The sequence below is a fragment of the Coregonus lavaretus genome (assembly GCF_964263955.1).
Source record: "Coregonus lavaretus genome assembly, chromosome: 8".
Taxonomy (NCBI): domain Eukaryota; kingdom Metazoa; phylum Chordata; class Actinopteri; order Salmoniformes; family Salmonidae; genus Coregonus; species Coregonus lavaretus.
In genome coordinates this window covers 13,624,203-13,843,232 of record NC_139995.1, presented here as the reverse complement: position 1 = coordinate 13,843,232, position 219,030 = coordinate 13,624,203, and the positions used below count along the sequence as shown (strand labels likewise).

General features: G+C 42.7%; 7 protein-coding genes across 10 annotated transcripts; all 7 read left to right on the top strand.

The window, feature by feature from the left end:
- Nucleotides 1-5,328: 5,328 nt before the first annotated feature.
- miip (migration and invasion inhibitory protein) lies at nucleotides 5,329-9,347 on the top strand. The gene is made up of 9 exons (XM_084166866.1): nucleotides 5,329-5,917; nucleotides 6,045-6,265; nucleotides 6,924-7,026; nucleotides 7,140-7,251; nucleotides 7,411-7,490; nucleotides 7,611-7,737; nucleotides 7,878-7,974; nucleotides 8,187-8,324; nucleotides 8,460-9,347. Exons 1-9 carry the CDS (start codon nucleotides 5,599-5,601, stop codon nucleotides 8,592-8,594), a joined length of 1,332 nt encoding a protein of 443 aa, XP_084022992.1. The 5' UTR covers nucleotides 5,329-5,598; the 3' UTR covers nucleotides 8,595-9,347.
- Nucleotides 9,348-10,408: 1,061 nt separating this feature from the next.
- Nucleotides 10,409-24,249, top strand: LOC311133363 (uncharacterized protein). 3 transcript variants are annotated; one of them, XM_084166863.1, is made up of 10 exons: nucleotides 10,409-10,667; nucleotides 14,345-14,390; nucleotides 16,217-16,321; nucleotides 16,543-16,723; nucleotides 16,913-17,172; nucleotides 17,335-17,577; nucleotides 17,796-17,933; nucleotides 18,132-18,151; nucleotides 18,283-18,544; nucleotides 22,904-24,249. In XM_084166863.1, exons 1-10 carry the CDS (start codon nucleotides 10,608-10,610, stop codon nucleotides 23,131-23,133), a joined length of 1,545 nt encoding a protein of 514 aa, XP_084022989.1. In that variant the 5' UTR covers nucleotides 10,409-10,607; the 3' UTR covers nucleotides 23,134-24,249. The 3 variants fall into 3 exon arrangements, with proteins under 3 accessions (XP_084022989.1, XP_084022991.1, XP_084022990.1); XM_084166865.1 differs by having other exon boundaries at nucleotides 10,411-10,667; nucleotides 17,066-17,172; XM_084166864.1 differs by having other exon boundaries at nucleotides 10,411-10,667; nucleotides 16,952-17,172.
- A 795-nt stretch (nucleotides 24,250-25,044) lies between these two features.
- tnfrsf1b (tumor necrosis factor receptor superfamily, member 1B) lies at nucleotides 25,045-36,101 on the top strand. The gene is made up of 8 exons (XM_084166867.1): nucleotides 25,045-25,246; nucleotides 31,877-31,982; nucleotides 32,156-32,281; nucleotides 32,485-32,640; nucleotides 32,794-32,887; nucleotides 34,639-34,928; nucleotides 35,052-35,117; nucleotides 35,204-36,101. Exons 1-8 carry the CDS (start codon nucleotides 25,169-25,171, stop codon nucleotides 35,902-35,904), a joined length of 1,617 nt encoding a protein of 538 aa, XP_084022993.1. The 5' UTR covers nucleotides 25,045-25,168; the 3' UTR covers nucleotides 35,905-36,101.
- Nucleotides 36,102-51,944: 15,843 nt separating this feature from the next.
- On the top strand, nucleotides 51,945-107,873 carry trim62.1 (tripartite motif containing 62, tandem duplicate 1). 2 transcript variants are annotated; one of them, XM_084167333.1, is made up of 6 exons: nucleotides 51,945-52,122; nucleotides 52,888-53,451; nucleotides 92,732-92,827; nucleotides 98,101-98,357; nucleotides 99,321-99,436; nucleotides 101,520-107,873. In XM_084167333.1, exons 2-6 carry the CDS (start codon nucleotides 53,044-53,046, stop codon nucleotides 102,071-102,073), a joined length of 1,431 nt encoding a protein of 476 aa, XP_084023459.1. In that variant the 5' UTR covers nucleotides 51,945-52,122; nucleotides 52,888-53,043; the 3' UTR covers nucleotides 102,074-107,873. The 2 variants fall into 2 exon arrangements, with proteins under 2 accessions (XP_084023459.1, XP_084023458.1); XM_084167332.1 differs by having other exon boundaries at nucleotides 51,962-52,122; nucleotides 98,101-98,426.
- A 19,912-nt stretch (nucleotides 107,874-127,785) lies between these two features.
- znf362a (zinc finger protein 362a) lies at nucleotides 127,786-147,343 on the top strand. Its single transcript, XM_084166840.1, has 9 exons — nucleotides 127,786-127,886; nucleotides 132,941-133,004; nucleotides 135,139-135,391; nucleotides 135,776-135,901; nucleotides 137,314-137,650; nucleotides 137,765-137,989; nucleotides 138,877-138,955; nucleotides 142,468-142,626; nucleotides 145,351-147,343. Exons 2-9 carry the CDS (start codon nucleotides 132,942-132,944, stop codon nucleotides 145,465-145,467), a joined length of 1,359 nt encoding a protein of 452 aa, XP_084022966.1. The 5' UTR covers nucleotides 127,786-127,886; nucleotide 132,941; the 3' UTR covers nucleotides 145,468-147,343.
- Nucleotides 147,344-148,619: 1,276 nt separating this feature from the next.
- On the top strand, nucleotides 148,620-158,740 carry LOC311133438 (alpha-1,3-galactosyltransferase 2-like; the record flags this gene model as incomplete). The annotated part of the gene is made up of 5 exons (XM_084166928.1): nucleotides 148,620-148,624; nucleotides 149,082-149,171; nucleotides 149,457-149,552; nucleotides 157,787-157,924; nucleotides 158,053-158,740. The coding sequence occupies 5 exons, from the start codon at nucleotides 148,620-148,622 to the stop codon at nucleotides 158,738-158,740; spliced, it is 1,017 nt and encodes a 338-aa protein (XP_084023054.1).
- A 33,788-nt stretch (nucleotides 158,741-192,528) lies between these two features.
- LOC311133109 (epithelial membrane protein 3-like) lies at nucleotides 192,529-207,026 on the top strand (the record flags this gene model as incomplete). The annotated part of the gene is made up of 5 exons (XM_084166545.1): nucleotides 192,529-192,600; nucleotides 202,423-202,545; nucleotides 206,174-206,276; nucleotides 206,508-206,648; nucleotides 206,851-207,026. The coding sequence occupies exons 2-5, from the start codon at nucleotides 202,468-202,470 to the stop codon at nucleotides 207,024-207,026; spliced, it is 498 nt and encodes a 165-aa protein (XP_084022671.1). The 5' UTR covers nucleotides 192,529-192,600; nucleotides 202,423-202,467.
- Between the last annotated feature and the right edge of the window lie 12,004 nt (nucleotides 207,027-219,030).

Below are 219,030 nucleotides of genomic sequence, written 5' to 3'. Positions count from 1 at the left end.
GTGGAGAGTTTGGAATCTGATTGATTGATTGCTTCTGTGGACAGGTGTCTTTTATACAGGTAACAAACTGAGATTAGGAGCAATCCCTTTAAGAGTGTGCTCCTAATCTCAGCTCATTACCTGTATAAAAGACACCTGGGAGCCAGAAATCTTTCTGATTGAGAGGGGGTCAAATACTTATTTCCCTCATTAAAATGCAAATCAATGTATAACATTTTTGACATGTGTTTTTCTGGATTTTTTTGTTGTTATTCTGTCTCTCACTGTTCAAATAAACCTAACATTAAAACTATAGACTGATCATTTCTTTGTCAGTGGGCAAACGTACAAAATCAGCAGGGGATCAAATACTTTTTTCCCTCACTGTATGTCACAACAGGTCTAAATGTATGTGTCCTAACAGTGTTATGTTATGACAATGGGTGAACGTGTCATAAATGGGTGACCGTGTTATGACATGGTTATGACCGTGTCATAACGTGTTATGACAATGGGTGTCAAGTAAAGTGTCTCGCATCTCGCTTTATAACAGGTGCACAACATAAAAGATACACAAAATCAGCAGGGTGAAATCTCAGAGGTAAACGCTGTGCTGGAAGGATCCACAATGCAATTAGCTAAAGAGTGCTTGCAGATCCTTGTTAATCCAGAAAAGGAAAGGTGATAGCATGGAAAGGTGATAACATCTCCCTAGATGCTATCACCTTTCCTTTCTGAGATACCAAGGATCTAGAATGAATGTACACAGATAAGCACTCCATTCCTGGAAGACTTTTGGTAGCGCCAGCACACCTAAATACTAGCTAAAGAGTGCTACCTTGCCATGGTTCTGTTTTTCTCATTGTGTTCTTACCATTCTCTGAAACTCAGGGCTCTATCGGATGATGGATCAAAGCCAGTACCTGAATGTTTATGTAGGAAGGCAAAACAATATTCCCCCCATCCTGGAAAGGCTGCACATTTATAGTAGATCCCCTCAGTCGATTAGAAGCATTTTTATTGTGTGATGGAAATGGGATCTCAAAGAACACGTGTTCCTGCAACCTAGGAAGGATGCTGTTTTGCCTTATACTGTATATCCTGACACTGTAAAGGCATACAGCCTTTAGACATACAGCCTTTAGTTTCTTTGAGTGTTTAATGCATCTGTGTGTGTGTGCATCCTGTCTGCAAACCTCTCTTGGACCCTGTGTCTCTGCATACCTTCTCTTGGACCCTGTGTCTCTGCATACCTTCTCTTGGACCCTGTGTCTCTGCATACCTTCTCCTGGACCCTGTCTCTTGGACCCTGTATCTCCAGTGTGATCTCTCCTCCTGTCCTGTCCATCAGAGCGTGGCAGCCAGGACAACCCTCTCCCTGTGCTAGGCCTAATCCTCCTTATCTTAATGGAATCCCCCTGCTATCAGCAGCGTGGAGGGAACAATCGACCCTCTGTGTTTCTTTATCAGCACGGCCACCCCCCCCCTTCAATACCTCAATGTCACCTGCTGTGACAGGTATCCCCTCTCAGCCTGATCCTATCAGCCACCCTGACCCTTCACTGTCCATCACTATCTCCTGTTGGGACTATGTTGTTCTGTGTGCTTACTGTTTATCAAACATTATTTCAAATGAGGAATATAAGAGATGTCACTGTCAGCCAGTAGAGATAGCCCCTAGACAAATGTTTAGAATAGACCCATCCAGACACATTATGTGACTTACTTGATGTACACTGAGTGTACAAAACATTAAGAACACCTGCTCCTTCCATGATATAGACTGGCCAGGGGAATCCAGGTGAAAGCTATGATTGCTTATTTATGTCACTTGTTAAATCCACTTCAATCAGTGTAGATGAAGGGGAGGAGACTTTAAGGACTTTTAAGCCTTGAGACAATTGAGACATGGATTGTGTATGTGTGCCAATCAGAGGGTGAATGGGCAAGACAAATGATTTAAGTGCTTTTGAATGGGGTATTGTAGTAGGTGCCAGGCGCACCGGTTTGAGTGTGTCAAGAACTGCAACACTGCTGGGCTTTTCATGCTCCACAGTTTCCTGTGTGTATCAGGAATGGTCCACTAACCAAAGACATCCAGCCAATTTGACACAACTGTGGGAAGCATTAGAGTCAACATGTGGAACGCTTTCGACACCTTGTAGAGTCCATGCCCCGACCAATTGAGGCTGTTCTGATGGCAGTGCAACTCAATATTAGGAAGGTGTTCTTAATGTTTTGTATACTCAGTGTATATTTATTTTTCTTTGCATGTACTCTACTTCAATTGGTCTCCGTAGTCCCACTTTGATGCCTGCAGCTCTGCAGCAGGGGAGCCCACAGATAATTTCAGTTCAGAGGAAATCTTTAAAAACGATATCATGTGGAAAACCCAAGGTTCGCATCTGGCATAGAAGGACCCACAGTATTTCTACACCATGTAAAACGATGAGATCAATACATTCAGTGACTCTAGGTAGGATTTTAATGTAGTTGTAACATGGTTGGAGCACTTAGCTCAGCCTCGGCATAAACACAGTGTCCTGTTTTTGTTTTTGCTAGAACACTTCTTGTGAAAGATATGTCCATTTGTTATTGACTTTTACAGTTCCTTCTTATCTAAAATCTTTATTTAAAGTCACATATCGCCCTCTACAGGGTATGAAATTGATAATATTCCAGATGTGAAAGTGATATTCTCTGTTTCACCTTTTACCCTTTTAGTTCCCAAAAAAGCTCCCAGAGCGCTGGTCCCATTGAGTATTGTCAAATTAACCAGGGCTTTTACAGTAATGAAGGTTCCCATTTATTCTCAATTCTAATAATGATATGTTTGTAAATCTTGTGTAATTCCCTCTTTTGTTGTTGTTGTTGTTGTGATGTCCGTTATCAGTGGTTAATGGACGATGAGGCGTTCCGGCAGCAGGCAGTAATTGCCTGGAGCACAACAGTGGGAGAGTAATTACAGGGACACAGAGTAGTATATGACTTCATAACTGGCACCATTTAATGATAATGGGGTGCAACTCACAGTACTGTGGTCAGCTAATCACACTGGACTGGCTGGGACACATCTCAATGCAAACGAGCCGTGACTGGAATATAGAGTAGCAGCTCGCCCACACAGCTCAGCACCGTTCAAAACGGGAGCATGCATATCATTATGACTGTGACCCTCTGCCACCGGCAGTGCCATGATTAGTGTGACCACGGATGGACAGGTTTAATTGTAGATAAACTAATCTCTTCCTGTCAGTAAGCAGTGGATGAATACTCACACATTTCTCTGCTTTTACAAGCACAGATTGTCCTTTTAGGATGGCACAATGAAAACATTACAATGACCTTGTCTAAAGTATTCAGAAACTATGAAGTAATATGTTCATTATATTAAACAGTCATTGTACATTGAAGTGATAATGCCCGAGAAGCCGGTGTTTGGAGGATATATTGGCATGGGTGTTGTTAGGCAAACCGTGCCAATATATCCTCCAAACACCGGCTTCAAAGGCATTATCACTTTTATACAACGGGTTACCAACATATTCAAACAATGATTGACATATTTTCATTATAAACGTTATTTGGATGAATTTATTCATACTATTTCATCCTTCCACAAGATATAGTCCCGACACAAATCTAGGGTTGCTACCCAAGCCGGCTGGTCGTTCGTTCTACCGGTTCGGTTGCCACAGACGCGACCCAGTCGTTCAGTCTTTTTGTTCTGTATCTATGGACGCGACCCAGTCGTTCGTTCTAAATGTTCCATTGCCATACTGGCTGGCAACGTTCTTATCCCTTGCTTGCCAGCTAGCCAAGTACGGCTAACTTACAGTCACGTCAAACAGTGCAGCCAGAAAAACAACAGTAGCTGCATTTGCATTTGTTTAAGCTGTTTTCTAGTGACATTTATTTGGACACATCCATAACAATTAGCTAATGAGGTGTCGGTTTGCCTGGCATAGAAAATGTGCTCTCTCGCCACAGGACACTGTTGTTCAGAGGAGCTATCCAACACCACAGCTAACACAATCACTTCAAACTGAAGCTGGAAATACTGCAAACTAGCCACACTTCGTTTCGTTTTATCTTTTTTCAATTGACATTTATTTTTATATATCCATAAAAATGATGCCAGCTGGAGATCGAATTTGAATATTGAAACAATGTTGCAAATGTCGGAGAGACAGACAGCAAGGTTTATACAAATCTCTGCTGTTGAAAACTAAATGTTAGCTTAAAAGAAATGTGAGATAATGTGTAGATGCTTTTTATAGTGGAGAGCACGTTTATAAATTGCCTGGCTGGGCTGATGAGACAGTGGATTGTGCAGTCAGGTGGAACAGAGTAAATAGGAATTTTAGCGTCATAGATTTTGCTGGTGGTAACTTGTGGAATAGACACTGGCTGGAATGCGGTTTTAACCAATCAGCATTCAGGATTAGAACCACCCGTTGTATACGTGTTACAGACAATCTGTAGGAGGATAATATAATTGGCTGGGGTTTATGTGTTATGTCACTCCTTTTCATTTGAATTACAAATTGAATCCTAACTTCCTGACAAATCACAGTTTTAAACCTAAATGTGTATTCTATTCTTTGATTAAATTCTCAGACCTAATGCTGCGTTTATTATCAAGTGGGAAGGTGGAAATTACCAGTTGTGAAGTCTTAAATACCATCTGGATATATTCATGGGCTTTGAACTTATTGAGAAACACTGATTGGCTAATGGTCAACAAGCTGCATCAACCATAAACTAAGTAACTATTACAGCTATCCCGCTTGTAAACAAATTATTGTGTTCAAAAACTATATTAATAGATAGCTTTTTTATAAATAATGTTTTGTTGTTGCATAACTGTCGAAAAGGCTGTTATCGAGGTCATTTCCTTAGTAGGTGATGTCAGAGATCAGCATGTTGGAGAAGTCGGAGCTCAGGGATGATAGTCAAGTTTCCCACATGTTACCAGTTGGAGGGGCGTTCCCAGTCGTATGTGGTTAATACAACCTTCCCACTTGGTTATGAATCCAGAATTAGACCTCATCTCCAAACTACAGAACCATGCATCCCAATAACATCTCATTTCTTCTGAAGTGTACACTTGTTCACTACTTCCCACAAGTAGCATGGAGGGAGTTTCCACCATATTTCTTGTACCAGTCATTTCCTTTCGAATCATTGAAGGGAAGTGTACAAGTGCACACTTTGGGAGGAAAAATAGATAATTGGGACGTAAACAGTTTTTTTTCTTCAGTAATGTGTGTTTATTTCTTTAAAATGGTTGCGTGGTGCATTATGGGTAACTAACATCACATTAGCCAATCAAATGCTTTGTATGCTGATGCGTTGTTATGGAGGTAAAGTCAAGCTGAAAACATAGGAGACTGATCAAACTTGGATTATACATATATTTGAAACTTGTATGAACTAGCCAGCGAATTTTCTAAGTATTTCGAAAGCTTCTTTTTTTTGTCTTCAGAATTGCCAATACTGGCTCTTTGCTCTTAACTTTACGTTACTTTTGGTCTAGCTAGCAAGCTAACGTTAGCTAGCTGGCTAAATTAGCTTAGTAGTTAGATATCTAACAGCCAGCCCTCTGTTCAGTAGATAATGGCCTCGACCGAACGGTTGAGTGCCTTGCGAGAGCGCAACAAAGACTTGTTGATGCAATTGAGGCACCAAACCGAAAGACTATTGACTATCACCGGCACCAAAGGCAGCTCGGAGAATGATTCAAACCGGACAGCACAAAACAACACAACAAAAAACCCAGGTCAGAATAAAGAAAAAAGCCCCTCTGCAGAGAACATGGTGACCCTGGTAGATGGTGACTTATGTACTGCCAGGTCTGTTCTCAGTAAACCTACTGTACAGTTCAAGGAGAGAGACAACACTGAAACACAGACAACAGCCCCACTGAGAACTGAAGGTAGGTAACGTTAACAAGCTAGATATACCAATTGAATGCAAAGGAACTGCTGACATTGACTAATATTGGCATATCAGTCACATCATAAGATTTCCATAGAAATAATGCTGAATCCATTTTTCCTCAGGTGAGGCAGTGGAATCTGTGAATGTCACCCTCTGTCAAACCTCTACACCATACCTTATCACGGGAACCAAGCTTAAACCAGGCCAAGCTGCAGAGCACACTACTGTTCACACAGGATTGATTCAAGACCGAGGCAACGGCAGTCCAGCAAGTCTTGTCAGATCACTGGATATTAGGAGGCCCTATACCAGGCCTATTCGCTATAATCAGGAGAGTGACCGGGTGAGCAAAGTAAAAAGGGAGAAGGGAAATGTTGTTATTATACAAGTGGTGTAAGGACAGTTCTGTTCAACAAAGTTGTTACTGTAGTAATTACCCTATTACTACCATAGATAATATAAAAAGAAAGGTTACTACAAACAGGTATATCATCTCCCACTAAATGGCACTGTATTATCAAAGTGGGGCAGTACACCCACAGATAGAACAATGAGGCAGATGTTTACCAGATTTATAAAGCTGAAGCATCCGGTTGGCGTTTCCACTCACAACCAAATATGGTGATGAGAGGAAGCCCAGTGGCCGGCTGTGGGAGAAGATGGAGTGAGGTGGCATTTTGCCAACAAAATTAAAATATGTTACAAACAGAGTGGACTAAGTTTAGTAGACTTTACCTTTTGCCAAAGTTTCTAAATTGCTTTGTTTAGAAGGAATGCAAGGGCGAATTAAGTTATTGCACATTTCACAGAGTAGGCGTTCCCTAACAGAAATATGCAAATGCATGCTAGAACGTGCCAATAGGATCTCGGTAGCTCGTGCTTGGTACAATTGATTGTTGGTACAATTGATTGATCTACCATTTCCCTCACTTCTGTATTTTTATTGAGCAACACATTTCACCTGTAAAATAAAATGTTTTGCCCTCTGCTTGTGTCCATAGAGGGAGGTGGGTAAAGTCACATTCCAATCCCCTGGACTGGAGCAGACATCAGCCTCAGACAGACAGCGTCTGCAGCCTTTACTGGGCTATGACTGGATAGCAGGTATGCCAAGAAATGAGTTCTATACATAAATAAAGCTAACCCAACCAGTTTAGTTGGGTAGCAGCTAAAATGTTACTCTGTTTGAAATTGATACTGTTCTCCTCCTCCCTTAGGGATTGTGGATGCAGAAAGCTCCTTGACAGAGCGCTCTGAGCAGTTCTTCAGTGATCTGCGCACTTTCCGACAGGTCAACAGAGATGAGTGTGTCCACAGCCAACAAGCAGGGTAAGTGCATTCACTTAATGTAATATATTTTTCTTGAGCTGTGAACTTGATTTGGGTTTCAAGTATTTTTAACCAGAAGTTCAGACTATAAGAGGACTATGACTGAAATAGATAATAATTATTATTTAATGAATAACTGTTGATTTACCCTCCTCACAGATTATCTGAAGAGGACCTCTCACCCCCACCACTGTCAATAGAGAAGGAAGACCAACAGCACACCATGGATACTCACCAGTGTATGAGAAACCATAGCAAGCTTTTGGATTAGACCTACATAATGTCACTATTGCTTACTGAAGAAGAGACCCTGAATACTGTAACTGTACTGTCTGACTCTGTTTCTCCTTGTTGTTTAGGTACGTTCTGTTACAGGATCAACAGCCGACTGTTCCCAACCCCGTTGGATTCTCAGGAGTCATGCCCTGTGTGTAAGAAGCCCAAATCCCAAATCCCCCACACTGTGGCTGAGCCAGCCTTTATCAGGTGAGACCACTCATTCGTTTGGTGACACTTTTCAAATTCTACTAAAGTGAAGTCCATTACAAACCAGGATGGTGTTTTAATACCATCCCGTTATAACACTTGTCCTCGTCATAAAGAATATGCTTTTGTTTCTGTCCCAGGGTCAGCATCCCTCGCTCCACGCTGTTGCCAGCATACCAGTACAAAGCCCATCGGAGGTGTAGCTTTGACCCCTCCGACACCCTGGGTCTACCATCGGTGAGTGTGGCCTGTGTGTTAATAAGAGAAGACTTACTACATCTATAATGTAGACATTGAAACACGCTCCTCAATCATCTGAATTCTACTGTTCTGTTATTTGTCATCTTGCTCATTCTCATTGCTTATCCGGCCCATAGTTCTCCCCAAACACTGTAATAAGGTTTTAGTTCTAGTTGTATCACAAGCCTTTGATTTGATGTTCCTTACAGCACTGTCTGTCAGGCTGGTCTAACACAGTCCCCAGCACTGGGCCCCAGCTCAGCAGCCTGGATCTGAGGAGCTCTGTGGACATGAAGACAGCATTCTGTGGAGTCCCCTCTGCACAGCCACAGTCTAAGGAGAAACTGGTGAGCCATTGCAAGATGAAAGAACACATATCACAGGTCTTGGTGGCCGCGGCAAAGATTTCTGTATCTTAGCATGTTTGTTTGGCATACTGGTATGTCTGTGTCTGGTTGATTTGGTTTTCTATTTTTTCTCAGGATCTTTCAGTGTCCAGAGTGTCTGGCAGTCAGCGCTCTGACCAGCTGCTCGACGTGTCTCGTTTGGCCGGCTACCGTTTCCAGCGCCTGCCTCCCAACAACAAACCACACAGCCCGTCCTACCCTGTGTTCTGACAACCTAACAGCACTATAAAACCTGTGTAGTATGATCATTTCATATTTTTACATGGCTGAAATATTTAATAATGATGCCGAATTAACCCTCAGCAGTTTTAACGTAGGATTCTGAATGACATTGTGCCTATTGAATCATTCATTTATCTTAATTTTCTACGATATACTTATATAATGTGTTAAGTGCTTGATTTTCGTGTTGATGACCTACAGATATGATTTAAGGTGCAATATGCAGAAATTGCTCTGCCATTTCCTGGTTGCTAAAATTCTAATAGTTTATGTGATAAAACAAGAAATGTATAATGTAGATAATCATTGTACCATCTAAACCGCTGTGAAATATATTTTAAATAACCAAAAATATTATATTTTTAACTGTTTGAAGCGGGTATACAAAACCAAAAGATGCAAAAATGAAACATAAGAACTGGAAGCATAGAAATAGTGCACATATAACATATTGCAACTTTAAGATTGGTACCAAGATAATACGATGTAATTTGCTTAAATAGTATTACCATCAATTGACTTAATTTCCATTGTTAGGGTCGACAAATTAAATTAGATTTCACCTTGTTATTTTTTATGAATGCATGTTGATGTCTTTAGGGGTTTGTGGTGATGATTTCTGGGGCTTCAGAGGGACAAATAGTGGACATTAGTGTAAGTGTTTTGCATACCTTAGAGACAATTTGACTTGACTCATTATAAAATGAATAAATTAACAGAAGGGAAGACCTTGTTTGAAAACTCTTAAAAAGAATGCGCCTTTCCTTGATCTGACATAATTGGATATGTCGAAGCTATAGAGGTAGGCAAGGGAAAAATGTGCCCTTTATCACAAAATTGGATATGGACTTATGTTTTAAAATCAACATTCAGGTATTTTTTTTGGTAACATTCAAGTCTATATCAGAAAGGTGTTTTTGGTGATGCAGCCAGCCTCTAGTGCTGTTAATTCGTCACCACCTACAGGCAACTGCCAATATAAAGGAAACACCAACATAGTGTCTTAGATTAAGATCCCTTTATTGGTCAAGTGAATGTGGGCAATGGTTGCACACAAGGTTCAACCGAAATTTGACTTCTGTTTTCAAACCAACCCCTCCGAAAGACACACATACACGTTTTTTTGGAGGTGCAGGGGGCTGCCACACTGGGCCCCGTTGTTGTGGGGGGTTAAGTGCCTTGCTCAAGGGCATAATGGTAGGCAATAGCATCTAGGATTTGATACCAGCAACCCTCCGGTTCACAGCTCACTTCCCGCCAGATTTTTCCAGTCGGACCCGGGATTCGAACTTGCAACCCTCCGGCTGCTGGATCGCCTATAACCGCTAGGATACCTGCGGCTCTTAATAGGCCGTTGGGCCGCCAGAACAGCTTCAATGCGTCTTGGTATAGATTCTACAAGTGTCTTTATTATTTTAACTATTGGAGGGATGTGACACTATTCTGACACAATACATTCTATCATTTGTTTTTTTTGTTGATGGTAAACGCTGTCTCAGGCGCCGCTCCAGAATCTCCCATAATTGTTCGATTGGGTTAAGATCTGGTGACTGAGACTTTTGAACAATTTCTCCATTACCAGGGTTTTGTCTAGAAGGTATACAGCATTTGTCCGAAATGTACTTTTCATACCAGGTTTAGGAGACTTTACGCAGCAGGTTAGGAGAATTGGGTTAGCGAAAATGCGCAAAAATTTTTTTTTGACAACAACTGTATCCCATCTAGACATGACCCATTACCATCTGCCCACGAGAGATGACCACAGGTGGAAAACAGATTAACACAAGTGGAAGTGTCCAACAAGCGCGCTATATTTATCTGCTTCTTTATTGGACAACCCACTGACTACGTAACCCCGCTAAACTCGAACATTAACAAAACCTTCGCTGCATCTATTTTAGCACCTTGACCAGAGATTCAACCAGGCATGGTAATTTAACTATTTTCTGCTTGTTTCTTTTGAAAGACTACATTTAACAGCTGGCTTCTCTATAGTGTGAAATGGATTATCAACGCCATATTACCTCATGTCCTTTGAGAATATTTTGCCTTTTTAATCTGGTAAGTAGGCCTACTGTATGTTTTATAGATGCGATTGGGTTTAGTTTAGGTACTGTAATTTTTGTTTTGTTTTTTGATGATGATGAGAGACTTAGATAATTAACATTATTATGATTACCTGTTTATGATTATTGTGGAGATGATGATGGTGGTTGATTATGATATTATGCTAATGATAGTATGATCGTTATTGCTGTTATTATTCGTGTTAATGATACATCTTTTATAATTGTAATTACAGTAGTCTATCATATATGATGTTATAAATTGCAGTATCAAACATTTTATAAATGTAAACCCTTCTCTCTCAGTTGATAGGTGTAGCCTACTTTTCAGATATGAAAGTCAACAAGCAACATAAAACAATTAGTAGTTAGGGTACTGCTCTTACAGAAACTGAAACCTTAAAAAAAAAAATCATAACCCTAGTGAGCCTGGCGGCAATTGGTCCTACACTGCCAGTAAATGTAGTAATTCTAGGATTGTGAAACGTTTTATAGAGCAGTTAATTCACTGAAATCAAGAATGCTCTCATAAATTTTTTTCTATCATCAGGGAGTTAGTTTATCGACTGTTAATTATTAGTTCATAGATTTAGATAGCTTGTGAATCTATAATTAACAGTTATTATAACAGCTGAAATTGTGATTGTTATTTTGGTGCTTACCAAATAGTGAACTAGAAAAGCTTTGTGACTGAACCATTATTGATTTGGCCTATTGCTCTTTTTATTGCCAGTACAGCCAAAATAAACTCAGTTTTTGTGTCAACATGAACATGAGTGTGTAAAGCTGAACTGTTAACCTAGTTTATACTCGTTTTTGTTTGTGTGGGTGTTTTACCAGATATTTCTTGGTACATTCTGTGACAGTCACTCATTTCTGAACTGGATATTGTTTGGTCTGTGGGTTTTGCCTCCAGGAAGCATAGCCGCGGGAAGTAGGGGTGCTGCAGCACCCTCTGAAAAATCTGAATTTAACAAAAAATATTAACCCAAAAATATATAATACATTATTTCATTTTTTTTATCCACAAAAGTAGTGCACTGGGACTTTACTAGTTCTGTATTAGCAGACTGATATAGCCGTCTGTAGCTATGCCAGGAAGTGTAGGTGTAGTGTAGATAACCGACTCTGTAGGTGCAAGATAGCCTTGGCATTTCCATGTTGCAAGGTTCATCATCTGTTTACTGGCAGAGTAATCTCGGTTTATCTAGAGCATAGTTTGGTCAGATGCTCATAGTCTGTCCATGAGAGATTACTGCCAGAGGGCTGGGGGAAAGTAACTCTTATACATCATGGCTGGCCTTCACTCTAAGAACTGGAATATTCTGTTGTTGTAAAATAAAATAATGATTCCTCTAATGATAATGGTTCTCTCTCAATTCAATTTCAATTTCAATTTAAGGGCTTTATTGACATGGGAAATGTATTTTAACATTGCCAAAGCAAGTGAAGTAGGAAGTAAACAAAAGTTAAATAAACAATACAAATTAACAGTAAACATTACACTCCAAAGTTCCAAAAGAATAAAGACATTTCAAATGTCATATTATGTATATATACAGTGAGGGGAAAAAAGTAGTTGATCCCCTGCTGATTTTGTACGTTTGCCCACTGACAAAGAAATTATCAGTCTATAATTTTAATGGTAGGTTTATTTGAACAGTGAGAGACAGAATAACAACAACAAAAAATCCAGAAAAACGCATGTCAAAAATGTTATAAATTGATTTGCATTTTAATGAGGGAAATAAGTATTTGACCCCCTCTCAATCAGAAAGATTTCTGACTCCCAGGTGTCTTTTATACAGGTAACGAGCTGAGATTAGGAGCACACTCTTAAAGGGAGTGCTCCTAATCTCAGTTTGTTACCTGTATAAAAGACACCTGTGCACAGAAGCAATCAATCAATCAGATTCCAAACTCTCCACCATGGCCAAGACCAAAGAGCTCTCCAAGGATGTCAGGGACAATATTGTAGACCTACACAAGGCTGGAATGGGCTACAAGACCATCGCCAAGCAGCTTGGTGAGAAGGTGACAACAGTTGGTGCGATTATTCGCAAATGGAAGAAACACAAAATAACTGTCAATCTCCCTCGGCCTGGGGCTCCATTCAAGATCTCACCTCGTGGAGTTGCAATGATCAAGAGAACGGTGAGGAATCAGCCCAGAACTACACAGGAGGATCTTGTCAATGATCTCAAGGCAGCTGGGACCATAGTCACCAAGAAAACAATTGGTAACACACTACGCCGTGAAGGACTGAAATCCTGCAGCGCCCGCAAGGTCCCCCTGCTCAAGAAAGCACATATACAGGGCCGTCTGAAGTTTGCCAATGAACATCTGAATGATTCAGAGGAGAACTGGGTGAAAGTGTTGTGGTCAGATGAGACCAAAATCGAGCTCTTTGGCATCAACTCAACTCGCCGTGTTTGGAGGAGGAGGAATGCTGCCTATGACCCCAAGAACACCATCCCCACCGTCAAACATGGAGGTGGAAACATTATGCTTTGGGGATGTTTTTCTGCTAAGGGGACAGGACAACTTCACCGCATCAAAGGGATGATGGACGGGGCCATCCACGTCCCAAATCTTGGGTGAGAACCTCCTTCCCTCAGCCAGGGCATTGAAAATGGGTCGTGGATGGGTATTCCAGCATGACAATGACCCAAAACACACGGCCAAGGCAACAAAGGAGTGGCTCAAGAAGAAGCACATTAAGGTCCTGGAGTCTCCAGACCTTAATCCCATAGAAAATCTGTGGAGGGAGCTGAAGGTTTGAGTTGCCAAATGTCAGCCTCGAAACCTTAATGACTTGGAGAAGATCTGCAAAGAGGAGTGGAACAAAATCCCTCCTGAGATGTGTGCAAACCTGATGGCCAACTACAAGAAACTTCTGACCTCTGTGATTGCCAACAAGGGTTTTGCCACCAAGTACTAAGTCATGTTTTACAGAGGGGTCAAATACTTATTTCCCTCATTAAAATGCAAATCAATTCATAACATTTTTGACATGCGTTTTTCTGGATTTTGTTGTTGTTATTCTGTCTCTCACTGTTCAAATAAACCTACCATTAAAATTATAGACTGATCATGTCTTTGTCAGTGGGAAAACGTACAAAATCAGCAGGGGATCAAATACTTTTTTCCCTCACTGTACAGTGTTGTAACAATGAGCAAATAGTTCAAGTACAAATGGGAAAACAAATAAACATAAAGATGGGTTGTATTTACAATGGTGTTTCTTCACAAAATTGGGTTTGTTTTCAAATTCTTGGTGGACCTGTGTAATCTGAGGGAAATATGTGTCTCTAATATGGTCATACATTTGGCAGGAGGTTAGTAAGTGCAGCTCAGTTTCCACCTCATTTTGAAGGCAGTGTGCACATATCCTGTCTTCTCTTGAGAGCCAGGTCTGCCTACGGCAGCCTTTCTCAATAGCAAGTATATTCTCACTGAGTCTGTACATAGTCAAAGCTTTCCTTAAGTTTGGGTCAGTCACAGTGGTCAGGTATTCTGCCACTGTGTACTCTCTGTTTAGGGCCAAATAGCATTTTAGTTTGCTCTGTTTGTTAATTCTTTCCAATGTGTCAAGTAATTCAATTTTTGTTTTCTCATGATTCGGTTGGGTCTAATTGTGTTGTCCTCTCTCTCTCTGTCTCTCTCTCCCAGGTATGCTCTGTATTGTTGTCCAGCTGTCCTCATATCTGTGACCCAGGTAAAGTCATCAGCTTATCCCCCTAAACTAGATTGTAAAAGTGGGATGAAAGATTATACTTGTCTCACAGTGTTACAAGGTGAATTTACTTCATGCTTTCATCCAGCAAAATGACTTTCAACCATCTAGTGCAGGGATGGGCAACTTCGATTGGGGTGGGGGCCACAAAGAAACTCATCATGAGGTGCCACAGTTGTTTGTGGGTCTGCATACCCACATCCATACTCATTTTGCCATTGGGCGGAGAGAAAAAGTAGCAGTTTTACAGCTAATTCCCTGCAATTCTACACATTTTGCCATAGGGTGGATGCAGTTTTTAATATGATAACTGATAATCAATGGGCCCCACCCCGGTCGGTAATTCGACCATGCTTACTACAAGTTTAGATAGCTGGCCACTAGACTAACTTTTTTTTTTCAGACATGGGCTAATTGAGTGACTGCTGATGCACAACCAAATGTCGAAATTGTACCTTGTGTATTCTATTACTGAGTTCTCCCCACCCATCCCTGATCAGCCAGTTGCCCATCCCTGATCTAGTGATTGCTAATTAATTATACACTGTCAGAGACTGGCACTCTGGAGCCTGTGATGAAATGTCATGGCACAGGAAGTAGCTGAGCACATGCAGTATATCGTTTTCTGTGGAATGTGATATTGGTAGATAAGGATGCAGTCGATGACCTTTGTGATGACTAAACAGGCTTTCTGTCACATCGTTGGGAATAGATTTGGGGAGATGGCCTTTATTTGCCAGCCACAAATGTTGCTAGTTCCTGTTCTGACCGACTGACATGCAAATAAATGACCTTTAGAGATGACAGACACAGTCAGCTCTCTGTGTCCATGTGAAGGAGATCCTGCTGTCACACAAACAACATTTCCATCCACAGTTGTATGCAGCTAAAGTCATACATTATTTTAAAAAAGATTGATTGCTGTGATGGAAACAGGAAGTTTGGGTACATTTTTTAAAATGCTGACAGAAAATGTGTTCATCCGATATGGTCGGATCTTTTTGTGTCAATAAAAAATTATTATGTGAGAAATGTCGGTGGAAACGCCTTTATGCGCAAATATTGAAATAATACCCATCATATCGAAGTAAACTTGGATTCATGCGATGATATGGTGTGTGGTCCTCCCACTACGACTCTGGAAACCATGCAGTTTATTAGGCTACAGATGAAATAAATTATGATGAACTTTACAAGGTGGTGAAAGTGCACGGTGATCTTGATGCTCCTTTCCAATAAATATTGAGGGTCTTATTCTGGTGACATGATGATCGATGCTTGACTGCCGTTTGACAAATAAAAATCTTCTTGCTCTTAACCATAATAATCTCATCATGTAGACTAGCCTACAGTATCTGCGAGCTGTTGGCTAGAGTGCACGTGGAAAAACCAGATTAGGCACATTTGCTATTTAACGCAACAGTTTTTGTGACAAAACTATCGCTAGAGTTGAAAATGCGATGGAAACACATTGAACTTTAGATTTTAGTTCGGTACATGAAAACTTAACGAAGCGAAAAGGTACATTTTGTGTGCACTACGTCATCACGCACTGATTTTTATCCGCAACAAGTCCGTTTGATGGAAACACACCACTGGTGGAAAAATTGGCATATTTTCTCCACATTCAGAACAGTCTTTGAGGACTAATTTCTCTTCCATTCCTGACTCCTAACTTCTGTGAACCCATGGGACGTACTAAAGTGACTGTAAATGCACTGAAAGAGAAAAATAAGTCAGAGAGGGAACAAGTGTGTAATCAGGATGTTGAGACCTATGTGAAAACCTCCTGTCATGTATCTTTGCAGGCTTCTTCATTAACAAGTGTAAGTGTGTCTCTTGTCCCGATGGCAAGTACTTGTACATGCAGAACGGCCTTCCGAAGTGTGACCAGTGCACCGAAGCCTGCTCAGGTAACTTTTACAGTTAGGCATTATATTGTGTTCTTTCATTCCTCAACACTAAACGTCATACCCATAATTTATTATTTACCTCAAGGAAATCCAGTAGGTATATTGGTAACAATAGTTTAATATAAAATGCCATCATTATTTTACATTAGTTGAATAAAGGACAAACATATTGAGAGCAAATATCTCATAGATAGTTTGTGTGTCTTTGTTTGTGGGCAAAGTTGATCAGCACTTGACACAGGTGAAGGAATGCGGCCGGGACTCAAACCGTGAGTGCCACTGTGACAGTGGCTTTTTCTGTGCCAACACTGCCCAGTATACCTGCAGGAAGTGTAAGCCGTGCCCAGCCGGCACTTTCTCCATCAAACCAAACCTAACCATGTCCTGCAAACCCCACACAGAGTAAGTCCACAGCTATACAGCACTGGTGCTGAGCACTGTACTGATTCAGACATTGTCTGCCTGCCATAAAGACTTTACCTATGACGCTGTAGCTCCCTCTACTGGATGTATGTACACAAGGCCTACTTTTACAGTAAATTAAGTTATTATTATTACTACTAGGATCCAACACTGTACTTTCTCATTTAGATTAACCACCTCACAAGTTCTCTCCTGGCTTCTCTCCAGTTGTGACCATAAGGGAATGACCATGGAGACAGAGGGCACTGCCTCTCAGGATCGTGTGTGTAAACAGACCTCCCCTAACTCTCCTACAACCACTGCACTTCCAACTGTCCACAGCTCAAAGATAGGCTTTCATTCTTCTACCTCCAGTGGAGTCGGCACCACCCGAAGACCCCTCATCATAGCATTCCCATTTAGACTGGTGGGGTCTACATCTCCTGATGGTATGGCTCTTATGAGAGCTTTCTCTCACTTGAGTGAATCAAAGCATTTCCTGCTCTGTCCACTGGAGCACTTTAACATGCTTCACCAGTCCAGCACTAGAGGTTGCATTGTCCTGTGATGTTATCTTGCCATTTAATCACACTCATTCTCTGTTTTTCCAGCCTTTCCCTTAGCCACAATTGACACATCTGCAGACCCTTCACCAGCCTTACTCACCAGGTCTTCTCTGTCCCAAGCCCAGAGTGAGCCCTCTACCTCCCCCCCAACTGGGAAACAGGTCACTGAACACAGCTCCTCTGACCTCAACACAAAGCTCACCACCAGGAGAAACCCCAGCAAGGTGGACAGTAACACCTCACCTGCAGAGTCTGCCTCTGCACCTCCTCTTACCACAGAAGACAATGGTATGGTTCTCAGAAGACTAGAGTATCCCATCTCTCCATTTATACTAGATTATTCATTATTTCAGAAATACATTTGTAGTTAGTGTAGGCCCTAAAGCATCTGTAATATTCAGTAAAAGTAACATAACACTGACAGGTTCAGCTTCCTGCTCCTGACTCTCTACCTCTCCATAACACTGATACAGTAGTATTTTTTCTCTGCTCACCCCATCTCCCAGCCACAGATACTGGACCGAGCTCTCCCAATCTACCTTGGCAGCTGCTGATAGGTGGGCTACTAGGGGTTGTCCTGCTGCTGGTTGGTTACTTTGTGCATTGTAGGGGGAGGTCACTGGAGTCCATGCACAAGTGGAAAGGTGAGTGAGTAAAGTGGTTAGATAACACAAACACATTATGCAGTGATGCATCAGATTATATGCCACATTTCCCTTTCTATATAAGACACAGTAAATAAATACACTCACAATAATTACGAGGAGACAGTGAAACATTGTGTGTATACATGCATATAAAATATGCATTTTGATTTCTTGATTTATTTTATATTCCTTTAGATCCAATATTTCGTAAAAATGTGAGTACAGTACTAATTCTCTATTTGCATAAAGTATGTATCGAACTTCTGTCCATTGTTGCTAGAAGTATAAACGTTGACTTCTAGAAAGTCAAATGGGTCACTGTGTGAGAATGTGTCCATACCTTTAGGATGAGCAGATTTGCAAGGAACGTCTAAGAGGGAGCTATAATGCGTGGGAGAGCCATCCTTGTCCTGCTACCCTACAGACGGCTTCCTATGTACAGGCCCAGCCACCACAGGAGAGAAGCCCACACCTGGAGGCCCAGCATCTTCTGGGGAGGGAGACTGGGGGAAATCCTAGACAGGATGGTGCAGGGTTGCTACCTCCAGGGGGCATGCAGCAGGTCACAGTGGAACACTCTGGAGGAGAGAATATTAGCAACACAGTGGGTAGGTGTGGTGCATCGCTCTGCACTGGTACTGAAATTATTAAATTGCATGGATGTCATATTATTACACTGTATCTTATGTTTGCATGCTGTGCAGCCACATTTGGACAGACATACATTGGCTTGCGAAAGTATTCACCCCCCATGGCATTTTTCCTATTTTGTTGCCTTACAACTTTGAATTAAAATGGATTTTTTTGGGGGATTTATATCAGTTGATTTACACAACATGCCTACCACTTTGAAGATGCAAATTTTTTGGGGGTGAAACAAACAAGAAATAAGAAAAAATAACAGAAAACTGGAGCGTGCATAACTATTCACTCCCCCAAAGTCAATACTTTTTAGAACCACCTTTGCAGCAATTACAGCTGCAAGTCTCTTGGGGTATGTCTCTATAAGCTTGGCACATCTAGCCACTGGGATTTTTGCCCATTCTTCAAGGCAAATCTGCTCCAGCTCCTTCAAGTTGGATGGGTTCCGCTGGTGTACAGCAATCTTTAAGTCTTACCACAGATTCTCAATTGGATTGAGATCTGGGCTTTGACTAGGCCATTCCAAGACATGTAAATGTTTCCCCTTAAACCACTCAAGTGTTGCTTTAGCAGTATGCTTAGGTTCATTGTCCTGCTGGAAGGTGAACCTCCTTCCCAGTCTCAAATCTCTGGAAGACTGAAACAGGTTGCTCTGAAGAATTTCCCTGTATTTAGCGCCATCCATCATTCCTTCAATTCTGACAAGTTTCCCAGTCCCTGCCGATGGAAAAACATCCCCACAGCATGATGCTGCCACCACCATGCTTCACTGTGGGGATGGTGTTCTCGGGGTGATGAGAGGTGTTGGGTTTGCGCCAGACATAGCATTTTCCTTGATCGCCAAAAAGCTCAATTTTAGTCTCATATGACCAGAGTACCTTCTTCCATATGTTTGGGGAGTCTCCCACGCCTCCTGTTTGGGGAGGTGAACACCAAACGTGTTTGCTTATCTCTTTCTTTAAGCAATGTATTTTTTCTGGCCACTCTTCCATAAAGCCCAGCTCTGTGGAGTGTACGGCTTAAAGTGGTCCTATGGACAGATACTCCAATCTCCGCTGTGGAGCTTTGCAGCTCCTTCAGGGTTATCTTTGGTCTCTTTGTTGCCTCTCTGATTAATGCCCATCTTGCCTGGTCCGTGAGTTTTGGTGGGCGACCCTCTCTTGGCAGGTTTGTAGTGGTGCAATATTCTTTCAATTTTTTTATAATGGATTTAATGGTGCTCCGTGGGATGTTCAAAGTTTCTGATATGTTTTTATAACCCAACCCTGATCTGTACTTCTCCACAACTTTGTCCCTGACCTGTTTGGAGAGCTCCTTGGTCTTCATGGTGCCGCTTGCTTGGTGGTGTTGCAGACTCTGGGGCCTTTCAGAACAGGTGTATATATACTGAGATCATGTGACACTTAGATTGCACACAGGTGGACTTTATTTAACTAATTATGTGACTTCTGAAGGTAATTGGTTGCACCAGATCTTATTTAGGGGCTTCATAGCAAAGGGGGTGAATACACATGCACAAACCACTTTTCCGTTGTTGTTTTTTTAAACAAGTAATTTTTTTCATTTCTCTTCACCAATTTTGACTATTTTTGTATGTCCATTACATGAAATCCAAATAAAAAATCAATTTAAATGACAGGTTGTAATGCAACAAAATAGGAAAAACGCCAAGGGGGATGAATCGTTTTGCAAGTACCAGTTAAATGTTTGGACACACCTACTCATTCCAGGGTTTTTCTTTATTTTTTAAAACTATTTTCTACATTGTAGAATATTGGGAAGACATCAAAACTATGAAATAACACATATGGAATCATGTAGTAACCAAAAAAGTCTTAAACAAACTAAAATATATTTTATATTTTAGATACTTCAAAGCAGCCACTCTTTGCCTTGATGACAGCTTTGCATACTCTTGGCATTCTCTCAACCAGCTTCATGAGGTAGTCACCTGGAATGCATTTCAATTAACAGGTGTGCCTTGTTCAAAGTTAATTTGTGAAATGTCTTTCCTTCTTAATGCGTTTGAGTCAATCAGTGTTGTGACAAGGTAGGGGTGGTATACAGAAGATAGCCCTGTTTGGTAAAAGACCAAGTTCATATTATGGCAAGAACAGCTCAAATAAGCAAAGAGAAACAACAGTCCATCATTACCTTAAGACATGAAGGTTAGTCAATGCCGAAAATGTCATGAACTTTTAAAGTTTCTTCAAGTGCAGTCGCAAAAACCATCACATCAAGCGCTATGATGAAACTGGCTCTGATGAGGACCGCCACAGGAAAGGAAGACCCAGAGTTACCTCTGCTGCAGAGGATAAGTTCATTAGAGTTACCAGCCCCAGAAATTGCAGCCCAAATAAATGCTTCACAGAGTTCAAGTAAAAGACACATCTCAACATTAACTGTTCAGACGATACTGTGTGAATCAGGCCTTCATGGTCGAATTGCTGCAAAGAAACCACTACTAAAGGACAGCAATAAGAAGAAGAGACTTGCTTGGGCCAAGAAACACGAGCAATGGACATTAGACTGGTGGAAATATGTCCTTTGGTCTGATGAGTCCAAATTTGAGATTTTTGGTTCCAACCGCTGTGTCTTTGTGAGACGCAGAGTAGGTGAACGGATGATGTCCGCATGTGTGGTTCCCATCGTGAAGCATGGAGGAGGAGGTGTGGGGTTGCTTTTCTGGTGACACTGTCTGTGATTTATTTAGAATTCAAGGCACACTTAACCAGCATGGCTACCACAGCATTCTGCAGCGATATGCCATTGCATTTGGTTTGCGCTTAGTGGGACTATCATTTGTTTTTCAACAGGACAATGACCCAAAACACACCTCCAGGCAGTGTAAGGGCTATTTGACCAAGGAGAGTGATGGAGTGCTGCATCAGATGACCTGGCCTCCACAATTACCCGACCTCAACCCAATTAAGATGGTTTGGGATGAGTCGTTCCGCAGAGTGAAGGAAAAGCAGCCAACAAGTGCTCAGCATATGTGGGAACTCCTTCAAGACTGTTGGAAAAGCATTCCTCATGAAGCTGTTTGAGAGAATGCCAAGAGTGTGCAAAGCTGTGATCAAGGCAAAGGGTGGCTACTTTGAAGAATCTCAAATATAAAATATATTTAGATTTGTTTAACACTTTTTTGGTTACTAAATGATTCCATATGTGTTATTTCATAGTTTTGATGTCTTCACTATTATTCTACAATGTAGAAAATGGTAAAAATAAAGAAAAACCCTGGAATGAGTAGGTGTGTCCAAACTTTTGACTGTTACTGTATTTCTGCTACCGTGTCCGAGAACTAGGGGCATAGAGGTCCGGAAAAACTCAGGTCTGGAAAAATGTTTGTGACTCAATGTTCTTCGCAAGGAAGTTTGTTTAATCTCACTTGCGTCCGAGTTCAAATTTCCCTTTCCAGTTGTTTTGTTTGGCTGCGAGTTGAGACACACTTCTAGTTTTAACTTCCTGTTAAAGTATACCTGCCAAGACACAGTAGCACCACTGCAGTGCTGCAGTGTATAAAACAGGGTCAGTGGTTAATTTAGTGAGGATACACAGGAAACCACAACCAACACACAGAAATACAATCATGTATAGACCCTTTTCCAGTACAAGAAACACTGACGTCACATACAGATGCGCGCGACTCTTGGCGGCAGTAAGAAAGCCATCACCATCTGCGCCCATTCAACATAGCCTACATTTACATTTGTGTTACTTCAAACAAAATAACTTTTTTGGGGTTCTCATACCCTTCAAATTATGTTTGGATTCTTGCATGAACAGTCGCTAAGATTATATTTGGTTGTGATCTTTGCAATATAACTATTTTGGATGCAGCAGTTTTTAGCTAGAATGCTAACGCTCATTGATATAGGCTGTAGCAAAAGCTAGCCAAAGAGCCATTTTAGTGGTTGAAGTTAAGTATAATGCAGTTGATTTGCGATGATGACACAACATTATATTAAGCAGGATATTCATAAGAGCCTTAAAATCCAATTATAATCCAAAAGTAGTGTGAATTGCACTAATAAACAATATGTACATGAAGCCTTTTTTTTGCTGGCATTCTATAACTCCCCCTTGTTCTGCCACCAACCTGCGCGCATTGCTCTCGTGCAGCAATGTTTGTAAACACAGAAATGGGTCTATATGCTGCTGAGTAAGGCCAGCTTTTCACTTCCTCTCTGTACATTTATTACATTACTAATTCCACCAGGTTTTATATCAGTATTTACTGTGCATAATAGATAGGAATTTGTGTGTCACCTGTTTCAATAGTTTAATCTAATAATGTTTGTGCTTGTTGGTGTTTGATTCAGGGTCCATATACATCTACTCTCCGGGGACGGTTGTCCTGGGATACAACAAGTCAGAGAGGAAGGTGGATCAAGTGGAGAGTGGAGTAAAGGGCTGTCCCCTCACCAGCACACCCCAGCAGGAGTCCTCCTGCCCCCTCCCTGGAGGCCACGCTCTGGGGCCAGAGAGAATGAATATACAGGAGGAGACTTGCAAAGAGCTGAGCTACCCCATCCCAGCCACCAGCAATTGAGAACTAGAGAAAATAGGAAATTGAGGATTAACTATGGAAAAAGCCTGAGGAGGAGCAAGTTAATTAAATATCAAATACCATCTCTAGGGGAAGAGTACAGATAGATTATTATTTGCTATTGTAAAGACTGTTAGATTGGATGGCTTCCTTCTGTACAAGGATAGCCAAAGCCACTGGGGTCCTTCATGGGTCTTCTATTATGAAAGAGTGACAGCTTTGTTCCAACTGTATGTAATAGTCTTAGCACGGTTTCAAATTCACTGTAAGTCACTGTTGTGACAGCAGTGCTGGGACAGTCTGTGAGAGCAATGCATGGTCTGTCTGATATAGGATGTCGACACTTTGAGTCGGAGTTTCCCATGATTGGGTGCATGTACACAATAGCGGCAGATAGTGTGAGAGCCGCCCTCAGCTTTCTGCTCAAATTATACTACGTGTATCAACCACACAAAAACAGCAAAGACAAGCAATTCATATGACTTCACACCACAGAAACAGCAAAGACAGGCAATTAATATGAGGTGTGAAGTAACGTATATAACCATGATACAAGTAGGGGTTGGGGTGTGAAGAGCTTTGTAAAGTAATACAGGGACTGTCTGGGCAATTTAAACTCAAACATAACCTTTGTTCTGTGAATTTGTGATCAAGACATTGCTATGTACAGTAGCCTACAGTACATGTACGATCTACAGAATGAAGACAGAAGAACGATGATTTGATAAGACAATAGCAATCTGTTCCAGTCTATTCCTTGATAGAAATGTACAGAAATGAACCAACTATTTCAAGTCATCTCTTTATGGTGAAACCACTTATGTAGATGACTATGACTATGTGCAGCCAATCACTGTCTGGTAATCATGCAGACTGTAATGAACAAATGTCATATTTTGTGTGTTTGACAAAATAATGTGCTGTAGGCTATGCCATAGCATGAGCTGTTTTATTAACCCTAAAAGCACCAACAGGGGTAAAAAACGGCCTAATTTCGAAATGTTTATTTTTAATCCTTATGAATCTTTTTTACTTTGTCAAGCAACTATTTACCGACAAAACGCACCATTTACGATGATTTCTGTGTAAGTATGGAGGAATAAAAAATTGTATTTTGTATTGTAGTGGTGCTGAAAATGTTGGCTCAACATTTTGTGATAAACACACCAAATTTGACACAGAGGTAGATGTATGTACCCTGAAAATATATAGATATGGAGCCCCACAGATTTGGCCCCTGGGGGGCGTGGCAGCCACTATAACTTATACATAACTAAAATGTTTAGATTTAGATTTAGATTACAGTCAATGGCTCTATACCAAGTTGAGAGTCTCATCTTTCAGGCGCAATTGGAACTGAGTTTATACACTCCTAGAAAAAATGGTTCCAAAAGGGTTTTTCAGCTGTTCCCATAGGAGAACCCTTTTTGGTTCCATGTCGAACCCTTTCTAGAAAGGCATTTTACCTGGATCCAAAAACGGTTCTTCAAAGGGTTCTCATATGGGGACAGCCAAATAACTTTTTTAGGTTCTAGATAGCACCTTTTTTTCTAACAGTGTAGCCCATCGCATTCCAAAGTTAAAGCTAAAAGTCTGATGGCTCCAGTGCCAATATCGCCAATTTCTCAGCCTCTGAGTATCACAGAAACACAACACTTTGAATGAACAGAAAAATGTTAATGACAAGTTGCTATGGATGAAATTGATCAAAACATGGAAAAACATATATTTTAAAACATAACATTTGACTATAAATGTGTACAGTTTTTAAATATATGTTTATTGTGTTACAAAAGGTTAATGAAAGAAAAAGTGTAACTGCTTGACATTTGGGTACATTGATGATTTGAGGAAATTGTATTCAAAGGTTGCTGCAGTACAAAGACGCCCTCAGTTTTTCTCACCCAGTCAGCATTTCAAGGAAACGTGCACTTTTCTTCCGGGCTGTAATTCGAGCTTTCTTCTGTAGGCTACCTATACGGTTTCAGTATGGACTTTTTCTGATGATCTTAAAGGGTCAATAATAGTTCAATCAATCATGATACTAAGGACTGTACGTGGCATTCTTACAGTAAGGATTCTTCTAGCGATCATGGTGAAGCCTGTTGAGAACACGGTAATTGTCCTGCGGATTTGAATATTGAGTGGCGCGACCATGACAACGAGAAATGGGTGCAGCCTGACTAATGTTTAGCTAAATGGGATACTCTTTGCAGTGTTGTATGATCATCAGTCTAATCATTAATTGTTAACTTTTATCTAGGTCAAGGAATTGTGTGTGTGCGAGAGAATGTTGTGTTGTCTTGGATTTTTCAACTTAATTTGTCAAGGTATTGTGACGTAGAATCTAGGTCTAAAATACATAGGATTTGAAAAAAAGTCATCAACAAAAACTTGTTTTGACGGTGAAGTTTCAACTACAGGATTATGTAATAATTGTAACCAATTTTCAACATAGACAAACCTTGTATAAAATATGTTGAATTTGTACATTTGAAACAACGTCACTGACTACTACCAATGTCCTATCATGAGAATAATTATTGAGAGATCTCTTAATAACTAAATATATTCACTGTTGCTATCGAAGTCATTCCAACGGGTTGGTTTAACAGAACAAATGAAATGTAACCACACTTTATGTCATATCATTAATGATACTATTTAGGCCTATATAGCATTTGCAAAGTCATAAACATTGTTCTTGTCTATTAATGTTCTGTATTATGTCATGTTTCGTGTTTTGTGTGGACACCAGGAAGAGTAGCTGCTGCTTTCGCAACTGCTAATGGGGTTCCTAATAAAATACAAAACAAACAAAAAACCCAGGGTTAAACTAAAAATAGACACTACATGTAGGCCTAGGGTTTCAAGCTTTGGTTGATTTCAAATGTAATCTTCAAGTTTATCATTAATTTGTTGAATTCACATCTCCCTCTCAACCAAAAATCCAAGTTAAAGAATAGGACTAAATCAAACTTTATTTAAAGTGCATTTAAAGTTTGATTTAGGTTAGATTTAGTCCTATTCTTTAACTTTAGATTTTTGGTTGAGATGGAGATCCAACATATAAATTATTAATTTGTAGACAAATTAGATATTGAATTGTGTTTGATTGTCAACACAACCAGATGTACAGTGGGGAAAAAAAGTATTTAGTCAGCCACCAATTGTGCAAGTTCTCCCACTTAAAAATATGAGAGAGGCCTGTAATTTTCATCATAGGTACACGTCAACTATGACAGACAAATTGAGGAAAAAAAATCCAGAAAATCACATCGTAGGATTTTTAATGAATTTATTTGCAAATTATGGTGGAAAATAAGTATTTGGTCACCTACAAACAAGTAAGATTTCTGGCTCTCACAGACCTGTCACTTCTTCTTTAAGAGGCTCCTCTGTCCTCCACTCGTTACCTGTATTAATGGCACCTGTTTGAACTTGTTATCAGTATAAAAGACACCTGTCCACAACCTCAAACAGTCACACTCCAAACTCCACTATGGCCAAGACCAAAGAGCTGTCAAAGGACACCAGAAACAAAATTGTAGACCTGCACCAGGCTGGGAAGACTGAATCTGCAATAGGTAAGCAGCTTGGTTTGAAGAAATCAACTGTGGGAGCAATTATTAGGAAATGGAAGACATACAAGACCACTGATAATCTCCCTCGATCTGGGGCTCCACGCAAGATCTCACCCCGTGGGGTCAAAATGATCACAAGAATCCCAGAACCACACGGGGGGACCTAGTGAATGACCTGCAGAGAGCTGGGACCAAAGTAACAAAGCCTACCATCAGTAACACACTACGCCGCCAGGGACTCAAATCCTGCAGTGCCAGACGTGTCCCCCTGCTTAAGCCAGTACATGTCCAGGCCCGTCTGAAGTTTGCTAGAGTGCATTTGGATGATCCAGAAGAGGATTGGGAGAATGTCATATGGTCAGATGAAACCAAAATATAACTTTTTGGTAAAAACTGAACGTGTCGTGTTTGGAGGACAAAGAATGCTGAGTTGCATCCAAAGAACACCATACCTACTGTGAAGCATGGGGGTGGAAACATCATGCTTTGGGGCTGTTTTTCTGCAAAGGGACCAGGACGACTGATCCGTGTAAAGGAAAGAATGAATGGGGCCATGTATCGTGAGATTTTGAGTGAAAACCTCCTTCCATCAGCAAGGGCATTGAAGATGAAACGTGGCTGGGTCTTTCAGCATGACAATGATCCCAAACACACCGCCCGGGCAACGAAGGAGTGGCTTCGTAAGAAGCATTTCAAGGTCCTGGAGTGGCCTAGCCAGTCTCCAGATCTCAACCCCATAGAAAATCTTTGGAGGGAGTTGAAAGTCCGTGTTGCCCAGCGACTTACAGAAAACGTTTGACCTGTGTCATTGCCATCAAAGGGTATATAACAAAGTATTGAGAAACTTTTGTTATTGACCAAATACTTATTTTCCACCATAATTTGCAAATAAATTCATAAAAAATCCTAAAATGTGATTTTCTGGATTTTTTTCTTCTCATTTTGTCTGTCATAGTTGACGTGTACCTATGATGAAAATTACAGGCCTCTCTCATCTTTTGAAGTGGGAGAACTTGCACAATTGGTGGCTGACTAAATACTTTTTTCCCCACTGTATCTTCTGCTTGGATAGTTCAATCTGTGCCACTGACTTAATCTGGCTTTAATTACAGTTTGTCTACAAAGTGAGAGGCCTTGTCCCGTGCAGCTCAGTTTGTAGAGCATGGCGTTTGCAACGCCAGGGTTGTGGGTTCGATTCCAACGGGGGGCCAGTATGAAAATAAAATAAAATGTATGCACTCACTAACTGTAAGTCGCTCTGGATAAGAGCGTCTGCTAAATGACAAAAAAATAAAAAATGTTTAAAAAAATTATTTTTATTTTATTTCACCTTTATTTAACCAGGTAAACCAGTTGAGAACAAGTTCTCATTTACAACTGCGACCTGGCCAAGATAAAGCAAAGCAGTGCGATTAAAAACAACAACACAGAGTTACATATGGGGTAAAACAAACAAAGTCAAAAATACAACAGAAATGCATATAATATACAGTGTGCAAATTTAGCAAGTTATGGAGGTAAGGCAATAAAATAGGCTATAGTGCAAAATAATTACAATTTAGTATTAACACTGGAATGATGTGCAAGAGATGATGTGCAAATAGAGATACTGGGGTACAAATGAGCAAAATAAATAACAATATAGGGATGAGGTAGTTGGGCGGGCTAATTTCAGATGGGCTGTGTACAGGTGCAGTGATCGGTAAGGTGCTCTGACAACTGATGCTTAAAGTTAGTGAGGGAGATAAGTGTCTCCAGCTTCAGAGATTTTTGCAATTTGTTCCAGTCATTGGCAGCAGAGAACTGGAAGGAATTGCGGCCAAAGGAGGTGTTGGCTTTGGGGATGACCAGTGAGATATACCCGCTGGAGCGCAGACTACGGGTGGGTGTTGCTATGGTGACCAATGAGCTAAGATAAGGCGGGGATTTGCCTAGCAGTGATTTATAGATGGCCTGGAGCCAGTGGGTTTGGCGACGAATATGTAGTGAGGACCAGCCAACAAGAGCGTACAGGTCACAGTGGTGGGTATTATATGGGGCTTTGGAGACAAAACGGATGGCACTGTGATAGACAACATCCAATTTGCTGAGTAGAGTGTTGGAGGCTATTTTGTAAATGACATCGCCGAAGTCAAGGATCGGTAGGATAGTCAGTTTTACGAGGGCATGTTTGGCAGCATGAGTGAAGGAGGCTTTGTTGCGAAATAGGAAACCGATTCTAGATTTAACTTTGGATTGGAGATTTTTAATGTGAGTCTGGAAGGAGAGTTTACAGTCTAACCAGACACCTAGATATTTGTAGTTGTCCACATACTCTAGGTCAGACCCGTCTAGAGTAGTGATTCTAGTCGGGTGGGCGGGTGCAAGCAGCGTTCGGTTGAAGAGCATGCATTTAGTTTTACTAGTGTTTAAGAGCAGTTGGAGGCTACTGAAGGAGTGTTGTATGGAATTGAAGCTCGTTTGGAGGTTTGTTAACACAGTGTCCAATGAAGGGCCAGATGTATACAAAATGGTGTCGTCTGCGTAGAGGTGGATCTGAGAGTCACCAGCAGCAAGAGCGACGTCATTGATATACACAGAGAAAAGAGTTGGCCCAAGAATTGAACCCTGTGGCACCCCAATAGAGACTGCCATAGGTCCAGACAACAGGCCCTCCGATTTGACACATTGAACTCTATCTGAGAAGTAGTTGGTGAACCAGGCGAGGCAGTCATTTGAGAAACCAAGGCTATTTAGTCTGCCAATAAGAATGCGGTGGTTGACAGAGTCGAAAGCCTTGGCCAGGTCAATGAAAACGGCTGCACAGTACTGTCTATTATCGATCGCGGTTATAATATCGTTTAGGACCTTGAGCGTGGCTGAAGTGCACCCATGACCAGCTCGGAAACCGGATTGCATAGCGGAGAAGGTACGGTGGGATTCGAAATGGTCGGTGATCTGTTTGTTGACTTGGCTTTCAAAAACTTTTGAAAGGCAGGGCAGGATGGATATGGGTCTGTAACAGTTTGGATCTAGAGTGTCACCCCCTTTGAAGAGGGGGATGACCGCAGCAGCTTTCCAATCTCTGGGGATCTCAGACGTTACGAAAGAGAGGTTGAACAGGCTAGTAATAGGGGTTGCGACAATTTCGGCGGCTAGTTTTAGAAAGAAAGGGTCCAGATTGTCTAGCCCAGATGATTTGTAGGGGTCCAGATTTTGCAGCTCTTTTAGAACATCAGCTGTCTGGATTTGTGTGAAGGAGAAGCGGGGCGGGCATGGGCAAGTTGCAGCGGAGGGTGCAGAGCTGGTGGCCAGGGTAGTGGTAGCCAGGTGGAAAGCATTGCCAGCCGTAGCAAAATGCTTGTTGAAATTCTCGATTATTGTAGATTTATCGGTGGTGATAGTGTTTCCTAGCCTCAGTGCAGTGGACAGCTGGGAGGAAGTGCTCTTATTTTCCATGGACTTTACAGTGTCCCAAAACTTTTTGGAGTTAGTGCTACAGGATGCAAATTTCTGTTTGAAAAAGTTAGCCTTTGCTTTAATAACTGCTTGTGTATATTGGTTCCTAACTTCCCTGAAAAGTTGCATATCGCGGGGGCTATTTGATGCTAATGCAGTACGCCACAGGATGTTTTTGTGCTGGTCAAGGGCAGTCAAGTCTGAGGAGAACCAGGGGCTATATCTGTTCTTAGTTCTGTATTTTTTGAATGGGGCATGTCTATTTAAGATTGAGAGGAAATTAGGTTGTGCTATTAGAGGAAGCACAGTGATAACACATTTAGATGACAACTAAACCACAAATCGGACATTGTTTTTCCATTGGAATTTGGTTGTGCTTTTAGATGTTTGAAAGCATAGTGATAACACATTGGGAATTCAACAAACTTTTGCCTGTCTTTTTGAGTGGGTGAATAAAGGTTGAAATCTCATTGATCAACGTCTCAACCCAATATTACCCAAATGTCCAAGGTTGAAATGACGTGGTGTGCCCAGTGGGTCGTTTCTTATTAGTGGGGCACCAGGACAGGGGGTTGAATAAAATATGTCAACCTGTCACAAGAAGAATCAAGATACTTCTGAAAGCATACATAAGACAATGGCATGCTATATAAAGCATGGTAAAGGGGCTAAGCACCAAATCTGGCATAGCACCAGATGTAATGATCTTGGTTTCGGGATGACATGATCTCAAATTGGATAACCTATGGTCTGTATAGTATGCTTGCAGCTTTGATATTTAGTTTTTTCAGTAATGGATTATTTGTTTGTTTGGAAAAAATCTATTGCACCGAGCACCTAGGTGCAAAAGCATTTAATTAATTACTAATTTCACCATCAAAAGAAACACTGATGTTTTTGTAAAGCTCAATATTTCATTTTCAGTCTTAATTCGAGTGTTCCACAAAACCAAACTCTTGATTCAGTTTTCTGATTTGATATGTGTTTGTTTTGGATGGCTGCCATAAATGAAAAGGAAATGCCTGTTAGGGTCATTCTGTCCATTGTACAAAAGACTGCAAGAGAGGATGATAGTGAGAGGCTTTGGCAGCGGTGTATCTTTGTCATTCAGACCACATACCCAGTCCTTGGCAACTTATTGGAAATCTCTCCGATCTCGTCAACCACTTCCTGTCAAACACGAGACACTGGAGATAGACAGATTGAGGATTTTAAATTTGTTTTACTGTCTGTACATTGTGTCTTGTGTATGAAAAAAAATGTATGCACTCACTAACTGTAAGTTGCTCTGGATAAGAGCGTCTGCTAAATGACAAAAATGTAAATGTACTGGCAATCAATGACTATACCACAGAGGTGTCAGTGTATATTCCTCAGTTCCCAACAGTCTTCTTTTTTGCTGACACAATACCCAACCCTCAGGTTGTACACTCTTAGAAAAAAAGGTGCTATCTAGAACCTAAAACAGTTCTTCGGCTGCCCCCATAGAAGAACCCTTCTTGGTTTCAGGTAGAACCCTTTTGGGTTCCATGTAAAAACCTTTCCACAGAGGGTTCTACATGGAACCAAAAAGGGTTTTCCTATGGGGACAGCCAAAGAACCCTTTTGGAACCCTTTTTTCTAAGAGTGTACTAGAAGTTTAAATAGAAGGCTCTTGTTGGGCCATGTTACTCATCACTCCTCCTCCTGATCAGGTGCACTTCATGGTCTCCTTGTCCCTACAGTTGTACACTCAGCCATACACACCAGACTCTGACGGAACCTGCCGCAACAAAACAGCTGAATACTATAACACAGATGTAAACCTGTGCTGCAGCAAGTGTACTTCTGGTAAGGTGTAATCCTAAACACGAATGGAACGGAGAGGAGAGGACATCCTTAGAATCTTAGCACTAAATATGACCGCCTCAAACATTACAATACTTTTACAGCACTCTGTAGGTTCTGGAAAATGGACATGTACTGAGATGATTACTGTAAATTATACATTTATGCCATTACAGGGACACGGCGGAAAGTTGAATGCAGCTCTACCTCAGACACGGCGTGTGAACCATGTCCTAGTGGCCAGTACAGCGGGACCTTTAATTACTTCCCAAAATGCTTCAGATGCCCCAAGTGTTTAGCAGGTGGGTGGGTTATATTATTTTACTTTTTTTTTGTTGTTGTCATTTTAGCAGACGCTCTCATCCAGAGCGACTTACAGTTAGTGAGTGCATACATTTTCATACATTATTGCAGTAGATGCTTGGTCATGTTATTATTACAGTAACGCAGCTACGTTGATACATGTGTAGTCTTTAATGAGCATTTTATTTCTTTATGTGTGAAGACAAAGGCCTGCAGTATGTCCAGAAGTGCTCCAGAACCACCAAGACCCAGTGTGCGTGCAAGACTGGGATGTACTGCGTACTGGACCAACACCCGGAATGTCAGGAGTGTGCCAGTTATACACGCTGCAAGCCTGGCCACGGGGTCTCTGTAGAAGGTACTACAGCTGGACAGGAAGCCAGTAGGACACTATTTCTAACAAATTCAACATGTTTCTGTCCTCATCAAATATTATATTGAAAGTTTGAATGTAACTGTTCACTGTAAGAGTATGAGTAAATATGTTTGTGGGTTGTGGTGTATGTTTCAGGGACAGCAGAGTCAGATGTGCAATGTGCACCATGCCCCAATGGAACCTTCTCTGACCAGCACTCCTACACCCAGATCTGCCAGCACCACACAGAGTGAGTGACTCACACATTCATGCATGCACAAACGCATGCAAGCACGCACACACACACACAGACACGCACGCACACACACACAGCAATTACAGTGAGGGAAAAAAGTATTTGATCCCCTGCTGATTTTGTATGTTTGCCCACTGACAAAGACATGATCAGTCTATAATTTTAATGGTAGGTTTATTTGAACAGTGAGAGACAGAATAACAACAAAAAAATCCAGAAAAACGCATGTCAAAAATGTTATAAATTGATTTGCATTTTAATGAGGGAAATAAGTATTTGACCCCTCTGCAAAACATGACTTAGTACTTGGTGGTAAAACCCTTGTTGGCAATCACAGAGGTCAGACGTTTCTTGTAGATGGCCACCAGGTTTGCACACATCTCAGGAGGGATTTTGTCCCACTCCTCTTTGCAGATCTTCTCCAAGTCATTAAGGTTTCGAGGTTGACGTTTGGCAACTCGAACCTTCAGCTCCCTCCACAGATTTTCTATGGGATTAAGGTCTGGAGACTGGCTAGGCCACTCCAGAACCTTAATGTGCTTCTTCTTGAGCCACTCCTTTGTTGCCTTGGCCGTGTGTTTTGGGTCATTGTCATGCTGGAATACCCATCCACGACCTATTGTCAATGCCCTGGCTGAGGGAAGGAGGTTCTCACCCAAGATTTGACGGTACATGGCCCCGTCCATCGTCCCTTTGATGCGGTGAAGTTGTCCTGTTTTCTTAGCAGAAAAACACCCCCAAAGCATAATGTTTCCACCTCCATGTTTGACGGTGGGGATGGTGTTCTTGAGGTCATAGGCAGCATTCCTCCTCCTCCAAACACGGCGAGTTGAGATGATGCCAAAGAGCTTGATTTTGGTCTCATCTGACCACAACACTTTCACACAGTTCTCCTCTGAATCATTCAGATGTTCATTGGCAAACTTCAGACGGGCCTGTATATGTGCTTTCTTGAGCAGGGGGACCTTGTGGGCGCTGCAGGATTTCAGTCCTTCACGGCGTAGTGTGTTACCAATTGTTTTCTTGGTGACTATGGTCCCAGCTGCCTTGAGATCATTGACAATATCCTCCTGTGTAGTTCTGGGCTGATTCCTCAACGTTATCATGATCATTGCAACTCCACGAGGTCAGATCTTGCATGGAGCCCCAGGCCGAGGGAGATTGACAGTTATTTTGTGTTTCTTCCATTTGCGAATAATCGCACCAACTGTTGTCACCTTCTCACCAAGCTGCTTGGCGATGGTCTTGTAGCCCATTCCAGCCTTGTGTAGGTCTACAATCTTGTCCCTGACATCCTTGGAGAGCTCTTTGGTCTTGGCCATGGTGGAGTGTTTTGGAATCTGATTGATTGATTGCTTCTGTGGACAGGTGTCTTTTATACAGGTAACAAGCTGAGATTAGGAGCACTCCCTTTAAGAGTGTGCTCCTAATCTCAGCTCGTTACCTGTATAAAAGACACCTGGGAGCCAGAAATCTTTCTGATTGAGAGGGGGTCAAATATTTATTTCCCTCATTAAAATGCAAATCAATTTATAACATTTTTGACATGTGTTTTTCTGGATTTCTTTGTTGTTATTCTGTCTCTCACTGTTCAAATAAACCTACCATTAAAATTATAGACTGATCATTTCTTTGTCAGTGGGCAAACGTACAAAATCAGCAGGGGATCAAATACTTTTTTCCCTCACTGTATTTGGACTGTCTGTATTGGTGTTAACAATGGGACTGTGACACTGTCTCCTCAGTTGTGTGTGTCAGGGGAGGGACGTACTGACTTACGGTAACGCCACCTCAGATGCGGTGTGTGGACCGAAGGTAAGTGGACCACTGGTCTGCATCTTCCAAACCACCACACCTCCCAGCCCACCGACCACAATGCCACCCTCTGGTACAGGGCATACCACACCAAGTCTACAGAGCATGCATATGTCTACACTACCAACCAACCTAGGCTCAAAGCTGACATCTAGTCCCTCTGAGCCACTGGCCATCGCTCCAACAGATGAAAAACCACCAGGCTTTGACCTTGGGATAGGTAAATACAGGCAGCTATATAGTCCATGTGTCAGAGACCACTCTCATGATTTTAACATTTGTCCCCCGCCATCGCTCTTATACTGACACCGCTTTGTTGTACTCCCGCTCCTGTATCTATCAGTTGCAGGTGCTATCGGAGGTGTTATGTTCCTGCTGCTGATCATAGGCACTATCATTTGCAAGAAAGGTAAAGCTTTAGAGTTAAACACTTGATTGTAATTGATTGCAAACATGACTATGAATATGACAAAATTTTACTATGTTCTCTTACAGCCTTCACTAAGTCCATACGTGTATCTTCTACAGAAGATATAAATGGAAATTCTGAGAAGGAGGCCATTAAAGTGAGTTTTTTTTGCCATTTAACCTTAAAGTATGTTGGAGGCAAGAACATTTCAACAGCTTCAACTCAAATATATTACATCTGTCTGTCTGTCTGTCTGTCTGTCTGTATGCCTGTCTGTCTGTCTGTCTGTCTAATCTATTTCTCTCAGTTTGATTGTGACAGACCAATGGTTCTTCAGAACAGATCATTCAACACCACATATCAGGAACAGCGGTGTCTGCTGGGAAAAGGAGACTGCAGTAATGTCAGTCAGGCAGAGACCCAGCAGGAAGCTAGTAGGACCTGCTCAGGGTCAGGGTGCTTCAACAGCTTGGAGGGCCTGCCAATAGGCCCAGCCCAGTCCACCCTTCCACAGCCCAGCATCCAGGCCAGCACCCCCCAGCCCAGCCCCCAATCCACCAGCTCTCTGGCATCTATCCCCCTAGTTAATGTCAACATCACTGTTACCTACCCTGTGAACATAGGAAATGGGTTATGCTCCACACCTACCAGCACCCACATAGACTTACCACAAGCTGACCCCGTGGCCCATTTATCAAGGGAGGAGGAGGTGTATGTGAACATGCCACAGCAAGAGGGCAGCAAAGAGGCACGTACAGCAGTACAGGAGATTGGAAATGATGTATGAGGACTGGAGGCATATATGGGAGTATAAGATAATATATTGTGTTTTAGTGATGTTTTTTTCACTGTGACTGTTGTCTCTGTTGTTATATGATTGCTACAAGAAGTACTGGTGCTGACTTTGTGTTGGTGGAGAGAGACAGAATGACTCAGGCAGGATTTCCCAAACTCGGTCCTGGGACCTCCCCTGGGTGCACGTTTAGTTTTTTGCCCTAGCACTACACAGCTGACTCAAATAACCAACTCATCATCAAACTTTGATTATTTGAATCAGCTGTGTAGTGCTAGGGTAAAAAACAAAACGTGCACCCAGGGAGGGGCCCGGGACCGAGTTTGGGAAACCCTGATATAATGTACTGTCTGTGCTGGAAAGTCTTGAGCAGCTGATTTAGATTGTCAACGACTGTTTGAATAATTATTGATAAGTGAATGATGTACAGTTGAAGTCGGAAGTTTACATACACCTTAGCCAAATACATTTAAACTCAGTTTTTCCACAATTCCTGACATTTAATCTTAGTAAAACTTCCCTGTCTTAGGTCAGTTAGGATCACCACTTTATTTTAAGAATGTGAAATATCAGAATAATAGTAGAGAGAATTATTTATTTCAGCTTTTATTTCTTTCATCACATTCCCAGTGGGTCAGAAGTTTACATACACTAAATTAGTATTTGGTAGCATTGCCTTTAAATTGTTTAACTTGGGTCAAACATTTCGGGTAGCCTTCCACAAGCTTCCCACAATAAGTTGGGTGAATTTTGGCCCATTCCTCCTGACAGAGCTGGTGTAACTGAGTCAGGTTTGTAGGCTCCTTACTCGCACACGCTTTTTCAGTTCTGCCCGCACATTTTCTATAGGATTGAGGTCAGGGCTTTGTGATGACCACTCTAATACCTTGACCTTGTACCAATACCTTGTTGTCCTTAGCCATTTTGCCACAACTTTGGAAGTATGCAACGGTCTAAGGCACTACATCTCAGTGCTTGAGGCATCACTACAGACCCCCTGGTTCGATTCCAGGCTGTATCACAACCGGCCGTGATTGGGAGTCCAGTAGGGCGGCGCACAATTGGCCCAGCGTCGTCCGGGTTTGGCCGGTGTAGGCCGTCATTGTAAATAAGAATTTGTTCTTAACTGACTTGCCTAGTTAAATAAAGGTAAAATAAATAAACTAAATAAAAATTGTCCATTTGGAAGACCCATTTGTGACCAAGCTTTAACTTCCTGACTGATGTCTTGAGATGTTGCTTCAATATATCCATATAAGTTTCCTTCCACATGATGCCATCTATTTTGTGAAGTGCACCAGTCCCTCCTGCAGCAAAGCACCCCCATAGCTTGATGCTGCCACCCCCGTTCTTCACGGTTGGGATGGTGTTCTTCGGCTTGCAAGCCTTCCATTTTTCCTCCAAACATAACGATGGTCATTATGTCCAAACAGTTCTATTTTTGTTTCATCAGGACATTTCTCCAAAAAGTACGATCTTTGTCCCCATGTGCAGTTGCAAACCGTAGTCTGGCTTTTGTATGGTGGTTTTGGAGCAGTGGCTTCTTCCTTGCTGAGTGGCCTTTCAGGTTATGTCGATATAGGACTCGTTTTACTGTGGATATAGATACTTTTGTACCGGTTTCCTCCAGCATCTTCACAAGGTCCTTTAATGTTGTTCTGGGATTGATTTGCACATTTCGCACCAAAGTACGTTCATCTTTAGGAGACGGAACTCCTTCCTGAGCGGTATGACGGCTGCGTGGTCCCATGGTGTTTATACTTGCATATTATTGTTTGTACAGATGAACGTGGGACCTTCAGGCGTTTGGAAATTGCTCCCAAGGATGAACCAGACTTGTGGAGGTCTACAATTTTTTTTCTGAGGTCTTGGCTGATTTCTTTTGATTTTCCCATGATGTCAAGCAAAGAGGCACTGAGTTTGAAGGTAGGCCTTGAAATACATCCTTAGGTCCACCTCCAATTGTGTCATGCACAATGTAGATGTCTGCGCCACTGGGTCTCCCGAGTGGCGCAGTGGTCCAAGGCACTGCATCGCAGTGCTAGCTGTGCCACTAGAGATCCTGGTTCGAATCCAGGCTATATCGTAGCCGGCCGTGACCGGGAGACCCATGGGGCGGCGCACAATTGGCCCAGCGTCGTCCAGGGTAGGGGAGGGAATGGCCGGCAGGGATGTAGCTCAGTTGGTAGAGCGTGGTGTTTACAACACCAGGGTTGTGGGTTTGATTCCCACGGGGGGCCAGTATGTAAAAATAATGTATGCACTCACAAACTGTAAGTCGCTCTGGATAAGAGCGTCTGCTAAATGACGTAAATGTAAATGTCCTAACCGATTGCCAAAACTATAGTTTGTTAACATGAAATGTGTGGAGTGGTTGAAAAACGAGTTTTAATGACTCCAACCTAAGTGTATGTAAACTTCCGATTTCAACTGTATGTAATTACTGTGAATGTTGTTGTAAGTATACTGTAAATGTTACATGGCTCAAAGTATCCCAAAATCTTCCATCATAAGTAGGCAATAACCTTTCCTATACATACATTTTTAGAATGTATTATTACCTGTGTCGTATGAGAATATTTAATTTGTATTCTTATAAAATAACATGCCTATACTTTCCAGTGTATGGGTTCTTTGTCTCTACTTTGAGAAACTGAAATGGTAGACTAAATGAAACGGCTTTGTTTATTGCTTTTTTCCTATACACCTATTGAAACGGGTGGATTCTCTCTAAATAAGCAGCAACTGACTGGTAACAGATACTGAGTAATACATTCAAAACAAAAGCTCAACTAGAATTCATGAATGATGGATGGGACATTTTTGTATAAAGAGTTTTGTATTTATATAATACTATCACCACCTGCTGGTTGAACTAAGATTTTTTTGTACCGTTTATTTATGCGCATAATATGATGTTGTATTATCCTTTCTCATCACCAGTAACTATATTTGGATTAACATAATTATTAGAGTGGCCTTCAGTAAAAAATTTAATAAAGGTTGAAAACGTTGATTGATGCTCCAATAGGTCCACAAGGCAAAGTTATATTTTCAACTAAATTCACGGAAGGAGGGACGAGCAGGGTACGGAAGCAATCTTGCCCCATTGAAAGCAGTGCAGCCAAGCCTGATTTCAAGCAATAACGACACACATAGTTCATTTTTGGGGGGGAATTATAACTGGCATTATAGCTCCTGTCCAAATGTTGTGAATGATATATACTGTACATGTCATAGTCACCAGTCAACTCAATTACACTCAAAAGTTACTTCAACCAGTGAATGCTAGCGATGGTTAGCTATGCTAGCTATTCTACCTGTCTGTCTTAATGAGTGTTAGCACACTAATAGCACACCATGCACACTAACATTTTTATTTTTAAGGGGTATGCAGTAGGTTGATAACAATATCACCAAAGTATGTTGTATCATCAGACATGTCAAATAACATTCCCAGCTAATAAGAAAACAGTCCGAGTATTTCATTTAAGAGAATGAACAAGATTTAACAAGGCAACCTTGAATGGGCGACAACGGCAGATTTTGATGGATTTTTACATCCGTACCTCAGTACGACCCACGTGACCGTAGTAAACATCACTTCGTGAGGGATTTTTTAAATCCCGTTCCCCCATTCATGTTCTAGCAGCAGTATCAACTTTGATCGTTTCGCGTTAGAAATAGTCAAAAAAGTCAAGTACTGTATTGAAATAAGATCACACATCTTTTATTGCAATCATATAGCGAGCAAGATAACCCTCACAAGAAACATTTTAAACAGTTGTGTGGCATATCAATCTCATATACAGGTAACTGCCAAAATAAAGGAAACACTCGAGTAAATGAGGGATACAAAGTATATTGAAAGCAGGTGCTTCCAAACAGGTTTAGCTCCTGACTTAATTAAGCAATTAAAACATCCCGTCATGTTTAAAAATTCCCAGTTGCCCATTATTTTGGATAACATGGCTAGAAGTAGAGATCTCAGTGACTTTGAAAGAGGGGTCTCAAAGGAGCATAGGGGGTTTAAAGGCTGTGTGTGTGTGTGTGTGTGTGTCTCAGTCACCAGATCTCAACCTAATTGAACACTTATGGGAGATTCTGGAGTGGCGCCTGAGACAGTGTTTTCCACCACCATCAACAAAACACCAAATTACAGAATTTCTCGTTCACAGATGGTGTCGCATCCATCCAACAAAGTTCCAGACACTTGTAGAATCTATACCAAGGCGCATTGAAGCTGTTCTGGCGGCTCGTGGTAGCCCAACGCCCTATTAAGACACTTTATGTTGGTGTTTTCTTATTTTGGCAGTACTTGTATGTTGCAGGTTCCAGGATTCCCTAGGGGTTCCAGGTTCCAGGATTATTTCCAGCAACATTGCAAACTGTTTTAGAGACTGATGGTCTGTTAGTGCTCCAGTCCTCCCTGTCATAATTAGCAACAGAGGACATGGAAAGCATGTTATGTCCCGTAGAAGTGCGGCCAATGTAAGTTCCATTTATGTTCCTCTAACTCCCCTCAATACCTCTGTCAATCTGTCAATACCTCTGTCAATCCGGCAGCTAGTGCTTAACAGAACAGGATTTAAACATGTTTTGAAGAGAAAATGTTCACATTGGCCCCATCCAGGGGTAACTTTGAACGGTGGCCATAGTGTCCCCAACACCCTCTGTCTCAGTCCCCAGTATCTATGCTGCAATAGTACAATAACCAAATAGTCTTTATTGATAATGTTCATTTTCGTCAGCAGTGACAGTAGATTTCTGCTAGAAAAAGTATTATGCGGTAAATCTCTAGGGTATTACAATGGATCTTATTAGTAGAGGGTCACAGGATTCTGAAATATCTCTCTTTTATACTGACAACTTCTATAGTTTAAATGGGAAATTAGATGTGGAGCGCTATAATGAAAAAACTATTTTGAGGGTGCAACAGTTCAACACCTCAGGAGACTTGAGCAAATTTCAAGTCTGCTGAGCGCAAACTTCAACATTGTGAAAATTCTGTGCAACTATTTGATCATAATGTAGGCCTACCAGAGTGGCCTACCATCAAAAACAATAGGGAAAATGCATCCAATAACATTTAAACATGGAAATAGCTGTTCTATCATTCAGCCTTAAGTAGCAGCCAATGTCTGGTGTTTAATGTAGGCCTACATTCCATGAGACTTTTGAAAAAAACATGCAGGGCTTGACAAAGGAGATGATTGTGGACTACAGGGGAAAAAAAGAGGACTGAGCACGCCCCCATTCTCATCGACGGGGCTGTAGTGGAACAGGTTGAGAGCTTCAAGTTCCTTGGTGTCTACATCACCAACGAACTATCATGGTCCAAACACACCAAGAGAGTCATGAAGAGGGCACGACAAAGCCTATTCCCCCTCAGGAGACTGAAAAGATTTGGCATGGGTCGTCAGATCCTCAAAAAGTTATACAGCTGCACATTCGAGAGCATCCTGACTGGTTGCATCACCGCCTGGTATGGCAACTGCTCGGCCTCCGACCGCAAGGCACTACAGAGGATAGTGTGTACGGCCCAGTACATCACTGGGGCCAAGCTTCCTGCCATCCAGGACCTCTATACCAGGCGGTGTCATAGGAAGGCCCTCAAACTTGTCAAAGACTACAGCCACCCTAGTCATAGACTGTTCTCTCTGCTACAGCACGGCAAGCGGTACCGGAGCACCAAGTCTAGGTCCAAAAGGCTTCTCAACAGTTTCTACCCCCAAGCCATAAGACTCCTTAACAGCTAATCATTGCTACCCTGACTATTTGCACTGCCCCCCCCCCCCACCCCCACCCCCCTCTTGTACACTGCTGCTACTCTGTCTATTATTTATGCATAGTCACTTTAACTCTACCCACATGTACATATTACCTCAATTACCTAGACTAGCCGGTGCCCCCGCACATTGACTCTGCACCGGTACCCCCCCTGTATATAGCCTCCCTACTGTTATTTTATTTTACTGCTGCTCTTTAGTTATTTGCTTTTTTTTTTTACTTAACACTTTAAAAAAAAATGCATTGTTGGTTAAGCGCTTGTAAGTAAGCATTTCACTGTAATGTCTACACCTGTTGTATTCGGCGCATGTGGCAAATACATTTTGATTTGATTTGATTAACCTATTTATCCACTTGTCCTTCAGACAAGGAGGTGACTGAAAATGTTGTGTTGTTTGATGCAAAAAAACACTTTACAAAATAAAATGCATTATTATTCCCATACCATTATTACAGAGAATCAGACAAATTATGCTACCCTCTGCCTATTGGCAACTTAGCTTTTTCAAGCCTGTCTCAAAATACAACACTGCCCCTTTAAGACAAAAAAAAAACTCTTTACTTGACTTGCTTTTCAAAGATGTCTAGAAATGTACAGCTTTTGTGCTCTTGTAGGAAGCAATCACTCACCTATTTCTGACTACAAATTATCTATAACTGGGCTAATAACTCACTAACTAGCAAAGGATATTTACATTTTACATTTTAGTCATTTAGCAGACTAACTAACTAGCAAAGGATATGAACAAAATGTGCACACGTGGCTACATGCAGCTCTTGCTTTGATCTCAAAACAAGTGCATCTATTCAGGACCACAGCTGTAAACACAGGCCAAGTTCAAAGTAAATGGCATAGGTCCATATATGGCAATGGTCTTTTTGCATATAGACCTACTGATTGGCTATGCAGCACCTGTCTATGTAGAGTAGGGGCTGAGTGAGTCTTGCACAATAGAATCGAACTCCGGTGCGTTCTGCCTACAACAAAATATCTTGCATAGTTCGTTTTGTTTCGCTATGTTGCATTGAAAGTGGCTAATATTGCATCGATTCGATCACAATTGCCACAGTAAAGGGAAATGTTGATAGTGTTAACTAACAGGGAAAACTCTAGAAAGTTGAGTGAAGTTAAATGTCATGCTTCCAGTGGCGACCTGTCATTCAGGTCAGGTGGGGCAGAACCCCACCTGTTTAGCTCAACAAAGAAAATACAAAATTAATTGTTTTGTTTTTGTTGCCTGTTTTGCATGTTATTTTGGCAGTAATACGTGTCATATATCAGTTTGCAAACAATGAAAAAAAAGTAAGACAGCTCCAAAATGCAGGTGTTTCAGCCTAGCTCAGTGCTTACTGTGGTGGTGGTGGTGGTGGTGGTGGGGCAGCCAGCGGAAAATACGGAGCGTAGGGGTTGGTAATGTCCTCTAGTTGCGCTGTGATTGGCTCAGTGTTCTGTCACTCATGGGGACACTACGTCACCGCAAAATCTAAGGGGAGAGCTCGAAAATTCAAGCCCCTTGGGTGCTGCCATAGAGTTACATTAGAAGTGCCCATCCAAGAAGGCTCAAGATCATTGGTCACAGATAAAATGATGTCAAATCACGTTATATCTACCGTAGCTTTGATTGGACTGAGCATGCCAACATCATACTTTCAAAGTCTTAGCTATCAAGCTAGACAAGCAGTCATCATCATGAATCACGTCGACAATCTACTGACAAATCCTTTTCAATCCAAATTTTAGATAAAACGTATTGGTGTTCATCGGCCATTGGACATAAACATTACACAAAAAGTTGGAAATCGCAAATTCAACAATGAGTGGTTTGGAAGGAATCAGTGGCTAACTGCAAGTGTTGCAAAGCAATCACTAGCCTGCTATTCAGTAGATTGGGTGTGTGGTCCAAGTCTGGGTTTAAGGGTCTATTTTCAAAGCTTAAAAGGATAAACATTCAACACCATTGGCCAGAAAAGTTTGAATACATGTGGCCATGCTGTCAATCCAGCATGACTTCTGCCGCGTTCAAAACAACTGGAAACTTGGAACTGGGAAATCTCAGACTTCAGTGAGTTCAAGACAACTGGGAACTCAGAAAAAAACGAGCTCAGACTGGGAAAATACGGTTTGAACGGTCATCCAACTCTGAATTCCAAGTCGGGAACTCGGGCCTCTTTCTAGAGCTCCAACCTGAAGATCACTGACATCATGATTCAACCTTTTTTCCGAGTTCCCAGTTGTCTTGAAAGCACCATAAATCCAGAGAATGCTAGACTTTGATGACAAAGTTTGATGACAAAATTTGCCCGCAAGAAGGATCGCCGCGCCACCTTCCTATTCAAGTGAGCATAGCACAACAAGGTGAGTCCAAAAATGTATTGTATGCTGCTGCATAAATGATGTAATATGCCAGGGAGATACGTATACTGTAGCTGAGAAAGTAATACTAAGTGTATGTTGTGTAGTAAGCTGTTAGTAGCCCATGTGCCTCACCTTAATAATTTGGTCCCTTTCCCACTCATAACTTAGCCTACTGTTCTGACTTGGTGGTGCACTTGGTGTTTTCGAGAAATGTAATCATTGAATATAAGAGCTTTCATTGTCTGCTTATATGCCCCCTTTATTTATCCTACGGTTCTGACTTGGTGTACAGGGAGAATACTGTAAGAACGGCCCATGTTCTGAATTCTGTCGCTGTACATTTCAAAAGTGCTGAACAAATAGTTATATTGACTATGTCCGTCCTAGCTCGCTCATTAATGTCTTAATCGAAATTACGGATTGCCTCTTATCCGCTCATCGTTCCCTTATGCCATAGTTTGTACATCTCAATTGTCAGTAGAAACCACATTTGTTTAAGAAAGTCAGCCATATCAGCAATGTTTTTTTAAAGGCAGTAAATGAGGCTGAATGAACTGTTTAGCTGCCAGACAAGGCTCTGCTGATAGCCAGGTGTAGCAGTGGTAAGGATTCACTCCATGGTGATGAAAAGAAAGCTCTGCTGTTGGGACAGCTTTATGTAGGCCCTAACAGTTTGTGGGCACCGTTTGTCACCGTTATAGTGCAATTAATGTATTGTTTAGTGTTGTGTTGTGTAGTGGCTTTGCTGGCATGCATCTAAAACATTTTTTTTTTTTTTCCCCCACTAAGATTTACATGCTAAAATCGCAACTGCATGCTTCTCTCCTTGGGCTGATAGTTCTTCTGTGCTCTGTGCGGCAGTCCCGGGGAGCTGAGCAGCAGGGCTACTGCACGCCAGTGCACACACACAGCTTAGAGGGAACATTGCTCTGGAGTCAATGTCAGTTGGCTTGTCATAGCCATGCATTCAGAGGTCGAAACAGCAGGTCTGGGGGAGCGAGAGAGACTCCAAACAATGCATGCAGAGCAGAATTAGGACTATACCCACTAGTTATCAAAATCCAGAAAAGAGCTGTTAAATTCTACAACCACCTAGGAAGCGATGCCCACACATTCCACCACAAAGCCCTCACCTACAGAGTGATGGACCTAGAGAAGAGTCCCCTCAGACAGCTGGTTCTGGGTCTCTGTTCACAAACACAAACAGAGCCCATAGAGCCCCAGGACAGAAACACATTTAGACCCAGCCAAATTATGAGAAAGCAAAATGAGAAAGCAAAACTATTTGACACACTGGAAAGAATCAACCAAAAAACTGCAAATTGGAATGATATCTGGCCCTAAACAGAGAGTACACAGTGGCAGAATACCTGACCACTGTGACTGACCCCAAATTAAGAAAATATTTGACTATGTACTAAGTCAGTGAGCATAGCCTTGCTTTTGAGAGAGGCCACCATAGACTGAAGTATGAAAGGGAAAATAAATAAACAGATAAATATAGGTTGTATTTACAATGTTGTTTGTGCTCCACTGGTTGCCCTTTTCTCATGGCAATGTGCCACAAATCTCGCTGCTGTGATTGCACACTGCGATATTTCGCCTAACAGATATGGGAGTTTATTAATGTTTCATTTGTTTTCAAATTCTTTGTGGGTCTGTATGATCTGTGGGAAATATGGGTCTCTAATGTGGTCATATATTTGGCAGGAGGTTATGAGGATGCTGGTGGGAGGAGCTATAGGAGAACGGGCTCATTGTAATTGCTGGAATGGAATCAATGGAACGGTATCAAACACATCAAACATATGTTTGGCTCCGTTATATTAATTCCATTCCAGGCATTACAACGAGCCCGTCCTCCAATAGCTCCTCCCTCCAGCCGCCTCTGACATATTTATATTCCAGACTCTAACAATGCTCGTAGTGATATTTGTTAATTTGTTCCTTTTTACTTTTTGGATTATGTGTGTATTGTTTTGTATTGCTAGGTATTACTGGACTGTTGGAGCTAGAAACACAAGCATTTCGCTGCACCTGCGTTAACATCTGCAAATCTGTGCACACTATGTACTTGTATGTACATAATCACTTACGCTTTCTAAACACACATTTAACAAAAATGTATAACGTGTATGTGAATAGGCAACCACAGATTGAACAAAGACTTTTGATGTGGCAGTGTGACACTCATAGTTCGCACAGGTGGAGGAGTTGGTTTGTTTTTCTGGACAGGGGAACCCAAAGAGGGTTGGCTTGTCAAATTAATGTTGAAGTGAACCTAGTGAGAAGCTGGAGTTTTGCAGCAACCATATGGCTCTGAAGAGGAATCATGGAACAAGAACAGGAATATTGGGACAGGGACACAGAAACATGGATTCCTGAGGAGGAACGGAGGCGGAACAAGAGGAAGAGGAGGTTGGATTTGAATCTGAGGAAGATGGTGATAGAAATGGAGATGTGGTGTCGAAGAAGATTGGTGTCAAGTGCAAACAGAGTGAGCTGTGTGTCAGACCGAGTTCTGGAGGAAAAATTGAAGATAAAGGGGACAAATGAAATGAGGTGGAAGGTGTGGTGAAGAGCTTGGCATCGTTGGACATGATAAAAAATGGAGAAAGTGGACCCTTGCCTTTTGGCGGATCCATTTGTGCTTTCAGAGTGGGTGGAAAAGGAGTTGAGTGCTGTTGAATCAGTGAAGGTAATCTGTAGTGGACTTGTGATTTTTGTTTGAGTTTCTTCTGACCAGAGGGAGTAGGCGCGCCGTGTCACGCAAATGGGGTCAAGATCTGTTTCTTGCTTTGCTCTTAGGAACAGGGCACCATTGAAAGGAGTGATTTCTGGGGTAGCGTTAAGTGTGGAGGTGAGGCAATTGAAGTTGTAGATTCCTGGTGTTTGTGACGCCCGCCGTTTGGTGCTGTCACTGTCAGTCCTTTTGAGTTTTAAGTCAGAGTCTCTACCAGACAAAGTCATGTTAGGATACTGTATATATTTTATCCAGTTAGAGTTTTTGTGCCAAATCCATTGCGCTGTTTCAGGTGCAACGTTTATGGTCATGTCGCAGCAGTGTGTAGGAAGGAGATTCCAAGATGTGGGAAGTGTGCAGGAGGGCATGGGACAGAGGATTGTATCTTTTCGGTGGATAAAGTTGTGTGTGTCAACTGTAGGGGTGCCCATGTTGCTGGGAATCAGTAGTGTCTGGTGCAAGAGAGGCAGGTTGAAGTGACCAGAGTCAGAGTAGTGCAGAAGGTGTCGTATGCTGAGGCAGTGAAGAAAGTAGAGGAGGATTGGTCAAGCGTGAGGAATCCTGAGAGGATCCCAGTGAGTAGTTGATTTGTGTCATCACAGAGGGATAGGAGTGTTTTGAATTTCAGTAAGGTTGGCTTCTTAGCGTTCATAGCAATATCAACTGTATCGCAGAAATGGAACATAAATCACAAAAAATAGATGCTGTGGTGGCAGCTGCAGAGAAGTATTTGGGTATACGAGATTTGACTAAAGAAGAGTTACAGGGTGTGTCGAGTGGGGGTGTCCTGTCCTCTCAGGCCGTTGGCATGGTGAAGGAGCAAATAGGGTCAAAGTAGTTTGAGTGTTTATTTTATTTATTTTTATTTCACCTTTATTTAACCAGGTAAGCCAGTTGAGAACAAGTTCTCCTTTACAACTGCGACCTGGCCAAGATAAAGCAAAACAGTGCGATAAAAACAACAACACAGAGTTACATATGGGGTAAAAAAACATAAAGTAAAAAATACAACAGAAAATATATATACAGTGTGTGCAAATGTAGCAAGTTATGGAGGTAAGGCAATAAATAGGCTATAGTGCAAAATAATTACAATTAGTATTAACACTGGAATGCTAGATGTGCAAGAGATTATGTGGAAATAGAGATACTGGGGTGCAAAAGAGCAAAATAAATAACAATATAGGGATGAGGTAGTTGGGTGGGCTAATTTCAGATGGGCTGTGTACAGGTGCAGTGATCGGTAAGGTGCTCTGACAACTGATGCTTAAAGTTAGTGAGGGAGATAAGAGTCTCCAGCTTCAGAGATTTTTGCAATTCGTTCCAGTCATTGGCAGCAGATAACTGGAAGGAATGGCGGCCAAAGGAGGTGTTGGCTTTGGGGATGACCAGTGAGATATACCTGCTGGAGCGCAGACTACGGGTGGGTGCTGCTATGGTGACCAATGAGCTAAGATAAGGCGGGGATTTGCCTAGCAGTGATTTATAGATGGCCTGGAGCCAGTGGGTTTGACAACGAACATGTAGTGAGGACCAGCCAACAAGAGCGTACAGGTCACAGTGGTGGGTAGTGTATGGGGCTTTGGAGACAAAACGGATGGCACTGTGATAGACTACATCCAATTTGCTGAGTAGAGTGTTGGAGGCTATTTTATAAATGACATCGCTGAAGTCAAGGATCGGTAGGATAGTCAGTTTTACGAGGGCATGTTTGGCAGCATGAGTGAAGGAGGCTTTGTTGCGAAATAGGAAGCCGATTCTATATTTAACTTTGGATTGGAGATTCTTAATGTGAGTCTGGAAGGAGAGTTTACAGTCTAACCAGACACCTAGGTATTTGTAGTTGTCCACATACTCTAGGTCAGACCCGTCGAGAGTAGTGATTCTAGTCGGGTGGGCGGGTGCCAGCAGCGTTCGATTGAAGAGCATGCATTTAGTTTTACTAGTGTTTAAGAGCAGTTGGAGGCTACTGAAGGAGTGTTGTATGGCATTGAAGCTCGTTTGGAGGTTTGTTAACACAGTGTCCAATGAAGGGCCAGATGTATACAAAATGGTGTCGTCTGCGTAGAGGTGGATCTGAGAGTCACCAGCAGCAAGAGCGACATCATTGATATACACTGAGAAAAGAGTTAGCCCAAGAATTGAACCCTGTGGCACCCCCATAGAGACTGCCATAGGTCCAGACAACAGGCCCTCCGATTTGACACATTGAACTCTATCTGAGAAGTAGTTGGTGAACCAGGCGAGGCAGTCATTTGAGAAACCAAGGCTATTTAGTCTGCCAATAAGAATGTGGTGGTTGACAGAGTCGAAAGCCTTGGCCAGGTCGATGAAGACGGCTGCACAGTACTGTCTATTATCGATCGCGGTTATAATATCGTTTAGGACCTTGAGCGTGGCTGAAGTGCACCCATGACCAGCTCGGAAACCGGATTGCATAGCGGAGAAGGTACGGTGGGATTCGAAATGGTCGGTGATCTGTTTGTTAACTTGGCTTTCAAATACTTTCGAAAGGCAGGGCAGGATGGATATAGGTCTGTAACAGTTTGGATCTAGAGTGTCACCCCCTTTGAAGAGGGGGATGACCGCGGCAGCTTTCCAATCTCTGGGGATCTCAGACGTTACGAAAGAGAGGTTGAACAGGCTAGTAATAGGGGTTGCGACAATTTCGGCGGCTAGTTTTAGAAACAAAGGGTCCAGATTGTCTAGCCCAGCTGATTTGTAGGGGTCCAGATTTTGCAGCTCTTTCAGAACACCAGCTGTCTGAATTTGTGTGAAGGAGAAGCGGGTGGGGGGCATGGGCAAGTTGCAGCGGAGGGTGCAGAGTTGGTGGCCGGGGTAGTGGTAGCCAGGTGGAAAGCATGGCCAGCCGTAGCAAAATGCTTGTTGAAATTCTCGATTATTGTAGATTTATCGGTGGTGATAAGTGTTTCCTAGCCTCAGTGCAGTGGGCAGCTGGGAGGAAGTGCTCTTATTCTCCATGGACTTTACAGTGTCCCAAAACTTTTTGGAGTTAGTGCTACAGGATGCAAATTTCTGTTTGAAAAAGTTAGCCTTTGCTTTCCTGACTGCTTGTGTATATTGGTTCCTAACTTCCCTGAAAAGTTGCATATCGCGGGGGCTATTTGATGCTAATGCAGTACTTCACAGGATGTTTTTGTGCTGGTCAAGGGCATTCAAGTCTGAGGAGAACCAGGGGCTATATCTGTTCTTAGTTCTGTATTTTTTGAATGGGGCATGTTTATTTAAGATTGAGAGGAAATTACTTTTAAAGAACAACCAGGCATCCTCTACTGACGGAATGAGATCTATATCCATCCAGGATACCTGGGCCAGGTCAATTAGGAAGGCCTGCTCGCTAAAGTGTTTTAGGGAGAGTTTGACAGTGATGAGGGGTGGTCGTTTGACCGCGGGCCCGTTACGGACGCAGGCAATAAGGCAGTGATCGCTGAGATCCTGGTTGAAGACAGCGGAGGTGTATTTAGAGGGTAAATTTGTCAGGATGATGTCTATGAGGGTACCCATGTTTACGGATATAGGGTTGTACCTGGTAGGTTCGTTGATAATTTGTGTGAGATTGAGGGCATCTAGTTTGGATTGTAGGATGGCCGGGATGTTGAGCATATCCCAATTTAGGTCACCAAGCAGTACGAACTCTGAGGATAAATGGGGGGAAATCAATTCACATATGGTGTCCAGGGCACAGCTGGGGGCTGAGGGGGGTCTGTAGCAAGCTGCAACAGTGAGAGACTTATTTCTGGAAAGGTGGATTTTTAGAAGTAGAAGCTCAAACTGTTTGGGCACAGACCTGGATAGTATGATAGAGCTCTGCAGGCTATCTCTACAGTAGATTGCAACTCCACCCCCTTTGGTAGTTCTATCTAGACGGAAAATGTTATAGTTGGGGATGGAAATTTCAGAATTTTTGGTGGCCTTCCTAAGCCAGGATTCAGACACTGCTAGAACATCAGGGTTGGCGGAGTGTGCTAACGCAGTGAATAACTCAAACTTAGGAAGTAGACTTCGGATATTAACATGCAAGAAACCAAGGCTTTTGCGATTACAGAAGTCAACAAATGATAGTGCCTGGGGAGTAGGAGTGATACTGAGGGCTGCAGGGCCTGGGTTAGCCTCTACATCACCAGAGGAACAGAGGACGACTAGAATAAGGATACGGCTAAAGGCTTTAAGAACTGGTCTTCTAGTGCGTTGGGTACATAGAATAAAGGGGGCAGATTTCCGGATGTTGTAGAAAAGATTCAGGGCATTATGTACAGACAAGGATATGGAAGGATATGAGTAAAGTGGAGGTAAACCTAAGCGTTGGGTAACAATGAAAGAGATAGCATCACTGGAGGCAGTGTAGGTGGCAGCTGCAGAGAAGTAACTGTGTATGAGATTCGACTGCAGAAGAGTTATAAGATGTTTTGAGATGTTTTATGAAATAGTGTTATATAGGTTTAGGGTTGGTTGGTGTTGCAAATATCATTTATTTATTTAAAAGAAAAACACACAAATGTAACGTGGTTGAACATACACTATCGCACAGTAGGTGGCGGCATGCCATGATACCAAAGAAGAAGAAGAAGAGTTGGTTTGCGCTATTGCTGTCAAATATTTGTTTATAATTCACACAAGATAGACCGTATACTGTCATTTCCAATGGGAGCAAATGAATCATAGTGGGCAGAACAAGCAAGAAGTTGGGCAGAGCTAATCACGAGCTAGTGAGATACTATTGGCGCGTTCTAGCATTTATTTTCATATTTCCGTTAGGGAACGCCTACTCTGTGAAGTGCACAACTGCAATAACTAAATTCGCCCTTGCACCCCTTCTAAACAACCCCATTTTTTAGAAACTTAGGCAAAAGGTCTACAAAACGCAGTCCACTCTGTTTGTTATAGAGTCTAAGTTTGGAAACAATAAACTGTATGGAGATCAAATGTTTCATCGATGAGAAATTTAGCAGAATGTCAGACAAAATCCATCTCGCTTGATATTCTCCCACTGCTGGCCACTGGGCTTCCTCTCATCACCATATTTGGTAGTGAGTGGAAACGCCAACCGGATGCTTCACATTTATACATCCGGTGAATTATCTGGCTCATTGTTCTATCTGTGTTCCTTTCCTTCCTGAAAGGGACCTGAGCAGAAAGTCAGAAGTTGTGCATGTCAGTGTGACAGCCGTGCCGTGAGTGAGGTTGTCTGAAATGATTTATATGATGTGGAGCTGTCTTCTTTGATTGTTTTGGGAAAGATCAGACAGGGTCGCGTTTAAAGCACACTGATTTGAAGTAACGTTACAGAAGGAGACTTGCTAAGGTAAGTTTAGCACATTATCTTCCCTATGGAGGAAGCAGATGATAGCTATGTTTACAAATCCAGCTGGCCAGCAAGGCAACTAACGTTAGCTATAACTAGCTCGCTAGCTAGCCAATTAACGTTAGATAGCAAACGCTAGCAAGCTAACGTTAGTTTGTCAGTTTGACAACTGAAAATGTTAATGATGAGCTAACTGACAAGCGAAGTAAAGTACAGAAATATACAGGTAACAAACGTTAACGTTAGTTAAATACGTTTGTTTGGCAACTGAAGGGAGCCTGCTGTCTCACGTTTTATAAACATGTCGATTCGTTAGCCGTAGCTGGCTAGCTTCAAAACATAGCTAGCTTGCTAGCTGATATGACCAGTGTCGAAGGGAGGACAGGTCAAAATCAATGGTAAAAATACTGCAGTTACTGTGAGCGACACTCAATCTTCGTAGCTAGAAGACAAGGAGAATGCAATTAAAAAAGCTATATCCTTTTGATAAGGCAAAGTATTGACAGTGGTTCACATTTCCTAACAAGTTGTAAAATCATAGCTAACTTCCAGCAACCAGTCTGTCGTTGCTGGCTATTGTTTACCAATAGATGAAGGCAAAGATAGTTGGTTTACTGCACTTAGCGCTAGTCAGCAATGCCAGTATCCTTGATCCCTTTATCAGATGTAGTTTTATGTATACACATTTTTAATACCCGTATATGTGAATTGCTGCTTGTTGGATAGTGCTCTCAGATGGATATGGCTGTTTTTTTCCCTCTACAGGAAAATCATAGAAGAGTGGCCAAGATTCTGAAGTGGATGTCAATGAACTGCCAGTCAAGAAAAAAACCCTGAGTTGATCTCTCACAGGCCAGAGCATTGTATTAAAAAAGTATAGCCAGTGTGCAGTTAGATGCAGCTCAACCTCTGTGTTTGCAAATGGCTTGCTGTCTGAAGGATGAGCTCCTGTGTTCCATCTGTCTGAGTATCTACCAGGACCCTGTCAGTTTCGGCTGTGAGCACTATTTCTGTCGAAAGTGCATCACTGAGCACTGGAGCAGACAGGAGCCCCATGGTGTACGAGACTGTCCTGAGTGCAGGAGGACCTTCGCAGACCCTCTTCTCTCCCCAAGCCTCAAGCTGTCCAACATCGTGGAACGCTACTCAGCCTTCCCGCTGGATGCAATCCTCAACGCGCAGAGGAGTTCCTATCCCTGCAAGGACCACGAGAAGGTCAAGCTTTTCTGCCTTAGCGACAAGAGCCTGGTGTGCTTCTTCTGTGACGAGCCAGCCTTACACGAGCAGCACCAGGTCACCACTATTGACGAGGCCTACGAGGAGATACAGGTCAGTTTGACTGGTCATCCTTTCTCCTCCAGTACAGACCCTGAGGTGTCCAGAATTATAAGTGGTAACAGTGTTGGTCATAGTCAGGGCCCAGAGGTTAAATTAGGGGGGAATGGAGTGTAAATAATTTGTTGATATACAAACGTTTTCTGCCAAAGGATGGCGGACCAACCATTGATTCACAAAATAACACAGTCTTTGCCCTCAGGCAGAGTAAACAAAGAAAGGTAGAATAAGGCCGTATGAGATTTTCATTACAAATGTAGTCTGAAATTCTGAATAGCATCTCTGTATAGACTAATGCTAGAGTATAGAGCAACAATTCAATATATTTTCCTTTGATGTTGCAGATATTACGACAAACTAGGTTTAAATTAATATCGTTAGCCTTTTCTTCCACACATGGATTAGTCCCACAGAGACCCAATCCCATAACTCTGGCATAGCAGTCAGCCTAATCCTGTTCTCTTCTTTCTTTGCACTCCATTGGAGTACAGTATGCATAACAGTACAAGTCCAATCACATATGTTTTGTGTATTAAACTCTTAAATCCGTCAACACTCAAGGCGGCTACAGAGACCCACTCTTTGTCCCGAGCCACTGTCTGACTAGAGCAGAGTTGTGATACTGCTGAAACGGAACGTAAACACTTGATTCACACTGTGGTTGGTCAACACCACTCTGATAAGGACCAGACCTGAGTGCTTATGCTTAACAACGCTTGGGCACTCGTCTGAAGGGGTTACACAATCTCCTGACTGCAGTAATTCACACTGACAAATGAAGTCTTTAGGGATTGAATGTGGTAGTACAGTATCTTCTTACTGATAAGATCTACAGTATCACGGTCTTGCAAAGCCACACCAATTATGCTGCTCAGTGTACTGGGTATTTTAGGAAGGGGTACTATATAATTGCATACACTTTTATGGTTTTGGGTGTGATGTGAACGTCAGTTAGTCTAGTAGCTAACAGACCTGGGTTTTAATACTATTTAGGGTACTTTCATTACTTTCAAAGGCATTTGGAAGTAAGTATTTAGCTATTTTTTTGAAATGACGTGTAGTTTAATATTGGAATGTATTTGGAAATATACTTGGAAAGTATTTGAAAATACTCAAATACACTGACTCAAACTCACTCCCATGCATTTAACCCAGGTATTTGAAAATAGTGTTTAAAAATACTTTCAAATAGCAGGCTATTTATAGGAAATTATTTGAAAAATACTTTCAAATACTTCGAATGGAAGTAACTGATTCAGGCCACATTATTTGAAAATACGCAAATACACAGAAAATAGGTTTTTAAATGACAAATACTCAAGTACATATGTAGCTAACTGGCAAATTGGCTAAATTGTGCTCTGGTAAGAAATATGAAGGACATTTGTAATATAGCCTAATCTTTGTATCAATTGTGAGCCTGGAAGGGGAAGTGGGAGCGGAATGTGCTCCATTCATGTAGATGTACAATGCATGACCAGAACTGGGTTCTTATGTCTTTGTGCCCTTTGAAATAATTTCCTCAATCCCGCTTCTACCCTATAGGCATTAGGCCTATCTGTGAGATAGCTGCAGGCACTGAATGTTCTTTATGTTATCCCCTTGTTGCTTACTGAATGTACAGTGCGTTCGGAAAGTAATCAGATGGCTTATTCATCACAAAACCATTTGATGTTGCCAATTATTTTAATGATTACTTCATTGGCAAAGTGGGCAAACTTAGGCAGGAAATGCCAACAATGAACAGTGAGCCATCGTATTCATGCATAAAAAAAATTATGAAAGAAAAGCATTGCAAGTTTTGAATTTTGTAAAGTTAGTGTGGGAGAGGTGGAAAAATTATTGTTATCGATCAATAATGACAAACCTCCTGGCATTGACAATTTAGATGGAAAGATACTGAGGATGGTAGCTGACTCTATAGCCACTCCTACAGTTGAAGTCGGAAGTTTACATACACTTCGGTTGGAGTCATTTAAAACTCGTTTTTCAACCACTCCACAAATTTCTTGTTAACAAACTATAGTTTTGGCAAGTCGGTTAGTCTACTTTGTGCATGACACAAGTAATTTTTCCAACAATTGTTTACAGACAGATTATTTCACTTATAATTCACTGTATCACAATTCCAGTGGGTCAGAAGTTTACATACACTAAGTTGACAGTGCCTTAAAACAGCTTGGAAAATTCCAGAAAATGATGTCATGGCTTTAGAAGCTTCTGATAGGCTAATTGACATCATTTGAGTCAATTGGAGATGTCTCCAAGAGATTAACATACTTTGGTGCAAAAAGTGCAAATCAATCCCAGAACAACAGCAAAGGACATTGTGAAGATGCTGGAGGAAACGGGTACAAAAGTATCTATATCCACAGTAAAAACGAGTCCTATATCGACAACCTGAAAGGCCGCTCAGCAAGGAAGAAGCCACTGCTCCAAAACCGCCATAAAAAAGCCAGACTACGGTTTGCAACTGCACATGGGGACAAAAATCGTACTTTTTGGAGAAATGTCCTCTGGTCTGATTAAACAAAAATAGAACTGTTTGGCCATAATAACCATCGTTATGTTTGGAGGAAAAAAGGGGATGCTTGCAAGCCGAAGACCACCATCCCAACCGTGAAGCACGGGGGTGGCAGCATCATGCTGTGGGGGTGCTTTGCTGCAGGAGGGACTGGTGCACTTCACAAAATAGATGGCATCATGAGGAAGGAACATCTCAAGACATCAGTCAGGAAGTTAAAGCTTGGTCGCAAATGGGTCTTCCAAATGGACAATGACCCCAAGCATACTTCCATAGTTGTGGCAAAATGGCTTAAGGACAACAAAGTCAAGGGATTGGAGAAGCCATCACAAAGCCCTGACCTCAATCCTATAGAACATTTGTGGGCAGAACTGAAAAAGCGTGTGCGAGCAAGGAGGCCTACAAACCTGACTCAGTTACACCAGCTCTGTCTGGAAGAATGGGCCAAAATTCACCCAACTTATTGTGGGAAGCTTGTGGAAGGCTACCCAAAATGTTTGACCCAAGTTAAACAATTTAAAGGCAATGCTACCAAATACTAATTGAGTGTATGTAAACTTCTGACCCACTGGGAATGTGATGAAAGAAATAAAAGCTGAAATAAATCATTCTCTCTACTATTATTCTGACATTTCACATACTTAAAATAAAGTGGTGATCATAACTGACCTAAGACAGGGAATTCTTACTAGGATTAAATGTCAGGAATTGTGAAAAACTGAGTTTAAATGTATTTGGCTAAGGTGTATGTAAACTTCCGACTTCAACTGTATCTGTCATATCTTTAATCTGAGCCTAGAGGAAAGTCTTTGTCTTCAGGCCTGGAGTGAAGCCAAAGTAATTCCGCTACCCAAGAATGGTAAAGCGGCCTTTACTGGTTCGAACAGAAGACCTATAAGCTTGCTGCCAGCTCTTAGCAAAAAATTGTGTTTGACCAAATACAATGCTATATCTCTGTAAACAAATTGACAACAGACTTTCAACATGCTTATAGGGAAGGGCGCTCAACATGTACTGCACTGACACAAATTACTGATGATTGGTTGAAAGAAATTGATAATAATAAGATTGTGGGAGCTGTACTGTTAAATTACAGTGCAGCCTTTGATATTATTGACCATAACCTGTTGTTGAAAAAACATACAGTGGGGAAAAAATGTATTTAGTCAGCCACCAATTGTGCAAGTTCTCCCACTTAAAAAGATGAGAGAGGCCTGTAATTTTCATCATAGGTATACGTCAACTATGACCGACAAATTGAGATTTTTTTTCTCCTGAAAATCACATTGTAGGATTTTTAATGAATTTATTTGCAAATTATGGTGGAAAATAAGTATTTGGTCACCTACAAACAAGCAAGATTTCTGGCTCTCACAGACCTGTAACTTCTTCTTTAAGAGGCTCCTCTGTCCTCCACTCGTTACCTGTATTAATGGCACCTGTTTGAACTTGTTATCAGTATAAAAGACACCTGTCCACAACCTCAAACAGTCACACTCCAAACTCCACTATGGCCAAGACCAAAGAGCTGTCAAAGGACACCAGAAACAAAATTGTAGACCTGCACCAGGCTGGGAAGACTGAATCTGCAATAGGTAAGCAGCTTGGTTTGAAGAAATCAACTGTGGGAGCAATTATTAGGAAATGGAAGACATACAAGACCACTGATAATCTCCCTCGATCTGGGGCTCTACGCAAGATCTCACCCCGTGGGGTCAAAATGATCACAAGAACGGTGAGCAAAAATCCAAGAACCACACGGAGGGACCTAGTGAATGACCTGCAGAGAGCTGGGACCAAAGTAACAAAGCCTACCATCAGTAACACACTACGCCGCCAGGGACTCAAATCCTGCAGTGCCAGACGTGTCCCCCTGCTTAAGCCAGTACATGTCCAGGCCCGTCTGAAGTTTGCTAGAGTGCATTTGGATGATCCATAAGAGGATTGGGAGAATGTCATATGGTCAGATGAAACCAAAATATAACTTTTTGGTAAAAACTCAACTCGTCGTGTTTGGAGGACAAAGAATGCTGAGTTCCATTCAAAGAACACCATACCTACTGTGAAGCATGGGGGTGGAAACATCATGCTTTGGGGCTGTTTTTCTGCAAAGGGACCAGGACGACTGATCCGTGAAAAGGAAAGAATGAATGGGGCCATGTATCATGAGATTTTGAGTGAAAACCTCCTTCCATCAGCAAGGGCATTGAAGATGAAACGTGGCTGCGTCTTTCAGCATGACAATGATCCCAAACACACCGCCCGGGCAACGAAGGAGTGGCTTCGTAAGAAGCATTTCAAGGTCCTGGAGTGGCCTAGCCAGTCTCCAGATCTCAACCCCATAGAAAATCTTTGGAGGGAGTTGAAAGTCCGTGTTGCCCAGCGACAGCCCCAAAACATCACTGCTCTAGAGGAGATCTGCATGGAGGAATGGGCCAAAATACCAGCAACAGTGTGTGAAAACCTTGTGAAGACTTACAGAAAACGTTTGACCTGTGTCATTGCCAACAAAGGGTATATAACAAAGTATTGAGAAACTTTTGTTATTGACCAAATACTTATTTTCCACCATAATTTGCAAATAATTTCATTAAAAATCCTACAATGTGATTTTCTGGATTTTTTTTTCTCATTTTGTCTGTCATAGTTGACGTGTACCTATGACGAACATTACAGGCCTCTCATCTTTTTAAGTGGGAGAACTTGCACAATTGGTGGCTGACTAAATACTTTTTTTCCCCACTGTATGTGTTATGGCCTTTCAACCTCTGCCATATCGTGGATTCAGCGCTATCTATCTAATTGAACTCAGTTTTCTTTAATGGAAGCTTCTCCAATGTCAAACATGTAAAGTGTGGTGTACCCCAGGGCAGCTCTCTAGGCCCTCTACGCTTTTCTATTTTTACCAATGACCTGCCACTGGCATTAAACAAAGCACGTGTGTCCATGTATGCTGATGATTCAACCATATACGTATCAGCAACCACAGCTAATGAAGTCACCGAAACCATTAACAAAGAGTTGCAGTCAGTTTAGCAATAGGTGGCCACTAATAAACTGGTCCTGAACATCATTCCCTAAATTCGAGACCTCAGCTGAATCTGGAAATTAATGGTGTGGCTGTTGAACAAGTTGAGGAGACTAAATTACTTGGCATTACCTTAGATTGTAAACTATCATGGTCAAAACATATAGATTCAATGGTTGTAAAGAGGGGGAGATGTTTGTCCGTAATAAAGAGATGCTCTGCTCTTTTGACACCACACTCCAAAAAGCAAGTTCTGCAGGCTCTAGTTTTGTCTAATCTTGATTATTGTACAGTCGTGTGGTCCAGTGCTGCAAGGAAAGACCTAGTTAAGTTGCAGCTGGCCCAAAACAGAGCGCCACGTCTTGCTCTTCATTGTAATCGTGGGCTGATATAAATACTATGCATGCCAGTCTCTCTTGGCTAAGAGTTGAGGAGAGACTGACTGCATCACTTCTTCTTTTTATAAGAAACATTAATGTGTTGAAAATCTCAAATTGTTTGCATAGTCAATTTACACACAGCTCTGACACACACACTTACCCCACCAGACATGCCACCAGGGGTATTTTCACAGTCCCCAAATCCAGAACAAATTCAAAAAAGCGTACAGTATTAAATAGAGCCATTATTGCATGGAACTCCGTTCCATCTCATATTGCTCAAATAAACAGCAAACCTGGTTTCAAGAAACAGATAAAGCAACACCTCACGGCACAAAGCCTCTCCCCTATTTGACCTAGATAGTTTGTGTGTATGTATTGATATGTAGGCTACGTGTGCCTTTAATTTTTTTTTTATGTTGTTCTGTCCTTGAGCTGTTCTTGTCTATTAGTGTTCTGTATTGTGTCATGTTTTGTGTGGACCCCAGGAAGTGTAGCTGCTGCTTTTGCAACAGCTAAAGGGGATCCTAATAAAATACCAATATTCAGACCCCTTGACTTTTCCAAATTTTGTTACAGCCTTATTCTAAAATGGATGTAAATAACAATCCTCATCAATCTACACACAATACCCCAAAATGACAAAGCAAAAACAGCTTTTTGGATTTTTTTGCAAATTTAGAAAAAATACAAGAACTGAAATCACAATTACATACGTATTCAGACCCTTTACTCAGTAGTTTGTTGAAGCACCTTTGGCAGCGATTACAGCCTCGAGTCTTCTTGGGTATGACGCTACAAGCTTGACACACCTGTATTTGGGGAGTTTCTCCCATTCTTCTCTGCAGATCCTCTCAAGCTCTGTCAGGTTGGATGGGGAGCGTCACTGCACAGCTATTTTCAGGTCTCTCCAGAGATGTTCGATCTGGTTAATGTCCGGGCTCTGGCTGGGCCACTTAAGGACATTCAGAGACTTGTCCCGAAGCCACTCCTGCGTTGTCTTGGCTGTGTGCTTAGGGTCGTTGTCCTGTTGGAAGGTGAACCTTCACCCCAGTCTGAGGTCCTGAGCGCTCTGGAGCTGGTTTTCATCAAGGATCTCTCAGTACTTTGCTCCGTTCATCTTTCCCTTGATCCTTACTAGTCTCCCAGTCCCTGCCGCTGAAAAACATCCCCACAGCATGATGCTGCCACCACCATGCTTCACCGTAGGGATGGTGCCAGGTTTCCTCCAGACGGGACCCTTGGCATTCAGGCCAAGAAGTTCAATCTTGGTTTCATCAGACCAGAGAATCTTGTTTCTCATGGTCTGAGAGTCTTTAGGTGCCTTTTGGCAAACTCCAAGCGGGCTGTCAAGTGCCTTTTACTGAGGAGTGTCTTCCGTCTGGCCACACTACCATAAAGGCCTGATTGGGGGAGTGCTGTAGAGATGGTTGTCCTTTTGGAAGGTTCCCCCATTTCCACAGAGGAACTCTGGAGCTCTGTCAGAGTGACCATCGGGTTCTTGGTCACCTCCCTGACCAAGGCCCTTCTCCCCCGATTGCTCAGTTTGGCCGGGCAGCCAGCTCTAGGAAGAGTCTTGGTAGTTCCAAACTACTTCAATTTATGAATGATGGAGGCCACTGTGTTCTTGGGGACCTTCAATGCTGCAGAATTGTTTTGGTACCCTTCCCCAGATTTGTGCCTCGACACAATCCTGTCTCGGAGCTCTACGGACAATTCCTTCGACCTCATGGCTTGGTTTTTGCTCTGACATGCACTGTCAACTGTTGGACCTTAAATAGACAGGTGTGTTCATTTCCAAATCATGTCCAATCAATAGAATTTACCACCCCTGGACTCCAATCAAGTTGTAGAAACATCTCAAGGATGATAAATGGAAGCAGGATGCACCTGAGCTCAATTTCGAGTCTCATAGCAAAGGGTCTCAATACTTATTTAAATAAGGTATTTCTGTTTTTTATTTTTACTTTGACATTATGGTGTATTGAGTGTAGATAATTATTTATTTAATCAATTTTAGAATAAGGCTGTAACGTAACAAAATGTGGAAAAATTCAAGGGGTCTAAATACTTTCCCGAATGCACTGTATGTCTTTGACTCAGGAGGAGAGAGAACTTCTCTTTTTAGTATATTAATGTTGAGTACGTGAGAGTCAAAGGCTTAGTACCCTATTTCACATGTCCTTCCCCCTAGTTCAATTGAAATAGTCTACTTGCTGCTGACTGCTAATAACATTATTTTACATTTTAGCAGAAGCTCTTATCCAGAGCGACTTAGTTAGTGAGTGCATACATTTTTTTTATTTTCATACTAGCCCCCCGTGGGAATCGAACCCATAACCCTGGCGTTGCAAGCACCATGCTCTACCAACTGAGCTACACAGGGCCCAGTATGAACTGGGAGCTGAGCTCGACAAGCCTCAACTGGCCTTCTTCGTTTATCCAGGCTGCCTTGGAGCATGAAAAAAGGTCAGGGCAGTGGAATCTCAATGCAGAATTAATTGGTACAACATTCTTGGACAGTTTGTTTCTCTCCTTGGAGCCTTTTCCAACAGCAACTGTTGTGACATTTAGTATTACGGCAGGAGGTTAAGAAGCTGCCCAGATCTACAGGACTAGGAGAGAAGAGAGGTACCCATAGCCTCCATTGGAAACAAATGACTTTTGGCCCCTTTGAGTTTGGCATTTCTGTTTCAAGTGTTGTGTACGGGTCGTCGTCATTTCTTGTTAAGCTCAGTGAAACGAAAGGAACAGGAATGTTGCTGGACTTATTAGCCAACATGTGCTGTCTTTCAGTTTCATTTTTGTTTCTTCTTTCCCTGCTTTTAGCTGACAAACACCAGTTGGACGGTTGATGAAACACATTGTGCAATGGTTTTGCCTGTGGGTACAAAGTTCACATTGAACACAAGCCCTGATAATGCTGAGTAAAAAGTGTCACGGTGTGATGAACAAAGGTGCCTAAAAGCTGTTCAACTCAGAAGGCTGTTTTTAGAAGGTACTTGAGGTGCCAGGTGGGAGGTCTCTGTTGAGTGGTATTGATCTAAGGTTTTGCCAGCTGAGACCGAAGGGGATATGTTGCTGGGTGGGATGGAATTTGGTGGAGAGAGAGACACACACACACACACACACACACACACACACACACACACACACACACACACACACACACACACACACACACACACACACATTTCTTCCTCTTGTTCTCTCTCTGGCTGTAATGACACTGCAGCTCCATGAGGACGTTCTCAGTCAGAGAGACAGAGCATTCCTCTGTACAACAGGCCACCAGGAGGAGAATAATATATAATGATAATAATAATAATATATAATATATATATAACATTTAGCAGACGCTTTTATCCAAAGCAACTTAGTTATGCATGCATACAGTTTTACGTATGGGTTGCCCCAGGAATCGAACCCACAAACTTGGCAGTGCAAGCACCATGCTCGACCAACTGAGCCATACAGGACCACAGAAAAATAGCTCTAGGCTGACCGACTGACTCATCCACCAGCTCTACTGCCCTGGGTTAAAACATTGCTTTTCACTTCACCTCTCAAAATATATCAGCGGTTGGAGCATTAATTTGCCCAGCGTTGCTTGCTTTTTGGCTACATCATACTGTCGCTGTATTGCCCAGTCCCTTACTGGAAGACTGTGAGGATAGAGCAAAACGTCTCTGGTTACCTTGTTGTTTACGCAGCAACTTACCATAGAGAGTGGTGTAAACATTTTGGTTTTGCACTGAGTGCTTTAAAGATTATAAAATGGCCTATATGTTGAGCCAGATAAGTGATGTCGACTGTCTGTTTGCCTGGCCCTGGTCACAGATGTGTCCAGCCAGGGTTTTGGTTGGCTTGTGGCAGGCATGGCAGGAGCTACTCTCTGGGCTGGGAGAAAGAGGGTGTAATCTCCTTAGTTTGGCATTCCACTCCACTGCTCTGACCTCCGGCAGGCAGGCCAACAGTCTTGTTGGTTGTTGTTGCTGATGTCAAGGGGCTTTGCTCCTGCAGGTTGTCATCCCTTTCTCCTGTGGATCCATGCTGCAGTCAAATCTATAATGTGCTAGATGGCATGTCCTCCAATGCACACACACACACTGTCTGCATTTCAATGTAAAGGATATTAAGGTGGGATAGAGAAGGATTTGTTGTCAGCTCTGCCATTTGCTTGAGGGAGCAGAGATTCAGAGGGAACTAATGCACTCTGCGTAGGAGGGACTTTATGCCTCTGTTCACACAGGATGGCATGGCTAGCATGATCACATCTCACGAATGCTTCAGATCAGCACTACCCCTTTACAAATACAGAATTGGAAATAATGTTTAGTTTAGTTGGTCATTGGCTTAGCCTTATTAGTCCGAAGTCTGGCCATTGAGGCTTATTTTCTTTAGGATTCCATCTCTAACTGAAGTGTTGTGGGTGAATGGACAGCTTTGTTTAATGCAATAATGGTTCAATCTCTGGCTTTGTTTTCCATGTTAGTGCCATCTGAAAGATGGGAGATTGCTTATGCTTGGTTTGTGGATGGATGTTTCAACTGCATCTTTCACTACACAGCTTATCAGACCTAGTCACGAAAACCCAACCCTAGGCAACAGTGACTAGGGTCTGGTTTCAATGCTGGACTCTTTTGGAAACTTTGATAAGGAATTATTATTATTTTTTTATAATAATTAATAACGTTGCAGGCAAAATCTTTGCAGTAGTTTTAGTGAAGGTAGTTCAGGCAAACTAGCCACTTATGAAATGCACTCATTGACTTGAATGGGGATGCCTGTTCTATTCATTCTATTTCTATGGCAGCACATGCAGTCAGGAGTGGAGGAGAACATTTGTTGTTGTGCTATTCGAACGGTTATTATGGTGACAACGGTCATTTGGCTGACCAATTACTGTCATCCAAAATTCCATGACTGTCACAGCCCTATTGCTCTCTACTATTTTGTATTTTATTCAAGCGGGTAAGGTAACAACTTAGGAAGAGTCCATCATTGAAACCAGGCCCTATTTACTGTTACCTAGGGTCAGGTTTACGAGACTATAGCAGACATGAATGGCTGCTGTGAGTGTACATTGCATTCGGAAAGTATTCAGACCCCTTGACTTTTTCCACATTTTGTTACGTTACAGCCTTATTCTAAAATTGATTAAATAGTTTTTTCCCCTCATCAATCTACACACAATACCCCATAATGACAAAGCAAAAAAAAAATTGTTTAATCAACTGAAATATCACATTTACATAAGTACTCAGACCCTTTACTCAGTACTTTGTTGAAGCACCTTTGGCAGTGATTACAGCCTCGAGGTCTTCTTGGGTATGACGCTACAAGCTTGGCACACCTGTATTTGGGGAGTTTCTCCCATTCTTCTCTGCAGATCCTCTCAAGCTCTGTCAGGTTGGATGGGGAGCGTCGCTGCACAGCTATTTTCAGGTCTCTCCAGAGATGTTCGATCTGGTTCATGTCCGGGCTCTGGCTGGGCGACTTAAGGACATTCAGAGACTTGTCCCGAAGCCACTCCTGCGTTGTCTTGGCTGTGTGCTTAGGGTCGTTGTCCTGTTGGAAGGTGAACCTTCACCCCAGTCTGAGGTCCTGAGCGCTCTGGAGCTGGTTTTCATCAAGGATCTCTCAGTACTTTGCTCCGTTCATCTTTCCCTTGATCCTTACTAGTCTCCCAGTCCCTGCCGCTGAAAAACATCCCCACAGCATGATGCTGCCACCACCATGCTTCACCGTAGGGATATGGTGCCAGGTTTCCTCCAGACGGGACCCTTGGCATTCAGGCCAAGAAGTTCAATCTTGGTTTCATCAGACCAGAGAATCTTGTTTCTCATGGTCTGAGAGTCTTTAGGTGCCTTTTGGCAAACTCCAAGCGGGCTATCAAGTGCCTTTTACGGAGGAGTGTCTTCCGTCTGGCCACACTACCATAAAGGCCTGATTGGTGGAGTGCTGTAGAGATGGTTGTCCTTCTGGAAGGTTCTCCATCTCCACAGAGGAACTCTGGAGCTCTGTCAGAGTGACCATCGGGTTCTTCTTCTCCAATTGCTCAGTTTGGCCTGTCTTTGTGGTTCTAAACTTCATTTTCATTTCATTTTAGTCATTTAGCAGACGCTCTTATCCAGAGCGACTCACAGTTAGTGAAAGCATACATTATTTTATTTATTATTTTTTTATTTTTCATACTGGCCCCCCGTGGGAAACGAACCCAAATCCCTGCCGGCCAAACCCTCCTCTACCTTGGACGACGCTGGACCAATTGTGCGCCGCCCATGGGTCTCCTGGTCGCGGCCGGCTGCAAACTTCTTCCATTTAAGAATGACGGAGGCCACTGTGTTCTTGGGGACCTTCAATGCTGCAGAATTTTTTTTGGTACCCTTCCCCAGACCTGTGCCTCGACAAAATCCTGTCTCGGAGCTCTACGGACAATTCCTTCAACCTCATGGCTTGGTTTTTGCTTTGACATGCACCGTCAACTGTTGGACCTTATATAGACAGGTGTGTGCCTTTCCAAATCATGTCCAATCAATTGAATTTACCACAGGTGGACTCCAATCAAGTTGTAGAAACATCTCAAGGATGATCAGTGGAAACAGGATGCAAATGAGCTCAATTTCAAGTCTCATAGCAAAGGGTCTGAATACTTATGTAAAGTTATTTCTGTTATTTATTATAAATTAGCAAAAAATTCGAAGAACCTGTTTTCGCTTTGTCATTATGGGGTATTGTGTGTAGATGGAGGATTTTAATTTTTTTAATCAATTTTAGAATAAGGCTGTACTGTAACAATGTGGAAAAAGGGAAGGGGTCTGAATACTTTCCGAATGCACTGTATACTTTATTGTAGGCACATTTTAGCTCTGCTACATATAGACAAATTGGAATCACTAAGACCAGTCCCTTAATTGTGATGTGGTCTGTCGGCGTGCAGATCAAATCAAATGTATTTATAAAGCCCTTTTTACATCAGCAGATGTCACAAAGTGCTTATACAGAAACCCAGCGTAGAACCCCAAACAGCAGATGTAGAAACACAGTGGCTAGGAAAAGCTCCCTAGAAAGGCAGGAACCTAGGAAGAAACCTAGAGATGAACCAGGCTCTGAGGGGTGGCCAGTCCCCTTCTGGCTGTGCCGGGTGGCGATTATAAGAGTGCATGGCCATTACGGCCAGATCATTGTTCAAGATGTTCAAATGTTCATAGATGACCAGTAGGGTCAAATAATAATCAAAGCGCATATAGAGGGTGCAACAGGTCAGCACCTCAGGGGTAAATGTCAGTTGGCTTTTCATTGCTGAGCATTGAGAGGTAGAGAGAGAGAGAGAGAGAGGTAGAGAGAGAGAGAGAGAGAGAGGTTGAGCGAGAGAGAGAGAGAGAGAGAGAGGTTGAGAGAGAGAGAGAGAGGTTGAGAGAGAGAGAGGGAGAGGTTGAGAGAGAGGGAGAGGTTGAGAGAGAGGGAGAGGTTGAGAGAGAGAGAGAGGTTGAGAGAGAGGGAGAGGTTGAGAGAGAGGGAGAGGTTGAGAGAGAGGGAGAGGTTGAGAGAGAGGGAGAGGTTGAGAGAGAGGGAGAGGTTGAGAGAGAGGGAGAGGTTGAGAGAGAGGGAGAGGTTGAGAGAGAGAGATTGAGAGAGAGAGATTGAGAGAGAGAGAGAGGTTGAGAGAGAGGTTGAGAGCGAGAGAGAGAGATTGAGAGAGAGAGGTTGAGAGAGAGGTTGAGAGCGAGAGAGAGAGGTTGAGAGCGAGAGAGAGAGGTTGAGAGCGAGAGAGAGAGGTTGAGAGCGAGAGAGAGAGGTTGAGAGCGAGAGAGAGAGGTTGAGAGCGAGAGAGAGAGAGGTTGAGAGCGAGAGAGAGAGAGAGGTTGAGAGCAAGAGAGAGAGGTTGAGAGAGAGAGAGGTTGAGAGAGAGAGAGGTTGAGAGAGAGAGAGAGGTTGAGAGAGAGAGAGAGGTTGAGAGAGAGAGAGGTTGAGAGAGAGAGACAGTCCGTGATAAGGTAGCACATCCGATAAACCGGTCAGGGTTCCATAGCAGCGTGCAGGACACCAGATAAGACAGGAGAATTTCACCAGATAGGACAGACTGACCCTAGCTCCCCAGCACATAGACTATTGCAGCATAGATACTGGAGGCTGGGTCGGGGAGACTGTGGCCCCGTCCGACGAAACCCTCAGACAGGGCCAACCAGACAGGATACAGTGGGGGAAAAAAGTATTTAGTCTGTAATTTTCATCATAGGTACACGTCAACTATGACAGACAAAATGAGAAAGAAAAATCCAGAAAATCACATTGTAGGATTTTTAATGAATTTATTTGCAAATTATGGTGGAAAATAAGTATTTGGTCAATAACAAAAGTTTCTCAATACTTTGTTATATACCCTTTGTTGGCAATGACACAGGTCAAACGTTTTCTGTAAGTCTTCACAAGGTTTTCACACACTGTTGCTGGTATTTTGGCCCATTCCTCCATGCAGATCTCCTCTAGAGCAGTGATGTTTTGGGGCTGTCGCTGGGCAACACGGACTTTCAACTCCCTCCAAAGATTTTCTATGGGGTTGAGATCTGGAGACTGGCTAGGCCACTCCAGGACCTTGAAATGCTTCTTACGAAGCCACTCCTTCGTTGCCCGGGCGGTGTGTTTGGGATCATTGTCATGCTGAAAGACCCAGCCACGTTTCATCTTCAATGCCCTTGCTGATGGCAGGAGGTTTTCACTCAAAATCTCATGATACATGGCCCCATTCATTCTTTCCTTTACACGGATCAGTCGTCCTGGTCCCTTTGCAGAAAAACAGCCCCAAAGCATGATGTTTCCACCCCCATGCTTCACAGTAGGTATGGTGTTCTTTGGATGCAACTCAGCATTCTTTGTCCTCCAAACACGACGAGTTGAGTTTTTACCAAAAAGTTCTATTTTGGTTTCATCTGACCATATGACATTCTCCCAATCCTCTTCTGGATCATCCAAATGCACTCTAGCAAACTTCAGACGGGCCTGGACATGTACTGGCTTAAGCAGGGGGACACGTCTGGCACTGCAGGATTTGAGTCCCTGGCGGCGTAGTGTGTTACTGATGGTAGGCTTTGTTACTTTGGTCCCAGCTCTCTGCAGGTCATTCACTAGGTCCCCCCGTGTGGTTCTGGGATTTTTGCTCACCGTTCTTGTGATCATTTTGACCCCACGGGGTGAGATCTTGCGTGGAGCCCCAGATCGAGGGAGATTATCAGTGGTCTTGTATGTCTTCCATTTCCTAATAATTGCTCCCACAGTTGATTTCTTCAAACCAAGCTGCTTACCTATTGCAGATTCAGTCTTCCCAGCCTGGTGCAGGTCTACAATTTTGTTTCTGGTGTCCTTTGACAGCTCTTTGGTCTTGGCCATAGTGGAGTTTGGAGTGTGACTGTTTGAGGTTGTGGACAGGTGTCTTTTATACTGATAACAAGTTCAAACAGGTGCCATTAATACAGGTAACGAGTGGAGGACAGAGGAGCCTCTTAAAGAAGAAGTTACAGGTCTGTGAAAGCCAGAAATCTTGCTTGTTTGTAGGTGACCAAATACTTATTTTCCACCATAATTTGCAAATAAATTCATTAAAAATCCTACAATGTGATTTTCTGGAATTTTTTTTCTCAATTTGTCTGTCATAGTTGACGTGTACCTATGATGAAAATTACAGGCCTCTCTCATCTTTTTAAGTGGGAGAAGTTGCACAATTGGTGGCTGACTAAATACTTCTTTTCCCCACTGTATAACCCCACCCACTTTGCCAAAGCGCAGCCCCCATACCACTAGAGGGATATCAACATACCACCAACTTACTACCCTGAGACAAGGCTGAGTATAGCCCACGAAGATCTCCTCCACCGCACGAGCCCGAGGTGGCGCAAAAACGGACAGGAAGATCACGTCAGTGACTCAACCTACTCAAGTGACGCACCCCTCCTAGGGACGGCACGGCATGGAAGAGCACTAGTAAGCCAGTGATAGGGTCAGAGGCAGAGAATCCCCTGTTCACCATCGCACCCCTGGGCCAGACTACACTCAATCATAGGACCTACTGAAGGGATGAGTCTTCAGTAAAGACTTAAAGATTGAGACAGAGTCTGCGTCTCTCACATGGATAGACAAACAGTTTCTGATTTTTGCAATGTTACGAAGATGGGGGAAAAAAGCTGCCCTTGAAATATTCTTGATATGTTAGTCAAAAGAGTGATCATTATGTCTGAAACACAGGCTTCCAGGGTAGGCAATTTTGAGGGTTCACCATGTTACCTCAAAATGTACAGCTGTGTGTCGTCCACATACCAGTGAAAATTGACATTGTGTTTCCGAATGACATCACCAAGAGGTAGAATATATTGTGAAATATATCCTAAAACGGAACCTTGAGGAGCACCGAAACGTACAATTTATTTGTCAGAGGACAAAACATCCACAGAGACAAACTGATATCTTTCCGACAGATAAGATCTAAACCAGGCAAGAACTTGTCCGTGTAGACCAATTAGGGTTTCCAATCTCTCCAAAAGAATGTGGTGATTGATGGTGTCAAAGGTCTAGGAGCACGAGGACAGATGCAGAGCCTTGGTCTGACGCCATTAAAAGGTCATTTACCACCTTCACGAGTGCAGTCTCAGTACTATGATGGGGTCTAAAACCAGACTGGAGCATTTCATAAACATCATTTGTCTTCAGGAAGGCAGTGAGTTGCTGCGCAACAGCTTTTTCAAAACATATTGAGGGGAATGGGAGATTCGATATACAATTTCTGAGTCAAGGTTTGGCTTTTTCAGGAGATGCTTTATTACCCCACTTTTAGTGAGTTTGGTACACATCCGGAGGATAGGGAGCCATTTATTATGTTCAACATAGGAGGGCCAAGCACAGGAAGTACTTGGAATAGGGTCCAGTAGGCAGCTGGAAGGGTTGGAGGCCATGACTATTTTCGTGAATGTTTCGAGAGATACAGGATTAAAAAAAGTCCAGTGTCTCCATTGATCTTAGGTCCTGGCAGTTCTGTGCAGACTCTGGACAACTGAGTTTTGGAGAGATATGCAGATTCAAAGAGGAGTCCATAATTTGCTTTCCAATGATCGTGAACTTATTTTCGTCAAAGAAGTTAATGAATTCATCACTGCTAAAGTGAAGGCCATCTTCTCTTGGGGAATGCTGCTTTTTAGTTAGCTTTGCGACTGTATCAAACATTTATTTTGGATTGTTTTTATTCTCCTCAATCAGGTTGGAAAAGTAGGCTGATCGAGCTGCAGCTCTTCGATATTGCCCGGTACCGTCTTTCCAAGTCGGGAGACTTCCAGTTTGGTGGAGCGCCATTTCCGTTCCAATTTTCTGGACGCTTGCTTCAGGGCTCTGGTATTTTCTGTTTACCAGGTAGCTAATTTCTTGGACAAATTCGTTTTTGTTTTTAGAGGTATGACTGCATCTAGGGTATTACGCAAGGTTACATTTAGATCCTCTGTTAGGTGGTAAACTGATTTTTGTACTCCTACGTCCTTGGGTAGGTGGAGGGAGTCTGGAAGGGCATCTAGGAATCTTTGGGTTGTCTGGTAAATTATAGCACGGCTTTTGATAATCCTTGGTTGGGGTCTTAGCAGATTATTTGTTGCGATTGGAAACGTAATAAGATGGTGGTCCGATAGTCCAGGATTATGAGGAAGAACATTTAGAGCCACAATATTTATTCCACGGATGAGAAAAAGATCCAGGGTATGACTGTGGCAATGCGTAGGTCCGAAGACATGTTGGACAAAACCCACTGAATCGATGATGGCTCCGAAAGCCTTTTGGAGTGAGTCTGTGGACTTCTCCATGTGAATTTTGAAGTCACCAAAATTATCTGCCATGACTACAAGGTCCGATAAGAATTCAGGGAGGAATGCTGTATGCGGCCTAGGAGGCCTGTTTAAATAGTAGCTATAAAAAGTCATTTGGTAGGCTGCGTAGATTTCATGACTAGAAGCTCAAAAAACGAAAAACAGTTTATTAAAAAAAAAATATATAGAGAAATTTGCTGTCAAAGATGTTAGCAACACCTCCGCCTTTGCGGGATGCGCGGGGGATACTAGTGCAACCTGGAGGAGAGGCCTCATTTAACTCAGTATATTCATCAGGATTAAGCCATGTTTCAGTCAGGCCAATCACATCAAGGTTATGATCAGTGTTTAGTAAATTGACTCTGATTGCCTTGGAAATGAGGGATCTAACATTAAGTAGTCCTATTTTGAGTTGTGAGATATTATCAAAGTCTCTTTAAAAAATGACAGAGATGGGGGAGGTCTTTATTCCAGTGATGTTGCTAAGGCGAACACCACCATGTTTAGATTTTCCCGACGTAGATTGAGGCACAGACACTGTCTCAATGGGGAAAACTAAGCTGACTATACTGACTGTGCTAGCGGCAGACTCCACTAAACTGGCAGGCTGGCTAACAGCCTGCTGCCTGGCCTGCAACCTATCTCATTGTGGAGCTAGAGGAGTTAGAGCCCTGTCTGTGTTCATAGATAAGATGAGAGCACCCCTCCAGCTAGGATGGAGTCCGTCACTCCTCAGCAGACCAGGATTGGTCCTGTTTGTGGGTGAGTCCCAGAAAGAGGGCCAATTATCTATATATTCTATCTTTTGGGAGGGGCAGAAAACAGTTTTCAACCTGCGATTTAGTTGTGAGACTCTGCTGTAGAGCTCATCACTTCCCCTAACTGGGAGGGGGCCAGAGATAATTACTCAAAGCCGACACGTCTTTCTAGCTAATTTACACGCTGAAGCTATTTTGCACTTGGTGATCTCTGACTGTTTCATCCTAACATAGTTGGTGCCGACGTGGATAACAATATCCTTATACACTCTACACTCATCAATTTTAGCCTTAGCCAGCACCATCTTCAGATTAGCATTTACGTCAGTAGCCCTGCCCCCTGGTAAGCAGTGTATGATCGCTGGATGATTCTTTTTAAGTCTAATATTTTGGGTAATGGAGTCGCCAATGACTAGGGTTTTCAATTTGTCAGAGCTAATGGTGGGAGGCTTCGGCGGCTCAGACCCAGTAACGGGTGGAGGAGAGTCCTGAGAAGGCTCGGCCTCTGACTCCGACTCGTTGCTTAATGTGGAGAACCGGTTGAAAGCATTTCTTTCCAGAAGCCTTGAGAAAAGTGGCCGGCTGCGGGGACTATGCAAGGGGATTTATACTACTATTTGTACTTACTGGTGACAGACGCTGTTTCATCCTTTCCTACACTTAAATTGCCCTTGTCTAACGATTGCATTTGAAGCTGGGCTTGCAACTCGGCTATCCTCACCATAAGGCAATAGTTCTCGTGCATATTATGAGTACAGCGATTACAATTAGATGGCATAGCGTTAATGCTACTACTAAGCTTTTCCATCTGGTGAAGGTCCTGCAGAACCATGTCCAGATAAAGCATCCAGCGTGAAAAGTTGAATGAAAAAATCGAACAAGGACAATACTAAGACATTGGTAAATGTGTTAAATGCAGAGTTTTTATTAAACGGTTATTAAAAGTAAAAAACAAAAGGTTTGTCAGGTAGCCAAACAGCACAGCGGACTGGGACTGGGACAGGAGAGTTTGGGGTTAGAGAGAGCCTCTGCCTGCTTTCCAGTGGCCCCAGGGACATGGATCTCTTTCTGCTCCGCTTGTCATTAGACAGACAGGTGATAGGAAACCCAGACAAGAGGAAAAGTGTTCCGTAGCCTCTGGTTACTCATGCATACAGGGATGTGTTTGGAGACTAACTGAGCTCCAGAGACAATCTTTTTCGGAATGGGCCGGAGGCTGTGGTAGAGGTGTAGCACATCGGTTTGCTTTAGGAAAGTCTCCCATGGCTCCCTGATTCTCTATGCTGTGAGTGTAGGTGTCTATGGCTGCACCGCGGTGCTGAACCTTCAGCAAGGTCTGTCAGTTAAAGGGAGCTCCTGTATTCCACTCTCCATAAGACCTGCCATATCCCTAGTTATCATTTCATCCTTATCTGGTCCAGAACACGGAGGTTAAGCATGACAATGTGTTAACATTTTCCCCTTATCTGCTCCACTGTCTTGTATTTGAAGCAGTGGAAAGAGAGGAGCATGTGGGCCTTTGAATTGGCCCTCCAGGGGTTAACCAGGGCTCTCTCTGTCTCTCTCACTCTGTCGGCGCTCTCTGAGCTCCTTTTCCACACACAGGGCCATTGCTGCAGTAATGAGTCAGGCAGTTTCAAGGGCACCCATGGCTACCAATTCTCCCGTGTCCTGACCCAGTCCCCTCCAGCGCTCTATCTCCTTTACTTTTTCGCTCTCTCTATCCCGTCCTTATTTTTCTCCTCATTCATACGATATGTGCTTTATTACATAGCTCGTTATCTAACTCTTCTGAGAAAGGTGGTTCCCAGAGCCTGACCGCTTTCTTTCATCTTCTAGCTCACGAACAAATGAGTGTGAGTGGATTGGCGGTCAGTCAGTGTGGCAGTGCAGAGAGCGAGAGAGGGAGAGAGAGAGAGCGGTTGCGTTCATGCGGAAACAGAGCCATGGGAAAGGCAGAACGGTCATGTCCTCTTCGATGTATACAGACCTAACATCCTCATACCGGGATGTTGCAGCTGTTGCAGTAGGTTGCTAGTTTTGTATTGACTTAGTAGGAGATTTGCATTTTTTTTACACTGAAGGAGGGGACTCATGAGCTCTCACTAGTCTCCACTGTTTGTTGACTGGTTGGCTGGCTGTTCCTTTTTCTCTGGTGGGCATTCTTAGGTCCCTGCGTCTGTTCTATTACAGCCCAACTCACTCCCTCTTTTGCTAGAAGCTGTCAAATGTCTAAGAACGCAGGAAGTCAAAGGCCAATGAAATTAGGTTTATATAGGCCCATTTCTGCCAATTTACTAGTTGATACTGTGGCAGTGGAATACCTTAGGATAAGTTATTTGTAATGATGTTGATATAGCCTAGTTGGTTGTAGTCAGTCTGTGCTGGTCCCACCCTGTCCCTGTTGGCCCTGTAGGGCAGGGCTGCTGCCAGACTGCCTGGGGAGGGGTGTGTGTGTGCAGGAGAGAGGAGAGGAGCAGGAGGAGGATTTGCAGGTCACGTCTGCCTGGCTATGAAAGGGGAAGTGCTGTCTCCTAACTTTGACAGCTTAAGGTACCGTAAGGTCTTACCTTCAGCCCTGTGTACACCAGTCAGTGTAATTCAGCAGGGAAATCACCTCTTCCTAACACGATGTTGCTGTACACATCCGCAAGGAAATCTGTTTTACATGGAGATTATTTGATCATTTGTGACAACCACATAATCTGAGTGCAAAGAGTTTATATTAAATGATAGTTTAGTGTGCTACTAGGAAGGCCGTAGTAGCTTATAGCTAGCCCTCCTTTAGTTCTCTTTAGTGCAGCCTGAGTGGTAAGCATTTCTACAATGTAATTAGTATTGAGCTGCATAGTGTGTGTGTGTGTGTGACAGTTGCAGACCCCCCTGCCCAGCCCTGAGGCTCTGAGCTGTGCGTTCCTGGTTTAGTTTGGGATTTAGCAGCCCAGATTACAGGCCATTGTTCAGGGGCCAGGGCTAGTCTGGGCCATAATCTCCTGTAATTCCCTGTGTCCATGATTAGCTCCAGATGATTTAATTAGACGTGCTGTTGATAGGAGTCCTCATTACTGCTCCACAGCCTCACAGCCCAACCCCTCCACTCTAATGGTGCTCCAGGAGTGGGGGGAAAGCCTGCATGGTGATGTTGGTATTGTGCTGTTGCCTGCCGTGTACTAGCCTAGATGTTTACATGTTCTATTATTGCTGTTGACTCAGTGACTCGGGTGTCTTTTACCCCTCAGTCCAGATGCAGTAAAATGAGAGAGGGAACGGCTCCGGCAGGCTTGCAGGTGCACCAGGGAAATCCCCCATATCCTCTTCCTTATCTCTCCCTATTCCGACCCCTGGGCTTGTAATGAGAATGATGTCTCCCTATTCCGACCCCTGGGCTTGTAATGAGAATGATGTCAAGTGAACCTACAGTGAGCCCTACAGTTCCTTCAATTCCTCGCTGGATTATTAATGAGGTGTGAAGCCAAGATGAATATTAAAGCAGCTCTGGAAGGAGAGGAGATGGAGGAAGCTGAGTGTGGATGCTAGACTGGTTGTTCTTAAACTAGACCTAAGTTTCTCCCATCTCTTTGTTGTCCAGAGTGTGTTCCTGTTATTGGTTCTGGTCTGGTCTGGGCACTGTATGGGACTAATCACTGCAGTGACACTGTCCTCTCCCATCTCTCCGTATTGCCTTCATTGCGTTCAACTCCACTCTGCACCCCCAGGCCAGTTTGCTCTCAGATGGAGCGGTCCATACCACAGACGGGCCACTACACTACTGCAGAGTCTCTGCCCAGCCAGTGGCCACTTTGACCTGTTTTTGATCAGTGTACATTTGAAGCTAAAGTCAGGGCATCCCTTCGACCAAACATTCAGCATTGTGGTATGGCCTGGTTCACCCCTGTATTTATTGACTAGATGGAAAGTGAATCGATGGACTGGGAGCTACAGAGTATATCTGGATACTCTGAGACTGTGTGAGCTCAAATGAATGTTTGCTTGTTTATGTGTGTGTGCACAAGTCCACACACGCTAGTGGGTTTACATGAAGTAGAAATGCTGGAAAGCAATAAAATGGTAAAGCCAGCCAGCAACAGAGAGACGACGGTACGCAGCTGCGTCCAGGGCAGCCAAGTTAGAGAAGCTAAACCAATGTGTTTGTTATCTCTGTAGTCAGTCTGCACGTAGCATGTAATGACAGGATGTTCCCGATGGAGATTTGTGTCTGTTACACATACTGGATACATCGTTTTAAATTAACAACATGCTGACTATCAGAGCCCTTGCCTAATCCTAAGAAGCTTTTTTTAAGATGACATGGTTATATTTGGTATTGGTGATAATCCCCCTGGTCAAGGAGCTGTGAGACTCAGGATGCTGTGTTCCTTAGGGCTCCTCCTCAAGTCACTCAACATCCCATCTGAAATATCAGTGGCGCTTTCTTGAAAACCTAAGCTTGTTCTCTTCATACGTGCATTTGTTTGGTGTAATTGTTTTTTTGCGTTGGTGGGTGGAACACAACACAAATATAGCTCTGAGTCGCTGCTACTAATGACCCTGTCTTTGGAAATAATTGGAACACTGATTTATGAGCACCACTAATGCATTTCAGTTATTACGTAATGTACAAAGCTAATTTGCGCTACACTGCAGTTTTTTTGTCTGCCTTCATACAGTGAGGTCTGAAATTATAGATAAAAAAGAAAATATTGAACCTTTATTTAACCAGGAAAAGCCCATTGAGACCCGGAGTCTCTTTTTCAAGGAAGACAATCAATACATTACAATACAATTCAACAACATGGTCCATTCTAAAAAAAGCATTTGATAAGGAGAAAAAATAAATACAATATTTTGGATATGGGTAAAGGTGGTGGTGACGGAAGGACACCACAGTGGTCAGTTCTAAATAGCCGGTGGCGTCTTGTCTGCTGCCGTACAGAACATTGGTCCCCAGACACAGTATGTAGTAGTGTTGTCACAATACCAGAATTTTGACTTTGATACTGATACCAGGTTTAGTATCACGATACTCCATACTATCACGATAATCCATACTATCACGATAATCCATACTATCACGATACTCCATACATCACGATACTCCATACATCACTATACCAAGGGTAAGAAAATAAGGCATCAGAATGGCACTTGATCCAGACAGATATTTTTAGTTCAATAGCATCACATTTGGAATTTTTGATTTGTGAATGTATGCATTATTGAAACAATTATACAATCAAATTTTTTTTAACCAATCTAACATGGTTAAAACATGATGGTAATAATTATTTGAATGGTAAATCTCTAGTCTATTGATAAACTGGGTAAGTCAAGATGTAGCCTAGGCCTATTTACAATACAGTGGGGCTACAGATGAAAAACAATCTGTTTCCCTTCCATTTGGGACATATTTTTTTGTACTGATCAACATTTGCACAGAAGAAACAATCTCCTCTTTTATAAAAGTCTGCGCTGTTTCTAAGACCAATGACTTCATTCACACACACGCTCAGTTTGAGGCTCGAGCAAAGATGATCTTTGCCTGGCTACCCTAACTCCTTGCTCTGGCCAACGCTACGCCACGCCCACTGACGTCCTTCTCCGCAGTGAGTCTAGATCTGAGTACCTCCCTGTCGATTTTCTAGAACGCAAACACATTCTAACCGCTCAGATTGGTCCCAGAAACCGATGGGTTGGGCCATAGCCAGAACACACGTGGGCAAAGCGCTGTTTTGAAAATGAGTCATTGGCTTTGATACTCTGGTTAGAGATGATCTAATCCCTGATTACTTTGTTATATACAACACCCGTCATTTTGACGTCACCACAAACGATTTCAAAGGTGGCAGTCGGATTGAAGAACAGCGGAGGAATTCAGTTTGAGTCGTCAGGCAAAGGTGGTCTTGACTGGGAGAGACGTGAGGCGGGGGAGATGAAGTGAAGGAATAACGTTTTTGGTGACAATCTGCTTTGAAATCAGCAATATTTTGCGTTATGGTTTGCATTTTATCACAAACAACGTACTATGGTAGTGAATTGATGTTAGCTTCAGCTGTAAACTAGCAAGGAAAGTTAGCCTACAAAGCTGGAAGCTACCAGTATCTTCTTGCATTGTAAATGTTCTAGCCCGTAATGGACATTGTTTTGCTAACAGTTTCAACATTTCTACATGCGTTTTGCATTATTCAGTGTTAACTTCTGTGCGGCATAAGTTCTGATGCAGTCCATACCACCAATGTGTGCAGTGGGACAGGCTAGAACTAGCAGTGAGTAAGTGGAGCAGGCACGATGCTCTCGCGCTATAAGGGGACATCGTCTACGCTGATAGACAGACTTGATCCTCTCTCAATTAGTAGACAACATGAGATGCATTTGACAGAAGTACCGAAAGTAACACAAGTTCTAGTATCGGAAAAAGTACAAAAGTTTCGGTGTACAGTGCATCAGAGTAAGTAAAGGCTCAACACAGCAGGCCCAACCTCGTCAGCTGATTGGCCCGGATAACATGGGGACCATTGATGCAGGCTGGGGTTGCCATGCCTTCACAGAGTACGAACCATCCACTGCTCCACTGACAGCGAAAAGACACACCCTCAAGTCCCTGACAGAGTAGGTGATTGAAGACGTGAGGAGGAGACCATTACAGACTATCAGTTTCACAATCTGTCAATCCCATTATGTTCTTTTGATGAGCTATTTCCATGATCTGTAAGGGAGGGAATGATTTCAGGATTTCTTAATTCCTAACTCATTATTCTTAGAAATGATCAAGGAGGCTAGCTACAGTGCAACAGAATGGGCCAAACCAAATCATAAAAATATGAAGAGCGTTTTTATTCACGATTTGTAAGTAGCTATTAAAAATGGTAAATCTGAGATCAGCCAACAGTTGTGCCTCATAAAGAGTATGGAACTGGCTGCCCCCATGCCAAAGGTTGCCAACAGTCTGGTTGCCAATTGTCTGGTTGCTGCCAATACACCCCCACTGCCTCTGGAGTAAGCAGTCACACAACTCTCACCCAGTGTTGCCAACTAATTTTCAGGGGAAGTTGCTAGAGGCAGGTCGATTTGTTGCTAAATGACGTTGTGATGTCATTGTGTGATGACGTCATTACGTAATAACGTAAAACTGCGTCATCATGTAGAATACACAATAACGTTACTCAAATTGACTGGCCATCTCAGCGACAAATATGATTTGACATTTGTTAGTTTAGATTTGTTTGTTTATTATCACATATTTTTATTTGTAAAAGTCATAAACACAACATTTTATATGATCAGATATTTTTATTTTTAAACACAACACATTGAATTATTGAACAATTACACATTATTGAACAATTACATTTTATTTATTTTCTTATTAACTAGTAAACCTACACATTCTGAACAATGTATAGTTTTAAGCAGTGTATTGGTAGTTAGTTAACATGCTACCTAACTGATCAACAATTAGAGGTACAAGCTAATAACAAGGTATATATGCTATCTTATTGAACAAGCAACTTAAGTCGAATAATGATGTTTGCGCTAGGCATCTCTCTCCAGCTCTCTCCAGGTTGTTGTGCTGCTTGGCTGGCCTGTTGCTGCCTGTGCACGAGCTGAGCACCTGCTGCTGACGTCACTCACAATGCACTTTTGCAGCCAGGCACGTGTGTTGTGACCGAGTGTGTGACAGAGAAAATCGGTTTTGTGTCATTTTAGAGGGAAGATGCGTGCATTTTAGCGTTTGAGTTACTTTTCAAAAGTTGCTAAAAGTTCCAAATATATTTTTAGAAGTAGCTACATTTGTTGCAAGGTGCTGTTTGAAAATAAAGTTGCCAGGGTAGTCTGAAAAGTTGCTAAATCTAGCAACAAAATTGCTAAGTTGGCATCACTGCTCTCACCAACATACTGTGTCAGGCCACAGCGTTTTTCGGGAACATCCAAATGTGCTCAAGCTGTGCCTAAAGTCCCAGGTCCTCATTTTCCACTCAGTCTAAACAGCAGAGCAGCAGCATCCAGGCTGCAGCAGCCAGCTGACTGGGCAGACTGGGCTTGAGGAAACATCCACCCCATGTAACCTACTGGCTTTGATAGACAGACAGCACTGTCTGTCATTGTGTATATGACTGTGACTAGGCCAGGCTGAGATGCACAGACAGCGATGGCGACAGTATCATACACACACAGACCTGGACCTTCCTCCTCCTCTGTTCTGTCTCCACCCTCAGAGGAGGTGGAGGGCCCAGTGGTCGGGTCATTTCTAGCAGTCATATGGGAGATTGGAGAGATAACCGGGCTGGCTGACCTGTGTCTGAGGAGTCATTTAGTGGCTGCTGTGACCGGCTCACTGCCCAGCTCTCGCTACTGAATGATATGCCCACTAACGAGATTACCACCAGACAATGAAGCCCAACATAATTTGGCTTGCTGAACAACATCGCGCGTGCACACACACACACACACACACACACACACACACACACACACACACACACACACACACACACACACACACACACACACACACACACACACACACACACACACACACACACACACACACACACACACACACACACACACACACACACACACACACACACACACACAACAATGCAAAAAAGTCTGGGTAGCCATTTGATTAGCTGTTCAGGAGTCTTATGGCTTGAGGGTAGAAGCTGTTAAGAAGCCTTTGTGTGGCTATGGAGAGTTCAAAGGAAAGAGAGGAAGTGGTGATGCTTGCTTTCTCCAGTGGTTAGAATGTAGGGCAAGTCATGTAAATGATGAATGTTCCGAGCCTGCTCCACATCTAGCCTATCCTCCTTCAACTACAAGAAACACATGAGGGTAGCTAAACCTTACCAAGAGTTCCCTCCTCAGAAACTGACTCATGTTAATGAAGGGACACACAATGTTATGGAAAGAGATTACACAATGTTGAAGGGCTTAGTGTTTGAACATGGGAGCAGAGCTGCAATGTAAGGGCAGCAGAGTTTAAAGATGGCTATTAGTGAGGCTTCCAGGAATGGTGTTATAGGGTCTATTCTCATTGACGAGAATTAAGGAGAATTTCCAGAGATTCTCAAGAGGTATCGATTCTCGAGAGACATTACTGTAATGTAAACTTGCGTATTTCTCACGTCTCGAACGCTACCTCTGGAGGTCACGCACGGCACTCGCCCGACAGTTTCCCTCCTAAGTAGGGCAGTGTAAACAGAATTGTCTTGTTGAGCCCAACATTCATACAGTAAAAATACTAATAGCAGAGCAATGTTTTTGAAACGGTTGAAATGTATAGACATTTTGTATTATATTTGGGACTTGTTTTATTGAGTTTTCATCTGAAATTGCAGTAAAAGCCTGTTACATTCTAAAATTGTCGCAGTGGAAAGGGAAACTCAACTGTGTTTTTTCTCCAGGCAAGAAGCTGATCAACTCACCAGGGAAATTATCAATGTTTTCAGTCGCAATTGCAATTTTGCATTTACCTCATAAAATGAAGCCTGGTTTGTTCTAAGGTAACTTTAATAAGCTGAAACTGTACATTTATATTCGTATATTGATATGCTGATGTTACTGCTAGCTAGCTGAATTGTTGTATTATTCAAGAGTGTAATGTGGTTTGGTTGTATTACTCAAGAGTGTAGCTAATATGTTTTAGAGGAAAAGTTGCTCGCATTGTTGAATAAAGCCCCACAGTGGAGGTGTCATAATACCCATAAAACCTAGCGGTCAAACAGGGAAATGGTTCCAATTGTTTTTCCACCATTAATTTTTCCCATAGGGGATTTTTGAAACACTTCAAATAAGGGCTGTGTTTCCTGCGGTGACGTTTTGATAACCATGTAAATCTCTCTTGGACAAGGTGACTTTTATCAATATATTCAGCTCTATTTACTCTCAGATTCGAAAAATGCTAATTGGCATCAACGTAGACATCTTGCAAAACTACAAATCCCTGCAAGCTCCTGCACGTCATCTCTAGCTGACACCTTTGCTAACAGGTATTGTGTCAATTTAAAACTTGCACAAGACAGATCACAGAATTGTCCATTTAAAGACATTTAGACAATTTATTCATTACTACATTTAGCTAACATTAGATAGTTAATCCAGAGATTCTTACCTTTGTCTCGATTCGGCAGTCTCGTCCAGATCATGGCATTTGTAGTACTTTATGATAGCCACATTAGCAGCTAATTAACGTTTTCATTTTTTTTAAATATATTGATAAAAGTCACCTTGTCCTAGAGCGATTTACACGGTTATCAAAACGTCATGCCAGGGTAAGCCTACATGAAACACATCCCTTATTTGAAGTGTTTCTAAAATCCCCTATGGGAAAAATGAATGGTGGAAAAACCAATGGTGGAACCATTTCCCTGTTTGACCGGTAGGTTTTATGGGTATTATGACTCATACTGTGGTACTCTATAGTTTGCAAGCTTGCTGGCTAGTTAGTAGCTACTGTGATACTGATATTTACGGTACATTTGCAGCTGCAGAGCAAGAATGTCACGTTGCTAGCCACAATGAAAGCTAAGGCAAGGATGTAATGTAAATTGAAAAGTTCATGTCGCTGCCTCTCCTTATAGAGCTGTATGTTAATGATCACAGAGAAGGACCCTGGCAGGAATATGTAAGGGCTGGGGGGGAACCTGTCTTGTTGGCAGAGAGCTGAAGAATTGATCAGGGGGGTGTTGGCAAACATTCAGAGGATAACCGGTTGCTTCAGCAGAGAACTGCCAGACAGTGCAGACAGCCGTGTCAATGATAATAAACAGCCTCTTTCCCCGACAACTGATTCAAACTACCTGCATCTTACTACCTAAACTGATCAAAACTACCGTTGAAGCAATCAATCTAGAGCCTCTTCACATGGAGTCAAATCATGGTTGTGATCCTAAAACCGCAGTGTACAAAAATGTATATTGCTCTGTCACTTAGATTGTGGCTACATTACCAAAGGTGTTAGACACACCAGATTCGATCTGTTCCATATGCTATATTGGTTATGGATTCCTGAATCCCCTCCCTGGGTGTAGAAGAGGTGCAGAAATCAATACTTTTCAGTCTGACACACTTGCTGTTAGGGCTGGGGATTGCCAGGGACCTCACGATACAGTGAGGGAAAAAAGTATTTGATCCCCTGCTGATTTTGTACGTTTGCCCACTGACAAAGAAATGATCAGTCTATAATTTTAATGGTAGGGTTATTTGAACAGTGAGAGACAGAATGTCAAAAAATTTATAAATTGATTTGCATTTTAATGAGGGAAATAATTATTTGACCCCCTCTCAATTAGAAAGATTTCTGGCTCCCAGGTGTCTTTTATACAGGTAACGAGCTGAGATTAGAGCACACTCTTAAAGGGAGTGCTCCTAATCTCAGCTTGTTACCTGTATAAAAGACACCTGTCCACAGAAGCAATCAATCAGATTCCAAACTCTCCACCATGGCCAAGACCAAAGAGCTCTCCAAAGATGTCAGGGACAAGATTGTAGACCTACACAAGGCTGGAATGGGCTACAAGACCATCGCCAAGCAGCTTGGTGAGAAGGTGACAACAGTTGGTGCGATTATTCGCAAATGGAAGAAACGCAAAATAACTGTCAATCTCCCTCGGCCTGGGGCTCCATTCAAGATCTCACCTTGTGGAGTTGCAATGATCATGAGAACGGTGAGGAATCAGCCCAGAACTACACAGGAGGATCTTGTCAATGATCTCAAGGCAGCTGGGACCATAGGCACCAAGAAAACAATTGGTAACACACTACGCCGTGAAGAACTGAAATCCTGCAGCGCCCGCAAGGTCCCCCTGCTCAAGAAAGCACATATACATGCCCGTCTGAAGTTTGCCAATGAACATCTGAATGATTCAGAGGAGAACTGGGTGAAAGTGTTGTGGTCAGATGAGACCAAAATCGAGCTCTTTGGCATCAACTCAACTCGCTGTGTTTGAAGGAGGAGGAATGCTGCCTATGACCCCAAGAACACCATCCCCACCGTCAAACATGGAGGTGGAAACATTATGCTTTGGGGGTGTTTTTCTGCTAAGGGGACAGGACAACTTCACCGCATCAAAGGGACGATGGACGGGGCCATGTACCGTCAAATCTTGGGTGAGAACCTCCTTCCCTCAGCCAGGGCATTGAAAATGGGTCGTGGATGGGTATTCCAGGATGACAATGACCCAAAACACACGGCCAAGGCAACAAAGGAGTGGCTCAAGAAGAAGCACATTAAGGTCCTGGAGTGGCCTAGCCAGTCTCCAGACCTTAATCCCATAGAAAATCTGTGGAGGGAGCTGAAGGTTCGAGTTGCCAAACGTCAACCTCGAAACCTTAATGACTTGGAGAAGATCTGCAAAGAGGAGTGGAACAAAATCCCTCCTGAGATGTGTGCAACTACAAGAAACATCTGACCTCTGATTGCCAACAACGGTTTTGCCACCAAGTACTAAGTAATGTTTTGCAGAGGGGTCAAATACGTATTTCCCTCATTAAAATGCAAATCAATTTATAACATTTTTGACATACGTTTTTCTAGATTTTGTTGTTATTCTGTCTCTCACTGTTCAAATAAACCTACCATTAAAATTATAGACTGATCATGTTTTTGTCAGTGGGCAAACGTACAAAATCAGCAGGGGGGATCAAATACTTTTTTCCCTCACTGTAGGTGCCGATACTATATGTATTGCGATTCTCACGATTCTATATATTGCTCACCATGTCTGCTGCAGAGGGACGAGAGAGCCATGAGAAAACAAGTTTTGATCAGTCATGAAAATAAAAGTGCTGAAAACAAATTGGCTCACAATTAAAATGAAGATGTAGAACAAGCTATAAAGGAAAAATACTGGAGTTTTGGTGCAGGGACAAGGACTAGCGCAAAAATTAATTTCCTGATACACTACATGACCAGAAGTATGTGGACACCTGCTCGTCGAACATCTCATTCCAAAATCATGGGCATTAATACGGAGTTATTCCCCCTTTGCTGCTATAACACTCTTCTGGGAAGGCTTTCCACTAGATGTATGATTATTGCTGCAGGGACTTGCTTCCATTCAGCCACAAGATAATTAGTGAGTTCGGGCACTGATGTTTGGCGATTAGGCCTGACTCGCAATCAGCGTTCCAATTCATCCCAAAGGTGTCCGATGGGGTTGAGGTCAGGGCTCTGTGCAGGCCAGTCAAGTTCTTCCACACCAATCTCGACAAACCATTTCTGTGCACGGGTGTATTGTCATGCTGAAACAGGAAAGGGCCTTCCCCAAACTGATGCCACAAAGTTGGAAGCACAGAATCGTCTAGAATGTCATTGTATGCTGTAGCATTAAGATTTCCCTTCACTGGAACTAAGGGGCCTGAACCATGAAAAACTGCCCCAGACCATTATTCCTCCTCCACCAAACTTTACAGTTGGCACTAAGCATTGGGGCAGGTAGCGTTCTCCTGGCATCCGCCAAACCCAGATTTGTCTGTCGGACTGCCAGATGGTGAAGCGGGATTCATCACTCCAGAAAATGCATTTCCACTGCTCCAGAGTCCAATGGCGGCAAGGTTTACACCACTCCAGCCGACACTTGGAATTGCGCATGGTGATCTTAGGCTTGTGTGCGGCTGCTCGGCCATGGAAACCCATTTCATGAAGCTCCCAACAAACAGTTATTGTGCTGACGTTGCTTCCAGAGGCAGTTTGGAACTAGGTAGTGAGTGTTGCAACCAAGGACAGATTATTTTTACGCGCTACGTGCTTCAGCACTCGGCGGTCCCGTTCTGTGAGCTTGTGTGGCCTACCACTTTGTGGCTGAGCCGTTGTTGCTCCTAGTCATTCCACTTCACAATAACAGCACTTACAGTTGACGGGGCAGCTCTAGCAGGGCGAACTGACTTGTTGGAAAGGTGGCATCCTATGACGGTGCCACGTTGAAAGTCACTGAGCTCTTCAGTATGGGCCATTCTACTGCCAATGTTTGTCTATTGACATTGCATGGCTGTGTACTCGATTTTATACACCTGTCAGCAACTGGTGTGGCTGAAATGGCCAAATCCACGAATTTGAAGGGGTGTCCACATACTTTTGTATATATAGTGTATGTAACTGTATAATTTTTTCCCCCCATCACTACTTGCTGTCCTCCTGTGTACAAACGCTCCCTCACGGTGAAAGCAGCCAAGAAGACAAACTACTGTGTTTTCTTTCTCCTTCAAGGAAGATCTGTGCTGATGACACATGACTCATAGTTTCTCCTCGCCCCTGTGACTCACCTATTCCAGGCCTGTATATATACAGTGGGGAGAACAAGTATTTGATACACTGCCGATTTTGCAGGTTTTCCTACTTAAAAAGCATGTAGTCTGTAATTTTTATCATAGGTACACTTCAACTGTGAGAGACGGAATCTAAAACAAAAATCCAGAAAATCACATTGTATGATTTTTAAGTAATTAATTTGCATTTTATTGCATGACATAAGTATTTGATCACCTACCAACCAGTAAGAATTCCGGCTCTCACAGACCTGTTAGTTTTTCTTTAAGAAGCCCTCCTGTTCTCCACTCATTACCTGTATTAACTGCACCTGTTTGAACTCGTTATCTGTATAAAAGACACCTGTCCACACACTCAATCAAACAGACTCCAACCTCTCCACAATGGCCAAGACCAGAGAGCTGTGTAAGGACATCAGGGATACAATTGTAGACCTGCACAAGGCTGGGATGGGCTACAGGACAATAGGCAAGCAGCTTGGTGAGAAGACAACAACTGTTGGCGCAATTATTAGAAAATGGAAGAAGTTCAAGATGACGGTCAATCACCCTCGGTCTGGGGCTCCATGCAAGATCTCACCTCGTGGGGCATCAATGATCATGAGGAAGGTGAGGGATCAGCCCAGAACTACACGGCAGGACCTGGTCAATGACCTGAAGAGAGCTGGGACCACAGTCTCAAAGAAAACCATTAGTAACACACAGGCCCGTCTGAAGTTTACCAATGACCATCTGGATGATCCAGAGGAGGAATGGGAGAAGGTGTGGTCTGATGAGACAAAAATAGAGCTTTTTGGTCTAAACTCCACTCGCCGTGTTTGGAGGAAGAAGAAGGATGAGTACAACCCCAAGAACACCATCCCAACCGTGAAGCATGGAGGTGGAAACATCATTATTTGGGGATGCTTTTCTGCAAAGGGGACAGGACGACTGCACCGTATTGAGGTGAGGATGGATGGGGCCATGTATCGCGAGATCTTGGCCAACAACCTCCTTCCCTCAGTAAGAGCATTGAAGATGGGTCGCGGCTGGGTCTTCCAGCATGACAACGACCCAAAACACACAGCCAGAGCAACTAAGGAGTGGCTCCATAAGAAGCATCTCAAGGTCCTGGAGTGGCCTAGCCAGTCTCCAGACCTGAACCCAATAGAAAATTTTTGGAGGGAGCTGAAAGTCCGTATTGCCCAGCGACAGCCCTGAAACCTGAAGGATGTGGAGAAGGTCTGTATGGAGAAGTGGGCCAAAATCCCTGCTGCAGTGTGTGCAAACCTGGTCAAGACCTACAGGAAATGTATGATCTCTGTAATTGCAACCAAAGGTTTCTGTACCAAATATTAAGTTCTGCTTTTCTGATGTATCAAATACTTATGTCATGCAATAAAATGCAAATGAATTACTTAAAAATCATACAACGTGATTTTCTGGATTTTTGATTTTAGATTCCGTCTCTCACAGTTGAAGTGTACCTATGATAAAAATTACAGACCTCTACATGCTTTGTAAGTAGGAAAACCTGCAAAATCGGCAGTGTATCAAATACTTGTTCTCCCCACTATATTGAAGCAACATCTCAAGACATCAGTCAGGAAGTTAAAGCTTGGTCGCAAATGGGTCTTCCAAATGGACAATGACCCCAAGCATACTTCCAAAGTTGTGGCAAAATGGCTTAAGGACAACAAAGTCAAGGTATTGGAGTGGCCATCACAAAGCCCTGACCTCAATCCTATAGAAAATATGCGGGCAGAACTGAAAAAGCGTGTGCGAGCAAGGAGGCCTACAAACCTCCCGAGTGGCGCAGCGGTCTATGGCACTGCATCTCAGTGCTTGAGGCGTCACTACAGACCCCCTGGTTCGATTCCAGGCTGTATCACAACCGGCCGTGATTGGTAGTCCCATAGGGCGGCGCACAATTGGCCCAGCGTCGTCCGGGTTTGGCCGGTGTAGGCCGTCATTGTAAATAAGAATTAGTTCTTAACTGACTTGCCTAGATAAATAATGGTTATATATATATATACAGTGGGGGAAAAAAGTATTTAGTCAGCCACCAATTGTGCAAGTTCTCCCACTTAAAAAGATGAGAGAGGCCTGTAATTTTCATCATAGGTACACGTCAACTATGACAGACAAATTGAGAAAAAAAAATCCAGAAAATCCCATTGTAGGATTTTTAATGAATTTATTTGCAAATTATGGTGGAAAATAAGTATTTGGTCACCTACAAACAAGCAAGATTTCTGGCTCTCACAGACCTGTAACTTCTTCTTTAAGAGGCTCCTCTGTCCTCCACTCGTTACCTGTATTAATGGCACCTGTTTGAACTTGTTATCAGTATAAAAGACACCTGTCCACAACCTCAAACAGTCACACTCCAAACTCCACTATGGCCAAGACCAAAGAGCTGTCAAAGGACACCAGAAACAAAATTGTAGACTTGCACCAGGCTGGGAAGACTGAATCTGCAATAGGTAAGCAGCTTGGTTTGAAGAAATCAACTGTGGGAGCAATTATTAGGAAATGGAAGACATACAAGACCACTGATAATCTCCCTCAATCTGGGGCTCCACGCAAGATCTCACCCCGTGGGGTCAAAATGATCACAAGAACGGTGAGCAAAAATCCCAGAACCACACGGGGGGACCTAATGAATGACCTGCAGAGAGCTGGGACCAAAGTAACAAAGCCTACCATCAGTAACACACCACGCCGCCAGGGACTCAAATCCTGCAGTAAGAGACGTGTCCCCCTGCTTAAGCCAGTACATGTCCAGGCCCGTCTGAAGTGCATTTGGATGATCCAGAAGAGGATTGGGAGAATGTCATATGGTCAGATGAAACCAAAATATAACTTTTTGGTAAAAACTCAACTCGTCATGTTTGGAGGACAAAGAATGCTGAGTTGCATCCAAAGAACACCATACCTACTGTGAAGCATGGGGGTGGAAACATCATGCTTTTGGGCTGTTTTTCTGCAAAGGGACCAGGACGACTGATCCGTGTAAAGGAAAGAATGAATGGGGCCATGTATCGTGAGATTTTGAGTGAAAACCTCCTTCCATCAGCAAGGGCATTGAAGATCAAACGTGGCTGGGTCTTTCAGCATGACAATGATCCCAAACACACCGCCCGGGCAACAAAGGAGTGGCTTCGTAAGAAGCATTTCAAGGTCCTGGAGTGGCCTAGCCAGTCTCCAGATCTCAACCCCATAGAAAATCTTTGGAGGGAGTTGAAAGTCTGTGTTGCCCAGCGACAGCCCCAAAACATCACTGCTCTAGAGGAGATCTGCATGGAGGAATGGGCCAAAATACAAGCAACAGTGTGTGAAAACCTTGTGAAGACTTACAGAAAACGTTTGACCTGTGTCATTGCCAACAAAGGGTATATAACAAAGTATTGAGAAACTTTTGTTATTGACCAAATACTTATTTTCCACCATCATTTGCCAATAAATTCATAAAAAATCCTACAATGTGATTTTCTGGATTTTTTTTTCTCATTTTGTCTATCATAGTTGACGTGTACCTATGATGACAATTACAGGCCTCTCTCATCTTTTTAAGTGGGAGAACTTGCACAATTGGTGGCTGACTAAATACTTTTTTTCCCCACTGTATATATATTTTTAAACCTGACTCAGTTACACCAGCTCTGTCAGGAGGAATGGGCCAAAATTCACCCAATTTATTGTGGGAAGCTTGTGGAAGGCTACCCGAAACGTTTGACCCAGTTTAAACAATTTAAAGGCAATGCTACCAAATACTATTTGACCCACTGGGAATGTGATGAAAGAAATAAAAGCTGAAATAAATCATTCTCTCTACTATTATTCTGACATTTCACATTAAAATAAAGTGGTGATCCTAACTGACCTAAGACAGGGAATTTTTACTAGGATTAAATGTCAGGAATTGTGAAAAACTGAGTTTAAATGTATTTGGCTAAGGTCTATGTAAACTTCCGACTTCAACTGTATTAATCTAAGCTCACTAGGCCTAAATCACAATGCTGTTTTCCTCTGTGTGGACTTTCACAACTTTAGTGGAAGTTTCTTGGCTTTACTTTAGTGAATGCAATGAAATCCCAAGTAAGCTGTGTGTGTTTCTGTGTGTATCCAGAGGACGTGTTCAGCTCGGCATCCTATGAGCAGCTCATTATTCATGATAGGACTGGGGCTGTTTTTGTTCCTGTCTTTGTCAGTGCAGGGAGCCTGTTGGAAGCCAATAACCCTATTTAGCTCCTGAGCAAGGCTCTGCCGTATTTAATAAGGCCTTCAGCTGGGAGGAATGTTTGGGGAAATGTATGAAGCCCCTGTGCGTGTTTAGGAAATGTGTTAATAATCGGCCAACCAGCCGCGACCCAGTTCCCTGCCATTCGGCATCCGGGGGGAAACGTCACGTTTGGTCCGCCTGCTGAGATGGACAGGGGAGAGTCTAGGGTTGTCTCCGTAGAGGAGACCGACAGACTGGATTTTCAAACAGCATCAGACAGTGTTGCCTCTCTCTCTTAGTATCTTGGATCAAGATGATTCTGAAATGTTCAATGCTATAGGCCTATACGCTGATCGGCTTGCTACCTCACAGAACAAGTTCAGTTCCAATTACACTGGATTAAAGTCAACTTGTCAGCAGTCAGACAACAGAACGAGGGCCCTGGAAGTGGAGAGGCCTGTATAAACGGCACTCCCCCTCTCTCAGGATTGGTCCTCAGCCTGGGAGAGGAGTGTGCCCTCTGACCTACTGCAGGCTGGAGCTGGCCCTGAGAGAAATGGAACCTGCTGATCCTACTGCAGGCTGGAGCTGGCCCTGAGAGAAATGGAACCTGCTGATCCTACTGCAGGCTGGAGCTGGCCCTGAGAGAAATGGAACCTGCTGATGATCCTACTGCAGGCTGGAGCTGGCCCTGAGAGAAATGGAACCTGCTGATGATCCTACTGCAGGCTGGAGCTGGCCCTGAGAGAAATGGAACCTGCTGATGATCCTACTGCAGGCTGGAGCTGGCCCTGAGAGAAATGGAACCTGCTGATGATCCTACTGCAGGCTGGAGCTGGCCCTGAGAGAAATGGAACCTGCTGATGATCCTACTGCAGGCTGGAGCTGGCCCTGAGAGAAATGGAACCTGCTGATGATCCTGCTGGAGCTGGCCCTGAGAGAAATGGAACCTGCTGATGATCCTACTGCAGTCTTCTTATCATTAAAATGTAAAGCCACGTTCTGTCTGGGAGGCTCTGTTCACAGCACTGGGAGATTGTTTTCCTTAGTCCAGGTCCTTGAATAGGCTCTGTTCAAAACTGTATAGAAACTACACATATTTGTCTGTTTCACATTTATTTTGTAGCTTATTAAGGACATGGGCTTGTTCCGTCAACACATCGTAAACCAAATTACATGGAGTGGCTGCCTGGCCTGTTTCTGTGCCAAAGAGCAGAGAACTGAATTTGAAGAGTGTTGTTGGCTTGGCTATTTGACTTGATATAGTCAACAGGAAGCAATTTTCCAGTACTGCGGAGTACTTTCCGCAGAAGCAAATAAATAACAGCTGTTGTAATGACCCCGTCTATCCTGCTTTACTGTCAATCCCATTTAGACTTATGTTATCCCTCTGGCTATTGGGACTGGAGAAGAGCTTAACTATAACCTTCACAGGCAGCATGACATTGAACACATTCTCAAGCCCTGCACCTGAAGTCCTGCTCCTCTTCTGGCACTAAGGATCTTCAGTCAGATGAGGATCTGCCTCTGTCTGATAAATGGATTTTGTTCACTGTGTGTCTGCGGTGGGCTGGGCTCAGGGGACCTCTGTATAGCCCTGTGCTGCCTGTTGGAGACAGCAGCTCCAGCTCCACTGCCTGGTGTCCTCCTTCTGTCTGATGAAACTTGGAGGTGGATTAGAGGGAGAAAGAGAGACGGCCCGGTTCTGCCATGGAGGGAGTGCCCTGGAGGAGACGAGACCCACTTTCTCTCTGACAGAACCCTCTCTGGAGACCTCCTTTCCTCAGACCCAGTTCTCTCTCGATCTCCCCCCCCCCCGATTCCTCTCCTCAGCCTGGCTTGCCCTCTGTGTAGACCTGCTGTCCCGGTGTTCAGGACCGTAGAAGGTTATTCTAATACAGCCTTCTTTAATCAATAAGTCATAAAAGGCTTTTAGGCCGTTAGGAGGAGGTCGTCTCTGAGATACCTGAACCTCCCACTGAGGCTGAGACAGAAGTAGAAGTCTGACGACAACCTTGAGTTGACCTTAGTTTGACGTTTTTCCCAACAGCAAGTGGAAGGAAAGGAATGGTGCCCTATGTTGCTGTAGGACAATTGGTCAACATCAAATCAACAGACTTAATCTAATGTTATGCACCAATTTCATTCAACAGAGGAACTTGATTAAATTTGTGCTCCAGTAAATCAGTAATTCACCTCGTTAGTAAACTAGGAACAATGCTGTATGTGTGTGTCTCTAGTCAGTGGTTGCTAATATGTTGTTGTTGTGTTGCAGAGGGAGATGAAGGAGCAGCTGGCCACTCTGCGGGACAGTGAGAAGGGACACACAGAGGCCCTGCAGCTACTGCAGAGACAACTCACTGAGACCAAGGTAACACAGCCCACATACTATTACTCACTGAGACCAAGGTAACACAGCCCACATACTATTACTCACTGAGACCAAGGTAACACAACCCACATACTATTACTCACTGAGACCAAGGTAACAAAACCCACATACTATTACTCACTGAGACCAAGGTAACAAAACCCACATACTATTACTCACTGAGACCAAGGTAACACAACCCACATACTATTACTCACTGAGACCAAGGTAACACAGCCCACATACTATTACTCACTGAGACCAAGGTAACACAGCCCACATACTATTACTCACTGAGACCAAGGTAACACAGCCCACATACTATTACTCACTGAGACCAAGGTAACACAACCCACATACTATTACTCACTGAGACCAAGGTAACACAACCCACATACTATTACTCACTGAGACCAAGGTAACACACACTTCTCTACTCACTGAGACCAAGGTAACACAGCCCACATACTATTACTCACTGAGACCAAGGTAACACAACCCACATACTATTACTCACTGAGACCAAGGTAACACAGCCCACATACTATTACTCACTGAGACCAAGGTAACACACACTTCTCTACTCACTGAGACCAAGGTAACACAGCCCACATACTATTACTCACTGAGACCAAGGTAACACAACCCACATACTATTACTCACTGAGACCAAGGTAACAAAACCCACATACTATTACTCACTGAGACCAAGGTAACACAACCCACATACTATTACTCACTGAGACCAAGGTAACACACACTTCTCTACTCACTGAGACCAAGGTAACACACACTTCTCTACTCACTGAGACCAAGGTAACACAGCCCACATACTATTACTCACTGAGACCAAGGTAACACAACCCACATACTATTACTCACTGAGACCAAGGTAACAAAACCCACATACTATTACTCACTGAGACCAAGGTAACACAACCCACATACTATTACTCACTGAGACCAAGGTAACACACACTTCTCTACTCACTGAGACCAAGGTAACACAGCCCACATACTATTACTCACTGAGACCAAGGTAACACACACTTCTCTACTCACTGAGACCAAGGTAACACAGCCCACATACTATTACTCACTGAGACCAAGGTAACACACACTTCTCTACTCACTGAGACCAAGGTAACACAGCCCACATACTATTACTCACTGAGACCAAAGTAACACAACCCACATACTATTACTCACTGAGACCAAGGTAACACACACTTCTCTACTCACTGAGACCAAGGTAACACAGCCCACATACTATTACTCACTGAGACCAAGGTAACACACACTTCTCTACTCACTGAGACCAAGGTAACACAGCCCACATACTATTACTCACTGAGACCAAGGTAACACAACCCACATACTATTACTCACTGAGACCAAGGTAACACACACTTCTCTACTCACTGAGACCAAGGTAACACAGCCCACATACTATTACTCACTGAGACCAAGGTAACACATACTTCTCTACTCACTGAGACCAAGGTAACACAGCCCACATACTATTACTCACTGAGACCAAGGTAACACACACTTCTCTACTCACTGAGACCAAGGTAACACAGCCCACATACTATTACTCACTGAGACCAAGGTAACACACACTTCTCTACTCACTGAGACCAAGGTAACACAGCCCACATACTATTACTCACTGAGACCGAGGTAACACACACTTCTCTACTCACTGAGACTGAGGTAACACACACTTCTCTACTCACTGAGACCGAGGTAACACACACTTCTCTACTCACTGAGACCGAGGTAACACACACTTCTCTACTCACTGAGACTGAGGTAACACACACTTCTCTACTCACTGAGACCGAGGTAACACACACTTCTCTACTCACTGAGACCGAGGTAACACACACTTCTCTACTCACTGAGACCGAGGTAACACACACTTCTCTACTCACTGAGACCGAGGTAACACACACTTCTCTACTCACTGAGACCGAGGTAACACACACTTCTCTACTCACTGAGACCGAGGTAACACACACTTCTCTACTCACTGAGACCGAGGTAACACACACTTCTCTACTCACTGAGACCGAGGTAACACACACTTCTCTACTCACTGAGACCGAGGTAACACACACTTCTCTACTCACTGAGACCGAGGTAACACACACTTCTCTACTCACTGAGACCGAGGTAACACACACCAAGCACACAAATCCACTTAGACCAAAGTATAGAGAGCCTTTTGACCTATTAGATACCAAGGTAAATCACCAGTGTGTCCTGTCTCTCTCATTCTATCTTTCTCTCTACCTCCGTTTCTCCTACAACTGACAGTGAGAATCCAAACAGCAAATTGGTTCATTGAGCATCTCTTTAATCTCGACACCTTGTTTTAACCAGCAGAGCCAGCGCATCCAGTCGATACAACAGCTTCTCCTCTCCTTTTCCTTCTGTCTCATCTCTCCCCCTTAAGCGTCTTTGAGCTGTAGCTGTCGGAGAGGGAGGACTCTCTGACAGATAGGGTTTGTGCCGTCAGCGGTATTTGTCATTTGGGGTGCATCGTTCTTCCTGCTGTTTACATGCTGGCTGTCCACTGGCATGCCATGCAAGCCAGCGCCCTCCCGTCTTCCTGTCCTGTTTTGTCCTGTCTGCTTGAGTTCTGCAATGCATGACTTTACTTTACCCTGGCTTTGGCCAAGAGAGGCAGACCTGCCTGCTTCCACTGCCATCAACTCCAGCTGACTGCCAGCTGGAGGTCTCCATTGTAAATCAGCCCATCTCATTAGGTTTGCGTCATTTGTCCGAAGTGATGTGCGTTGCCTGGAAGAGGGCCATAAATCGATCTCTCTGTCTCACAGATGCATTTAGGTTAATGACCATGAATTGCTATTCTGGCCTTCCTGCTTGACCTCACACAGAAACCAAAGGAGAATTGATTAGTAGGATCAAACACTCAAAACACCCATAATCCTCTCTACCCCTCTCTCCTCTCTCACCGGCAACATGAAGGTGCTGAAACGGGAAACTTTGAGCAGGGTGGTGTGAGGCTGCCATTACCGTTGTTTTTGGTGTGACTCTTTAATGTCCCTTAACACTGCTGTTTGTCAGTTAATTGGTTTATATTGGTTATGGTGCTCTAGTTTAGTTCCAGCCCTGGGACCATGTGTTTAGGGACGTCCCCTTCCCCGTCTGAAGAGCAGACGACGTCTGATTCCCAGGCCCGTGGGGGTTCGCCTGATAAGATTTTTGAATATTCACATGAAAATCTGTCGCCAATTGGATGGAAACCTAGCTAGTGATGGTGAAAACTTGGAGAAATGTGGTTAAGTCAGTCACAAAGGGTGCACAGTCAAAGTGCATAATTTTCATTTAAAAATCAATATTGGTGCACAATTTCTACTTAAAATATCAAAGGGACGCAAAAGGCACTCTCTTTGTGGAACGACCCAGAGACTACTAGAACTAGTTTACCAGTAAACTACCAGAACTTTGGTGTCTTTCAAGGATTTTATGTAATTTATCACAAGACATCTAGTAGCCTTCTATGGTACTTCAGATGATCACAGGTGTCTGTATGTATCTATGGCCCTCTTTAAATAAGATGATTTTATAATTAAAAAAATTGATGACAGCTGTAAAGCATTATCCTAAATATAAACCATCAATTTAGTGAATACCATTGGTGTTTAATATTTTGTATTTTGGTATTTATTAGGATCTCCATTAGCTGCAAAAGCATCAGCTATTCTTCCTGGGGTCCAATACATAGTATAGAACATTATTAGTCAAGGACTGAAATATGAGGGTTTCAGCATGAAATATCTTTTATTTTCATTTTAAAAAATTACACACATTTATTTTACTATGTCAATGTTTTGGCGTCAAACTGGTGGTAGTTGTGAGAAGTCAATAGTTGGATGAGTTGCGGAGGTAATAAAAAATAATGCCATTGTTGATTAGATGCTTTTTTCATTAATTAGGCAATTTTCTCTTGAACCTTATGGTTTATCTATTAGAAACTCATTGACAATATAGACACAGATATAACAAAATGAATACTATATCGGTTAATATTTGTAACGTGATCCTGCATTGTGTACTGTATAATGTGAAATAAAAATAAAATGTTGATCACAATAAAAAAAAAAAAGAATACTATATACTATACTTTAAAAAAAAGTATTATTCAGGTAGCGGGGCGGCAGGTAGCTTAGTGGTTAAGAGCATTGTGCCAGTAACCGAAAGGTCGCTGGTTCTAATCCCCGAGCCGATTAGGTGAAAAATCTGTCGGTGCCCTTGAGCAAGGCACTTAACCCTAATTGCTCCTGTAAGTCGCTCTGGATAAGAGCATCTGCTAAATGACTAAAATGTAAATATATTACCAAAGTTATGATATAATGACATAGATTTTCAGTTAATTACCAAAATTACTGAAGATTCTGGTAACTTTGGTAAATTACCGGCAGCTTTGCAACCCTAACTACAACAGAGCTTAGAATGTCCGACAAAGATAATGTTTCCTTTGTACAGACGGACAGAAGCCCTGAGTGAGAAGCTGCTCCCTCTCCAGTTGTTACTGAACTGAGCATATAGATCTCCTCTCTTTGTTCTGTGTCTATGCTGCTACTGCTGTTAGCATTGGAGGTGATTAATTTCCGCTACACTATAAATATATTCACCCAACTCTCTCCTCTCCTCAGCTTCTGCTCCTTTTCCCCTCATCAACAGCCCTGCTCTCTCTATAATAGCATCCGTTTATCTGACTATCCGCAGGCCTTGTAAATGTTGCCTTAAACACACAGCTAGTCAACCCCCAGTCGACCCCACAGCATCAGCCTCTTAAAACATGCTCTCCATCTCACAAGCAGCGCCACCATTGCAACAGCACACTCTTCCACTGTCCCAACCTCCCACTGAGCTTTGCCCTGTTTAACTCCAAATGCTATCTGCATAGGCTGTTCTTATGATAGCACATTTTGAATTGGAGTTACTGAGTGTTGGATGATCTATAACAGCAGATGAGGTTTTGATGTCCTTAGAAGCCCGGCCTTTGACTATGTTAGCCAGATTTTATTAAATCAATGAGTTCACATTTACATAATCGTTAGGCTAGGTGATAGAAGGTTTATAAGGGTGGCTGACTTTCATCCAACTAAGAGTGACAGAAAGGCACTTGATTAGATACACGTTTTCTATTGATGTGTTTAATGCTTGGCGCACAACCTTCACATCCTAAATAAACAACCTCTCATCTCTCTGTTATCTCTCTCTCGCTCTCATTCCAGTCGTCGGCCAAGGGCCTGCGTGCAACCATCGGCGAGGCATTTGAACGTCTGCAGCGGTTCCTGCGAGAGCGCCAGAAGGCCATGCTGGAGGAGCTGGAGACGGACACAGCGCGCACGCTCTCCGACATCGAGCACAAGATCCAGCGCTTCAGCCAGCAGCTGCGTGACGTCAAGGAGGGCGTCGGCATCCTGCAGGAGCGTCTCAACGAGACGGGACGCCACGACTTCCTGGAGGGCGTGGCCCTCACCTCCGAGAGGTGCTCTGCTTACTGTCTGACTGACCTTGGATCAGCTCTTCTTCCAAAAAGCCACAGTCCTAAACTTTTGTAAGATAGTACGCTGTCTGAGGTTATGTTATGTTATGTTACCCTCCCAACTTAAGACCATCCCCTGAATGTAATGAATGTAACCCATTCTGCTCATCGTCAGGATACTGATAGCGATACTGATACTGATAGCTTGGAGATAAAGTGTAGAGTTAAGCAACAAGGCTTATCCCAGGTCTCTGACAGATGACTTATTAGGGCAGATATACAAGGTTTAAGTTAAAGTATTTAAGATCTTAGAAGGGATTGATAAGGTGGACTGAGGAAGTTGTTGCCTCAGAATGCTTTCTAACAACCGGTCCAGAGGGCATTGACAGGAATGAGTGAAGAATGAACTGATATACAGGTTTGCCTTCTCACAAAGTTACAAAGATGCCAGGAAGTGTAGTACTGGCAGAAACCCTTGGAAAATATGAGAACAGGCTTGACAAGGTTGTGGTTTCTCCTCAGGCGAACTCTCACATAGACTCACAGCAGGTGAATGGTTAGCTTTGCATAATTTTCTATTTAAATGTTTCAATGTTCCTCAGGATTTTCAGTGTACAGCTGTGCAGCCCGATGGTTCCCAGGCAGGGTTGAGAGGGGGGTTCAAATTAAAACCACCACCTCTTCCTGCCTGAACCAAAGGATACATGTGGGAGGAATGAGAATGACTAATGTGGTGGTGGATACTGTAATAGCATCACAGCTGACCCCCTCCATCATCCATATCAATCTACACTGCTGTAGAATATTACGTGGGCATCCAGAGTCTGACAGATGCTTTTATCAACAACAAACAGAGAAAATAGAGCAATTACTAGAGACATCTCAGAGAGAGAGAGAGAAGTGAATGTAAAAGTAGATCGATAATTGACAATGGCATTGACATTGATCGTCCTTCTCCACCCACAGGATAAAAGGAAAGATACATGAGACCAATCTAACATATGAAGATTTCCCGACCTCCAAGTACATGGGGCCCCTGCAGTACACAATATGGAAGTCTCTATTTCAGGATATTTCACCAGGTATGCACCACCTATGTTAACCCTCACACAATTCAACTGTGTAACAGCATGGGCTTCAGCAGGAGCCTCTTATGAACTGTTAGATGCACCCAAATACCTCAGCACATCATTCAGTAATGAAACAAATCATTGTCTTTCACCATGGATTTTTACTCCAAAGGGTGCTCTTAAGCAAGGCACTTAACCCTAATTGCTCCGGTAAGATCGCTCTGGATAAGAGTGTCTGCTAAATGACATAGATTTAGGTGTAAATTGGGCTTTGATTGATGCCTTGTAAATAATGGTAACCTTAGAAAAAAAAACTCCCACAGTGTGAGCTAATCCTGCATTAAATATCTGGGATGTTTGTGAGCTTTGTGAGAAGATGGTGGCTGGAGGGTTGAGATGCCCTTCATTGTTAGGAAAGCTGATGAAGATCTCTCTTATTTTCCCTCCTCTTCTCCCTGAGCCCACAGCCATCACTCACTCTCAGAGAAAGTTCTTTAAAATAACGCACTAGGGAATAGTTCACTCCTTCAGTCCATTCTCTCAGTTTGGCCTCCTGTAGCTGGGGATAAGGCAGGGTGGTTTCTTGACCTCCCTTGACTGCGTGCCAAATGGAACAATTGGTTCAGATCCATCACCACTAGCTGCCACAGTGACAGCACAAAGCCTTTTCTCCCATCATCCCTCTCTCTCTGCAGATGCTAGTTTAGGGGATTAATAGTAGTCTACCCCTCCTCTTCTCTCAAACCCAGTGCCCTTTTTCATCCATTTTCCCAACTAGAAAATGGCATATGTGTTCATGACTTGAGTGTATGAATGCATGTGTTTGTATGTGTGCAAGAGATATTATGACATTTTCATGAATTGATTGAAACACTGCCTGGCTATGTCATTGCGTGGTGAAGACATTGTCCTGCCTGCTGGCTAGTGGCAAGGCCTCCTGTTTATACTGTGAGATATAAACACTGAGGAACAAGGGGGAGATTTGGCAAATTCCTTTCTCTGTTCTGTTCAATGTTAAACCAGCTCTATGTATGGGAGTGAGTGAGGAGAACAAACCGCTATTGTTCTCCTGGCTCATTTCCCCATAATAACAGAACCCCCTTAAAAGACAGAACCTAGTGCTATTTAGTGGTGGAGCAGGCAGGGGTGGAGTGCTACAACCACACTCCCTCCCTAACCCACAGTTAACCCACAGTTAACCCACAGAACGACATGTAGCTAGCTGCCTCCAGCCCTGCCAAGCCAACACAGAGCTGTAGAGACATGCTCCTCCCAGCTCTATTTCCATAGCTTTGCATGACATTGTTGCAGAGTACAATATCAAATAGTGGAGGCCAAGGTACTTTGAATGCATACTCTATCAGCTGTTTCCCTTTGTAGCATAAAGTCAAAGTGTATGAACCAACAGTCCCAAACATGGCTAATGTAAATACTCTTCATGATAGATATACGCTACAGTTGGGCAATAGGGTGTATTACAAGAGTGGATTATCAGGCTACCCCATCAGTCATCCCAAATCCCAATACCAAGACAGTCCCTTATTCTCCTCCTGATTGGGTCCTTCAGCTGCACCAGCTCATATGATTGGTAGAGCAGAAACACCAGCCAAAGTCAGTAAACCTACACTGACTGACCACTGCAGACAGAGACTGTGCCAGTGACTCGGCTCCTCTTTCCAAACAGAATGTCCTTTGTCCTCTCCCAACCGTCTGATGAATCACTTTTAAAGATAACATTTTGAAAATCAATTTGTATGCACTTGCCTTCAGATCCCCTCTCCAGTTCAGTGACTGGCTGAAATGGGATGCTAGGACATTTTCACTGCCTCAGCATAAAACTCAGACAGTACAGCGATGATGGTGACAAATGGAGTGCAATGAATGACATCACAGTTCTGGCGCTAGTGTCTGTCTGAGAGAGGGAGCGTCCTCATATCATATTTATGTTTCTCTCTTTTGGTAAACAGTATGGCAAGAATATGTCCTTAGACAGGATACAGATAACTGGCTTTATCTGGGCTAGCCCTGTCTGGTCGTCTCTGCTGTGTTTTCGAACTGTCTCCATGCTTAATATGTCCCTTCTCTCTCTCTGTAGTGCCAGCAGCTTTGACCTTAGACCCCATCACAGCCCACCAGAGACTCATCCTATCAGATGACTGCACCATTGTAGCCTATGGTAACCTGCACCCCCAGCCCCTGCAGGACTCCCCGCGGCGCTTCGACGTCGAGGTGTCTGTGCTGGGGGCCGAGGGCTTTGGCTCGGGGGTGCATTACTGGGAGGTGATGGTGTCGGAGAAGACCCAGTGGATGATCGGCGTGGCCAACGAGACGGTCAGCCGCAAGGGCAGCATCCAGATCCAACCCAGCCGCGGCTTCTACTGCATCGTCATGCACGACGGCAACCAGTACAGCGCCTGCACCGAGCCCTGGACCCGCCTCAACGTCAAGAGCAAGCTGGAGAAGGTGGGCGTGTACCTGGACTACCCCAAGGGCCTGCTGGTGTTCTACAATGCTGACGACATGTCCTGGCTGTACACCTACCGGGAGAAGACGTTCCCGGCCAAGCTCTGCCCCTACTTCAGCCCCGGGCAGAGCCACGCCAACGGCAAGAACGTCCAGCCGCTAAGAATCAACACTGTGCGTCTATAAGAACCACACACAGGGTCACTCTACAGATCAGATCACACACCTCAACCCTCCCTGAGGATAGGGTACCAACGATGATATAACTAAGATCCTAAAGACAGCTTGTTTTAAAATTTGGAGAAAAAAAAACAGGGGTATGACTATGAAATGTGGATTCCTTCCGGGCTGGTGTTCTGTCCGGGTCGCTGTTTTTCCTTGCCTGTCGGTGTGGCTCCTCATTGATCTCACCAGGGAGGGACTATGTGGACATTGCTGCGGCATCATGGTTTCAACTAGAGCCCTGGTCAGCTTCTACAGTGGTGTAAGGAGAGAGAGACCCCCAAGCCCCTCTGGGCTTTACTCTGTCTGCATAGATGTCATCCCACCGTGGTTTAGTAGTGGTATCTCTGTACTGTGACTGTCTGAGGCCCACCTTGCACAGGCCCAAGGGCTCTGCTCTCCTTACAAGGCTCCAGACGGCTGCTCCGTCTGTCTCTCTCAGCAGCCAGACATTTGACACTGGTGGTCACCTTTCTTTCTTTTGGCTTGTTTGTGGAATGTGTCTGACAACACTCTGCTCCTTTTCCTTTGGCACAGTTAGCAGTTGTGAGCTTGTGAGTGAAAGCCTGTCGTCGTGGCAGTGAGTGCTGTTCCATGTCCTTCTGTGTACCTGTACCCTTTACTGATGGAAATGATGTTGCAGCTCTTGATTCCTGTCCCTCAGGTCACACGTCCAGTTTTCCGTCGTCGACAGTGTCAGTCAGTCCAAGTGCTGGACATGGCTGATACTCATGATTTGTAATGGCAGCCTCATGGTCCGTGTGCTCTAGTGATGGTCACTCTGTGCATGGTCACTAGTGGTGTTTGCCGTCCTCACCCTTCCCTCGTTTCCCTACACCTCTCCCTCTCTGTCCCCTCTCTCAGCACACCTACCTCCTGTGAGCGATGTTGGGGTGCTTGGAGAGGTGGGCCTGAGAATGTGCTGCTATGGGAGTGAGGACATGTTGCGTGTTTCACGCCTGGCCTCTCTCCTCTCCCCACCGGGTGGTTTCTGTTGGGTTCTTCCACTCCAGCATGAGAGCTCTACTCTACCTGTCATGTACCTATGTTTTCACATATTTTGTTACCTTTATTTTAGCAGGTTAGTCTCATTGAGATTAACAATCTCTTTTACAAGAGAGACCTGGCCAAAATAGCAGCACACAAAGTTGCAGACACATTTACAACATAAAACAAAAAGCACTACAGTTTAAACAACATCAATTTACACATTGAACAACAAGATGGTTTGGGAAAGTGTGGTGCAACTAGGGGTCAAAACATTGGTCAAAACAAAATGGTAGCTGTCTCAATATGGTCTTTTAAATAAAAATGTACCAATGATTTAACCCTTGGTAAAATAAGGGTTAAATACAAAATCAAAATAAAAGAAGAGCTAAGGAAGGCCAGCCCACTCTCATATAGAGGTTACAGTGATGAGTGAGGGCTTTGGAGTTGGTAACAACACTCAGCACCCCATGGTACACAGGGTCCCGCATACGTAATGACGCCACAGGGGCATACATGTACAAAATATCACCATCATTAATTACAGGCACGAAAGTAGCGGAAAATAGCCTCTTTCTCGTGTCAAAAGAAAAACATGACTTATTACAAGCCTAAGCTTTTTCACAAGACCTTCGATGTGGGGTTTAAAGGTGTCACTCATCTATCAAGAAACCCAAGTACTTGTACGTTTATACTCTTTCTATTTGCTTGTCCTGTGTAGTGACTATACGTGGACGAGTCTGAGGTTTCAACTTAGATTTTGTCTTTTCAGCATTTAAAAGCAACTTCAGCTGACAGAGCTGAGTCTGGACAATAGTAAAGGCAGACTGCAGCTCTTCAAAGGCCTTATTCAGTGTTACTGCACAAAAATAAACAACTGTCGTCAGCATAAAAATGAAAACTAGCATTTGACAAATTTCTACCAACATTATTAATATAGATGGTAAACAACAGTGGTCCAAGAACAGCTCCATGTGGCGCCACCTTCTGGACGGTTAACATATCAGATGACTTGCCATCAAACTGGACTCACTGAGTTCTATCTGACAGTTACCTTTTGAACCATGAGACTGCCTGATCAGATAATCCTATCTCCTATCCAAGTCTTTGCAACATGTCATGATCAATGGTGTCGAATGCCTTCGACAGCTCGATGAAAAGGGAGACAGTGCTGTTTCTTGTCCATGGCATCAATAATATCATTAACAACTTTTGTTGCTGCAGTAGAAGTGCCATGCTGTTTTCTGAAACCTCATTAAAACTTTGACACAGAAACCTCTGGTTAGCACGCGTACATTCCTGATTCCATCTCCCTGCCTCCTCCCTCCCATGATGTCTCATCATCGCAACGTAGGTGTCAGAGGTTAATCCGAATAAATGAATCTTGACATCTGCTAAATTACAGTTGGCCTATGGGGCAGAGACCACTTACGACTCGAGCAGCATGATGCTGCAATTAATGAGCTCTGGAAGGTTTTTAAGCATTCTGTCTGTTTTTTTTTTCTTCAAATATGTTGAAGATAGTAAATGCTATGGACACCAAACATTTTCTTTGTTTTAAAGAAAATAATATGGTCAGTCTAAATATACTGAACAAAAATATAAACGCAACATGCAACTATTTCATTGATTTTACTGAGTTACAGTTCATATGAGGAAATCAGTCAAATTCATTAGGCCCTAATCTATGGATTTCACATGACTGGGAATACAAATATGCATCGGTTGGTCACAGATACCTTAACAGAAATGGGCCTCATTATGGACCTCAGGATCTCGTCATGGTATTTTTGTGCATTCAAATTGCCATCGATAAAATGCAATTGTGTTCGTCGTCCGTAGCTTATGCCTGCCCATACCATAACCCCACCGCCATCATGTTCACAACGTTGATATCAGCAAACCGCTCGCCCACACAACGCCATACACGTGGTGTACGGTTGTGAGGCCGGTTGGACGTACTGCCAAATTCTCTAAAACGGCTTATGGTAGAGAAAGGAACACTCAATTCTCTGGCAACAGCTCCTGCAGTCAGCATGCCAATTGCACGCTCCCTCAAAACTTGAGACATCTGTGGCATTATGTTGTGTGACAAAACTGCACATTTTAGAGTGGCCTTTTATTGTCCCCAGCACAAGGTGTAATGATCATGCTGTTTAACAATCTTCTTAATATGCCACACCTGTCAGGTGGATGGATTATCTTGGCAAAGGAGAAATGCTCACTAACAGGGATGTAAACAAATTTGTGCACAAAATTTGAGATAAATAAGCTTTTTGTGCATATAGAACATTTCTGGGATATTTTATTTATATGAAACATGGGACCAACACTTTACATGTTGCATTTATATTTTTGTTCAGTGTAGTTTAATAACAACATTAAGGATATGAAAATGGCCAAGGAAAGTGATATTACAGTACATTATTATACTGCACTGGCCTGGACTGTTGACATCTTGTTGGCAATGTTACATTTAGTTCCATAAGACCATTGTAAACATAATACACCAATATATATTCTCTGAGGCCCAGTTATGTGTTGGCTCCGCTGCTTCATATGTCCCAAGAGCTCTTGTGATCCCCTGGTTGAAGACAAGTCCTTCAGATTCTGTAACAAGAAGCTCTTGTCCCTTAGCAAAGTCCAGCATGAAGAGAGTCTAGAGCCAGGGACTGTCTGTATGTTAGTGTGTGCGCATGTTGGTGGGATATGTACAGTGCCTTCAGAAAGTATTCCTACCAATTGACTTATTCCACATTTTGTTGTGTTACACAGCCTGAATTTAAAAAATTGATGATTTTTTTTTTATCTCACCCATACACACACAATACTCCACAATGACAAAGTGAAATCATGTTTTTAGAATTGTTTTGCAAATGTAATGAAAATGAAATACCGAAATATCTCATTTACATAAGTATTCACACCCCTGAGTCAACTTTGTAGGAGCACCTTTGGCTGTGATTACAGCTGTGAGTCTTGTTAGGTAAGTCTCTAAGAGCTTTCCACACCTGGATTGTGCAAAATTTGTCCATTATTCTTTTCAAAAGTCTTCAAGCTCTGTCAAATTGGTTGTTGATCGTTGCTAGACAACCATTTTAGGTCTTGCCATAGATTTTCAAGTAGATTTAAGTCAAAACTGTAACTCGGCACTCAGGAACATTCACTGTCTTCTTGGTAAGCAAGTCCAGTGTAGATTTGGCCTTGTGTTTTAGGTTGTTGCCCTGCTGCAGGGTGAATTCATCTCCCAGTGTCTGGTGGAAAGCATATTGAGCCAGGTTTTCCTCAAGGATTTTGCCTGTACTTCGCAACATTCCGTTTCTTTTTATTCCTGAAAAACTCCTCAGTCCTTAACGATTACAAGCATACCCATAACATGATGCAGCCACCACTATGCTTAAAAATATGGAGAGTGGTACTCAGTAATGTGTTGTATTGTATTTTCCCCAAACATAACACTTTGTATTCATTGCAAAAAGTTTTAATTGCTTTGCCACATTTTTTGCAGTAATACTTTAGTGCCTTGTGCAAACAGGATGCATCTTTTGGAATATTTTTTATTCTGTACAGACTTCCCTCTTTTCACTCTGTCAATTAGGTTAGTATTGTGGAGTAATTGTTGTTGATCCATCCTCAGTTTTCTCCTATCACAGCCATTCAACTCTGTAACTGTTTTAAAGTCACCATTGGCCTCATGGTGAAATCCCTGAGCAGTTTCCTTCCTCTCCGGCAACTGAGTTAGGAAGGACGCCTGTATCTTTGTAGTGACTGGGTGTATTGATACACCATCCAAAGAGTCATTAATAACTTCACCATGCTCAAAGGGATATTCAATGACTGCTTTTTATTTTTACCCATCTGTCAATAGGTGCACTTCTTTGCGAGGCATTGGAAACCTCCCTGGTCTTTGTGGTTGAAACTGTGTTTGAAATTCACTGCTCAATTGAGGGACCTTACACATATTTGTATGTGTGGGGTACAGAGATGGGGTAGTTATTTCAAAAGTTGTGTTTAACACTATTATTGCACACAGAGTGAGTCCATTTAACTTATGTGACTTGTTAAGCAAATTTCTACTCCTGAACTTTACGCTTGCCATAACAAAGCGGTTGAATACTTATTGACTCAAGACATTTCAGCTTTTCATTTGTAATTAATTTGGAGAAATGTCTAAAAACAATTTCACTTCCATATTATTGGTTATTGTGTGACCGAAAAATCTCAATTTAATACATTTTAAATTCAGGCTGTAACATTTGGAAAAAGTCGAGGGGTGTGAGTACTTTCTGAAGGCGCTGTATGTTCTGGCCTCTTGTCTGTGAGGTGAAGTGATAAAAGATCCCCCTATATCCCTGCCTGTCCCTGGTCTTGCATCCTTGTGTTTGTGTGCGTCTTGTCTGTGTTGTCTACTTTAAAGAACTGGGGCAGTGCCCTGCTTTGTTGGATGCGTTGTTGGTGTGTTCTGATGAGTATGTGCAGGATGATGCAGATCCCTGTGGGGTCTATTAAAAGCAAGACTGCTGTCCGGTGATATGGATACGAAGCAGAATATTATTATTATTGTTGGGTGGTGGTGGGTAACTGGTGGTGGTGGTGGTGATGATGATCATAATGGTGATGGTGATTATAATACCACTTTTAATGATGATTATAATTATGATTGTGTCTGGATGTCGGTGGCTGTGCACCCATCATTGTGCGAATACACACTGGTGTGCTTGTTGCTAGAGGATCATGAGATATGTTTTAATATACAATTAAAGACTGGTAAAACCAACATGCCTGTTTGATTTTCTTTTAGAAACACTGATAAACATACTAGTACATTAACATGTCGTTCTAATGCATTTGTTGGGGCTCAGAGTCCTTCGACAATATGCATGTGAAATGCTTGCGCAGACAATGTTTTCACAGAACTCATTACTAGAGAGCAGCTAGAATATATCAGAATGTACAGTATGAGAGATTGCCTGTGGAAGCTAATGCTTGCTGGCGTACATTCTGTGTCAAGGTGCATATTTCAGCTGAGATGTGCCAAATCCCTGCGTTGTGAAAGCCTCCCTGGCAAGCCAGAGACTATGTAGTCCCTTTGTTCCTCCCCTTTTCATGCTGAGGCATTTTTCAACTAGATGAATAAAAAGCTGAGAGTAACCTTGTGATGGATCACACTGTCTGAACACAAGACAACCTCACTGCAGGGGAGGGCCTTACTGTGCTGTATGCAGGGCTGATCCCTCACTCAATGGCTCTCTGTCTGCTGTTTATGAGAATGCCTGGCGATTGGAGAATGCCTTCTAAAAAAGGGCCAGCCCACTCATTTATTTTTAATGAAACCATTGTATAAAGTGAACGTCTGAAGCAAGAAGCAGCGGTTAGCCGGCTATTTGATATCGGTGCCGTTGTTGGAGGAAAGGTTATGCTTGTAGCGTGACATTACCTCATGCGCCATTATATGTGCTAATTGAGGGCCGATTGATTCCAGTTGCATCATTATTACAGAGGAGCTGTGGACCTGGCAACAGAGCAGAGCAACCGAGAGCCTTTGTTAATGTCAGTCAGTTAGACCCCAGGACAAGATCTCACTACTTCTCCTCTACAGTATAGTTCTCCTCTCACTCACCTATATTGGAGCAGACCATTTAACTTCACCTCAGGAGAAGTTGTCCATTAAAATGGAAGGGATATTTTGCCTCACCATTTCATACAGGTAAATGTGGCACAGGTATGGGTGTAGTGTGAGCTGTTGGCTTCACTGTCCTCTAAGAACAGTGAGCTGATGTAAGTAGGGCTGTTCTCGCACAGGTACCATAACTAGTGACTCCGAATGAGCTGGAGAGAGCGCCTTCACTCTATCAAATCAAATGATGCCATAGACACGATGAGTAGACCACATACAGTGTGTGTTTGTGGCTAGAGTTTAGATCAGGAAGTAAATGAATACAGAGTAAACAAAGTGACCTTGAGAAAGATGACGAATGGAACTCTTGTCACAATGATAATATTTTGTTGAGTGTTATCTGCATGCACTCATGGTTTGAACAAAGGAACAGTCTGAACATAATCTGATTTTTGTAAATGTAGCCCCTGCAGGGCATGTTCAAGTCCTTTGTACAAACAATTTAGCCCAGTTTTCAGCAGCAAAATGCTCTAATTCTTCAATATTTAAGGGGTGCCCTCCACAAACTGCTCTTTTCAGATCTCGCCATAGGTTTTGGATTTGATTCAGGTCTGGTATTTTCGTAGGCCACTCCAGAATCTCTTCTTAACCCTTCCTGGGTGCTTTTTGATGTGTGTTTGAGGCCGTTGTCCTGCTGAAAGACCCACAATCTTCAATGGAGACCCAGTTTTTGGACACTTGGTTGAACAAAACACCTGATAATCTGCTGATTTCATGATGCCTTGTGTAGTTCAAGGCCCCTAGTACCAGAGGCGGCAAAGCGACCCCACAGCATTATCAAATCTACCCCATCTTTGATTGTAGGGAGGGTGTTCTTTTCATTGAATGCTTAAAGGTGTTTTGGAGTGCAATGCTCAAACCAGTGTCCAAAAACAGTCTCTCTGTTGAAGGTAGTGGGTCTTTCAGTAAGACAACAAAAAACATGGTTCAAGAAGAAACACTGGACTGTTCTGGAGTGGCCAGTGATGAGTCCAGATCTGAATCACATCCAAAACCTATGGCGAGACAGCAGAATTAGAGCAGTTTTCTACTGGCAATTTGGCCCACTCTTCAGCAGCAAGGTGCAGCAAGTTCATTGATAGTGTTAGGTTAAGTTCTGGTACAAAATCCAGGACACCAAAGGAAGCTCAGACTACATTTATTACACCCAAACTGGATGCTACAGCTGCAAAGCACAACATACAATTGTTACGAACCCTGTGGCTTTAAACGTCTAGGGTGGATGGACAAGAGACCCGTAACATAATTCATGCAAATTAGAATCGTGACATGGAACAGTGAGAACAAAAACTACACGACAACCATAAACTACCGTCAAACATAAAAGGTTTATTTTTGAACACACGGTAAAGGTTTGGGAAAAAGGGCTGAGCAGGACCCAAGAAATGAAACAATAGTGTAAAACACCCCTAAACTGATCTTGCCTGCCTCAAGAACCGCTAAGCTACTGCTAATCATACAAAAATTACAGTGGGTGGTCCGCTCAGGTCTAACTAGTGTTTTTAGACTGTTTTCTTCCTACGGGTAATATACGCCCAAGGGCAACTTGCTTAAATTCCCCTTTTCCCAGAAACACAAAGTTACCAAACAGAGTTACCAGCAAATGAGTGAGTACACAAAACACCACAGTATCCATACTCACATACGGAAAATAGTCTAACAAAGTTACCAAACAGAGTAACCAGCAAATGAGTGAGTACACAGGACACCACAGTATCCATACTCACATACGGAAATAGTCTCTCACAAAGTTACCAAACAGAGTAACCAGCAAATGAGTGAGTACACAAAACACCACAGTATCCATACTCACATACGGAAATAGTCTCTCACAAAGTTACCAAACAGAGTAACCAGCAAATGAGTGAGTACACAAAACACCACAGTATCCATACGAAAATAGTCTCTCTCTACAAACACAACTGACTGGCTTTAAAACAATGGGATGTGTGATTGAAAAACCAGAAACAGATGGTGCAATGCAGAGGAATGTCCACTGATTGGTCCACCTCAGCAATCAGCAGACACCCCAACGACCACCAATCAGGAACATACAGGACACCTGTGATTAGGGCAGAAGGAGAGGAAAAACACAAAAAGACACAGGATACCTGTATCCGTAACAACAATTCTCACACGCATATATTTATACCTTCCGATTAGGCGGAGTCACTTCCTTGTACTGTATTTCTAGGATAAACAATCAGTCTCTGTTACTGGGCAAGAACTGAGTCTGTTCTTCCTATTGGTGTTATCGTGGCCCAGCATGAGTCCAGAATCTTAATGGGTAGGGATGTGAGATAAAACTACAGTTGGAGTATTGTTGGGATGGGCCCCTCTAGCCCCACCTCCCAGAGGTTTCTTCGTTCTTCAACTGTTGTGCTCACCTCGATGTTGAACTCTACGTCTCTCCCTGCCCTAGTTCCACAGAAACTAGCCTGACCTTACCAGGAACTGAGACTCGACTGTGGCTCTACCTACTTCCTTAGAAATATTAATATACAGCAATAATGTATATGGACATAGAGAGACTTTCTGTACTTCCCCTTGCCGCTGCAATAACACTCTCCAGCTCCAACATCCTAACCAATAACAAGGTATTACTACTAATAAGCAGATTATGCAATTATTAACAGGCTCATTATACAACTAAAACAGCTCAAGTCAAATCATGTCCAACAATGGCTACAAGAAGCATTTGTAGAAGTTGTTTTGGCCATAGACTGTGCAACCAAGTACTAGCTCTGGGGTGGCAATAATTCTGTCCATGCCATTTCTCTTTAATTTATCAATAAAAATTGTTAACTTAAGTTCTGCAATGTTAAAAATCAAATAACAGGGTGTGGAGACCTTTAAAAAAAAAACGTGTTTACATTTACTTTAGAAGAAATAGGGAATTATTTAAGAAATGTGCAAGGGTGCCAATAGATTTGGCCGCAACTATACCTATAATAATGACATTTATGTATTTTTTATATATATATTTTTTTGTGCTCTTTTCTACATTGTAGAATAATAGTGAAGACATCAAAACTATGAAATAACACATATGGAATCATGTAGTAGCCAAAAAAGTGTTAAACAAATCAACATTTATTTTATATATTCGAGATTCTTCAAAGTAGCCACCCTTTGCCTTGATCACAGCTTTGCACACTCTTGGCATTCTCTCAACCAGCTTCATGAGGTAGTCACCTGGAATGCATTTCAAATAACAGGTGTGTCTTGTTAAAAGTTAATTTGTGGAATGTATTTCCTTCTTAATGTGTTTGAGCCAATCAGTTGTGTTGTGACAAGGTAGGGGTGATATACAGAAGATGTTTGGTAAAAGACCAAGTCCATATTATGGCAAGAACAGCTCAAATAAGCAAAGAGAAACGACAGTCCATCATTACTTTAAGACATGAAGGTCAGTCAATACGGAACATTTCAAGAACTTTTAAAGTTTCTTCAAGTGCAGTCGCAAAAACCATCAAGCGCTATGATGAAACTGGCTCTCATGAGGACCGCCACAGGAAAGGAAGACCCAGAGTTACCTCTGCTGCAGAGGATAAGTTCATTAGCGTTACCAGCCTCAGAAATTGCAGCCCAAATAAATGCTTCACAGAGGTCAAGTAACAGACACATCTCAACATTAACTGTTCAGAGGAGACTGCGTGAATCAGGCCTTCATGGTCGAATTGCTGCAAAGAAACCACTACTAAAGGACACCAATTAGAAGAAGAGACTTGCTTGGGCCAAGAAACACGAGCAATGGACATTAGACCGGTGGAAATCTGATGAGTCCAAATTTGAGATTATTGGTTCCAACCGACGTTTCTTTGTGAGACGCAGAGTAGGTGAACGGATGATCTCCGCATGTGTGGTTCTCACCGTGAAGCATGGAGGAGGAGGTGTGATGGTGTGGGGGTGCTTTGCTGTTGACACTGTCTGTGATTTATTTAGAATTCAAGGCACACTTAACCAGCATGGCTATCACAGCATTCTGCAGCGATAAGCCATCCCATCTGGTTTGCGCTTAAATGGGACTATCATTTGTTTTTCAACAGGACAATGACCCAACACACCTCCAGGCTGTGTAAGGGCTATTTGACCAAGAAGGAGAGTGATGGAGTGCTGCATCAGATGACCTGGCCTCCACAATCACCCGACCTCAACCCAATTGAGATGGTTTGGGATGAGTTGGACCGCAGAGTGAAGGAAAAGCAGCCAACAAGTGCTCAGCATATGTGGGAACTCCTTCAAGACTGTTGGAAAAGCATTCCAGGTGAAGCTGGTTGAGAGAATGCCAAGAGTGTGCAAAGCTGTCATCAAGGCAAAGTGTGGCTACTTTAAAGAATCTAAAATCTAAAATATATTTTGATTTGTTTAACACTTTTTGGTTACTACATGATTCCATATGTGTTATTTCATAGCTTTGATGTCTTCACTATTATTCTACAATGTAGAAAATAGTACAAAGAAAGAAAAACCCTTGAATGAGTAGGCGTATCCAAACTTTTGACTTTTACTGTATATTTCAATACCAATCTACATCCAGTGTCAGAGAGTTTAGAGAGTGAGCTCAGCCTCATTTTGTTCTGGGCTCCTGGCTGAATCATTATTCTGCGGTGTATCTGTCTGTACAGGTCTGAATACTTTGGCAGCAGGGAAGATGTAGCTAATTAGGCCTACCTGCTGTTGACTCAGTGTTTGCCCTCTGGCTCTCTCAAGGGGAGCACAACCTATACGTTACTCCTTTGTTCAAAGAAATCCCCTCCAGCTCTTGTTTTAATGTACTGTATAGAATACACATTCTAGCCTGGGAGCTTCGGAGGTCTCTACGTTGTGAGCTGCCTGGGGTTGTTGCTGGCTGCAGGCTGCCCTCTGGTGTTGGCCTGGGTAATATCAGTGTCTCCAATTTTCCAATTGGCTCATTCATCCCCCCTCCTCTCCCCTGTAACTATTCCCCAGGTTGTTGCTGTTAATGAGAATGTGTTCTCAGTCAACTTACCTGGTAAAATAAATAAAAAGGATCCTCTCTGGAGACATTTGAACCTGATGTTAGGAGGTATGCAGCATATGTCTGCGATGTGAGGCAGGGGACGGAACAGGGTTTATATATATAATTTCCCTGGTTCCTGTATGTGTCTCAGATGTTATTCAGCTCCCTGCTGTGCCTGTGATCAAGTGGAATCTAATTCCTGGACTGTAAACCCCTGAGTAAAGAGAAAGCTTTGTTGTTCTTTTATACTTAGCTACAGCCCAACGGCAGTAGTGTTGAGAGCCACTTTTTGGTAAGTGTACATTATAATCACTTACCTTTTGCTGTGGTAAGGTGAAGTCAGATAATCCCCAATCAAACTAATCTCAATCACACTCCAGATAACTGAACCCCCATGTACTGTTACTGTATTCCAATACTGTTTTAGCAAACTAATTATTAGGTTGCATGTCTATAGATCTGGCAAGCAAGCCTCAACCTGCCTTTTCAGCACTCCTCAGCAGCTTCCCAGAGATCACTCGGCACGCATGAATAGACAGTCACAGTCAAAAGGGGAATTGTTTACTTTATATCATTGACAGGTAGACCAGCTGTCTACATGTAATATTCATCTGATCCCACCACCGGACAATACCTAATTAATCCCTCTCAACACAATCCCATTCCCAAACCACACCTTAGTATCTAACACTACCCCATCCAGGTTTATTGTCCAGTACACTGACTTTATGCCGGTGTTACATTGACTGGGAGAGCCGTCTCTTGTCTGTGGCTTCTTTGGGTACAAACAATAAGATCTTCAAACTCCACTCCAGCATTGTCTCTATGTGCCTGATCAGTAGGATGTTCACACTGAGATTTAGAGGTAACACACAGACGGTGAGCAGACACACAAACCCTGTCATTACGTTTACCCCCAGGCAGGGAAAGCCCCACTGCCCCAGCCCCAGCCCACACTGGCTCTTGTAGGTAGAGTCTGTGTGTTCCTCCACAGTAGTACTGAGAGGCATGTCTCCCAGTCCTTTTGTCTCTTTGTGTTCCTGTAGTCTGTCTACTGACAAACACTCCAGCGATAAGTCGACAGGGTATCCATGGTGAGCCAGTGACAGCTGTATGTTTTCCCCGGAACATGGGCTGTGAAGGGAGCATCTGGACCATGTTGTCTCTGGGTCAACAGACTGTATGGCTGCCACCGCTGACATCACAGGGTTCACAGCCTTACATGGCACAGGGAATGTTTGTACGGGCAGTTGAATGTCAGTGCCATGTTCCTCCTTGTATGTCGTTGCGGGTGTGTGTGAGTCCGTCTCTGTGTGGGCCAGGTGTCGTCTGAGCAGGCCCAAGCCCACCGTCAACACCAGCAGGAGGGCCAAGGTCACGGTCAAGCAGGGCTCACTCAGAGCAGACAGGACGTTGTTGGGGAGGCTGGGAAGGCACAGAGTGAGGGAGCTGGTCCTCTCCATGCAGACCTTCACCCAAAGACTCCAGCTCTGACCCCCACAGATGCCACAGAGAACCCACACCAGCAGACAGCAGAGGAAGTATATGATGTGGGACAGACACTTTTCCTGGTCCTCTCTCCCTCCTCTCTGGGTGTCTGTGTCCCTGCTCTGCCCATTCTCTACCTCCACTGTCACACTGTTGTGAGGTGCAGGAGCTTTAGAGCCCAGAGTTTTACTCTGTTCGTCTGCGTCTCCATCCACTGCTCTACCTCCACCACCATGGACCTGGAGCCACTGCAACTTCATGGCAGTCTCCACAGCAACAAGAGGAGTGGTCATCAGCAGCACCGCCCAGTAGGTGTGGCTGAGGAAGAGCAGGAAGCGCAGGGCGATGACATCAGTGGATATGGAAAACTGAGGTAGCCAGGGGTCTGCAAACCAGAGGACAACCAGGATAGCTGGGGGACAACAAAGACCAATCAATCAAATAGAGAAATGTGGATGATGGGACTAACAGCATGAGGATTGGGTCACTGAAGTAGGCCATAGGAGTGTAAATAACTCCTATTTAAATGTAAGATCACTAAAGTTCATATTCAGTGATTAACACAATGTTTAGCACATTAATATATTTTCCCTTTCTGTAATACACATGATTTCCAGTGTTTATGACACTGAAGGTGTGGGTTGATCGTCACTTGACGTGATACTGAATCTTATGGATTATTCTCATATCTGTTGATAGTGGTTGAGGCCAGACTGGATGTACAAGGACTGAGGACACACTGATTATTCACTGTTGTATTGTATTGATGACATCCTGTGAACACTGACAAAGTCACTGCCTTTTGTTTTTACATCCTACGAAGGGCCTGTCTCCAGGGGCATTTTCTCTTCTTCTGTGTTGGGTTTACAGGGTGCTTCTGTGCCCTGTTGGAACTTGTAATGAACCAGATTGGGGTCGTTCCACGAATAGAGTACATTTTGGGTAGTGTTCATTTCACCTAATTGTAACATTCTGTCATAACGAGCACATGTTCAATTTCATTAAAAAAACATGTTTTCCCATCTCAAATAGTTAAATAAAAAAAAGGACTGTAGTAAGTGCCAATAAAGTGCATTAAAGTAACAGGGTTGACCGAAACAGGATTAAGGTTTTCATCTTAAATCAGCCATAAATCCCCTTGTGACAGGGGGATTAGAAGCTTGTTGTGTGCAACAGGGAGGGTAATTGAATGCAAACTTCACAAAAAAATTGAAACATTTCTAGCCTGTCTATGTATGGGTAACAGTGCTGATGTCTTATGCTCGACCCGCTCAGTTTTCCACCACGAAACACCAGAAAAAGGCCAAAAAGAGTAGAACCAGCTCACCGGTTTTTACACTATGATTTGCCTATTACATGTTCAATGTTGCTTTTGAATTTTTCACCATATAGTTTCACCATATTAAAACAAGAATTCAGTTCACATAACAGTGTTGACCTTAAAATGATGGACAAACACAAATGAATCACTAACCACATGAAATAAATAATAATCTTCAGAAATTACTTTGTCAAAGCAAGAACATGACTAGGGCATTACAATGATTGTGAAAACTTGGAGAAATAGTAGGCTTAAGTGGGTTAAAATCTTCCTAGAAGTCTGAGAAACATGACGAGGGACATTTCAAAATGCAGATTTTTGGCGCTTTAGCAAATCTTTATTCATATAAAGAATTTGATTTATTGTATACCAGGCTTTTAAAATTCAAAGGTGCAGAAAATGTACTCTATTCATGGACTTTAGCAACGACTGCTCTCCTTTCTGTTTTCCTTTAAAGTCTTATTACAAGGAAAAACAGGTAGTTCTAGCTCTGATGTACACAGCAGAAATAGGGTTAGAGATGGACACTTACTTGTGACTACGAGGTCTGTGAAGAGCAGCAGGCAGTTGCAGCAGAAGCTGACTGCACTGAGAGAAGCAGTGACCATGGGCAGGAAGAGAAGACTGCAGGCCAGTTTACACACACACACCACAGCCGCTCCCTCCAACACACCATCCATGGCTAACACAAAACAACACAGACAGAGGACTATATTACAAACCATTATTGGATTATGACTGGATTATTACTCTGGCTCTTCCCGTTGGAGCATACACTGATCACCACCCAAGTATTTTCACTAAATAGGACCTGGGTGTTGACTCTCTAGGATGCCTTTCAAAACAGAGTTTCAAGGGCAACATTCACTGTTTGAGACTGCATACTGTATGTGGTCCTCTGTAGCTCAGCTGGTAGAGCACGGCGCTTGTAACGCCAGGGTAGTGGGTTCGATCCCCGGGACCACCCATACACAAAAATGTATGCACGCATGACTGTAAGTCGCTTTGGATAAAAGCGTCTGCTAAGTGGCATATTATTATTATTATTATTACAAAACATAGCATCTAAACCCAATGTATTAGACCCCTGGAATAACTTAAAGTCCCAATGCAGCCATTTTTATCTCAATATAATATATTTGATGTGTAACAATTTAGTACCTTACTGTAATAATTTTCCATTTAAATGGTCAAGAATAAACAAAAATAGCTTTTTAGCAAAAAACTATTTCTCAAGCAATAATTTTGCAAGGACTGTCTGGTGGTCTAAGTGGGGAGGGGAAAACTGAAAAAAATAACAAGCTGTTATTGGCAGAGAGGTTTGGAACTGTCTTTGTTATTGGTCTATTAAAACATATACCGCCTGGTGACACCAGGCAAGCCAAAACTCCACCCATGCACAACTTGCTGATTAGAAGGTTCTGTGTAGATTCTATTTTCAACCAGAAACTATCAGGAAATAACACTGATAAAATGTTTTCACACTTTTACAGTGTTAGGGCTCTATTCAATCTGTATCGCTGAAGTGTTACAGATAGCGCTCTAGAAATGTAACGGTAATTTCCTATTGAGCCGACATCTGCAGCGTTTACTGCTGTGAATGCAGTCTCCGCTTTTAATTTCAATCACTCTTTAAAGCTGTATTTCTGCGATACGGATTGAATAGAGCCCTTAGTTTTATCAGCTGTTGTACAATATGATACAAACAACAGGAAAAACAGAATTTTGATTGCAGTGGGCCTTTAAACTAACTCAAGACCCATCATGTGAAATACTGTAGCGAATATATGCAAGCAATACTTTAAAAGATAATATTATGTTGTCATCCAAATGATGTTGATCTGCTGCACCAGATCAATATTTATTTGTGTAAATTAGCATTGAACCATGGCCTTCTCAGCCAACCATGAATGTTTTTGGTCACTGAAACGTCAATAGACAGCAATGAGATCAATGTATGATTTTTTAGGTAGGTTTTTGGCCTTTCAACTTTTGAGATACATAACAAACTTAAAGTATTATCATTTTATTTCGATCATCTGTAATAAGGGTATGGTTAGGGTACACTATTGTTACCGGGGGTACAAAAATATAAAAATACACTAAATGTACCTTCAGAAGTACACATAATCTCACATGGTACTCTTCGGGAACTTTTAGGGTACATGTGCAGATAATTTTGTATAATGGTATATTTTTGTACCCAATATTCTGAATGTAAAGGTACAATCATCACACCACGCCCATCATTATCATATTTCCCAGCATGCTCTATTGCAGGTAGAAATGTTTGCATGCACATTGATTGATTGATCTTATGCTACACAAAGATAAATAACATGCATTTAATGAGATGGTTGTTCCTGTTTAAATGGTTTATATAGTCTAATATATATATATTTTCCCCAACTTGGCAGTCATTGCGGGTGATTAAAAGTAAAACATTTGGGATATCCTAACTCTGGCTGGATTCCAATAGGAATTACATATATATTTGCAAGCCAGCATAATGTGACGATGTGGCCTGCAAACCAGGAGTTTCAGACCACTGTGTTGGGGTTAAACTAGACTGTCAAAGTATGATATACAGTATGTAATGTATTGTCATGAGTTTAATTTCAAAGATAAAATATTCACTTAGGAACTCACTTGATGAAGGCTACAGGACTGAAAGCAATTGAATGCAACAACCATGTCTCTGTCACTAGCAAACTAAGTCATGGGTGGTACTATTAATTATAAAATGAACATGAAATGCAACCTGGGATATATGCAAATAAGGTTTTACACCCTACAGTGTTAAAACAACACCCCAAAACCCTTTTAGAGGAACATTTTTGCCACTTAAAAGGAGCTTTGTCACTGTGGTGGTAACCTAAAAAGGCACATTTGTACCTTTTCCAAAGGTACGCTTTGTACCTGTACCATCTTGTCGCTAAAGGTACACTACTGGCTCTTTTAAAGTACGAACTGCAAGGGTACAACTATATACCTACAACTAAAGGTACAAAAGGATGTACCTTATGGCAGTGGTTCTCAAACCTCTCCTCGGGGACCCACAGATGCTTCACAATTTTGTTGTAGCCCCATTGTTCCCCTCTAATCAGGGACTGATTTAGACCTGGGACACCAGGTGGGTGCAATGAATTATCATGTAGAACAGAAAACCAGCAGGCTGCAGACCTCGTAGGGTAAGAGTTGAATACCCCTGCACTACAGTGACAAGCGTTTGTAGCCCTTTAAGAACAAATCTAAACCTTTATTTCTGAGGGTGTAGTTTCACTATCTTTTACTTAGCATGTGCACAAAAACTAAACTCATCCACTATGTAAATGCAGGGGCGTCAATTAGGTATGGCAGAGTATGGCAGTCACCATTCCTTCGTGGTCCTCTGTAGCTCAGCTGGTAGAGCACGGCGCTTGTAACGCCAGGGTAGTGGGTTCGATCCCCGGGACCACCCATACACAAAAATGTATGCACGCATGACTGTAAGTCGCTTTGGATAAAAGCGTCTGCTAAATGGCATATTATTATTAACTAACTATTTAAAATAGGCTACAGAAATCATTCCAATCCTGATTAAACAGAACCAAGCCTATGACCTTATGCATTACTGCCCCACAGTGGCAAGAAGTGACATCCCCAAAAACACTAAAACTATATAACACATAAATGTCTCATAGCGTCCCACGCATAGGCTACTTTATGTCTGCAACTCTACATTTTAAACAAATGTATCTAAAAATGAAATAGTTAAAAAAACGTATAAAGTGGATCTGAAAACTAACTGAATCTAAACTGAACTTCAAATAAAAATCTTAAAACTAATAGAAATGAAAACTAATATAAAAACACAAAACTATAATAACTTTGCTTCCCACTAAACATACACAGAACATGGGTGCCATGTTCTCAAAATAAGATATTAATGTTCTAGACACGTTTTATGGGAACATAATCCCATTCCTCAGGATGTTGCAAAGAAACTTTCTCCAAAAAAATGTGGCCAAGCACATCAAGACTCTGATTGGTGAACGACAGATTCATTTACTGCTCTTTGTCTGTTTTCAGTCTTTTCAACTGACATATTTGACAAACATATTTACATTGTGCTTGCTCATTTATACAGTAGTTATTATTTACATGTCCCCACCTGGGATTTGAACTCACAACCTCTTGGTGCACAGCATTCTGACCTTGCTACGCCACCATCTCTATGTTTATTTAAATGAATAAACAACCAACAAAACGTGAAGTCCAAGGCAGCACAACAAACCTCACACGGAACAAGATCCCACAACCCACTAGTGCCAATAGGCTGCCTAAGTATGGTCCCCAATCAGAGACAACGAGCGACAGCTGCCTCTGATTGGGAACCACACCGGCCAACATAGATCTAGACATACTAGATCTAAACATAGAAAATGCAACATAGAAAATCACAACAAGGAATATACACACCCTGACTCAACATATAAGCGTCCTCTGAGTCAGGGCGTGACAGTCAATTAACAGTTAATCTGACTATTCTCTCATCATTGATTTGATTTACTAATTTAAATGCAATTTTAGGGCTTTTTGTATGGTTTTCTAATGTTTGTGGGGCATATTACCCTGTTTTAATGTCACTCTTGAATCGCTATGATCAATAAAATCATTTTCCTTGAGTGTACTTTTAACAGAGCTGATGTTTACTTCAAAGTGCATTCACTCTATTGCTTTCGCCTAACCAGTTGTTTCATATCTACACAAGTGCCTCGGGATAAGGGGTTAGGGTTTGCTTCTGGACAGGGCATGGGTGTACTGGCCCAATAATCACACATCCAAGACAGTACTTAGGGTGTTTGTTATTGGTGCTGGTCTCCTGGGTTTGAGACCCACTAGGGGAGTCACACTGCACTCACTTTCTTAGCAATATACAGTCCCAGTCAAAAGTTTGGACACACCTACTCATTCAAGGTTTTTCTTAATTTTTACTATTTTCTACATTGTAGAATAATAGTGAAGACATCAAAACTATGAAATAACACATATGGAATCATGTCGTAAACAAAAAACTGTTAAACAAATCAGAATATATTTTATATTTGAGATTCTTCAAAGTAGCCACCCTTTGCCTTGATGACAGCTTTGCACACTCTTGGCATTCTCTCAACCAGCTTCATGAGGTAGTCACCTGGAATGCATTTCAATTAACAGGTGTGCCTTGTTAAAAGTTAATTATCATTTGTTTTTCAACAGGACAATGACCCTGACACCTCCAGGCTGTGTAAGGGCTATTTGATGTCTACACTATTATTCTACAATGTAGAAAATAGTAAAAATAAAGAAAAACCCTTGAATGAGTAGGTGTGTCCAAACTTTTGACTGGTACTGTATGTTAATGTCATTATTTGGAAGCAGTTACAACACCCCTAACAGATCTAATTTAAATGAGTTTCTCATTGAAAGATGGGAATCTGTAGGATTTCCCCTTGAGCACAAATTATGACCACATTTCCACAACCATTCTTGACTCTGTGTATCATGCAGCCCTTTGTTTTGTCACCAATCAGAGACGTCTAACTCACCATTGTGATCTCTACAGTGACGTCACTAGCAACACGCAGGCTAAAACACTGGTACATTCTTATTTATAAGGCCATTTTAGGAAAACGTTCATTTTATCTATCCTCTGTTCTAGCTCAAAATGAAAGCTCATGGTGTGATGTTAAGACTAGTGTGACATCAACAGGTGACTCACTTCAGGATTCTAGAGGGGATGTGTTGTTGTCAGTATCACATCATCACTGGACAGCTATAATGACTTTGTACTCTTCTGAGATGGTTCTATCAATCTCACTGTCCGGTTGTTGACTGTTGAAGGTACAACGACACCGTGGTTCACAAACTGAGGGGCGCAGTGGTTCAGCAGGGGGTGCGCGGGGGAAACATGTTTATTTCGAATACCCTTTTATAAACAATGGCAAAACTGCCATGTTGATCTGAGCCTTGCTGTTGGAAAACTACAATAGTGTCCGACTTTCGGCTGTAGCAGATGCACCTACCCCAACTTCACTCCTCGACTTTCGTCTACAGTCGGTTGCTTTAGCCTTACCACTTAAACACGCCCAATATCTGAGATGCTGCTCGTGGTAACCTCATCTCGCTGAGTCTACCTTGAAATTATGAAGTCAATCATAATGAGACCCAGCATATTCAGAAGCTTGAAAACCACATTAGAAGAAAAAAAGTTTGAAAACCCCATTAAAACCCTCATTTGATTTTTGCCCCCCAAAAAACTAAAACTGAACATAATCAATGGTGGTTTTTATTTTATTTTAGTCAAAGATAATAGTTTCAGTATAATTGTATTTTTTCAAAAGGGTTTGTTAATTATTTAATTTCCGTTTATTAAATAATTTTTTCGTGATTTTTTTCGATTTTCATTTCAGTTTTCGTTTAAAATAATAGGCTTAGTGGGACATTGATGGAATATTCTCCTAACCCACATAAAACTGGACACATGAATGCCCATGCAATGTTCCCATGAAACGTGTCTAGAACATTAATATTTTATATTCTGAGAACATGACAACCATGTTCTGTGTATGTTTGGTGGAATGTTAATGTATATTCTCCTAACCTTCTGAAAACTGGACACAGGAATGTTCTTGCAACGTTCCCATGAAACATGTCTAGAACATTGATATCTTATATTCTGAGAACATGGCAACCATGTTCTACAGTGCTATGAAAAAGTATTTGCCCCCTTTCTAATTTTCTCTACTTTTGCATATTGGTGATACTGAATGATCAGATCTTCAACCAAAACCTAATATTAGATAAAGGGAACTTAAGTGAACAAATAACACAACAATTACATATTTATTTCATTTATTTCATAAACAAAGTTATGCAACACCCAATTCCCCTGTGTGAAAAAGTAATTGCCCCCTTACACTCAATAACGGGTTGTGCCACCTTTAGCTGCAATGACTCCAATCAAATGCTTCCTGTAGTTGTTGATCAGTGTCTCACGTTGCTGTGGAGGAATTTTGGCCCACTCTTCCATGCAGAACTGCTTTAACTAGTCGCTCTAGATAACAGCATCTGCTAAATGATGTAAATGTAAATGTTAACTCAGTGACGTGTGGGTTTTCAAGCATGAACTGCTCGTTTCAAGTCCTGTCACAACATCTCAATTGGGATTAGGTCTGGACTTTGACTAGGCCATTCCAAAACTTCCAATTTGTTGCTTTTTAGCAATTTTCATGTAGACTTGGTGTGTTTTGGATCATTGTCTTGCTGCATGACCCAGCTGCGCTTCAGCTTCAGCTCACAAACGGATGGTCTGACATTCTCCTGTAGAATTCTCTGATACAGAGCAGAATTCATGGTTCCTTCTATTAAGGCAAGTCGTCCAGGTCCTGAGGCAGTAAAGCATCCCCAAACCATCACACCACCACCACCATGCTTGACCTTTAGTATGATGTTCTTACTGTGGAATGCAGTGTTTGGTTTTCGCCAGGCATTACTGGAACCATGTAATCACGTTCTGGGTAAGCTATGTTTGACATTAAGGGAATGGTCTCTTAAACACAGTCCTTGCACATCATGGGAAGATTCCTATGAAAACGCTAGGTAATGACCTAATGAGACTCGTAAGGAACGTTCTCTAGTTTTGTTGTTAGCTGGGATCTCACTCTCCATTGAATACAGGCGGTTGATGTCAACATCCCTCATCTAATATTCAAAAAAGTTGTTGTAACTTTGCGATACCCTAGGTTTAGCTGAAATGACGCCACTGTGCAAATGTCATGAGAACTCTTGCACGCAAACATGTCTGACTTGTTTTGAGTTATGCCTCACTGCCAGTTTCTGTCTTTATGCAAACTAACACTCAAGCCCATCTCCACCATCTTAAGTCCTAATAGCAATCAAACAGATTAGTCTAAGTTACAGCCCACGGCAATGCATAGTGGTGGTCGGTCAATGATCCCAATTCAGTCAAGGAGTGAGTTAGCATTAAAATAGTTGTGAAGTTTGAATTAGTGCCTTACCTGTGCACACAGGCGCCTCCAGCAGCACAGCACGTCAGTGTGAGCTAAACAGCTCTCATCCCTTCTATGCACCCCCCCAAGCCCCTCCCCCTGTGGGACATGTTCAGGCCAGGGGGGCAGGGTTCCGGTCTGTGCTCAGAGGGCACTTTCGGTACTGCATTTTAGCTGAAGCCAAGCCCAAAAGGACAATTCCGATAGACTGCCCCATTGTAATAATATTCACCCAATGTCTGCCATCCTTTTGGATGTAGACATGCCCTACAGGACGTCTACAGCGCCCGGTGTCACAGAAGATCATCAAGGACCTCAGCCACCCGAGCCACGACCTGTTTACCCCGCTACCATCTAGAATCTAGAAGGCGGAGACAGTGCAGGTGCTGGGACCGAGAGACTGAAAAACAGCTTCTATCTCCAGGCCATCAGACTGTTAAATAGTCACCACTAACCACTAGCCGGCCTCTGCCCAGTACTCTGCACCTTAGAGACTGCTGCCTTATGTACATAGTCATTGAACACTGGTCACTTTAATCATGTTAACATACTGTTTTACCCACCTCAAATGTAAATACTGTATTCTAGTCAAGGTTCATCCTATATAACTACTGCTGTACACACATTTTCTATTCATATACTGTCCATACTGTCTATACACACCATCATATACATATATATACAGTGGGGGAAAAAAGTATTTAGTCAGCCACCAACTGTGCATGTTCTCCCACTTAAAAAGATGAGAGAGGCCTGTAATTTTCATCATAGGTACACGTCAACTATGACAGACAAAATGAGATTTTTTTTCTCCAAAAAATCACATTGTAGGATTTTTTATGAATTTATCTGCAAATTATGGTGGAAAATAAGTATTTGGTCACCTACAAACAAGCAAGATTTCTGGCTCTCACAGACCTGTAACTTCTTCTTTAAGAGGCTCCTCTGTCCTCCACTCATTACCTGTATTAATGGCACCTGTTTGAACTTGTTATCAGTATAAAAGACACCTGTCCACAACCTCAAACAGTCACACTCCAAACTCCACTATGGCCAAGACCAAAGAGCTGTCAAAGGACACCAGAAACAAAATTGTAGACCTGCACCAGGCTGGGAAGACTGAATCTGCAATAGGTAAGCAGCTTGGTTTGAAGAAATCAACTGTGGGAGCAATTATTAGGAAATGGAAGACATACAAGACCACTGATAATCTCCCTCGATCTGGGGCTCCACGCAAGATCTCACCCCGTGGGGTCAAAATGATCACAAGAACGGTGAGCAAAAATCCCAGAACCACACGGGGGGACCTAGTGAATGACCTGCAGAGAGCTGGGACCAAAGTAACAAAGCCTACCATCAGTAACACACTACGCCGCCAGGGACTCAAATCCTGCAGTGCGAGACGTGTCTCCCTGCTTAAGCCAGTACATGTCCAGGCCCGTCTGAAGTTTGCTAGAGTGCATTTGGATGATCCAGAAGAGGATTGGGAGAATGTCATATGGTCAGATGAAACCAAAATAGAACTTTTTGGTAAAAACTCAACTCGTCGTGTTTGGAGGACAAAGAATGCTGAGTTGCATTCAAAGAACACCATACCTACTGTGAAGCATGGGGGTGGAAACATCATGCTTTGTGGCTGTTTTTCTGCAAAGGGACCAGGACGACTGATCCGTGTAAAGGAAAGAATGAATGGGGCCATGTATCGTGAGATTTTGAGTGAAAACCTCCTTCCATCAGCAAGGGCATTGAAGATGAAACGTGGCTGGGTCTTTCAGCATGACAATGATCCCAAACACACCGCCCGGGCAACGAAGGAGTGGCTTCGTAAGAAGCATTTCAAGGTCCTGGAGTGGCCTAGCCAGTCTCCAGATCTCAACCCCATAGAAAATCTTTGGAGGGAGTTGAAAGTCTGTGTTGCCCAGCGACAGCCCCAAAACATCACTGCTCTAGAGGAGATCTGCATGGAGGAATGGGCCAAATACCAGCAACAGTGTTTGAAAACCTTGTGAAGACTTACAGAAAACGTTTGACCTGTGGCACTGCCAACAAAGGGTATATAACAAAGTATTGAGAAACTTTTGTTATTGACCAAATACTTATTTTCCACCATAATTTGCAAATAAATTCATTAAAAATCCTACAATGTGATTTTCTGGATTTTATTTTCTCATTTTGTCTGTCATAGTTGACGTGTACCTATGATGAAAATTACAGGCCTCTCTCATCTTTTTAAGTGGGAGAACTTGCACAATTGGTGGCTGACTAAATACTTTTTTTCCCCACTGTATATATTCATTTTGGGGATTTGTGTGTATTTATTTGTATTGTTATCGCTGCACCTGATAAACAGCTGCAAAATATGTGTACGTGACTAATACTATTTGATTTGTTGTGTTTGTGTCTGTCTGTCTGTCTGTATCTGTCTCTCCATCTGTCTGTCTAGTGAAACTGGCACCTCTGTGGTGTCCTTTGTAGATTGATGTGTTCTGTTGAGAAATTAAAGCTTGTTGTTTGGCAACATTGCCATGGACAGTAGACTAGTGTTTTACATGTCTGTAACATGATCTCACAAACAGGCATTCATCACTCAGATATTCTTATCTAATAATACAGTACTGCCATCTCTTGCTGAAGCATGCACAGAGCATTCAGGTTACCCTACATCTCTGCAGTAGTGCTGCAGGTCAATTCTATTTGAAGGTCGTCAATTCAGGAAGTAAACTTAAATAACAAAAAAAAACATTTAACTATATTACAATTACTTCTCAATCAACTGAAGAGTAGAAGCTATTTATTTCAAACGTTTTTGCATTTTTTTATTTTAAATTAAAATCACTTCCTGAATTGGCAGCCTTCAATTCGAATGGACCGGGATGGTCAATTGTTGCAACATTCGTTGAAAATTGTTTCATTGTATCCATTAAATGCAGCTTCTTTCTTTCCACCCCTGATCACATACAGCAGGTGAGAAATTGTGTTGCCTTGATATTATGGTGCAGACAGTTGACAGCCTGTCACACCAAAAGCTGTCATCAATTATGTTACTACAATGAGGCATCTCCTGAACCAAGTTTATATCGCTGCAATTATGTCAATTCTGAATATCTTTAGGCCTATTTGTAGTTTTTATATTTCCAAAATCTGTTTCAGTGAAAGCAATTCCTCGCCTGCAGCACCCAGAAGTGAACAGTAGGCGACCCGGAAGGTCTGAACTCCGACTGAAGGCAAGCAAAAGGAACATCTTATTATTTTATAAAATATCATCAAATCTACCATCGAGGTGTCAGGTTTGTATACATTTTTTCGCATCTCTTGTGTGCAATTTTAAAAACGTTCGGCTGCAATGCTATTTTGAAAGCAGTTATCGCTACCATTTGAGTCGTCAAAAAGTTCAAATAAAAAAATACTAGCCATTACCAGTGCATATTTGAAAAGGACAACATTCTAGTCTTATTGTGCATAGCACACAGAATGCGGCAGATGAGATGCAGTTATGCTACTATTCGAGAATTCAATTGTGGATTTGCATAGCGAGAGAACCCAGTTGTCCATAACGCATTGCATTTTGCAAGGCATGATTGTTGTAGGAAGTGTCTAGTTTTTTTTCTTCTTCCTCGAGCCGGGCTATTCAAACCTGCAAATCTAAGTAAACAATCATTCGAACACTTACGCTAATGCAAAGAAATGGATGACAAATTTGCATGAATCGAGACTCGTCTACCCTTTTAGGGGAATTATTACTGTACATTTGGGATTTGCAGAATATGGCGTCCTGTCCTTATAAAAATAAGACAGGCTGCCATTTTTGTTTTCCTTTTGTCTGAATTTAAAAAATAAAACTGTCTGAGAATGTGGGAGAGGCTGTGGAGCGAGGCACCAGGGGGGATCGGAGTTGCTCTGCAGTCAAAATGCTCCTTATTTTATGTTTTATGGGTTTGCATTTTAAGTTCTAAAGTTTTTTGTATTTTTTATCTGGAAATAAACGTAGACGTCCAGATAGAATAAAGGAAAAGTTAAGTAGGCTAACTTTTGTTTTAGTTCACAAGTCTAGACCAGCCTCAAGTGATTTGTCTACCCTTATTATAGCCTGATAATTCATTACTTATTTATTTTCATAACTGTTTTAAGAAAATGATTTATAGAGCAAATAATAGCCTATATTATTCTTATTGCAAATGTGACGTTGGGCTAATGTTGCACGATTGACATACTAGCCTAATTTTCCGCAAATTGTTTGAAGATGGATAGCCTGCAGCCTATTACTTTTAATTTCCTTAAACACGACTAGCCTATACGTTTCGGTCTATAGGCTACAGTCATTTAACAAAATCGTACATCTGACTGTCTAGAAAGCAATAGACACCATTTTGAGTGCGAAACAGCAGTATGTCGGTTTTTATTGCGTAGGGGCATGACACAGAACGATAAAATCATCACTTTGATATCGGTTCAAATCGATTTAATCCGTGCGGACACATTTCAGATTGCGGTTCTCACCACAGATGTTTCCAGCATGCAGCTATTTCTGCTATGACTCAAGTAGTTTATATATAAGGTGGTACACCGTGGCTATTTCACTGTCTGTAACAACTAATGCAAAATATTGTAATATTTCAATTGAAGACATTGCTTCCTCAATACAATTTAAATTTGTTTCAATATTGTATACTGTCAAAAATTAGGGTTTAAAAAGATCGTTCAAAACCACAGTCTGTAAGATTAGTTGTTGTTATTAAAAAGTCACGTTGCTCTCCTTGAATAGCAACTAGAGCACTACTTATACATAATAGAAATCAAGCAATATTTGCACGTGGAAAGGTCATGGAATACATTTGCTCCATTGTTAAACATTTTTGCAGTGGTCTACTATTTAATATTAGGCTCATTTCACAGAGTGTGGCTTTAACGGTGAGGGGGGATTTCAAGTGGCTCAGTCAATAACAGGAGTGAAGTGTGTTAATTTCCCAACATTGATCCTGGAGACCCAAAGTGTAGGACTATGTTGGATTTTACTCCAGCTTAGTATCAATAAGAAACATAGTTAGTATATCAGATTAGCAACCTATTATCTGAAAAACACTGGTAGTCACCTATCCTCTCTGCAGCTTTAGTTACGTGGAATAGTTACGATTTCATCCATTTGATTGTCTTGCTAATGGGAGTAATTGATTTAGATTGAAACCTGCACACAGAACATTCCGGGGACTGACTACTTTTTATAGATCTTGCAGCTGGACCTGATCCAAGGCTCGATTCTCTACCATGTCCATGTTATCCCTGAAATAACCTCAAAAAGTCTGTCAGTTTAGTGTCAAATGAAATGTGATTGATTTATTGAAATTACGTCCACCATACACAAGAGGGACCAATCTAGACAAAGACAAGTCATAATAAAACAGGATACAGTCTTGGTTCTGGGGGTAGCCATGGCATAGACAGATTTCTTTCCTGTCTGATTGTTTGATTGTTGATTATGGCAGTAATACATTTGTAGGCATTACAGTCTCGGTCAAGCAGGATGCTCTACACTTTGTTCATCTCGAATACACAAAGGACTCTACTTTAATATAGTTTGACACTTTTCTTTGTTGCCTATGAAGCTGGTTGGTTATTATCACCAACATCAAACATGGCATATCAAAGACAGAGACTGCGCTGTCATATGGGGGAGATGATCAACTCTCTGCCTATATTCGGCTGAAGCCCAGGAGACTCAGAGTGCCTCCAGGAAGTGAAATGGACACCCTGTCGGCATTATTAAGGAAATATTTTCTGGATTTGGGTTCATATGCCTAGACATATCATTTTAGTTTCTTTTGGCTCATGCAAATGGACTGTTTTACACTGCTGCTAAGTCAAACAGACTTCAGAATGGTGGACTGTGCCAAAACACACAATGCAAAATGGCATAGAAAGAAATGAATAAGGATTGAAAAGAGAAGCGATGGAAATAAAGCCCACAGATCGCAGACGTCTATGAGCAAGCAGCAGGCTCTACCATGGGACAAAGAGCAGCCATGCCCCTTGCCCCAAATACTTCCAAATTTGACTTTTGCATAGAGAGATTGGAGTGAAAATCAGTTCAATGGCATTCACTCTAAATGGATTAAATAGAACAACAGGGAGCGGGATGTATGTTATTTTGTTCCCTATGAAAATATTGACTACAGAAATACCATATATTTTCAAACGCCTCAACCATCAATGCAAATCTATCTTTAATCACAAAATGTTATAGGAAACTGCCAATATGGCTCTATATAGTTCACATATAATAGTTTCAGTTGTGCTCAGAGTGTATGAAAAACGTATTATACAACCAGTCTGTCTCAGTCCAGATTGGGGCCTCCCATCACGTATACAGTGAGGGAAAAAAGTATTTTATCCCCTGCTGATTTTGTACGTTTGCCCACTGACAAAGAAATGATCAGTCTATCATTTTAATGGTAGGTTTATTTGAACAGTGAGAGACAGAATAACAACAAAAAAATCCAGAAAAACGCATGTAGAAAATGTTATAAATTGATTTGCATTTTAATGAGGGAAATAAGTATTTGACCCCTCTGCAAAACATGACTTAGTACTTGGTGGCAAAACCCTTGTTGGCGATCAGAGGTCAGACATTTCTTGTAGTTGGCCACCAGGTTTGTTGCACACATCTCAGGAGGGATTTTGTCCCACTCCTCTTTGCAGATCTTCTCCAAGTCATTAAGGTTTCAAGGCTGACATTTGGCAACTCGAACCTTCAGCTCCCTCCACAGATTTTCTATGGGATTAAGGTCTGGAGACTGGCTAGGCCACTCCAGGACCTTAATGTGCTTCTTCTTGAGCCACTCCTTTGTTGTCTTGGCCGTGTGTTTTTGGATCATTGTCATGCTGGAATACCCATCCACAACCCATTTTCAATGCCCTGGCTGAGGGAAGGAGGTTCTCACCCAAGATTTGACGGTACATGGCCCCGTCCATCGTCCCTTTGATGCAGTGAAGTTGTCCTGTCCCCTTAGCAGAAAAACACCCCCAAAGCATAAGGTTTCCACCTCCATGTTTGAAGGTGGGGATGGTGTTCTTGGGGTCATAGGCAGCATTCATCCTCCTCCAAACACGGCGAGTTGAGTTGATGCCAAAGAGTTCGATTTTGGTCTCATCTGACCACAACACTTTCACCCAGTTCTCCTCTGAATCATTCAGATGTTCATTGGCAAACTTCAGACGGCCCTGTATATGTGCTTTCTTGAGCAGGGGGACCTTGCGGACGCTGCAGGATTTCAGTCCTTCACGGCATAGTGTGTTACCAATTGTTTTCTTGGTGACTATGGTCCCAGCTGCCTTGAGATCATTGACAAGATCCTCCCGTGTAGTTCTGGGCTTTTTCCTCACCGTTCTCATGATCATTGCAACTCCACGAGGTGAGATCTTGCATGGAGCCCCAGGCCGAGGGAGATTGACAGTTCTTTTGTGTTTCTTCCATTTGCGAATAATCGCACCAACTGTTGTCACCTTCTCACCAAGCTGCTTGGCGATGCTCTTGTAGCCCATTCCAGCCTTGTGTAGGTCTACGATCTTGTCCCTGACATCCTTGGAGAGCTCTTTGGTCTTGGCCATGGTGGAGAGTTTGGAATCTGATTGATTGATTGCTTCTGTGGACAGGTGTCTTTTATACAGGTAACAAGCTGAGATTAGAAGCACTCCCTTTAAGAGTGTGCTCCTAATCTCAGCTCATTACCTGTATAAAAGACACCTGGGAGCCAGAATACCCATCATTCAGTGTGTTGGTTAGAGAGCCTGCTGATGAGCTGACAGAGAGGGAGAATAAACAAGGCCTCATGGGTATTTCCATTCCCATGAGAGTATCCCATGTGTGACTCACATGTTGTTCTTCTTTTAATAATTTCTTGCTGATTTGAATCCTCTGCAAATTCTCAGCTGTCTGTGGGCAACGGTCGAAAGTTGTGACTCAGAAAAGTGTGATGAATAAGCTCTATACTTAGCTACAGTGCATGTGGAACTGGAAACAAACTTCTGTGGTGGACATGATGAAGGAAGAGGAGGGGAGAAAGTTAGAATGTAGTTCCATTTACTTTGAATCGTGAGGCTAGAATACAAAACATTTACAAACATAAGCCCAGTGTTTGGCAAGTGGCTAAATGGCAAGCATTAACAATATATACGTCTATTGCAATAAGGCTATTGGAGATTCATAAACTGTTTATAAACTCATATTAAGTGCTGCAAACATTTGAATTAATTGTATGATGCTGAATAAGCTGTGTTGTTGTTGTTATATCTATTTATATGGACAGTGTGCAGAATATAATATTTAAATCTGGTTTGTTTGTCACAGGATGGCTGAACCTCGGTTTAATAATCCCTACTTCTGGCCTCCACCACCGACCATGCCTGGCCAGGTGAGTACTAACTGTCTAGACTCTACCCTCACATTCAACAACAGGATGGTTAGTATAGAAGAGGATGAGGAAGAAGATGATGACAGTGGGCAGTAGATTGGGAGATTGTAAATGATTATTCTAGGTAATGAAACATTGAGACCCATGAGCAGTGAAAGGTATTTTGCCTGCTTGATTGTCATGCAAATGTCCATGTAAAGTATGCACTATTTTTACGAATCACTTGAAGAGAGGACATACATTACTGTGAATGTACTTAGGTTACATTGTTTAGTTATTTTCCTCTGAGTCCATTGGAGGGAGCCAAAGCAGAACAAATTAACCTCTACGGGATCGCGGTATCCCGTATATGGGACTGTTGAGCTAACGTGCACTAATGTGATTAGCATGACTGTTGTAAGTAACAGCAAACTTTCCAGGACATAGACATGTCTTATATGGGCAGAACGCTTAAATTCTTGTTAATCTAACTGCACTGTCCAATTTACAGTAGCTATTACATTGAAAAAATACTATGCTATTGTTTGAGGAGAGTGCACAACAACAAAAAACGTATCACGGCAACTGGTTTGATACATTCACCTCTGAAGGTAAATATACTTACATTCAGTAATCTTGTTCTGAGGGTCCCAGAGATAAAATGTAGCATAGTTTTGTTTGATAAAATCAATCTTTATATTCAAATGTAGGAACTGGGTTCTACAGTTTGAACCCTTGCTGTCTCTGGCTCCACACCCACCCCACCCGGCCATCTAGATGTGTGAAAGTTAGTGTATAAGCTAATGATCCATCATGTATGACATTCCTGGGAGTGTGTAAACTTACATTTTGTATTTGCATATCATTTTTGTATGTTCTCTATAGTTATGTACTTGAAAATGTATCAATTGACCAATTCGGCACATTTGGGCAGACTTGATCCAAAATAGTCCAGTATTGCAACGCTTCACTGGATCAATCTTAAACTTTGCGCACACACTGCTGCCATCTAGTGGCCAAAATCTAAATTGCACCTAAACTACAATATTATATTGTGGATTTTCTCTTGCATTTCAAAGATGATGGAACAAAAAAACAAAAAAATAAGAATGTTTTTTTGTTTGTATTATCTTTTACCAGATCAAAATGTGTTATATTTTCCTACATTAATTTCACATTTCCACAAACTTCAAGGTGTTTCCTTTCCACTCTACTCAGCAAATTGGATGTAGTCTATCACAGTGCCATCCATTTTGTCACCAAAGCCCCATATACTACCCACCACTGTGACCTGTACGCTCTCGTTGGCTGGCCCTCACTACATATTCGTTGCCAAACCCACTGGCTCCAGGTCATCTATAAATCACTGCTAGGCAAATCCCCGCCTTATCTTAGCTCATTGGTCACCATAGCAACACCCACCCGTAGTCTGCGCTCCAGCAGGTATATCTCACTGGTCATCCCCAAAGCCAACACCTCCTTTGGCTGCCATTCCTTCCAGTTCTCTGCTGCCAATGACTGGAACGAACTGCAAAAATCTCTGAAGCTAGAGACTCTTATCTCCCTCACTAACTTTAAGCGTCAGTTGTCAGAGCAGCTTACCGAATACTGCACCTGTACACAGCCATTCTGTAATTAGCCCACCCAACTACCTCATCCCCATATTGTTATTTATTTTGCTAATTTGCACCCCAGTATCTCTATTTGCACATCATCTTTTGCACATGTATCATTCCAGGGTTAATACGAAATTGTAACTATTTTGCACTATGGCCTATTTATTGCCTTACCTCCATAACTTACTACATTCGCACACACTGTATATATATTTTCTGTTTGTATTTTTGACTTTATGTTTTGTTTACCCCATATGTAACTCTGTGTTGTTGTTTTTATCGCACTGCTTTGCTTTATCTTGGCCAGGTCGCAGTTGTAAATGAGAACTTGTTCTCAACTGGAAAAAAAAAATGTGTATCAGGAATATGCATATCCTTGCCTCAGGTCCTGAGCTATAGGCATTTAGATTTGGGTATGTCATTTTAGGTGAAAATTCAAAAAAAAGGGTCAGATCCTTAAGAGGTTAATGTAAGCCCACACAGACGTTAACTAAGGACTGTTCTTCTGTCTCTGTGTGTTGTTGTCTCCCTACTGTCAGCTGGATAACCTTGTGTTGATCAACAAGATCAAGGAACAGCTGATGGCTGAGAAGATCAGACCACCCCACCTGCCGCCTTCCACAGTTCCCTCCCAACAGCAACTGCTGGGGAATCCTACACAGACAGAAGGTGGGCAGCATGTCCAGATGTCAGTTCAGAAACTGCAGCAGATGCAACAACAACTCCATGCCCACAGCCCGTCCCAGCCAGACATTGCACTGCACGCCCGGCCGGCCTCCAGCTCTGTTGCAGGTACCCTGACCGCCCCTACCTCACTTCACCAGGCCAGGCTCCACTGTCATTGGCCACCACCACCACTCACACACTTCTATTCTCAGAGGCGGTTCACATCAGAATGCATCTCTACTGTATGTCATGTGATCACACCCCCTCCCATCCTCCTTAATCTCATCAAGTGATTGGCACACATCCCCTCACTTTTTATAAATACTTTTTGTGTCACTTGTAATTATTGTAATAGGCCTACTTATAATCTTTTTCTATCGTTGATAGATGGATGGGGAAAATACTTATTGAGCCTTGTATGAGCCAGGCTTTATATTTCCTGTAAAATTTTATATGGTAAGAGTTTTTTTTGTTGGTAAATTCTGTGAATCTTCTGCACATCTCTAACAGGACGTATTCTTGGTGATGTAAACTTTAATCTGGATGATAAGACAGCTATAAAAGCTAGAGGATTGTGGGAAGACTGGCATTTGCGTCAAATCATAGACCAACCCACTAGAACGAACCACCTGTCAGGTAATCACATAATTTTTTGACACAGTAATGCCCGCCTGGCACTTAGGGGAGACTGGGGTTAGTTGAGCCAAAGGGGTAAGTTGAGCCACGCTTGTTTCTAGGAAACCATACACAAAATGTATCATTTGACCAAGGTCATCATTTCATGGGGCGGCAGGTAGCTTAGTGGTTAAGAGTGTTGTGCTAGTAACAGAAAGGTCGCTGGTTCTAATCCCCGAGCCGACTAGGTGAAAAATCTGTCGATGTGCCCTTGAGCAAGGCACTTAACCCTAATTGCTCCTGTAAGTCGCTCTGGATAAATGACAAAAATAAAAAATAATGGAATCTGTGAAGGAAGAAACCACATGGAAAAAGTGTTTAGCAAGTTAGGTCCCAAAAAAATTATTTTCACCACGTCAAATGAATTTATTGTGTTAGAGGTTTCATGATGCTTGTATCTAAACCAAAGTAGGTAATTTTAAAATTGTTCTATACATCAGTTGGGGTCTCTATAAGCTTCAATATGAGGTCTTAAACTTAGCATGAAAGTGCATCCTTGTAGCTGTGTGGGCTAATATAGTCAAAATGTTTGCCTTGGGATAAGTTCAGCCAATGTTTGAGCCAATGGCAAGTTGAGCAAATTTAAGCATTTTCTTCCCAGGTGTAATGTAAGGCATATGAGATAACAACAGGGCCTGGCCTGTGTTAAGTGTTCAAAAAAAGTACAAAATGTTTGTTAGGTGTTAAGAGATGCTTAAAATGATTAAAAGGTGATTGTGTTGAATTGTGTTTGGGAAATAAAGATAGACATGGTTTTAAAAAGGTAGTGGTAATATTTAATTCATTACAGAAATTTGTAGGCGGCTTTACTTACCCTGTCCCCCATATCCGGGGTAATTTGTGCCAAGAGACCACTTTTTTCGGACAAGCTAGGTTTTCAAAACTGTAATGTTTACATGAATTCAGATTATTTCCAGGGATTCACAACATCCTAAAATATATGTAGATATCTTTGTTAGAAATAATACTATATTTCCCTTGATGGAGTGATGCTGAATGTAAGAAACGGCTCAACTTACCCAACTCTCCCCCACACGGAAAGAGAGGCAGACTTCCATAGCCCATTCCAAGATTCCTGTACTGTTGGCCTTTAGACTAATCCAGGCCTCTCAAAATGTGACAGGACTTTTGGCGTATCAACGTGATTTCAAACTACTTCAGCCAACAACTAGGCACAAAGAGTATTCCTATGTTGAGCGAATAACTAAAAGGGAACATGTCAATAGTTAATTGAGCATTGTCTCTGAAAAAGTATGCAAAAGTTTAGGAAGTAATCATGTAACTGACTGCATTCTTCTGTTGGAGATGACTCATGACATAATAATGTAGTGATTATTTAGTTTGTGTGTCATTTTTACCTCTTGACTTGCCAGGTCTGGCACTTTCCTCTCGAACGGGCAACCATAACACCTCAGAGGCCGTCACTCTGACCACACCCACCTCCAACAGCCAGAGCAGACTAGGCGGAGCCCCCTCACCACATCATGTCCTCTCAGGCTTGGCCAGTGGCCCTGGGATGGAGCAAATCAAATGTAACGGAGGCCTTGCAGGACTGCTGGGGCCCCCTCCCAAGATGGAGGGGCGAGGGCGTAAGAAGATAAAAGCTGAGAACGGTGGTGGCTCTCTGTTGGTGGTGCCTTACCCCATCCTAGCCTCAGGCAACGACCAATCCTGCCACACCATCACCCCCAAAGAGGGCAAATGCTACAGGCATGAGCACACATTAACCTTTTAGAGACTGCTACATTTTGATTATACTCCAAATGTCTTACTGTCATATTGATTGCTTACAGTGTCTTCCATGTGTGTGTTTGTTTTGTGCAGGTGTAAATCGTGCCCGCTGACCTTCTTCTCCAAGTCAGACATGCAGATCCACTCCAAGTCCCACACAGAGGCCAAGCCTCACAAGTGTCCTCACTGCTCCAAATCCTTTGCCAACGCATCCTACCTGGCCCAGCACCTCCGGATACACCTGGGCGTCAAACCTTATCACTGCTCCTACTGTGAGAAATGCTTCCGCCAGCTCTCCCACCTGCAGCAGCACACCAGGTCAAATCATGGACTAATTTGATCATTAGTTTGGTACTGTTTTCATGTACCCACCAACTAGGTTCTATAGTGTAGTGATGATGATGATGATGTATCTTTCCCAGAACCCCAAAGTCATGTGTGTACTACCCTTTTAAAGTGTATTTACCCTAGTGTTAATTATTTGTGTTCACTGAGTTTGCAAAACATTAAGAACCCCTTCCTACTAATGAGTTGCACCCCCCCGCCCCCTTTTGCCCTCAGAACAGCCTCAATTCGTTGGGGCATGGACTCTACAAGGTGTCGAAAGAGTTCCACAGGGATGCTGGCCCATGTTGACTCCAATGCTTCCCACAGTTGTGTCAAGTTGCCTGGGAGTCCTTTGGGTGGTGGACCATTCTTGATACACACGAAAAACTGTTGAGCGTGAAAAACCCAGTAGCGTTGGAGTTCTTGACACAAACCTGTGCACCTGGCACCTACTAACATACCCCGTTCAAAGACACTTAAATATTTTGTCTTGCCCATTCACCCTCTGAATGGCAGACATACACAATCCATGTCTCAATTGTCTCAAGGCATAAAAATACTTATTTAACCTATCTCATCTACACTGATTAAAGTGGATTTAACAAGTGACATCAATAAGAGATCATATCTTTCCCCTGGATTCACCTGGTCAGTCTATGTCATGGAAAGAGCAGGTGTTCTTAATGTTTTGTACACTCAGTGTATATATTAAGGTATTTTCTGACTTTATTGAACCGACAGAGAGAGAGGCTTACAGTAGGGAAAGATAGAGAGGGGTTGTGTCAAAGGGCAGTAGCCCGGATTTGTACCGACACCTTAGACATGTGTGCCAGATGCTGCGGCCTCATTAAATCTCCTCTTTACTATATATTTTACAGGATTCACACTGGAGATCGGCCCTATAAATGTGCCCATCCAGGTTGTGAAAAAGCCTTCACTCAGCTCTCCAATCTGCAGGTATGAACTGGACGGGATTTTCAGTTAACCTCATGCTCTGTCTTTTAACCACATCCTGGTCTTTTAACCACATCTCTTGCTCCCCGGCCACAAGATTTCCATCAACTTTCACACACACACTTACACAAACATCAACCCTGTTCTAGTTTTGAAGCGTTGATTTCGAGTTCCCTTTCAGTCAGTCAACTTCGGTACAATTTACTATGGGGGAGTCACACTCTCGCGACTTCGGTTGAAGGATCTACAATCACGCCTGACAAGGCCAATGCAATCCGCACCTCTCTGGAAGCCCCACCTTCCACAGGTGATAAGCGTAAGGCTTCATTCCTTCAATTATTCCGCTTTTCACCTCGGTGTGAACAGGAACAATTTTAGCGTGAATCACGCTACTAAAATAAACAATTGGAACAAATCAAATGCAATAGGTGTAGACTTTACAGTGAAATGCTTACTTACAAGCCCTTTCCCAACAATGCAGAGTTAAAAAGTAAGAACATTTTGCACAAAAAAAAGAAGAAATAGTAACACAAAAAATAAAATAACAATAACGAGACTATATACAAGGAGTACCGTTACCGAGTCAATGTGCAGGGGTACGAGGTAGTTGAGGTAATACAGTTGAAGTCTGAAGTTTACATACACTTAGGTTGGAGTCATTAAAACTTGTTTTTCAACCACTCCACAAATGTCTTGTTAACAAATTACAGTGTTGGCAAGTCGGTTAGGACATCTACTTTGTGCATGACACAAGTAATTTTTCCAACAATTGTTTACAGACAGATTATTTCACTTATAATTCACTGTATCACAATTCCAGTGGGTCAGAAGGTTACATACACCAAGTTGACTGTGCCTTTAAACAGCTTGGAAAATTCCAGAAAATGATGTCATGGCTTTAGAAGCTTCTGATAGGCTAATTGACATAATTTGAGTCAATTGGAGGTGTACCTGTGGATGTACAGTGGGGAGAACAAGTATTTGATACACTGCCGATTTTGCAGGTTTTCCTACTTACAAAGCATGTAGAGGTCTGTAATTTTTATCATAGGTACACTTCAACTGTGAGAGACGGAATTTTATTGCATGACATAAGTATTTGATACATCAGAAAAGCAGAACTTAATATTTGGTACAGAAACCTTTGTTTGCAATTACAGAGATCATACGTTTCCTGTAGGTCTTGACCAGGTTTGCACACACTTCAGCAGGGATTTTGGCCCACTCCTCCATACAGACCTCCAGATCCTTCAGGTTTCTGGGCTGTCGCTGGGCAATACGGACTTTCAGCTCCCTCCAAAGATTTTCTATTGGGTTCAGGTCTGGAGACTGGCTAGGCCACTCCAGGACCTTGAGATGCTTCTTACGGAGCCACTCCTTAGTTGCCCTGGCTGTGTGTTTCGGGTCGTTGTCATGCTGGAAGACCCAACCACGACCCATCTTCAATGCTCTTACTGAGGGAAGGAGGTTGTTGGCCAAGATCTCGCGATACATGGCCCCATCCATCCTCCCGTCAATACGGTGCAGTCGTCCTGTCCCCTTTGCAGAAAAGCATCCCCAAAGAATGATGTTTCCACCTCCATGCTTCACGGTTGGGATGGTGTTCTAGCAGCAGCGTATGTGAAGAGTGTGAAAGAGTGTGTATGTGTGAGTGTGTGTGAACGTGTGTGTGTGTGTTGGAGTGTCAGTGTAGTATGTGTGAGTGTGTGGGTGGAGTCCAGTGAGTGTGTGGGTGGAGTCCAGTGAGTGTGCATAGAGCAAGAGAGTTAGTGCAAATAAAAAGGGGGGTCAATCCAAGTAGTCCCGGTAGCCATTTGATTAACTGTTCAGCAGTCTTATGGCATGGGGGTAGAAGCTGTTCAGGAGCCTTTTGGTCCTAGACTTGGTGCTCCGGTACTGCTTGCCATGCGGTAGCAGAGAGAACAGTCTATGACTTGGGTGGCTGGAGTCTTTGACAATTTTTAGGGCCTTTCTCTGACACTGCCTGGTATAGAGGTCCTGGATGGCAGGGAGTTCGGCCCCGGTGATGTACTGTGCCGTACGCACTACCCTCTGTAGCGCGTACGGATACCAAGCAGTTTCCATACCAAGCGGTGATGTAGCCAGTCAAGATGCTCTCAATGGTGCAGCTGTAGAACTGTTTGAGGATCTAAGGGCCCGTGCCAAATCTTTTCAGCCTCCTAAGGGGGAAGAGGCATTGTTGTAACCTCTTCATGACTGTGTTGCTGTGTTTATGACCTGCTCCAACCCGCTCCAATACAGCACCGTCGATGTGAATGTGGGTGTGCTCGGCCCTTCGTTTCCTGTAGTCCATGATCAGCTCCTTTGTCTTGCTGACGTTGAGGGAGAGGTTGTTTCTGATCTCCTCCCTATAAGGTGTCTCATCGTCGTTGTGTCGTCACCAAACTTAATGATGATGTTGGAGTTGTGCGTGGCCACGCAGTCGTGGGTGAACAAGGAGTACAGGTGGGGACTAAGCACACCCACCGTGTTGAGGGTCAGCGTGGCGGATGTGTGGTTGCCTACCCTCACCACCTGGGGGCGGCCCGTCAGGAAGTCCAGGATCACGAGACTGTCTTACGTTGCGCCAACTAAACTGTCCCTTAGTGGTAGAGCGTGCTCACCCCCTGGACGTTGTGTGCTGAAGTTTGTATGGTTCTCAAAGTTTCCTAATCACAAACAATTAGTTATTCTTCAAATTGCTTGACTTGGCTATAGCATTAAGTAAGATGGCTAGCACGACCGAAATGACGAATGCTAACAAGCCGGGTTCTGGTTCGCGAACATGCCCCAATGAATTAAAAGATACTCACGTTTGTTGTCTTGTATGCCTCGGCTCGGTGCATGCTCAGGCTGCCCTCGCTAAAATCAGTTTGTGTGCGAGACTAGGGGATGGCTGGCACTGTTTCCCTACTAGTCCGCTGTGCAGGTTCTCTTGACAATAGTGTAGCATTCTTTAAGGGGCTTGACGGTTCCGATAGTGACTTCCTCTCCCGGGTGCCCGTACCTCAGCTGAGTCTGACCTGTGGGAAGCAGAGATGGTTTGGGTCATTGGTCGAGTCGAATGTCTCCCGGCTCCTGTACGCTCTGTCACCGGTTACGGGAGGCTTGATTAAGCACCGCTTGCCTCTCTTCCCAGAAGGTTGCGGGTCCCACCTCGGTGATCCAGTCCTACGTAAACTTTTGAGACCAAGCTAGCTAACAAGCGCTGCATAGCATGTCCCTGGTTGCAGATATTTTATCCAGGTGGGACCCTGGACCTTCTGTATATTGACAACCTTTGGAAAGAATTGTATTTTTACTGTATTATGTTTTGAGTTATAACATGATTGGATTTTCAGCATGATTTTCCTCCATTTCCATTCCCACCTCTCAGAATTCTGGTCAGATGATGGTCTGGTTTGACAGGAAGTGCATTTGTAGCAAGATAAAGTTTCCCTACCCTGAAAGTCTAGACAAATAGGTCTGTGAATCGTGTAATGTAATCACTGTGTCTGTCTGTTTCCCTGCCTCAGTCTCATCAGAGGCAGCACAACAAAGACAAGCCCTACAAGTGTCCGAACTGCTACCGTGCCTACTCGGACTCCGCCTCACTGCAGATCCACTTGTCTGCGCATGCCATCAAAAACGCCAAGGCCTACTGCTGCAGCATGTGTGGCAGAGCCTACACCTCAGTGAGTAGGCTATGGGGCAGCATGAGCTGATGTTTTCACAGGATGTGGGCAAACATTGTCAACGTCGTTAGCGACGGAGTCCTAGTGTTGTTTCTTAATTCTCATTCAATATATAAATTGTATTGGTACTGTAGATCAACACTCTAGACCAGGGGTGTCAAACGTACGGCCCGCGGGCCGGATCAGGCCCGCAAACGGGTTTAATCCGGCCCGCGAGATGATAAAAAAAACAACAAAAAAAAACATATTTTTTTATTTTTTAAGTATAAAAATGCGCTGCAATTTTTCAATTAAATAAACTGCTGTTCCAATTGCGTCCACTGGATGGCGCAATAGCAATTGTGTTAAGCAAGCAAACTGTTTATACCGGGGCAGAGCAAGTAGGTCAAGCACGTGCAGCCAATGAGCTACTTTGTTTTGCCCGCGATATTTATTACGGCTTCTACTTTTAACATTATGTGCTTTGGCACCCTCATTGCCCCAATATGTCTCTGTCAAAAAAGAGAAAAGTGGACGCAGAGTGCAGAGTGTTCCAAGAAAAATTGTCATCCTATTTATTCACGGAATTGAATGGGAAAGCTGTATGTTTGGTGTGTTCAGAGCATGTTGCAGTGCTGAAAGAATATAACCTTCGTCGCCACTATGTGAGTCTTCATGCCGACAAATATGACAACTTTCAAGGACAGCGGAGATGAGAGAAGGTGAATGAACTGTTGGCGGGTCTGAAGAAACAGCAGTCTGTGTTTACTCACAGCCGAGACATCAGTGACGCTGCATTGCTAATGAAATCGCAGTGGCTTCAAAACCATTTAGTGAGGGTGAATTTGTAAAAACATGCATGATGAAGGCAGCGGAGATTGTGTGCCCTGAAAAGCGGCAGGCTTTTGCAAATATCAGCCTGACAAGAAACACAGTTGCAGACAGGATTTCCGATCTTTCAGTGGATTTGGACAGCCAGTTGAAGCAAAAAGTAAAGTCATTTATTGCGTTTTCGGTTGCAATTGATGAAAGCACGGACATTACAGATGTTGCACAACTGGCCATTTTCATCCGCGGAGTTGATGACACATTGACCGTCACCGAGGAGTTCGTGGAGTTGGTGCCGATGACAGATACAACGACAGCAGCTGATATTTTTACCGCACTCGTCGGCGCGCTGGACAGGGTCGGAGTGGACTGGTCCCGCGCTGTCAGCCTGGCTACAGATGGTGCGCCCTCAGTGATCGGGAAAAAAGCAGGCGTTGTGACAAAGTTCAGAGAGAAAGTGCAATCTGCAAATGGAGGACGTGATTTTTTGACTTTTCACTGTATTTTGCACCAGGAGGCTTTGTGTTGCAAGTCATTAAAGATGGATAACGTCATGAAGGTGGTCATCCAAACTGTTAATTTCATCCGATCCAGAAGCCTGAATCACCGTCAGTTTGACAGCCTTCTCAGAGAGAAAGACCACATCTATGGCCTGCCATACCACACTGAGGTAAGATGGTTAAGCCGAGGTGCTGTGCTGAGGCGTTTCTTTGATTTACGAGAAGAAATTGAACAGTTGATGGAAGAAAAGGGCAAACCAGTGTTAGAATTTCCTTCCGCAGAATGGATACAGGACCTTGCATTTATGGTGGATGTTACAGAGCACCTGAATAACTTGAACAAACAGCTGCAAGGGCGCAACAAAGTTGTCACGCAGTATTATGACAGCATACGTTCTTTCAAGTTGAAGCTGTCATTGTGGGAGACGCAACTTGCCGGTGGTGATGCAGCTCACTTCCCCTGTCTGAAAAATGTGTGCGCGACCCAACATGTGGCAGACATGAAGCGGTTCAAAGATAAAATAACGGGACTGTTACGGGAGTTTGAGCAACACTTTCAGATTTATGTTGATGTTTTTATGTTGATGTGCTATTGTTTTTAATTGATTTTATTTGTATATTTAACCTATTCTTGACTCTGTGGTTCTTGCACTTGTTTGGGGAACAGGATTTCATTATTTTTATCTACATTTCTGCCTGAGAAATGACACCCTGATATAGTTCTGTGATATACTTCTGTGAATCACTGAGGCATTATGTGTTTGTGTGTTCTTTGTCCTCAGAACTTTCAAATAACTTGAGGTGTTTTATGATTAATAGTGATGTTGTGCTTTTGGACACTGTCCTCAGGCTCCAGCTTTATGTTTATATGTTTTTATGTTGATGTGCTATTGTTTTTAATTGATTTTATTTTATTTGTATATTTAACCTATTCTTGACTCTGTGGTTCTTGCACTTGTTTGGGGAACAGGATTTCATTATTTGTATCTACATTTCTGCCTGAGAAATGACACCCTGATATAGTTCTGTGATCTGTGAAACAGTTCTGTTAATCACTGAGGCATTGTGTGTTCTTTTTCTTTAGAATTTTCAAATAAACTTGACGTGTTTTATGATTAATAGTGATGTTGTGCTTGTACTATTTTGGACACACTGTCCTCAGGCTCCAGCTTTATGTTGTATGTTGATCGTATTAAAACAAAGAAAACAATCTGAAGTTGTTGTTTTTAAGTTATATATACCATGATTTTTCCGGTCCGGCCCACTTGGGAATAGATTTTCCTCCATGTGGCCCCTGAGCTAAAATGAGTTTGACACCCCTGCTCTTTTTAAAATTACACTTTTGGGGAAGCATTTGTACCTCGTTGTCTACTGAGGCTTGGTGTTAACTGAACCTTTATTTGATGTTTGTCCTCAGGAGACCTACCTTATGAAGCACATGTCCAAACACACGGTGGTGGAACACCTGGTGAGCCATCACTCTCCACAGAGGATGGAGTCTCCAAGTATCCCCATACGGATCTCCCTCATCTGAGCACTTCACCCTGACACCCTACCCGACACCCATGGAGGAACCCCCTGTAAGGTTACCCCTCCACTTAAGCGTAATCAATCCCAGATATTGGCTTTTATTTGTTTGTATTCCCCCATGTGGGTTCCAAAAATGTGTCAAACTGTATTTGTACCTTATCAAGAGGTATACTTTCTTTCTTTTTTTACACCTCCCTGTCATCTAAATGGTGTGGTTGGGTAATGTTTGGGACATCCAAAGATGATTTTACAGCACTTTCAGGCCTCATAGTATTGGCCAAAAAGGTTTTTAGTCTACTAAGACTATAAAAGGCATTGCTCCAGGCAGCTAAAAAGTTAACCATAGGTGTTATAATGCATTATAGGACCACTCCTATTTTCTTTTTATATTGTCCTTTTCTCTCTTTACTCTTTGCAAAAGTATATTTACATTGGGAACTTTACCTTCCTTTTGGTTAGGTCAACTGACCAATGGCCATTAAGACGAATTCCTAAATCATGAATCCAAGTATTTGTTTTTGCCACTCCTAATGTCAATGTTTGCATCATTTTGTTACTTAAAAAGGAATTGTTCTCATGTAAGCTTTATCACGTTTAAGTATGTCTCTTAGACACAATGCACACAAAATACTTTCCAATTGGAGGGTCAATACCTATGTTTTATTGTTGTAGTTGTATTTTTCATCTTGTTGATGTTATTGTCCATGGTATTAAAAAGGACACTGCTGAAGGCAATCCTGAAAAGCACCAAAATATATTTTGAATCTGATGTTGGTATTTGTAGAAACTCAGCATGTAAGAGTAAAAATATTTTGGTTCGCCTAATTTATGTATTGAAGAAATGTAGCACAAAAAATTGTCCATTATGGAACTGATATATTTGTTGGTTCAAGCCATTCCAGTACCTGACAGATTTTCAACAAGATTTTAATGGAGGCAGACAACTAATTTCTTCAAACACACATTTTATTATAGTTAGAGGGTTCAATGTGACTCGATTGAACCCTCTACCATTTGTCATGCTGTGGTAAATGACATGCATGAGCTCTGCCTGTGTGGTACAAATATTTGTTTACCGACGTTGATGAGGAAGGGGTCTCCTCATATTTCCTTTTATCTTACCTATGAAATAGGAATGAAAAGTACAAATACGAGAATTCACAGGTTTGCAACCAAATGAATGTAATCCTTTTAAATTGTTATATTTTCCCCATGTCTGCCAGTGATGGATATGGTGTGCTATCTGGTAGAAAATGGCAGAGCACATTACAAAATGTGATACCTCCTGGCCTTTCATTGGTTAACACCTGTGAAACTCTTTGCGAAGAACAACATGTGTTGCCTCCTCACTGTCTCCTTTTCTATTGAGTGATTATTTGTACATTTATTCTGCAGCTATGTCCTGCAGGTTATTTTATGCCCTTTAATGTTTGAATTGAAAATTAGTAAATTGCTGTTTTGGGTGTCCCATGAAATATGTATAGATATCTTTATGTACTAAAAGACCTCCTTGTGTCTTGTAATCATTTTGCTCTCATGTCTAAATATGAATGATTAACATTTAGTTAATTTTATACGCATTTAAGCCTTAACTTTATTATCATTGTATTACATTTTTATTTGCCCCATATTGATGCTTCTCTGTACCCAGTGTTTTATGCATTTTTATTTCATAGCATGGAATATACTGTAAATAAACTATATTAACTGTTAACCCCTTTTCTATAGTAAATGATTATATAGGTCTAGCTATTATTACAAAAATCATTTTTTCATTTGTCATGCATTGTGGTACCATATACACATTACACACAGTCAAGACTTAGAGTGAATTGACTTTGTGTAAGAATTAGCAAAAAATAAAAGTATGAAAATGTTCCAATAGTTTTGGATTCTTTTTATTGGCCAATATGTCCTTACATAATAATGTATAAATTATACTTCAAGACCTACATAAGCATTTCTTATCAACTGTTCCTTGGCAAACATTTATTGCAAATATGTATATGATGCTGGAGATACTTTGCTTTTCAGTTAGGCTACCTGAGTAAGGTATGTACTGCAGTCAGGAATGGTCACCTCATCCACCTGAATCAACAGATTCCCTCATGCCTGTTCATAGCCCCAAATTGACTCCCATACCATTCTATGACCTTTTGATGCCAAAAAGCATTTGAAATTGTACTCTTGATACTCGCCTGGTGATGTTCAGCACCACGCTTTCGTGATGGTATATCTCGCAATTTATTTTGACCTGTCCTTGATTATTTTCCCTTGTTGCTTTGGCACACACGCCTCATCTCGAAAGTATCTCGCTCCGTCGTGTGATATGACAAATGAACTCAGGATAATCCGACGAATTGTCAGATGAGTCATGTTGGCATGGGGAAAGATGCCGCGTTCACGTGCTATCCGAGTTATCGGAAGCTCTTAGTTCCAAGTGGGACATTTCATTTTAACGACCCTACAAGACGTAATTACAGGGAAGCTCGGAGAAATGTTTGTTACCTGAGTTGCCGAGTTGTGACGTTTCACCACTTACCTTTGACCTTTTCAACCATATGACAACACGTTTCTCATTTCCCACGAGCACATGAAGCCACCCAAACTTCTCCCCCAGGATACTACTTCTCTTGAGATTAATGCCGCGTTCTGATTCGTTGAACGCTGCAGTTATATAACTACAACCAGCTAGCAAGTCGGAAAAATGATAGTTTCCTAGTTCTGACTAGCACTTGAAAGCGGCATCAGTTTATTATAGACGCATCAACAAGCAGGTGTGTTTACAAGAGCAGGTAGGCTACAATATTTCCATCTACACCTGATGACATTGATGCTGTTTTTAATTTGTGTTAACGCTCTAATTCATGTTTTTGTGATATTTGTGCCTTATCCCTGCTGTATTTAGGCTACTTTAGAATCACATATGTATGATAAATGTATAGCCTAAATTTAAGTAGGCCTACATTTTATTAACCTAAATCCAAGTAAATAATTACTTATCTTTATAATGCGCTGTTCATCATGGCCATAATAACATCAGTTTGGTATTCACTTTAACAATGTAAATGTAAATCCCTCAGCATATTCGTTTCACTCCGTTAAACCATCTGAAACAGACTTCGGAAGAGAAAAAAAAAACGCATTGGCAACACAATGAGGTAGGCTATGACTTCTGTGATGATGCATGTATGTCATCTATGTTAATAGACTTATTATTTAAGATAAAGTTAATTACCCGTTAATTATATTTATTTAAAATTCATTTTGGGGTATTCATTCATTCGAACAAAATTAAACACCTTGACTGGGACCATGCTAATCCAAACTCCCGGGTTCACGTTCTAGTTGGAACTAGCAAAAAATATATATTTTAAATAAAATCCCTCTCATAACCCCTGAACTAATAAAATTGATCACAATAAATGAAAGGGTCACAATGTTGGGACAATAATATTTTACTGTCAAAACAGAATTAAAAATTAAAACGTCCTGGTCTTTTATGTCGTTTTGCCATGTTTTCAGGTAAAACAGGAAATATAGGCCTAGTGATGACAGTTATTGCCTTGACTCCCTATTGCACCTTCTGAAAATATTTTCTTGTCTATTTTCCAGCAGATTAATGTACAAGGCAAAGTGTGTATTAACATTTGCATTCTGTGCCTCTGTGCTGCTCTTCATAGCTTACTTCACACCTACATCAGTAAGGTAATCATTTTCCAAACAGTAGCACCCCACCCCATGCATCTCTCTACCTAAACCAAACAATTAACATACCATACCCTCTTCCTAATCAAACCGATAACTCCTCCTCCCATTCGCCAATCAATGGCTATATATTTCACTAAATCCATCTCGTATGGTTGTTATCTAGTGAACTTTCCATAACCAGAAACACATTACCAGTCACACACAATAGAAACAATCCATACACTTCACCTAGAAACAGAAAGGTGTGTACGTTTTGACCCAGCATGTTGCGTTGCATTGCAGGTACATGGAGGGGTTCCTTCCCATGAGCCGATGTCCTCTAGCCCCTGCAGAGAAGCTGAAGCTGGGGAACAGTATAGATGCCTCCCTAGACCTGTGGTAGGCCATTTTTTTATTGATGATTGTCTGCACAATGACATGCCCAGAGCATGCCATTACTTTCACTGTGTTCACTACTTTTATTTGTTTTGTGTTGGAGGCTGACAATGAAATCTCAAGATCTTTTTAATGACGTGCATTGATATCAAACAGTGTTATTGGTTAAAGTATGGGGCTAAGCTCAACACAGTTCTATACCACAAATAGTTCCTTGTAATACGTTTCTTAGTGCAATGTCAACCACATAATCTGCTTGTTCAACCTGCTTGGCAGTATATTTGGGAGAACGGGCAGTGGTTTTAGTTAGAGGTATGTTTGTTTGTCAGACCCTGTATGCACAAGAATGACCTAGTCAGCCAGCAGTCAAATTCTTCATGCTTTAGTGCAGGGGTATTCAAATGTTACCCTACGAGGCCCGGACTACCCCACTGGGCACACGCTGGTTGACTCAACGTTGTTTCCACGTCAATAAAATCACGTTGAACCAACATGGAATAGACGTTGAATTGACGTCTGTGCCCAGTGGGACTGCTGGTTTTCTGTTCTGCCTGATAATTAATTGCACCCACCTGGTGTCCCAGGTTTAAATCTGTCCCTGGTTGGAGGGGAAGAATGGGGAAAAAAATTAGTGGAACTAGCTTTGAGTTCCAGATTTGAATTTGAGTGCTTTAGTGTATACAGTGCATTCGGAAAGTATTCAGACCCCTTAACTTTTTCCACATTTTGTTACATTACAGCCTTATTCTAAAATGGATTAAATATATTTTTTCCATCAATCTACACACAATACCCCATAATGACAAAGAAAAACAGTTTTTTAGATTTTTTTGCAAATGTATTAAAAATAAAAAACGTATATGACATTTACATCCAGTGAGGGGAAAAAAGTATTTGATCCCCTACTGATTTTGTACGTTTGCCCACTGACAAAGAAATGATCAGTCTATAATTTTAATGGTAGGTTTATTTGAACAGTGAGAGACAGAATAACAACAAAAAAATCCAGAAAAACGCATGTCAGAAATGTTATAAATTGATTTACATTTTAATGAGGGAAATAAGTATTTGACCCCCTCTCAATCAGAAAGATTTCTGGCTCCCAGGTGTCTTTTATACAGGTAACGAGCTGAGATTAGGAGCCCACTCTTAAAGGGAGTGCTCCTAATCTCAGCTTGTTACCTGTATAAAAGACACATGTCCACAGAAGCAATCAATCAATCAGATTCCAAACTCTCCACCATGGCCAAGACCAAAGAGCTCTCCAAGGATGTCAGGGACAAGATTGTAGACCTACACAAGGCTGGAATGGGCTACAAGACCATCGCAAAGCAGCTTGGTGAGAAGGTGACAACAGTTGGTGCGACTATTCGCAAATGGAAGAAACACAAAAGAACTGTCAATCTCCCTCGGCCTGGGGCTCCATGCATGATCTCACCTCGTGGAGTTGCAATGATCATGAGAACGGTGAAGAATCAGCCCAGAACTACACGGGAGGATCTTGTCAATGATCTCAAGGCAGCTGGGACCATAGTCACCAAGAAAACAATTGGTAACACACTACGCCGTGAAGGACTGAAATCCTGCAGCGCCCGCAAGGTCCCCCTGCTCAAGAAAGCACATACAGTGGGGAGAACAAGTATTTGATACACTGCCGATTTTGCAGGTTTTCCTACTTACAAAGCATGTAGAGGTCTGTAATTTTTATCATAGGTACACTTCAACTGTGAGAGACGGAATCAAAAATCCAGAAAATCACATTGTATGATTTTTAAGTAATTAATTTGCATTTTATTGCATGACATAAGTATTTGATCACCTACCAACCAGTAAGAATTCCGGCTCTCACAGACCTGTTAGTTTTTCTTTAAGAAGCCCTCCTGTTCTCTACCCATTACCTGTATTAACTGCACCTGTTTGAACTCGTTACCTGTATAAAAGACACCTGTCCACACACTCAATCAAACAGATTCCAACCTCTCCACAATGGCCAAGACCAGAGAGCTGTGTAAGGACATCAGGGATAAAAATGTAGACCTGCACAAGGCTGGGATGGGCTACAGGACAATAGGCAAGCAGCTTGGTGAGAAGGCAACAACTGTTGGCGCAATTATTAGAAAATGGAAGAAGTTCAAGATGACCGTCAATCACCCTCGGTCTGGGGCTCCATGCAAGGTCTCACTTCGTGGGGCATCAATGATCATGATGAAGGTGAGGGATCAGCCCAGAACTACACGGCAGGACCTGGTCAATGACCTGAAGAGAGCTGGGACCACAGTCTCAAAGAAAACCATTAGTAACACACTATGCCATCATGGATTAAAATCCTGCAGCGTACGCAAGTCCCCCTGCTCAAGCCAGCGCATGTCCAGGCCCATCTGAAGTTTGCCAATGACCATCTGGATGATCCAGAGGAGGAATGGGAGAAGGTCATGTGGTCTGATGAGACAAAAATAGAGCTTTTTGGTCTAAACTCCACTCGCCGTGTTTGGAGGAAGAAGAAGGATGAGTACAACCCCGAGAACACCATCCCAACCGTGAAGCATGGAGGTGGAACCATCATTCTTTGGGGATGCTTTTCTGCAAAGGGGACAGGACGACTGCACCATATTGAGGGAAGGATGGATGGGGCCATGTATCGCGAGATCTTGGCCAACAACCTCCTTCCCTCAGTAAGAGCATTGAAGATGGGTCGTGGCTGGGTCTTCCAGCATGACAACGACCCGAAACACACAGCCAGGGCAACTAAGGAGTGGCTCCGTAAGAAGCATCTCAAGGTCCTGGAGTGGCCTAGCGAGTCTCCAGACCTGAACCCAATGGAAAATCTTTGGAGGGAGCTGAAAGTCCGGATTGCCCAGCGACAGCCCTGAAACCTGAAGGATCTGGAGAAAGTCTGTATGGAGGAGTGGGCCAAAATCCCTGCTGCAGTGTGTGCAAACCTGGTCAAGACCTACAGGAAACGTATGATCTCTGTAATTGCAAACAAAGGTTTCTGTACCAAATATTAAGTTCTGCTTTTCTGATGTATCAAATACTTATGTCATGCAATAAAATGCAAATTAATTACTTAAAAATCATACAATGTGATTTTCTGGATTTTTGTTTTAGAATCCGTCTATCACAGTTGAAGTGTACCTATGATAAAAATGACAGACCTCTACATGCTTTGTAAGTAGGAAAACCTACAAAATCGGCAGTGTATCAAATACTTGTTCTCCCCACTGTATACAGGGCCGTCTGAAGTTTGCCAATGAACATCTGAATGATTCAGAGGAGAACTGGGTGAAAGTGTTGTGGTCAGATGAGACCAAAATGGAGCTCTTTGGCATCAACTCAACTCGCCGTGTTTGGAGGAGGAGGAATGCTGCCTATGACCCCAAGAACACCATCCCCACTGTCAAACATGGAGGTGGAAACATTATGCTTTGGAGGTGTTTTTCTGCTAAGGGGACAGGACAACTTCACCGCATCAAAGGGACGATGGACGGGGCCATGTACCGTCAAATCTTGGGTGAGAACCTCCTTCCCTCAGCCAGGGCATTGAAAATGGGTCGTGGATGGGTATTCCAGCATGACAATGACCCAAAACACACGGCCAAGGCAACAAAGGAGTGGCTCAAGAAGAAGCACATTAATGTCATGGAGTGGCCTAGCCAGTCTCCAGACCATAATCCCATAGAAAATCTGTGGAGGGACCTGAAGGTTCAAGTTGCCAAACGTCAGCCTCGAAACCTTAATGATTTGGCGAAGATCTGCAAAGAGGAGTGGAACAAAATCCCTCCTGAGATGTCTGCAAACCTGGTGGCCAACTACAAGAAACGTCTGACATCTGTGATTGCCAACAAGGGTTTTGCCACCAAGTACTAAGTCATGTTTTGCAGAGGGGTCAAATACTTATTTCCCTCATTCAAATGCGAATCAATTGATAACATTTTTGACATGCGTTTTTCTGGATTTTTTTGTTGTTATTCTGTCTCTCACTGTTCAAATAAACCTACCATTAAAATTATAGACTGATCATGTCTTTGTCGGTGGGAAAACGTACAAAATCAGCAGGGGATCAAATACTTTTTTCCCTCACTGTAAGTATTCAGACCCTTTACTCAGTACTTTGTTGAAGCATCTTTGGCAGCAATTACAGACTCGAGTCTTCTTGGGTATGAAGCTACAAGCTTGGCACACCTGTATTTGGGGAGTTTCTCCCATTCTTCTCTGCAGATCCTCTCAAGCTCTGTCAGGTTGGATGGGGAGCGTCACTGCACAGCTATCTGTAGGTTTCTCCAGAGATGTTCGATCAGGTTCAAGTCCGGGCTCTGGCTGGGCCGCTCAAGGACATTCAGAGACTTGTCCCGAAGCCACTCCTGTGTTGTCTTGGCTGTGTGCTTAGGGTCATTGTCCTGTTGGAAGGTTGAACCTTCGCCCCAATCTGAGGTCCTGAGCAGGTTTTCATCAAGGATCTCCCTGTACTTTGCTCCGTTCATCTTTCCCTTGATACTGACTAGTGTCCCAGTCCCTGCCGCTGAAAAACATCCCCACAGCATGACGCTGCCACCACCATGTTTCACCGTAAATTCAGGCCAAAGAGTTCAATCTTGGTTTCATCAGACCAGAGAATCTTGTTTCTCATGGTCTGAGAGTCCTTTTGATGCCTTTTGGCAAACTCCAAGCAGGCTCTCATGTGCCTTTTACTGAGGAGTGGCTTCCGTCTGGCCACGCTAACATAAATGCCTGATTGGTGGAGTGCTGCAGCGATGGTTGTCTTATTGGAAGGTTCTCCCATCGCCACAGAGGAACTCTGGAGCTCTGTCAGAGTGACCATCAGGTGTTTGGTCACCTTCCTGACCAAGGTCCTTCTCCGCCAATTGCTCAGTTTGGCCGGGCGGCTCTGACATGCACTGTCAACTGTGGGACCTTATATAGACAGGTGTGTGCCTTTCTAAATCATGTCCAATCAATTGAATTTACCACAGGTGGAATCCAATCAAGTTGTAGAAACATCAAGGATGATAAATGGAAACAGGATGCAAACAGGATGCAACATTAATTATGAAGACAAGTGTTGTAGGAAAACCCTCAAACGGATCACTAATACCTTTGACCTTACACAGCTAGTTAAAGGGCCAACCAGGGTGACTTGTTGCTCTAAAACACAGATTGATTTGGTGTTCAGTAATAAACCAGAGAGAGTGACTAAATCATTCAATATGGTTACTGGGCTATCTGATCATAATCTGACACTTATAGCCAGAAAGCTGTCTAAGAGCAGGTTTAACCTCTCTACTGTTAGAAAGCCTGATCAACTAAGAATACCTAAAAGTGAATTAAGCTATTTTGAAAATGCAATTAAGGGAATTAACTGGAATGATCTCTTGTCCTATGCAGACGTGGAAGCTGATAGTCAAGTTTTTCTATCCACAATCCAGACTACATTAAATGGTTTCCTAAAGAAAATCAAATCCAAACCTGGCCAAAAGAGCACTCTTCCTTGGCTAAATGGAGAAATCTGGAAATTGATGAAAGAACGAGATTATTATCTAAAAATAGCCCTAAGATCCAAATTAGAGCATGACAGACGTAGGTTTACCATGTTGAGAAATAAGGTGATGAAAGAAATCAGACAGGCCAAGGCAAACTTTTTTATTAACATAATTGGTGAAGCAAAGGGAAATTCTAAACTGATCTGGGAGAATCTAAAAAAGTTAACAGGGAAAGACCATAGTAACACTGCAAAAAGACTAGAAATCATGGTGAATAACAATCTAACACAGGATGCAGTCGAAATAGCAATAGCCTTCAATTCCTACTTTATTGACTCTGTCAGGGTACTGACACAGAACCCCTCCACTGGTTTCTTGGGCTCAGTGCTAGTAAATGATGCTCAACCTGTCTTCATCATAAGGGAGGTTTCTGAGTCAAAGGTAGACAAGGTGATTAGCTCACTAAAGAACTCTAAAGCCAAAGATGTGTTTGGGATGGACTCTACCTTTCTTAAAAACTACAAAGAGTCACTCATTGGCCCCATTACTAAGGTCACCAACACATCTATTGGTCTCGGGGTGTTTCCAAGGGTATGGAAGTCGGCCATAATAACGGCCATCTTTAAATCAGGCGACCCTGCTGACGTGAGTAACTACAGGCCCATTAGTATACTACCTGTGGTGTCAAAGGTTGTTGAAAAGTGTGTAGCAGAACAACTGATTGCCCACCTCAACAACAGCCCCTTCACATTACATTCCATGCAGTTTGGCTTCAGAGCGAAACACTCCACAGAAATGGCCAACTGCTTTTTTCTGGAAAATGTGAAGTCCAAGATGGACAAAGGGGGCGTTGTTGGGGCTGTGTTTCTGGACCTAAGGAAGGCTTTTGATACTGTTAACCATGAGATTCTCATCACAAAATTGTCCAAGTTCAACTTTTCCCCCGATGCCTTGAGATGGATGAAATCATACCTTGAAGGCAGAACTCAGTGTGTCAGAGTGAGCAATGAGCTATCGCCCACTCTTAGCTATGATGTGGGTGTGCCCCAAGGGTCAATACTGGGGCCCCTCCTGTTCAGCCTGTACATTAATGATCTGCCTTCTGTCTGTACTGGGTCTGAAGTTCAAATGTATGCAGATGATACAGTGATATATGTGCATGCAAAGAGCAAACAACAAGCTGCACAAGAACTCACTACTGTAATGGTCCAGGTTACAAAGTGGCTCAGTGACTCGTGTTTGCATCTCAATGTGAAAAAAACTGTTTGCATGTTCTTCACAAAGAGGGCAACAGATGCTACTGAGCCAGAAGTCTATGTGTCAGGGGAGAAGCTCCAGGGGGTATCTGATTTTAAGTACCTTGGCATCATACTTGATTCCAACCTCTCTTTTAAAAAGCATGTTAAAAAGGTAATTCAAATAACCAAATTCAACCTAGCTAATTTCCGATTTATACGAAATTGTTTGACTACAGAGGTAGCAAAACTGTACTTCAAATCTATGATACTCCCCCACTTAACATACTGCTTGACTAGTTGGGCCCAAGCTTGCTGTACAACAGTAAGACCTATTCAGTCTGTCTACAAACAGGCTCTCAAAGTGCTTGATAGGAAGCCCAATAGCCATCATCACTGTCACATCCTTAGAAAGCATGAGCTCCTGAGTTGGGAAAATCTTGTGCAATACACCGATGCATGTCTTGTATTCAAGATCCTAAATGGCTTGGCTCCCCCTCCACTCAGTATTTTTGTTAAACAGAAAACCCAAACATATGGCAGCAGATCCACAAGGTCTGCCATGAGAGGTGACTGTGTAGTTCCCCTAAGGAAAAGCACCTTTAGTAAATCTGCTTTTTCTGTGAGAGCTTCCCATGTCTGGAATACACTGCCATCAGACACACACAACTGCACCACATATCACACTTTCACAAAATGCTTGAAGACATGGCTAAAGGTCAATCAGATTTGTGAACATGGTCCCTAGCTGTGTGTTGCCGCTTTCCATGTCTGTTGTCTGTAACTTGTGAGGTGTGGAAACATTTTGTTGCTTTTATGAATTTTGTCTTGCTGCTTTTTGTTCTATGTTGCTCGGTCTGTATGCTACGTCTTGCTTGTCCTATGTTGCTATGTCTGTATGCTATGTCTTGTTCTATGTTGTTATTGTCTATATTGTAATTGTTTTTAATAACCTGCCCAGGGACTGCGGTTGAAAATTAGCCGGCTGGCTAAAACCGGCACTTTTACTGAAACGTTGATTAATGTGCACTGTCCCTGTAAAAAATAAACTCAAACTCAATCTGAGCTCAATTTCGAGTCTCGTAGCAAAGGGTCTGAATACTTATGTAAACAGGGTATTTCTGTTTTTTTATTTTTACTTTGTCATTATGGGATATTGTGTGTAGATTGAGGATTGTCTTTGTTTTTAATTTAATCCATTTCAGAATAAGGCTGTAACAAAATGTGGAAAAAGTCAAGGGGTCTGAATACTTTCCAAATGCACTGTAAGTCCTGCAATATTCAAATGCACTAAAAAGGGCCACTCCCTTGAGCATTGACAGCATGTTAACCTTGCTTCATATCTTCCACGGTCTCTAAAAAAAGGGGTTAATTACCCTTATTACCCTTTTATTCTATATCATTTTCCTGTTGTCTCCCTGAATGCTCCGATTCCATATACCACACACTACAGTGAAGCCACTGTTTTTTGGCCATTGTTTGTTCTGAAACCCAGACCTCTGTCGGTTCTTTTCTTTCCTACCAGGTCCAGAGGTGATGTTCAGACCTGCACTTACTGGGGAGCCCCTGTGATCTGGGATGGGATGTTTGACCCAGATCATTACGACCAGGAGCACAGGAAGAACCACTCCTCTGTGTCTCTCACTGTATTCGCTGTGGGCAGGTCGGTTTTTCATCTGTTACCAGTTTAATATCAATTTATCAATTCTTATGAAACACTTTTCAGTCACTTAAACAACATATTTGGAGATGTTCTTCTTGAACCAGAGTTTTACTCCTTCCCATCCCAAGGTATCTAGATGCCTACCTGAAGGTATTCCTTCTCTCTGCTGAGCGTCACTTTATGGGGTCTTTACCTGTGACATACTATGTGTTCACGGACGTTCCCGAGAGGGTACCAGACATCCAGCTTGGTCCTGGGCGTAGCCTGAAAGTTGTGAGGGTGCAGAGACACTCTCGCTGGCAGGACATCTCCATGATGCGTATGAGGGCTATCGCAGATGCCATCGAGTCACAGATTCGTCACCACAGCCGCTACGTCTTCTGCTTTGACGTGGACCAGGTGTTTGTGGGTCGGTTCGGCTCAGAGACTTTGGGAGACTGTGTGGCTCTGCTCCACGCCTACTACTACCACCGACCACAGAGCCTCTACACCTACGACCGCAACCCCAGGTCCAGGGCTTACATGGAGAGTGGGGACTTCTACTATCATGCTGCTGTGTTTGGAGGCTCGTGGCAGACAGTGAAGAATATGACAGATACCTGTTACCAGGCCATCATGGAGGACAAGGAGAACCAGGTGGAGGCTCTGTGGCACGACGAGAGTCACCTCAACAAGTACCTGTGGCTCCATAAGCCCAGCAAAGTGCTGTCTCCTGAGTACTGCTGGGACAGCAACATCGGCTACCGTGGTGACATACATGTGACCCGCCTGCTCTGGTCAGAGAAAAAATATGACACACTCCGGGTTACAGAGTGAGTAATCAGAACCTGTGTGCAATAATCTAATGAGCAAAAGCCCCTGAAGCTTCAAACATAGTCCACAGTACGGAGCTGCGATAGTCTACAGCCCAATGTGACTTATGCCCATGCCTTGTTCAGAGCAATGAGGCTTGTAAATATGTCACAATGGGCTGTCAGATTATTGGAGCTGTGAAACTGTGGAATCTTTGGCTTGTGTATTGAAACATGATTTTACCAAGTAGTACGTTTCGCTTCAGTTGTCTGGCGGTATTGTCTCTCCACCCACCCAGCTTGCTGTCTGTGGCTGCCAGGAATTCCCCTGTTAAACCCGGATGTCTAGTCTGGAACATATGGGAAATGTATGCAAATGATTTAACTTAGGCTATGCTTGCACTGCTTCTTTTGTATGGTTAATATTTATTTGAGGATTATGAAGTAAAAATCTGTTCTATAACGTTGTATTAGATATTGGAAATTGTTTTTTTGTATAATTAATTTTACAAATAAAGATGGATACCTTATCCAAGTTTATTTTTTAAGAACTTGTCAGGATCCACCCATAGCAACCCCACTCCAAAATAAGGGCTAGATTCGATCAGTAGCACTACGGGTTGAATCTAGGCCTAACTGTCTAAAAATGACAACATCTCATGTTGGGGATATTGCATGCCTCTAAGGACAAGGATTTACTGGCCACATGTCTTCGAATAACAACATTCTTAAAGGGGGGCTGAACTCACTGATTTTGCCTGGGTTTTTCTGCTACTCATTAAAATGAGATTTGCTTCTTTGGGGTGCGATTCAATGTGGGTGAATTATGTAAGGGATAAATGCCAATGTTCTGTACATTATCTTGAAAAAAGTGGATGACGCAATGGGACGGCGAGTTAGCCCTTCTAGCCTGTCAGAAACAAATATTCAACAATGCTGTGGTATAAGTTCGCTATATCGTACCCTGGCAGTTATTGTTTGTCCCACTTTACTCACCGTAGTTGAGTCATCCCAAACATCCTGAGCCACCATACGATCTCTGACCTTGCCTAAAGGAATAACTGTTGTTTGTGATGCTAATGTTAGCTCAGGAATGTTTAGATGTTTGAGTTGGGGTGGGGGGTAAAACCAAAACAACTTTTATAAAGAACAAGTCTCGTTCTTTCAACATAACATTGGCGACGATTGGTAGTTCTGCTGTCTGTAAAGAAATGGGGGGACAGTAGGTTGGTTCTGCTGCTACGATTGGATAGCGTGTACAGCAGCACACGTGCAGCTGTGCTCGGGATGATGTGGGTGCTGCCAGCAGTGCCAGGCAACGGTCCCGTGTGGGCAGGATTGAAAACGGTGATGTTCTCGATTCTTTGACAAATTATCCTATTTACACCCCTTTTAACAAATTATTACTGTTTTTCTAAGTCTAAATACTGTTCTACTAATTACTCTCCTTGGTTTAAACTTAAAGCAGCAATCAGCAGTTGAAACAATAACAGAGCGTGCTGCCCACCCGTTTTGGTAAGAAGCTGAGGGATGGGGCAGGAGAAAGCTAACCTCTCAAATGCATAGACAGAGCTATGGATGCAAGGATTGATCAAAATTATAGTTTGAACCATGTTTTGAGGCTATATAGTGTTTGTTTACAAACGTTGTAGTAAAACAAGCTTATATTTTGGGTTCTGATGGGGTACGACAGTTGAACTAAGCTCATGAGGCATTTACAGTACCAGTCAAAAGTTTGGACACACCTACTCATTCAAGGGTTTTTCTTTATTGTTACTATTTTCTACATTGTAGAATAATAGTGAAGACATCAAAACTATGAAATGACACAAATGGAATCATGTAGTAACCAAAAAAGTGTTAAACAAATCAAAATATATTTTATATTTGAGATTCTTCAAAGTAGCCACCCTTTGCCTTGATGACAGCTTTGCACACTCAACCTGGAATGCATTTCAATTAACAGGTGTGCCTTCTTAAAAGTTAATTTGTGGAATTCCTTTCCTCCTTAATGCGTTTGAGCCAATCAGTTGTGTTGAGACAAGGTAGCTCTATTTGGTAAAAGACCAAGTCCATATTATGGCAAGAACAGCTCAAATAAGCAAAGAGAAACGACAGTCCATCATTACTTTAAGACATGAAGGTCAGTCAATACGGAACATTTCAAGAACTTTGAAAGATTCTTCAAGTGCAGTCGCAAAAACCATCAAACGCTATGATGAAACTGGCTCTCATGAGGACCGACACAGGAAAGCAAGACCCAGAGTTACCTCTGCTGCAGAGGATAAGTTCATTAGAGTTAACTGCACCTCAGATTGCAGCCCAAATAAATGCTTCACAGAGGTCAAGTAACAGACACATCTCAACATCAACTGTTCAGAGGAGACTTCGTGAATCAGGCCTTCATGGTCGAATTGCTGCAAAGAAACCACTACTAAAGGACACCAATAAGAAGAAGAGACTTGCTTGGGCCAAGAAACGCGAGCAATGGACATTAGACTGGTGGAAATCTGTCCTTTGGTCTGATGAGTCCAAATTTGAGATTTTTTCCAACTGCTGTGTCTTTGTGAAAAGCAGAGTAGATTAATGGATGATCTCCGCATGTGTGGTTCCCACCGTGAAGCATGGAGGAGGTGGTGTGATGGTGCTTTTCTGGTGACACTGTCCGTGATTTATTTACAATTTAAGGCACACTTAACCAGCATTGCTACCACAGCATTCTGCAGCAATACGCCATCCCATCTAATTAGCGCTTAGTGGGACTATCATTTGTTTTTCAAAAGGATAATGACCCAACACAGATGGATTGATGGAGTGCTGCATCAGATGACCTGGCCTCTACAATCACCCGACCTCAGCCCAATTGAGATGGTTTGGGATGAGTTGAACCTCAGAGTGAAGGAAAAGCAGCCAACAAGTGCTCAGCATGTGGGAACTCCTCAAGACTTTTGGAAAAGCATTCCAGGTGAAGCTGGTTGAGAGAATGCCACGAGTGTGCTAAGCTGTCATCAAGGCAAAGGGTGGCTACTTTGAAGAATCTCAAATATATTTTGATTTGTTTAACAGTTTTCTGGTTACTACATGATTCCATATGTGTTATTTCATAGTTTTGATGTCTTCACTATTATTCTACAATGTAGAAAATTGTATAAAATAAATTTAAACCCTTGAATGAGTAGTTGTGTCCAAACTTTTGACTGGTACTGTATGTGTTATTCTTCAAGAATCAATGGGTACATATCATTAATATAAGTCCAAAAATGGACGTAGCAACTGCTGATTGCCCCTGTAAATACTGACAATGTGAAAATATCACAGAAGTTATATGACACAAAATAAACTTTAATAGACTGTAAATCCACAATGCATAGAATAGATGTAATATATAAATAAAACAATTAGTCCTGTCATGGCATTATTCATTGCAGCATTCCCGTCCTAGGTTTGGCTGTAGCTGCCTGTCTGTCTGTCCTCACACATCGTCACTGTCCGAGCTCAGTGCATCTGAGTGGGTATGGTGGTCTGCCCTGGTCAGAGGGGAGGTCAGGTTCAGATTGCTGTCCCACACCCCTGGTGATGAGGTCAGGTTCAGATAGCCCGTCTCCACAGGCTGCATGGTCAGGGTAGAGAGTTGAGAGGTGAGTGAAGAACTTGGAGAGGTGGCTTCCTCTGTGTGACTGGCGTTGCTCCTATAGATGTTGTCCAAATGGCTTCTCATGTCAAATGCTCTGGGCAGAACTCTGTTGACCACAGAAAACCCATTGTCTTACTTTAAGGGAAGTGCAACAAAGATGCTCTGTTTAAGTGGATACGGTATCCTTTCAAGACGATGGCTGTTTTGGAACAAAATTAGAACATAAACAGAACAGTGACGTTTCTTTACCTGGTTTTCAGATGACTAGACGTTAGCAGTGTGCTCTCAAAATGAGACATTTTCTTCAATTCCTGATTTAAAAAACAAACGGAAATGTGTCACGTTATGGTGAGGCAAAATCCCACTTTCAAGTCAACCTCATGCCCTGTCTTTTAACCTTATCCTGCACTTTTAAACATATCCTGAACCCCGAGCTAGCATTCTCCAGCCACAACTTTATCCATCTTCATACACACACAATCAATTAAAAACTCTCTGTTCTGTGCAGTGCTGTGTTTTAGGACTTAGATTAAATCATAAAATAAATTCCATATAGCAAGAATGCATCCAGGGTAAATCTAGGCTCATGAAAACATGAGAATGTGGAACGCACAACTAGAGTTGTTTGTTGACAACCTTAAAGTGCAATTCCACCACTTTTCAATCTCCTTTTCATTATCTCCAGCACAATAACAGTGTCTATGTGAAAACTGTGCATTTCTATGAGATTCGCAGTGACGTGGGGAGTAATAAAATAACATCCCTTTTGCTAGAAACTCGTTGCAGGTTTTGAAAATCATTGTTTTTCTTACTTTTAATCCTACCCTGTGATGTCATAGAAGCATTTTTAGGACCTTTCTTCTCTTTTTAACTACAGATTATAGAAACACGCTGTTTTCACATATGTAGACACTGGTATTTTGCTGGAGATGATAATGAACATGAGGTTGGAAAGTGGTGGAATTGCCCTTTAACAATCTGCTACATTGCCCCTTTAAGGGAATCTGTGATTGCTACATCAATTTTTTTCTTTTAAATTCATGATATGCCCTATTGAATCTTGAAGAATACAACTTATAAATTCCTCATGAGCTTAGTTCAATTGTCTAACCCCATCATGCCCCAAAACAAGCTTGTTTTACTCCTTTGATGATAAACAATGTAATTGGAAACAAACACTGTATATCCTCAAAACATGTTTAAAATTTAATTTTGATTGATTTTTTAGTAGATTTTTTTGACAATTTTAAACAACACAACCACATGTACAATGGATGGTCAGACCTTGCATCCATAGCTCTGTCTACAAATTTGAGTGGTTACATTTCTCCTGCCTCATCCCTGAGCTATTTACCAAATCAGTGGCAGGGTTGGCCGTTTTGTTATTGTTTGAACTGCAGATTGCAACTTTAACGCCACTAAGTATGAAGTCCAATTATGACTGGCTTTCCAAGAATACAGACTATGGGCAATTTAAATCGTTTGATACTTTGACAACTTAAACAACAATCCACATTTCTACGCCACCCAATGTACCTGTACATTAGCGCTGCGTGCTTTATGGAGATTATTTAGAGCGCGCTGCAATGTTGCTCCATTAGGTATCAGACCGGACATCTCCACTATGGTGTCCTGTAAGTGCTTGCTTTCCTTCTCCAGGAAATCCACACTGGAGAATGAAACACCACACTCAGACACTCCACAGCCACATCCAACACTCAACAACACTACAGGAGGTTCAGTAGCTGTGCTAAATGATGGCGCTGTAGTCTCATTCCTGTGCTAAATGGTGGAGCTGTAGTCTCATTCCTGTGCTAAATGGTGGAGCTGTAGTCTCATTCCTGTGCTAAATGGTGGAGCTGTAGTCTCATTCCTGTGCTAAATGGTGGAGCTGTAGTCTCATTCCTGTGCTAAATGGTGGAGCTGTACTTTCATTCCTGTGCTAAATCAGAGGCGGTTAGTAGTACTTGTGTTTAGTAGTATTGGTGGGGTTCAGTACTGTATTGAGTGGTGTTAGTGGGGGGGGTTCTGAATACCTGCATTGAGTGGTAGTGGCAGCAAGCACACTGTTGATTGTTTTCTCCTCCACGTCATTCAGTTTTCCGAGCAGATCCCTCTTCTCTGCCAGCAGTTTCCCATTTTCCTCATTCATGTTCACTATTATCTCTTTCTCCTAGAGAAAACAGAGAAAGTTTCTTAGTTCAGTTTTGCATAAATGGCATCAATTGGCATTGTCCAGATTTAGGGCTTGGACAGACCACAATACTTCGCACCTCTGCAGTCATTTTTGTGTGTGTTCAAATAGCACAGTACATCGGCCGTCAGCCTTGTTAAAATACTCCAGGCCAGAACGGGCAGTAGCGTTGCTTGCTTTGTTTCCGTTGGTATGTCCATGTTCTGTAAACGGCCAAAACTACCTTTTCTGCGCTAATGTTGCTAACTAGCTAGCTAGAATTTGTATAATGTCCTTGCTCATACTTTAGCTAGATGGCCACAACTAGATAACTAGCTAGGAAGATCATGAAGAAATAATTTAATTCACTCTCCATTATACGATTATGCCAGTGCTAGCTAACGGTTGGCATCATCATTCGCTAGCTAGATTAAGACTCGGTCAAAGATTTTGGGAACCTTTCATCTGTGACTCCGTACTGCACTGACATTCGGCAGACAGGCAGTTAAATTACTTAATGAAAACAAATTCATTGTAGGGCTGCAACTAACGATGATCTTAATCAAATTCTGTCTTTCTATGAAAATGCCTTTTCATTAAATAAAATACCAGAACAATGCACATCTACTAATAATGAATAAGCTTTTGTAGCAGGTGAAAGCATTAGACTATAGAAAATGAACACAGGTCTCATAATCTCTCAATCACAAGCCTCCTTCATTGTAAGTAGCCTGCTAATATCTATATTTCAAGTCTTGCCACTGCCGACTTGAATCTAATGTAGCTAGCTAGTGAACGCACCCCCCTGTCTGTCTACATCTGTTCGAACAGCATGTTAGCCTGTCCACTTTGTTTAGATGTTGAAATGAAGTGGCCTACCCGGATAAGAAGATGCTTATTTAGAGCTCAGAATGAGAACGAGTTGCTTATCTACTTTATGTAGCCCACCCACTTAATTTAATAAATAAAATCGTTTTTTTCTCACGTAGTATAAGCACTCGGATGCAAGCGTTAGCATAATTAGCATTCACATAGAGTTGGAACTGCTTGTTGTGAGTGGTAGGGCTTGGTTTGTGTATGTGATTAGGGGGGATGGTGCAGAGCACAGAAAGAGCGAGGGAGACGAGACCAAAAACAACACAATATGAGAACGCAAAATCAGCTAACATTCAATCTTGACGAGTACTCGATTATGAAAACTCTAATTGAAGTCGATTTTAATGAATAATCAATGCAGCCCTAATTCATTCTGATTTGTTACTACCAATGATGTATATAAACCCCATTCGGTTGCTACCTACAGTGGCTAGATAGCTAGCTTTTGGAGGAAGCGTTCCAATTTGTTTCATGTGAAGTGTGATTGGCTTAGCTAATTACTGTATATTGTCAAACTTAAGCAAAATAATGTATATCCTTCAAGCACAAAACTCCCTTAGCTAGATGCAAGACTTGCAAAAAAAACAACGTCAAAATTAGTTGCAGATGTTTTATTTTAGTTAAGATCCATTTTGACTGTTTTGAACATGAAAGTGGCTGTCCAGGAAAAGTGCCCTCCTCGCTAGCTGAGGTTCATGCTCTCTGATTGGCTCAGAGTTGTCAGGCACACAGCAGGTGGTACCTATTGTTGTGCCAGGCAAGGGAGCTGACCCCTATGTGAAGGCTGACAATCTCGCTGGTGGGTCTGACCTCTTACCCTGGCTGATGAGGTTAAGGCGAGAGCCAGGTCTCTCTCAAGGCTTTGAATCTTCTCATCACGACATCCTGTCTCCTTCAAAAAAATCTGTTTGGCTCGCCGCATTTTGGCTTTGTGCTGAGATCGCTTCTCTGCGTTCTTGCTGTGGGAGCAGAGGAAACCAAACCACACAGCATTGTTGAGCACCAGAAGAGAGTGAACGTGTGACCACAGTAGCTAGGCTAAGTCCCTGGTTTTGCTTTGTGAATGTTCTCTAGGCTCTTTACCTTTTCTGTAAATCCAGGCACGTGAGGACTTCCATGAGCTCCTCTGTCAGTTTCTCACAATCCTCCTGCCTTGCCTCCAGGCATTCCTTCAGGTTGACATAATCAGCAGGAATCTGTGGTCAGTCAGACAGGCAGACAGAAAGAAAATATCAACATCTACATAGGCTAGATGAGGGTCTCAGTTTACATTGGTTCCAATACCATGACATTCTGACTGAAACACCGATACAGTGGGGTCTGAAATTATTGACAGCCTTGATAAAGATGAGCAATAATGACGGTATAAAATAAATAATTCAAATACTGAGCTATGTTGTATGCTAAAATTGTTTTTGAAATTATTATATTTTATACTAATACTAATACTAGTATGCTAGTTTTATATGAGAACGTCTCACCATGAACAATAACAGGGGAGGTTAGTATGTCTTGGGGGTATGACCTTTGACCCGCTGTCACTTTCTCACTCATTATTATTTGTAATCATGGTAGCATCCACATTAATGTAGAAGTGTTTAGAAACATATTCTTATTTAGAATAAAAGTGACTCCAAAATGATACAATACATTATTTACCATTCATTTCGATTGGGCACAAAATAATCTCAAACCAAAACTGCAAATGCGTCCAACAAGTTTGTAGAGTCACAAGCTTGATGTAGTCATTGCGTGCTAGGAATATGGGACCAAATACACAACTTTTGACTACTTTATAAGAATCTTTAGGGGTGTCAATAATTTTGACCTCTACCTTTTGGGAGAAAATGTTTTATTACTATTAACAAAATCTCTTCCTCTCAGCAATTCTATTAGTTTAAAATAATATAATTTCCTCTTTTTTTTGGCATACAATATAGCTCAGCATTTGAATTATTTATTTTATACAATCATTATTGCTCATCTTTATCAAAGGTGTCAACAATTTCAGACCGCACTTTATATTAGTAATTTGACAGCTTCCTCTTGGAATTAAGAGAGAGTGCCACGCCCCACAGTCAGAGGGTGCCAAGACACTCACCTCCTGCCTGGCTGTGCTTGTCTGACTCTGTAGGACATCTAGCTGTGTCTGCAGGCCTTTAAACCGGCGGCTCAGCTCTGAGTTAGTGCGGTTCAGGGAAGCCTCCACCTCTCGCAGGGAACGCACCTCCTCCTGCAGCTCCTCCTCCCTCTGCTCCCACAGCCTCCTGAATGAACCACACACACTGTTAGACCAGGACCACAGATCTACAACTGCACAAGCTAACCGCTACAAGACCATAACCGACCATCACAAAGCTGGTTGCTGGTTTAAAAAATTTAACTGAAGCAGCAGAGGGGCCTTTAGTAGGAGAAGGTACCTGTGGAGCTGGTTGTCCTGAGTCCTAATGGTCGTGTACCTTGCCTCCTCCTCTTGCTGGCCAGACTCTGTGTTGCGGTTTCTTTCCACGTTCAGCTGGTGCTCTGTGCTCTTCAGCTGCTGCTGCAGACCCTGCATCTGGGTCAAAGAGGCAGTGGAGGGAAGAGGTAATTTACCTTATGTTGTGTGGAAAGTATTATTATTCTGTTTTGCTTGGTCAGAGAGCTCAGAACTACAGATATATACAGTTGAAGTCGGAGGTTTACATACACTTAGGTTGTAGTCATTAAAACTTGTTTTTCAACCACTCTGCAAATTTCTTGTTAACAAACTATAGTTTTGGCAAGTCGGTTAGGACATTACTTTGTGCATGACTGTGACACTCTGGCTCCGGGACTTTTGTATTTGAGCCAGGGTGTATTTTGTTATGTTGGGTTTGGGTGTATTTTCTATGTTTGCTTTTCTGTTGGCTTCATTTCTAGGTTTGGTCTATGACTCCCAATCGGAGGTAACGAGTGTCAGCTGTCGGCTCGTTATCTCTGATTGGGAGCCATATTTAATCTGAATGTTTTCCTGTGGGAATTGTGGGTTTTTGTTCCGTTTCGGTCAGTGTACCGTGGACTTCATTGAGTCGTCTTTTGTTTTGTAGTTCTATAACGTTTAATTAATAAAGTCATGTTTCTTGGACACGCTGCGCCTTGGTCATACTTAGACGACATAGACGACCGTGACAGAAAAACCCACCATAAGAGGACCAAGCAGCGTGTCAAGCGGCAACAGGACCCAGCTCCAAAGGATTCATGGACATGGGAGGAGATACTGGCTGGAAAGGGTCCTTGGGCACAACCGGGAGAATATCGCCGCCCTCGTGAAGAGCTGGAGGCAGCTAAAGCCGAGAGGAGGTGGTATGAGGAGGCAGCACGGAGTCGAGGCTGGAAGCCCGTGGGTACTACCCAAAAATTTCTTGGGGGGGGGGCTTAAAGGGAGTGTGGCGAAGTCAGGTAGGAGACCTGCGCCTACTCCCTGGACTTACCGTGGAGAGCGAGAGTACGGGCAGACACCGTGTTACGCAGTAGAGCGCATGGTGTCTCCTGTACGCAGGCATAGCCCGGTTCGGTACATTCCAGCTCCACGTATCGGCCGGGCTAGATTGAGCGTTGAGCCGGATGTCATGAAGCCGGTCCAACGCATCAGGCCACCAGTGCGTCTCCTCGGGCCGGCTTACATGGCACCAGCCTTACGCATGGTGTCCCCGGTTCGCCTACATAGCCCGGTGCGGGTTATTCCTCCTTCCCGTACTGGTCGGGCGACGGGGAGCATACAACCAGGTAAGGTTGGGCAGGCTCAGTGCTCAAGGGAGCCAGTAAGCCTGCACGGTCCGGTATTTCCGGCGCCACCTCCCCGCTCCAGCCCAGTACCACCAGTGCCTACACCACGCACCAAGCCTCCTGTGTGTCCCCAGAGTCCTGTGCGTCCTGTTGCTGCTCCCCGCACTAGCCCTGAGATGCGTGTCCTCAGCCCGGGACCACCAGTTCCGGCACCACGCACCAGGCCTATAGTGCGTCTCGGCCGGCCAGAGTCTGCCGTCTGCCCAACGGCGCCTGAACTGCCCGTCTGCCCAACGGCGCCTGAACTGCCCGTCTGCCCAACGGCGCCTGAACTGCCCGTCTGCCCAACGGCGCCTGAACTGCCCGTCTGCCCAACGGCGCCTGAACTGCCCGTCTGCCCAACGGCGCCTGAACTGCCCGTCTGCCCAACGGCGCCTGAACTGCCTGTTTGCCCAACGCCGTCTGAACTGTCCGTCTGCCAAGCGCTGCATGAACTGCCCGTCTGTACTGAGCCTGCAAAGCCGCCCGTCTGCCATGAGCCTTCAGAGCCGTCCGCCAGACCGGAGCCGCTAAAGCCTTCCGCCAGACAGGAGCCGCTAGAGCCTTCCGCCAGACAGGATCAGCCAGAGCCTTCCGCCAGACAGGATCAGCCAGAGCCTTCCGCCAGACAGGATCAGCCAGAGCCTTCTGCCAGACAGGATCAGCCAGAGCCTTCCGCCAGACAGGATCAGCCAGAGCCTTCCGCCAGACAGGATCAGCCAGAGCCTTCCGCCAGACAGGATCCGTCAGCCTGCCATGAGCAGCCAGAGCCTTCCGCCAGCCATGAGCAGCCAGATCCGTCAGCCTGCCATGAGCAGCCAGATTCGTCAGCCGGCCATGAGCAGCCAGATCCGTCAGCCAGCCATGAGCAGCCAGATCCTTCGGCCAGCCATGAGCAGCCAGATCCGTCGGCCAGCCATGAGCAGCCAGATCCGTCGGCCAGCCATGAGCAGCCAGATCCGTCAGCCAGCCATGAGCAGCCAGATCCGTCAGCCAGCCATGAGCAGCCAGATCCTTCAGCCAGCCATGAGCAGCCAGATCCGTCGGCCAGCCATGAGCAGCCAGATCCGTCGGCCAGCCATGAGCAGCCAGATCCGTCAGCCAGCCATGAGCAGCCAGATCCGTCAGCCAGCCATGAGCAGCCAGATCCGTCAGCCAGCCATGAGCAGCCAGATCCTTCAGCCAGCCATGAGCCGTCCAGCCAGGATCCGCCAGCCAGCCAGGATCCGCCATTGAGTCCGGTGCTGTCCCTTAGCCCGGTGCTGCCCCTTATCCTGGTGCTGCCCCTTAGTCCGGTACTGCCCCTTAGTCCGGTGCTGCCCCTTAGTCCGGTGCTGCCCTTTAGTCCGGTGCCGCCCCTTAATCCAGTGGGGTTTAGTGGGGGGGTGGTCATGTGGAGGAGGCTACGGAAGCAGATAGTGACTAAGGTGGGGTGGGGACCACGACCAGGGCCAGAACCGCCACCGGGGACAGACGCCCACCCAGACCCTCCCCTAGACTGTATGCTGGTGCGCCCGGAGTTCGCACCTTTAGGGGGGGGTACTGTGACACTCTGGCTCCGGGACTTTTGTATTTGAGCCAGGGTGTATTTTGTTATGTTGGGTTTGGGTGTATTTTCTATGTTTGCTTTTCTGTTGGCTTCATTTCTAGGTTTGGTCTATGACTCCCAATCGGAGGTAACGAGTGTCAGCTGTCGGCTCGTTATCTCTGATTGGGAGCCATATTTAATCTGAATGTTTTCCTGTGGGAATTGTGGGTTTTTGTTCCGTTTCGGTCAGTGTACCGTGGACTTCATTGAGTCGTCTTTTGTTTTGTAGTTCTATAACGTTTAATTAATAAAGTCATGTTTCTTGGACACGCTGCGCCTTGGTCATACTTAGACGACATAGACGACCGTGACAATGACACAAGTAATTTTTCCAACAATTGTTTACAGACAGATTATTTTACTTATAATTCACTGTATCACAATTCCAGTGGGTCAGAAGTTTACATACACTAAGTTGACTGTGCCTTTAAACAGCTTGGAAAATTCCAGAAAATGATGTCATGGCTTTAGAAGCTTCTGATAGGCTAATAGACATTATTTGAGTCAATTGGAGGTGTACCTGTGGATGTATTTCAAGGTCTACCTTCAAACTCAGTGCCTTTTTGCTTGACATCATGGGAAAATCAAAAGAAATCAGCCAAGACCTCAGAAAAAAATGGTAGACCTCCACAAGTCTGGTTCATCCTTGGGAGCAATTTCCAAATGCCTGAAGGTACCACGTTCATCTGTACAAACAATAGTACGCAAGTATAAACACCATGGGACCACGCAGCCATCATACCGCTCAGGAAGGAGACGCGTTCTGTCTCCTAGAGATGAACGTACTTTGGTGCGAAAAGTGCAAATCAATCCCAGAACAACAGCAAAGGACCTTGTGAAGATGCTGGAGGAAACAGGTACAAAAGTATCTATATCCACAGTAAAACGAGTCCTATATCGACATAACCTGAAAGGCCGCTCAGCAAGGAAGCAGCCACTGCTCCAAAACCGGCATTAAATAGCCAGACTACGGTTTGCAACTGCACATGGGGACAAATATCGTACTTTTTGGAGAAATGTCCTCTGGTCTGATGAAACAAAAATATAACTAAATTACACAATTTTCTTCATAATTCATTTGGTACATGTTAAAGAGGTTAATGTAAAATAATGAAATATGTCGGCTTTCACTTGTGGCACTTCCAAGGCCTTTCCATTGTGATTGTTATGGTTGTGTCAGTCATGTTATGTGCTTGGGCTATTGTAACGCGTTCGGCCAGTTGGCAGGTCAGAAATGTCAGTTTCCTAGTACCGACTAGCACTTGAGTGCTGTATTATGCCAACTTCACGTTCTCGTGGAAAATGGGAAGTTGTAGCTCTGACATGATTGTGTTCAAGTGGTTTTGAGGTCGGAACAATTCTTAGACCAATGAGATTGGCAACAACATTTTCACTATTTCTCACTTGTAATTCCTACTTGGAGGGTCATTCAAGTGAAACTTCCCAGTCGGAACTAGGTATTTCCGATAACTCTGATAGCACCCTGAACGTGACATTAATATGTGTGATCGACAACAGTAGGGTCTGGGTCCCGGCGTGTCCAGTCCCCATACCCATTCCATAGGAGTGAGTGTCAGTAGCCTACTATATGTCCATGCTATGTAAAGTAAGTATGGTGATTATTATTAAGGTTCTGGTCGTCTGAGATACCAACAAGTAAGGCTATACAACATACAATATCAATAAATATATATATATTTTTTCCTATTAGTGTATTTGAGTTTGTTCTGTCGTTTCTGGATGATTAAATTGAAATTGCAACCAACTTTCTATGGCTTGTTTTAGATATAGTGATATTTGAGAGATGATTTCATTTCAAATAACTGAAAGTGAGAAGTTGTGATCTGAATAAAGGGGTAAAATGCCATTATTGAACATGTGGTGATTAGAACAAAAGATTTCACTCTTGACTTTGGCGACTATTATTGCACGGCAGTGTCCTAATGCACGCAGTGGACTATTGGCATCGTTTGCCATAGCAGGCTGGCATTAGATTAGAACAGAAGATTTCACTCTTAACTTTGGCGACTATTATTGCGCGTAAAGGCCGGCAGTGTACTATTGTTTTGGGCGCGCAGTGTATTATTGCGGGCGCACGCAAAGTGTATTGTTTTGGGCGTGCAGTGTGTTGTTTTGGGCGCGCAGTGTATTGTTTTGGGCGCGCAGTGTACTGTTTTGGGCACGCGGTCATAAAAAAAATAAGCAAAGCATCCCTTCTGATAGCCGACAGCTCCGCAACGGGCCAATCGGGGTGGTGGGGAGATGGTGTCCAATCAGCAGATGCCACTGCCGGCTTTATACATTTCACATGGGCATTTCGAGGCTATACTCCGACTGTCTAAGAAGGAAGCTAGCGCCATGGCCAGAACCAAGCAAACCGCTCGCAAATCCACTCGTGGCAAAGCCTACAGGATGCAGCTCGCCGCCAAGGCTGCGCGCAGGAGCGCCTCCCCGTTACAGGCCCGGCACCGTGTCTCAGAGAGATCCGTCGTTACCAAAGCTCCACTGAGCTGCTCATCCGCAATGTGCCCTTCCAGCGCCTGGGGAGAAAAATCGCCCAGTTCTTCAAGACTGACCTGCGCTTCCAGAGCTCCGCCGTGATGGCCCTGCAGGAGGCTAGCGAGGCTTACCTGGTCGGTCTGTTCGAGGACACCAAACTGTGTGCCATCCACGCAAAGAGGGTGACCATCAGTGCCCTAGGACATCCAGCTGGCCCGCCTTATTTGCAGAGAGCGCGCGTAAATTATGACCTGATCTCCAAAATCCCACCTCAATATTTCCATCAAAAAGGCACAATTGATCTATTTATACGTGGTCCTCTGTAGCTCAATTGGTAGAGCATGGCGCTTGTAACGCCAGGGTAGTGGGTTCGATCCCCGGGACCACCCATACGTAAACATGTATGCGCACATGACTGTAAGTCGCTTTGGATAAAAGCGTATGCTAAATGGCATATTATTATTATTATTATTATTAATATTATTATTATAACTTTTTGGCCATAATGACCATCGTTATGTTTGGACGAAAAGGGGGTGGCTTGCAAGCCGAAGAAGACCATCCCAACTGTGAAGCACCGGGGTGGCAGCATCATGCTGTGGGGGTGCTTTGCTGCAGGAGGGACTGGTGCACTTCACAAAATAGATGGCATCATGAGGAAGGAACATTATGTGGATATATTGAAGCAACATCTCAAGACATCAGTCAGGAAGTTAAAGCTTGGTTGCAAATGGGTCTTCCAAATGGACAATGACCCCAAGCATACTTCCAAAGTTGCGGCAAAATGGCTTAAGGACAACAAAGTCAAGGTATTGGAGTGGCCATCACAAAGCCCTGACATCAATCCTATAGAAAATATGTGGGCAGAACTGAAAAAGCGTGTGCGAGCAAGGAGGCCTACAAACCTGACTCAGTTACACCAGCTCTGTCAGGAATAATGGACCAGAATTCACCCAACTTATTGTGGGAAGCTTGTGGAAGGCTACCCGAAACGTTTGACCCAAGTTAAACATTTTAAAGGCAATGCTACCAAATACTAATTGAGTGTGTGTAAACTTCTGATCCACTGGGAATGTGATGAAATAAATAAAAGCTAAAATAAATAATTCTCTCTACTATTATTCTGACATTTCACATTCTTAAAATAAAGTGGTGATCCTAACTGACCTAAGACAGGGAATTCTTTACTAGGATTAAATGTCAGAAATTGTGAAAAACTGAGTTTAAATGTATTTGGCTAAGGTGTATGTAAACTTCCGACTTCAACTATGGGTGCCAATCTTATCCACAGTAATGCAACTGACTCAACTAACTGCATGGAATTTAAATGTGTTTAATGAACTGGAACAAAGTTGATTGGAACAAATTTCACCGGCCCTCTGCGGATATGGATTGGCCACCCCTGGCTTGAGACTATAGGCTGAAGACTATGAATGACACTGCACTCCTGCATGGTGTCTCACCTCTGCCTCCATGGCTTTGAGCTTGGCCCTCTCAGCGCTCAACTTCTCCTGCAGACGGCTGCAACTGTGGGCTTTCTGGCTGCTCTGGGCCAGCCCCTCCCTCAGCTCCCTGCTCTCCTGCTGCAGAGCCCTCTGCTCCAGATGGCTGACCTTAGCCTGGTCCTGCTTCAACTCAGCACACACCTGAACACCACCACAACCACACACACAACCAGTACATTTAATTTACAGTGCCTTGCAAAAATATTCATCCCACTTGGCGTTTTTCCTATTTTGTTACATTACAACCTGTAATTTAAATGGATTTTTATTTGGATTTCATGTAATGGACATACACAAAATAGTCCAAATTGGTGAAGTGAAATGAAAAAAATAACTTAAAAATAAAATTCTAAAAAATAAATAACGGAAAAGTGGTGCGTGCCTATGTATTCACCCCCTTTGCTATGAAGCCCCTAAATAAGATCTGGTGCAACCAATTACCTTCAGAAGTCACATAATTAGTTAAATAAAGTCCACCTGTGTGCAATCTAAGTGTCTCAGTATATATACACCTGTTCTGAAAGGCCCCAGAGTCTGCAACACCACTAAGCAACGGGCACCACCAAGCAAGCTGCACCATGAAGACCAAGGAGCTCTCCAAACAGGTCAGGGACAAAGTTGTGGAGATGTACAGATCAGGGTTGGGTTATAAAAAAATATCTGAAACTTTGAACATCCCACGGAGCACCATTAAATCCATTATTAAAAAATTGAAAGAATATGGCACCACAATAAACCTGCCAAGAGAGGGCCGCTCACCAAAACTCACGGACCAGGCAAGGAGGGCATTAATCAGAGAGGCAACAAAGAGACCAAAGATAACCCTGAAGGAGCTGCAAAGCTCCACAGCGGAGATTGGAGTATCTGTCCATAGGACCACTTTAAGCCGTACACTCCACAGAGCTTGGCTTTACGGAAGAGTGGCCAGAAAAAAACAATTGCTTAAAGAAAAAAATAAGCAAACACGTTTGGTGTTCGCCAAAAGGCATGTGGGAGACTCCCCAAACATATGGAAGAAGGTACTCAAGGAAAACGCTATGTCTGGCAAACCCAACACCTCTCATCACCCCGAGAACACCATCCCCACAGTGAAGCATGGTGGTGGCAGCTTCATGCTGTCGGGATGTTTTTAATCGGGAAACTGGTCAGAATTGAAGGAATGATGGATGCCGCTAAATACAGGGAAATTCTTGAGGGAAACCTGTTTCAGTCTTCCAGAGATTTGAGACTGGGTTCACCTTCCAGCAGGACAATGACCCTAAGCATACTGCTAAAGCAACACTTGAGTGGTTTAAGGGGAAACATTTCAATGTCTTGGAATGGCCTAGTCAAAGCCCAGACCTCAATCCAATTGAGAATATGTGGTATGACTTAAAGATTGCTGTACACCAGAGGAACCATCCAACTTGAAGGAGCTGGAGCAGTTTTGCCTTGAAGAATGGGCAAAATTCCCAGTGGCTAGATGTGCCAAGCTTATAGAGACATACCCCAAGAGACTTGCAGCTGTAATTGCTGCAAAAGGTGGCTCTACAAAGTATTGACTTTGGGGGGGTGAATAGTCATGCACGCTCAAATGTTCTGTTTTTTTGTATTATTTCTTGTTTGTTTCACTATAAAAAATATTTTGCATCTTCAAAGTGGTAGGCATGTTGTGTAAATCAAATGATACAAACCCCCCAAAAATCCATTTTAATTCCAGGTTGTAAGGCAACAAAATAGGTGAAATGCCAAGGGGGGTGAATACTTTCACAAGCCACTGTACAAACAGAGAAACCATGATTTGTTTTCCAAATGTAATCCATAGAATGGTCCTTTATTTGTTGACATATATTTGACATTTGTATCTAAAAGCATATTCGAGAAATAATCAAAGTTGGCATATTTATTAGATTTTGGCCTTACCAAGGCATCCTTTAAGACTCTATAATGTTTCATCTGTAGGTGCTAGCTAGCAAAAATTGGTGTCATATGAATCTTTACCGCTTGCTTTGTAATATGAGTAGTATTTTGGTTTCCACAAAATATCTTACATGAATTTATGAATATTGAAAAATATAAACATGAATATTGAAAAACCTAAATGTTTGGTTTGGATAATTTTCCTATATATTGTAGAACATAATAAACTCTACGGGCATATCAAAGTTCCAGAGTGGGATCTCTGCTAGTTTTAACGTTTTGGCCCATTTTATACAGAGAAATTGGCATAGTAGGCAATGTAACCAATTACAGCCCTCCTTTTACTTGTATCATTGCACATCCTGCAAATCACCAGCAGAGAGCAACCATTTTGAATAAATGTTCACATTCACTCTGTTGGTAATGCTTACCAATTGGATCATAACTCTAAAAGTAGCAGAAATCCCACTCTGGAACTTTGATATGCCCGTAGAGTATATTATGATTTCGTTTTTTCAATATTCATAAACTAATGCAAGCAAATTGTTATTGAAATCAAAATACTACTCAGATTACAGCGCAAGTGATAAAGCTTTATATGACACCAATTTCTGCTTGGTAACATCTACAGATTAAACATCATGGAGTCTTAGGCCTGGGTAAGGCCAAAGTGTCACAAATATTCCAACTTCAATTAATTATGCTTTAAGATATAAATGTCAAATATATGTCAACAATCCTTCCTCCAAAGGACCATTCTATGGATTAAATGGAGTAAAAATTACAAAAATCATGGTATTATTTTGTCCTGTTTTCGTAAGGAATCACTCCTGAGTAGGGTTGTAAAGCTACCGTTAATTTTTACATTTTAGTCATTTAGCAGACGCTCTTATCCAGAGCGACTTACAGGAGCAATTAGGGTTAAGTGCCTTGCTTAAGGGCACATCGACAGATTTTTCACCTAGTCGGCTCTGGGATTAGAACCAGCAACCTTTCGGTTACTGGCACAACACTCTTACCCACTAAGCTACCTACCAAATTTACCGGAATCTTCTGTCATTTTGGTAATTAACTGGTAATCTATGGTAATTTTGGTCATTTACACTTGAATAACTTTTAAATGTATTTATATATAGTATTCATTTTTGATATCTCTGTCCATATTGTCCATGGAAAGACAATAGTGGATAGACCATATGGTTAAAGAGAAAATAGCCTAATTAATGAAAAAAAGCATATAATCAACAATGGCATTATTTTTCAATTAACTCTGCATCTCTTCCAACTATTAACATAGTAGACCTATTGACATAGTAAAATAAATAAAAGTGTGTAAAAAAAATATAAAGGATATTTCATGCTGAAACCCTCCTATTAGACACCAGTGGTATTCACTAAGTTGATAGTTTGTATTTAGGATAATGTTTTACAGCTTTCTTTCAATTTTATTTTATTTTAAAATCATCTTATTTGATTATTTTATATATTTCACATGTGATAAAGCCACACAGAGGACCAGAGATAATTACAGACACCTGTGATAATCTGAAGTACCCAAAAAGGGCCACTAGATGTAATCTGTTAAAATTCCCCAAAACCTTGAAAGTTACCAAAATTCTGGTAGATTACTGGTAAACTTAGAAAGTTTCCAGTAATATACCTTCCCTTTGCAACCTACTCCTGAGTACTTGGAGCACCTGGAGCAGCAAATGCAGCAAAACTGCCCTTATAAATGCCCTATTTATAAGTAATCAAGCAATGTACTGTACAGTGAGTCTATGAAGTTACATTGGACCATGATGGAAAGATAGGTTAGCTTTTCTAAGTTGTTTTACTAGGGGGGGAATTCAGACCCGAGTTACGAGCGTGTAAATGGAACTTTCTTCCCTTTTATGTAATTTTCTCTCTACGCATATTCTGACCTCATAATTCCACCACCTTTATGCGTGAGGCAAACGATGAATAAGGTCGAGCAACTGGTCGGTTCCAAATGGAAAAACATCTAAAAAAAAAATCCATTATAGAAATAACACCATTCTCCATGCACCGTAATTTACTAATTGATGAGAGCTAATGATAAGAGCTAGGTAAATGAGTAATCCGTTTGGATAAGGGGATTGTAAATATAAATTACAATTGTTTTAGATGTATCTTACCTTATGATCTTTGGAGACAAATGTGAAACTAGTCATATAGCAGCAAACTGAAGCATATCAACATGACAGGTAGGCTATGTGTACCCCTTTCCCACAGTGAAATATATGAAATGATGTGCCTACAGAATTTAAATTGAATGGCCTTATAACTTGCAGGGATAAATCTTGGAGACGCAAGCCAAATGAGATGACAAGCCAAATCCGTGCAGAGTGACAGTTGGGCCAAATTTAACCTTTGTGCGCTCTAGAATGTTTCGATTTCAGCCCTATTGCTCACTAGCAATTATGGATAATATTTAACATATTACAAGTTGTTCAATAACTTGGGACATGTAGCCCACTTCATGGAATCATCATGGAACGCAGACCAAGCCTGGCAGTTTAAACCTGGAGCCTGGCACATGGTTTACGATGACTGGACTGTTGTCATATCAGTTCCATGATCAGTGAGGATTAAAGTCGATTTATAGGACTGCTGGTCAATCCCTACTGTTACACGTTTCTCCCCTTCCAGTATTAAATGGATTGAACAACTGAATGGCCACTTTCAGGATTAATCAAACCACTGTATTTTTTATTCAACAATATATTTAGTGCATAAAGGCTCTCCAAACCGTTTTTTTAATGAAGTAGGTAGATTCCTAAATAAGTTTCTAACACTAGATAATCTACAAGATCAGATTATTTTACCAATTGGTGCTGAAACTGAGATATTTTGATAGCTTTCTTTCATTGATCCCTACTATTCTGAACCCGTTCTCTCTATATATTATAGTGAGTCTGTCGAGAAAATTCAAATAAAATGCACACCGTATTACAACATCCCGGAGTCGCCTCTTCACTGTTGACGTTGAGACTGGTGTTTTGCGGGTACTATTTAATGAAGCTGCCAGTTGAGGACCTGTGAGGCGTCTGTTTCTCAAACTAGACACTCTAATGTATTTGTCCTCTTGCTCAGTTGTGCACCGGGGCCTCCCACTCTTCTTTCTGTTCTGGTTAGAGACAGTTTGCGCTGTTCTGTGAAGGGAGTAGTAAACAGCGGTTTCTAGCCTTCATTTCTCAGAACAAGAATAGACTGACGAGTTTCAGAAGAAAGTTATTTGTTTGAGCCTGTATTCCAACCCACAATTGCTGATGCTCCAGATACTCAACAAGTCTCAAGAAGGCCGGTTTTATTGCCTCTTTAATCAGAACAACAGTTTTCAGCTGTGCTAACATAATTGCAAAAGGTTTTCTAATGATCAATTTGCCTTTTTTAAATGATAAACTTGGATTAGCAATTGGAACACAGGACTGATGGTTGCTGATAATGGGCCTCTGTATGCCTATGTAGATATTCCATAAAAAATCAGCCGTTTCCAGCTACAATAGCCATTTACAACATTAACAATGTCTACACTGTATTTCTGCTCAATTTGATGATTTTAATGGACAAAAAAATTGATTTTCTTTCGAAAAAAAATGACATTTCTAAGTGACCCCAAACCTTTGAACGGTAGTGTAGGTTGCGTTCCCCTGCTCAGATGTTGCATGCATCAACCAATGGTTGGGTGCCACATCATCGACTGGCATCGGGCACCAGATTGCTATAACATATGTGGTTAGCTGTTAAGTAAAATACCTATCCAGGCATTGTAAGATCTAGCATGCGTCAGCAACGCCTAGGCAGAGGAACGCGCCCATGCACTCCTCTGCCCATAGACTGGGGTTTAATTCCCCACTCCAACCCTTCAAACTGTTTCTCCCACGTACCTGCCACGTACCTGTCTCCCCTTCTGTAATTTCATAACCGTCTCAATAAAGTGTCAAGATACCCCCCAAAAGACAGGTTGTTTTCTAATCAAATCATGGATTAACTGAGATTTCCCTATTTAGACAATATCTCTTTAGCCTGGGTACCAGTCTGTTTCTGCTATCTTTCCACTTCTTTCCACTCCTTGATTTTGGCATGACAAGGATTATAGGCAGTGGAATGTTAGCTTAAAACAGGATCTGGATTTCACTAAGCATTTACTGTCTTTTTGACGTCCGTATAAGACTTATTTTCGACATCTTGAAAAGACGCCTTCTAACCCTTCATTCAGCACCTGAAATACACGCGATATCAACCTCTGGAAAGGATGTCTAAAAGACGTCTCTTCAACGTAAAGGAAAGGTAGTCAGGAAAGAGGATTAACATTTTAAGATGATTTTTAAGATTAAATATAAGGTGTATTTAAGCAATTTGTTGTGAGATAAATCTATATTATGTTACTATTCTATCAAACTTAAAACTTGCAATTTCATTCCATTAACAAATCAGATAAATATTGGCATTGACAATAGGCTAGGTCCTAACCTTAAACACATTATTGGTCCTAACTAACCCATTCACACTAATTATGTAGCCCCTCCTAGTGGCCACAGAATAACACTACACCATCAGACGTACAGGAGTCATCCTCACCTTAAGCTGCAGTTCCACCGCCTGGCTACTGTGCTGCTGCTGCTTGCTCCGGCCCAGAGCTTCATCCAGCTTCAACTCCAGCTCCTCCCTCATATTCTCCAGATGTTCATATTCCTTCTTCTCCTCATCCATCTTAATCTTCAGATCCTCATACACCCTCTCCACCTCCCCTTTCTTAGTCTTCAGATCCTCATACTCCTCTTCCACCTCCTCTTTCTTAGTCTTCAGATTCTCATACTCCTCTTCCACCTCCTCTTTCTTAGTCTTCAGATTCTCATACTCCTCTTCCACCTCCTCTTTCTTAGTCTTCAGATCCTCATACTCCTCTTCTACCTCCTCTTTCTTAGTCTTCAGATCCTCATACTCCTCTTCCACCTCCTCTTTCTTAGTCTTCAGATTCTCATACTCCTCTTCCACCTCCTCTTTCTTAGTCTTCAGATCCTCATACTCCTCTTCCACCTCCTCTTTCTTAGTCTTCAGATCCTCATACTCCTCTTCCACCTCCTCGGTCTTATCCATCAGCAGCTCCAGAACCTTCTCCTCCTCTTCTCTCTGCTTCTTCAGCTCCTCATACTCCTCGTCCTCCTCTGCCTTCTTTGTAACATTCATCAGCTCATCGTATTTCTCCTGCAGCCCCTGCAGTTGATGCTGCACATCATTTAGTTTGTCAGTGATTTCGGGCTGCTGGAGGTATCTGCATGAAAGAGAGACAAAGACCATCTGACATCACAACAAATTCCACTTTCCTTTCCTCTTTCACTCAAATGAATTAACTGGAATAACATCTACTATCAACCAACACAAATCTGAGGCATATACTGGGTTTGGTTTTGGGCTAAGTTCTAGAGACAAAGTTAAGGTGGGACCTTTCATGGGTCTTGTCCTGGTCCAGGAGCACTAGATCTGTCTGGAGAGAGACAGTGTGCATCTGAGGGGCGGCCATCCCTTCTCCCTGACACACACAACACAGGACAGGCAATTAAGTGACACTTCAATTATTTTGAAGCAACAGATATTTCTATAAAGATGGTGATATCAATAGCTGATTTGTTGTAGTTTGATGGGGTCTCATCTCCATACTGTGTTTGGTTGTACCTTAGCCAAGTTATGCTGCAGTGCTTCTGGGTGGATCTTAGTCGCATTGCCAGAGTCCTTCATTTTCTCCACCTTAGGAACAACAGCATGTCCACATTACATACAGTAACTATCGTGACCTTCACCCCCCTCATACAGTGTAGCCAAAATGACTGCATCTTGTCTATTGTCAATTTCTTTATGACAATTTAAGAAGGGGGGGGGGGATAACTGAATCCAGGAATGGCATATTACCATCTCTAGGAGGGCCTTTCTCTCTGCGTCCATGGTGCGCACCCTGGTCCTGAGGGCTCTGATCTCCTGGTCCAGACGATCATTCAGCTCCTTGGCCTTACGCAACTCCACCACGTCTACGGGAGGGACAAAGGGACATTTTACCCTCCAAACTGTGGGCGTCACTGTCTCCACATCAGTTACAGTTAGTCAGTCATACTTCTGGAAAAGCCTAAAGAGATATTGTGCAGTTCCTTTGACATTCTGAAAGGCTCTTCTCTGAAAATACTCCACAAAGGATTATGTTTTCCGGTAATCCAAAAAGGAAAGGAAATAACTTCTTACCACATTTCTTGAGCTTTTCTACTTCCTGTCTGAGCTGCTCTACCTCCTCCTGGGCTCCCTGCAGCTCTGGCTCTGGGTAAAGCACACACACACTTATTCAAGACTGACATCGGAGAAATACATAACACACAACTGATACACACAGACCAATGACAACACTGGCACACAAAACATGCACACATTAATACAACAGTAACCCTCACTTAGCAGAGAAAAGGGCTGTGTGAAATCTGGTCTCACCATAGGCACTCTGGGTCATGCGGGCTGACTCCAGCTCATCGGTCAGACGTCGGATCTCTCTGTGGGCCATGGCCAGGCGGCGTGACGCCTCCTCCAGGTCTCTCTCTAGACGGGCCCACTCCCGCTCCACACTGAGCCCTGACACCGGCCTGAGCTCAACCTGGGGAGAGGAAGAGAGCAGACCACACCACTGATCATGGAGAGGAATCTATTATCTCTGTCTACAGGAGTACCATTGATTTGACTAATCATTCTCTGCAGGAAAAGGTGGAGTCATTTGAAAGATCATTGTTGTGAGGCATTAGCTGTTCCTCAAGCTGAGAAAGTTAAAGGGGGTTAAAACAGAATAAACAGAAATATTATATATTTTTTATTGGTCAGGAAATCACACGTGCAGTACATGCATTTCGTTTCGACAGGATACCATTGACACTGAGGGGTGCAGACTCCCAGAATATACCCATTACATCCAGACACCCAGAAACATGGAACAATGTTAACTAGAAAGAGGTTGCGTTTTTTGTCATGAAACCTGTTCTTGAGGCAGCTCTTCGGAGTGGTCACTAGCTGGCACAGCCACAAAGTCATAAAATCATTAACCCTAACCTTAACCACATTTTGACTTTGCAGCTGGCCCATCTAGCAAAAAATCGCTCAGTTCTGCCTCCAGGACAAGACTCATCCCAATAAACATCAACCTGCAAAGAGAACAGGATGAAAGAAAGAGATGCAGCAAACACAGAAATTAGAGGGCATGCACAGGGGTCCCGACTCCCCACACCATGCTAAAGAGTTTCAACATAAAATAGAGCATCTTATTCAGGCTTGGCTAAGTGTTGATGGGGATGCAGTATTATCTAAATGGACATACTGAGGCAAAAGTCAAAGCCTGTTTGCGCTGAGCTGCCTTGCGGAGTCCAAAGAGCCTCTTCCATGGGCTCTGGCCACATGCCCCCTTGTGGAAAGACAGTGGAATGAATGAACAGTTTAGTCACAGACAGGGGTCTGGATCATCTTCTCTCTCCATGGTCTTACCAGTGGAGCTGCAGCATGTCCACTGTGTCTATAACACCCTGATTTAGCGAATTCACTATAACAACATGAACCAACTATAGTATTTCCATGTAACTATATATCTCCATGTAACATTTGTGACAGTTACTAAACTACTGGAATGGAATGAACAAGAAAGAAATGTGACTTCTAAAGTACTTTGGTTAGCCCTAATTCTTCTTTCTAAACTCAGTATAATCTTGGACTGAGAAAAAGCATGAGACAGCGAGTTGGTCTCACCTGGTCCATGCTCTCTTTGGGGCCCTGAGTCTGGGACTGAGTCTCCTGATGACTGGCAGAGGGGGTGCCTGCCTGGGCATCGGGGGCCTGCGGGGCCTGGGGGTCATCAGGTCTCTCCAGCAGGGAGGCCCTCTCCACTAGCAGGTAGGCCACCTGTTCACTGGGGGTGCTGGGGATCACTTCTGCCAGGCCCTCCTGGTACAACATCTCAGCCACCTCATTCATCTGGGCGTCTGCACACACACACACAGTAAGGAAGAGAATCAAGTGTAAGTACAGTGTAACAATGACTTATTACAATACCTACTACACTTCACTTAAAGGGGACTATTACACATTGATAAGGACACTAATGACACATATGATAGGGAATGGGATACACATTTGAATCCTACAGACGAAGAACCATATGTGTGTTTAGATTGTAGTTTTATAGACTTCATGAATCATTATAAAAAGTAAGGAAAATATGTATGAAATCAAAAACTAGAAAGTATAATTGAAAAAGAGAAGTGTGATGTCATGATCGTTCAGTAATTACACTTGATGAGGTACAGTGGGGAAAAAAAGTATTTAGTCAGCCACCAATTGTGCAAGTTCTCCCACTTAAAAAGATGAGAGAGGCCTGTAATTTTCATCATTGGTACACGTCAACTATGACAGACAAATTGAGAAAAAAAATCCAGAAAATCACATTGTAGGATTTTTAATGAATTTATTTGCAAATTATGGTGGAAAATAAGTATTTGGTCACCTACAAACAAGCAAGATTTCTGGCTCTCACAGGCCTATAACAACTTCTTTAAGAGGCTCCTCTGTCCTCCACTCGTTACCTGTATTAATGGCACCTGTTTGAACTTGTTATCAGTATAAAAGACACCTGTCCACAACCTCAAACAGTCACACTCCAAACTCCACTATGGCCAAGACCAAAGAGCTGTCAAAGGACACCAGAAACTAAATTGTAGACCTGCACCAGGCTGGGAAGACTGAATCTGCAATAGGTAAGCAGCTTGGTTTGAAGAAATCAACTGTGGGAGCAATTATTAGGAAATGGAAGACATACAAGACCACTGATAATCTCCCTCGATCTGAGGCTCCACGCAAGATCTCACCCCGTGGGGTCAAAATGATCACAAGAACGGTGAGCAAAAATCCCAGAACCACACGGGGGGACCTAGTGAATGACCTGCAGAGAGCTGGGACCAAAGTAACAAAGCCTACCATCAGTAACACACTACGCCGCCAGGGACTCAAATCCTGCAGTGCCAGACATGTCCCCCTGCTTAAGCCAGTACATGTCCAGGCCCGTCTGAAGTTTGCTAGAGTGCATTTGGATGATCCAGAAGAGGATTGGGAGAATGTCATATGGTCAGATGAAACCAAAATATAACTTTTTGGTAAAAACTCAACTCGTCGTGTTTGGAGGACAAAGAATGCTGAGTTGCATCCAAAGAACACCATACCTACTGTGAAGCATGGGGGTGGAAACATCATGCTTTGGGGCTGTTTTTCTGCAAAGGGACCAGGACGACTGATCCGTGTAAAGGAAAGAATGAATGGGGCCATGTATCGTGAGATTTTGAGTGAAAACCTCCTTCCATCAGCAAGGGCATTGAAGATGAAACGTGGCTGGGTCTTTCAGCATGACAATGATCCCAAACACACCGCCCGGGAAACGAAGGAGTGGCTTCGTAAGGAGCATTTCAAGGTCCTGGAGTGGCCTAGCCAGTCTCCAGATCTCAACCCCATAGAAAATCTTTGGAGGGAGTTGAAAGTCCGTGTTGCCCAGCGACAGCCCCAAAACATCACTGCTCTAGAGGAGATCTGCATGGAGGAATGGGCCAAAATACCAGCAACAGTGTGTGAAAACCTTGTGAAGACTTACAGAAAATGTTTGACCTGTGTCATTGCCAACAAAGGGTATATAACAAAGTATTGAGAAACTTTTTTTATTGACCAAATACTTATTTTCCACCATAATTTGCAAATAAATTCATTAAAAATCCTACAATGTGATTTTCTGGATTTTTTTCCTCATTTTGTCTGTCATCGTTTTTTGTACCTATGATGAAGATTACAGGCCTCTCTCATCTTTTTAAGTGGGAGAACTTGCACAATTGGTGGCTGACTAAATACTTTTTCCCCCCACTGTATACACATTCCAAAAAAAGACATTTAACAATATCAGATTTTTTGTTCCTCGTTGCAAAGGTTTTGTTTCCATAGGGTTAAATTTTTTACATCTTATCTGGGTTCTACAGTACATCAGGTCCCACCTTGCTGGAGTGTCACGCGTTGCAGCTGGGCCCTGAGGACCTCATTCTCCTGCTCATACTCCTGGGCCAGGGCATCCCTCTTCTCTGATAGGCTACGGATGTGCTCCAGGTACCTCTGCACCTGAGATAGACACATGAGATAGACACATATCATCAGCTCAGGCCCTGAGCTTTGGCTGAAACCAGAAGAGTGAGTTCCTGTACCCACCACACGGCCACACCACATGGTACCATGGGGCCAATCAGAGAAACATTATTGAGATGAATGTATGTGCAGCCTGTAAAGTACAGTGTAGCATCATATCACAGACAAAACTCTAGGCGATGGCTCACCTCGGCCATTTCAGCAGAGTGGCGTGCTCGTAGGCTGTCCAGGTCATGGGTCACGGCGACGAGGCGTCCCTCGCTGTGCTCGAACAGCCTCCATAGGAAACCCAGCTGCTCCTTCACTGAGGCCCCGGGGGCCATGCCCTTCTCCTGCAGACAGAGGACCACATACCCCAGTTCCTTCTGCTCCTCCTGGGGTTAACATGACAAAGAGACAGGGACAGACCACAGAGATCAGATACTGATAGGCACCTTATATTGAATGGAATGTCTCAATGCTGTTTCTTGTATTTGTATTTGTATTTGTATTGATTGACTATCAGCTATAAAGCAAATTGCTGCTCGGGGATAATATATCTCTACTCTACTCTACTATGAAGATGGTCAAAGACAAGGAAAAAACAAAGTGAAACTCTGGGAGACCACATCCTCCTAGGCTAGAAGAACATCCTTCTGCTCTGACAGGATTGGGATCTGCTCTGGGTACTGGGCAATGGTTTACACCTGAGAGACCTGAGACACACTTATCATCAGTGTCTCAAGGTATCAAGGTAACTTTTAGGTAACATAACCCTGTGTTGAGAAAGATTAGTGCACTCTCTGAGACTAATTTGATTTAATTGAAGGAAAAAATGCTGAACTTGTCAGATCACCTGCCTTGCCAGGCAGTTTCTTACTTATAAAAGTTTTAATATGAAGCCTGTCAATGGCACTTTGATGAGGAGGCATGGATTGTATCTCTGACACATAACTTATTAATGTTTCATCCACATCTCATGCACTGTACTGTTCAGTATGACAAACTAATTTTACAAAACATACAGTAGACTTTCTCAGCAGGGTTGGGTTAAATGCAGAAGACACATTTAGGTTGACTGCATTCAGTTGTGCCACTGACTAGGTATCTCCTTCCCCTTCCTTCTGTTCTCTGTGGAGAACTATGCCCTATACTGTTGAGACTTTGGATCCACATGACCTTGGGAAACAACTGTTGCTTATTGGCGTCAACTGCAGTTGGGATAGTCAAGAGAGGTTTGCCTGAAATGTGCAGCTGTTTAAATGCCCCCCATATTTTATCCAGACCTTCCCAACTATTTTAAGAGTTGTTTTTGGAAAGGAATCTTACATTTATAATTCACTATGAGAAAAATGCCCATGGTAAATCATGGTAAATCAAGTCTGCGGTTAATGACAGTTGATTATAGTCATCATTCTAGTTTTGCCAGAGAAAGTCTGTCACTGTCATGGAGGGTTTGTAGCCTAGATACTGCACTCACTGTAAACTTCTTTTGACGGGTTGTCAGAAAAGTTGAATGGTAAATGTTGATCAACAGTTGCAAATCGGCTAGTATAAAGTCGTCAACATCAAATTGTAAAACTATGAAAGAAAGAGGGACTTACCTCACTCTTCTCCATATATTCCATGATAGGCGAGACAACTCGAAACAACTGGAAGATGACTATTATTTAGGCGTTTAATCCCCCAAAATAAGCGATGCGAAACATAAAAGTGATTTGCTTCTGCAAAAAAAAAATGGCTGGAACAAACTCGCTTTCTAAAGTGGAACACATTATCGTTATGCGACGCAACAATGTTGCATTGCATTCCAGAGCCACGCATCGCGTAATAAGGCATTGAGCAGTCCACGGGTTTTTAGATCGGACATGGCTGAATACAAAAGGCGTTAGCAGACCTACTGTAGAAACCCTCACCCAGTGAGACGCATGGACGACGACTCCCAAGCCAGCACAATTTCCAAACAAGGATACGTTTTTTTATAAGCTATTCTCTGACTCCTTTCTCTTTATAAACCTTATTTCAAAACATGATCAATTTATATATTCTATTTTATTGTTAATTTTAAGTGTCATGATTGTAGTTATTTTTCTGTCGTCTGTTTTTAGTATGCCACGGATCAGTGCACAGATGGTCTCACTCCCTTCCCATCATAGGCTACCGTTATTTTTGACTGGGTGGGTTTTCTCGGAGTCGTGAACGCGCACCGGGATACCAGCGCACCCTTCGCTTCTATTTTCTGGCTACAGAATATGAAACACGGAGGAAAAAATAAATTGACCCACGCCACCGTGTCCTATAAATCTGTTTAGAATATGTACGTTTTTGTAGCCAACTCTCCCAATCATAGGCTTTAATATTCCTCATGTTAGTTGAATATTTTTTTTTATACACAGACCTACTACTTAATTGGGAAATAATCTTCTTTTGTATCGAAATAATACGGTGAATGTAACTGAATGACAGTAACAGAGATAGTGAACTTTGTCTCAACCCTTCGCCATAACAGCAGAAACACTAGAGGGCGCACGTATAATGCACAACAGATATGCAACAAAAGACCAAGCTGAAACTCTGATCAAGATAGGGGGGTCATTAGATAAAAAATAAACATAGATCTAGTGGTCAGGATAGAGTAGGATAGACAGTAGGATAAAAGTACTAAGCCTAACCATAGCCCTAACTTAACCCTAGCTTCATGCCTACACCCCAGTTCAACCCTAACCCTAGTATCAGCCTAATCTTGGCATAACCCAACCCTAGCCTTATGTTCAACCCTGGCTCAAACCTTAGCCTAACCCCTCCAAATAGGGCTCCAGGGCCTCTGAATTCCCAATTTAATTGTGCTACACCTAGAATTTAGCAGACTTTCTACATTGGCCACTTGACCCAACTTCCACTAGATAGCCCAGCCACAAAGTCAAAACAGCTTTCCCATTTTGACACAGATGCCTGGTGGGAGAAATCAATAAGTGAATCACAACACTGGCAGGTTAGTAATACTGTGAAACACTATCATTCCACTATTACTGCAGCTATATTATGGACATTTTCTGAAATTACAATGCAAAAATATGAATACAAAACATATGTGTAGCACCTTTAACCCCTGTATGTAACCATAGACCAAGCTGCAATTCAGATCAAAATAGGGGTGTCATTATATACAAAAATAAACATCAGTGTTCAGTTTAATGGAATTGAATTACATTGAATTTTATCAAGGCACTTTATGGAAAAATGTAAATTAGTTATTTGGTTTCTTTTTAGATTATTCTATTTTATTGTATGTTTGTTGTCAAATATTGCCTTTACATCCAAATAAAACAGATTTTGTGTTGTGAAAATATTTTTGTTTGTCTTATTGTGTTAACTTTTAGCCTACTTGTTGAGGTTTCTTGTGTGGTCTCAGTTTTCCCGCTCACTAGGAATCAAAAGTGTTCTCTAATGAGAAGCAATTTCCTCCCATTGACTGAATCCAGCCTGGCAACAGTAGCCTACTGTCCTGTACTACAGACAGACTAACCCAGAATGGGTTATACAGTACATCTCCCATATTCCCACACAGTCACCTCTAGATCAAAGCAATGGATCACTTTAAACTGGTAGTCTACCCAACTATAGTGTGACTTTGGATACAACTCGACAAAACAAATACATGAGGTACATTTCTCCTGACAAATGGAATAATGTATGTTGATATGACAGTTTAGATCCTTCTGTCTCTATAAACTGACACATACACTAGCAGTCCAAAGTTTGGATACACCTAGTCATTCAAGGGTTTTTCTTTATTTTTACAATTTTTTTTACATTGTAGAATAATAGTGAAGACATCAAAACTATGAAATAACACATATGGAATAATGAAGTAACCAAAAAAGTGTTAAACAAATCAAAACATATTTTGTATTTGAGATTCTTCAAATAGCCACCATTTGCCTTGATGACAGCTTTGCACACTCTTGGCATTCTCTCAACCAGCTTCATGAGGTAGTCACCTGGAATGCATTTCAATTAACAGGTGTGCCTTCTTAAAAGTTAATTTGTGGAATTTCTTTCCTTCTTAATGTGTTTGAGCCAATCAGTTGTGTTGTGACAAGGTAGTATACAGAAGAAATACCTATTTGGAAAAGACCAAGTCCATATTATGGCAAGAACAGCTCAAATAAGTGAAGAGAAACGACAGTCCATCATTACTTTAAGACATGAAGGTCAGTCAATATGGAACATTTCAAGAACATTGATGTTTCTTCAAGTGCTTTTATGAAACTGGCACTCATGAGGACCGCCACAGGAATGGAAGACCCAGAGTTACCTCTGCTGCAGAGGATAAGTTCATTAGAGTTACCAGCCTCAGAAATTGCAGCCCAAATAAATGCTTCACAGAGTTCAAGTCACAGACACATCTCAACATCAACTGTTCAGAGGGGACTGTGTGAATCAGGCCTTCATGGTCGAATTGCTGCAAAGAAACCACTACTAAAGGACACCAATAATAAGAAGAGACCTGCATGGGCCAAGAAACACGAGAAATTGACATTAGACTGGTGGAAATTTGTCCTTTGGTCTGGAGTCCAAATTGGAGATTTTTGGTTCAAACCGCCGTGTCTTTGAGAGACGTGGTGTGGGTGAACGGATGATCTCCGCATGTGTAGTTCCCACCGTAAAGCATGCAGGAGGAGGTGTTATGGTGTGGGGGTGCTTTGCTGGTGACACTGTCTGTGATCTATTTAGAATTCAAGGCACACTTAACCAGCATGGCTACCACAGCATTCTGCAGCGACACGCCATCCCATCTGGTTTGGGCTTAGTGGGACTCTCATTTGTTTTTCAACAGGACAATGACCCAACACACCTCCAGGCTGTGAAGGGCTATTTTACCAAGAAGGAGAGTGATGGAGTGCTGCATCAGATGACCTGGCCTCCAGAATCCCCCGACCTCAACCCAATTGAGGTGGTTTGGGATGAGTCGGACGGCAGAGTGAAGGAAAAGCAGCCAGCAAGTGCTAAGCATATGTGGGAAGTCCTTCAAGACCATTGGAAAAGTATTCCAGGTGAAGCTGGTTGAGAGAATGCCAAGAGTGTGCAAAGCTGTCATTAAGGCAAAGGGTGGCTATTTGAAGAATCTGTTGAACACTTTTTTGGTTACTACATGATTCCATGTGTGTTATTTCATAGTTTTGATGTCTTCACTATTATTCTACAATGTAGAAAATAGTAAAAATAAAGAAAAACCCTTGAATGAGTAGGTGTGTCCAAACTTTTGACTGGTACTGTGTATTTCATATTTCTACTCTTCCAATTTGCTGTAGGGTTATGGAACAGGTCTAAAGCGAAGTATTAATGATTCCAAGATGTATGAATACCATGCCAACATACAAATGTAATGTTTACAATATGTAGCTTTTCATGTGATTGACTTGCCTCATGACTTTGGGCAGGTCCAGTGCAGTGTGTAGTCAGTAGTCATTTTTAGTCAGTTGGTCCAGACTGTAGACTTTGGGGGAGGGCAGAGGAAATGGGCATTTACAACTCCCCCTATATCCCACTCTGCATTCCAACCCCTGTCTTTCTCTAAATATTGGCGATAGAGAGTGTGGGAGAAGACGAAGAGTGGAGGGGGAGGAGATTGGCATCTATGAGAAAAGCACGATTGCAGCAGAGGAGAGAGGGCTACTGAGGGTTACAGAACCAGCCACTTGGCCCCAGGAACTGAACTTTGCTATCTAAGGTAAGTCGCAACATCAAGGATTTGAACTTGACTTGACGGTCTTGATAAAGCTTTGGTTATAGTGATATCTATTGTGTTTTTCCTTTGATTTAACAGTGATACAAATAAACAATATACCAACATCATTATGTGTGTTTTGAAATAGATACTTTTAAGAATCAGTGAAAGTATATAATTGAATATAATTGTTTTGTTGTTCTCAATCTAGTGTAATGTTATCAGAGTCAATGTACTTTGTTTTCACTCAACAGTTCACTCAACTTTCAGTCACTCACTCGGTGTAACATACTATGGGGAGTCAACGACCAATCATATTCACCTCAAGAAAACTGAAATCACGCCCAACAGGCCAATGGATGCCGAGCCCGCCCTCAGAAGCCCTGCCTTCCTGGTTATAATACCAGCACACAAAGATTACGATTTTCGGCTCCAACTTACGTTTCTGTTAGTGGGGAGAGAGTACTGGTGCCCCTAAATGTTACGAGTTTTGGGTCTTGGTATCGGTTTTTGTGTTTGATAAAAGCTAACTTCTTTCTGCTCTGCTTGTGTAGCTAATGGTTCCTTGCTTAAGTAAGATGGCCAGTGGTAAGAGTAAGTTCAAAAAGGCTAACGAGCTGAGTTTTAACCTCTGACCGTGCCCTAGGGCATGTGGTTTCCAAATTAAAATTAAAGATACTCATAAGTGCTGTCCTGTTTGCTTGGGGTGGAAACACACTCAGGAGGCTTTTGACTCCGACCAGTTCGTGTAACCATTGTTTCCTGCTGGGTTCAACTTCCATTGAGAAAGATTGGGGCTGCTGGTGAAGGGTCTTTCGATGAAGCCACCTCGTGAATGGGGTTGTCTGAGGCCGGGAGAGAGCAGCAGCGGTGGTCGGAGTTGAGGCTCATTCCGGTTTCTCTGGCAGTGTTCAGAGTCTGGATTCCGGGGATGATATACTATCCCTGGCTGGCTCTGAGGCAGCTCTGGGGCAGCCTAACGCCCCCGCTTTAGATTTGGTGAAGGAGAGTGAACCATTGGTGGTTAATACGCCTTTGATGGAGCTGTGTCGTCGGGAGGCAGATCATCTGGGGATGAATTGGCCATCTTCTCCCCTGCAGCAGAGTTCCTCCAGGTTTGGGAGAAGGTATTTACCACCTGTCCCTGCAGCGGTGTAGCGCCACTTACCCCTGTATAAAGATTTTCGCCAATGAGCTAAAGGTGACCTGGGATTCCCCTCATTCAGCCAGGCTGCTGCTACCAGGTTATGGCGAGTTCATGAATCTAGAGGGTATGGAGAAGGCAGGGCTCGTTTGCAGACCGATGGATGGAAAGCTGGTGAGTAACTAAGCTCCAGAGGCTAACAAGGGGGCTAATCCTAGCACGGTGCTTCCGAATAAACAGTGCCGGTTCTTGGCAGATCAGCTGGACAAAGTGTACCAGGCTGAGGGTGTGGTGGCCCAGTCGTTGAATGTGGTCACAATGCTGCAGATGTATCATATCGATTTGCTGCAGGAGCTGAATAAGACCGTGGAGGCGGGGAAGCCGGTTTCAGAGCTTCTCAACTAAATCCGTGCTACGGCTGATTTTGTGCTGCGTCTGTCCCGCTGTGCTATCCTAGTTGTGGGGAAAGTATGGTAGCGACGGTGGAAAGGGTCTAGGCCAGAGGCGGGATACCCCGGGCCAGGGGGCGGCTTCAAGGTCGGTTTTTGATCGTCTTGGTGCTTCTGGGCAGTGGCCGACGTCTTAGCACAGATGCCATGCTGGGTCGAAGGAGAGCGGAGTGAAAGAAGCAGACCTTGTGACCCTAGCTGGAGGCCGGGGGAGTGTTCTTGGGGCCCTCCTCCCCAAGCACTTACGGTGCCAACAGTGCTCCCAAGTGGCTCTCAATGGGAGCATGTTACTGGTTGCCGAATTCCCCGTACCCGGTGTGGGCTGGGTATCAGAACGGTGGTACCACGAAACCACATGGTTTCTACCCAAAATTCCTCTGTGTTCAGGGGTATTGAGAGTGTGGTATCGTCCAGATGTGGGCATTCCCCACATTCAGACACACGGTTGTCATGAGTGGTGGATATGAAAACAAGCATGACAAAAAAATAAAAATTATCCCAGTCCTCAGGGTGGGGCTCTTCCCCTTCAGGAGATAATGTTTGGGAGACTGGCAGCGTGATCTGTCCAGTGGCGGGCATGCACAGTTTCACCATGGTTAATGAGGACGGTGACGAGGAGGTACTGTTTGCAGTTCGCTGTGCATCCTCCTCCTTTTCGTGGCATCATTTTGTCAATGGTCCTCGAGGTCCTAACGTCTGTCTTGAGAGAGATTTCCTCTCTCCTTCAAAAGCAGCCTATTCGGGTGGTCCCCATGTCAGAAGTACAGAGTGGTGGGTACAGCCGGTACTTCTTAGTTCCCAAGAGTGATGGAACGTTGTGTCCCATCCTGGACTTCCGTGTTTTAAACAAGCACCTCAAGGTTTGCAAGTTCAAAATGCTCACACTTCACCGGCTATTGTTGTCAGTGCGTCCCAGCGATTGGTTCAAATCCATAGATCTGAAGGATACGTATTTTCATGTGGCTATACATCCTCCCCACAGAAAGTTTCGGAGGTTTCATTTCGAGGGTGTGGCCTATGAGTTTCTGGTCCTGCCTTTCGGGCTCTCCCTATCACCCGCACCTTTTCTATGGTGGTGGATGCGGCTTTGGCACCGGTGTGGTGCCAGGGAATAAGAGTATTGGCCTATCTGGATGATTGGCTGGTCGTAGCGGAGTCGAGGGAGCATGTGGAGCTCCACACGCTGGTTTCCCATATTCAGTGTCTGGGGTTCATAGTGAATTTCAAGAAAAGTAGTTTGATGCCGGCTCAGCGCATTCAGTTTCTGGGTCTCATTCTGGACTCAGTTCTGAATCATGTGTTTATGTCACAACAGAGGAGGGTCGCATTCCAGCTCTGTCTGGAAAGGTTTCAGCTGGGGCACTCGGTGCCTGTGGTTATTGGGTCTGATGGCCTCTATGATAGCTGTGGTGCCTATGGGATCCACGACTGCTGTTGCAGGGGGTACTCATGGGCCAGGTAGTGTCCCACAGGGTGATCACTACAGATGCATCCTTACTCGGATGGGTAGCGCTGTGTGTGGACTACTCGGAAAGAGGGATTTGGTCAACAGCGCAAAGAGCGCTGCATATCAATTACCTAGAGCTAGTGACTGTTTTGCTAATGTTGAGGCGTTTCCTTTTGATGATGGAAGGCCAGCATGTGATGGTAAGGTCTGACAACAGGACGGTGGTGGCGTACATCAACAGGCAGGGGGGGACGCGGTTTCTCTCTCTCCTAAACCTGGCCTGTTATCTGCTTGAATGGAGCAGTGCGCATTTCCTGACGCTCAGGGCTACATATCTTCCCGGATCTCTCAACGTGGGTGATAGGGAATCATTGTACCATCTAAACCGCTGTGAAATATATTTTTCATAACCAAAAATATTGTATTTTCAGCTGTTTGAAGCTGGTGTACAAAACCAAAAATAAAAGACGCAAAAACTAAACTTATGAACGGGAAGCATAGAAATAGCCACATAGAACAGATCTACCGCTTCTTAGACTTGCTTTCAATGAGAATGACAGATCTATAACACACGTGAATTTGGTCAGGTCTCCCAAAAAGTTACATATTGCAGCTTTAAGTGTGTGTTATTGAACAGTGAATTGCATTTCATGTCACTGTTTACATTGTATTAATCCTGCACATGTAGAGTTTAGCACACTATATTTCCCTCAGAGTTTAGTAAGTGTAATGCTGTGTAGTCAGCAGCTGTGTTAATAAGCTAATAAGTAAGTTAGCATGGTGTATCTGTAGCATGTTTAGCGCCTTAGCACTTCATATTGTGCATATGCATAGAGAACTTGTGAATAGCATAATTCTCTTAGTAACCGCTTACACGCAAGTTCTGACTGAGAACTGGTGTAAGCAGACCACTATCTCAAATCAACTGCTGATAATCTGAATAATCCTTCCAAATTTTGGCAAGTAGTTGTAAGTCTGACATCATAGAGCTGTGCCTCAAGGATACATTTTAGGTCCACTGTTGTTAATTATCTATATCAACAACATTGGGAGACATTGAGACAGCTGATGTACATTTTTATGTGGATGACACTGTTCTCTATTCAAGTGGCAGCAGATTGACCTTGGTTTAAAAACAAACTCAAATGGCTTTTAACATCATTCAACAGAATCTGTACGATTTGAAGCTTGTTCTGAATTCCTCTAAAACAAAATACATGGTATTTTCCAATACGAAACACTCTGAAAACCATGTCATCACTACCTTGGAAAGGAATTCTATAGAGCAAGTCAAGACGTACAAATATCTGGGAGTTTGGGTGCATGAGAAGCTGAGCTTCACTAATCATGTTGAGAACCTGCTAAAGAAGATAAAGTTGAGAATAGTTTTTTATTACTGGGATCAGACATGTTTTTCGTTGGAGGCCAGAAAAGAGCTGGTACGGTGTAGATTACCCTCTATCTTGGACCACGGTGATGTCATTTATATGCAGACCTCAAGCACTACCCTGAAGGCACTTGATTCTGTGGATCATGCAACGCTTAGGTTTAGTACCAACCAAAAGCATCTGACACATCACTGTGATCTCTATCGTGCTGTCGGCTGGTCTTCGTTGACTCTACGTAGGCTTAAACATTGGTATGCTATGACCTATAAGGCCATTTTGGGAAAACTGCCACTTTATCTCTGTTTTTCTTTGATAAGGTCAGAAAATAAATACCAGCTACGGTTTCACTCCTACTTACTTTTAACGGTCCCTACAATCAGAACGGATCATGGCAAAAAGTGTTTTAGCTACTCAGCTCCGTGATCTTGGAATTCTCTACAGACCAGCTTGAAACTCCAGGATCGTGTTTCCTTGGAGGAGTTTAAAAGTTTGGTCGACTCACATGTTACTGAGGAATGTGATTGTCATTAGGAATTGATGCGGTGGTACATATGATTGATTATTTTATCTATGGCGCTTGTATGTTTCTGTAATTGAAATGTATATGTGTCTACCTCAAAACAAAATGTATGGTGTGTCTATGTCTGTAAGTTGTTACAGTATGTCTGATATTTGTCTCAAACATTGCTCCCCCCTGCTGCTGTCTTGGTTGGACCAGGTCTCTCTTGAAAAAGAGATGTAATCTCAATGAGACTAACCTGGATAAATAAAGGGGGGAAAAAAAGGGAAAAAAACAAGTTTGTTTAATTATTACCACAGAGGGTTTATAACATGTGCATCCATGTTAATCCTTTATTAGTGGACGACGGGTCGCAGCCATAACAGTTATTTCAGTTATACTGTATGAGGAGTTATTATACACCAGTCTATTATATTGATGTATGCCTTTGCATACTATTTGGGTCATGATAGCACTTTAGTGCCTTTCCAGTGTATTAATACAGTTTACATTTATTAGTTAGTCAAGCCTAAGATGGCGCCGGTGCACGTTACTTCAGTAATTGTGTTGTGTCCCACCCTTTCCGGTGTCTTTATGGGATTCAGTGAGATTCCATCCATTCAGTTATTAGTGATGGTATAGTCATTAATGTGTTACTACTGCTAACTAGTGGTGCTTTAGTTTAAGCCTTTTATGTGTAGTAACCTGTTATAGTGATGCCATATAGTTTCTATTGTCATGCAATATCATTGTATAATAGCTGTATATCATTCCTGATATTGATGGCACTTTTGTTAACTGCTTCTTCCTATAGGAAAACCACACATACACACACATACACATCCACACACGCTTTCACACCGAAGTGTGCCTTGTGTCAAGCTATAGCTCTGTACATGCTGTGCTGCCTTCATACGGTGCTGTTATATACTGTCTATCTTCAAGTCAACTGCAAGTCAACTATTCACTGTTTCTTCCCATCAATGCATTCTGACCGACGCCCAGATGCAAGCACACCCATACCAAACCAACAACCTAAGAATAATACAGTCCTTTAGCCCACTATATTGTGGTCCGTTTGAGCCGGATAAAAGTGTTTACTCCCGGATCGAGATGCAGCGAGTTACCGGTGAAGCCTGGACCTGGTCTGATCAACCATGGCACCAAGCCTCACCTTATCCAAGTTATAGTAGCACAGCACAGTATGTACATGGGCAAGAAGACGACCTTCAGCCTCGCATGGAGGGAGCTGCCAAGACGACACCCCTCACTCCACCCAGTCCCTTCCTCTCCAGCCAGGCCAGATGGGACACAACGCCAGATGAGTGGGAGACCTTCAGAGAGTACAGGTCCGTCCTAGACTCCCATCTGACCCACGAGGACAGAAGGACAGTCTCACTCAGCTATGTGAGCAACAAGAAGAGAGCTCATACCCCAGTCTATAGCTAGACTCTCTCCCACTAAGCCAGCCTCTACAGAGCCCTCATCACGAGGCATCCCTGTAGCAGAGAGAGTTCTGCCGACACCACCACGGCCCGCATCAGAGCCTGCTGAGCATACGGAGCCATCACCCAATGAAGAGGATAAGGCTTGTGAAGGACAGTATGACAACTGTGAGTTGACTGACCCTCCACTGTGGCCTCCAGTTAGTGATGAGTCACTACTGCTGTGTCATCAGAGTGACACTCCAAGCCTTCAGTGCGGCTACCAAGAGCCTTCTCCAGTAGCTATGAGTTCCCTCAGTCCCGGCACTCACCACACCTGTCTGAAGGCTATTCATCCACTAGTGGTCCAGCTAAGAGACATACTGTACCTACCTGTCAGCTCCCAGACACTTCCAGTGTGGAGAACCAGCCCGCTGACGGTGGTAGGGTGTATCTACCCATCCCTGCCACTGGTTCTCAGTTTGCTTTCAGCATGGGTATCCATCCTGTTCCTGACAAGGTGTTCCAGTCTGCCCCCGCTGGGGACTCATCAGCCAACAGTAGCCTTCAGCCACCCGCTGTTACAGAGTCGCCACGGGCTCCTGCTACAGAGCTAAAGTTAGTCAGCATGGTGGACTCTTCAGCTGCTCCAGCTACAGAGCATCAGTCAGCAGTAGCCATCATGGAGCTCCAAACCACCTACCCCTGTCCCGGAGCCCAGACCAGCTACCACAGATGGGTCCCAGACTGCCCTTACCCCAGGGTTAATGCTGATTACAACAAAGCTAACTCATTCTTCCCTCAGGTTACAGTCTGCCAAAGAGTATGGGGCTGAGCCTACCCCTGTTAGGTCAGACTCAGCGTCTTCCACTCAGGAGGGGCAGCGTTCTCTACCCATGGGTGCCCAGCCTGCCTCTATCATTGAAGACCCGCTGCCTCCTACCCTGGCAGCCCAGCCAGACCTGGACCTGAAGGTACAAGCTGGCCCTGTCTTCAGGTCCCCACCTCCTGCAACAGAGATCCATCGTGTTGTAGCCACAGGGCCACAGACCGCTGTTGATGCAGATCATCAGCCAGCACCTCCCTCTCTGCCACCAGCCGCAGCCCAGGGATCCTCAGCCCCTGTCACAGTATCTCTGCCACCAGCTGCAGCCCAGGGGCCACCACCTGGCTCTAAGCTAAGAGTCATCCCTGTTCCAGTTAGGGGGCTTCAGAAGCCAACAATAAGCCCCCACCTGCCCCTGATGAAGAGCCCAGCTCATCTCCAGCCACGGGCCCTCCCATGTTGCCAGGACTACAGTACTACAGTATGTCTTACAGGTCCCTAGCTTTCAAACTGTTCCTTTTCTCACCTCCTCTGTTTGCTTCTAGTGAACAATGGAGGTTGCATGGCCTGTGTCTGGTGTGTGCTTTACGTAGGTATATGAATAGGACCAAGGATATCCCAGTTTTTGACCATCTTTTTGTCTGTTTTGCTAATCCAGCTCGGGGTAGGGGCGCTTTCTAAGCAGCGTCTTTCTAATTGGATTGTGGAGGCTAGTTTCCAGTGTGTTTGAGCCTTAGGCTGCTGTGGCAGAGCAAGAATACACAGTTTCCAGGTTACTGCAGGTTTCCTGTGGGTTTGAGCCTCGGGCTGCCGTGTAGCCTCCTGTAGCTCAATTGGTAGAGCATGGCGCTTGCAACGCCAGGGTTGTTGGTTCGATTCCCATGGGGGGCCAGTATGAAAAATATATGCACTCACTAACTGTAAGTCGCTCTGGATAAGAGCGTCTGCTAAATGACTCAAATGTAAATGTTCAACGACTCTGGTCATGTTATGCAGCGTGCATGTGCGCTTTACCAAGTCATGACAGGTGTTCTGTTGTTTTAGACTTGCGGTTGCTTATACAAGTTCTGATGTTTCAGGCTCGCAAGGTAAGTAGTGTTCTTGGAACTGTGGGGTCTATGGACTTTGGCTGAAGTGGTAGCGTTTCAGTTGACATAGCCAAGTTGGCCTCATGAGGCTCTGACAGTTGATGCTGCTCAGGTAAGTATTAGGGAAAAAGCTGGCTTCTGTAACCCCTTTTTGGAGCCGGTGGAACCTGTGTGTGCTTGGGCTGCCGTGGGCCTCCTAGTTTGGTAGTTTGCCCCCCTGAGACGGCTTGGGGCGTGATTATATGTCCCCATAGTATGTTATACCGAGTGACCAACTGAAAGGGAACATACAGTTCTGACCATAACTACTGTTCCCTAAAAGAGGGAACGAGGTATGACATATTTTGGCCCCGCGCCAACAGGGGGTTTGGGTTTGCTGACGAGCGGTACTGAATTGATTAAATGAATGCGAACGTCGGTATTATAGCCAGGAAGGCGGGGCTTCCAAGGGCAGGCTCGGCGTCAATTGGCCCATTGGGAGTGATTTCAGTTTTCTTCAGGTGAATATGATTGGTTGTTGACTCCCCATGGTATTGTATACCTCATTCCCTCCTTCAGGGAACAGTAGTTATATTCATAAGTGTACGTTCTCCCTCCTACTATGTTCATTCCTCAGGTTTGCTCATCTTCGTACTAGGTAGGTACTACATAAACAGTACAGTTTACCTCAGCAGTGAAAAAGCCTAATGCAAACCAGATAAAGAATGTGACGAGACACATACCTTTTAAAATAGTCATGATCAATCTAATGGAAACAAATCTCACTCTCACTGTTTCACACAGAGGAACATGTAGGTGTTGTATTTGAATTCAGAAAGGAGAAGAACAGTACACACACACAGTCTGCTCTATTCTGGAACTGAATGTCTGAACTTAGTCCTGTCAGAATGGGCCAGCTTGAATGGGCAAGCTAGAGGAGACTGTGAAATTAACACCTTTCAAGAAATCCTCATATTCCAGCCATTTGTTGTTGGATAGAGATGCATATTAGATTATTTAAAACAGTATGAGGATGGGATATAATCTTGTCCTGCATTGCTTCTAAACGTCTGTATATATGTGCACAGGCTCACAGGAAAGAGACACGTAAACATACTGTACATGTTTCTAGTCTGATTGAAATTATAATAGTGATAATAGTAGCAGCAGACAGGGGTTTCAGACAAGAGACAGGACATTTATTTACAAAAGCTACAGCATGTTGGAGCTCTGCTATGTTCTTCAAAAGCAGTTCAGGCTCTGTAGATAGAGTGAAATTCCCCTGACTAAGATGCCTGTGGTGGGTTGATAGATGGGCAGAGAGAGATAGTCACTGTAGGCCGATGTTGAGGAGCATGATGAAAGTGAACATGTTTCCCCCTGAGAGAGAGAGAGAGAGAGCGAGAGAGAGAGAGGTGGAGAGAGAGCGAGAGAGAGAGAGGTGGAGAGAGAGAGAGAGAGAGAGAGAGAGAGAGAGAGAGAGAGAGAGAGAGAGAGAGAGAGAGAGAGAGAGAGAGAGAGAGAGAGAGAGAGAGAGAGTAATGTTTCAGGCCACTGTCTCAAGACTCTGTCTGTGTCCAGGACCCTTGGGTGTAGCCTCTGTGGAAGCTCCCAGTAGCAGCCATCATGGTTCTCCTGCTCATGTCTGTGACTGTGCTGCATCTGCTCACTCTGGCCATGCTGTTCATCGCCACCATGGAGAAGGTGAGACACTCTCCACTGTTAGCCAAATAGTATTCATGCATAAAAAACTAATAATGAAAGAAAAGCATTGTAAGTTTGAATTTTGTAAAGTTAGTGTGGGAGAGGTGGAACAATTATTGTTATCGATCAATAATGACAAACCTCCTGGCATTGACAACTTAGATGGAAAGCTACTGAGGATGGTAGCTGACTCTATGGCTACTCCTATCTGTCCTATCTTTAATCTGAGTCTAGAGGAAAGTGATTGTCCTCCACTACCCAAGAGTGGTAAAACAGCCTTTCCTGGTTCTAACAGCAGACGTATCAGCCTGCTGCCAGTTCTTAGCAAACTGTTGGAAAAATGGTGTTTGACCATATACAATGCTACTTCTCTGTAAACAAGTTGACAACAGACTTTCAGCATGCTTATAGAGAAGGGCACTCAACGTGTACTGCACTGACACAAATGACTGATGATCGGTTGAAAGAAATTGATAATAAGAAGATTGTGGGAGCTGTACTGTTAGACTTCACCATAACCTGTTGTTTTATGGCTTTTACATCCTCTGCCATATCATGGATTCAGAGCTATTTACAGTGGTGTGAAAAAGTGTTTGCCCACTTCCTGATTTCTTATTTGTTTGCATGTTTGTCACACTTAAATGTTTCAGATCATCAAACAAATTTAAATATTAGTCAAAGATAACACAAGTAAACACAAAATGCAGTTTTGAAATGAAGGTTGTTATTATTAAGGGAAAACAAAATCCAAACCCACATGGCCCTGTGTGAAAAAGTGATTGCCCCCTACAACCTAATAACTGGTTGGGCCACCCTTAATAACTGCAATCAAGAGTTTGCAATAACTTGCAATGAGTCTTTTATAGCGCTGTGGAGGAATTTTGGCCCACTCATCTTTGCAGAATTGTTGTAATTCAACCACATTGGAGGGTTTTTGAGCATGAACTGCCTTTTTAAGGTCATGCCACAGCATCTCAATAGGATTCAGGTCAGGCCTTGACTAGGCCACTCCAAAGTCTTCATTTTGTTTTTCTTCAGCCATTCGGAGGTGGACTTGCTGGTGTGTTTTGGATCATTGTCCTGCTGCAGAACCCAAGTTCGCTTCAGCTTGAGGTCACGAACAGATGGCCGAACATTCTCCTTCAGGAATTTTTGGTAGACAGCAGAATTCATGGTTCCATTTATCACAGCAAGTCTTCCAGGTCCTGAAGCAGCAAAACAGGCCCAGAACATCACACTACCACCACCATATTTTACTGTTGGTATGATGTTCTTTTTCTGAAATGCGGTGTTACTTTTACGCCACATGTAATGGGACACACACCTTCCAAAAACTTCAACTTTTGTCTCGTCAGTCCACAGAGTATTTTCCCAAAGGTCTTGGGTATCATCAAGATGTTTTATGGCAAAAATGAGACGAGCCTTAATGTTATTTTTGCTCAGCAGTGGTTATCATCTTGGAACTCTGCCATGCAGGCCATTTTTGCCCAGTCTCTTTCTTATGGTGGAGTCATGAACACTGACCTTAACTGAGGCAAGTGAGGCCTGCAGCTCTTTGGATGTTGTTGTGGGGTCTTTTGTGACCTCTTGGATGAGTCGTCGCTGCGCTCTTGGGGTAATTTTGGTGGGCCAGCCACTCCTGGGAAGGTTCACCACTGTTCCATGTTTTCGCCATTTGTGGATAATGGCTCTCACTGTGGTTCGCTGGAGTCCCAAAGCTTTAGAAATGGCTTTATAACCTTTTCCAGACTGATAGATCTCAATTACTTTCTTTCTCATTTGTTCCTGAATTTCTTTGGATCTCGGCATGATGTGTAGCTTTTGAGGATCTTTTGGTCTACTTCACTTTGTCAGGCAGGTCCTATTTAAGTGATTCCTTGATTGAGAACAGGTGTGGCAATAATCAGGCCTGGGTGTGGCTAGAGGAATTGAGCTCAGGTGTGACAAACCACAGTTGAGTTGTGTTATAACAGGGGGGCAAACACTTTTTCACACAAGGCCATGTAGGTTTGGATTTTGTTTTCCCTTAATAATAACAACCTTCATTTCAAAACTGCATTTTGTGTTTACTTGTGTTATCTTTGACTAACATGCAAACAAATAACAAATCAGGAAGGGGGCAAACACTTTTTCACACCACTGTATCTATGAGAACAGAGGGTTTTCTTTAATGGAAAGTTCTCTAATGTCAAACATGTAGGGTGTGGTGTACCGCAGGGCAGCTCTCTAGGCTCTCTACTCTTTTCTATTTTTACCAATGACCTGCCACTGGCATTTAACAAAGCCTGTGTGTCCATGTATACTGATGATTCAACCGTATACGTGTCAGCAACCACAGCTAATGAAGTCACTTAACAAGGAATTGCAGTCAGTTTTGGAATGGGTGGCCAGTAATAAACTGGTCCTGAACATCTCTAAAACTAAGAGCATTGTATTTGGTACAAATCATTCCTAAGCTCTAGACCTCAGTTGAATCTGGTAATGAATGGTGTGGCTGTTGAACAAGTTGAGGAGACTAAATTACTTGGTGTTACCTTAGATTGTAAACTGACATGGTCAAAACATATAGATTCAATGGTTATAAAGATGGGGAGAGGTTTGTCCGTAATAAAGAGATGCTCTGCTTTTTTGACACCACACTCCAAAAAGCAAGTCCTGCAGGCTCTAGTTTTGTCTTGTCTTGACTATGGTCCAGTCGTGTGGTCCAGTGCTGCAAAGAAAGACCTAGTTAAGCTGCAGCTGACCCAAAACAGAGCAGCACGTCTTGCTCTTCACTGTAATCAGAGGGCTAATATAAATACTATGCATGCCAGTCTCTCTTGACTAAGAGTTGAGGAGAGACTGATTGCATTACCTCTTCTCTTTATAAGAAAAACGAATGTGTTGAAAATTCCAAATTGTTTGCATAGTCAACTTCGACACAGCTCTGACACACACACTTATCCCACCAGACATGCCACCATGGGTCTTTTCACAGACCCCAAATCCAGAACAAATTCAAGAAAGCGCACAGTATTATATAGAGACATTATTGCATGGAACTCCCTTCCATCTCATATTGCTCAAATGAACAGCAAACCTGGTTTCAAAAAACAGATAAAGCAACATCTCACGGCACAAAGCCTCTCCCCTATTTGACCTAGATAGTTTGTGTGTATGTATTGACATGTAGGCTATGTGTGCCATTTTTAAATGTATGTAGTTCTGTCCTTGAGCAGTTCTTGTCCATTAATGTTCTATAATATGTCATGTTGAATTTTTTGTGTGGACCCCAGGAAGAGTAGCTGCTGCTTTCGTAACAGCTAACGGAGATCCTAATAAAATAGCAAAATACCAAATCCGACTCTGCAGCACTCCCTTTCCTGGCTTATGTTGCTGATATGAGTATCAAAGGCTGAGGAGAGCAACCACAACATTGTTGAATGTCAGCATATTGATAGTGCTATGGTGCTGAAGAAAAACCCACGTGACCTTATATAATATGCAGGAATTTGATTTATGGATACCTAATCACATCTAAAGCTCTGAAGGAATCCAGCAGTTGGTAGTAGCCTACCCAGTTTTATGATTTGGGCAGATTTCCTGCCTACTGAACTAAACCTTTCTTGTATTGTGTGTCTCTCTCTAGTCCTGGTGGGTCTGGGCCGATGCTGAGTTCACAGACCTCTGGTATAACTGCATTCATGACAACGTAACGGGAAACTGGCTGTGTGCTGTCTCTAATGAAAATGGTAAATAAAATAGGACGTTTTATCTAGTGATCTTTATGATCTAGTCTCCATGTGATTGAGGATGTATATTTATGTAACTGTGTCCAACCAGTATTCTGTGTAATAATGCCTTTGAGTGATCATGTGCATTATGTTTGTGTTTTGTGTTTCCAAAATAGTCTTCATATTCAATGTGTCTGTGTGTTGGTCCCAAAGACATGGAGTCTTATGGCTCTTCTCTTGTTCCTCCAGACTGGCTGCAGGCTGTCCAGGCCCTGATGGTCTTCTCTGTGGTCTTCTCCTCTATCTCCTTCCTGGTCTTCCTGGGTCAACTTTTCACCATGTCTAAAGTCGGGCTCTTCTATTTCACAGGCCTTTGTCAGGTCTTCGCAGGTACTGTACTGGACAAGAACTTACCAGTTTATGGCAACCAGTTATTTTGTGTGTGTACTTACTGTATATTATTTGAGAGGTTTGTCATTAACCTAAATAAGTTGTTTCCTCATTCTCTGTTAGTTGTGGTTATTCATTCACACACATTTATTCTCTGAAGAGAATTGACCCTCCCTGTCCCCTATCTGCTTTGCTCCTCCAGGATTCACATCATTTGCTGCCTCGCTCATCTTCACGTTCCACCGTAAGGAAATCCTGGAGGACTCCAGAGACCTGAGCATGGGTCACTTTGGCCACTGCTTCATCCTGGCCTGGTCCTGTGTACCCCTCCTGCTCTTCAGTGGAGTTCTGTATGTCCACCTGCGCAAGAGGCAGTGAGCCAAGACAGATGTGAGGGCAATAAGCAGCATCATTCAGTATTACTTGGTATTGTTAGCCTGTTATCACTTGACTGTAGTGAACAACAACAGATATGCAATGTACGATGAAAGAGAGGTCTTTATTTTCTCTGTATTAGATTTCCAATGGGATTTATATACACTACATGACCATAAGTATGTGGACACCTGCTCGCCGAACATCTCATTCCAAAATCATGGGCATTAATATGGAGTTCGTCCCCCCCTTTGCTGCTATAACAGCCTCCACTCTTCTGGTAAGGCTTTCCACTAGATGTTGGAACAGGGGGCATTGTCATGCTGAAACAGGAAAGGGCCTTCCCCAAACTGTTGCCACAAAGTTGGAAGGACAGAATCGTGTAGAATGTCATTGTATGCTGTGGTTTTAAGATTTCCCTTCACTGGAACTAAGGGGCCTAGCCCGAACAATGAAAAACAGCCCCAGACCATTATTCCTCCTCCATCAAACTTTACAGTTGGCACTATGCATTCGGACAGGTAGCATTCTCCTGGCATCCTTCAAACCCAGATTTGTCCGTCGGACTGCCAGATGGTGAAGAGTGATTCATCACTCCAGAGAACGCATTTCCACTACCTCAGAGTCCAATGGCGGCGAGCTTTACACCACTCCAGCCGACGCTTGGCATTGCGCATGGTGATCTTAGGCTTGTGTGCGGCTGCTCGGCCAGGAAAATCCATTTCATTAAGCTCCAGACAAACAGTTATTGTGCTGACGTTGCTTCCAGAAGCAGTTTGGAACTCGGTAGTGAGTGTTGCAACTGAGAACAGACCATTTTTATGCGCTACGCGCTTCAGCACTCTGTGAGCTTTTGTGGCCTACCACTTCGTGGCTGAACCGCTGTTGCTGCTAGACGTTTCCACTTTACAATAACGGAACTTACAGTTGACCAGGGCAGCTCTAGCAGGGCAGAAATTTGACAAACTGACTTGTTGGAAAGATAGCATCCTATGACGGTGCCACGGGCTCTTCAGTAAGGCCATTATACTGCCAATGTTTGTGTATGGAGATTGCATGGCTGTGCACTCGATTTTATACACCTGTCAGCAACGGGTGTGGCTGAAATAGGAGAATCCACTCATTTGAAGGGGTGTCCACAAACTTTTGTATATATAGTGTATGTATTGTGTACATACTATTACTTTATCTGTGAAATACACTTTTTATATTTAATCTATCAATTGAGTCACTTCATTTTATAGAAAATGTTTGACTGTCGGCAATATTGCTGCAGTTTGGGTTAATTCTGTCGTTTCTGTGATAAAGTATTTGATTGCATAACATCTTCCTCATGATCAGCAAGAAAAGCCTCAAGACATGGAATGAACTGGAGAGTGGCACTTGTGCGTTTAATTCCCTTGTGAAAGCTTGTTTATATTCATACCATATGCCCATTGTGGAGAACTCCAGTATGCCATACTTTAATAGCCATTATGTTCTTGGAGTTTCAGAGACACTCCTGTGAAGGGGCATTCATAGGTAGCTACCACACTTACAGTACACCACAACATTATCTTTCTCTAAAAACACTTTATGGATATGGTCAAATAACATCAATAACTGACTAAATGATTGTTCCACTTTGTAGAAACCCATATCTCATGACATCATTTTGAGCACATACGGTGGAAATTCGACGAGAGTCAATAGAAGGTGTGGAAAGAGAGGACTGCCTCCAGCGAGGCTTCACCAGATACCTAGGTGTCTGGTTAGACTGTAAACTCTCCTTCCAGACTCACATAAAGAATCTCCAATCCAAAGTTAAATCTAGAATCGGCTTCCTATTTCGCAACAAAGCCTCCTTCACTCATGCTGCCAAACATGCCCTCGTAAAACTGACTATCCTACCGATCCTTGACTTCGGCGATGTCATTTACAAAATAGCCTCCAACACTCTACTCAGCAAATTGGATGTAGTCTATCACAGTGCAATCCGTTTTGTCTCCAAAGCCCCATACACTACCCACCACTGTGACCTGTACGCTCTTGTTGGCTGGTCCTCACTACATGTTCATCGTCAAACCCACTGGCTCCAGGCCATCTATAAATCACTGCTAGGCAAATCCCCGCCTTATCTTAGCTCATTGGTCACCATAGCAGTACCCACCCGTAGTCTGCGCTCCAGCAGGTATATCTCACTGGTCATTCCCAAAGCCAACACCTCCTTTGGCCGCCATTACTTCCAGTTCTCTGCTGCCAATGACTGGAACGAATTGCAAAAATCTCTGAAGCTGGAGACTCTTATCTCCCTCACTAACTTTAAGCATCAGTTGTCAGAGCACCTTACCGATCACTGCACCTGTACACAGCCCATCTGAAATTAGCCCACCCAACTACCTCATCCCTATATTGTTATTTATTTTGCTCTTTTGCACACCAGTATCTCTATTTGCACATATTCTCTTGCACAACTAGCATTACAGTGTTAATACTATTGTAATTATTTTGCACTATAGCCTATTTATTGCCTTACCTCCATAACTTGCTACATTTGCACACACTGTATATATATTTTCTGTTGTATTTTTGACTTTATGTTTTTTTACCCCATATGTAACTCTGTGTTGTTTTTATTGCACTGCTTTGCTTTATCTTGGCCAGGTCGCAGTTGTAAATGAGAACCTGTTCTCAACTGGCTTACCTGGTTAAATAAAGGTGAAAAAAAAAAAAAAAAAAAAACAGGCAGTCAGGGGGAGTCTGACTCCAGTCCTGATCCTGCGGCCAGCAGACCTGCCCGTCTGGCTAGACCGGTCAGAGGACAGTCTCAGGAGTCAGCTATGGTTTTCTTTCATCACCACATAATAGATACAGTGGGGAAAAAAAGTATTTAGTCAGCCACCAATTGTGCAAGTTCTCCCACTTAAAAAGATGAGAGAGGCCTGTAATTTTCATCATAGGTACACGTCAACTATGACAGACAAAATGAGAAAAAAATTTCCAGAAAATCACATTGTAGGATTTTTCATGAATTTATTTGCAAATTATGGTGGAAAATAAGTATTTGGTCAATAACAAAAGTTTCTCAATACTTTGTTATATACCCTTTGTTGGCAATGACACAGGTCAAAGTTTTCTGTAAGTCTTCACAAGGTTTTCACACACTGTTGCTGGTATTTTGGCCCATTCCTCCATGCAGATCTCCTCTAGAGCAGTGATGTTTTGGGGCTCTTGCTGGGCAAGACGGACTTTCAACTCCCTCCAAAGATTTTCTATGGGGTTGAGATCTGGAGACTGGCTAGGCCACTCCAGGACCTTGAAATGCTTCTTACGAAGCCACTCCTTCGTTGCCCGGGTGGTGTGTTTGGGATCATTGTCATGCTGAAAGACCCAGCCATGTTTCATCTTCAATGCCCTTGCTGATGGAAGGAGGTTTTCACTCAAAATCTCACGATACATAGCCCCATTCATTCTTTCCTTTACACGGATCAGTCGTCCTGGTCCCTTTGCAGAAAAACAGCCCCAAAGCATGATGTTTCCACCCCCATGCTTCACAGTAGGTATGGTGTTCTTTGGATGCAACTCAGCATTCTTTGTCCTCCAAACACGACGAGTTGAGTTTTTACCAAAAAGTTCTATTTTGGTTTCATCTGACCATATGACATTCTCCCAATCCTCTTCTGGATCATCCAAATGCACTCTAGCAAACTTCAGACGGGCCTGGACATGTACTGGCTTAAGCAGGGGGACACGTCTGGCACTGCAGGATTTGAGTCCCTGGCGGCGTAGTGTGTTACTGATGGTAGGCTTTGTTACTTTGGTCCCAGCTCTCTGCAGGTCATTCACTAGGTCCCCCCGTGTGGTTCTGGGATTTTTGCTCACCGTTCTTGTGATCATTTTGACCCCACGGGGTGAGATCTTGCGTGGAGCCCCAGATCGAGGGAGATTATCAGTGGTCTTGTATGTCTTCCATTTCCTAATAATTGCTCCCACAGTTGATTTCTTCAAACCAAGCTGCTTACCTATTGCAGATTCAGTCTTCCCAGCCTGGTGCAGGTCTACCATTTTGTTTCTGGTGTCCTTTGACAGCTCTTTGGTCTTGGCCATAGTGGAGTTTGGAGTGTGACTGTTTGAGGTTGTGGACAGGTGTCTTTTATACTGATAACAAGTTCAAACAGGTGCCATTAATACAGGTAACGAGTGGAGGACAGAGGAGCCTCTTAAAGAAGAAGTTACAGGTCTGTGAGAGCCAGAAATCTTGCTTGTTTGTAGGTGACCAAATACTTATTTTCCACCATAATTTGCAAATAAATTCATTAAAAATCCTACAATGTGATTTTCTGGAAAAAAAATTCTCAATTTGTCTGTCATAGTTAACGTGTACCTATAATGAAAATTACAGGCCTCTCTCATCTTTTTAAGTGGGAGAACTTGCACAATTGGTGGCTGACTAAATACTTTTTTCCCCCACTGTACTTGTCTTAAATGATCTCCAATGTACCTGTCTGATTAGGATGAATAATATCCAACAATATCTTTTTAATTCTAAGCGCTATGCACTTTGCTATAATTTTTTTAATCACAACAAAGAGATCTGCATGGAGGAATGGGCCAAAATACCAGCAACATTGTGTGAAAACCTTGTGAAGACTTACAGAAAACGTTTGACCTGTGTCATTGCCAACAAAGGGTATATAACAAAGTATTGAGAAACTTTTGTTATTGACCAAATACTTATTTTCCACCATAATTTGCAAATAAATTCATTAAAAATCCTACAATGTGATTTTCTGGAAAAAAAATTCTCATTTTGTCTGTCATAGTTGACGTGTACCTATGATGAAAATTACAGGCCTTTCTCATATTTTTAAGTGGGAGAACTTGCACAATTGGTGGCTGACTAAATACTTTTTTTCCCCACTGTATCTCACCATCGGTTGAGACACTGCATTCTCCAACGCCTTACTCACCCTCGGACACAGGGAACAAGACAACAACCACATAATACAAGAATATCCATACAAACGCTGACCGCCCCTAAGATGGTGGCTGCTATGGTTTTCCATTTACCAAACATTTCATCAAACCACCCTATCCACGATGTACTAACTTCTGAGTTCTCAGCTCATTCTTCACTTAGAGCAGTTAATTCTGCAAGAGCTCTGGTGACCGTCCCATCCGGTGTGGTGTTGTTAGGGATAAATGTGCAACAATGGCTTACCATTCTATAGACACCGCCCCTTTCTGCCTGATCTAGAGCCATCCTCTTTTCCTAAGTCATGAGTGAGATGGCGGATAATTGTTCAGAGATCCCTTTTACTGCATCCCTAGTCTGGCCAATAAATAGTTGTTGGTCGTAATAGATATAATTAATCCAATCCACAATTTTGTTTATTGTCACCCACCAAAAGAACGTGGTAGTAAACCCTTCCCCTAATTGTTTCATAGCTTGGTATCCATCCGATACCCCCCTTGGTATCCCAATCGCATCCATCTAAATAGGGCTATTCTCCTTCTTGTTAAAACTCCTCCTACGTCTGTTTAACCCTTTCCTTGGTTCCTGGTGACTAATTCTAACTAGCTGAATCAGTAGAACCAGGGCGCCCGTATCTAGCCACCCTTTTGGTATTCTCTGCCTTCTACTTTACTGGCACACGCCCACCACACATCGGTTACAGGGGCTGTAAGGTTCAGAATTCTCTCCTGTGCTTCTGAACTTAAGTCAATCACATTACTACTATCTCCAATTGATAATTGGTGATGTCTTTGTTTCTCTTTACCCCCCATCTGGATGTTCAGTCCCGCCCGGTCTCATATCCCCGTCCCCAAGTGTGTTTAAACACTTGAGTCTAGGAACAATCCGCCGTGGGGGCCGAACACGAATATAATGGGATTTTATAATCCCAAGTTGCTTATTGACATGTACCCCACCCGTTGGCTACGTCCCTAACCCTTATTTTGAATCCTACAGTCTGCCCTTCTCTGACTCCCATTTTGTAGGCCACTCGTCCTTGACGGTCAGTATGTCGGTCGCTTCTCTTCTCTTTTACTTCTTAACAATGGTAAGGGCATAGCGTAATTGGTGGTGGATCTTGACATATCAAGACCATTGCCGAGACTATGATGCAGCTCAAGTCACCCATATTCCCAAAAACCGCCAACCCTCTCCTGTCCTCAGTCTTTCTGCTTCGTACTACCCCATACTCACACCCTGAGAACACACTACAGTGATGATAGGTCGGGGTAGGAGATCTTCGTTAACAGAGGTGATCCCCAGACCCTATTGTTTCAGTTCTTCTCTCTAACTCTGCGTGTGTTCAGTGGTGCTTGTATGTGTTCTTACCTTTTTGCAGTGGGTAACGTGGACCCAGGTTGCTCTTTCTGCTATTCTATTGGCAAAGGCAGTGACCAATATAACCAGATAGGGCCCTTCCCAACAGGCCTGCTTCCAGTTTTTCTTCTTTAGGGACTGGATGCTCACCAGTCACCTGGTTAGATAGTGTGGGTCACCTTCTCCTTTAGTTCACCTGTGGGGCACAAAACCTCTGACATACCGGTGTGGTTAATAAACTACCTTCCCACATTTTCTGCTAGGGTGCTCTTAATTTCTATTTCTGCCTGCTCCAGTCCTCCTAACTCAGGCATTCTGTATGGTCTACCAAATCCCTTCTCCAATGGCAATAACCCTTCTTCATCTGGAGTTCTCCTGATCGTCATTAATACTATCGGTAGACCTTGTACCCCATTTCTTCTTGCTCTCCTGTGTGTTTTCCTTAACCCCTCTCTAATCATACCGTTCACATCGGTATTCTCTTTCTAGACTGTATCTAAAAAAAGTTTTTTTAAGTATTTTGTCCTCTCCTTCATATATTTAATCCTACCATCTACTATCATCCCCCCTTTTGACACATGTCTCTGCCCATGTGTCAATATTACCACCTACCTAAACAATCACTTAGGTAATATTGGTAATTTATCATCCAATTGCCATCCCTTATTTATTTTTAAGACTGTCCCTTGCTTCTTTATTGCTCCTCCCACTTCCTTTTGTCTTTTATGGCGGCTAAATTCGACTTTTATTCAGTTCAGAATCAATAGTAATCCAATCAATCAATCCCTTATCTTGTAAAAACACTCATGTTTAGTTCAAACTCTGTTCTACCCCGGCTCTCCCGGGCTTGACCTGAAGACTGATGGTTGGACATGACAGGTCCATACTTAATTCTTTCAAACCTAACACAAACCCCCCTTCATGCTGTAATCAATCAAGAAGATAGCAAAGGAGAGACAAAGGTTTTAGCCTGAACTCTGCTCAACCCTGGCAGCTTTTTCCTCTCTGTTTGAGGAGAGAAGCAAAAGGCTCCCTTCTGCTTTCATTCACTGATAACGTAGGACAGCCATAGGACAGCCATGGATTCCCACTTCACTTACACACTGAAATAACCCAACTAAGTCTTCCGCCTAGCAACAAAGAATTCAAACTCTATGTTCGTGATTAACCCAGTTATATCTAATAGTCCACTAAAAAATCTCCCTCATCACCATCTTTCTTAATCACAACCAATGTCATATATCCCTCTTTACTCTCTACCATTTGGGTAAAATCCCTGTTATATGTAGGAAAAGCTAAGACTGTTTGGGAAGTGAGCAACTTTTTTATCTTCATAAATTGTTCCTCCTCCTCAGAGTTCCAAATGATTTTACCATGGGCTGCCATTGCCTTCCCATAGATAAGATCACTTAATTTACCAGTATGCAGTACATAATGGAGTACCCAAGCTCTACAGTAGTCTATCATTCCCAAAAAGCTCATCATTTGTTTCTTGTTTAATGGTTTTGGTACTTCAAGTATAGAAGAACACAAATCTTTCTGTATTTCGTCTCTGCATTTATTCCTTAACTCATCCTTCTTCATCTATTTCTGGACAGCTAGTCCCTATGCTAAATTCTCCTATCCAGCTTCCTATTATTACTATCTTCCTGATCTTATTACTAAATCAATGATCTAGGTAATAGCTGTTTCGCATTAGATTGTGCCTTCCTCTGATTACTGCAGCTCATTGCATTAATTTACTTTCAAATACCAACTTGTTGTTTATTAAAACATAATAAAAATGAAATTTAAATGACAACATTTGATAATATCTCAACTTACTTCTATCCCGTAAAAGTAATCCAAGATTAGTACAATTGACTAGCAACAGGTATCCCTCATTCAGGGAAAGCTCTCTCTCTCTTCTGTTATTTTATGGTTCAAATCATATTATTACCAAATTATAATCTTTTTCACAGTATTATAAATTACCCTCAACTTGATAAAATAAACTATCTTAAAGTCCTCCTCTCATGCCTTTAGAATTACCAGTGTGGATGATTAATTAACACCAGAAAGTCAAAACAGAGATCAGAGGCCATTGAAATCATTCAACAAACTGTTCCATCCCATAGTATAGTAAACATTACCATCATTCTAAATATTTCATAAATGTTACTTATCCCAAGTGTTCATTAAGTCCTCATGACATTTATTCTCATAAGAAATCATGTATACCCTAAACTCAGTCAAAAACTGAAGAACTCCATAAAATTCACTGTGTGCTTCTTTAAGACGTATCACCTTTGAACTGTTGAAAAACCCCTAAATTCAACATAACAACCCTTTATAAACATCATACTAGGTGTGTTGTTTTTTATTTGAAAAACCCAATTGAAAAACAACAACCAAAAATAGCCAGGCCCCACTTAATTTGGTAGCTCACTTTTACGACCTAAATACTGCATAACTTCACTACTGCTCCCCCTAGCCCTGGGCAACATTCCAATGAGATAAGCTAATCTCTTTCTCCTGGAAGAGGAATTATACATTTTGTTAACCTTCAATTACCATCAGTAATCTAAAGATGGTAAGTACACACAAAACATGATACAGATATCCCCAGTCCTAACTCATCAATAATCGTTTGTATCAATCTAATTCCTCATAACTAATCTATAAAACCACTCAAAATTCCTAGAGTATACAATGATTATGTTTAATTGATTACCCTTCAGATCATATCCTCTTTAAATCTCACAATGATTATTGAACCCCTAAATCTGCTCCATGTGATCTCATCTCAAATGATCCATTATCAATTATTTGACCAACACCATAGGAAAATCTGTCACCCCTTCTATTGTTCCTGTCGCCCCTGTAAATGTCATATTTCATTCATTAGCCAATACAATCACATACTCCATGTAAGTAAGACATTATATTTTATCCCAGGCACATCCTTAACATAATGCTATAGGAGACTTCCATCAATCCTGGAAGACACTATATAATACCACGTTTCATTAAGTTCACTACACCTTCTAAAATAACCCTATAACCCCTTTCTATTAATTTAATCATTGCAACCTGTTGCATTGATGTTTTTAAAATATAAACCTATTGTTGAATAACTTCATACTTATAACCAATGTTTATTCAATCCATCATACTAATAGTCACAACTATATCCCATTGTTCAACGTACCATAAACAGATTATCGTTTTAGATATCACCAATTATTTTCATACACCACTGGTGTTACCCAACCTATACAATAAAGTAATAACCATTAGACTTTGTCAAAGAAATGCTTTTCATTCAACTATTCAAACTTCTGCTCGATACAGTCAAGCAAGTACAACTCTTTTACCCGGGAACTAGAACCATAAATTATTTTCCTTTGTCCTCAACTCAAATTATTTTCACAGCTCTATCGCAATTTTCAGTTTGCTATTCAATTTCTTTAACTGTTCTCTCTGATTAGGCCCTAATTAATAAAACAAATACTTGCTATCGTTGATAAGCATACATTTAATTATATTCCTATCATTTGAACTATGAACTGTCTCTCACCCCTTCCCCCCCCCCCTCCCCCCTGCTCCTTCCTACACAACGGGGGAGGCGCGGGGACCTGCCCTAATCATCTTCCTTCTTACGAAATCATGTCATTAGTACTTTTCATAGACCTTTTTAGAATATTCATCTACTTAAGCTATCTAATTCAACCTTTCACATTTCTCAATCCACCTAGTAATCTAGGTCCATAGCCCCAATGCGAAAGCTTTACCCACTGTCCCTACCTGGGTTCGAACCAGGGACCCTCAACATACAGTGGGGGAAAAAAGTATTTAGTCAGCCACCAATTGTGCAAGTTCTCCCACTTAAAAATATGAGAGAGGCCTGTAATTTTAATGGGGCCATGTATCGTGAGGAAAAAAATTAATGGGGCCATGTATCGTGAGATTTTGAGTGAAAACCTCCTTCCATCAGCAAGGGCATTGAAGATGAAACGTGGCTGGGTCTTTCAGCATGACAATGATCCCAAACACACCGCCCGGGAAACGAAGGAGTGGCTTCGTAAGAAGCATTTCAAGGTCCTGGAGTGGCCTAGCCAGTCTCCAGATCTCAACCCCATAGAAAATCATTGGAGGGAGTTGAAAGTCCGTGTTGCCCAGCGACAGCCCCAAAACATCACTGCTCTAGAGGAGATCTGCATGGAGGAATGGGCCAAAATACCAGCAACAGTGTGTGAAAACCTTGTGAAGACTTACAGAAAACGTTTGACCTGTGTCATTGCCAACAAAGGGTATATAACAAAGTATTGAGAAACTTTTGTTATTGACCAAATACTTATTTTCCACCATAATTTGCAAATAAATTCATTAAAAATCCTACAATGTGATTTTCTGGAGAAAAAAAATATCATTTTGTCTGTCATAGTTGACGTGTACCTATGATGAAAATTACAGGCCTCTCTCATCTTTTTAAGTGGGAGAACTTGCACAATTGGTGGCTGACTAAATACTTTTTTCCCCCACTGTATATATCGTTACAAATTTATAGGTACCTCTCAAATAATCGCTTCGTGGTGTTTTTAGACAATTCTTAATCAACACAAATCACTTCTTCAAACTTTTTACCCGTGGAACCAAAAAATAGACTGTCATTTCCCGGACACTGCCCTTTCCATTATCTCTGCAGTCGCGATGGTTATGACCTGTTTTGTTAAAGTATTTACACGGCGCCTCACACTCTCTTGCAAAATTACCTTCCTTGTTACAGTTAAAGCACTTCCTCTTATCTCCTCCCATATTCTTTCTCCCTGGCTTATTATAGCTATCTAATCTCTTCAACTCTCTGTGTTTAAATTCTCTAGTCTTTCCTGACTCTTTCGAGCCTCCAAAAACCATACTCTCGCTGTCTCTAGCCCCCTATTCTCGCTGTTTCTTCAAATCCGTTCCACAGTTTACATGCATCCGCCTAATCATAGCCTCTAATTTCTCTACATCGAGATGCCCAATAAATCCATACCTCTTCTCCCAAATTGATCCATAATCAATATTCCTTTGATCTCTTCCTAACATATATCTTTCATTCCCCGTTAATTCTCGGACCTCTTTAGAATATTTATTTCCCATGGTAGAAAAATAAGAAATCCCCCCGTTTAGTAATAATTCAATCAATAATTATTTTCTTTGGGACTTATTATTAGGTGCGACTTTTGAGCAAATGTTATGATCTGCTTTTGTAATCAACCATTTAAATTATTCAACCCGTAACCCAGAGTTTTTTAAGACCCCAGTTTCATGAAACGGATGGGACAACCATTTTTTTCTCACGCGACCTATTTTAGTCCCTTCCTTGAAACAATTATCACGTATTTCGATGGATCATTAGGTCTCACACGTATACAACCTTATACGATTTTTTGCTAACACTATCCGTAACCTAGAGGTCGTAACTGCTCTAGTTTCATGAAAGAGTTAGAGCAAATCCCCAGTTGTTTATGACTCTTGACTTGTTTAATGTATCTATCTCACACAATGATAATATCTCCCTTCCTGTTTATATTGTAAACACTGTACCCCGTACAATCTCAATATTAACTAGTTTATTTTGGTAATGGCCTATTACCTTGAGTCATTTCAGACGCCCTTCCTTCCTTTAAGTTACTGTGCTTTACCACTCTAGAATATGGCAAGTCTTATGAG

Coding starts and splice junctions, on each gene's coding strand:
- znf362a (XM_084166840.1), top strand. CDS start 132,942: ATGGCTGAACCTCGGTTTAATAATCCCTACTTCTGGCCTCCACCACCG. Junction 133,005..135,138: donor CACCGACCATGCCTGGCCAG/GTGAGTACTAAC, acceptor CCCTACTGTCAG/CTGGATAACCTTGTGTTGAT. Junction 135,392..135,775: donor GGCCTCCAGCTCTGTTGCAG/GTACCCTGACCG, acceptor CATCTCTAACAG/GACGTATTCTTGGTGATGTA.
- miip (XM_084166866.1), top strand. CDS start 5,599: ATGGCCTCGACCGAACGGTTGAGTGCCTTGCGAGAGCGCAACAAAGAC. Junction 5,918..6,044: donor AGCCCCACTGAGAACTGAAG/GTAGGTAACGTT, acceptor ATTTTTCCTCAG/GTGAGGCAGTGGAATCTGTG. Junction 7,027..7,139: donor GGGCTATGACTGGATAGCAG/GTATGCCAAGAA, acceptor CTCCTCCCTTAG/GGATTGTGGATGCAGAAAGC.
- trim62.1 (XM_084167332.1), top strand. CDS start 53,044: ATGGCTTGCTGTCTGAAGGATGAGCTCCTGTGTTCCATCTGTCTGAGT. Junction 92,828..98,100: donor GACAACTCACTGAGACCAAG/GTAACACAGCCC, acceptor CTCTCATTCCAG/TCGTCGGCCAAGGGCCTGCG. Junction 99,437..101,519: donor ATTTCAGGATATTTCACCAG/GTATGCACCACC, acceptor CTCTCTCTGTAG/TGCCAGCAGCTTTGACCTTA.
- LOC311133363 (XM_084166863.1), top strand. CDS start 10,608: ATGGATTATCAACGCCATATTACCTCATGTCCTTTGAGAATATTTTGC. Junction 17,578..17,795: donor TCTTACCACAGAAGACAATG/GTATGGTTCTCA, acceptor CCCATCTCCCAG/CCACAGATACTGGACCGAGC. Junction 17,934..18,131: donor GTCCATGCACAAGTGGAAAG/GTGAGTGAGTAA, acceptor ATATTCCTTTAG/ATCCAATATTTCGTAAAAAT.
- tnfrsf1b (XM_084166867.1), top strand. CDS start 25,169: ATGATACTAAGGACTGTACGTGGCATTCTTACAGTAAGGATTCTTCTA. Junction 32,641..32,793: donor CCACGGGGTCTCTGTAGAAG/GTACTACAGCTG, acceptor TGTATGTTTCAG/GGACAGCAGAGTCAGATGTG. Junction 34,929..35,051: donor AGGCTTTGACCTTGGGATAG/GTAAATACAGGC, acceptor TGTATCTATCAG/TTGCAGGTGCTATCGGAGGT.